General features: G+C 40.8%; 10 protein-coding genes, 3 long non-coding RNA genes, 1 other non-coding gene and 4 pseudogenes across 16 annotated transcripts; 7 read left to right on the top strand and 11 right to left on the bottom strand.

Moving 5' to 3' along the window:
• Nucleotides 1–2853: 2853 nt before the first annotated feature.
• On the top strand, nt 2854–4958 carry LOC124995982 (annotated as a pseudogene).
• Nucleotides 4959–12614: 7656 nt separating this feature from the next.
• Nucleotides 12615–18056, bottom strand: LOC124995702 (B-cell receptor CD22-like). Its single transcript, XM_047568315.1, has 8 exons — nt 17977–18056; nt 16060–16135; nt 15488–15865; nt 15021–15326; nt 14655–14915; nt 14472–14547; nt 14266–14305; nt 12615–14084 (listed from the first exon to the last, which is right to left on the bottom strand). The coding sequence occupies exons 2-8, from the start codon at nt 16130–16132 to the stop codon at nt 13839–13841; spliced, it is 1380 nt and encodes a 459-aa protein (XP_047424271.1). The 5' UTR covers nt 16133–16135; nt 17977–18056; the 3' UTR covers nt 12615–13838.
• Nucleotides 18057–20061: 2005 nt separating this feature from the next.
• On the bottom strand, nt 20062–22832 carry LOC124995983 (B-cell receptor CD22-like). Its single transcript, XM_047568765.1, has 8 exons — nt 22613–22832; nt 22397–22477; nt 21825–22202; nt 21202–21507; nt 20836–21096; nt 20674–20728; nt 20549–20588; nt 20062–20367 (listed from the first exon to the last, which is right to left on the bottom strand). Exons 2-8 carry the CDS (start codon nt 22467–22469, stop codon nt 20062–20064), a joined length of 1419 nt encoding a protein of 472 aa, XP_047424721.1. The 5' UTR covers nt 22470–22477; nt 22613–22832.
• Nucleotides 22833–41170: 18338 nt separating this feature from the next.
• Nucleotides 41171–44007, bottom strand: LOC124995703 (annotated as a pseudogene).
• Nucleotides 44008–52529: 8522 nt separating this feature from the next.
• LOC124995984 lies at nt 52530–53581 on the top strand (annotated as a pseudogene).
• Nucleotides 53582–53720: 139 nt separating this feature from the next.
• LOC125024394 (B-cell receptor CD22-like) lies at nt 53721–57006 on the bottom strand. The gene is made up of 8 exons (XM_047612129.1): nt 56900–57006; nt 56698–56773; nt 56120–56503; nt 55581–55886; nt 55215–55475; nt 55040–55115; nt 54834–54873; nt 53721–54652 (listed from the first exon to the last, which is right to left on the bottom strand). The coding sequence occupies exons 2-8, from the start codon at nt 56768–56770 to the stop codon at nt 54410–54412; spliced, it is 1383 nt and encodes a 460-aa protein (XP_047468085.1). The 5' UTR covers nt 56771–56773; nt 56900–57006; the 3' UTR covers nt 53721–54409.
• Nucleotides 57007–60591: 3585 nt separating this feature from the next.
• On the bottom strand, nt 60592–61261 carry LOC125024396. The gene is made up of 3 exons (XR_007114746.1): nt 61109–61261; nt 60924–61025; nt 60592–60753 (listed from the first exon to the last, which is right to left on the bottom strand). It is a non-coding gene; the product is annotated as an uncharacterized LOC125024396 (long non-coding RNA).
• Nucleotides 61262–63207: 1946 nt separating this feature from the next.
• LOC125024398 lies at nt 63208–63909 on the bottom strand. Its single transcript, XR_007114748.1, has 3 exons — nt 63805–63909; nt 63617–63718; nt 63208–63383 (listed from the first exon to the last, which is right to left on the bottom strand). It is a non-coding gene; the product is annotated as an uncharacterized LOC125024398 (long non-coding RNA).
• Nucleotides 63910–68006: 4097 nt separating this feature from the next.
• Nucleotides 68007–68939, top strand: LOC125024395 (phosphoenolpyruvate carboxykinase, cytosolic [GTP]-like). The gene is made up of 2 exons (XM_047612130.1): nt 68007–68218; nt 68426–68939. Exons 1-2 carry the CDS (start codon nt 68107–68109, stop codon nt 68794–68796), a joined length of 483 nt encoding a protein of 160 aa, XP_047468086.1. The 5' UTR covers nt 68007–68106; the 3' UTR covers nt 68797–68939.
• A 746-nt stretch (nt 68940–69685) lies between these two features.
• Nucleotides 69686–76452, bottom strand: LOC124995985 (B-cell receptor CD22-like). Its single transcript, XM_047568766.1, has 7 exons — nt 76380–76452; nt 75802–76185; nt 75194–75499; nt 70437–70697; nt 70254–70329; nt 70049–70088; nt 69686–69868 (listed from the first exon to the last, which is right to left on the bottom strand). Exons 1-7 carry the CDS (start codon nt 76450–76452, stop codon nt 69686–69688), a joined length of 1323 nt encoding a protein of 440 aa, XP_047424722.1.
• On the bottom strand, nt 73402–75096 carry LOC125024397. Its single transcript, XR_007114747.1, has 3 exons — nt 74988–75096; nt 74782–74821; nt 73402–74600 (listed from the first exon to the last, which is right to left on the bottom strand). It is a non-coding gene; the product is annotated as an uncharacterized LOC125024397 (long non-coding RNA).
• A 1970-nt stretch (nt 76453–78422) lies between the features above and the next one.
• On the bottom strand, nt 78423–88055 carry LOC124995986 (annotated as a pseudogene).
• Nucleotides 88056–92627: 4572 nt separating this feature from the next.
• LOC124995810 (myosin-6-like) lies at nt 92628–104010 on the top strand. Its single transcript, XM_047568496.1, has 39 exons — nt 92628–92680; nt 92758–92800; nt 93024–93235; nt 93330–93473; nt 93566–93722; nt 94588–94615; nt 94699–94804; nt 94878–94970; nt 95169–95232; nt 95403–95501; nt 95586–95689; nt 95783–95921; nt 96015–96133; nt 96225–96374; nt 96469–96639; nt 96718–97027; nt 97136–97209; nt 97286–97491; nt 97834–97957; nt 98052–98188; nt 98268–98523; nt 98606–98848; nt 99158–99334; nt 99485–99630; nt 99738–99828; nt 99906–100295; nt 100665–100791; nt 100929–101047; nt 101123–101319; nt 101475–101658; nt 101744–101909; nt 101994–102118; nt 102197–102505; nt 102599–102802; nt 102905–103201; nt 103280–103384; nt 103489–103584; nt 103670–103804; nt 103891–104010. The coding sequence occupies exons 3-39, from the start codon at nt 93032–93034 to the stop codon at nt 103909–103911; spliced, it is 5817 nt and encodes a 1938-aa protein (XP_047424452.1). The 5' UTR covers nt 92628–92680; nt 92758–92800; nt 93024–93031; the 3' UTR covers nt 103912–104010.
• Nucleotides 104011–105595: 1585 nt separating this feature from the next.
• On the bottom strand, nt 105596–124010 carry zmp:0000000991 (mucin-5AC). 3 transcript variants are annotated; one of them, XM_047568498.1, is made up of 6 exons: nt 123796–124010; nt 119936–120018; nt 118985–119106; nt 118682–118862; nt 116690–116735; nt 105596–116044 (listed from the first exon to the last, which is right to left on the bottom strand). In XM_047568498.1, the coding sequence occupies exon 6, from the start codon at nt 115778–115780 to the stop codon at nt 110867–110869; it is 4914 nt and encodes a 1637-aa protein (XP_047424454.1). In that variant the 5' UTR covers nt 115781–116044; nt 116690–116735; nt 118682–118862; nt 118985–119106; nt 119936–120018; nt 123796–124010; the 3' UTR covers nt 105596–110866. The 3 variants fall into 3 exon arrangements, with proteins under 3 accessions (XP_047424454.1, XP_047424455.1, XP_047424453.1); XM_047568499.1 differs by lacking the exon at nt 123796–124010 and adding an exon at nt 122442–122509; XM_047568497.1 differs by lacking the exon at nt 119936–120018.
• Nucleotides 124011–126102: 2092 nt separating this feature from the next.
• On the top strand, nt 126103–152950 carry LOC124995965 (receptor activity-modifying protein 3-like). Its single transcript, XM_047568747.1, has 4 exons — nt 126103–126403; nt 145585–145614; nt 145901–146060; nt 151132–152950. The coding sequence occupies exons 1-4, from the start codon at nt 126352–126354 to the stop codon at nt 151385–151387; spliced, it is 498 nt and encodes a 165-aa protein (XP_047424703.1). The 5' UTR covers nt 126103–126351; the 3' UTR covers nt 151388–152950.
• Nucleotides 152951–234285: 81335 nt separating this feature from the next.
• On the top strand, nt 234286–238062 carry c18h11orf65 (chromosome 18 C11orf65 homolog). The gene is made up of 9 exons (XM_047568490.1): nt 234286–234389; nt 234951–235032; nt 235155–235247; nt 235324–235377; nt 235469–235678; nt 237251–237381; nt 237560–237730; nt 237810–237865; nt 238014–238062. The coding sequence occupies exons 1-9, from the start codon at nt 234385–234387 to the stop codon at nt 238043–238045; spliced, it is 834 nt and encodes a 277-aa protein (XP_047424446.1). The 5' UTR covers nt 234286–234384; the 3' UTR covers nt 238046–238062.
• Nucleotides 238063–239290: 1228 nt separating this feature from the next.
• trnac-gca lies at nt 239291–239362 on the bottom strand. Its single transcript has one exon. It is a non-coding gene; the product is annotated as a tRNA-Cys (tRNA).
• Nucleotides 239363–239505: 143 nt separating this feature from the next.
• Nucleotides 239506–242176, top strand: LOC124996038 (proteasome maturation protein). Its single transcript, XM_047568852.1, has 6 exons — nt 239506–239640; nt 239939–240036; nt 240279–240339; nt 241475–241576; nt 241674–241767; nt 241868–242176. Exons 1-6 carry the CDS (start codon nt 239638–239640, stop codon nt 241933–241935), a joined length of 426 nt encoding a protein of 141 aa, XP_047424808.1. The 5' UTR covers nt 239506–239637; the 3' UTR covers nt 241936–242176.
• Nucleotides 242177–288358: the final 46182 nt, after the last annotated feature.

The raw sequence follows: 288358 nt of genomic DNA on the forward strand, positions 1-288358 counted from the left end.
ATGAGTAGAACAAAATGAATGGTAATACTATTGTCCGCTCAGTGGTTTGAATTAACACGCCACGACTGAGGGCAGCTTAATGTGGAGATGTAAACTGGGTTCTATTTCCTTCCAGTCAGTGTCGACCCACACACATATGTTTTTTGTGAACTATTTTTGAACTTCCTCTTTTGATAGGCAGCCTTTCAGCCTCGTAATGCCACCATCACAGTCCTCTCCCCTCAATGGCAGACACACATGTGGAGATTGTTATCGTCTTGTCAGAGTTTATGGATACAGGAGTTCCCTCGTGAAGGTTTGCTTTAAGGCTGTCGTATTTTAAACACAGCAGTGAGGAAGACATTTTTTGAGTTGTAATAAACACATTATTCAGGAAACATCACTTGCAGTGTTTATTGTGAAGAACATGTTCAAACTGTTGACGTTTTGACAAAAAAAGGCCAAGCCACTGTGCCGCCTAGTCCAAACCTAGACGATAGTATTTAATGTATTAATCATTAAATATTAGATAAAAAAAAAACAACTGTAAGTTGTATAAATAATGGCCAAATGTTGGATTGATTTTTTAACAGTCATTGATCAATGCACAGTGTAGTTTAGATTTAGACTCAATTTAGACATCTAAATCAAGACGTCATATCAACGTCTATTTTTAGACCAAATCTAGACGATTGAATTAAATAATGAATACCGATCAAAAATATAACGGGAAGTTGTATAAATGATGAGCAAATGTTGGATTAATTTTTTTTTAACAGTCGTTGATACAGTGTAGTTTAGATTTAGACTCAATTTAGACGTCTAAATCAAGACCACCAGAGCCACATGGGACACCTTTTTTGAAGCAAGCATCATCGACACCAAGAAGGGCTTCTTATAAGTGAAGGTTTGCCATTCTTTCGTACATTTAATTGTCATCAATCCATTTGCAAGCTAACTTGCTAGCTATGGTTTGCCTGCTACAACGAGCGTATCGTCGATGTCTAGATTCTGTAATGGGGTTTCAATATGGTATAAAAGTAAACGTTTGGCAAACGTCTAAATTTAGACGTCTATAAATAGACATTCAAAACTTTAATTTTTAAACCAGTGGTAGACCGATTTTAGCCTACACGTCTATTAGACCACTTTTAGACCGAAAAATACTTAGTGGGTGCCTCATTTACTACAGTCTCACTTCCTTCCTGTTTATTCTTTCTCTCTTAGACTAATAACTTATTTTCATTTTGACTTGAGCATTGTTGTCATACTCATGTTAACAGTATTTAGTTTAGTTTTCAGAGTTTTTTGTGGAGGTCTGCACAAATACTAAAAGCAACTACTATTATTATATGAAGCTTCCTGGGAACATCTGATTCAGATGGTTAATTGTGAAAGTGTTTTTCTAAATCCTTGTTAAGAAGTTATTGGTGATCTAGAAACTATCATCCAAGTTTGTAGAATAATCAAAGAAATAAAACAAAGCTGTGTGATGTAAAACCCTCTGAAGGACATGAATACATGACTGTAAGATGTTTGAGCAGCACCTCAGCTCTGTCTGTCTGTGCTGCACCTTCTCTCTCCACCAGGGGGACCTCACCGTCCTGAAATGTACATCACACTATTTACATGTACAGTATGGGGTCCTTCCTCACTGTAACCAATCACCACTTCTGTCTTGTGTGCTGTCATCTTAAAAGCACTTCCTTTCTCTGCTGCTCTCACTTCTCATTTCACCGTCAGATCCATCCATGCCTCCTCCACCTCACTGATGTCACAGCATCCACAGCTCCTCATTCTCCACTCCTCCTCCACTACTACCACTACTCACCATCAGTTACAGCTTGTTGAATAAACTTTAACTACATCATCTGTCACTTTTAATTCAAACTACAGAACTGATCTCAACTCAGGTCTGATCTAAGCTCTGTTCCTGCTCCATGTTTTATTATTGGTTGGTTAGTCAGAGCTCTCACACAAGAAGTAGATGCATTCACATAGAAATGGATCCGACTTAATCTGAACACTATTTTAATGAATGGAGACATGCTGGTTAATACAGTCTGTGAAGAAATGAACTACAGAGGACATGTAGTTAAACATGAAAAGATTTCAACTTCCCTTTTTATTTTTACTGCAGGTTCAAACACTTGTTTGTTACCAGACAAACATGTTACCAGAAACAGGAGTGAATTAAAGTGAGAAGCTGGAAATACATGAACAACAATCAGACAAAAGAAAATAAGACACAATGTTTTATGTTACAAATTACACAACATCTCCTGTATGTGAGGCCAGCAGCATATTTAATCTCTATGCAAACAAAACACAGTTCTAATTTTTTCTTGACTTCAGCATAATCTTTATATTCAACGGTCTGTGTTAATCTCTTTGCTGGTTTCTTGACCTATGTGTACACTAATAGCACACACAGTACCAGCCCTGTCAGTTTATTGTGTTGTGAATATCATGCTCTTAACAAACAATAGGGTGGCCCCCTGCAGGCCTCTCTTTGGTCAGTTTGAGGCTCTTGGGTTGCACGAATAACACTTCATCAGTTGTCACTACTGTCACAAGAAAACACTTTGGGTTCTCTATCGTGTCAAGACTGTCTCTCCCCCCTGCATATTCCATATGTGTGGGGACTGACCCCCACGGGGTAGATACACCACCTGTGGTGGCCGTGCATTAATTATACCATTGGCAGTACCCATGCCTCCCCAATTCCTTGATTTCCACATTCAAGCAGGGGTATCGTTTACAGAGGGAAGGGCCAACAAGGCCCTCCCTCTCAGCTAGGGGGTTGCCTCCATCTGTTAGCCAGCACCGTAGTTCCTCCCTGGTGGGGCAGGAGGAGCAAGTCTGCTATACTCCATGTCTGATGCCTCAGATGAGGAGGAGATTAATGTCCTGGGCTTCGACACAGAGGGGGAAGACCTTCCCCCCGTTCAGGCATGCAAGGAGGTAAATGAGGAGGAGCAGGAGCAACCACCTCCCCTCGACCACAAGTTCATCACGCGGGCTTCTCAGGCATTGGAAATAGAGATGCCAGTAGAGCTCGGCCATAGGGCCTCCCACTTTGATGACGATGACGCGAGTCTGGCCACGCCCCTTTTCGGTACCGCTGCTTCCCAGTTTGGAGGAGCTGGTACTCAGGCAGTTTGAAAAGCCAGCTGAAGCCCATCGCTGGTCAGGCTTATGTAGGCGACTGGCTTGTGTGCATGGTCGGGAGAGAATTGGCAGTGGCCCGCCTCCTCCCATGGATCAGACTCGGGGGGCCTTGGTATCCCCCACCAAATCGATCTTGGGGAAGCCAATCTGCTCAAGCAGGAATACCAAGATGATGGATGCTATGCTCACCAGAATTTAGGGGGCAGTGGCAATCCAAGGCCAGCTGGTTAACACCGGGGCTGTTCTGGCCTTATATCAGCATCAGCTGGCTAGACAGTTGGAAGGGAGAAACACAGCTGATAAGATTCGGCAGGTGTTCTCCCTCCTGGCTAAGCTTATGAAGTAGAAGGCAGTGGCTACTGGCAGGGCCATGGCCATGGCCTCCATCTGGATGATGAGGAGCCATCTTTGGCTGTCACAGTCACTGCTGCAGGGGGAAAACCGGGCCTGTTTACTTAGGCTGCCCGTGGTACCATCCGCTTTGTTCAGGCCCGATGCTAACAAAATGCTCGCTAGCATGCTTTCCAGGTGCTCATTTTGCACCGTTTTAGATGTGCCCTTAAAACAGTGGAGGTTTTTAGATGCTCCTTGAACACCTCATCCAGCGATACTACCAAGTCCACCAGGCCACGAAAAACACCAGCGTTGTTGGAGCCCTCACTCCCGTCTTTGTCTCGCAGACCCAGCTCAAACACAGTGCAGAACTTGACACAGTCGACCAGGCAGGCTAGTATGTGGTGGTTCTCTACGGATATATCTATCGTGTATATATCTATGATTGGGGTGAGCCCTCCCGGAACTCATAGAGATTGTATTGGAACGCCAGGCTCAACTCTTGTTACAAGTTACTAGAGCTCCACAGGTAAAACTAGTCCTGTGTTAATAGGCCTAAAGACATTATTAGAAAGAGCTTCTATGATGGGCCTGACAGAGTGGAGTAAAGTAAAATTACGCTGACCATACATTAGTATGAATATCAGAAGTTAAAAGATGTAACGAAAGACTTTCATACACACAGGTTACTTTGGCTGGATACAAAGTACAGCAGCTTGCTGGTGCAACATAATGATTTCTCTTCAACACATTTAAAAGAATTTAATATCAGCAGAAAGTAGCTGTACAGTAAACATGATGTAATGTTGATGTTGTCAGGAGTCCCTCTGGTCTACGAGTCCTACAGCTGGCAACATGGAGTATTTGTTGGAGCAGTCTGAGGCCACAGCAGCTGCTGAACATGAAGGTAAAAACACACTCATGTGATATTCTGAGGCAAATCTAAGGTATATATAATAATAAAAAAATACATTAAAAACGGTTTGATTACAGGTTGTCTTTTTTTAATGACTAATCTTTATATTCTGGTCTGTGACGTGATACGTCAGAGTTACTCACATGGAGGCTGCTCCCATTTACAGAGTATTTCATTTTTCCCTGCAGGCAAAGTGATCATGCACGACCCCTTTGCCATGCGTCCGTTCTTTGGCTATAACTTCGGCGACTGCCTCGCTCACTGGCTGAGCATGCAGAGCCGTAAGGCCCCCACTCATCTACCCAAGATCTTCCAAGTCAACTGGTTCAGAAAGGACCCAGCATCTGGTACCTTCCTTTGGCCCGGCTTCGGTGAAAACGCCCGCGTGCTGGAGTGGATCTTCAAGCGCTGCAGCAGAGAGAGGGAGGACGAGGCAGCGAAGAAGAGCATGATCGGCTGGCTGCCAGCAGATGGCGCCATTGACACTAAAGGTCTGGGCAGCGAGGTGGATATGGGTGCCCTTATTTTAACAGTCCTCACACTACTCAGAGCATTGTAGCAGTTTTCCATCGGGGCCAAGGAATACTATGCATTATTGTTTTAGACCCTTTTGTAATGTGATTAAAATGTATGATTTCATCTGATGTTTACACACAATATGCGAAATGTTAGACAAATAAATGCGACTGAGATTACAAAGTATTTATACAAGTTGTACGCCAAAGTTTTTATTACAGTGCAGTGAATAAACATCTTTGAATCTATGAACAAGGGTTCTTTCCTATTTGTTTTCCTTTTTTTTCAGTAATTTAAAATAACCAACAAACTCATCTTACATGAAACACACTGAGTCTCTCGTGTCTTGACGTCTTTTCCGTTATTTACTGCATACTTCCACATATTGTAGATAACGTGTTTTACAGTAATGGTTAGGGTTGCAGAGTTCCTCAACTCAAGCTGATGTAGATTCACATCATTAATCAGTGTTGAGGAGGAATTTAGCCCTGCTTTCCTCTCCTCTCCGGGTTCGTTGATGTGAGGAATAAAGAGACGAGAGAATGACGTCGAGTACGAGTATTTATTCACAGTCTGCAGAGTGTGGAGACCACAGTACATACAAAGGTATGAGTCTGGATCTGAATTGCCTTCGCGGGAGCAGTTCTTTTCTATTCCTACAGTCTAGGGTGTTTGTCTACTCCTGATTGGCTCCTCTACTTCTCCTCTTTGACACACTTTCTCTGTTAGATTGTGGTCCGGCGCGTCCTGCTCCCCCCGTGAGACATCTTCAGAAAATACATTGTGACCTTTAAGTACATGTTGTTCTCAATACAATCATATCATTCGGCCTTCCAGTGTTTTCCCACTTCTGCACGCAGTACATGTTCAGTGTATTCTGTTCCAGTGATTATGTCCCATATATTGCATAGTAAATCACTTCTGGTAATTAAACCTGATTATTAAAGCACTCATAAGCACGCATACATTTTACTGTTCCCACAGTTCCCCCTTTTGATCTCTATAAAGAGATCAACACAAGCTAGCCCAGCGTATAAAATCAGACATTTAAACTGCAGACGAATCCCTGATATCTCCCAGCTCCATCTCCACTTCATCCTGAAGGAGGGGCATCATATAAGGCGGTGGCTGAGATTTACCTTCTATGGTAGTAGTGATAAACCTGACCATTAGAGACCGAATACAAGGCACGCAACAGTAGCCACATGTAACCAGGATGGCTGTAAATACTGCAATCGACATTAATAAGGATAAAATCAAACTCTTCCACTTACCAAACGTGCTAGCAAACCACTCATCCATGGGGTTGTCGAGGCCGGAATGTTCGTGCATTGTGTTCGAGAGCGCTCTCAGGCCTTCCAGGGCTCTGGTTACAGATCCGTCTGGTGCCGTGTTGTTTGGGATAAATGTGCAACACATGTCTCCAAACATGGAACATACACCCCCTTTCTTGGCCAGAATCATGTCGAGAGCCATTCTGTTCTGTATAGCCATGAGGAAAGTTTTATACAGGCGTCAGTGGACTTAAAACTCACTGAACGCCTTCCTCTATTATGCTCCTGCTGTGGCCCCCATTCATAGATGCTGAACACAATTATTACAACAGCTACGGCGACAAGTCCTGCTAGGATGAACACCTTCCAATTCCCATATAGCAACATTTCGAGTAGTTTCGTAAAAGAAAAGCAAGCTAAACCTTCTGACGTGTGCCTCTGCCGCTCACATGACACTAATGAGGGGCTATGGATAGCTTGTGACCTCTAGTGGTGCTTTAAACCTGTGTGTGGCTCGTCATACAATTCCGCAAATGGCGTACAATTATTGTATATCAACTAGATTATTGCAGAGGAGTCTGATGACTCCACCTAAAAGGATAAAAACACGATAATTAAGAACACAATACACATTATCAACTGGATGTTGTTCATTGATGTCGTCCGGATCTTGATCTGACGCTTGCGTTGGTAGCTTGGCACGCTACTTGTTGGGAGGAACGCGCTAATTTCACCGTTCCTCCGTTAGGGTTCAGGTTCGACTCCTTCACCCCCTTTTGCCACCTGGGGATTATTCTGCCCCTTTTGTTGAGGTGGGCTTTGCTTCAGCACTCGCCGGTGCCTTGGTCGTTGCACACAGGTCCCTGTGTGTGTTCCTCAGCGATCGGGTGGGAGCCTGTGCAGCCGCACACTGACTCCAGTGGTACCAGGTATCGCCTTTGCCTTTCAGCCGGACTGCGTGTGATGTCCTCTCTGTCACCTGATACGGTCCAGTCCACCGAGGTTCCGTCCACTTCCTCTTGATGACTCTTAGCAGCCCCCAGTCCACGTCTGGTCCGGGGCTGTTGTGTTTTCCCGCCTGCCGGTCGCCAACCTGTTTCGCATATGCTGTAACAAACTTTGCAGTTCATGGAAATACATCTTATGGGTTAGCTCAGACATTTCTACTGCCCCTGCTGGTAACTGAGACTGAGGTCCTGGAAATGCTCTCCCTGTCTGCAGTTCGAATGGCGTAAAACCCGTGCTTTGGTTAATGGAGCTCCTAATGGCCATGAGTCAATGGCCAATTCATGAGCCAATTCATTTTGGTCTGTGCACAGATTTTTGCCAATTTGGTTTTGACTGATTGATTCATTCGTTCCACTTTTCCCTGGGATTGTGGGTGGTACACTGTACCGAACTTGTGCTGCAGACCCAGCATCTGTTCCACCTGTTGGAGGTCTTGGTTTTTAAAGTGGGTTCCGTTGTCCGACCGGATTCTCTCCGGAAACCCATGTTGCGGTATATAGTGGTTTATTAAGAACTTAATTACCGTTTTACTGTCTTCTCTTTTTGTCGGCCACGCTTCTGGCCTCCCCGTATAGGCATCCACGTACATGAGGAGATACCTATACCCCTTTACTGGATTGATCATGTCAGTGTAATCGATTATTATTTCTTTACCTGATCGAGTCTCCAGTGGGAAACGCCCGGGGTGTGGCTTCACTGTTGGTCTGGGATTGTACTGTACACACTGTTCACAACTTTGTATGTGTTCTTTACACATGTCTTTTAGGTATGGATGCCACCAGTGTCTCAGATTATGCATCATTTGTGTGACTCCCGCATGTCCTACTCCATGTGCCTCCACCATTGCTCTTTCCCTTATCTGAGGTGGTATTACTGGTCTGCCATCAGGTCCTCTCCATAACCCTTTTGTCTCCGTACATCCTCGAGCCTTCCACAGTGTCTTTTCCTGTGGGGAGGCTTCCTGTTGTGCGCTTACCACCTTTTCTGTGTTTACCTGTCCCTCATATTCTGTGTTCATCATGACGAAGTGTGGTGTATATCCTGCTGCTTGTTTGGCTGCGGCATCTGCTGCGTCATTACCTGCTTTCGTCGCGGATTCATGTTTCTCGTGTCCTTTGCATTTTATCACTGCTACTTTCTGAGGTAATAGTACTGCTTCTGCAAGTTGTCTCATTTCCGTTTCGTGTCTGATGGGCTGACTGTTAGCTGTGAGGAACCCTGCCCTGAGCCACTGTTTGAGTTCTACGTGTACTGCCCCGGCTGCATATGCAGAGTCAGTGTATATGTTTACTATCTGGTCTTTTCCCTCTTCCAGAGCTGCTATCACTGCCAGGACTTCTGCTCTTTGTGCTGATTGCTGTCCCTGGATCCTCTCTGCTCGTACTGTATGTGTTCCTGTCTCTGTCTGTTCTACTACTGCGTAAGCTGAGACCAGTCCATCTTTGTCATGTTGGTAGCAACATCCGTCAGTGTATAAGTCACGTCCCCCTTTTATTGGTTCACTTAATAAGTCAGGTCGTACTTTTTCGTCTCGGTGCACTCTTTCGGTGCACTGGTGTGGTTCTCCGTTGCTCATCTGTTCTGCCATGTGAACGTGAGATTTGGGGCTTCTAAGATTTTGCTCAATCTGCGTTGTCTTAATGCCGTTAGTGTGAATGTGTGCGAGTTCACGTATGCTACCACGCTGTGTGTTGTTAGCACGTTAAGTTGGTGTTCCATCACTATGTGTGCTGTCTTTTGAATGAGTTTTGCTACTCCAGCCACGTGTTGTGTGCATGCTGGATGTCGTTTTTCCATTGCATTCAACATTACGCTTACATAAGTCAGTATTACCCTCTCTCCCCCTTTTCTCTGGTACAGAACGCCATTAGTGCATAGTTCTGTACCAGTGATCCAAGATGACTGAAATGGTTCTAATACCCCCTTTTGTAGTAGCCCGTCTATAGTGTCTTGTATGCCGTCTTCCGCCTGCTGTTTGTGGGGATATTGTCGTAACCAGATTGGATAATCACACTGTAATTCAAACGTGACTGGTTCACACTTAATGAGACCCACGTCCGTGGGATCTGTAGACCACAACGTGTCTGGCAATGTGCTAAGCATGGCTGATGTGTCTGGGTGATCTGTCCACTCACGCCCTTGGTGTCTGGATATCTGCGCATGAGTAAGTGTGGCGGTGTCTGTGGCTGTTATCTGGATGCAGTACGTTTTAGTTGAGGCAGAATACTGCACCTGAGGGACGGACGTTTGCGCCCAGTCCGTCTGTTGTAAAGAACGTTTTACGATGCTACCGAGCTCTTTAGCCTCATGTTCTGGATGTAACGCTAGGGAAATGTGTGGTGCCGCTTCGTCCGCCATTTTATACCAGATTAGTTGTTCTGTGGTGAGGTTAACTCCAGCGGCTATGCCTTCTGGAGCAACGTATATGTTTTGGGAGTGGACTGTCCACTCTTTACCTTCTAATTGTTCCTGAAATTGTTCCTGATACCACTCACATTGTGTTCGATCGTAAAACAACGTTACGTGTGGAGGGCCGGGAGGAGACAGGAGTGGCTGAAGCTGTGATATCCAGGGCCTCCACGCGAGGTAGGCCGAGAGAATGCCCCCCCTCTTCGTGGTCTCAGGTCTCAGTAAGCCCCAATAGATGTCGGCCATGGGATCAACGACCGGTTGTATGAGATATTGTCCATGGTCCGAGACCTGTTGACCGCATGGCAGACGGGTTCCGTCTGGTAGATGGACTTGGAGGCCGTCAGCTGAACACAGGATTGTCGCCCCGAGTTTAATGAGCAGATCCCTGCCCAGTAGGTTAGTTGGAACAGCTGGGGAGAACACGAACGGGTGTTGTAGAACCTGGGTGCCCAATTTTGTGCGTAATGGTTTGGTGAATGGCAGAGTTGTCTTTTCCCCAGAGAACCCCATTAGTGTGATACATTTATTCGATAGAGAGTTCTGAGGTGCCCGTCTGATTGTGGACACTGTAGCCCCTGTGTCCACTAGGAATGGTAGATTAAGTTGTTCTACCTGCATTGACAACACCGGTTCTGCCGTTTGGGTGTTGTCGGGGTCACTCTGTGGGGTGTGCCACTCGTATTGGGGATAGTCACAGTCGTCACCCCAGGCTGGAAATTGGGTCACTCCCCCTGGCGGTGCGCTGGCGGCCCCTGGTGGCGCAGGTGGCAGTGGTGCCGGAGGTCCGTAGCCACGGCCTCCCTCTCGAGGCGGTCTTCCACCTCCTCGGTGGTGTTGGGCATAGTGTGGGCAGTCTCTGGCCCAGTGCATCGTGTCTCCACACAGGAAGCAGGGACGAGGACCTCCGTAGCCCCTCCCGTAGTGTCCTCTGGCACCCCAGCCCCTAGTCGCCCGTCCCCTCCTTTGGTAATTACCTCTGAAGTAGCCTCCTGGTGGACCAGATGGATAGAGCGGTGGCTGTGGCGCCCATGGAGGAACCGGGAACAAATCAGGAGTATTTGGTTGAGGTTCGGTAGACACCATTACTTTGGGCACGGTTTTTTCTTTCTTTTTGTCATTTACTTTATTTCTAGCGTCAGCTAGTTGTAATTTTAGCAGCTGCGCCTGTAAGTCAGTTAACTCTTTGCCCTCGTTAAGTGCTTTGTGTTGTGCGGCAGTGAGGTGATGGACAAGGTGTTTTGTCAGGACTGGTCAGTGTCATAGGAGGTGGAGTCTTAGTCATGCTCGCCGGTACAGGTGCTGGGCTCGCAATTTCTCCTGTGGCTATGTCGTCTATCTGCAGTGTACCTTCTGTTACGCGTAAAGTGGGGTATATGCCGGGTGTGGGTGTCTTAGGTGGGGCGTATGGAGGAGGACGAGTGTGGGTGTCTTGTGTGGTTACCAATTCTTTTGGACCTCCTTTGTCCTTTTTCTTGTCCGCCGAATGTAGGTGCGTAGTACTCTGCCACCAGACCGCGAGCTCCGTCCAGTCCCGTCGTTCCTTGTCCTGGGCCTCCGTTTCGGTTTTTATTTTGGACTTCTGCAACAGACCTGCCTGTTTTCCCGACTCTACCAGATCTGCTACCTTAACCTCACATTCTTTTTGCTTTTCCCACAACCATTTGCCTAAAGGCCCCTTATCTTCTAAGGTTTTCCCTTTAAACCGAACCAATTGTTACACCTTTTCTTTAGCTTCCGCTAGTTTCTTGGTTTTATCCTTCTTATCACTAACGGCTTCTCCTGCACGGAACATATTATTTATTTGTACTCCAAATGTCACCCACGCAGAGCGCGGACGACCCCAACCCCCGTCGTCTATTTCTCTGTCAAACTCTCCTTCCATTATGCCTGTTCTTCTCTATTAGTTCTGAGGCCAGCCGGTGAATTTATGGAATACACCCGAACCACAAGCCTTTGGAGCGACTGTTTGAGTACGATAGCCTGAGTGATATCTAGTGACTTGTTGCCACCGTTAGGTTTCCCGTCACGCTGAGAGTTTGCGTTATCACCGCTAGGTTTCCGCTCTCAGTTTGTCATATCACTTCAGACACTATCTAGTGTACTCGCGGCGCTCCTGACACCTCAGAACTTCTCCACCCCTTATTTCACACTTATTTTATTTCACAGTCTCGTAACGAACACACAAACACAGAGACAACACGATTAGAGCTCATACATATATATATTACAATCCCAACCCGAGACGCACTACTCTCTTTAATTTTATTGCCAATTCTTATATGCCGACTTCTTCGTGAGGGCTAGTCCCGTTCCACAGGAATTCCACCTTATTAGCCCGCAGACTATACTACTTTAGGGGAGATACCCCAGGGCCTCAAACCCCTCCCACCTGTAATTTCAGATATTCTACTTTAGGGGACTATAACCCCATGGACTCAAACCAACAATCTGTAATTTCAGATATTCTATATGCCTAACCCAGTTAGGTCTTTTCAGGTAATTTGAGGGTCCCCACCCCTCGGGGCCCTAACCCAGCTCACTCCGTGACCCCGTCGAGCCAACGGTGGGTCCGCCACGACCGGGATAGTCGGCTGTAGCCCTGCTACACTTTAGAATGCACTTACGTCTTTTAGCGCTTTTCCTTTTTCCTTTTTCTTCTTCTTCTTCTTCTTCTTCTTCTTCTTCAGTAACCTTGTTACTTTGTTTTACTTCACACGTTTTACTCGTCTGTTCGTCTTTTACTGATGGCACATTTCCGGCTTAGAGAGACTTTTACTTTAGTGTTGCCAATAATGTAGATTCGATAAACAGGTTCTGCTTACCTTAGTCTCGAGCGCTCTGTCTCTTTTCGCCGTTGTGTGTCGATCGTTTAAGTCAAATGTCCTCGCTCCGTTCTTCCTTCACATCCCGGACGAGCCCCCAAATTGTTGAGGAGGAATTTAGCCCTGCTTTCCTCTCCTCTCCGGGTCCGTTGATGTGAGGAATAAAGAGGCGAGAGAATGACGTCGAGTACGAGTATTTATTCACAGTCTGCAGAGTGTGGAGACCACAGTACATACAAAGATATGAGTCTGGATCTGAATTGCCTTCGCGGGAGCAGTTCTTTTCTATTCCTACAGTCTAGGGTGTTTGTCTACTCCTGATTGGCTCCTCTACTTCTCCTCTTTGACACACTTTCTCTGTTAGATTGTGGTCCAGCGCGTCCTGCTCCCCCCGCGAGACATCTTCAGAAAATACATTGTGACCTTTAAGTACATGTTGTTCACAATACAATCATATCATTCGGCCTTCCAGTGTTTTCCCACTTCTGCACGCAGTACATGTTCAGTGTATTCTGTTCCAGTGATTATGTCCCATATATTGCATAGTAAATCACTTCTGGTAATTAAACCTGATTATTAAAGCACTCATAAGCACGCATACATTTTACTGTTCCCACATCAGCAATTGTTCAGACGTGATATGCTGACAGGATTACGTGACACATGACTCGGCTGATGTTTTTCACACATGAAGTATAACAGAAAAAAAAGTGAATACAGTCTGAAAGCTATTTTGATGAACCCTGACATGGTGGTTAACAAATTAACAGACTGGGCTCAACCATGAGCAGAAATAAACTAGAGGACATTCAGAGGAAGCTGAAGATACAGTAGTCTCCATTTTATGTTTCCTAAGAGCCCTAGGAGCTTTTTATTAATACTTGATACTAAAAACTTCACACAAAAAAATATCTTAAATGAGATAAGACAGAATTACAAACTGCAAAATTTCACACTGAAAAAAATTATTCAATCAACACAACATTGAAGGCTGAAAAAGGCAACAATTAAGAGGTGTTACAATGAGACTTAGTTGAAAAACAAAAATAAACACTGTTTTCCTCCTCACATTTTGGTATGAAATTATGAAGGTAATACATGCAGAGTATATGTAACAAAATTAATTCCTTATCAACATAATGATACTAAAATATTTAAAATTAAATATTACCCATTATGCTTGTACAACTGTTTCAGTGTCAGGTCACCTACAGTCTTTCAAACCAAATCACTAGTACAATACTACACATAGAAGATACACAAAAACTCATTTCAACAGAGTTTGCAGCTCCTACTTTTTCTCAGCAGGTTTCTTCATTCAACTGTTACAAAAACTAACATTTCTTAATGTTTTTCTCTGTAACTGATTTTGTCAAATTGAATCTCTACACAAGCAAAACACAGTTCTCATTTTTTCTTGACTTCAGCATAGAGATAATCTGTGTCGTCAACAGTCTGTGTTAATCCCTTTGCTGGTTTCTTGATCTTGACCTGTGCGTACACCGTGTCCTGCTGCTGTCCACTGTCCTGCACTGAGTCAGAGGACAGGTCACGTCTCTGCTTGGAGAAGTTGATCTCTCCATAATGGATGTTTTCTACTTCTTCTGTTTCACCTGCAGCTTCTTCAGCAACCAGATCTTCACCTCTTTGACTCTAGAAGAAATGAACCACATATGATGTTTAGTGAGGACGATCTTCACCTGAATCCTTCCTTATTACATGACTACTTTTACTTTTACTGAAAACGTTGAGTGGGCTGCTCTGATAGAGGTAATATATAAAGTAACTAAACACTGAGTCAGGTAGACTACAGAGAAGTTTAGTCATTACTAACCTGAGTCTGTTGTTGACTCTGATGCCTTGACTTTAACCACCTGGAAAACATTAGAGGCTGTTAGTTTAACTATACTGTGTTTTAGAGTCAATATGTTTGACAGTAAAATGTTGAGACTGATGGGAAACAGATGTTTTTGGATGTGCAGCTAAAATGTCAGCGACAGTAACTGAGTCATGTTTTCTGCTTTGATATGTGATACTTACCAAACAAAGATGATCAAGCAGATGAGAACGATGATCCCAATGATTCCTCCAACAACTGGTTTCCAAGGTAACGAGCCTAAAACAAGACATGATTTAATGTGGACATACTGACAAAATGACACCACATATAAAACTGACAGTGTTTGAGAGAAGATAGAAAAATAAATACTGGATGATATTTACCTCCAACATTCAGATGAATCCACAGTGACGTCTGGTTACCAAGTTGATTTGAGGCCACACAGTAATAACCTCCTCTATCAGTCACAGTGAAGCTGTAGAAGTGTCCTTCAGATACGATCATGGGTCCATCTGTGCTGTTCTTGAACCAGGTGAAGTGTCTGATGGGAGGCTTGGCTCTGCTGGAGCAGGTCAGATTCACCCAGCTACCTGCTGACACCAAACCTGATGGACTGATGGATGCTGAGGTGTCTTTAGGAGCATCTGAGGAAAATGTGACAGAGATTGACTTTATTCATCCCAAACAGCTGACATCCCATCAATCATCATGTGCTGACAGGATCCAACAACAAACTCTGGTTGTCTTACATGAAACATTGAGAGTCTCTTGTGTCTCTGTTGTCTTGTTGTCTTTTCCTTCATTCACAGGATATCTGACAGAACAGATGATGTTGTTTCCATCATGTGTGTCTGACAGAGTGATGGTCTCCTGGATTTTAGTTGTAAAGGTCCCATCTGTGTTTTCCTCTATTTTGTTGTGAGGGTCTTGTTGTAGATTCCAGGTGAGTTGAGGAGGGGAGTGTGGACAGGGAGTGAAAGCTGAGCAGGTGATAGTGACAGACTCCTTCTCCTTCACATCACCTGAGATGTTAATTGTGGGTCTCCAAGGAGAATCTGTGGTTTTCAGTAAAATTTAACATTATTTTGTTTTGTGTTCAAATTTCCTCCATTTTATTAGCCATAACAAATTTATCAATGTATTACAGAGTTTATCGACCAAGCTAGAACTACTACTATTTTTTTCAAGCAAAGCAAACTTATAAAACCTGTCTTACCTTTAACTGTTATTTGTGGAGGATCACAAGAAGCTGTTGCCATGAACAGCCCGTTGTCAATTCTGAAGTAGTATGTGTCTGAATGACTTCTGTTTAAACCAGAAAACACAGTGGTGCAGTTTTTCTGACTCAGGTCTCCAGTAATATTCATTGGATAGATGTTAACTGACCGACTACTGTTGAAGACTACATTATGTGGATGTTTTCTAAAATCTGAGTCATTTTTAATCCACACTCCAATGATTTTTCTGCTGCTGTCAAACTTGGTTCCTGGTGTCACTATATAGTTACATGGGATTTTCAAACAAGATCCACTCAGTGCTTCCATCTTCTTTGGTGCAGTAATGTTGAGGTGTGAAACACATTCAGTCCAAACACCTGTAAAACCAGACTAATGATGAACATCATGTGGATCAAAATCTGTCTGAAGAGAAAGTTGATGAGACACAAACTCCAGTTCATCTGCAGCATGTTACATGTAGACCCTTTGAACAATGTCAGGAGAAAACACTTCCAACTAGAAATGATTCAAGTAATGTCTCCAAATAAAAGAGACTGAACAAACAGCTCACCTGAAAGAAAGAAGACACTCAGTAACATGTTGACTGTCACCACGTTCACACACAGGGCTGCCATCACACTCATCTCCTAGACAGGAAACAAAGATAAAAATGTAAATATTATTTGTTTTCTCTGAGGCTGTTGTATTTTTCTTTCCAAATATATTTGCAGCTAAACAGAAAGAAACAATATACTTTTAATATCCAGTAATTTGTGAATTTCAGTGGATCAGCAGCAGATCAAATAACCAACTTCTCTGTTTAGTTGCTCTGGTTTAAATGGAAACACTTCGATTATTTCTTTGTACTTCTGCTAGTTATCACTGAAAAAAATGAAAAAATTCCAAGAAGTCTTCTTCCTTCCTGGTTCATCTCTGTGAATGAGGAAATCACCTTTTATGGGCATTTTGAGCTGACCATGGTGTGACTAGTTTATTAATTTCCACTTTCTGGTATTAAGTAACTTTAATGTGATCACTGGTTTGGAAATAGTAACTATCAACATGTTCGTTAATTCTTCTGGAAGAAAAACTAAAATGACTTCTTGCTATGTATTTCACCTATTTATTGAACTATATATTGGAATATAGACATACATGTACATGGACCCGTCTGTTCAGTTAACCTTGTCTAACGTCCCAGAAAAAGATAATTGTCTGTAGTTTCACAGCATTGTATTAGTTTCAACAAAATGAATATGATTGGTTGGCTACAGGTGGGGAGGAGTCGTGGTTTAGACTTAACTCTTCCATCGTTGGTGGAAGGTCCGGTCCCGGCCCCTAGCCACTCCCTCCTGTGTCTCCCTCCTTTGCAACTTTTATCACTTCAGAACAGTTCCTCATTTGTTCTCTATTTTGCTTCTCTATATGTTTTCTCTCTGCTCTGTCCTAGTCAGCTAACTGCTACTTTCTCAACATGTTTCAACCCTACACAAGTAAACCTAAACAGGGCTGATGCTTTTGACCCTTTCATTATTTAGGACCTCATTCTTTATTTTGATTTAATGAATGTAAGTAACCTTAATATACACATCTAGACAAACATCAAACAAATAATCCTAACACAACATCTTCTCAACATACTTTTGAATTGCCTATCTCCTCGTATGAAACAGCAACTTTTGACAAAAAGGTTTTCTCTTTTCAGTGGTTTTAATGTTGTGGCTGATTGGTCTATGAGTACAGTTTACAAGTTATTCCTCTGAAGAATAAAAGAACAAAATGAATGGTAATACAGCTGTCATCTTAGGCCACGACTGAAGGCAGCTTCATGTGGAGATGTAAACTGGACTCACTGCTCTGCTAGCAAATGTCTTCCCTCCACATTTAAGTATGATCTAGCTTTACTTGATGAACTATTTTTTATTAGCTTTAATAATCATCATCAGCCTCATTTAATACAGTCTCTCTTTCTTATCTTTTCTCCTTTTCCTGTTTTTTCTTTCAGTCACTCTCAGATGAATAACTTTTCATTTAGACTTGAGCGTCGTCATAATTTACTGTTTTCATGTTATATAAGAGGATTGAGTTTAGTTTTCAGAGTTTTGTCAGGTGGGGCTCTCCTGGAGAGGTCTAAACTCTCACTTAAAAACAAATCAAAGCAACGTCAACATATAAAACTATATGTTTTATATTTGTTCCTTAAATTCACATGTTCGTCTCTTCATCAACAACCAGACTGTCCTACATCAGAAATAGTATCTGACAACATCAGTAAAGTTGGGTTTAAATCTGAAATTGGCCCATTTACATGATGATTTTCAATATAATTCTATACAATGAAATAAATATATTCAAAATGATAATAAACACTGACTGTCACAGTCCAAACCAACCACAACACATTTTTTCAAGAGTTGCAGAAAAGCAGTAAAATAACAAACCTGTAGGTTAAAACATTAAAATATAAAAGCAGTGATGTGTTTCTTACCAGATGAGTCTGCAGGTGAAACACAGACTGAAGAAAGTTTTGGTATCAGTGGTTTTGAACTTCAGCAGCTCCAAAAGAGAACAAGTAACCATGAACCAACTTCCCTGTTTACCTACTTTGGTGAAAGACGGCAGATGTCATACATTAAGACTGTGAGCACAGTTGGTTTTGTTGTTCAGTTGCAACATATCACATGATTTCCTGCTTATCTTGTGTCAGACAGGACACATGAATCTAACATATAACCAGAGCTATATGTATGTACATCAATACAAACACAATAAAAACAAAGACTTATGTTTTGCACATTTTACATTTTATTTTGTCAACTTCAATGATTAAAAGTAATCAGACAGTGAAGGCAGGTTTGCATGTTCACCCTGTCTGAACATGGGTTTTCTAGACGTACTCTAAATTGTCCATAGGTCTGAGTGTGAATAGTTGTCTGTCTCTGTGTGTTAGCCCTGTGATGGACTTGTGACCTGTCCAGGGTGTACTCCACATCTCCCCCGAAAACATCTGGGACAGGGTCCAGTAACCCCCACGACCCTGGTGAGGACAAGTAGTAGAAGATGAGATGAAACAGTGAGACAGTGAACACTAAAACCAGACTGATCCACAATAACTGAGAACATAAAGGAAGTTGGTCACTTGTTGTTTGAACAAAGTTTACTTCACTCTCTGTGGAAACCTCACTGTGGTTCTTCAGCCACACTTGTGTTGTGTCATATTGCCTCATTGAGTAGAGTTTGTTGAGTTTGAGGAAGTTTTCTGTTCTGTCAAATGTAAATGTTCACATATGAATCTGTCAGTACATGTAGACACGGCTCCTCTGAGTTCAACAGGTGAATTGTTCCGAGAGCATAAACCTGAAGAAAAAGTAAATACAGGTCATTGTTTTTTTTCAGCTCAACAGGAAGTTTTAGGTCTGAAATGAGTGGTTATTTATTGATACCTGAGAAACTACTATTATAATATGAAGCTTCCTGGAAACGTCTGATTCAAATTGGTTGAGTGTGCAAGTGTTTTTCTAAGGAATTGCTGGTGAAACAGAAGCTGAAATTCAACAGTACAGCTTTTCTGAATCAGTCAAATTTGTAGGATAATCAAAGAAATAAAACAAAGTTGTGTGATGTAAAACCCTCTGAAGGACATGAATACATGACTGTAAGATGTTTGAGCAGCACCTCAGCACTGTCTGTCTGTGCTGCACCTTCTCTCTCCACCAGGGGGACCTCACCGTCCTGAAATGTACATCACACTATTTACATGTACAGTATGGTGCTCCTTCCTCACTGTAACCAATCACCACTTCTGTCTTGTGTGCTGTCATCTTAAAAGCTCTTCCTTTCTCTGCTGCTCTCACTTCTCATTTCACCGTCAGATCCATCCAGGCCTCCTCCTCCTCACTGATGTCACAGCATCCACAGCTCCTCATTCTCCACTCCTCCTCCACTACTACCACTACTCACCATCAGTTATAGCTTGTTGAATAAACTTTAACTACATCATCTGTCATTTTTAATTCAAACTACAGAACTGATTTCAACTCAGGTCTGATCTAAGCTCTGTTCCTGCTCCATGTTTTATTACTTATGGTTTAGGTTAGTTGGTTAGTCAGAGCTCTCACACAAGACGTAGACGCATTCACATAGAAATGGATCTGACTCAATCTGAACACTATTTTAATGAATGCAGACATGCTGGTTAATACAGTCTGTGAAGAAATGAACTACAGAGGACATGTAGTTAAGAAGAGTTATAATGAGACTCTGTTGAATAACAAAAATAAACACTGTTTTCCTCCTCACATTTTGGTATGAAATTATGAAGGTAATACATGCAGAGTATATGTAACAAAATTAATTCCTTATCAACATAATGATACTAAAATATTTAAAATTAAATATTACCCATTATGCTTGTACAACTGTTTCAGTGTCAGGTCACCTACAGTCTTTCAAACCAAATCACTAGTACAATACTACACATAGAAGATACACAAAACTCATTTCAACAGAGTTTGCAGCTCCTATGTTTTCTCAGCACGTTTCTTCATTCAACTGTTACAAAAACTAACATTTCTTAATGTTTTTCTCTGTAACTGATTTTGTCAAATTGAATCTCTACACAAGCAAAACACAGTTCTAATTTTTTCTTGACTTCAGCATAGAGATAATCTGTGTCGTCAACAGTCTGTGTTAATCCCTTTGCTGGTTTCTTGATCTTGACCTGTGCGTACACCGTGTCCTGCTGCTGTCCACTGTCCTGCACTGAGTCAGAGGACGGGTCACGTCTCTGCTTGGAGAAGTTGATCTCTCCATAATGGATGTTTTCTACTTCTGTTTCACCTGCAGCTTCTTCAACAACCAGATCTTCACCTCTTTGACTCTAGAAGAAATGAACCACATATGATGTTTAGTGAGGAAGATCTTCACCTGAATCCTTCCTTATTACATGACTACTTTTACTTTTACTGAATACGTTGAGTGGGCTGCTCTGATAGAGGTAATATATAAAGTAACTAAACACTGAGTCAGGTAGACTACAGAGAAGTTTAGTCATTACTCACCTGAGTCTGTTGTTGACTTTGATGCCTTGACTTTAACCACCTGGAAAACGTAAGAGGCTGTTAGTTTAACTATACTGTGTTTTAGAGTCAATATGTTTGACAGTAAAATGATATGTGATACTTACCAAACAAAGATGATCCCAATGATTCCTCCAACAACTGGTTCCCAGTGTGAGGAGCCTAAAACAAGAAATGATTTAATGTGGACGTATTGACAAAATGACACCAGATGTAAGACTGACTGTGTTTGAGAGAAGATAGAAAAATAAATACTGGATGATATTTACCTTCAACATTCAGATGAATCCACGGTGACGTCTGGTTACCAAGTTGATTTGAGGCCACACAGTAATAAACTCCTCCATCAGTCACATTGAAGCTGTAGAAGTGTCCTTCAGATACGATCATGGGTCCATCTTTGCTGTTCTTGAACCAGGTGAAGTGTCTGATGGGAGGCTTGGCTCTGCTGGAGCAGGTCAGATTCACCCAGCTACCTGCTGACACCAAACCTGATGGACTGATGGATGCTGAGGTGTTTTTAGGAGCATCTGAGGAAAATGTGACAGAGATTGACTTTATTCATCCCAAACAGCTGACATCCCATCAATCATCGTGTGCTGACAGGATCCAACAACAAACTCTGGTTGTCTTACATGAAACACTGAGAGTCTCTTGTGTCTCTGCTGTCTTGATGTCTTTTCCTTCATTCACAGGATATCTGACAGAACAGATGATGTTGTTTCCATCATGTGTGTCTGACAGAGTGATGGTCTCCTGGATTTTAGTTGTAAAGGTCCCATCTGTGTTTTCCTCTATTTTGTTGGGAGGGTCTTGTTGTAGATTCCAGGTGAGTTGAGGAGGGGAGTGTGGACAGGGAGTGAAAGCTGAGCAGGTGATAGTGACAGACTCCTTCTCCTTCACATCACCTGAGATGTTAATTGTGGGTCTCCAAGGAGAATCTGTGGTTTCACATCAAACACACATTATTTTACTGAACTGTTAATTAATGAATTAAATGGTAAATAGTCTTGTTTTTATATAGAACCTTTCTACCTATTGGTTCTCAAAGTGTTTCACAGTCACAGACTCATCTACACATTCACTCACCTTCTGAGTCCCACAATTACAGTTGTACCAGTATTGAATGTCCATAAATGTCATTATTTATTCAATCACTCCACTTATTTGTACTGTTGATAACATGTGTAGAAAGGTAACAGTTTGTTGACTGAAGATGAAACAAACTTCACATATGTAACAAATAAACCTGTCTTACCGTTAACTGTTATTTGAAGAGGATCACAATCAGCTGTTGCCTTGAACGGTTCGTTCTCAATTCTGAAGTAGTATGTGTCTGAATGACTTGTGTTTAAACCAGAAAACAGAGTGGTGCAGTTTTTCTGACTCAGGTCTCCAGTAATATTCATTGGATAGATTTTAACTGACCCACTACTGTTGTAGACTGTACTCTTTTTATTTGAATGTGCATCATTTTTAATCCACACTCCAAAGGTTTTTCTTCTGTTGTCAAACCCTTTTCCTGGTGTCTCTCTATAGTTACATGGGATTTTCAAACAAGATCCACTCAGTGCTTCCATCTTCTTTGGTGCAGTAATGATGAGGCCTGTTTTCTCATCACATTGAGCCCAAACACCTGTAAAACCAGACTAATGATGAACATCATGTGGATGAAAATGTGTCTGAAGAGAAAGTTGATGAGACACAAACTCCAGTTCATCTGCAGCATGTTACATGTAGACCCTTTGAACAATGTCAGGAGAAAACATTTCCAACCAGAAATGATTCAAGTAATGTCTCCAAATTAAAGAGACTGAACAAACAGCTCACCTGAAAGAAAGAAGACACTCAGTAACATGTTGACTGTCACCACGTTCACACACAGGGCTGCCATGACACTCATCTCCTAGACTGGAAACAAAGATAAAACTATATCGCAATGACATGCTATTAAACAAAGTATAGTTGTTTTTGTTGTTGTTGTTGCTTTTTCAAACAAAAAAACAAAAAAAGTGCTTTTAATTCACATGTTCTCATTGATCTTACCAAATGAATCTGCAGCAGAGGAAAAATATTGTTTTAAAATCCAGTAAGTTGTAGTTGATTAGCAGCAAATCAAATAACCAACGACTGTGTACAATAGCTATTCTAAGAAGACTTTATCCTTCCTGCTTTGACCTAAGAAAGAGGAAGAAAGTTTTAACAGTTTGACCTCATTAGGGCGTCACTTTGTTGAACAGTGACTTGAAAATGTACACGTTTAATCAGTCGAGAACATCATGATAAGACTGTTTGAGTGAAAACTTTGCTTTGTTTGCAACTATTCTTAACTCCTAAATAAATATTATTCATCAAACAGATGACAGACTTCTCCATTAAATGAAATAATTAGACTCAGCATGGACAATCATCACAGTTTATGTGGAGCTACAGTCATCAAACTAAGCAGCTTCCTCTGTCCTGTCCAAGGTTGGGACGGTACATGTTTAAATGACAAGTGAGCATCTGTGGAGCATCCAAGCCCCACCTCTGATCTACTGCCAGTGTCTTGGTGTCATGGTTCTGTGTCTGTCTTTTATTTTGTGATCATGTTTTGAGTTTCCTGTTTTATTTTGTCAAGTTTTTTTTTTTATTTCCTGTCCATCGTGTCTTGTGTTTCTGTCATGTCTGTCTGTCTGTGTCATGTTTTGTGTTTCCTGTTTTGTTATGTTTAGTTTCTGGATTTCCTGTCTCTTGTGCCTCCTTGTGTGCTGATTGCTTATTGGTTTCTCCTGGTTTGATTGTCCTCATTAGTTTCACCCGTGTCTTGTCATCCCTGAGCCCTCTTGTGTATATATAGCCCTGCCTTCCCTTTGTTCCTTGTTGTGTAGTTGTGTTTCTTACCTGTGTTGTGTTATGGTCATGGGTCCCTGCTTTTTGTCCCTGTGTTGATGTTTAAGTCACTGTGCCATGTTTTTGTCCTTTTGCTGCGATTTCTGATTCTTTTGTTTTGGATTACCTGGTGTCTGCAGCAACTTGTGTTTCCCCTTTGTCTTTGTTCATTAAATACTCCTCTTCCCCTGGATTCTTTGCCTCCTCATCATTATCCAGCATTTGGGTCCTCACCTCTACAATTCCTGACACTTGGAGCCTGGAGAAAACCTGAGGATTCATGTTTACAGCAAATGCTAAAACTTAAACAGCATTAGTGTTACTGATGGTGAGGTTTTTATTACACGGCAACTTCTTCAAGTTACAAAAATATATAAGGCTGATAGAAAATACACAAAGTGAGAAAACTGTTAACTACCACTAACTTAAATTCAATACAAACTTAGTACTACACTGGTGTTGTGGATGTAGATTTGTTTCATTTAAATGATAGTTCTCCATTTACAGTGTTGGGGTCTTTATTTACTGTACATTGTTATATGCAGATCATTTATCACCTAAACAGAGGGACAGATATGAAGCCAGACCACAAATGGGAACTATGATTGTAGAGCTGAGAAAGCTACGAGAGCTGCAGACAGTTTCCTGCCAGTAAACACCACATACAGTATTCTTGAGTGTAGAGATCCTCTGAAGCATCTGCAGCTTGTGTGAAGCTATTTTGTGGCTAAACCACTTTGGCCTGTGTGTACACTGTTTCCTCTGCTGTCTGCAATCACACTGTAAGGACTTCAGACAACTTTAAAACACCTCAACACCAAGAATGCAGGCCAGACATATCAACTGTAGTTAGTTAGGGACTTAAATTCAGAAATTCAAATATCTATGTCTCTTCCAAGATGAGTCCACTTTTTAACATCTTGGTGGTACTCACCTTATTAACAACAACAATAACCACTTAACTAGCCACACTTAAAATGACCATCTCCCACACCCACAGCCTGTACACAGCTACTGGACTGATGACACTGAAATGGTTTGTTCACTCCAGAAGTTTTTATTTGATGACAGAAAGGACACAGATGTGTTTTAAAAGGTAAATAATTTGTCACAACAATACAGAAGTCATCGAAATATATATCTTCCTGTGGCTCATGAAGCTTGAATCTCAATCACTCTGTTGATATCGTCGTCTTCTGTGTCCTGTGGTAAAGAAACAACACAGAGAGAGGAGTTAGTGCTCTGCAGTGGATTGTATTGAAGAATCATCCAAACTATGAACACGCCCTCTAGAGGTGATTTGCAGTGTTCAGTGAGAGAAAGCTTGTAGTTTCATACAATAATAATTCATTTCTATAGAGTAAACTGAATTTATAGCATTATACTACTTTATAAATTATAGTTTACAACAGTATCTATAAAAAATGATCTTTTGACACAGTTTATTATTCATATTCTCTATTTAATAGTTCTTGGCTCCAGTTAACAACCTTCACAGTAAATCTTTTCTAGTGCCCCCTGTTGTCTGGAGTTGGCGCTGCAGCCATGAAGATTCAGATTTTTCCTGTCACCTGTTGCATGATTTGGAGAAACTGACTGATGGGAAGTTGAGACTGAAACTTAACACAGATAGAGAATGAATGTCTTTAGCAGATATGAAGACAACAACAACTGACTCATCTATCTTACCTTCTCTGGTTTGTTGGAGAATCTTGATCTAAAGCAGCTGAAAAAAAAAGAGATGATGAATAAATATTGACAGATGTTAAACACTGACGTCTGAAAGAGACCAAATGATCTCCAGCTGCAAAGAATCATATCAGAGAGTTTGTCTCACCACTCAAAGATGATGATTGTACTGTAGAGAATTACAATTCCCAGGATCTTCACTGTAACATGGACATCAACCCTAAACCCTGGATCATCAAAGACATCTTCATGAACCAAAATTAAATGAACATTTAGAGTCAAACTGACTCAGTTGAAATGTTTTCATCAAAGATATTTACCTCCATCATTCAGCTGAATCTCATCACCTGGAGTGCACATTGACAAGCTCTCTGTTTAAAGAAAATAAAACCAAGCAGGAAGAAAACGTCAGAAACGAAACAAGAGAAAAACAGATGAGAGCAGGTTCACTTCAGATCTGCATTTACCTTCAATATTCAGATGAATCCACGGTGACCTCTGGTTACCAAGTTGATTTGAGGCCACACAGTAATAAACTCCTCCATCAGTCACAGTGAAGCTGTAGAAGTGTCCTTCAGATACGATCATGGGTCCATCTGTGCTGTTCTTGAACCAGGTGAAGTGTCTGATGGGAGGATTGGCTCTGCTGGAGCAGGTCAGATTCACCCAGCTACCTGCTGACACCAAACCTGATGGACTGATGGAAAAAAATATAAAACAACACCATCTGTCAGTTTTTAATCGATTGACTTTGATGGATCAAAATGGGCGTGACTGAGGAAGTGGGCGTCAAATGTGTGTCAGCAACTGTCAAGGTGGGCGTAACCAACGGTGATTGGATGTTGTGGCATTTCACTTCCCTTGGGGGTAGGAATTCGGGGCGTAAGTTAAAGTTTTTTTAATTGGGTGAAAACAGCGGAGTCACGAGTCCCGGAGTAGGAAGTCGGTATCTACGTTAAAGTTTTTTAATTTAGATGAAACAGCGGATTCCCGAGCCCCGAGGCGGAAAGTCGCGGTCTATTTTATATTCATCAGGTAAAAACAGCGGTGTCACCAAGCCCGAGGTAGGAAGTCGGGGGGTATGTGAAAGTATTTTTATCAGGTGAAACAGCGGTGTCGCGTATAAAACCGCTGGTCAGCTGATGTCATACGTGCATTTCATCACGGCCTGCCGCTGAAGACATCACATCAGTCCTGCCTGAGAGTCTCCAAAGAAGCACATTTTTTTTCTGGGGAGGGTAGTAATCTCTGTACCTTTATTGTATGTATGTAACATTTTAGAACTACATGATTTTATACATGTTTCATTGTTGCGGTATAAGGATAACACAGGGCCTTTCTTCCAGACACTGAGAACGCGGCCTTCTTTTGCCGTGCATATGATGAGGACAGCCAGGGCATCTTATGTAAGCCAGTTATTTGATTCAAATGAAGCTATACATTTTACAGAAATTTACAAGAATTACTCTTGTATTTTTTTTTTTTTTTGAAGACACCCCTGAAGTAGTCCCATCCACCCCGTCTGTATCAGTTCAGAATGGTTGGTTACTTTCCTTTAAAAAAAAATCCATGTGTGAATATATTTATACGTGTGTGTGTGTGTGTGTTTTTCACTAAAGTATTATAATAATAAATTGTTTTCTGTTTATAGTATATCCTTCTCAGACCGTAATCTGGCCAGGGAGTGGACTGTTTGAAGGTAGAAGCACTAACACTCTTCCACTTTCCTTTGACTGTGTATCCCAGAATGTATGTGATAGATTCTATTGACTTGTATTATACTTTAGCAGGTGACGATGCACTACTAGACAGCGTTTTGGATTACGAGAACGAGAGTGGACTTCTATCTCAATCTGAAATTAATACAACAGACAGGCCCGAGACACCTCCGACTAACGGTAAGAAGAAGAAAAGAAAAGAAAAAAAGTATAAATTTTAAATAAATAAGTAAAATAAATCTAAACCCGTCTCTCTCCATTTTGTAGAGTGCGGACCAGAACCCGCTCACAAGGTGAACAAGGCTACTTGTACCAGCGAAGACGGTGTCTACCCACTACTCGTCATACCCGACACGCCAGAAAAGCAAGGCAGACAACCGGCTAACAGTAAGAATTTTTTTTTTTTTTTTTTAGAAACTAAATGATTATAAGTAAGCCATGTCACTCATTGTGATATTTTAACATGATTCTGATAGCTAAAGAAGCTGACACTGACAGAGGACCATCTGGATCCAAAATTAACATACCAGAAGCACCAGAGAAAGCAGTGACTGACGGTAAGAATAAAATCTATCTTTACAGTCTACGGTTGAAGTGTTAAGAGATATCCCTCACCCGCAAACTTTACCTCCACTGGTTGAAATACAACAACAATTAGAGATTTCAAACGAGCCTCAGGCTCGCCACGAACCTTCTGATTTACAGAATTTGGAAAGTATCGATGTAGACCTTCAGCATTTAAGAGAAGCTCCGTCCAGTCCTCCATCCCCCGAGCTTTTACCTCCACTGATTGAATTACAGCCTTTAGAGGTTTCAAACGAGCCTCAGGCTCACCACGAACCTTCTGATTTTCAAAATTTGGAAAGTATTGATGTAGCCCTTCAACGTTTAAGAGAAGCTTTGTCCAGTCCTCCGCTCCCGGAGCTCTTACCTCCTCCCTCTCAACCCCGCAGCGTTTGTCCGTCTAATGCACCATTACCTCGGCCGATGCAGGTTCCCTCTGTTCGTCCAACCGAAGATTCCGTGCCTGGCCCGTCTAACCTTTTACCCGTAAACGATCCGTTACCCGGTCCGTCCTCGTACTTCCCACCTGCAACACCAGCCGCTCAGAGGGGTGCGGGTCAAAATCCTGAATCCCCCGGGAGGGTCTCCAGAGACAGGTTTAATAACATTGAAATAAGACAAATGCTAAATTTCAACTTTCCCAATCCTGTGAGTAATTACGCAGAGTTTTATCTTAATGTGATGGAGACTCTCCAAGCAGCGGTTGAACGGGCTGTATCCTATGCCAGACAGGGGGATGTGCTGCAACTAGAATTAAGGGGGGAAAGATCAAACAGCGCCTCTGTCATAGTCACACACAACGGCAGTCTACCTCTAAACCATGTTCAGGAGGCTCTCGACCGCCTAGTGCAATCAAACATGGCCATTATGCCGGAAGATGAGATGGAGTTACTTGTGCAGGTGGTACGTAGTCCTAGAGGGGGTGTTAAAAGAAAACTGCAAACCATCTTTGACGATGAAATCTGCAGGAAAAAAGCCCATTGCCTGAACATTGTCATCAATCCTGGCAACCAGCTCTGCTTTGCCATTAACCTCGCTCAGCTTTTAAACCGTGAATTAACCACGCGTCAGGCCACTGAGCACGCTAAAGTGCTACAGAATCATGCGGGGTTAGCGGACGACACGCCTGTGACATTTAATGATATTATCAAATTTGAACAGGCTTTAGATTGCAAAATCGTCGTCTTCTTCAGAGCAGACGGTGAGCGGGCCCTGTCTAAATTCCAAACATCTGAAGGAATGCATCCTAAAACCCTCTATCTCTTCCTCCATCAGAACCATTACTATGGTATCACCAACCTGAAAACATTTCTAGGTGCACGGTACGTCTGCGGTTACTGCCACACAGGTTTTACTAACTTATGGCAGCATCAGTGCCCGGGCCGTTGTTCTGTATGCTTCAAATCAGACTGCACAAAAACCGAGACTAAACTGATTAAATGCTTCAATTGTAATATGACGTGTCGATCCGACACGTGTTATTTAAAACATAAAATACCTCGTCACCGCCCCACCGCAGGTACAGCCGCCAGCAACTGCGGTACAATTAAAAAGTGCAATACCTGCAAAGTGGTGTATTACTCGGCCATCAGCGGCAGCACCCAGCACAAATGTCGAGCTAAGACATGTCCGGTCTGTTCCGTAAAGGACCCGGGCGAGGATCATCTGTGTTACATGACTCCTTTGAAGGTTGAGACTGATTATTCGAACTGCATAGTGTTTTATGATTTTGAAACATTTGTAGATGAAACAGGCAGACACATCCCTTTTTACATCAGTACACAGTCTATGCTAGGAAAGAAGTGGGGTCCCTGGGGCATTAGTTGCACAGCTAGCTTCTTTAAACACTTCAGAAAACAGAAATACAGAGGCTGCATCTTCATAGCTCACAACGCTAAGGGTTTCGACAGTTACCTGCTTCTCAATCATATAATTCAGCAAGGTATGGCACCTCGTATAATCATGCAGGGCAGCAAGGTGTTGCAGATGGTGGATGAGGCGTTCCGTCAAACATACATCGACTCGCTTTCCTTCTTAACCATGCGCCTCGCAGATATGCCCGCAGCCATGGGCCTCGATGCTGTGAATGCTCCACGCGACCGGGAACTAAGCAAAGGTTTCTTCCCCCAACTTTTCAGTTCAGAGGCTCACTTAAATTATGTAGGCCCTTACCCTCCCCCAGACACTTACGGCGTAGACAGGATGCCTTCGGACAAGCTGAAAAAGTTCAATGCCTGATACGCCACCAAAGCTGGCTGTACATTTGATTTCAGAAAAGAGGCAGTGCTTTACTGCAATCTCGATACTGAAATCCTGGCAGCATCATGCTTAAAGTTTCGCGAAGAATTCATCCGAGAGACACGCGTTGACCCCTTTACATGCATTACAATCGCTTCCGCCTGCATGAAAGTCTTTAAGACAAATTTCCTCCCTCCAAACACTCTGGCTCTACCGCCCGCCGATATCTACAACCGGCAATTCAAAAACTATTCCAACTCGAGGATTCAGTGGTTGAGTTGGTCTCAGAGCGAAAACGTCGCTATTCGACATGGTCTAAATGGAAAGAAAAAACTGGGGAAATACTTTGTGGACGGCTATGCAGAGACTGACGGTGTTAAAAAAGCATGGGAGTTTCTCGGGTGTTTTTTTCACGGCTGTCCAAAGTGTTACTCGCCTACTGAAGTGAATCGTTTGTTGCAGACTCCCTTTGAGCAGCTCCACTCAGCCTGGCAGGCCAAGCTGCTGACCCTACGATCAGAGCTACACGTCTCGGTACAGTTCATATGGGAGCATGACTGGATCCGAATGAAAAAATCTCATGACGGAGTGAAACAGTTCCTCCTTCAGTATAGTGCACCGCAGCCCTTAAAACCTCGCGATGCGCTGTTTGGAGGTAGAACTTGTCCCATCCGTCTGAGGTACACGACAAGTGACACCGAGCAGGTTCGTTACGTCGATGTTACATCCTTGTATCCGTACGTTAACGCGCACTTTCACTACCCCGTCGGCCACCCCGAAATTATCCGTCAGGGTTTTAAAGATCCGTGTGAGTACTTCGGCCTGATCAAAGCTGTCGTGTATCCCCCTCGGAAGCTATTTCTACCTGTTCTACCGCATAAAACTGAGCGAGGCAGACTGGTGTTTACTCTCTGCCGCGTGTGTGCTGAGATCAACCATCAAGCCGGTTCGTGCATGCATAGTGACGGAGAAAGAGCTCTATCCGGTACCTGGACGACGCCTGAATTCACGAAAGCCCTAGACAGTGGATACCGTGTAGCCCAGATAACAGAAGTCTGGCATTTCAAGCAAAAGAGCGACTCCATTTTTAGGGGCTACATCAACACCTTTCTGAAGGGTAAACAGGAGGCTTCTGGTTTCCCCCCTGAAGCATCGGATGAGGCTAGCAGAGATAATTACATCAGAGACTACGCAGCCAACCAAGGTATTGAATTAGACCGCAGTAAAATCGCACCTAATCCTGCAAAAAGACAGATTGCCAAACTTGGTCTCAACAGCTTTTGGGGAAAGTTTGCCCAGAGAACCAACTTAGGTCAGACCACCCTCGTCAGAAAACCTGAAGAGTTTTTCAAGTTTCTGTTTTCAGAGCAGTACGATGTAAAGTATTTTGACTTTCTGAATGATGAGGTGGCTATGGTGCAGTGGCACCATACGGGTACATCCTCCCTCCCGGGAAAAGCAATAACATCTTTATCGCAGCGTTTACCACATCCTATGCTCGACTGACTCTTTACAGGTATATGGAGATGGTACATGATCCCGAAAAGATTCTGTACTATGACACTGACAGCTTGATTTATGTCGTCAGAGAGGGGGAGACGCCTCTTCCCACAGGTAACTACCTGGGGCAGCTGACGGACGAGCTGGGCGGGGACTACATTCAAGAGTTTGCAGCAGCAGGTCCTAAAAGTTATGCATATCAGACCAGAGGGGGTAAAGTGTCACTGCGCGTGAAGGGTATCACAATTCAGAGTGGTGAAGAAATTAACTTCAACAGTATTAAACAGTTGGTAGAGGGTTACATTGAGAATCCTCTCAGCGACGCTGTCATTACAGTGCCTCAGCAGAACATCGTGCGAGATAAAAAAAAAAAGCTTCACTCTGAAAAATTCTTCATTCCAAAAGAGGTTCAGGGTGGTGTATGACAAAAGGCGTCTTATAGCTGGCGGGCGAACCGAACCCTTTGGTTATTAATCAGAAAATATCACACTCTCTAGGAGAAGAGATTGAGTTTGACCCCAGATTGCAGCTTCCTTTTTCGTGTCTGGAGGTGGGTCCGAGTGGATGTGGAAAAACAGTTTTTGTAAAAAATGTTCTGGAAAACTGTGAACATGTCATGAATGATGTACCTAATAATATTGTATGGATTTATACTTCTTTTCAACCTTTGTATACTGAACTGCAAAAGAAAAATAAAAAGATAAAATTTATTAAAGGATTACCGGATTCTTTTGAAGACGAGTCTCTTTTTCCAGCCGACCAAACACACTATTTTGGATGATGTCATCTTTCAAGCGTCTGATCACCCAGAGGTGTTAAGGATTTTTACCCAATACCGGCATCACCGAAATATGAGCGTCATAATGCTCACTCAGAATGTTTTTCATCAAGGGAAATTCAGTCGAACCATCGGTCTTAACACCAATTATCTGGCGCTGTTCAAAAATCCCAGAGACAAACTGCAGATGAATATACTAGCTCAACAGATGTTTCCCTCCAGAAAAAATATTTTTTAGAAAGTCTCGAAGATGCCACTAGTCAACCGCACTCCTATTTATTACTGGATTTAACTCACCGTTGTCCAGACAGGTTCAGACTGAGAACGGGGCTACTACCCTATGAGTGGCCTGTTGTGTACATTCAGAAAGAATCATGACCAGCGCTCGTCTGAAAAGAAACGCACCCTTGCTTAAAGTTCTGGCCAAGGCCACACCAAAGAGACGGAAGGATATATTAAGGGGGTGCTCCCCAGATCTTTTCCAGACGTTGTGTGAGATCGCGCTGAATCTTTTGAAGGGGAATATACCCCTTTCACCGCAACAATATCAGAAGTTAAAAAGATATAAGAAAAATATCAGACTCATTGTCGATAAGAAAGCCAGCGTGAAGAGTAAACGCAGGGTGTTACAAACAGGAGGCTTCCTTTTCCCTCTGCTTACAGCGGCCATTCCTATTATCGGGGAATTAATAGGAGGACTCGCTAGACGATAATCCTCCCTCCTACTCCCATGGCTCTGAAGACGACGCAGAAAATGTTTTTGGTGTCCCCGCATCAGTTAAACCGCCTGAGTCAACCCAGGTAGCACCTGCTACAGGTAGCACCATCAGGCAAACAGCCCAGCAAGATTTGGATGTAAAGATGCGTGAGATATTAGAGGAGAGAGGTTTAAATCCTTATGAAAAAATTAAAAAGTACAACGCTTTGCTCCAACGCTATCTCAGCCTCAGCAGACAAGGGGAGAATGAACTTCAACCCATAACTCTGAGTCTACCGCAAGAAGAGGCACATCAGGCAGAGAACGCAGAGGTGAAAGGTCAGGAAGTGGGGGAGGAGGAAGATGTTTTAAAAAGTCTTCCGACACGCAGTCGAAAAAACGCAGAGTATGTGATGAAAAAACTATCCAAGAGCCCCAGTAGCTGGACGCCGAGAGGTGAATTTATCTACAGGGGTAAAGTGAGAGGCTCTCATATGCTTGATCTGGTAAAACATCTGACCTCTTCCTATAAGAAAGTGAATGATCAGCCACCGGAAGGATGGATAGAATTTCTAAGTACTCTGTCAGAGCTCAATATTCCCGAGAGCTCTGTGACTAACCCCCAGGCCCGTGAGCAGTTCAGGAGACTCAAAAACTCTGGCCCCCTGCAGACGCACGCTGCTGCTGCTGCTGCTGCTGAGTCCCCCTCTGTTCATCGAATGAGGGGGAGAAAAAAGAAAAAACGTCCGACTATGGAGTGGACGGATTTCTCTCCTTAAGATCACCAAAAAATAAATAAATGATTGCGATAATTGTATGACAATAAAGACTCTGTAAATCAGTCATTGAATAATAATAAAGCTTTATTGAATCCGTTCAACGTTGCAGACTTTTTCCTTTCACAAACGGTAACAATCTTTAAACATTTGCAGAGAACAGGCTAGCTGGTTAGAATTCCCGCCGCAGGGGTATGCTAGACATTTTTGATATTTTTTAACAAATTCAGATACCATGGCATCGTTGCGGACAGGATCGTCTTTATAGTGAGATAGCACGTCGGCGTACGATAGGCCGCTTCCTCTCAGACACAAATAATATGCACAGTGCTGACCACAGACATCCGATAATTCATGCTGGAGCTGACGATTGTGATGCAGGATCTGTTTTATTCAACGTTGACGTTCCAGGAAACGCAGGATGCTTGTAGGATAATATTCAAATTCAGGGCTGAGTCCGAAAGAGTCAAAGAATGTGGCCTTTCCATGTTTTTCCACAGTGAGTGCTAGCCAGTGCTCTCCTGGCAGATGACGAGGGTGGGTGTTCACGATATAGTATGCGGGCAGCGAGGGTTGTAGGGAGGGTAATTCATCCGAAGCCCAGACACCACGGAATACGTTACCCAGTAGTCCGCTCAGGAGTGTTTCCAGCTCAGTAGAATTCATTGTTTCAATAATAATCCACCAGCACCTGTCGTTTTGAATTGATCTCCAGAATGGAGATCAATTCAAAACGACCAGGGTCAGAGTGTGACAACCAGGGTCAGAGTGTGAGGTAAGGGGACTCGAAATCTCATTTCCAGCCTCAAACCCCCGCTGGATACTGGGGAAAGAGCCGCCACATCTTCGTCGGGGCTCAGGTTGAAAACAAATAAAGTATATCCTCTTTCGAAATCTTCGCGGTCGATGGTCAGAGGTAAATCTTTCAAATGTCTCCCAGTGGCAGTAAACATGTTATAATATTCTCTCACGGAAATGCCGTTGTTAAATTGGGGCTGGAAAGCTTTGGCCGGTACTTATCGACTGTTATGACACAGAGCCAAGTACTCCACGTCATTGTGAGTAAAGTTGAAAGGCGAGAGATCTCTTCTTCCCGTGAAAGCGTGATGGTTCACCATCCCCAGAACAACGTATTTAGGCATGACACCCAGAAACAGGTTCTCCTGATTGCATAGTCTGGAGTTTTGAGGAATGGAATAGGTTTTCACATTAATTCTTGACATGGGGTAGAGGCGTTGCCTTTCATCAGAGCCGCTGAATGACCTAATCGCACTGCGGGGGACACGGTTACTTTTTTCATAAACAGAGAAGCTCCCAGTATTTTGAGGCGGAAGTTGGCGTTGGCCTGACTCATCAGACAGAAAGCGTCACTCGCCTGAGTTAGTTTAATCCGCAAGTCGACGCTGTTCAAAAGAAGTCTCTCGCTAAAGAAGATGTCCCCGTGCAGGGGGCCCATCACGTGAAACTCGCTCGAGGCAGCACTAAACTGAGCTCTTTTAACCAGACCCCGATTCGGACCGTCAGCCGCCACCACGGTTGAATCCATAAATCTGACTGTGTCTTTATAAAACAGACCGGCTGAACACTGACTAGCAAGTGTTTCATGACTGTAGTTCAATAAAAGCTCTATCAAAGCTCTGTAGGGGTGTGTAGCGCTGGACTGAGAGATTAATCTATCTCCCAGGGTCACGTCGACCTGTGAGAAAATGGTGTTGAGGGATAGTTGATCAGGCCCACACGAGCGTCCTGTGCCAAGTTTGTCCCATCCTCGTTAGTAAATTTGTAGACGCAGGAATAGCAGAGTGTTGGCTAGATCCAGATATTTCTTTCCATCGCCCGGGATAAAAAATTCTATGGGACCGGTGTCCGTGAGAGCCGATAAAGGGGAAATCTCTGTATACTGACTCTGCTCGATAGACATCTGCGTCACCGGAGCAGCAAATAAGTCCAGTTCCGTCATGCTGCATTCTGGTGATTTGTGATGTAATAGAGCCATTTTCAGGAGAAAATATCTTCGGCCTTCCTTCCTCTGGACCTTCTTCTCTGCACTGAATTACTATTAGCGGTTGACTTGCGCTTTTTATGAGCTGCTACGCGACGCCCGGGGGGTCTCTTCCCGGCTTGTCGAGCGAGAAGCATAAGTCCTGATCCTTCTTGGTTCTCTTCCTCTGAACCTCTCACGCGTTGAACAACCCTGCTGACCACGTCAGATGCTATGTTCTTAGCGGCATTTTGAAGATGAGGTTTTGCGATGGTAAAACCTTTTTTAACCATCGGCGTCACAAACTTAAATAGTTTTGAAAATATGGATCCCAGCCCCCTACCGTACATCATGGGGGCTCCATGAAATCCTGGCAGGCCACTTCCCACTTGATCTTCATAATAACTTACAAATCGATAAAGATCAGGGTGAGGCTCCACCACCATCATTTTCAGCTCACTGTTTTACACGGTTTAAAATGTAACGTCGCAACCACTTTCCCGAACTTGAAATCTACCGGCCGGTTCTGATCGGTCTTGAGCTCGACGCTGATGTTTTCAATATGTCTTTTTGCTACCGGTAAGTAATAGGTGGGGCTGAAGGTGTGTGAAATAACATCTCCAAATTTACCCTCAATTTGAACCGTTCTTAAGAGCGGGGCATAAGCGTCGCCCACCGCCTGATGCTGAACCACGTCGCTATAACAGAACATATGATAAAACCCCGCTTTTATATCAGCGGTTCGAGGAGACTGAATGAGTAACCCGCTCGTAAACCACTCACCGGGTTTTAATCTTAACATATAGGCCATGGGAGGGAAAAAACGTAGTCTATAACGGCCGCTACCTAGCCTGAAACTTATGTTTACATTCGTGATATAGTAGAGTAACATCGCTGTTAATTTCCCTCATACAGGCGTTTATCTGTTTCATGATCTGCTCTTTGTCATCATAATATCCGCTTTCAAAACGTTTGACGTGCAGGGTAAATCTTTTCTCGTCCAATTCGATAACGGGGTCAATCGCCTCCGGGGCGCCATGTTCCCACGCGTCAATCCAATGAAAGAAAGAGTTGTCTTTAGGAGTATTATACCACGTGTGTGGATAGGAAATTTCCGTCAGTGCCACCTGCCATGGGCCCTCCAAGTGGAGATGTTGTGCTAAATCCACTCGGTAGCTGGCTATAGTGTTTTCAGTAAACACATTGAGACTGGCGTTAGAGGGTAAAGTCACGTAAAAACCCTCTTCTGTTCTCGCGTCCATGACTGTTTGTGATACGGAGACTGTCGCGAGCAATGACTTTATACATCAATCAGCTGACCTGCGGCTACCCAGCTATTAAATTTCTCAGGCCAGTTTTTCCAACGCACCAGAACCTGTTTTCTACCACGACTAGTGCGCTCATCCAGAACGGCTTCCACTTGGTACGGTTTATCCTCGGTGACGGTTACTTTTTGTAGTTCGGCCTCATAAAAGGTTCCGTCGATAGGTTCCCCATCATAATCTTTTATTTTGTACACCGGTGGAAGGCGGGGAATACATTCTGATACGGTGAAAAGCTCGTCCGTGTAACTCTGCTCATACTTTTTGTCAAACACACCCCTCAGCTTGGAAATCCTCACTACATCACCCTCTTTTAAATTAATTTTCCACGTGTTTTTGTGACGAAGAGGAAATTTACCGTACAAGTTTTGAAATACCGCAGGAGAGTTCTCAGCTGTGACGTCGTTCGGTTTCATTTTTATACTCGTATGATAGCTCTCGTTATAACTTTTAAGCAGATCCTGCAAAACATCTACATATTGACGCGTGTTTCTGGCCGTAAAGTATCGCCACATTCTAGTCTTTAGCGTACGGTTGAACCGCTCGACGACGCAAGCTTTGAGGTCGCTAGCGGTGGAGAAGTGAGTAATACCGTGCTTCTTCATCAGAGCATTAAAAGTCTTGTTATAGAATTCTTTACCCGCGTCCATCTGTAACTTTTCAGGCACTTTGCTCTCCTTTAACACCGAGGCAAAAGCCCTGCTCACTTCACTTCCCGTTTTTGTCTTCAGTGCTCTAGCGTATGCCTTCTTTGAAAAAATATCGATGACCGTTAATAAATACTTATACCCATCATTGAACTCTGCTAAAGCTTGCATATCACATAGATCCGCTTGAAACTGGTTCAGGGGTCGTGATACAAATACTCTGTTTCTAGCAAAATGTATCCTGGCCGGTTTGTGTAAAGTGTAGGCATCCTGCTTCGATAAAAAATATTTTACTCGATCAATTTTTACTTTAGCCCCGCCTTCGTCCTGTACAGCTCTCTGAAGCCGTTCTACCCCTCCAAAACTTCCCGGATGTGAAGGTGTATAATATAGCTTTTTCATTAGGCGTTCTTCCTTTTTCTCCATCTTTCACCCTCGTACGTTAAAGAATGACGAGACCTCTTTACTGTTTTCGACTTTATAGTTTATTAACAAAAGGCAGAAAAGAAATCATTATTATTATTATTTCAACATTTTCCAGGTTTGGATGAGAACAGCGGCTGTGAATTTCCGATGTATAATAACATGCAATGTTTGCAGCATTTGTAAGATATCATCGCTCGGCCGATCTTGAACGTAATGGGACAATGCATCGACGATCAGAGCGTAAGTGCCAACAGGTGAAACACATTCATTTCAACAGTTTCATCATCATTGATTATACCACAGAATGTATCCATCACAGAGCTTTCAAAGAATGATGTTACAGCCTTTTGCACAAACACTTCCCATTCAACATTTGTAGCCCGAGCACGTACTAAATCCAAAAACATTTCAAATTTTTTAACTTCGTCAGGTTTCGGGCTACCGCTGATTTTAAATTTTTTATCATCGTTCACTTTGTTGGCAACAGCTTGCTCTAGTATAGCAGATAGCTCCCACACGATGTACCTCAGCCTCACAGCCCTGAACACTATTCTCAAACAATTCCCCATGGTAAAGAACAAAAAACAACAACGACAAAGATGTAGATAAATGCACATACAAACTCAAAAAAGTAATCTAAAGATAAATGTGTTCTAAATAAGAAATTTATTCTGGCGGTTTCAGGCTCCTCTCCAGGTATCGGCGACCATACGAAGTAGAGCTATTTTCATGATGTCCTCTCCAACCAGCGAATCGTACAGCTCACCGATTGTCTCAAAGATATTCTCACAGGACCTCAGGTCATGTAGCATGGCTTCAGCCGCACCTTGAATTCTGGATTTATCAACGGAGATACGAAGGCTAGTCAGCAGCTGCTGCAGGGCCGGTATAAACTTCGGTGTCCAGAGTCTCCTCATCAGCCGGTGAAAGTGACTCCTGTAGAAGAAGCTGGGGACCTCAAAGAGGCACTCATGGTTCGTCTGGCTAGGGTGGTCTACCTGACAACCGAAGCAGATCTCACGACGAAACTCCTGCAGGACAATGTTCAGCAGATGGATGATCTCGGCTTTAATATTTTCTTGGAGGGTGGAAGACAGCACCCCAGCATCCAGCTGGTCTTCAGTAGTAGGCTTGGGGAGGCACACCGCAGAGCTCTCCTCTTCTTCTACGCCTGACCCAGGAGATGAAGGCGGAGTGGATGGTGGAGTCTCCTCTTCCTCTTCCTCTACGAAAGGAGATGAAGGAGGAGTGGGTGGTAGAGTCACCTCTTCCTCTACGAGAGGAGACGGAGGTGGAGTTGAGTCAAAGGCGAGAGACATGATGCTCAAAGTTGAAGTTGGTGTCTTCTTCGGACCTGGGGCTCGGGTGTTCAAATTTATGCTGCGGTCAGGGAAGTGGGCGGGTTGGGGGGAGTGGCCTTGTAGTCCTAAAACAGATGAGAAATGTCTTTTCTCACCAGCGTCACATCTTTCCAGAGGCGACTGTTTTGGAATAGAGCGGTGATGTGATCGGCCGATTCATCCAGCATCTTCATCCACTCAACAACCGGCACACTCAGGCACCTGAGAAATACCCCATTTTCAGAGCTGAAACGGTCCAGCACCAGGTGGCCGCCTGGACTTTTCTTCCCGTGCATCTCCAATTTTACTCGGTAAAACCATTTACTGGAGCTGTCAGATTTGGTCTCCCATATTATCTTGATGAATTTTTTGATTTCTTCTTCTCCCTCATGGAACTCGAAGGGATCCCCCTCCTCCTTCAAATGGGCTTCTCCCTCTTCGTTTAGCATGACACAAGATGGAATGCTCTCGCCTCTCATGCATCTGGCCACCAAGCCGTTCAGTACTCCCCAGTCATTGGAAGTGATTATGGCATTCGGTGTGTCAGGACTGGAGGTTTGTCCCGGATAGAGATGATACATACAGACTTCAGCGGTGTGATAGTTGAAAGAATAGCCAAATTTCTCACCCGTCTCCAAACGCCACTCTTCCTGGAGAGGGCCTGTTGGCGGCTGCTGGAATCTGCACTTAAACACCATCAGTTTTCTCGGCGCCATCCCTGGCAAGGCTTCCTGAATGACGCTCACAGGCGTCTCACTAATGATACCGGATGTGTAAGTTCTCTTGCTCATTTTTATTTTTCAAGTCAGGCGCGGACTGGAGAATGGACTGCAACGATCTTCGGTTATCATTAGCTTTTCACTTGGCAAGTAGTAGAAAATGAGATGAAACAGTGAGACAGTGAACACTAAAACCAGACTGATCCACATTAACTGAGAACATAAAGGAAGTTGGTCACTTGTTGTTTGAACAAAGTTTACTTCGCTCTCTGTGGAAACCTCACTGTGGTTCTTCAGCCAAACTCGTGTTGTGTCATATTGCCTGATTGAGTAGAGTTTGTTGAGTTTGAGGAAGTTTTCTGTTCTATCAAATGTAAATGTTCGCATATGAATCTGTCAGTACATGTAGACACGGCTCCTCTGAGGTCAACAGGTGAATTGTTCCGAGAGCATAAACCTGAAGAAAAAGCAAATGCAGGCCATTGTATTTTTCAGCTCAACAGGAAGTTTTAGGTCTGAAATGAGTGGTTATTTATTGATACCTGAGAAACTACTATTATAATATGAAGCTTCCTGGAAACGTCTGATTCAAATTGGTTGAGTGTGCAAGTGTTTTTCTAAGGAATTGCTGGTGAAACAGAAGCTGAAATTCAACAGTACAGCTTTTCTGAATCAGTCAAATTTGTAGGATAATCAAAGAAATAAAACAAAGTTGTGTGATGTAAAACCCTCTGAAGGACATGAATACATGACTGTAAGATGTTTGAGCAGCACCTCAACTCTGTCTGTCTGTGCTGCACCTTCTCTCTCCACCAGGGGGACCTCACCGTCCTGAAATGTACATCACACTATTTACATGTACAGTATGGGGCTCCTTCCTCACTGTAACCAATCACCACTTCTGTCTTGTGTGCTGTCATCTTAAAAGCTCTTCCTTTCTCTGCTGCTCTCACTTCTCATTTCACCGTCAGATCCATCCATGCCTCCTCCACCTCACTGATGTCACAGCATCCACAGCTCCTCATTCTCCACTCCTCCTCCACTACTACCACTACTCACCATCAGTTACAGCTTGTTGAATAAACTTTAACTACATCATCTGTCACTTTTAATCCAAACTACAGAACTGATTTCAACTCAGGTCTGATCTAAGCTCTGTTCCTGCTCCATGTTTTATTATTGGTTGGTTAGTCAGAGCTCTCACACAAGAAGTAGATGCATTCACATAGAAATGGATCCGACTTAATCTGAACACTATTTTAATGAATGCAGACATGCTGGTTGATACAGTCTGTGAAGAAATGAACTACAGAGGACATGTAGTTAAACATGGAAATATTTAAACTTCCCTTTTTATTTTTACTGCAGGTTCAAACACTTTACACATTCTAGGACGTTACCTCTATTATGAAAAAAGAAACTTTACTAAATATGCCCATGAAGACTGGAGTGTTATGCATGTAACATGTTACCAGAAACAGGAGTGAATTAAAGTGAGAAGCTGGAAATATATGAACAACAATCAGACAAAAGAAAATAAGACACAATGTTTTATGTTACAAATCACACAACAGCTCCTGTATGTGAGGCCAGCAGATAGATATGGACGTGCTGATGATTGAAATCGAAATGAAGGATGACATTTTCCTGTCTGTTGTTAAATGAGTTGCATGAATAAAACCTGCAGCACATTTAATCTAAACACAAACAAATCACAGTTCTCATTTTTTCTTGACTTCAGCATAGAGATAATCTGTGTTGTCAACAGTCTGTGTTAATCTCTTTGCTGGTTTCTTGATCTTGACCTGTGCGTACACCGTGTCCTGCTGCTGTCCACTGTCCTGCACTGAGTCAGAGGACGGGTCACGTCTCTGCTTGGAGAAGTTGATCTCTCCATAATGGATGTTTTCTACTTCTTTTTCACCTGCAGCTTCTTCAACAACCAGATCTTCACCTCTTTGACTCTAGAAGAAATGAACCACATATGATGTTTAGTGAGGAAGATCTTCACCTGAATCCTTCCTTATTACATGACTACTTTTACTTTTACTGAATACGTTGAGTGGGCTGCTCTGATAGAGGTAATATATAAAGTAACTAAACACTGAGTCAGGTAGACTACAGAGAAGTTTAGTCATTACTAACCTGAGTCTGTTGTCGACTTTGATGCCTTGACTTTAACCACCTGGAAACATAAGAGGCTTTTAGTTTAACTATACTGTGTTTTAGTGTCAATATGTTTGACAGTAAAATGTTGAGACTGATGGGAAACAGATGTTTTTGGATGTGCAGCTAAAATGTCAGCGACAGTAACTGAGTCATGTTTGCTGCTTTGATATGTGATACTTACCAAACAAAGATGATCAAGCAGATGAGGACAATGATCCCAATGATTCCTCCAAGAACTGGTTCCCAGTGTGAGGAGCCTAAAACAAGAAATTATTTAATGTGGACGTACTGACAAAATCAAGCCAGATGTAAGACTGACTGTGTTTGAGAGAAGATAAATACTGGATGATATTTACCTTCAACATTCAGATGGATCCACGGTGACGTCTGGTTACCAAGTTGATTTGAGGCCACACAGTAATAACCTCCTCCATCAGTCACAGTGAAGCTGTAGAAGTGTCCTTCAGATACGATCATGGGTCCATCTGTGCTGTTCTTGAAGCAGGTGAAGTGTCTGATGGGAGGCTTGGCTCTGCTGGAGCAGGTCAGATTCACCCAGCTACCTGCTGACACCAAACCTGATGGCCTGATGGATGCTGAGGTGTCTTTAGGAGCATCTGAGGAAAATGTGACAGAGATTGACTTTATTCATCCCAAACAGCTGACATCCCATCAATCATCATGTGCTGACAGGATCCAACAACAAACTCTGGTTGTCTTACATGAAACACTGAGAGTCTCTTGTGTCTCTGCTGTCTTGATGTCTTTTCCTTCATCCACAGGATATCTGACAGAACAGATGATGTTGTTTCCATCATGTGTGTCTGACAGAGTGATGATTTCATGGATTTTAGTTGTAAAGGTCCCATCTGTGTTTTCCTCTATTTTGTTGTGAGGGTATTGTTGTAGATTCCAGGTGAGTTGAGGAGGGGAGTGTGGACAGGGAGTGAAAGCTGAGCAGGTGATAGTGACAGACTCCTTCTCCTTCACATCACCTGAGATGTTAATTGTGGGTCTCCAAGGAGAATCTGTGGTTTCACATAAAACACATTGTTATTTTACTGAGCTATTAATTAATGAATTAAATGGTAAATAGTCTTGTTTTTATATAGAACCTTTCTACCTATTGGTTCTCAAAACGTTTCACAGTCACAGACTCATCTACACATTTACTCACCTTCTGAGTCCCACAATTACAGTTAAACCAGTATTGAATGTCCATAATTGTCATTATTTTATTCAATCAGTCTGCTTATTTGTACTGTTGATAACGTGTGTATAAACACTTTGTTGACTGAAGATGAAACACATTTCACATATGTAACAAATAAACCTGTCTTACCTTTAACTGTTATTTGAAGAGGATCACAAGAAGCTGTTGCCTTGAACATTTCGTTCTCAATTCTGAAGTAGTATGTGTCTGAATGACTTGTTTTTAAACCAGAAAACAGAGTGGTGCAGTTTTTCTGACTCAGGTCTCCAGTAATATTCATGGGATAGATGTTAATTGACCTACTACTGTTGAAGACTACATTTTTTGGAAGATTTTCAAACCTTGAGTCATTTTTAATCCACACTCCAAAGATTTTTCTGCTGCTGTCAAACCCTTTTCCTGGTGTCTCTGTATAGTTACATGGGATTTTTAAACAAGATCCAGTGCTTCCATCTTCTTTGGTGCAGTAATGATGAGGGCTGTTTTCTCATCACATTCAGTCCAAACACCTGTAAAACCAGACTAATGATGAACATCATGTGGATCAAAATCTGTCTGAAGAGAAAGTTGATGAGACACAAACTCCAGTTCATCTGCAGCATGTTACATGTAGACCCTTTGAACAATGTCAGGAGAAAACATTTCCAACTAGAAATGATTCAAGTAATGTCTCCAAATAAAAGAGACTGAACAAACAGCTCACCTGAAAGAAAGAAGACACTCAGTAACATGTTGACTGTCACCACGTTCACACACAGGGCTGCCATGACACTCATCTCCTAGACAGGAAACAGATAAAACTATGTTGCAATGACATGCTTTTAAACAAAGTATAGTTTTTGTTTTTTTCCAAAAAACAAAAACACTGCTTTTAATTCACACATTCTCATTGATCTTACCAAATGAATCTCCAGCAGAAGAAAAATATCATTTTAAAATCCAGTAAGTTGTAGTTGATTACCAGCAAATGAAATAACCAACGTCTGTGTACAATAGCTATTCTAAGAGGACTTTATCCTTCCTGCTTTGATCTGAGAAAGAGGAAGAAAGTTTTAACAGCTTGACCTCATTAGGGCGTCACTTTGTTGAACAGAAACTTGAAAATGTACACGTTTAATCAGTCGAGAACATCATAATAAGAGTGTTTGATTGAAAACTTTGCTTTGTTTGCAACTATTCTTAACTCCTAAATAAATGTTATTCATCAAACAGATGACGTATCTCTCCATAAATAAATAATTAGACTCAGCATGGACAATCATCACAGTTTATGTGGAGCTACAGTCATCAAACTAAGCAGCTTCCTCTGTCCTGTTCAAGGTTGGGACGGTACATGTTTTAATGACAAGTGAGCATCTGTGGAGCATCCAAGCCCCACCTCTGATCTACTGCCAGTGTCTTGGTGTCATGGTTCTGTGTCTGTCTTTTATTTTGTGATCATTTTTTGAGTTTCCTGTTTTATTTTGTCAAGTTTTTTTTAAAATTTCCTGTCCATCGTGCCTTGTGTCATGTCTATCTGTGTCATGTTTTGTGTTTCCTGTTTTATTTTGTTCAGTTTCTGGATTTCCTGTCTCTTGTGCCTCCTTGTGTGCTGATTGTTTCTTGGTTTCTCCTGGTTTGATTGTCCTCATTAGTTTCACCCGTGTCTTGTCATCCCTGAGCCCTCTTGTGTTTATGTAGCCCTGCCTTCCCTTTGTTCCTTGTCGTGTAGTTGTGTTTCTTACCTGTGTTGTGTTATGGTCATGGGTCCCTGCTTTTTGTCCCTGTGTTGCTGTTTAAGTCACTGTGCCACATTTTTGTCCTTTTGCTGTGATCTTTGGTTCTTTTGGAACACCTACATGTAAGAATACTAGTGATGAAATGTGTATTCACTGAAGTACCGTACTTATAGTAAGTACAAATTTGTAGAGGCACTTCTCTCTTTATGCTACATTATTTTACTTTTTACTTCATTTCTATTATTGAACTTCAACTTTTAATACTTTAACTTTACTTTACTGATTATTCTTATATACTTTTACTGAAGTAACACTTGTAAACAGAGTATATTTTTACTATGGTATTAGTATTTTTACTTTGTATATAGTTCATCCTTTTAAGTAAAGGATATGATACTTCTTCCACCACTGAAGAATACGCACAGTACATGAAATGCTAGCATTCTGTGTAATTTGCCAAGGCCAGGGATGTTCTGTGTCAAGAATGCTATCCATGCACACCGCTTGCTTGGGTGGAACAAGACTGTTGTACTCTGCTACCATGGCCTTCAAAGTGGTCTTCTCCTATCCTATATCCTATATCCTCCTTAATCATATTTCGACCTTTGTTGCTGTCTGAAAACCACAGAACAAATCCACGTTAAATCATTTAAATAAATGATGAATAAACACTACTTTAAAAAACTGTATAAACATTGTTATTGTAAAGAGAGCATGGAGACATTTCAGACTTTGATCTGAAAAGGCCTAAAATGTTAACATACCATTTTTCCGGTATAGGAGTTGAGTTCTCGTCTTGATGGTGGTTGTGAGCGCCTCAATTTTCTTACACAAAGCTTCTGGTGTGCCTTGGTGGTCAGTTTCTCCTGACAAAAGTGATTGCGTGCAGCATCAACTTCACAAACGACACAAATGTTTCTCCATGTCAGATAATGTTTCACTTTCTTACCATCTGCCCATTCTTTCACTTCTTGCACAAATGCTTCCACAGTTTGTTCATCCAGTTGATGCTGGGCTTTCAGGGTTGCCAGGTCCCCCATCTGGATATTTATTGTTTATAAGTCTAAAATGACAAGCAAAATCATTACTATGATCTAAAGGTCATTAGAACATGTATGGTGCATGAATGCAGCTCAAGTCATAAAAATAGAACTATCATGTGTGGCAAGCCCATGTGCATTTCATTTATCTAAAGTGGGCCATTGCTGGAAAATAATATTGTTTCTGTTTACCTTATGGTATCTCTGGAAAAGTGCAGTAGCCAGGTTTTGATATTTCTGCTGATTCTATCTTATGGCCAGAAGTGTCAGCATGTCATTGCGTCCTGCAGGAACACAAAGACAAGTTGTGTAAAAATTCACTTGTCATAATATGAATGTCTTTTGTTCTAGATACAGAGATACAATTATAACCCACCTGCTTTTGACATATGCTTTGTGGTGACTGCTATCCTGGAGAGGAAAGCATTACACTGCTCTACTTCCTCCCCCAGTGTTTTACCAGCACCTTCTAGATTTGTGCCACTCCATTTCACCTGGACAGAGGGACACAAACATAAGCATCAAGGATATTTAGTACAACAAATACAATTCAAGCAATGCCCAACAGCAATTTTTAATCAAATTAAAGCCTAATCAAAATGCAAACTGTCAACAACAATATCTAATACGCTCTTTCCTGGTCCATGGGGGAGGATAAGTATTGTGTAAATTAGTTGTAAACCCTATGAGTAATATTGCTTACAAACAGATATACAGACAGATAAACACAGGTGAGAAAATAATCTTGATAGAAGTAATTATATCAGTTAAGGGCTGTCCACACCAACAACAATAACTATAACAATAAAAATACTATATAATCTGTTATATTATAGTTAAACATAATTTATATGCATAATTTATAGGATTGCAAGTCATTTGAACAATACATGCATTGTATTATACCAACCTCACATTTGAAGTCATGCGCTTTAGCATGTACAACTGACAGGAAGGGCCTCGTATTCTGAAGGGGCTGGAGCTCAGGACAGTTGGTGCTTACTCTTTGTAAGTATGGCCAATATTTGCACACAACATCCATACAAAAAAAGGTGATGTCATGTCTGGGTGCCAGCAGCTGCTGCAAAAACATTGGGTATGCAAATATTTCACCCCTAAACATATTAAGGGCAGCCAGCAAGACCCCGTGTCTGCACACTGCCAGCTCCAGTCCCTCCCCATCCACCTTGCTGCTCGATCTTTGGGAGGTCTCTCTGGCAGCCGACCACTCCTCACCACAACTCCTCCGTCCAGTGACCTACATTGCAGAAAATCATAATTGACACAGGTAGATATCACAATAAATGGGAGTACTGACAGACTACAAATTATAATGTCATTATAATATTCAGATAGAAATGCAAGTCAGCTATTACATGTTTAGATTTGCTGTGGATGTGATCCAGAAATTTGGTCACATCTTCATCCTTCGCAATGAAGACACCTTAAAAAATGGCTTGCTCCTGAGATCTAAAAACAAAAGACAAGAAATAAAAAAGACTTCAGTGTTTCAAAGGGATAGGTGGTGAGGTACTTATCTATAGTCAGTGTTTGACCTACAGTACACAGTGTTCAGACAGCCCTTTTCCTCGGCACTACATAGCCTCAACCCTAGAACTTGCAAAACATAACTGACTATTTTGCCATTTAAACAGTGTGGGTGTGTACATTATTATATACCTTGCTGTGCTTTTGAAGCGGTAATGCTTCCATCCACCGAGACAGCAAGCATTGCTGGGGTACGGGACAGATGAATTTCTCCTCCTTGCAGGTGGCGTCAACCTCGTACTGTACAGCAGCCCATTCAAAAAAGCTATTTTGGAAGCTGTCTGATGAGATCTTACCAGTCTATGTTAAAAGGAAAAAGCACAAAACACATTTTAAACAAAGACCTTTCCATTTCAAAACACCAGCATATTTATGATCTTGTAGAATGAAGAAAGAAAGACTGACGCGGCCAAAGCGAACAGTCCGCTTCTCAAGCATTCTTGGATAGGCCTGAAAGGACTTCCCTGGCGATGCCATCTTCATGTGCTCAAATGTGTAAAACAGGTCTGTCTCATAAATTGTTGAAAAATGAAGGGTGGCAGGCCAGTATCCACCACTTATCAGGTCATCAAGCCCTGCAGTCCAATGTGCCTGGCATCCCTCACAGGTCAGCTCAGGCATGTTGAGATCATACCGTCCTTCAAAGTAACATTTACGTCACCATGGTTAGAAGGTTATTTAGCATGTGACATATACTGCATATCCGAGTGGTTCAGTAAAGCCTGCTGACTTAATGGGCACTATCATGAATAAGTCATTTGTAAACACTAATGTGCTCCTTTTAGAGAAACATTAAGTTTTTGTGGGAGTTGTTGTATAAAGATACAGAGTTTTATTGAAACTGGATAAAGAAAATCTTCAGCATAATTACTATTTATTGTGACCAAAGCAACTGCCTTCCCTTGGATCACCCTCAGTGCTTCTGGGGGACAGCCACAGATGCTGACAGGCATCTCAATAGGTAAACATCGGACTGAAAGACATTACACATAGGTTAGACTAATTAATAATTACTGACGCAGACACAAACTCACTCAGAAAAAGCAGTGTGCAACTTACCACAGTTTGTAAGTGCCTTATCAACAACACAAGTGGTTGGAGGTAATGGTTGGAAGAAGCCAGCGTACATGGCATCTCTGTTATGAAGGACTGAGGCCTTGCTGTGTCTACTGATGTCACAGTAAGCATAGAGAAAGGGACATGGGAGGCAATCTCTGCATCTAATAGCCACACAGTTGTTCCTACATTGACTGCAGATATTTGTTGCCACGAACTCCTTGGCCAGCACGCTATTAAGAAGAGATGGTCTCTTTTCCCTCCATCTCTCAGAAAAGAGAGCATTGGGAATGCTCCAATCCTGAGAAGCCAGAGGAGCCCTTTGGTATGCTGCTGCTTCAGTAAGCTCTTCATCAGAGCAGCTCTGGGAGCGTTGCAGATCTTGCAGGAGACATTCTATTGCAATTGAGAAATACAAGGTGTAGTTATAAGAGGGCAAAGCTTGTTTTGGACAATTAGTTTTGTTCAAGAGTTATATATATATGTGTGTGTGTGTGTGTGTGTGTGTGTGTGTGTGTGTGTGTGTGTGTGTGTGTGTGTGTGTGTGTGTGTGTGTATGTATGTATAATAATTAAGGACATTATTCACAGATCATATATAATGAAATATATACCAGCCGAGACTGTCTGTGAAGCAGTCTCTGGAGCAAAGGTCACCTCTGGATTAGGGTGCGAAATGGGACCAGTTTTACGACGGCATTCGGTTGTAATGCAGAAAACAACCAACATCCGTTAAAGCAGCATATTTGTCTAACACTTAAAATTGTTTTCAAAGTACCTGTACACAATCTAAATTTATACTATCTATATTACACTATTAGTTGATAAACAGAGAACCTAACTATACATTTTTTCTATTTCATTTTTTTTGTAAAAGTAATTCATGTGAGCCAAATCATGTGTTTCTTTTTTCAGGATCTGAGATCTATCAGCGATGGCACATTGATCTGACCTGGTGTCATTTAGCTTAAAATTTTGATAATGAATTCAAAATGTTGGTTATGGGCAAGTGATATTGCTGTGATCAGTTAAAGACCAATCCTGTAGAGATCATGAGGACTTTTAAACAGAACTCAATTGTACTGTATTCACAGCATGTTATCGCTGGCAACAGCCTACACTGACATTCAGGACTGAAACCATTTCAAATATCTAGAATATAAAACACTAACCATGACTGGATTGCTTCCGCATCGCACTTGGCCTCTTGGAAAGCGTGTTTCCATCCGCGTCTCTCTCCGTCCACCTCACATTCAGCGGTCGTTGAGGCGCTATTATTAGTTCACTGTGTTGTTGGAAACGAAGTTTTTTAAATCCTGGTCCTCTTTCAGGCAGGGCGACATTGGGGCAGGTGGCCTCCATCCCCTCACTGCCACCAGCTGTGGCTGATTGAGCGGATGCTGGAGGAAACGGTCAACACCCTGGCAGGTCTGGAGAGGGATAGCATGGTCAAGAAGCTTCTCAAATATGAGAACTGGTAAGGACCTGGCTTTGCATCTTAACTGTAAGCCACTGAACATGTGCATTTCATTTTTCTCTAGCAGAACGTTTCAATTCTCTGTTTCGCAGTTGGTAAGTAAGACAGCCATAGTTACCAAGAGCCAGAGAGACACCATTCCTATCCCTGCTGGAATAGAGCACTCTGGGGCAAACTTGTCCTCTCAAAGTTACAGATTCAGTTGTGTGGTACAGTTGTGTTATTTGCATCATTTGTTTTTCACTTTCCTCATCTCCCTGCTCTTCCCCTCCAGCTCCTTCGGTCAACTCTTGTAACCCAGAAAAGGTGCTGATTTCTCACCTGCCGGACATCAGGCAGATCATGTCCTTGCGTAGTGGCTATGGGGGAAACTCTCTTCTTGGGAAGAAGAGCTTCATCCTCCGCATCATTTCAGTGAAATGTTGTTGATACTATTTTATTGTTGCCATCAATTATGTACGCATAAACATGACAACATGACCACATTTCTTCTCCCCAGATTCTGGGTATCATCAACCCTCAGGGAGTGAAGTGTAGGAGAACATTTTATTTCTCCTCTGACCCACCAGGAGGGGTCACTTTGTTGGACAGTCCATAATGGACAGGACTGTTGTTGTTTCCTTTGCAGATTTCTGAGACCATAAAACAAAGCCATGAAACAAGCTTTTAAGCACATTCCTGTGCCAACGAACAAGGATTTAAAACTTTTCTCCCATTTACGTGTAATCCACCAACAGGCATCACAGAGAAGAAAGACCAGACTTCTCAGTGCCTGGATCACCTGTGGCAGATAAAGGTCGTAAATTAATTAAGACCTGCAACATCTCTCTCTGAGTAGAACTACAAACTATGAAATGTACAAAATATGTAACCAAAATTACTATGTTTAATCTATACTCAGCTTCAGTGGTGGCTCCTGACAAATTTCTCAGGGGGTGCAATTGTACAGATGATAACTAAAGAGACCCATTCAGTGGTTAAATTAATAAGTAGCAAGTCAACTGTCACATATAATTTCTGGTCAATTCCCATTACCAACACCACATGTAAGCACCATTGAAAGATAAAGATTTCCCCTTAGCTACATTTGCCGCACACTAGTAGCCAGGTAATCAGCTTTTCCTTTGAACGCGGAGAGAGATTTCTGCTTCACCATTTATAAAGACCGGGACTAGATACAAGTTGAAAACATTAGTATTTATTTACAGTTATTGACTTAAAGTTGTTTTTCATTACAAATAGTTCACTAAAGTACTGGCACAATAGAAAATATTTAGTATTTAGCGCTGTAATCTCAGTATCAATCAATACAAATATCAATTTATAGTATGATTGGAAACAAACAAACTGCAAGTACACAATAATTTGTATAAATCCAAATAAATAAAATAGGTAGTACAGTCAAATCCCTAAAGAGTACAAAAACATTCTAAATGAATCTGTATTATAGCAAAAATAGAAAGGTAAAGGTGATTGTAACATCTTACAATTTCTGTTATTAATCAAAGACACCAGAGGACTATTTACAGTAACAAAAGCTGAATTAAGAAATCACAGAATCACAAATCTATGCAAGTGGCCAAATAATCTTGAATGAAAAAATTAACTATAAAAACAAAAATATAAACAGTAAAGATTATGTGCATGTGTGTGGGTGAGTTAGAGAGAGAGAGAGAGAGTGAGTGAGTGAGTGAGACTAAATTACTTGTACTGAAGTTCCACCTTGCTGATGAAGCTCTTGGCAGCCTTCCTGCAACTATCCGATCGAGTATGCTGATGTGTTTAGGGGACCGGCTAAAAAAACTGGCAATACCACCGAGGTCAGAAAAGAAAACTGTCACTGCTGGGATGTGAGAAGTGGCGTGCTACATAATCAAATTAAGCTGGTTTGCATAGCAATGCGCATAATGGACATTTTTGAAATGCTCACACACCTTTTGCTGCATACCAGCCCACTCTCCCCTCATCACACTGGCTCCATCATAGGCTTGTGCAATGAGTTTCCCTCTGTCACGTTCTGAAAAAGTCTGTCCAAAAGTGCACTAGCATCAGGTGTTGCATCCACAACAGGCAGAAACTCAAAGAAACGCTCCCACACTTGATGGTTTGAGTCCATGTATCTCAACACAAGCACCACTGTGTTGAAATGTCGTGGTCTCATCCGCTTGGATGGCAATGAAATTTGTGGACTTTACCTCCTCAGTGATGTGTCCCCTGATGACTGCTAGCATGCTTTCCAGGTGCTCATTTTGCACCATTTTAGATGTGCCCTTAAAACAGTGGAGGTTTTTAGGTGCTCCTTGAACACCTCCTCCAACGATGCTACCAAGTCCACCAGGCCACGAAAAACACCAACGTTGTTGGAGCCCTCACTCCCGTCTTTGTCTCGCAGACCCAGCTCAAACACAGTGCAGAACTTGACACAGTCGACCAGGTGGGCTAGGATGTGGTGGTTCTCTATGGATATATCTATCGTGTATATATCTGTGATTGGGGTGAGCCCTCCCGGAACTCATAGAGATTGTATTCAAACGCCAGGCTCAACTCTTGTTACAAGTTACTAGAGCTCCAAAGGTAAAACTAGTCCTGTGTTAATAGGCCTAAAGACATTATTAGAAAGAGCTTCTATGATGGGCCTGACAGAGTGGAGTAAAGTAAAATTACACTGACCATACATTAGTATGAATATCATAACTTAAAAGATGTAACGAAAGACTTTCATACACACAGGTTACTTTGGCTGGATACAAACCACAGCGGCTTGCTGGTACAACATAATGATTTCTCTTCAACACATTTAAAAGAATTTAATATCAGCAGAAAGTAGCTGTACAGTAAACGTGATGTAATGTTGATGTTGTCAGGAGTCCCTCTGGTCTATGAGTCCTTCAACTGGCAACATGGAGTATTTGTTGGAGCAGCTATGAGGTCTGAGGCCACAGCAGCTGCTGAACATAAAGGTAAAAACACACTCATGTGATATTCTGAGGCAAATCTAAGGTATATATATATAAAAAATACATTAAAAACGGTTTGACTACAGGTTGTCTTTTTTTAATGATTAATCTTTATATTCTGGTCTGTGACGTGATACGTCAGAGTTGGTCTACTCACATGGAAGCTGCTCCCATTTACAGAGTATTTCATTTTTCCCTGCAGGCAAAGTGATTATGCACGACCCCTTTGCCATGCATCCGTTCTTTGGCTATAACTTCGGCGACTACCTCGCTCACTGGCTGAGCATGCAGAGCCGTAAGGCCCCCACTCATCTACCCAAGATCTTCCACGTCAACTGGTTCGGAAAGGACCCAGCATCTGGCGCCTTGATTGGCCCGGCTTCGGTGAAAACGCCCGCGTGCTGGAGTGGATCTTCAAGCGCTGCAGCAGAGAGAGGGAGGACGAGGCGGCGAAGAAGAGCATGATCGGCTGGCTGCCAGCAGATGGCGCCATTGACACTAAAGGTCTGGGCGGCGAAGTGGATGTGGGTGCCCTTATTTTAACAGTCCTCACACTATTCAGAGCATTGTAGCAGTTTTCCATCGGGGCCAAGGAATACTATGCAGTATTGTTTTAGACCCTTTTGTAATGTGATTAAAATGTATGATTTCATCCGATGTTTACACACAATATGTGAAATGTTAGACAAATAAATGCGACTGAGATTACAAAGTATTTATACAAGTTGTACGCCAAAGTTTTTATTACAGTGCAATGAATAAACATCTTTGAATCCATGAACAAGGGTTCTTTCGTATTTTTTCCATTTTTTTTTCAATAATTTAAAATAACCAACAAACTCATCTTACATGAAACACTGAGTCTCTTGTGTCTTGACGTCTTTTCTGTTATTCACAGCATACTTCCACATATTGTAGATAACGGACGTGATATGCTGACAGGATTATGTGACACATGACTCGGCTGATGTTTTTCACACATGAAGTCTGAAAGCTATTTTGAGGAACCCTGACATTGTGGTTAACACATTAACAGACTGGGCTCAACCATGGGCAGAAATAAACTAGAGGACATTCAGAGGAAACTCACACATGCAGAGTATACGTAACAAAATTAATTCCTTATCAACATAATGATACTAAAATATTTAAAATTAAATATCACCCATTATGCTTGTACAACTGTTTCGGTGTCAGGTCACCTACAGTCTTTCAAACCAAATCACTAGTACAATACTACACATAGAAGATACACAAAAACTCTTCTCGCAGAGTTTGCAGCTCCTATGTTTTCTCAGCTGGTTTCTTCATTCAACTGTTACAAAAACTAACATTTCTTAATGTTTTTCTCTGTAACTGATTTTGTCAAATTGAATCTCTACACAAGCAAAACACAGTTCTCATTTTTTCTTGACTTCAGCATAGAGATAATCTGTGTCGTCAACAGTCTGTGTTAATCTCTTTGCTGGTTTCTTGATCTTGACCTGTGCGTACACCGTGTCCTGCTGCTGTCCACTGTCCTGCACTGAGTCAGAGGACGGGTCACGTCTCTGCTTGGAGAAGTTGATCTCTCCATAATGGATGTTTTCTACTTCTGTTTCACCTGCAGCTTCTTCAACAACCAGATCTTCACCTCTTTGACTCTAGAAGATATGAACCACATACGATGTTTAGTGAGGAAGATCTTCACCTGAATCCTTCCTTATTACATGACTACTTTTACTTTTACTGAATATGTTGAGTGGGCTGCTCTGATAGAGGTAATATATAAAGTAACTAAACACTGAGTCAGGTAGACTACAGAGAAGTTTAGTCATTACTAACCTGAGTCTGTTGTCGACTTTGATGCCTTGACTTTAACCACCTGGAAAACATAAGTTGCTGTTAGTTTAACTATACTGTGTTTTAGAGTCAATATGTTTGACAGTAAAATGTTGAGACTGATGGGAAACAGATGTTTTTGGATGTGCAGCTAAAATGTCAGTGACAGTAACTGAGTCATGTTTGCTGCTTTGATATGTGATACTTACCAAACAAAGATGATCAAGCAGATGAAAACAATGATCCCAATGATTCCTCCAACAACTTGTTCCCAGTGTGAGGAGCCTAAAACAAGAAATGATTTAATGTGGACGTACTGACAAAATCAAGCCACATGTAAGACTGACTGTGTTTGAGATAAGATAAATACTGGATGATATTTACCTTCAACATTCAGATGGATCCACGGTGACGTCTGGTTACCAAGTTGATTTGAGGCCACACAGTAATAACCTCCTCTATCAGTCACAGTGAAGCTGTAGAAGTGTCCTTCAGATACGATCATGGGTCCATCTTTGCTGTTCTTGAACCAGGTGAAGTGTCTGATGGGAGGATTGGCTCTGCTGGAGCAGGTCAGATTCACCCAGCTACCTGCTGACACCAAACCTGATGGACTGATGGATGCTGAGGTGTCTTTAGGAGCATCTGAGGAAAATGTGACAGAGATTGACTTTATTCATCCCAAACAGCTGACATCCCATCAATCATCATGTGCTGACAGGATCCAACAACAAACTCTGGTTGTCTTACATGAAACATTGAGAGTCTCTTGTGTCTCTGCTGTCTTGTTGTCTTTTCCTTTATTCACAGGATATCTGACAGAACAGATGATGTTGTTTCCATCATGTGTGTCTGACAGAGTTATGGTCTCCTGGATTTTAGTTGTAAAGGTCCCATCTGTGTTTTCCTCTATTTTGTTGTGAGGGTCTTGTTGTAGATTCCAGGTGAGTTGAGGAGGGGAGTGTGGACAGGGAGTGAAAGCTGAGCAGGTGATAGTGACAGACTCCTTCTCCTTCACATCACCTGAGATGTTAATTGTGGGTCTCCAAGGAGAATCTGTGGTTTCACATCAAACACACATTATTTTACTGAACTATTAATTAATGAATTAAATGGTAAATAGTCTTGTTTACAATTACAGTTGTACCAGTATTGAATGTCCATAAATGTCATTATTTTATTCAATCAGTCTGCTTATTTGTACTCTTGATAACATGTGTAGAAAGGTAACAGTTTGTTGACTGAAGATGAAACAAATTTCACATATGTAAAAAATAAACCTGTCTTACCTTTAACTGTTATTTGTAGATGATCACAAACAGCTGTTGCCTTGAACGGTTCGTTCTCAATTCTGAAGTAGTATGTGTCTGAATGACTTGTGTTTAAATCAGAAAACAGAGTGGTGCAGTTTTTCTGACTCAGGTCTCCAGTAATATTCATTGGATAGATGTTAACTGACCCACTACTGTTGAAGACTGCATTCTTTTTCTCTATGAATGAATGTGCATCATTTTTAATCCACACTCCAAAGGTTTCTCTGCTGCTGTCAAACTTATTTCCTGGTGTCTCTCTATAGTTACATGGGATTTTCAAACAAGATCCACTCAGTGCTTCCATCTTCTTTGGTGCAGTAATGATGAGGGCTGTTTTCTCATCACATTTAGTCCAAACACCTGTAAAACCAGACTAATGATGAACATCATGTGGATCAAAATCTGTCTGAAGAGAAAGTTGATGAGACACAAACTCCAGTTCATCTGCAGCATGTTACATGTAGACCCTTTGAACAATGTCAGGAGAAAACATTTCCAACTAGAAATGATTCAAGTAATGTCTCCAAATAAAAGAGACTGAACAAACAACTCACCTGAAAGAAAGAAGACACTCAGTAACATGTTGACTGTCACCACGTTCACACACAGGGCTGCCATGACACTCATCTCCTAGACAGGAAACAGATAAAACTATGTTGCAATGACATGCTATTAAACAAAGTACAGTGTTTTTTGTTGTTGTTTAAAACAAACAACAAAAAATGCTTTTAATTCACACATTCTTATTGATCTTACCAAATGAATCTGCAGCAGAGGAAAAATATCGTTTTAAAATCCAGTAAGTTGTAGTTGATTAGCAGCAAATCAAATAACCAACGTCTGTGTACAGTAGCTATTCTAAGAAGACGTCATCCTTCCTGCTTCAACCTGAGAAAGAGGAAGAAAGTTTTAACAGCTTGTCCTCATTAGGGCGTCACTTTGTTGTGCAGCAAATTGAAAATGTACACGTTTAATCAGTCGAGAACATCATGATAAGAGTGTTTGAGTGAAAACTTTGCTTTGTTTGCAACTATTCTTAACTCCTAAATAAATGTTATTCATCAAACAGATGACAGACTTCTCCATAAATGAAATAATTAGACTCAGCATGGACAATCATCACAGTTTATGTGGAGCTACAGTCATCAAACTAAGCAGCTTCCTCTGTCCTGTCCAAGGTTGGGACGGTACATGTTTAAATGACAAGTGAGCATCTGTGGAGCATCCAAGCCCCACCTCTGATCTACTGCCAGTGTCTTGGTGTCATGGTTCTGTGTCTGTCTTTTATTTTGTGATCATGTTTTGAGTTTCCTGTTTTATTTTGTCAAGTTTTTTTTATTTCCTGTGAATCGTGCCTTATGTTTCTGTCGTGTCTGTCTGTGTCATGTTTTGTCTTTCCTGTTTTATTTTATTTAGTTTCTGGATTTCCTGTCTCTTGTGCCTCCTTGTGTGCTGGTTGTTTCTTGGTTTCTCCTGGTTTGGTTTTTCTCCCACACCCACAGCCTGTACACAGCTACTGGACTGATGACACTGAAATGGTTTGTTCACTCCAGAAGTTTTTATTTGATGACAGAAAGGACACAGATGTGTTTTAAAAGGTAAATAATTTGTCACAACAATACAGTAGTCATCGAAATATATGATGCTGTGATTCACCAAAACAAAATTTCACTACAGAAATACGACATGTGCAGGAAGAAACAAGGAATAAGAAAAAATAAATCATTCCACTGACAATGAACTTGACATCTTCCTCCTCTCCTTGTGACTCATGAAGCTTGAATCTCAATCACTTTGTTGATATCGTCGTCTTCTGTGTCCTGTGGTAAAGAAACAACACAGAGAGAGGAGTTAGTGCTCTGCAGTGGATTGTATTGAAGTATCATCCAAACTATGAACACAGCTGGAGCACTCTACCGCCCTCTAGAGGTGATTTGCAGTGTTCAGCATAAGAAAGCTTGTAGTTTCATACTATAAAAATTCATTTATATAAAGTAAACAGAATTTATAGCATTATACTACATTATAAATTATAGTTTACAACAATATCTATAAAAATGATCTTTTGACACTGTTTATTATTCATTATTCTCTATAGTTCTTGGCTCCAGTTAACAACCTTCACAGTAAATCTTTTCTAGTGCCCCCTTTTGTCTACAGTTGGCCCTGCAGACATGAAGATTCAGATTTTTCCTGTCACTTGTTGCATGATTTGGACAAACTGTTTGATGGGAAGTTGTGACTGAAACTGTCCACACATAACAATAAATGTCTTTCACAGACATGTAGACAACAACAACTGTCTCAGCTATCTTACCTTCTCTGGTTTGTTGGAGAATCTTGATCTAAACCAGCTGAGAGAAAAAGAGACGTCGGCGTTTAGCCGATGTTAAACACTGACGTCTAAAAGAGACCAAATGATCTCCAGCTGCAAAGAATCATATCAGAGAAGAGTTTGTCTCACCACTCAAAGATGATGATTGTACTTTAGAGAATTACAATTCCCAGGATCTTCACTGTAACATGGACATCAACCCTAAACCCTGGATCATCACAGACATCTTCATGAACCAAAATGAAATGAACATTTAGACTCAAACTGACTCTGTTGAAATGTTTTCATCAACAATATTTACCTTCAACATTCAGATGGATCCATGGTGACGTCTGGCCACACAGTGATAACCTGCACACTGTCCCAGGCCTCCACGCCCTTGCTGCACATGCCCCATGATATCCTTAAGCCTGAGGGCAGCCTGTGCCTCCTGAACCGCATTTCTTGGTTTCCACTTCCTCCCTGTTTTAACCGTGGGGGTTGTTCACCTGACTACTGGATCTTTTGACTGAGTATGAGTCATCTCCAGTCTAGCCTGTTAGACTAGCTACTAGGAGCCCCAGTATGCCTTTCCCATAGAAGGCTGCACTGCTTAAGCAGCATGGGACACCAAGCCATCTCCTAATTGATGAATTAATCATCCTTTCAAGCTTCTCAACCTTTGTCAGAGGAACCTCATATACTGTCAGTGGCCACATAAGTCGGGGCAATAACCCAAATTGCATGCACCATAATCTCAGCTTTCCTGGGAGCCCTGACAGGTCTATGCTTGAAATGCCTTGGATCATATCTCGTCTCATTCAAATTTGTAGAATAATCGAAGAAATAAAACAAAGTTGTGTCACCACTGTAATCACAGTCATCACTGTAAGATGTTTGAGCAGCACCTCAGCACTGTCTGTCTGTGCTGCACCTTCTCTTGCCACCAGGGGGACCTCGTCGTCCTGAAATGTACATCACACTATTTGCCTCTACAGTATGGTGCTCCTTCCTCCTACACTGTTAATGTAATGAAAATCTTATGTACATCCTCTGAATCTCTCCTCTTGCCATATACTGAATTCTTGTACTCTGAAAACATGTGGGAATTGCTCAAATATACACTTAATAAAAACCAAGTCCAACCCAAAACAGCAGTAACATTCAAGGACGCAACCACAAATGTAACAGAAGTAAGCACAAACTATTTTATTTGATACAGTAAATCAAACATTCAGTGAAATATTTACAGTACAGGTGCACTTAGAGCTAAGAGCATGAGGGCAATAGCATTACAATTTATTACACTGCATCCACATCCGACTCTGAATCTTCAGAGCTAATTTCAAACTCATTTGAACTCACAACTGTGTCCATTCTGACATCTGCTGATGACAGCACATGCAGATAGTGTTTTCTTGTATGCCACTGCAGTTCTCTCATTTCCCACTGCCTCCTGCTGATGAGGCAGGCGTGACCCTTCGTTGCTTTCTCTGTTAGAAGTCCTTAAGAAGGGATAAAATAAGTCACTATGCAGGCAAAAACAAGTCTTTCACAATATAAACATGATGAAACATAGGAAATACAAAAGTTCAAGTAACACACAACTGACAGGACTGAACTTCGGACCCAGCTGCGGGAAGCCTCCCTGACTGGTGGTTCCGGGGGACGTGAGGAAGCGGGGCAGACGTCAGGATTAAGGGTGGTTAGAAGCCAGGCGAGTTACCCCGCCTAGAGCTTGAATAGTGCTATCATTGAGTTCAGTTGGGGTAATACTCTGCTGCAAATATGTCCACTGGAACACCTACATGTAAGAATACTAGTGATGAAATGTGTATTCACTAAAGTACCGTACTTATAGTAAGTACAAATTTGTAGAGGCACTTCTCTCTTTATGCTACTTTATTTTACTTTTTACTTCACTTCAACTATTGAACTTAAACTTTTAATACTTTAACTTTACTTTACTGATTATTCTTATATACTTTTACTGAAGTAACACTTGTTATCAGAGTATATTTTTACTATGGTATTAGTATTTTTACTTTGTATATAGTTCATCCTTTTAAGTAAAGGATATGATACTTCTTCCACCACTGAAGAATACGCACAGTACATGAAATGCTAGCATTCTGTGTAATTTGCCAAGGCCAGGGATGTTCTGTGTCAAGAATGCTATCCATGCACACCGCTTGCTTGGGTGGAACAAGACTGTTGTACTCTGCTACCATGGCCTTCAAAGTGGTCTTCTGTTGTCTTATTTTTCTGCGAATCCTATTTCAACCCTTGTTGCTGTCTGAAAACCACAGAATAAATCCACATTAAATCATTTAAATACAAAGGGGGAGAGGTGGGGGTCCAATACATGAAACACTACTTTATAAAACTGTATAAACATTGTAATTGTAAAGTGAGCATGGAGACATTTCAGACTTTGATCTGAAAAGGCCTAAAATGTTAACATACCATTTTTCCGATATAGGAGTTGAGTTCTCGTCTTGATGCTAGTTGTGAGCGCCTCAGTCTTCTTACACAAAGCTTCTGGTGTGCCTTGGTGGTCAGTTTCTCCTGACAAAAGTGATTGCGTGCAGCATCAACTTCACAAACGACACAAATGTTTCTCCATGTCAGATAATGTTTCACTTTCTTACCATCTGCCCATTCTTTCACTTCTTGCACAAATGCTTCCACAGTTTGTTCATCCAGTTGATGCTGGGCTTTCAGGGTTGCCAGGTCCCCCATCTGGATATTTATTGTTTATAAGTCTAAAATGACAAGCAAAATCATTACTATGATCTAAAGGTCATTAGAACATGTATGGTGCATGAATGCAGCTCAAGTCATAAAATAGAACTATCATGTGTGGCAAGCCCATGTGCATTTCATTTATCTAAAGTGGGCCATTGCTGGAAAATAATATTGTTTCTGTTTACCTTATGGTATCTCTGGAAAAGTGCAGTAGCCAGGTTTTGATATTTCTGCTGATTCTATCTTATGGCCAGAAGTGTCAGCATGTCATTGCGTCCTGCAGGAACACAAAGACAAGTTGTGTAAAAATTCACTTGTCATAATATGAATGTCTTTTGTTCTAGATACAGAGATACAATTATAACCCACCTGCTTTTGACATATGCTTTGTGGTGACTGCTATCCTGGAGAGGAAAGCATTACACTGCTCTACTTCCTCCCCAGTGTTTTACCAGCACCTTCTAGATTTGTGCCACTCCATTTCACCTGGACAGAGGGACACAAACATAAGCATCAAGGATATTTAGTACAACAAATACAATTCAAGCAATGCCCAACAGCAATTTTTAATCAAATTAAAGCCTAATCAAAATGCAAACTGTCAACAACAATATCTAATACGCTCTTTCCTGGTCCATGGGGGAGGATAAGTATTGTGTAAATTAGTTGTAAACCCTATGAGTAATATTGCTTACAAACAGATATACAGACAGATAAACACAGGTGAGAAAATAATCTTGATAGAAGTAATTATATCAGTTAAGGGCTGTCCACACCAACAACAATAACTATAACAATAAAAATACTATATAATCTGTTATATTATAGTTAAACATAATTTATATGCATAATTTATAGGATTGCAAGTCATTTGAACAATACATGCATTGTATTATACCAACCTCACATTTGAAGTCATGCGCTTTAGCATGTACAACTGACAGGAAGGGCCTCGTATTCTGAAGGGGCTGGAGCTCAGGACAGTTGGTGCTTACTCTTTGTAAGTATGGCCAATATTTGCACACAACATCCATACAAAAAAAGGTGATGTCATGTCTGGGTGCCAGCAGCTGCTGCAAAAACATTGGGTATGCAAATATTTCACCCCTAAACATATTAAGGACAGCCAGCAAGACCCCGTGTCTGCACACTGCCAGCTCCAGTCCCTCCTCATCCACCTTGCTGCTCGATCTTTGGGAGGTCTCTCTGGCAGCCGACCACTCCTCACCACAACTGCTCCGTCCAGTGACCTACATTGCAGAAAATCATAATTGACACAGGTAGATATCACAATAAATGGGAGTACTGACAGACTACAAATTATAATGTCATTATAATATTCAGATAGAAATGCAAGTCAGCTATTACATGTTTAGATTTGCTGTGGATGTGATCCAGAAATTTGGTCACATCTTCATCCTTCGCAATGAAGACACCTTAAAAAATGGCTTGCTCCTGAGATCTAAAAACAAAAGACAAGAAATAAAAAAGACTTCAGTGTTTCAAAGGGATAGGTGGTGAGGTACTTATCTATAGTCAGTGTTTGACCTACAGTACACAGTGTTCAGACAGCCCTTTTCCTCGGCACTACATAGCCTCAACCCTAGAACTTGCAAAACATAACTGACTATTTTGCCATTTAAACAGTGTGGGTGTGTACATTATTGTATACCTTGCTGTGCTTTTGAAGCGGTAATGCTTCCATCCACCGAGACAGCAAGCATTGCTGGGGTACGGGACAGATGAATTTCTCCTCCTTGCAGGTGGCGTCAACCTCGTACTGTACAGCAGCCCATTCAAAAAAGCTTTTTTGGAAGCTGTCTGATGAGATCTCACCAGTCTATGTTAAAAAGAAAAAGCACAAAACACATTTTAAACAAAGACCTTTCCATTTCAAAACACCAGCATATTGATGATCTTGTAGAATGAAGAAAGAAAGACTGACGCGGCCAATGCCAACAGTCCGCTTCTCAAGCATTCTTGGATAGGCCTGAAAGGACTTCCCTGGCGATGCCATCTTCATGTCCTCAAATGTATAAAACAGGTCTGTCTCATAAATTGTTGAAAAATGAAGGGTGGCAGGCCAGTATCCACCACTTATCAGGTCATCAAGCCCTGCAGTCCAATGTGCCTGGCATCCCTCACAGGTCAGCTCAGGCATGTTGAGATCATACCATCCTTCAAAGTAACATTTACGTCGCCAAGGTTAGAAGGTTATTTAGCATGTGACATATACTGTATATCCAAGTGGTTCAGTAAAGCCTGCTGACTTAATGGGCACTATCATGAATAAGTCATTTGTAAACCATAATGTGCTCCTTTTAGAGAAGCATTAAGTTTTTGTGGGAGTTGTTGTATAAAGATACAGAGTTTTATTGAAACTGGATAAAGAAAATCTTCAGCATAATTACCATTTATTGTGACCAAAGCAACTGCCTTCCCTTGGATCACCCTCAGTGCTTCTGGGGGACAGCCACAGATGCTGACAGGCATCTCAATAGGTAAACATCGGACTGAAAGACATTACACATAGGTTAGACTAATTAATAATTACTGACGCAGACACAAACTCACTCAGAAAAAGCAGTGTGCAACTTACCACAGTTTGTAAGTGCCTTATCAACAACACAAGTGGTTGGAGGTAATGGTTGGAAGAAGCCAGCGCACATGGCATCTCTGTTATAAAGGACTGAGGCCTTGCTGTGTCTGCTGATGTCACAGTAAGCATAGAGAAAGGGACATGGGAGGCAATCTCTGCATCTAATAGCCACACAGTTGTTCCCACATTGGCTGCAGATATTTGTTTCCACGGACTCCTTGGCCAGCACGCTATTAAGAAGAGATGGTCTCTTTTCCCTCCATCTCTCAGAAAAGAGAGCGTTGCGAATGCTCCAATCCTGAGAAGCCAGAGGAGCCCTTTGGTATGCTGCTGCTTCAGTAAGCTCTTCATCAGAGCAGCTCTGGGAGCGTTGCAGAACTTGCAGGAGACATTCTATTGCAATTGAGAAATACAAGGTGTAGTTATAAGAGGGCAAAGCTTGTTTTGGACAATTAGTTTTGTTCAAGAGTTATATATATATGTGTGTGTGTGTGTGTGTGTGTGTGTGTGTGTGTGTGTGTGTGTGTGTATGTATGTATAATAATTAAGGACATTATTCACAGATCACATGCAATGAAATACATACCAGCCGAGACTGTCTGTGAAGCAGTCTCTGGAGCAAAGGTCACCTCTGGATTAGGGTGCGAAATGGGACCAGTCTCACGACAGCGTTCGGTTGTAATGCAGAAAACAACAAACATCTGTTAAAGCAGCATATTTGTCTGACACTTAAAATTGTTTTCAAAATACCTGTACACAATCTAAATTTATACTATCTATATTACACTATTAGTTGATAAACAGAGAACCTAACTATACATTTTTTCTATTTCATTTTTTTTGTAAAAGTAATTCATGTGAGCCAAATCATGTGTTTCTTTTTTCAGGATCTGAGATCTATCAGCGATGGCACATTGATCTGACCTGGTGTCATTTAGCTTAAAATTTTGATAATGAATTCAAAATGTTGGTTATGGGCAAGTGATATTGCTGTGATCAGTTAAAGACCAATCCTGTAGAGATCATGAGGACTTTTAAACAGAACTCAATTGTACTGTATTCACAGCATGTTATCGCTGGCAACAGCCTACACTGACATTCAGGACTGAAACCATTTCAAATATCTAGAATATAAAACACTTACCATGACTGGATTGCTTCCGCATCGCACTTGGCCTCTTGGAAAGCATGTTTCCATCCGCGTCTCTCTCCGTCCACCTCACATTCAGCGGTCGTTGAGGCGCTATTATTAGTTCACTGTGTTGTTGGAAACGAAGTTTTTTAAATCCTGGTCCTCTTTCAGGCAGGGCGACATTGGGGCAGGTGGCCTCCATCCCCTCACTGCCACCAGCTGTGGCTGATTGAGCAGATGCTGGAGGAAACGGTCAACACCCTGGCAGGTCTGGAGAGGGATGGCATGGTCAAGAAGCTTCTCAAATATGAGAACTGGTAAGGACCTGGCTTTGCATCTTAACTGTAAGCCACTGAACATGTGCATTTCATTTTTCTCTAGCAGAACGTTTCAATTCTCTGTTTCGCAGTTGGTAAGTAAGACAGCCATAGTTACCAAGAGCCAGAGAGACACCATTCCTATCCCTGCTGGAATAGAGCACTCTGGGGCAAACTTGTCCTCTCAAAGTTACAGATTCAGTTGTGTGGTACAGTTGTGTTAATTGCATCATTTGTTTTTCACTTTCTTTATCTCCCTGCTCTTCCCCTCCAGCTCCTTCGGTCAACTCTTGTAACCCAGAAAAGGTACTGATTTCTCACCTGTCAGACATCAGGCCGATCATGTCCTTGCGTAGTGGCTATGGGGGAAACTCTCTTCTTGGGAAGAAGAGCTTCATCCTCCGCATCATTTCAGTGAAATGTTGTTGATACTATTTTATTGTTGCCATCAATTATGTATGCATAAACATGACAACATGACCACATTTCTTCTCCCCAGATTCTGGGTATCATCAACCCTCAGGGAGTGAAGTGTAGGAGAACATTTTATTTCTCCTCTGACCCACCAGGAGGGGTCACTTTGTTGAACAGTCCATAATGGACAGGACTGTTGTTGTTTCCTTTGCAGATTTCTGAGACCATAAAACAAAGCCATGAAACAAGCTTTTAAGCACATTCCTGTGCCAACGAACAAGGATTTAAAACTTTTCTCCCATTTACGTGTAATCCACCAACAGGCACCACAGAGAAGAAAGACCAGACTTCTCAGCGCCTGGATCACCTGTGGCAGATAAAGGTCGTAAATTAATTAAGACCTGCAACATCTCTCTCTGAGTAGAACTACAAACTATGAAATGTACAAAATATGTAACCAAAATTACTATGTTTAATCTATACTCAGCTTCAGTGGTGGCTCCTGACAAATTTCTCAGGGGGTGCAATTGTACAGATGATAACTAAAGAGACCCATTCAGTGGTTAAATTAATAAGTAGCAAGTCAACTGTCACATATAATTTCTGGTCAATTCCCATTACCAACACCACATGTAAGCACCATTGAAAGATAAAGATTTCCCCTTAGCTACATTTGCCGCACACTAGTAGCCAGGTAATCAGTTTTTCCTTTGAACGCAGAGAGAGATTTCTGCTTCACCATTAATAAAGACCGGGACTAGATACAAGTTGAAAACATTAGTATTTATTTACAGTTATTGACTTAAAGTTGTTTTTCATTACAAATAGTTCACTAAAGTACTGGCACAATAGAAAATATTTAGTATGTAGCGCTGTAATCTCAGTATCAATCAATACAAATATCAATTTATAGTATGATTGGAAACAAACAAACTGCAAGTACACAATAATTTGTATAAATCCAAATAAATAAAATAGGTAGTACAGTCAAATCCCTAAAGAGTACAAAAACATTATAAATGAATCTGTATTATAGCAAAAATAGAAAGGTAAAGGTGATTGTAACATCTTATAATTTTTGTTATTAATCAAAGACACCAGAGGACTATTTACAGTAACAAAAGCTGAATTAAGAAATCACAGAATCACAAATCTATGCAAGTGGCCAAATAATCTTGAATGAAAAAATTAACTATAAAAACAAAAATATAAACAGTAAAGATTATGTGCATGTGTGTGGGTGAGTTAGAGAGAGAGAGAGAGAGAGAGTGAGTGAGTGAGTGAGTGAGACTAAATTACTTGTACTGAAGTTCCACCTTGCTGATGAAGCTCTTGGCAGCCTTCATGCAACTATCTCATAGAGTACACTGGTGTGTTTAGGGGACAGGTTAAAAACACTGGCAATACCACGAGGTCAGAAAAGAAAACTGTCACTGCTGGGATGTGAAGTGGCCTGCTACATAATCAAATTAAGCTGGTTTGCATAGCAATGCGCATAATGGACATTTTTGAAATGCTCACACACCTTTTGCTGCACACCAGCCCACTCTCCCCTCATCACACTGGCTCCATCATAGGCTTGTGCAATGAGTTTCCCTCTGTCACGTTCTGAAAAAGTCTGTCCAAAAGTGCACTAGCATCAGGTGTTGCATCCACAACAGGCAGAAACTCAAAGAAACACTCCCACACTTCATGGTTTGAGTCCATGTATCTCAACACAAGCACCACTGTGTTGAAATGTCGTGGTCTCATCCGCTTGGATGGCAATGAAATTTGTGGACTTTACCTCCTCAGTGATGTGTCCCCTGATGACTGCTAGCATGCTTTCCAGGTGCTCATTTTGCACCATTTTAGATGTGCTCTTAAAACAGTGGAGGTTTTTAGGTGCTCCTTCAACACCTCATCCAGCGATGCTACCAAGTCCACCAGGCCACGAAAAACACCAGCGTTGTTGGAGCCCTCACTCTCGTCTTTGTCTCGCAGACCCAGCTCAAACACAGTGCAGAACTTGACACAGTCGACCAGGTGGGCTAGGATGTGGTGGTTCTCTATGGATATATCTATCGTGTATATATCTGTGATTGGGGTGAGCCCTCCCGGAACTCATAGATATTGTATTCAAACGCCAGGCTCAACTCTTGTTACAAGTTACTAGAGCTCCACAGGTAAAACTAGTCCTGTGTTAATAGGCCTAAAGACATTATTAGAAAGAGCTTCTATGATGGGCCTGACAGAGTGGAGTAAAGTAAAATTACACTGACCATACATTAGTATGAAAACCAGAAGTTAAAAGATGTAACAAAAGACTTTCATACACACAGGTTACTTTGGCTGGATACAAAGTACAGCGGCTTGCTGGTGCAACATAATGATTTCTCTTCAACACATTTGAAAGTATTTAATATCAGCAGAAAGTAGCTGTACAGTAAACGTGATGTAATGTTGATGTTGTCAGGAGTCCCTCTGGTCTACGAGTCCTTCAACTGGCAACATGGAGTATTTGTTGGAGCAGCTATGAGGTCTGAGGCCACAGCAGCTGCTGAACATAAAGGTAAAAACACACTCATGTGATATTCTGAGATAAATCTAAGGTATATATATATATATATATATAAAATACATTAAAAACGGTTTGATTACAGGTTGTCTTTATTTAATGACTAATCTTTATATTCTGGTCTGTGACGTGATACGTCAGAGTTGGTCTACTCACATGGAAGCTGCTGCCATTTACAGAGTATTTCATTTTTCCCTGCAGGCAAAGTGATCATGCACGACCCCTTTGCCATGCATCCGTTCTTTGGCTATAACTTCGGCGACTACCTCGCTCACTGGCTGAGCATGCAGAGCCGTAAGGCCCCCACTCATCTACCCAAGATCTTCCACGTCAACTGGTTCAGAAAGGACCCAGCATCTGGCGCCTTCCTTTGGCCCGGCTTCGGTGAAAACGACCGCGTGCTGGAGTGGATCTTCAAGCGCTGCAGCAGAGAGAGGGAGGACGAGGCGGCGAAGAAGAGCATGATCGGCTGGCTGCCAGCAGATGGCGCCATTGACACTAAAGGTCTGGGCGGCAAGGTGGATATGGGTGCCCTTATTTTAACAGTCCTCACACTATTCAGAGCATTGTAGCAGTTTTCCATCGGGGCCAAGGAATACTATGCATTATTGTTTTAGACCCTTTTGTAATGTGATTAAAATGTATGATTTCATCCGATGTTTACACACAATATGTGAAATGTTGGACGAATAAATGCGACTGAGATTACAAAGTATTTATACAAGTTGTACGCCAAAGTTTTTATTACAGTACAATGAATAAACATCTTTGAATCCATGAACAAGGGTTCTTTCGTATTTTTTCCATTTTTTTTTTCAATAATTTAAAATAACCAACAAACTCATCTTACATGAAACACTGAGTCTCTTGTGTCTTGACGTCTTTTCTGTTATTCACAGCATACTTCCACATATTGTAGATAACGGACGTGATATGCTGACAGGATTATGTGACATATGACTCGGCTGATGTTTTTCACACATGAAGTCTGAAAGCTATTTTGATGAACCCTGACATGGTGGTTAACACATTAACAGACTGGGCTCAACCATGGGCAGAAATAAACTACAGGACATTCAGAGGAAACTCACACATGCAGAGTATACGTAACAAAATTAATTCCTTATCAACATAATGATACTAAAATATTTAAAATTAAATATCACCCATTATGCTTGTACAACTGTTTCGGTGTCAGGTCACCTACACAGATTCAAACCAAATCACTAGTACAATACTACACATAGAAGATACACAAAAACTCTTCTCGCAGAGTTTGCAGCTCCTATGTTTTCTCAGCTGGTTTCTTCATTCAACTGTTACAAAAACTAACATTTCTTAATGTTTTTCTCTGTAACTGATTTTGTCAAATTGAATCTCTACACAAGCAAAACACCGTTCTCATTTTTTCTTGACTTCAGCATAGAGATAATCTGTGTCGTCAACAGTCTGTGTTAATCTCTATGCTGGTTTCTTGATCTTGACCTGTGCGTACACCGTGTCCTGCTGCTGTCCACCGTCCTGCACTGAGTCAGAGGACGGGTCACGTCTCTGCTTGGAGAAGTCGATCTCTCCATAATGGATGTTTTCTACTTCTGTTTCACCTGCAGCTTCTTCAACAACCAGATCTTCACCTCTTTGACTCTAGAAGAAATGAACCACATATGATGTTTAGTGAGGACGATCTTCACCTGAATCCTTCCTTATTACATGACTACTTTTACTTTTACTGAAACGTTGAGTGGGCTGCTCTGATAGAGGTAATATATAAAGTAACTAAACACTGAGTCAGGTAGACTACAGAGAAGTTTAGTCATTACTAACCTGAGTCTGTTGTTGACTTTGATGCCTTGACTTTAACCACCTGGAAAACGTAAGAGGCTGTTAGTTTAACTATACTGTGTTTATGGTCAATATGTTTGACAGTAAAATGTTGAGACTGATGGGAAACAGATGTTTTTGGATGTGCAGCTAAAATGTCAGTGACAGTAACTGAGTCATGTTTGCTGCTTTGATATGTGATACTTACCAAACAAAGATGATCAAGCAGATGAGAACAATGATCCCAATGATTCCTCCAAGAACTGTTTTCCAAGGTAATGAACCTAAAAAAAGACATGATTTAATGTGGATGTACTGACAAAATGAAACCAGATATAAGACTGACTGTGTTTGAGAGAAGATAGAAAAATAAATACTGGATGATATTTACCTCCAACATTCAGATGAATCCACAGTGACGTCTGGTTACCAAGTTGATTTGAGGCCACACAGTAATAAACTCCTCCATCAGTCACAGTGAAGCTGTAGGAGTGTCCTTCAGATACTTCCATGGGTCCATCTTTGCTGTTCTTGAACCAGGTGAAGTGTCTGATGGGAGGCTTGGCTCTGCTGGAGCAGGTCAGATTCACCCAGCTACCTGCTGACACCAAACCTGATGGACTGATGGATGCTGAGGTGTCTTTAGGAGCATCTGAGGAAAATGTGACAGAGATCGACTTTATTCATCCGAAACAACTGACATTTTATTTTTAGTCAACTTTAATGATTAAAAGTAACCAGACAGTGAAGGCAGGTTTGCATGTTCTCCTTGTGTCTTCATGGGTTTTCTAGACGTACTCTTAATTGTCCACAGGTCTGAGTGTGAATAGTTGTCTGTCTCTGTGTGTGATGGACTTGTGACCTGTCCAGGCTGTACTCCGCGTCTCCCCCGATGACATCTGGGACAGGCTCCAGTAACTCCCACGACCCTGGTGAGGACAAGTAGTAGAAGATGAGATGAAACAGTGAGACAGTGAACACTAAAACCAGACTGATCCACATTAACTGAGAACATAAAGGAAGTTGGTCACTTGTTGTTTGAACAAAGTTTACTTCACTCTCTGTGGAAACCTCACTGTGGTTCTTCAGCCACACTCGTGCTGTGTCATATTGCCTGATTGAGTAGAGTTTGTTGAGTTTGAGGAAGTTTTCTGTTCTGTCAAATGTAAATGTTCACATATGAATCTGTCAGTACATGTAGACACGGCTCCTCTGAGGTCAACAGGTGAATTGTTCCGAGAACATAAAGCTGAAGACTGCTCTCGTGCTTTTAACACAATTAGACCTGATATCCTGGGGAACAAACTGGAGAGGATGGGGGTGGATGACTTCCTTACCTCCTGGACTACCTGAACGAGCAACCACAGTTTGTGAAGAACGGGGTATCTGAAACAATCACGAGCAGCACCGGGGCCCCAGAAGGCACGGTGTTCCTCTTCACCCTGTACATGTCTGACTTCCAGTACCACTCCGGGTCCTGTCATGTCCAGAAGAACTTGGATGACACTGCCATCGTGGCCTGTATTCAAGTAAAGGGAGCTGGTCGGAACCATTTGCAGCTGAACACCACCAAGACTAAGGAAATGGTCATCGACTTCCACAGATCCAAGTCCAACCCCCTGCCAGTCAACATTGATGGGGTTGACATTGAGGTGGTTAGGACTTACAGGTACATGGGTGTCCACCTCGATGGCAAACTGGACTGGTCGAAGAACTGTGATGCCTTGTTTAAAAAGGGACAGAGTCGGCTCCATTTTCTGCACAGACTAAAATTGTTGCATGCATGTAGTGAAATGCTGTACATGTTTTACAAGTCTGTTGTTGAGATTGCTGTGCTGTGCTTTATGCTGTCGTCTGTTCACCCCACCCTGGCTGGACAGGAAAGCAGCTGCAGCCAACGGCTCCTATCACTGAGCTGTAGGACGGAGTGATTCAGGAGGTCATTCATCCAAGTCATCAGAATACACAACTCTAACTGACACTTTGGATCCACACTGAAAATATTTGGGGCCGAGACATTTTAAAATATCTATATATCTCATATCCATACTCCAGGTAAATACTGTAGATTGGACTGTGTATTTCTTTTGTAATTCTTCCTTATTACCTCATTCTTTTTCTATTTTTTAAGATCATCCTGTTATATATTACGGCTGTCTTATCTTCATGCCATATTTTTTGGCATGCATTTTGCGGCCCGGCCAGCTGATAAATGACACGTAAGCGACACGTCAGATGACGCTTATGAGGAAGACTGGAGACACAGTCAAAATGTCAAGCAGGTAACATGAACATCTCCTGACAATCTTATGTCTGCAGATAAAAAACCCGTAATATAGATCTAAAATAAGACATAATGAACCTCATTAATCTATTATCCTGTTATCCTGAGATTCTTGGACAAAATATCTCCCTGTGGGGATCAGTAAAGTGATCTAGAATCTTGAAGTGAATGCATGTGTAACCAGGTTGAAATTATATGTTTACGTTAACATTTAAAATGTCACCAAATCCTGATCAATATTGTTTTCTATATGTTTTAGATGTGTTTTATTGCCCATATCTATGCCTGAATGTTGTATTCAGACCAAAGTGTTAGTACCTGTACTGTCACTTTAAAAGGTCGCAGGCCTTGGGCCGTCTTTAACGGTGCTTCTCTCAGTTCGCGCCAGACTAGCTGAGAGGAGGTAATGTACTATTTTGCTCCTCATTTTAGAACACTTATTTCGGTTTTTGGACAATGTAAACTTGCTTTATGCATGTATAAATGTTAGGTTTTAGGCTGTAAACATGCAGTTAATGTGTCAGTCGAATATGAACTTTGTAAACAGACTTTTTACAAGTAGACATGTTTCCACGTGCTAGTCCACAGGGTTTTGTTACCTACTAACAGGAGCTTGAGACCTGTGTGCTGTGTGGAGGAGACTGCATGTTGCAGCGTCTTATGTGTTTTTCTGTTGATTTGTACAGGTATGTGTGTTATGTTTATTGTAATTCATTGGGCATAGTGTTTACATGTGTTTACACTGGTTGCATTAGACTTGTAAAAGAAATTCATGTTATCAAATACATTGAGCATTTTATAATTTATTATTATTTATTATTTTCATATTTTTATTTAAAAGTATTTTTGTTGTTGATACTAAAAGGTTGATTCAAATTGGTTGAGTATGCAAGTGTTTTTGTGAGGAATTGCTAGTGAAACAGAAGCTGAAATTCAACAATACAGCTTTTCTGAATCAGGCAAATTTGTAGAATAATCAAAGAAATAAAACAAAATTGTGTGATGTAAAACCCTCTGAAGGACATGAATACATGACTGTAAGATATTTGAGCAGCACCTCAACTCTGTCTGTCTGTGCTGCACCTTCTCTCTCCACCAGGGGGACCTCACCGTCCTGAAATGTACATCACACTATTTACATGTACAGTATGGTGCTCCTTCCTCACTGTAACCAATCACCACCTCTGTCTGTGGACAAATCATCTTGTCTGCTGTCATCTTAAAAGCACTTCCTTTTTCTGCTGCTCTCACTTCTCATTTCACCGTCAGATCCATCCAGGCCTCCTCCTCCTCGCTGATGTCACAGCATCCACAGCTCCTCATTCTCCACTCCTCCTCCACTACTACCACTACTCACCATCAGTTACAGCTTGTTGAATAAACTTTAACTACATCATCTGTCACTTTTAATCCAAACTACAGAACTGATCTCAACTCAGGTCTGATCTAAGCTCTGTTCCTGCTCCATGTTTTATTATTTATGGTTTAGATTAGTTGGTTAGTCAGAGCTCTCACACAAGACGTAGATGCATTCACACAGACATGGATCCCACTTAATCTGAACACTATTTTAATGAATGCAGACATGCTGGTTAATACAGTCTGTGAAGAAATGAACTACAGAGGACATGAAGTTAAACATGGAAATATTTCAACTTCCCTTTTTATTTTTGCTGCAGGTTCAAACACTTTGCACATTCAAGGCTGTTACCTCTATTATGAAAGAAAAAAAATAAAAAATCAACAAACTATGCTCATGAAGATTGGAGTGTAATGCATGTAACATGTTACCAGAAACAGGAGTGAGTTAAAGTGAGAAGCTGGAAATATATGAACAACAATCAGACAAAAGAAAATAAAACACAAAGATTTATGTTACAAATCACACAACATTTCCTGTATGTGAGGTCAGCAGATAGATATGGACGTGGTGATAATTGAAATTGAAATGAAGGATGACATTTTCCTGTCTGTTGTTAAATGAGTTGCATGAATAAAACCTGCAGCACATTTAATCTAAACACAAACAAACCACAGTTCTCATTTTTTCTTGACTTAATCTGTGTCGTCAACAGTCTGTGTTAATCTCTTTGCTGGTTTCTTGATCTTGACCTGTGTGTACACCGTGTCCTGCTGCTGTCCACTGTCCTGCACTGAGTCAGAGGACGGGTCACGTCTCTGCTTGGAGAAGTTGATCTCTCCATAATGGATGTTTTCTACTTCTGTTTCACCTGCAGCTTCTTCAACAACCAGATCTTCACCTCTTTGACTCTAGAAGAAATGAACCACATATGATGTTTAGTGAGGAAGATCTTCACCTGAATCCTTCCTTATTACATGACTACTTTTAATTTTACTGAATACGTTGAGTGGGCTGCTCTGATAGAGGTAAAATATAAAGTAACTAAACACTGAGTCAGGTAGACTACAGAGAAGTTTAGTCGTTACTAACCTGAGTCTGTTGTTGACTTTGATGCTTTGACTTTAACCACCTGGAAAACATAAGAGGCTGTTAGTTTAACTATACTGTGTTTTAGGGTCCATATGTTTGACAGTAAAATGTTGAGACTGATGGGAAACAGATGTTTTTGGATGTGCAGCTAAAATGTCAGCGACAGTAACTGAGTCATGTTTGCTTCTTTGATATGTGATACTTACCAAACAAAGATGATCAAGCAGATGAGAACAATGATCCCAATGATTCCTCCAAGAACTGGTTCCCAAGGTAACGAGACTAAAACAAGACATGATTTAATGTGGATATATTGACAAGATGAAGACTGACGTTATTCATCCCAAACAGCTGACATCCCATCAATCATCATGTGCTGACAGGATCCAACAACAAACTCTGGTTGTCTTACATGAAACACTGAAAGTCTCTTGTGTCTCTGCTGTCTTGACGTCTTTTCCTTCATTCACAGGATATCTGACAGAACAGATGATGTTGTTTCCATCATGTGTGTCTGACAGAGTGATGGTCTCCTGGATTTTAGTTGTAAAGGTCCCATCTGTGTTTTCCTCTATTTTGTTGTGAGGGTCTTGTTGTAGATTCCAGGTGAGTTGAGGGGGGGAGTGTGGACAGGGAGTGAAAGCTGAGCAGGTGATAGTGACAGACTCCTTCTCCTTCACATCACCTGAGATGTTAATTGTGGGTCTCCAAGGAGAATCTGTGGTTTCACATCAAACACACGTTAGTTTACTAAACTATTAATTAATGGATTAAATGGTAAATATTCTTGTTTTTATATAGAACCTTTCAATCTATTGGTTCTCAAAGTGTTTCACAGTCACAGACTCATCTACACATTCACCCACAATTACAGTTGTACCAGTATTGAATGTCCATAAATGTCATTATTTTATTCAATCAGTCTGCTTTTTTGTACTGTTGATAACGTGTAGAAAGGTAACAGTTTGTTGACTGAAGATGAAACACATGTCACATATGTAACAAATAAACCTGTCTTACCTTTAACTGTTATTTGTAGATGATCACAAGAAGCTGTTGCCTTGAATGGTTCGTTCTCAATTCTGAAGTAGTATGTGTCTGAATGACTTGTTTTTAAATCAGAAAACAGAGTGGTGCAGTTTTTCTGACTCAGGTCTCCAGTAATATTCATTGGATAGATGTTAACTGACTCACTACTGTTGAAAACTACATTTTCTGGATGATTTCCAAACCTTGAGTCATTTTTAATCCACACTCCAAAGGTTTTTCTGCTGCTGTCAAACTCGGTTCCTGGTGTCACTCTATAGTTACATGGGATTTTCAAACAAGATCCACTCAGTGCTTCCATCTTCTTTGGTGCAGTAATGAAGAGGTCTGTTTTCTCATCACATTTAGTCCAAACACCTGTAAAACCAGACTAATGATGAACATCATGTGGATCAAAATCTGTCTGAAGAGAAAGTTGATGAGACACAAACTCCAGTTCATCTGCAGCATGTTACATGTAGACCCTTTGAACAATGTCAGGAGAAAACATTTCCAACTAGAAATGATTCAAGAAATGTCTCCAAATAAAAGAGACTGAACAAACAGCTCACCCGAAAGAAAGAAGACACTCAGTAACATGTTGACTGTCACCACGTTCACACGCAGGGCTGCCATGACACTCATCTCCTAGACTGGAAACAGATAAAACTATGTTGCAATGACATGCTATTAAACAAAGCATAGCTGTTTTTTGTTGTTTCAAAGAAATAACTTTTAATTCACATGTTCTTATTGATCTTACCAAATGAATCTCCAGGAAAGGAAAAACATTGTTTTAAAATCCAGTAATTTGTAGTTGATTAGCAGCAAATCAAATAACCAACGACTGTGTACAATAGCTATTCTAAGAAGACGTCATCCTTCCTGCTTTGATCTGAGAAAGAGGAAGAAAGTTTTAACAGCTTGACCTCATTAGGGCGTCACTTTGTTGTGCAGCAAATTGAAAATGTACACGTTTAATCATGCGAGAACATCATAATAAGAGTGTTTGAGTGAAAACTTTGCTTTGTTTGCAACTATTTTTAACTCCTAAATAAATGTTATTCATCAAACAGATGACAGAGTTCTCCATAAATAAAATAATTAGACTCAGCATGGACAATCATCACAGTTTATGTGGAGCTACAGTCATCAAACTAAGCAGCTTCCTCTGTCCTGTTCAAGGTTGGGATGGTACATGTTTTAATGAGAAGTGAGCATCTGTGGAGCATCCAAGCCTCACCTCTGATCTACTGCCAGTGTATTGGTGTCATGGTTCTGTGTCTGTCTTTTATTTTGTGATCATGTTTTGAGTTTCCTGTTTTATTTTGTCAAGTTTTTTATTTCCTGTCCATCGTGCCTTGTGTTTCTGTCATGTCTGTCTGTGTCATGTTTTGTGTTTCCTGTTTTATTTTGTTAAGTTTTTGGATTTCCTGTCTCTTGTGCCTCCTTGTGTGCTGATTGTTTCTTGGTTTCTCCTGGTTTGATTGTCCTCATTAGTTTCACCCGTGTCTTGTCATCCCCGAGCCCTCTTGTGTATATATAGCCCTGCCTTCCCTTTGTTCCTTGTTGTGTAGTTGTGTTTCTTACCTGTGTTGTGTTATGGTCATGTGTCCCTGCTTTTTGTCCCTGTGTTGATGTTTAAGTCACTGTGCTATGTTTTTGTCCTTTTGCTGTGATTCTAATTCTTTTGTTTTGGATTACCTGCCGTCTGCACCACCTTGTGTTTCCCCTTTGTCTTTGTTCATTAAATACTCCTCTTCCCTTGGATTCCTTGCCTCCTCATCATTATCCAGCATTTGGGTCCTCACCTCTACAATTCCTGACCCTTGGAGCCTGGAGAAAACCTGAGGATTCATATTTACAGCAAATGCTGAAACTCAAACAGCATTAGTGTTACTGATGGTGAGGTTTTTATTACACGGCAACTTCTTCAAGTTACAAAAAAAAAAAAAAAAGACAACGTGAGAAAACTGTTAACTACCACTAACTTAAATTCAATACAACCTTAGTACTACACTGGTGTTGTGGATGTAGATTTGTTTCATTTAAATTATAGTTCTGTTTACAGTGTTGGGGTCTTTATTTACTGTACATTGTTATATGCAGATCATTTATCACCTAAACAGAGGGACAGATATGAAGCCAGACCACAAATGGGAACTATGATTGTAGAGCTGAGAAAGCTACGAGAGCTGCAGACAGTTTCCTGCCAGTAAACACCACATAGAGTATTCTTGAGTGTAGAGATCCTCTGAAGCATCCGCAGCTTGTATGAAACTGTGCTGTGGCTAAACCACTTTGACCTGTGTGTACACTGTTTCCTCTGCTGTCTGCAATGACACTGTAAGGACTTCAGACAACTTTAAATCTCCTCAACACAAAGAATGCAGGCCAGACATATCAACTGTAGTTTGTTAGGGACTGAAATTCAGAAATTCAAATTTCTACAACGTCTCTTCCAAGATGAGTCCACTTTTTAATATCTTGGTGGTACTCACCTTATTAACAACAACAATAACCACTTAACTAGCCACACTTAAAATGACCATCTCCCACACCCACAGCCTGTACACAGCTACTGGACTGATGACACTGACATGGTTTGTTCACTCCAGAAGTTTTTATTTGATGTCAGAAAGGACAGATTTGTTTTAAAAGGTAAATTTGTTACAACAATACAGAAGTAATCTAAATATATGATGCCACGATTCACCAAAACATAATTTCACTACAGAAATAAGACATGTGCAGGAAGAAACAAGGAATAAGAAATGACAAATCATTCTACTGACAATGAACTTGACATCTTCCTCCTCTCCTTGTGACTCATGAAGCTTGAATCTCAATCACTCTGTTGATATCGTCGTCTTCTGTGTCCTGTGGTAAAGAAACAACACAGAGAGAGGAGTTAGTGCTCTGCAGTGGATTGTATTGAAGTATCATCCAAACCATGAACACAGCTGGAGCACTCTACCGCCCTCTAGAGGTGATTTGCAGTGTTCAGTGTAAGAAAGCTTGTAGTTTCATACTATAATAATTAATTTCTATATAGTAAACAGAATTTATAGCATTATACTACTTTATAAATTATAGTTTACAACAGTATCTATAAAAATGATCTTTTGACACAGTTTATCATTCATTATTCTCTATTTAATAGTTCTTGGCTCCAGTTAACAACCTTCACACTAAACCTTTTCTAGTGCCCCCTGTTGTCTGGAGTTGGCCCTGCAGCCATTAAGATTCAGATTTTTCCTGTCACCTGTTGCATGATTTGGAGAAACTGACTGATGGGAAGTTGAGACTGAAACTTAACACAGATAGAGAATGAATGTCTTTAGCAGATATGAAGACAACAACAACTGACTCAGCTATCTTACCTTCTCTGGTTTGTTGGAGAATCTTGATCTAAAGCAGCTGAAAAAAAAGAGATGATGAATAGATTTTAACAGATGTTAAACACTGACGTCTAAAAGAGACCAAATGATCTCCAGCTGCAAAGAATCATATCAGAGAAGAGTTTGTCTGACCACTGAAAGATGATGATTGTACTGTAGAGAATTACAATTCCCAGGATCTTCAGTGTAACATGGACATCAACCCTAAACCCTGGATCATCAAAGACATCTTCATGAACCAAAATTAAATGAACATTTAGAGTCAAACTGACTCAGTTGAAATGTTTTCATCAAAGATATTTACCTCCATCATTCAGATGAATCTCATCACCTGGAGTGCACATTGACAAGCTCTCTGTTTAAAGAAAATAAAACCAAGCAGGAAGAAAACGTCAGAAACGAAACAAGAGAAAAACAGATGAGAGCAGGTTCACTTCAGATCTGCATTTACCTTCAATATTCAGATGAATCCACGGTGACCTCTGGTTACCAAGTTGATTTGAGGCCACACAGTAATAAACTCCTCCATCAGTCACAGTGAAGCTGTAGAAGTGTCCTTCAGATAGGATCATGGGTCCATCTTTGCTGTTCTTGAACCAGGTGAAGTGTCTGATGGGAGGCTTGGCTCTGCTGGAGCAGGTCAGATTCACCCAGCTACCTGCTGACACCAAACCTGATGGACTGATGGATGCTGAGGTGTCTTTAGGAGCATTGAGGAAAATGTGACAGAGATTGACTTTATTCATCCCAAACAGCTGACATCCCATCAGTCATCATGTGCTGACAGGATCCAACAACAAACTCTGGTTGTCTTACATGAAACTCTGGAGTTCTTGTGTCTCTGCTGTCTTGACGTCTTTTCCCTCATTCACAGGATATCTGACAGAACAGATGATGTTGTTCCATCATTGGTCTGACAGAGTGATGGTCTCCTGGATTTTAGTTGTAAAGTCCCATCTGTGTTTTCCTCTATTTGTTGTGAGGGTCTTGTTGTAGATTCCAGGTGAGTTGAGGAGGGGAGTGTGGACGTTGGAGTGAAACATGAGCAGGTGATAGTGACAGACTCCTTCTCCTTCAATCACCTGAGATGTTAATTGTGGGTCTCCAAGGAGAATCTGTGGTTTTTCACTCAGCCAATATTTATGACTATTAATTTGTACGTTTTGAATAGTTCAAATTTCTCCATTTTTCAATCCACAAATTTCACTTGCCAATTACAGAGTTTATCGACCTAAGCTTAGATCAACATCACTCTTCTTTTGTCGTAGAAAGCGTAACATACCCATATGTAAAACTAACTGTCTTAACCTTTAATGTTATTTGAATAGTCACAAGAAGCTGTTGCCTTGAAGGTCCGTTCTCAATTCTGAAGTAGTATGTTCTGAATGACTTGTTTTAAACAGAAAACAGAGTTGGTGCAGTTTTTCTGACTCAGGTCTCCATAATATTCATGGATAGATGTTAATGACCTCATAACTGTTGAAACTACATATTTCGGATATGCAGGAACTCTCACTCATTTTTAATCACACTCCAAACGTTTTCTGCTGCTGTCAAACTAGTTTCCTGTGTCTCTATAGTTACATGGGATTTTCAAAAAATCCACTCAGTGCTTCCATCTTCTTTGGATGCAGTAATGAAGGTCTGTTTTCTCACACATTGTCCAAACACCTTTTAAACCAGACTAATGATGAACATCATGTGATGAAAATCTGTCTGAAGAGAAAGTTGATGAGCACAAACTCCAGTTCATCTGCAGCATGTTACATGTAGACCCTTTGAACAATGTCAGTGAAAACATTTCAACTAGAAATGATTCAAGTAATATCTCCAAATAAAAAGAGCTGAACAAACAGCTCACCTGAAAGAAAGAAGACACTCAGTAACATGTTGACTGTCACCAGTTCACACCAGGGCTGCCATGACACTCATCTCTAGACTCAGAAACGATAAAACTATGTCACAATGACTGCTATTAAACAAATAAGCTGTTTTTGTTGTTGTTTTACAACTAAAAACAAACACAAAATCTTTAATTCACATGTTCTCATTGATCTTACCAAATGAATCTGCAGCAGGGAAAAATATGTTTTAAAATCCAGTAATTTGTAGTTGATTACCGCAAATCAAATAACCAACGACTGTGTACAATAGCTATTCTAAGAAGACTTCATCCTTCCTGCTTTGATCTGAGAAAGGGGAAGAAAGTTTTAACAGCTTGACCTCATTAGGGCGTCACTTTGTTGAACAGTGACTTGAAAATGTACACGTTTAATAAGTCGAGAACATTATAATAAGAGTCATTGAGTGACAGTTTTGCTTTGTTTTCGACTATACTGAACTCCTAAATAAATGTTATTCATCAAACAGATGAAAGACTTGTTCATAAATAAAACAATTAGACTCAGCATGGACAATCATCACAGTTTATGTGGAGCTACAGTCATCAAGCTAAGCAACTTCCTGTGTTTACTCAGAGTTCTCAGCTTTTCTCAGCACATCTGTTGACATCACACCACTACTTTCTGTTACACTCACACTTCTACATCGGGCACAAACATGTATTAAAATGACATGAAATTAAAATAACTGATAGGGCAAAGTGAACAGTATTGTGGATCTGTGGTTAGCAGTGATGCCTCCACAGTATGTTAATGTTTCGGATTTCCGTAGCCTTTCGGGTGGCTTTGTTTGCTGATTGTTCTGGTTCGTGTTTATTTCCAGAACGTTCACCAGGTTGTCCTCCCACACCTTCAAAGCTGACATTCCTTGTTCAGTTAATTTGGTTTCTAATTGATGTAGGTCGTGTCTCAACGGTGTGTTTGTCTCTGTGTTAGCTTGTGTTTGCTGATCTGAATCTTTGTCAGGGGTAATCCCTGACACGTCTGACACTAACCTCCCGTTGACTCTAGTAGATTAACCAGCAGTCACTACAATCGATGAGCATGAGACCAATCAGTAGCCTGTCCAAGCTTGTGATGGTCAGTTTTATCCGCAACTTAGAGTCGAGTAAAATGGTGATAAAATAAATGCAAAAGTAGACAATAGGATTATGTTTCATTTAAATTATAGTTCTCTGTTTACAGTGTTGGGGTCTTTATTTACTGTACATTGTTATATGCAGATCATTTATCACCTAAACAGAGGGACAGATATAAGCCAGACCACAAATAGGAACTATGATTGTAGAGCTGAGAAAGCTACAAGAGCTGCAGACAGTTTCCTGCCAGTAAACACCACATACAGTGTTCTTGTCTAGGCTCTTGTCTGTAACTTAACAAAAATTGTTGTCACGTGATGTGTGGATACATGTTCCTGCTCTAGCTTAGATTTATTGTAAAAAGATCAGTCTCGACTATCACTAGATTTCGTAGACGAATCATCTTTTAATATCTCTTATGTTACAGTTTCAAATTTATCTTGTGACAGTCACTTATTCATCACAGTAACACTAGCAGCACATTAAAACCATCTCAACCTCTAGCCGTGTCAGTTGGTCACCATTAACACTAAGACATTGTCTTGTCACGTGAGAAGTTGGAGTATTTAATGATATTTTAGAAGCTAATTGTCATTTCAAAAATAATATTTTTCATATAACAATACAGATATACTTATTCCAAACACAATTTCACTACAGAAATAAGCATGGCAGGAAGAAACAAGGAATAAAATAAAATCATCCTGACAAGAACTTGACATCTTCCTCCTTCCTTGTGACTCATAGCTTGAATCTCATCACCTGTGATATCGTCTTTCTGTCTTGGTAAAGAAACAACACAGAGAAAGGATTAGGTTGCAGTGGATTGTATTGAATTCATCCAAACCATGAACACAGCTGGAGACTCTAGCCCTAGAGGTGATTGCAGTGTTCAGTGAAGAAGCTTGTAGTTCATACTATAATAATTAATTCTATATAGTAACAAATATAGCTATACTACTTTATAATTATAGTTACAACATACTATAAAAATATTTTTGACACGTTATATTATTATCTCTATTAATATTCTTGGCTCAGTTAACAACCTCACATAAACTTTCTAGTGCCCCTGTTGTCTGGAGTGCTGCAGCCATAAGATTCAGATTTTTCCGTCACTGTGCATGATTGGAGAAACGACTGATTGAAGTGAGACTGAAACTTAAACAGATAGAGAATGAATGTCTTTAGCAGATAGAAGACAACAACAACGCTCAGCTATCTTACCTTCTCTGGTTTGTTGGAGAATCTTGATCTAAAGCAGCTGAAAAAAAAGAGATGATGAATAATTTAACAGATGTTAAACACTGACTCCCAAAAAGACCATATCTCTCCACTGCAAAGATCATATCAAGAAAAGTTTGTCTACCACTGAAAGATGATGATTGTACTGTAGAGAATTACAATTCCCAGGATCTTCAGTGTAACATGACATCAACCCTAAACCCTGGATCATCAAAGACATCTTCATAACCAATAATTAATGACATTTAGAGTCAAACTGATCAGTTTGAAATTGTTTTCATCAAGATATTTACCTCCATCATTCAGATGAATTCATCAACCTGGAGTGCAATGACAAGCTCTCTGTTTTAAAGAAAATAAAACCAAGCAGAAAGAAACGTCAGAAACGAAACAAGAGAAAAACAATGAGAGCAGGTTCACTTCAGATCGCATTTACCTTCAATATTCAGATGAATCACGGGACCTGGTTACCAAGTTGATTTGAGGCCACACAGTAATAAACTACCTCCAATCAGTCACAGTGAAGCTGTAGAAGTGTCCTTCAATAGGATCATGGTCCATCTTTGCTGTTCTTGAACCAGGTGAAGTGTCTGATGGGAGCTTGGCTCTGCTAGAGCAGGGCAGATTCACCCAGCTACCTGCTGACACCAAACCTGATGGACTGATGGATGCTGAGGTGTCTTTAGGAGCATCTGAGAAAATGTGACAGAGATTGACTTTATTCATCCCAAACAGCTGACATCCCATCAGTCATCATGTGCTGACAGGATCCAACAACAAATCTGTGTCTTACATGAACGCTGAGAGTCCTCTTGTTCTCTGCTGTCTTGACGTCTTTTCCCTCATTCACATGATATCTGACAGAACAGATGAATGTTGTTTCCATCATTGTGTCTGACAGAGTGATGGTCTCCTGATTTTAGTTGTAAAGGTCCCATCTGTGTTTTCCTCTATTTGTTGTGAGGGTCTTGTTGTAGATTCCAGTGAGTTTGAGGAGGGGAGTGTGACAGGGAGTGAAAGCTGGATGACAGGTGATAGTGACAGACTCCTTCTCCTTCACATCACCGAATGTAATTGTGGTCTCCAAGGAGAATCAACATGTAGGTTTAGCTAAAATTTAAGTTAATGGTATGGTAATGTATCAATTGTAACCTTTCCATTTTGGTCATCAGTTTCAAGTACACATCACAAATTCAGCATTTCAAGTTGATGACCTAATGCTTATTACAATCAGCAAGTATATGTTGAATCTAACGATGCAATTCACATTGTAAACTGTCTTACCTTAACTGTTTATTTGAATGATCACAAAACTGTTGCCATGAAATCGGCCGTTCTCAATTCTAAGTAGTAGTAGTGTCTGAATGACTTGTTTTAAACAGAAAACAAGTGGTGCATTTTCTGACCAGGTCTCCATAATATTCATGGATAGATGTTTAACTGACTCACCACTACTGTTGAAAGACTACATTATTCTGGATATAGGCAGAATCCACTCATTTTTAATCCACACTCCAAAGGATTTTCTGCTGCTGTCAAACTTATTTCCTGGTGTCTACTTATATTACATGGGATTTTCAAACAAGATCCACTCAGTGCTTCCATCTTCTTTGGTCAGTAATGAGAGGTCTGTTTCTCACCACATAGCCAACACCTGTAAAACCAGATAAAATGAACATCATGTGATAAAATCTGTCTGAAGAAAAGTTGATGAGACACAAACTCCAGTTCAATCTGCAGCATGTTACATGTAGACCCTTTGAACAATGTCAGAGAAAACATTTCAACTAGAAATGATTCAAGTAAATCTCCAAATAAAAGAGACTGAACAAACGCTCACCGAAAGAAGAGACACTCAGTAACATGTTACTGTCACCACGTTTCACGACCACACTAGGGCTGCCATGACACTCATCTCCTAGACACTGAAACAGATAAAACTATGTCCAATGACATGCTATTAACAAAGCTTTATAGCTGTTTTGTTTGTGTTTTTCCAAAGACAACACTTCAACTGCTTTTAATTCCACAATGTTCTCTTGATCTTACCAAAGAATCCAAGCATAGGAAAAACATCGTTTTAAAATCCAGTAATTTGTAGTTGATAGCCACAAATCATATAACCAACGACTGTGTACAATAGCTATTCAAGAAGACATCCTTCCTAGCTTTGATCTGGAAAGGGGAAGAAAGTTAACAGCTGACCTATTAGGCGTCACTGATGTGCGTGAATTGAAAATGTACACTTTAATATAGTCGAGAACATTATAATAAGAGTCATATGATGACACATGCTTGTTGCTTGTTGCACTATTTTTAACCCTAAAATAAATGTTAATCATACAAACAATGACAAGAAGTTACAATAAATAACACAATAGACTCAGCATGGACAATCATCACAAGTTTATGTGAGACTACAGTCATCAACTAAGCAACTTCCTGCTGTACTCAAGTTTACAGCTTTGGATGAGCACATCTGTGACATCACAGCCACATTCTGTTACTGCATGATGTCATAATGGTGCGACAAACTGGTTCATTATGCTGAAATTAATTACTGATAGCATAGATTAACAGAATTGTGATTATTGATACAATGACTCCATCAGCATGCTTAAGGTTATTCTGGAATCTGATCATGTTTTTTCTGTTTTTTGAGTTTGCATTTCTTGTTGCTCCTTGTGTGCTGATGTTTCGTCCGGGTTTTGATACTCATTATTACGGATCCTGTTATCCTCCCTGTTACTACAAAAGCACAAGACAGCTTGTTAGGTTCATTGTGGTTGATGTGCTATTGACTGTCCTAGGTGTAGCACCAACGTCAGGTTGTAATGGTGTCCCTGTTTGTGTGTAATGGCTTTGTTGGTATGTCTGCACGACCCTTTTTACCAGTCTTTGGTACCTCTGTAATACAGCTTATACCCTGACCTGTTTCATCATATGTGCAGGGATAGCTAGTAATGTCTGACCTTGAAGATGAGTGCAGTTACACTCGATGCCTGTAAACAGGTAGTGGTTACTGAGTGGAGGATGGGTTTTAACTGACAGTGAGCTGTTATACCAATACTAAAAAACAATGCACACATGTGTTGTAGATGATAAGGTTTTTTCATTTAAATTATAGTTTCTGTTTACAGTGTTGGGTCTTTTTTACTGTACATGTTATATGCAGATCATTATCACCTGAATAGAGGGACAGAATAAGCCAGTACACAAATAGGAACTATGATTGTAGAGCTGAGAAAGCTACAAGAAGCTGCAGACAGTTTCCTGCCAGTAAACACCACATAAAGTATTTTGAGTGTAGGCTCGAAATCCCAGTCTTTTATATAATTTATATGATCTAACAGTTTGACTGTGTGTCATGTTTTTCTCTTTTGCAATGACTAATGTAGGATTCAGACTTAAAGCTTCAGCAGCCAATGTGCAACGTTATTTGTCAACTAAATCCTTCATGTCTTTTTTCAATTTCTACACGTCCTAGGCATGGTCAGCTTGTCCATCACTGGGCTTAAAACAGAGAAATCAAAACATGCACACACTAGCACATACTAAGGACAATTTAGCCACCAATTAACACTAACGACATGTACTTTGTTACAGCTCAGAATTTTTAGTCGGAGTAAGAAAGATATTTAAAGGTAATGTATGCTTCCAATTCAATTCATTGATACAATCTAACAAGTTGGATGATACTGGTGATTCACCAAAACATAATTTCACTACAGAAATAAGACATGTGCAGAAGAAACTAGGAATAAGAATAATCAAATCATTCCACTGACAATGAACTTGAACATCTCTCCTTCAGCTTGTGACTCATGAAAGCTTGAATCTCAATCACTCTGTGAAAATCGTCGTCTTCTGTGCCTGTGGTAAAGAAACAAACATGAGAAGGAGTTAGGTGCTCGTGCAGTGGATTGTATTGAATATCATCCAAACCATGAACACAGCTGGAGTACTTCTACAGCCCTCTAGAGGATATTTGCAGTGGTTCAGTGAAGAAAGCTTGTAGTTTCATACTATAAAATTAATTTCCTATAGTTAAACAGAATGTATAGCATTATACTACTTTATAGATTTAGTTTTACAACAATATCTATAAAAATGATCTTTTGACACTGTTTATCTATTTCATTATTCTCTATTTAATAGTTCTTGGGTCCAGTTTAAAACCTTCACAGTAAACCTTTTCTAGTGCCCCCTGTTGTCTGGAGTTGCCTGCAGCCATAAGATTCAATTTTTCCTGTCACCCTGTTGTCAATGATATGGAGAAACTGACTGAATTGAATATGAACTGAAACTTAAGACAGATAGAGAATAATGCTTTAGCAGATATGAAGACAACAACAACTGTCTCAGCTATCTTACCTACTGGTTTGTTGGAGAATCTTGATTAAATCAGCTGAATAAAAAAGATGATGAATAAATTTTAACAGATTCAAACACGTTTGACTCACTGGCACATTCATCTACCTGTCTGTAGAACATCATCCCAGAGGACTCTTCAATGTGGACAGTCAACCTAAACCAAGGACAACAAAGACATCCGTGGTTTAACAAAATAAATGAACATTTAGATAAATATTCAGGTTATGTTTCTCAAAAATTTACTCCATCCTCATTGATGAAATAAATGTGCTTATGCTATTCTGTAGAAAACCAGCAAAACCAACAGAAAAAACATGATGACAGGTTCACTTTCTATTTCCTCAATACATGAATCAGACCTTCCAATTCGATGAGACGTAAAACTCACAGTAGCTGTAGAACCTAGATGGTTATGGTCCAACGGCTGTTCTGACCAGGTAGTATTTCCTGCTTGTTCTTTTTGTATGAGGTTTAGGAGACTGTTGACTGAATGTTTTATCCCAAAAGAACATCCATCGTCACACGGTAAGTCACTGTTGCCTATGTGTCTGAATGACTTAGTTTCTTACAGGTATCTCAGAAATATTTTTTCCAGTAGTGGTGCAGAAGTGTGTCTCCAATGACATCAGTCTCAGTACTATTCCAGATTAGAGTTAGATTGACTGGCATACGATTGAAGACTACAGATAATTTAGGATTGATTTTCAAACATTCATAGTCATTTTCATTATCACCATACCAAAGGCTTAGTTTCCATCTTATTTGGAATGAAACAGTAAATGATGAGGAAGCTGTGTTCTTCTATCACATTTGCTCAAACAGGACTGTGTTAAAACCAGACTAACGATGAACTGATCAGTGGATCCAAAATCTGATTGAAGTAATGAATGAAATAAATTGATATGAAATGACATTTGATCAAAATGGTTCTGTTACTGTGTAAATCAGTGTTCTTAATAATATTCATATTTTATTCACCTAATAATTTTACTGCAGACAAATTCCAGACAGAAATGAGAACCTGTACTCTGAATTGTCTGGATAAATATTATTTCTTGCATTGTAGATATACTGTGATTTAACAAAGGGATTCTTACAAATATTTAGTCCGTTATCTCCAATAAACTGAATGACACTAAAGTTATAAAACTCATACTGTTAACTGTCAATCACAACATGCATCTTACTAAAAATTGCAAAAACATGCATGACTGTAACTAACATTGTAGATGATTATTTAAAACAAAGATTAAAATACATTTCACCTGCACACTTTGGGTAATCCTTTATTTCACCGGAAAATCGTCCTTTATTGAAAGAATCTATATTGTCAATATTAGGTTTCATGGATCTAATCTAATAACTGTTGTCACTTTTTGAACATGTTGACAATACTACGTGAGATGAGTCCATCTAAACATATGACATCCATTCTCCATAATTTTCCTCTCAGAGCGGCAACAGGCAGACAGAAGTTTCTGTTTATATCCCCTGGTCCAGTCTGTCTTCATAGACAGAGAACTACAGCACTAGAGACAGTGTGATGACAGCTGAGAATGAGAATCTTAGCACAGATTGGTATGTTCCACCCTGGTAGCACAACAATGCCCTCAAGGTTATAACGGTCTTCTAAACATAAGGTGTGAAAGCTGAGCTATGAGGAGTGCGACGCAAGATCATCAATATAGGTCACTGCACCTTCTCCAGTTGTATGGGGTCACATCAGTTTGCAGACGTACTACATACACTTAAGTACAGCATACTCTGCAACTCTGGTGACCTCATTGCATTTGTACCAAATGACCAGACAAAAGTATAAAATGTGCAAAATACCCTAACATGGCAATCTCCTTTATTGTATAATGAGATATACCAACAAATTACATGTATTATTATGTAATTTGAGTCATAATCTGTCACATAGCGACAATATCAGGTACGACTGTAAATTCACAGAGGCCTAGGGAAAACGAAGAACCTTTTTAATTAAGAAAATACAACAATGCACAGGTTCCATTAAACCTTGATGAGAAATGTCTTCAAATTCTGAAGACATCCACCAACACGGTGCTACATCCCAGTCTAACTAGATGCTTATCTCTGCAAAGAGCAGTAATCCATATCTTAAAATTTTGTCCTTCGGAAACATCTATGGGAGCCCTGTGTAAAGTGAATTTAGTTCATAATTATAATGTCCACAGAAGACTAAACATTAAACACACTAGGTTGCATTTAATTCTGAACTGATGCATTGCTTCCACCCTGCACTCCACCTACACATTATAGCTTACGTACCCTAGTCTCCATGTTCACATTCCCCATGAACTCCCTCTTTGTTCAAACAAAACACCTACATGTCATAATGCATTTTTGTGAAATGTCAGCAATATGTCAAAAATCCACCATTCAAACAGTGCTACAGTACAGCTGCAGACTGCAGGGCTGTGGACAGGGAACGTTATGTGAAATCTAGTAAGACTGCTCGAGGTTAAGACCTTAAATGCGGAGCCATCAGGTGTTGAAAACGTCTTGTTATACGGTGCAAAGGTCTCAGAGGAGAAGATCCTTGTCTGACTCTGAGACAGTTTATCACCTTGTAGACAGCCTCACACTTTGCATTGCTCAGAAATAGCTCTCTTGATCCTTGTGTTGACTGCAGGCACTTGAGCATCCAAATGATTTCCTCAAAGGAATCCATGATGACATATTAGACTTCTGACGCTTTAATGCCCTTTGGTCACTGGAAGTTGATCTAATACGCAATGCTCCTTCTGTTCATGAGTCAACTGGTAGCTTCTCATCATCTGACTTTAGTTCGCAAATACAATGTTAGCTTGCCTTTACTACTTTAATTACAGGATAAGAACATCAAAGCTAAACAACAACAACCTCAAATCAACAGTTCCTGTTTAATAGCTCAGACATACAGACACACAATGGTGTCACTGATAAGAGGGACAAATGAAAGTGAGGAGGGCCTCATTTCGCCGAAGCAGAAGGGATGCCAAAACAATTTCACAGGTTTATCTTTGTCCTCAAGGGTAGATAGAAGGAAACAATGCCAAGCCAACAAGATGGCCGGTGAAGTATGAAGTAGCACTTAGTGTCAGCATATAGGGTGATGACCAGGGCTTGATTAATGACAGCTGCCATCCAGGTGATGCTCATGCTCACACATGCTCTGTTGAGACTGAATGCATTGCACTGGTTTGTTTACCGAAATAAAGAAGAACAGTCAAGGGGACATTCAGAGACAAATCAAAGGAGACTCAGAATGAAGTTAGAAAGATTTTCAACTGTATCACACACAAACACAGAGGGCCAAGAGCTTTGCTAAGGGTATAGATGGAGCTAAAGACCAAGTATAAAAACGGTTTTATTTTCATCAAACATCCTCTGACAATGTACATCACAATTAATATGAGCTGTGGATGATCAACTATTGTGACTATTTTACACTGCGCACCCATTCTGTCTGTGATGCATTAAAGAGAATATCAGTTTTATGAAATGCTATGCGAACACGAACTGGCTTCATTATGGGCTTCCAGAAGAGTAGACTCTCCGGCATAAAGCCATAGTATTCATAACAGAAGCGAACTTATTTGAATATCTAACTGGACCATAGCTATTGGCCTACAGTTATTATGAACTTATTTTTTTATTCATTTATTTTTTTCAGCAGGATTTGACAATTTGAACCTTCAAGTTTTCATTTGTTAAATAAGTGAAAAATGTATAGGTTTCAGTCCAGGGGTATAGGGTAGCCACAGAGAGAGGCATATTCATATAGGAAGTCACATGAGTCTGAAGCTCCATCCACAAGTGTTGACTACAAAAGGACACAAGACAGCTGGGAATGAAAGCCTCATTGCTGGCCTTGATGTGCTGAGGAGTGGTCCGTCAGGTGCAGACAACCAACCGTCCAGGTTTGTAAGCTCAGGGAGAAACCCCCCTGAGTTGTTGATGTGAAATGGGCTTGTGGGCCTCTTGAGTATGTCTTCACGGAGCCTGCTCAATAAACACATCATTTAAAGGTCACCTCTGTTAATTTCAAAGTTATTACAAGCACTGACCTTGTTGTCATTAATAATGTGCACAAGGGGAAGGGGGCTAAGTAATGTGCTGAAACCTTTGAAATGAGGCAGCTGTCACACTCGATCTTTTATTTTAGTTGGACGAGGGTCAGCTAAGGTCTACTGGGAGTCAGGGAGGGAAAAGGAGTTTATCTTTGTCTTAGTGTCTTTTGTTTCCAGGAAAATAGAAGACAGACAATCGCAGGCACCCGATGCTGCTTTTTGTAGTTATGACTACAGTGTTTACTTTTCTTTTTCTTTTATTTATTTATTTCTGTACAGCACTTTTGGTCCTCTCAGTGGCTTTTAGAGTGTTTTATGAGTAAAGTAATAATGGATTTGATTGGATGACAGAATAACAGTTTTAAGTTTTAAGTAAATTAATTAATTTGACTTCTATGTAGCAAATATTGCCAAACAAATGTCCTTTTGAATCACAGGACATATAGGAAGAAATGTGTGGGGGAAACGTGGAGGTCAAATCCTCAAGTCTTTATATATATATATATATATAATTAACGGTTCTCTTTTCTAGTTTTTCAGTCTTTTGAAGGACAAGACTAAAATAGGTACTGATTGAGTGTCAGCTAACAGGCTTCAGTTTCAATAGCCAATGGTGGCAGAACAGTTATATTTGTCCACACCTTTATGTCCCTATACAGATGTTCCTTTTTTGATCCTTTGTTCTCTTGCTCAGTCCTAATAGGGCAGCTGTGTGTCAGAGCTCTGCCTCACTGGTGTATAAAAGGCAGTTCAGAAAGAGGGATCAGGACAGGACAGGAACACAACAGGTGCAGGTAGGGGTACTACATCTGAAGACAACTTTATGCCAATGCAAAATTAAAAACACAATGTTACTTTTATTTTTCTACAGACTCAACAACAACTTTATTAAGCGGGAGAAGAACAGTAAACAGGTAAATAGCTAAATGCTCCAAGTTTCATTTTTCTTTTCGATAACAAAGCTAACAAGGTGGGGTGACACTGAGTTTTTTTTCCACAATCGTTCCTTACAATTCTTTTAGTTTAGAATATATTCTACTACCTAACTATATGAACATGTCGTACATTTATTTTCTTTGTAGACGTTAGAGTGAGAATGTAATCAATATGCTTTCAAACCACATCCATGGTTCACAGCTTTCAAGATGTCGGGTGACGCCTTGATGGCGGAGTTTGGGCCTGCAGCCTCCTTCCTGAGAAAGTCAGACAAGGAGCGGCTGGAGGCTCAGACCCGACCCTTTGACATGAAGAGGAATTGTTTTGTGCCCGACCCCGAGGTGGAATACGTTAAAGCCTTAATTTCTAGTAGAGATGGCGACAAAGTCACCGTTGAAACTGAGTTTGGAAAGGTAAGTGGAAGTGGCTGTGAGATGATAAACCTGAATCTTTGGTGGCTTCTACAGCAGTTTAAACTGAGATATTACTTATGGTAAATCTTTGCAGACTGTAACCCACAAGGAGGCAGACATCCACCCCCAGAACCCGCCAAAGTTTGATAAAATTGAGGACATGGCAATGTTTACCTTCCTCCATGAGCCTGCTGTGCTGTTTAACCTCAAAGAGCGCTATGCAGCATGGATGATCTACGTGAGTATTGATCTAAAGCTTGCAGATCTCATTACAGTATGAAACTTTAGTTCAGTTTAAAAAAAAACTGTTGTGTGGACCTTTGTCCACAGACCTACTCTGGGCTGTTCTGTGTGACTGTCAACCCCTACAAGTGGCTGCCAGTGTACGACCAGGCGGTGGTCAATGCATACAGAGGAAAGAAGAGGAGTGAAGCTCCTCCTCACATTTACTCAATCTCTGACAATGCCTACCAGTACATGCTCTCTGGTGAGTTCACCTCTGGCCCTGTTCAGACCTGCTAGTAGCATCTGTCTTCACTGAGTTGACCATAAATATCTAGCTTTAAGAATGTGTTTTCAAATAGACTGATCAGTCATACCATTATGACCACCTTCCTAATATTGTGTAGGCCTCCAAAACAGTTGGACATGGGCCTTCTGAGGACGTCCTGTGGTGTATGGAAACAGGATGTTGTTATTGGGGGCCTTTGGGTCTTATAGGTTGAGGGGAGCCGTCTCTGTGGATCATCCCACATAATGTTGACTGATCGGTATATAATGTATAGGCACCTAAACATATAAACTAACATACTGATCAGCCACAACAAAGTCACATCAAAATCACCAACCGTGACGTCAGTAACACTTATAATAACATTGAAGTAATGTTCTTCAGGAAAAATTGCATTTTTGTAGATGTTATTTTGATATGCACCATTATCTCAACATTACTTTAAAAGTAAACACACATCCCTGGAGCCACATGGGATGTAAAAGAAAATGTGTTTCATCTGATCAGTTCACATTCTGAATAATACACAGCTAGATGGCCCTATACAAAACAAACTATGATGCATTGTGTTTGTACACTTTCTATCAAATCTTCAATTACAAAAAACATACAGAAAATGGAACAGACACCTTTCCAAGTTTGGTCAGAGTGATTGGATGTGAAATGCGTCCACAATGTAGCTTGTATGTTAACGCCTGTATGACTGGTTACTCAAAACTGGATCAGACAGGACACCTGTTCATACCAGGTCTAAAGGATTCCCCTGCCACTCTGCTTCATTTTGTAATGAGAGATTTAGAGAAGACTGTCCTAAGACTGAATGTTTTCTTACATCTTGCAGACAGAGAGAACCAGTCAATCCTCATCACGTAAGTCAATCCTGATATGCCTATTTCTATTATGAATTATTATCTTACAGGTTGATCTCACGTATAATCATTTTCATTCACAGTGGAGAATCTGGTGCAGGAAAGACTGTGAACACCAAGAGAGTCATTCAGTACTTTGCCAGCATTGCAGCTGTTACTGGCAAAAAGGATGCAAGTCAGGAGAGAAAGGTATTGTATGTGTTACATCATATACTATATTATTATAAATGCAGCTGTAGTGACACCATTTTTACAAAAACAGGGCACCCTGGAAGATCAAATCATCCAGGCCAATCCTGCTCTGGAGGCTTTTGGGAATGCCAAGACCATACGAAATGACAATTCCTCCAGATTTGTGAGTTTCCTAAATTCTTACTCTTGGTAAACTGTGTTCAACAGTGCCCAGAGGGCTTCTGTTTGATGCTTCAAATATCAGTGATTCTAAGTTTCAAATCATCAACAATGAGGCAAACACATGAACTTGAAGGGTGGTATCACAAAGACACTGGTTACAACTTTATATAACTATTTTATATTGAACTGCCTCTTGCAGGGTAAATTCATTCGAATCCACTTTGGGGTCAGTGGAAAGTTGGCTTCTGCTGACATTGAGACATGTAAGTAAATCAGTGAAACAGACTGCCCAACTTTAAAAAGGTTTCTAGCAATAACATCTACCTTGGAGCTGCAATGTTTTAACTAAGCGCATAACTAAGTGGTAACATGAAGAAGTGCACACTATATCCTGAAGTTGTCAATATGGTGACTAACAATTGCTGTTCTTCAGATCTGCTGGAGAAATCTCGGGTCACCTACCAGCTCAAAGCTGAGAGGGACTATCACATCTTCTACCAGATTCTGTCCCAAAAGAAACCGGAACTGTTGGGTAAGCCCTAAACGAAACACAGAACATACTTGTTTCTAAAGAAATATCAAATACACATTGACTACAAGTGATTTTCTTTGACAGAAATGCTGTTGATCACCAACAACCCCTATGACTACTGCTACATCTCCCAAGGAGAAACAACTGTAGCCTCCATTAATGATGCAGATGAGCTGATGGCCACTGATGTGAGGAAGAAATGGTCTTCACCATCAGTTTTTATTTAAACAATCCACACATACAGTTTCACCACTAACTCCAATGTAATTTTGGTGTTTAAGGAAGCTTTTGATGTCCTGGGCTTCACCCAAGAGGAGAAGAATGGCATTTATAAGTTGACTGGTGCCATCATGCATTATGGAAACATGAAGTTCAAACAGAAGCAGAGGGAGGAACAAGCAGAGCCTGACGGCACAGAGGGTAAAGGCTCAACAATAAAAACTGCTTACTTTTACTCCTTGAAATAAGAGTGTTTTTGACAATTTATGTATGCAACCCAAAATCCATTTACAGATACAGACAAAGTGGCATACCTTATGGGTCTAAACTCTGCTGACCTCATCAAAGGACTGTGCCACCCAAGAGTGAAAGTGGGCAATGAATGGGTCACAAAAGGTCAAAATGTGCAGCAGGTGAATTTAAATTAAGGTCACTGAATTGAATTCTGTATTAATTGAAGGGAACTGATATGTTAATCGTGATGCTTTGATGACATTATTGTAGGTGTACTACTCTATTGGTGCTCTGTCCAAGTCAGTGTACGAGAAAATGTTCCTGTGGATGGTGGTGAGAATCAACCAATCTCTGGATACCAAACAACCCCGGCAGTACTTCATTGGTGTGCTGGACATTGCTGGATTTGAGATCTTTGATGTGAGTGGAAAGGATTTAATGGACTCCTGAGATATTCATGTAAAATATGGAATTTATATACTGAGTCTGGCTTTCTCTTGCATGTGGTCTACAGTACAACACCTTTGAGCAACTGTGCATCAACTACACCAATGAGAAGCTGCAGCAGTTCTTCAATCATCACATGTTTGTGTTGGAGCAAGAGGAGTACAAGAAAGAGGGCATCGTGTGGGAGTTCATTGACTTTGGCATGGATTTGGCAGCCTGCATAGAACTCATTGAAAAGGTTGGTGCTTTCAAACTTACCTATTGGGACAGTTTTGCTTAATATGAGTCTAATATCAGACGTTGTCTCTCCCTTTAGCCTATGGGCATCATGTCCATCCTTGAAGAGGAGTGCATGTTCCCCAAAGCCAGTGATGCAACATTTAAAGCCAAACTGTATGACAATCATCTAGGTAAAAGTCCTAACTTCCAGAAGCCCAGGGTTGTAAAGGGGAAACCAGAGGCCCATTTCTCTCTGGTTCACTATGCCGGCACTGTTGATTATAACATCTCAAATTGGTTGGTGAAAAACAAGGACCCACTGAATGAGACCGTGGTTGGACTTTATCAGAAGTCTACTCTGAAGTTACTAGGTGTGCTATTTGCAGGGTATGCTGGAGCAGAATCAGGTAAGGGGTCTTTGGTCATAACAACTATTCATGTCTTTGAATTGTGTAGATTTTGGCATATCACGAAGGCAAACAATTAAAATGTATGTACCTACAACTTCCATCCAGCCGCGGAGTCCAAGGGAGGAAAGGGTACAAAGAAGAAAGGTTCTTCCTTCCAGACCGTGTCTGCTCTGCACAGGGTAAAAATGTTTGATGCATGTCCTCTTTTGGGTATACAGTATGTAATTGTTACTTATACATGGTTTACATCTACAGGAGAATCTGAATAAACTGATGACCAATCTCAGGTCAACTCACCCACATTTTGTACGCTGCATCATCCCCAATGAGACCAAGACTCCTGGGGCTATGGAGAATCCTCTGGTAATGCACCAGCTGCGCTGTAATGGTGTGCTGGAGGGCATCAGGATCTGCAGGAAGGGATTCCCCAACAGGATCCAGTATGGAGACTTCAAACAAAGGCAAGACAAGCGAAGTCTAGTCCTTAGTCCTTGACATAATATCAGGGATACACATAGAATATTTCAGGTCTTTAGACTACACACCTTCCTCCAGGTGAACCATTTTAATGACAAAATTAGATATTGCAATGTTGTTTGGATAAATGACCAGCATCCACAATAAAAATCAGTAACTGACTATCAACCTTCTAGAAGATTTTCTCCTGTGAAATGGGCAGTGAAGTGCATTATGAACTGAATGCTATACAAGTGCAGTCGGACTGCCTCTCATGAAACTTGCTTAGTAATATATTTTCAAATTCCCCCAGCAATTGTAATGATGTTATCCATGGATCATTTCAGATATCGTATCCTGAACCCCAATGCTATTCCTGAGGGACAGTTCATGGACAACAAAAAAGCAGCAGAAAAGCTTTTGGGCTCTTTGGACATTGATCATGAGCAGTACAAGCTGGGACACACAAAGGTTGGCTCTACCTACATAAACTAAGAAAATGAGCATTGAGTGTTGAAATCAACAATTGTGTATGGAAGAAAACATAAAAACCTTAATGTTTCAGGTGTTCTTCAAAGCTGGTCTGCTGGGTGTTCTTGAGGAGATGAGAGATGATCGCCTCGCTCTCATTATAACTGGAATTCAAGCAAGAGCCAGAGGATTACTCGCCAGGATTGAGTTCCAAAAAATTGTTGAGCGCAGGTAGGTGCTTAACTTCTCATATTTACCATGACAGATTCTTTTAAATGATAAAAAAAATTCAAACACATGTTATCCACAGGGATGCCTTGCTGGTGATCCAGTGGAATGTGCGTGCCTTCATGGGTGTCAAGAATTGGCCCTGGATGAAGATGTTCTTCAAAATTAAACCTCTGCTGAAGTCAGCTGAGACTGAGAAAGAGATGGCAAACATGAAAGAGGAATTCACAAAGCTCAAAGAGGCTTTTGCAAAATCTGAAGCCCGCAGGAAGGAGCTGGAGGAAAAAATGGTCACCCTTCTCCAAGAGAAGAATGACCTACAGCTCCAAGTCCAAACTGTAAGACCATTCAGTCTTATGTAAAACAAATATGCACATAACTGTTATGAACTTAAACATTCGTTTAATGTTCTGTCTGTAGGAACAAGACAATCTTACAGATGCCGAGGAGCGCTGTGAGGGTCTGATCAAGAGCAAAATCCAGCTTGAAGCCAAATCCAAAGAACTGACAGAGAGACTGGAGGATGAGGAGGAGATGAATGCAGAGCTGACTGCCAAGAAGAGGAAGCTGGAGGACGAGTGCTCAGAGCTCAAGAAGGACATTGATGATCTGGAACTGACTCTGGCTAAAGTGGAAAAAGAGAAACATGCCACTGAGAACAAGGTATAACCAGTCATTGTTATATGAACAGATTATCAAATGACTGATGATGCAGAGTACCTAAGTATCTTTCACCACATTGTTTAAGACTGAGAGACTGGTTGACTGTAGCTATTAAAATGCAAGGCCAGAATCAGAGCTACAAAGCTACATTGGGCTTTGATCAGGAAGCCAGAGACTAACTTTAAATGAATTTAAATGATATATCATTATATATCAGAGTTCACAGCAGGTTCAAAGATGTTTTACAGATTTCATGAAGAATCGTTCCATATAAAACACTTAATGCAATTGTGTGATCTATTTTCCAAGGTAAAAAACCTGACCGAAGAGATGGCAGCTCTGGATGAAATCATTGCTAAGCTGACCAAAGAGAAGAAAGCTCTTCAGGAAGCTCATCAGCAAACACTGGATGACCTGCAGAGTGAGGAAGACAAAGTCAACAGTCTGACCAAGGCAAAAGTCAAGCTGGAGCAGCAAGTTGATGATGTGAGTACTTCATTCATTCATTAACTGTAATAAATTGCAAGGCCAGGATATATATAAGAATATAAGAACAACAAGAAGAATAAGAAGTGTCAATGACTACAATTTCTTATTCTTATAGGAAGTAAATGTTTGTATTATTTTGTTGTGTAGCTTGAAGGTTCACTGGAGCAGGAGAAGAAACTGAGAATGGATCTGGAAAGAGCCAAGAGAAAACTGGAAGGGGACTTGAAGCTAACTCAAGAAAATGTGATGGATCTGGAGAACGACAAGCAGCAGCTGGAGGAAAAGCTCAAAAAGTAAAACTAATCATTTCAAAACTCAAACTCAAAAATATACAACATACAAAAAAAAAAAAAAAAAAAAAAAAAGTTACTAAGATACAACACTTTGTTCTTTAATGTAGGAAAGATTTTGAAATTAGCCAGCAGCTCAGCAAAATTGAAGATGAGCAGGCCATGGGGGCTCAGCTCCAGAAGAAACTGAAGGAGCTACAGGTAATTGCACAAACAGGATCCTATTTAATGAATTGTTTTTTCTTAAAATGTATTATAATCTGATGAATTTCATCAAGGCCCGCATTGAAGAGCTGGAGGAAGAACTGGAGGCAGAGCGAGCTGCCCGAGCCAAGGTGGAGAAACAGAGAGCTGACTTAGCCAGAGAGCTGGAGGAGATCAGCGAGAGGCTGGAAGAGGCTGGAGGAGCCACTGCTGCCCAGATCGAGATGAACAAGAAGAGGGAGGCCGAGTTTCAGAAGATGCGCAGAGACCTCGAAGAGGCTACTCTGCAGCATGAAGCCACTGCTGCCTCACTGAGAAAGAAGAATGCAGACAGTGTGGCTGACCTGGGAGAGCAGATCGACAACTTGCAACGAGTCAAGCAGAAGCTGGAGAAAGAGAAGAGCGAGCTCAAACTGGAGTTGGATGACGTGGTCTCCAACATGGAGCAGATCGTCAAAGTGAAAGTAAGATGTACAAATCAAACAAATGTTGGATTCTAACAGTGCAACATAACAGTGCAATGGGTGTGGACTTTGGCTGTGATTTTAGATTTATTTTGTAATTAGCGACTTTCTTTTTGTACAATATTTAGCTAGGCACCTCAAAACCAAAGTACATCCCACTAGCGCCAGCCCTATTTTGTGTTTAGTGATATTTACAAAATGCTATCATGCTACCACAATAAACTAACATGATGAATAAGGAAATCATTGTTATCTTGCTAGCATTAGTATTTAGTTCACACCCACTTGCTTAACATGGACTTACCAAATCAATCATTTAGATCACAGTGAGTCAGATTAACATTTTAACATGGAACTCCTTTCGCTCAGACCAACTTGGAGAAAATGTGCCGCACTCTTGAGGATCAAATGACTGAATACAAGACAAAATCAGAGGAGGCCCAGCGCTCCATCAATGACTTCACAATGCAGAAAGCAAAGCTTCAAACTGAAAATGGTAACAAGATACAGTCAAAGGCTGAAGAATTTACTGTTAATGTCATGTGCCTTAGTTCCAGGTGCTACAGTAGAAATATATTTAGGGAAACTAAACTAAACATTTATAAAAAACTAAACTAAACATTTACTCCACAGGTGAGCTGTCAAGGCAGCTGGAGGAGAAAGACTCTTTGGTCTCCCAGTTGACCAGAGGGAAGCTGTCATACACTCAGCAGGTTGAAGACCTCAAAAGACAGCTAGAAGAGGAAGTAAAGGTAAATACTACTTCACAAATACAGAGCCCACTGTTTCTCAGCAAAATAACTTGACTTCTTGTTATTTTATCAAAGGCCAAGAATGCACTTGCCCATGCAGTGCAGTCGTCTCGTCATGACTGTGATCTGTTGAGGGAGCAGTTTGAAGAGGAGCAGGAGGCCAAAGCTGAGCTCCAGCGCAGCATGTCCAAGGCCAATTCTGAGGTGGCTCAGTGGAGAACCAAGTACGAAACTGATGCCATCCAAAGGACAGAGGAGCTGGAAGAAGCAAAGTAAGGACTGACTGAGTAAATGGAGAATAGACTTTCCTGTAACATTTGTAATGTTTGTGATGGATACATTAAACCACAAAAGACAAATACTATTTTTTTATTTATTTGTTTTTTTACATCAAAGTCTTAATACCTTTATGTTATTTTGCTATTAGGAAAAAGCTAGCTCAACGCTTGCAGGATGCAGAGGAAGCTGTTGAAGCAGCAAATGCAAAAGGCTCCTCCCTGGAGAAAACCAAACACAGGCTTCAGGGGGAGATTGAGGATCTCATGGTGGATGTGGAGAGATCTAATGCTGCTGCTGCGGCTTTGGACAAGAAACAAAGAAACTTTGACAAGGTGACATTACATGAGAAAGAAGCTGGAACATATATAAAAATATATTCAACACATGACATAACTGTAACATCTGATTCTTTACCAGGTCCTTGCTGAGTGGAAGCAAAAGTATGAGGAGTCCCAAACTGAGTTGGAAAGTGCCCAGAAAGAGGCTCGTTCTCTCAGCACTGAACTCTTCAAACTTAAAAACTCCTATGAAGAGTCTCTGGATCATCTGGAAACCATGAAACGAGAAAACAAGAATCTTCAAGGTTGTATGATATCTTTAAACATTATTTGTATCTTGGGGTACACTGAATAAGACCAGTTAGGTAATTGTAATTTCCCCAAAACAGAGGAAATTTCTGACCTGACTGAGCAACTTGGTGAGGGAGGAAAGAGCATCCATGAGCTGGAGAAGATCCGTAAACAGCTAGAGCAGGAGAAGACCGAGATACAAACTGCTCTGGAGGAGGCTGAGGTGAGCATCTTTTGAATATTTTTGTGTGCTCCTTGATAAGTTTCTGTAGGACATTATATTTATTTACTCATTTTACAGGGCTCCCTTGAGCATGAAGAGAGCAAGATCCTTAGAGCTCAGCTGGAGTTCAACCAGGTTAAAGCTGACATTGAGCGCAAGTTGGTGGAGAAGGACGAGGAGATGGAGCAGGCCAAGCGCAACCATCAGAGAGTGGTGGACACTCTGCAGGGTTCTCTCGAGGCTGAGACTCGCAGCAGAAATGAGGCTCTCAGAGTGAAGAAGAAGATGGAGGGAGATCTGAATGAGATGGAGATCCAGCTGAGTCAGTCCAACCGTCAGGCAACTGAGGCTCAGAAGCAGCTCAAAGCTGTCCATGCTCACCTGAAGGTGACACTAAACAATTCAAACTCATTAGTCAGCCAAGAAACATATCATCCATTCTCCTAAACTCCTAAACTTTTTTTAATTTTACATTGACAGGACTGCCAGTTGCAGTTGGATGATGCTGTCCGCAGCAGTGAAGATCTGAAGGAAAACATTGCCATTGTAGAGAGACGTAACAACCTGCTGCAGGCTGAACTCGATGAGCTGAGGTCTCTGGTGGAGCAGACTGAGAGAGGCCGTAAGCTGGCTGAGCAGGAACTGTTGGATGTTAGTGAGAGAGTTCAGCTCTTGCACTCCCAGGTATCATCAGCTATTTTGAAATCACTGAATTATAGTTTGCACTATAATATATATATATATATATATATATTAAACACTAAAGTTATCTGATCCTCCCAACAGAACACCAGCCTGCTGAACCAGAAGAAGAAGCTGGAAAGTGACACTGCTCAGCTTCAGAGTGAAGTGGAGGAGGCTTTGCAGGAGTCCAGAAATGCTGAAGAGAAGGCAAAGAAGGCCATCACTGATGCTGCCATGATGGCAGAGGAGCTGAAGAAGGAGCAGGACACCAGCGCCCACCTGGAGCGTATGAAGAAAAACATGGAGCAAACCATCAAAGACCTTCAGCACCGCCTTGATGAAGCTGAGCAAATAGCCATGAAAGGTGGCAAGAAGCAGGTCCAGAAGCTGGAAGCCAGGGTAAATATTTCTAAACACTAGCTTCATATAGTACAGGTGTACAATACGAGTCAATTTACAATCGAAATTATTTTCAAGGTGAGAGAGCTGGAAAATGAGGTGGATTTGGAGCAAAGGAGAAGCAGTGACTCAGTAAAAGGGGTCCGCAAGTACGAGAGACGCATCAAAGAGCTAACCTACCAGGTATGAGCTACAGGCTCTGTTCCTCTGAGATAAACTTTATTAAATGTACAAAGTTGTGGTTTAATGATCACTAAATCTTGTATGTCAATAATTTCTTTCAACAGACGGAGGAGGATAAAAAGAATCTGAGCCGTCTGCAGGACCTGGTGGATAAACTGCAGCTTAAAGTTAAATCCTACAAGAGGACTGCAGAGGAGGCCGTAAGCTAAAATGCTACAGTACAGTTTATCATCGTTATGTATTACAGATTCACCTGAACAAATGACCTTACTCTTTCATTTTAAGGAGGAACAGTCTAATGCTAATCTTGGCAAGTTGCGCAAGTTACAGCATGAGCTGGAAGAAGCAGAGGAGCGGGCTGACATAGCAGAGTCCCAGGTCAACAAGTTGAGAGCGAAGACCCGTGACCCGGGAGCTAAGGTCAGTAATCATGCAAAATTCTGGTAGTACAAAAACTGTATAAACCAGTTTGTAAAATATTCATTATTACATTTCTCTTTGTACAGAAAGGGCACGATGAAGAGTGAAGACTTCCATGGGGCCTTCCTAAATGTAGCTAACATGTAGTTTTTCTTTATTCTCCATGCAACATGAGCAGAATAATAAATAAATGAGTTTTGAATGCATTGCCTTGCATTGTTGTGTGATTAATACAAGACTGAAGTGGAAAGAAGGATATACTGTAGGGAATGACATGCACTTCAAGCAGACTCAGTAAGCCTGTAGAATGTAAAGGGCATTTGTCCTACCATAGAACCCTGTGGCACACCATGACTAACTTAATGACCAAAAAAACAAACAAACAAAAAAAACAACAAATAAAATCCGTATTCATTTAAGGACTTAAGGCTAAAGACTTAAATGCAACAACCGTAAAATGCTAAAGATAAATTGAAATGGGTGAATATGGTAACTTAATTAAGGGTAAAAGATCCTTGAGCAGCCTAGTTGAGATTAAGTCTACAAGACATGTTGATGGTATAAATGCAGGAGCTTTTAGGTTAACTCAGAGAGATTGACATCACTCTACTATATCTGCTATATTTAAATTTCTTGCTGCATTGCCCGTTCTAGCATTATTTGGAAATGTCCCGTTGTTTTTAGTTGTAGTCTCTTTGTTTGCAGAGGCTGGCTATTTCAAAACTGTTGAAAATGGAGAGTTTGTCTGTGCTCACTTTAAATCTGTGTTGTTCCAACCAGTTTGGAAACCAATCCCAGGCACCCTGTAATGCAAAATATAGCAGAATAATTATCTTAAATATTTATTTTAAATGCAATTTGCTCTTAGGTATACCTAAATAATACATCAGAATGTAGTTTATCTCACACAGATTCATGTAAGGTGGAAAATAAATAAATACAACACAGTGAAATAAGACCAGACCAATAAGACCAAATTATTTGTAACATATTAAATGTTTCAAATGGTTTCAAGACCTGTTTAAAGCTACCTCACCATGTCCAGTTCATTTATTGTTAGGTGAAAGCTGATACTGCAGTCATGTGGATTGTGAACTTTTCATTCTGCAGAGTTTGCAGCACAATTGACTACAATTAGATGCTTTGGGTAAAGCACCCTCAAAATCTTTATTCAAAAAGCCCATTGTATTGATCAAATATTGATCCTTTTCATCTATTTTTTTTGAAAATAGCAGAATACAAGTTTATCTTAGGCTTCTTGTCTGTCTTGTATGAGCTCACTGAGCTCTGGCTACATACCAAGAACAAATCTTTATGCTGAGAGTAGAGGGTTCTGCACAAGGCTACTGGCTGGAGCAAGTGTTTCATTAGCGCTACACGTCCGTTTTATGACATAAGGAGGATTAAGCAGATTCAGAGTCAGCACTCTGAAGACTATGACACATGATGTGAAGCAGCTACGTCACCTTCCCAGATAATGTCATGGTTAGCAATGCAGAGCAGCATTTTACCGCCTTGGTGTGAAAGAATCTCTGGAAAAGTCAAGGACACAAGTATTTCACAAGCATTCTAATGAATGTTTAATCATTGCCACAACATGTGCATGCCTTGCTATGCGTTGATAATAATTATATGGGGAGCCCCATATACAGCAGAAACTATTTAGAGCAGATTGCACCACAGCACTGGGATACACATGGTCATACTGTAGATTAGCAAAGGAAATACTAATAAAGATACAATAAGAAAAATCTGTAACCATCACAAATACAAACACACAAACACACAAGCTTTTGTTGAATATTTTACATTTATTTACAGAAATCCATTCATGCATTTACAAGTTGAATTTAACTTTGTATTGGGGAAACATTGCAATTAAAGTGGAATCTATTCCGCAATCCACCTAAACAATATAGCTTACTTAGCTTATCTACATGTTCACATGCCCTATCCACTCACTCTTTGTTAAATAAAACACCTGCATGTCATTCTGAAGCCACAGTACTGTGAAGGAGATGTCAGGAGCATGTCCACAGTTGAAACAGCGCTGCAGTACAGCTGCGGATAGGACTGCAGACAGAAAAAGTATGAAGGCTAATAAGACTACTCGATGCTTAAGACTTTAAGTGTCAAGTGTTGACAAGGTCTTGTTATGCGATGCAAAGGTCTTGGAGGAGAAGATACTTCTACTTATGTCTGACACGATTCTTATCCCTAGACGGTTTATCACCTTGTAGACAGCCTCACACTTTGCATCGTTCAGAAATAGCTCTCTTGATCCTTGTGTCGACTGCAGAGACCTGAAAATTCAAACTATTTCCTCAAAGGAACCTATGATGTGATATGTTTGCCTCTCTAGCGGTCAGATATCACAACTGTTCATTAGTAAAAACGTCTTGAAGAAGTTCACAACTTTCTAAGAATCCCCTTGCTAAATTATCACCTCATATATAATTGCTACTTATGGCCATAGTGACTTCTCCTCGTGTGACAGGTTATTCAGTTCATGAGAGGGACAAGTGAAAGTGAAGAGGCCCTCTTTTAACTTAAGCTCAGCAGAAGGAATGCCAAAACTATTTCACAGGTCTATTTTTGTCCTCAAGAGTAGATGGAAGGAAACAATATCAGGTCAACAAGGCAGCGTTTGAAGTATGGAGTAGCAGTTTGCGCCAGAATATACAGTGATTACCTGGCCTTGACCACCGACAGCTGCACCTCTGACGGTGTTCATGCTCAAATTTGTCTGTTGAGTGTGAACTGAGTGCTCTGCAGGCTATTCAGAGAACAGTCAAGGAAAGATTCAGCGAGGGTGAAGATTTGACATATATGAGATATAGTTTTTGATGATGGATCGCAGCATGTGTGGAGAGAACTGAAGTTTCCCTAAGACAGAACCTTGAGGGACACCATGATTAATGAGCGCAACTATTTTGACTGTATCTCTCATGGAGGAAGTAGAGCATTTAAAAGCATTTAAAAATATGATGGTAAAATTCACTGAGCTCCTTAGAGCGAACCAAATGCAGTCTGCATGCCTATTTGCTTGATATTATACACCTGTGGCCATGGAAGTGATTAGAAAACCTGAATTCAGTCATTTGGATAGGTGAGCAAATACTTTTGGAAATATTATGAAGACTTACAGAGGCATGGTGAGGTTCTAAGTTGTTAATACTGTGTGCTTCTTAAGGAGGTCAGCAGGTGGCCCATTCAATAAGCAAGTCACTCAAGGATCACCTCGGTCGATGTCAAAGTTATTACAAGCACTGACCTTGTTGTCTTTAGTTATGTGCTCATGGGGCTGGTGCTAAGTCGTGGTCTGTCTGAGCTAAATGTATTTATTCACCGTATGCTAAAACCTTTGGAAAGTGGCAGCTGTCACACTCGACCTTTTATTATAGACGGAGGAGGGTCAGCTGACATCAACTGGGAGCCAAAGGACTGGGAGAAGGAATCCAAGTCAGAGATTCACAGGTTTATCTTTGTGCTCTAGGACAACAGAAGACACCCAGAGGAGGCTTACTGTAGTAATGACAGAATAACAGTTTCAGTTAATAACCACTAAAGAATAAAGGTGGGGATTTATTTTTTTTTTAATATATTATATGCTAAAAAGGAAATTCTTGAGAAATAATCAAAAACAAATTTCTTCCTATAAATTTGTGTCAGAACTATGTGGACTGTAATAAATAAAAAAAATGCTTTTCAAACTTTCTGTCTTTTGAAGGACAGAAATAAAATAGATGCTGTTTCAGTTAACAAGCTTTGGCTGATGGTTAAAGGACAGTTATAAATGGCCACACCTTTATCTCCAGTTACAGATTTTCGATCCTTTGTATTCTTGCCCGGGCCGCTGTGTGTCAGAGCTCTGCCTCCTTGGGGGAGTTCAAAAACAGAGATCAAGAAGGGAACGCAGCACGTGCAAGTAGGCTTACATATGACAACTTTACATCATTACAAATTAAAAATACAATGTTACTTTTTCTAGAGACTGAACAAAAGAAAACTTTATAGTAAAAACAAAGAAAGTGACATAGTTATTATCTTATTTAATTTCAATTATTATGGTTGCGGTTTTGAATATTTTTTCTACTTGGTTGTTTTATAGCTTAGTTAAATTACTTAACTATATTCATTTGAAGGGCACTTCTTCTAAGTAGACTGACATGACAAAATCCCCTGTTGAAACTACATTGCTAACTTCCTACAATTTGAATTTGCTGGTAACTTCCTCTTATGGACTGCAATATTTTATCAAGTCACCTAACCAAGGTCTAGAATGATGAAATACATAGTATATCCTGTCTATTTGAAAGTCCTTTCTCCCCATCAGCTGGGAAAGCTCATGTCACCTACCAGATCAAAGCTGAGAGGAAATATCACATCTTCTACAAGATTCTGTCATAACAGAAACCTGAACACTAGACTACAACACTAGTCAAGAATCATCAACATGGTGACTTAAACTTCTTACTTTGTTTTTGTCAGAAATGCTGTTGATCACCAACAACCCCTATCAATACACCTACATCTGACAAGGAGAAACAACCGTAGCCTCTGTCAGTGATGCAGAAGAGTTGATAGCACTGATGTGAGGAAGAAATGGCTTCACAGGTTTTGTGAAAAATGTCCTGCACAAAATAAATTCACAACTAATTCCAATGTCATTTTGTTGTTTAAGGAAGGTTTTGATGTCCTTGACTTCACCCAAGAGGAGAAGAATGGCATTTATAAGCTGACTGGTGCCATCATGCATCGTGGAAACATGAAGTTCAAACAGAAGCAGAGGGAGGATATTCATGTGTTGGAGCAAGAACAGTACAAGAAAGAGGGCATCGTGTGGGAGTTCACTGACATTGGCATGGACTTGGCATGGAGAGACTTCATGAAGCAGAAAAAAGAAATTCAGTGTAAATGAGTCCCTGTGAATGGCAAACAAGCAGTCTTTAAGTGTTCAAATGAATCCATTGAAAAATTCTGAAACATCACAGCTAGTTGGAAGCCAGTCCTATCCCAGTAATTAAGTTCCACATCCACAATGCAGTAGCCACAATAAAATGTGAAAGTGGACAGACCAGCTTCTGTTGTTGACAACTGTAGCACAGTGGTATCTTATTACTTTAAATGCTATATCTAGATAGTCCATCAGAGGGCAGTGTAGCTAAACATATTAGACTCAGGTTATGCAACTCAGATTCAGTTCCTCAGAATTAAAAGGACATCTTTTCAGTTGTAAAATGTTTTATTTGGTCATATTTTGTGGTAACTTCACTCATATTTAATATCTTTTGTTCTGAAGTTGCAGTCTTGGGAAAATCACACAAAAGTGTATAAACAGTCAGTACAATAATACATAGCAATATTAGTGGGCCAATTGTAACATATTAAATCATTAATTTTACCTGTCAAATGCTGTACTTACCTAACAACATTTGATGGGAATATACCCGATGATATAATGAGTAAATCAAAAGCTCGTTTGGCAACGTCTTCTTTTTCACTTTGATCATCTTCACCTGCAATAACCTCGAGAACGCACACACACACACATGCACAGAAACACACAAAATCACCTTTACTGCGTACAGGTTTATTTCCTGTACTCACACTCCCATAGCAACAAAAAGCCTGGTGCAGTGATTAAATATTAAATCTTCACCAGAAAACTGCAGAATACAAGTTCCACCTAAGCTTCCTGTCTATCTCTTTATCAGCTACTCCAGCTCTGGCTGCATACCACAAACTAATTTTTATGGTAAGAGCAGAGGGCTCTGCACAAGACTAATGTCCGGACCAAGTGTTTCATCAGTGCTACACTTTCCTTTTTATGACACAAGATTCAGAGTCAGCGCTCTGAAGACTGTATCACATGATGTGAAGCAGCCATGCCCTTCCTAGATAAGTCATGGTTAATAATACAAAGCAGATTTTAATGTCTCAGTGTGAAAGTCTCACTGGAGAAAAAATCCATGTGGGAATGTTAAGGACATGACATACACTGCCTAGAAAACTAAAAGCAATTTACAAGCACTCTAATGGATGTTTAATCATCACCACAACAGTGTATGTGTTGCCACGGCACTAACAAAAGGGAACACCCACTTAAATAATGACAGACCATAATGGCTCCACTCATTCATATGGCCAATGAATATCTCTGCAGAATGGAACTTAACCTCAGGCAGCCAATCTTCTGTTCGCTGAATTATTAACAAACTATTTCACTTATTAGCCATGTCAATGCTGCAACGATAAAATGACACCAAAAAATAATTATACTGGTTAAAGCTGGATAATTTGAGATAAAGCAGCAGCAGGAGGATTTTAACCGACCTTTTCTCAAAAATCCCCCAAACACAAGCACTTCTTGGAAATATTACATTTATTTTAAAAAGATATATTACAACTTTAGATTTAGACTGTACAAATGACAGCAAGCACTGCATAGAGCATGTGAAAAATGTTAATCATTACATGATCATATTTCATCCCAAAGTACACCTTTTAAAGCAACAGCAAGGAAATCTGTTCATGTTTACAACATTTGACAAAACTTATTTCAATCTTCAAAAGCAGAAGCAGATAAACTTATTACAGCATATTTATCCACATTGCCTTAGTACTCAGTAGAGAATGAAATGGAAACTTTAAACCTAATCTTACATTGTAATTCGTTTTAACACAAATAAACAGTATGGACCACACTGCTGTCATGCAATGGTCTAAAGACTGAATGCTGAACAATACTTATTTGTATGCTTACCTATAAACTGCAGGTCTGCAGTCATGTACATATATGTTGCACGCACAACATATTTAAGTATCATGATTGTTCATGGAGTGTAATGTCTTTTTATGACGACTGCAACCACCACTTTCAAAAAGCAAATCATGCAAGCAACCTGCTAACTCAAACAACTCACCACTCACGAGAGCCACCAAAAACACGAAACAGGCAGAGGTCATCGTACAAAAAAGATTATAGTCCTAACTTATTGTTTTTCGGTCTCAAGTCTTTGCAGAAATGTCAAAGAAGCCTTTAGAGCAATTACTGTGCTTTTATAATTCTGTCTCCTTCTCTCTGTCTTCATCTGATTCTAAGTAATATTCATCATCTGTTGTTGTATCCGAGTTGCTGTCAGAAGACTCTTCAAAGATGCTAAGGCTCGATACACAACCTCTGTAGGGCAAACGTCCTCTGGAGGACTGGCCGTCTCCTTGTTGCAGTGCTCCTGATGAGCTGGGAAAGGTAGAAGAGGAAATTCTGGGAGGTTTGGACATGCGTCTGGAAACTGGGGACAGTGGAGGTGTTGGAGGAGGGGTTGGCGGACCCTCTGGCTCCCATGTAAAGTGACCAGTGCTCATGGTAGGGCTGCGAAGGCGCGTTGGCATTGAGGTTGTGGAAGTTGCAGGTTGAGAAGGGGAGACTCCTGAGCTCCAGTTTGCCAAGCATCTTGTCAGTGATCGAGGTAGAGACCGCGACCTCATTTTACCAGGATCACTGCGGATATGTGACATTAGAGAGTCATTGGCAGGTCGACAATCAGAGTTGGTCATCCAATAAGGTGTGACTGACCACTGATCAAAGTCTCTGCCATTGTCTTGACAAGACAAAGTAGACTGAGAGAGATCACCCACACTCATGAACCTGGATCCAGTGGAAATGCGTCCAGGCCCAGATGGTCGACTGGAGAGAACTGAACTGACTGAGAAGGATCTCCCATTCCCGATGCCATACTTTAAGTCTGCGTATGAAGATGTAATGTGTTCCTCATTCTGTCCTGGACTTATACTTGGCGGGCCTGTAGATGCACGGCTTTTTCTTGAACCTCCCGGACTAATTCCATCTCCTTGCTCACACGGAGAAGAGGATTCTCTGCGACGCTGCAGCTTTGGGCTATAGAAGACATTATCATCAATTACATCAGATGAGGAAAATGGGGAGTGAGGCGAAAGAGAAGAGAAGGGGGAGAACGGGCTCCTGGGGCTGGGTGTGGACTTCCTAAACTGAGTGGGGTAAGCAGCAGAGGAATTGGGACTCCTAAGAGTCTTGGGATCTCTACAAGAGAGAAGCTGGTTTGTTGCTTTTGGATCAGTCCCGCAGTCATTGTAAAAGTCAAACTGTTGTGCAGTTGGGCTTTGCACTGTCAGATGAACCTGGGGTTTACTTTCAGGCGTGTGTTCTGCAAAAGCATTTTGTTCATCTTGGACAGTTTGCAGATTTGGTGGACAAAGAGAAAACTGGTCTCCTGCTGATGTGCTTCCAATAGCAGAGGATGGTATGATAGTGTATCTATTTTGCGTCCATGTATTGGTAGCCACTGTTTCATTTTTACTTTTTTTCTGGACCATTCCTTTCTCGTCCAGAGTTTTGGTACTCTCAATACTGATGTCACTGGCATTGCTGACATCACTGGGTTCACCAACAGAGGGTGTCTGCGAGGCCCGCTTCCACTTCCATGGAAATGATATATCATCCTCAGACCATCTAGAGCTGAGTTTTTGTTTCAGTTTGTTAATGACCTGGTCCATTTTGTTATTATTCTTGGTGACTCTTTCTGACTCTGATCTTGATAAATTATTAGGCGTGCTGTCACTTTTTTTCAGTGCAAAGCGGTTTCTCTTTGAGTTTTGTTCATTATTACCTTCCACTGAAAAAAATCTACTTTTACCCAGTACTCTTTCCTTGACACTTCTGCTGTAGCCTTCACTACCCTGGGACTGACTCTCTGTTGAGCTGCTGCCACTGGAGCTCTGGTCTGAATGACTACATGGTTCAACTGCTGCTTCCTTACTCTGCATTGTCTGTAACTGTTGACTTAACTTGGTCTCCACAGAAACCTGTGTGTTTGCGGTGTGTTGCAAAGGTTTAGGTGTGGTGTTCTTTGGGGCAGCTGTGGCTGTATCTACTTTAGATTTAATGCTGTAAACTAGTGTCTCAGTTACATATGTTGAGGAGCTGTGGGCCACTTCACCCTGCAAAGACTGTGAGCTGACATTAACTCTGTTGTCAACAAGTAATACCTGACTATTCTGACAGTTTCGGCTGACGTTTTTGCAATGCTTATTGCTATTTTCATCTGTTTCTGAAAGTTCACATGTTGAACTTCCCTGCCTGGCAAGACTTTTTGTGAAAGGCAAGGACAGGGACCGGGATGCAAGAGGAGGTTTAGACTTGGGTAAGGGCATAACACCAACCATGTCAGCATTTAAGGAATGTTGTGGGGTAACATTAGACTGGCATGTTTGTGGGAAAATGGGTAATCTGTGTGTTGTTGTTTTAGTTTCTCCCTGTGTGTGCCTTCCAGACTTGAGTGCGGAGTAAGGTGGTGAGCTGTAACGGATCTTATAATCGTTTGAAAAATCAGGAGGGAGTGAGAGAGGAGCAGAGGAATGACTCTGAACTGTGCCAGATTCAAATGATATTGTCCTTTCATGGCTGGGTGTGGCTATGTCCTGCCTTCTCTGGTCAAAGTTCATAGAGTCACCAGTTCTTTGCTTGTCTCTCTCATGCTCTTTGAATGCTTTATCAGCAGAGTCAGATGATAAAGATCGATACTTCCCTCCTTTCCCTACCTGTATGCAGGTTCTAGGGGTAGGAGGGCATAGAGGAGACATGTGTTTTGTTGGACTGCTTGATCTTAGAAAGGAAAAGATGGATGGAGATCTATGGGGGAAACTAGAGGGAGAGGGGGAATTTGTTGTGACTTGAGAAGTGTCTGGTTTCTCCACTGTGACATTCTCTGGGCATTCCAGATCCACCGAGTCCTCCCATGTTACGCGTCTTGCTCTCTTGCCTTCTATGCCAGATGATGGTTTCTTTGGATGTCTTTCTGGGCTGGATGTTTCTGGGCAGTTGGGGCTGGTATTGACTGGGGTTGCAGGGGGAGTTAGGAGAGAAGAGGTGATGACAGAAGGACTAAGAAGTCCTTCAGTCCTTCCTACATGATGGCTGTGTGTTGTAGAGGAAGATGTGCTAGAAGTAGTATGAATGGGGCTAGAGTTGGTTTGAGAGAACATACTGACTGTAGGAATCAAGCTGGATATAGCTCTATGGTGGAAAGGTTTGGGAATGGAGGCATATTGCCTTTCAAACCCAAGAGGGGATGTGTTGGGTTTGTTGGTGAATGTTGGTGTTTGGGATGAGGATCCAGTGTGTGAGGCATGAATACTAGTCTGAGAAGAGACTGGACAAGAATAGTGGGAGGCACTACATTGAGTGTTTGGGGCTAGGAGGAGACCAGAGGTAGTTCGATGAGTAAGAGCTTGATTGTTAAGAGTGATGGAAGAATTAAGTGAAAGAGATGGTTTGGCAAACCTCTGCGAGTCCATGTTGTGAGGACATATGGGAGTGTTTTTGGGTGGAATATTGTTATTTTTGCATTTAGTGATGATCTCTCTGGGTGGATTTGAAGTCTTGGGATTTAGCAAAGTACGTGGTAATTCAGTTGCATTTGCTGTAAATGAACTATTGCTTACATCACACATGCTGTGATTGTTAGGGTGACTCGGTGTTTGTGCTGTAGCTCTGCTAATTTTACAACTTGACGACACATCAGGTGTACTGTGATGCCTTTGTAGTTCTCTGTTGTTTAAAGTTGAAAAATATTGCTTCTGGACAGGCCTGTCTGATTTTGGGTCAGGTGAATTTTCAGCATTTATTTGACTGAGATTGAGAGGTCCTCCCTGCGTCTTCATAAGATAGTTCATGTTAGGTTTGTAAACAGACTCTGTCATGGTACTGTTGTCTCTGTTAATGGGGACTTGAGTACCCAGTCTTTTGTTGTCACTCAGATTCAGAAAGTCCATATCACCACTGTCATTACAGGGTGGAACTAATGGTGTGTTTGTCTTGTCTTTGTTGACGTTGTTATCACAGAGGTTAAGAGGAGAACTGCTGTCCTGGGTAACCTGTTTCCACCAAGATGTAGATGTCAGGGTGGTCCTTCTAGGAAGTGAATGGGTTTTTAGTAGGGTAGATCGGTCATATGTGGAATGTCTGGGCAAGTGAACAGAGGTCTGTGGCAATAGGTTTGTACTGTTATCTGAACTCCAGCTGTCCTGTTGCCTATTCACTGTGTGAGGCAGTTGGGCAAAATACCTGTCTTGTGTTTCTCTGTTTACTGGTGAAGATGGAAAGAATAATGACCCAGAAGTGTTCCTTTCTCTGTGATTGGAGGAGGAAGGAGAAAGAGAAGGTCCAGTTTCAGTTGTCCTACAGGCAGTTGATGTTGTAGAGAGGAGAGGTTTTGGCCTATCTTGCTCATTATTCACAAAGGTTTGAGAGTGATGTGGGGAGAACAATTTTCCATTTTGATCACTTAGAGATCTGCTCAGCGGAGGTGGGTTTCTCTCAGGGAAGTTGGAGTCTCCATTAGAGTCCCTGCTATTGGAGTGGAATCTTCTTAAAGACAGAAGAAGGCTACTGGTTGTTGGTTTTGAGCTTGAAGATGAGATGCCTAGCTTGTGGATAGCTTGTGGATTTCTCTGTTCATTTTGGTCAAGGAAGAGGGGCAACTCTGAAGATGAAGTTGTCGTGATAGGACTTGAAGCACCTGCATCTATTTTCCTTTTGTCCATCCATTCTGAACTTACATCCAAAGACACAGTTTGACTCATTTCCCTTTTAGATTCATGGTCCAAACTTGAAGGAACGCGTTTAGTTGACATGCCCACTGTATTCCTTCTTGAACCCAGATAAGGGCCTCTCAGTTGGGCTTCCGACTGGCCCAACATTCTCCCCACACCATGTTGATTCTGAGTCATTTGGAAGCTATGCTCACTGTTTGTTACAGTGTTTGCCACATCTTGTAAATTCTCCAGAGTGCCTGAATCGTCACTTCCATCAAATCTTTTGGTTCGTCGTAGTCGGCCGTTCCAATGAGGTGCAAGAACTGTTACCACAGAGGAAGACAGCATTGTATTCGATGGATGAGAAAGTTCCCTGAGAACACCTTGGTTTTCAAGCTTCATATGGTCCTTTATATTCTCCTCTAGTCCTGCTCCAGTTAAAGATTCAGTGCAAGTCTTTGGTTGTGAACCACAGCGAAATATGTTCGAGCCATTACGCTCGTTAATCTGAGTGTTACTCAAGTCTGTGGTAGTCAGTTGTTTATTGCCAATAACTGCGAATACCTCTTCCCCCTTCCTGGCTGGAACTGGTATCGTCTCTGATGTTGGATAGACAAATGGATTCACGTCTTTAGATGTGTCTTGTGTTGGTGTTTTACCATTAACCTGTAAAGATGAAAGTATTTACTCATAAGTTGTACACTGTTGGGAATTTGCAGAACTACTGTATTCACCCTTTAAAATGACTTAAAATGGGATCTTCTATTTGAATAAATAGCAATTGTAATGACTACACAACTTTATATTTGTTTTGTAACCGCAGGTCAGGTAGCCCTATCATATCAGCCAACTTCTTTTCATATGTCAACTGAAACTTAATCTGTCACACCAATGCAAATTCTCTGCACAGTAATGTGAAATTCTTTCTGGCACTCGCAGCAAGTAAGCTACAGTCATCTGCTATCAGAATTTCAAATTGAATACTGGCAAGAGAGTGTTTCTAAAACTCCTGTTCCCATGGTGTAGCTATTTAAGAGATTCAGGTCTTGACAAACAGGTTATTTTGGAAGACACCAGAGATTCCCGAGGACACACCTTGTCCCTGTGCTCTAACTGTTAAAATAATAATTAATTGACATATGGTGATGTTAGAAAGTTAACAACGTCATGCGGATTTAAGCTTGTTGTCTGAATCAGACTGGGAATATTTTGGATGATGCAGAATTAAACTTTGCAAATTAACACTTGTTCTATACTGGATTTTAATTTACTTTCCAGTAATCCACAACTATCAAAAACACAGATCTTTACCTGAAAGCTGCTGCCCTTGATCCCCACCCCTTGTGGTCCAGTAAAACTGTCAAAAAAGGATGAAGACATAAGAGTTTATCAGTCTTTGAACAGATTGAACATTTATAGGATTTCTTAAAAACAGATCATGACATGTTTCTGATATTACGTCTATGATATGTTTCCTACGGGGTATTGTGATTGCAACTTAGTTGCATAAATGTCTGCAGAACCATGCTTTTTGGTTGTCATTGACTGTTGTATTGTGTGAGTAGCATGTGGTACATGATGAAAATGAATAAATAATAAACTACAGACTTCATTTAATTGCAGAAATAATAATCAGTGAGTATCTCAGCAAAAAGAAAAAAGCCTATCCTATTAATTTCTGCTGTCATCCACACCCAGACTTCCCCTGGTCTCGTGTGATGTTTTTCGGTGGGAAACATTTGAAGGATTAGATTTCTAACAATTGCTACAACAATGCTGATCAGCAGGATCGGCAGCATTCCTTTAACTCTCTTTTCCAAACAGACTTCTCACTGCCACATGTGCAAATCGCGCCTCATTAACACTCACGGAAGCACATATGCCACTACGTCTAATATACAAATGCATATCTAAATAAGGTCATGTTGGGCTGCCATCACTGCAAGTGGCTGGTAGGCAGTTAATGGGCGTGTCCTCGATTGAACTTGCTCGATTAGTGACCTCTCTTAACAGGCTTATCATTGTTGGCACATCCCACAATGGCATGCAAATATGCTTAAGGGAAAACATGCATCGCACACTCATTAAAACCTACTAGACACAATGTCAAAAGCCATTATAGTGTCATTTCAGATTATATCCACAGAAAACCTCTCAGAAGACAAGGCAACAAGTCTAACCAGAAACCTATAATTCTCTTGCATTTCTTAAGGAAGTATCTCGAGAATCAGCCTGCAGGTAAATGATTTGTAATAGGACAGGACACATGAACCATGAGAATGTACTGTACAGCATCTTGTAAGGGAAAGAGCAGAATAGATTTCAAATTCCAGAGTCCAGACTTAAAATATATTAAAACAAGGGTACAATGCATGTATGGACAAGGCACGTGCTAACGCACAGCTACCCACAAAGGTCTCCTCATTTAGTGCACTTCTTTGTTTATGCAAGGAGCTGACCATCCCAGACAGCGTGACACAGGTGTGGCACTGCATGCCAGTTTAGTGGTTCAGTTACAGATTGACTAAAGCATGTGAATTAAATGATGAATCACTATTTGCAGCTTTTCCCATTCGAGACGTCAGTTCCTGTTTTATTGGTCAATGCAGTTTATCAAAGAGAGAGACAAAGAAAAAACACGTCCCGCTGTGGAGAATGTTTAGAAAATGGCAAGGTTCACTAGATAAGTGACGTTTAAGTGGTTATACGTCAAAAGAACTGATAAAAACAGCTGAAGAGGAGGAGACATTTGTAGCTTCCCGTCACGGTGAATACTTTATAGATTAAGTCACATATTCTGTTGCATTATAATGGAAACTCAGCATAAATATTTGTATCCTACAGTAACACGGCAACAGTGCAGAAAGAGTGCTTGTTATGTTTTTTTTTACTCTTCTTGAGCCAGTTTAAAGTAAATAATCTAGAAAAGATGATTACAAGACATTACAATGCGGTGATGTCCCATTATGAAGTGCCAAAGAAATCTGCAGGAGGTGCCTGAAACTATTATGTGCACTTTGTATCTTTATGTTATTAACTGGGCATATTCAAGTAGAAACTGAGTGAATGTTAATCTGTGATTTTATGCTATGAAACTCATTTGCTAATAAGGGCGTATTTTTCTGTTGGGGAGTATGTCCCACAAACAGATGACATAACTTTGTTGCATGCCAGAGCAGAACAGACTGCTCTCAAAGTATGCTGTTATTCCTTGATCTAAAAATTGATTTTTTGAAATTAGTCTGTAATCAAAGTCATAAGTAAGAAATATACTAGATAAATAAATAAATTAAACTCTCTTACCTGTGTAGACAGGGGTCTAAACTCTTCTTCAGTCTTTGGGCTGGTTGGTTGAAGTCACGGTTGGTAGATGGTCTCAAGAACAGAGAGGTGAATCTGGACTCGACTGGCTTCTGGGTCTGGTCTGAATCACTACAATTACTATCCTCGCCTTTTCTGAGGTTGTCTGCTCTTAATATTAGTTCTGTAACAGAGTGCAAATGCATTGATTATGCTCAGATCAAAGCTGTGCATTGAAGTAACTAAAGCTAAATAGGTTATTGAATCTTAAATGTGCATAATGTGTCAAATATGTGTGTGTTTCACCATTGTGTGGTTCTTCATCCTGCCTGATGGCTGATCTGTGACACTGGTGCTCATTTGGAGTTTCATCACGGCGATGATTCTCCTGTTTGAACTTCTCAACAAATGTTTCATCTTGATGATCACTGAAAAAACACAACAAAGCCGGTATTAACTAAACTTCAGTTGCGATGACTGAAGTTCTATTTCAGTCTTTAACTTATGCAATATGGAATAATATTAACCAGTTCTCGTCTTAAATAATAAGAAGTTTTACTGTCACTGTCTCGTGAAAAACAACAAAATACAGTTTGGCAGCTCTGTGGTTGGGGGAGCAATAAAAATAGAAACTATAGCAGCATAAAGACAGCTATACACCAAACAGCTATCCTCCTCCAAGGCTCACGGGGGGAACCTGTCATGTAGAGACAATCCGTCCACCTTTTCTGCGTCACACAAAGACATGGCAGGTGGAACCAAAGATCTCAAATTTGGACTCATCAGACCAAAGCACAGATTTTCACTGGTTCCTCTTGTCCCAAACAAATCTCTTCTGCTTGTTGTTTTTCCGTAACAGTGTTTTTTTCGCCAAACGCTTGAATGTGCAGTCTCCTCTGCACAGTTTATGTAGAGATGTGTCTGCTACTAGAACACTGTGTGGCATTAATCTGGGGTCTAATCTGAGGTGCTGTTAATTTAAGATTTCTGAGACTGGTGACTCAGATAAACTTATCGCCAGCAACTGAGGTGACTCTTGGTCTTCCTTTCCTGGGGCGGTCCTCATGTGAGCCAGTTTCCTCATAGCACTTTGGTTTTTGTTACTGCATTTAGGGACACATTTTACATTTTTGCAATTTTCCAGACTGACTGACCTGCAGTCTTTAAAGTAATTGTTTCTCTTTACTTAGCTGATTGGTTCTGACCATAATATGTATTCTAGCAGTTGTCAAATAGGGCTGTCAGCTGTGTACCAACCTGACTTCTGCACAACACAACTGATGGTCCCATCCCCATTAAGAAGGCAAGAAAATCCACAAATGAACCCTGACAAGGCACACCTGTGAAGTGAAAACCATTTCAGGTGACTACGTCATGAAACTCATTGAAAAGAGTCCAAGGGTTTACAGCAATGTCAACAAAGCAAAGAGTGGTTCCTTTGGAGAATCAAAAATCTACAATTTAACAATTTAACTACATGATTCCATATATCTTGCTTCATATATTTGATGTTTTCAATATGTATCCACACTGTAGAAAGTAGTAAAATAAAGAAAAAACACTGAATGAAAAGTTGTGTCCAAAATTTTGACCAGTAGTGTACATCTATGATTACATAAAAATGTAAAACTCAACAGACAATAACTGCAGACATTTGAACCAGTTTACACCCATTAGTAATTACAGGAATGTAACGCCATCTACACCCTTTAGTGAATACAGACATTCACACCCATTCGAAAGTGAAAACCTGCTTCAGTGAAAGTGAACCAGCCTGGAAAAGGTGCACACATACGTGACAGGCAGTTTTCAGGACAGGCGGATGGAAACTAAATTTAAAAAAAGTAGATTTTAAGTAAGGAGGAGAGTCGCTTGGGCTGATTAACAGTGCCTGCTCCTTAACACTGACAGGGAAACAGAGTCAACAGAAGACATAATCAGCAATCACCACAAGCATTGTTCTTATATTAAACTGGGTGGGCCCTGTGATAGACTGGCGACCTGGTCAGGGTGCACCCGGCCGATGGCAGCTGGGATCGCCTCCAGCAATCCCCACAACCCTAGTGAGGACAAGTGATAGTAGAAGATGAGGCGAGGTAAGCTGGGTGTATATTTTATTGGTTAATAATCTTTAATGCTGGACAACATTAGCAGCGGTGTTTAGATGGCGTTTTGCTCAAAAGTCTAAAACCCAAAGACATTACGTTTACTGACTAGTTGCTTACCCAGCCGTCATTTAGGTGCTACATGTCTTTAGCTTTTATCTAAACCACTGGGTTATCTACTGTACGGTTACCTCAGCCTGTTGTAATCTAATTCCTTCGGTATGTAATTAGGAAACTCAAATGGCTTCTCTCACTGTATTAGTCCGACATTGCTGGAGTGATAAGCAGTAGTTATATAACAATTCCACACTGATCACTCCTCACTTTCTCTTACAAGCAGAGTACAGAGCTAACACACCCACTCACTCAGTCACATTTGCACATTTACACATTTACTGCTGCCGTCCAGCTCTGAACCCACGTTTGTGTGCCAAACGCTCATCACGATGATGACACCAGAACCAAGACGAGGCTTTTTAATCTAAATATGAATGCATGTGTCACTACAGCCTTTGTTCTGTTAGCACAATAAATCAGATTACAGCAATTATCTCTCAGGATATTCGTAGATTATTGTTTTTTTATTATTCTATTTGGCAGAATAGACGTTGATGGAAACTGCTGGTTATGAGCTTTTACGTAACCTTTAGTACTTTTTGTGATCACAAAATGAAGCAGTTTGATTTTTATCTCTTTACCTTCCATAATAAAATGGGCCATCACACTAATCTGTAGCTCCTAATACCCACCTTGCCTTCAGGGGGGACTCATTGGACTGACTAAAGCATGCAGTACTCTCAGAGGCTTTGATAAAAGCCTGCCACGACATGACATTAGAGGGAAATGTGAAGAGGGAGGAGAAATCCTCATGCTTCACTGCCAAGGTTAATAAACCTTCAGTGTGTTAGTACACTTAACTGAGCCACAGCAGGACAAATCTTATCCTATCATGGCTACATTAGAGCATGTAAACCTGAAGAAAGCCATGTTTGGTAGGTGATGAGTCTATAAGGGTGGACCACGAGGAGATCATTCCCACAAAATGAGACTTCTTACTTTACTTAACAGCAATCAAAGGTCTATAGAGTCTGAACAAGTGGTGCTGTACTGCTGAAATAATCCGGAGATTAATGCTATTAGCCGGGTGCATCCAGACCGTCTTTGTCATTAAATAGGTCCCTTCCTTGTTTAACTTTCAGCAGATGTGTTTGCAGTCACATAGTTGATAAATAATAAGACACTTTTTAATGCCGGGTGAAACAGTGGTTGATTATTATCTCAGCAAAAACACCAACAACTTTTTAAGCCTTCATTGACAATAACCTTATTATGTTATGTACGACAAAGCAAAGAGCAATTTAATAACACTGTTTCTGCCTGAGCTGACTTATTATGATAGTTTAATATGACCAAAGGTTTAAATCTCAAAGAAAAATATAAGGCAATCCACGTTTAGTCTATTTATCTCAAGAATTTCACAGTCTCAGTGCGCCCTGCAGTAAAGGTTTCCTGTTTGCGAATACCTGATTTTGGCCAACTAAACAGAAAATCACTGACTGTTTGGCTCAAGTAAAATACAGACATGTTGCGACATTACCCTCATTAGTTGCATTTAATCTCAATCGTCCTGAAATCAACAAACAGCATATTAGACTTACTGTTGACAAAACCGTCCTGCAACCGTCAGTCACTGCGGCAGACGTAAAGCATGCGTGTTATCTGACCTGTGCGAACTGCGTCTCTGTTTGTTTTGATGGTGCGCGAGCTGATGACTAATTGCTTTTTTTTTTCTCTCAGAGGTACTCTGGGCCTCACACAAGTATGTTGGTATATTCTTCACTTGAGGTCATCCTGACTGTGGGTGTGGGCCCATATCTGCCAGCTAACACTTATATAACCACACGGTTCCAGTCTGTACTAAAGTGTGGGTGTGTGCTCAGCACTGACAAACGCTTGTAATGTTCCGGCTCCAAATGATTTACACCCTAAAACTTCTTTTTAAACTGCATCCAAAAGGAACTTAATGTTTTTTTTTTTGCAATGGGCGGCAACAAAGGGTGTCGGGAACAAAGTGAGACTTGTTCTGTCACTGCCACACCTTCAGCGCCTGTCAGATTTCCAAAGGAGCAGTTCATCTGTCACTCTGTATGGGTATACAGTAGATTTAGAGCTGGAGCTTCGATGTTGCACGCAAAAAAGCTTTGTGCATCTACGGTAGGCACTTGGTAGACCTGGAGGCCTGGCATGTGTGAGCTCGCCTGCCATGCCACAACAACCTGATGATGCTGTTTTACTGTATCAGGCTGATGTGCACCCACACAAATGCAGGAACTATTGTTGCCAAAACAGCTCCATACACAACAGATGCACACAGTCAGTGTAAAGCTAACTCCTTGGATTCTTCCTATCTTCAACCTCTGGAAGTAAACTGGAGTCCAGATGCGTCACGTCTTATGGTTTACAGAAAGAGCATGCCAACCAAACCTTATTCAAAAATCTGACAACTTTCGCAAACCAAAACCAAAGGAAACAAGAGATTTATGCAAATCGTTAGCGACTGGTTTTCACCCAAAACAGCACCAAACATACATGTTAGTCACTTAAAACGCATTTTAGCCAAATTTCCACATTGCTTCCTAAAATGACTCCCGCCTCCTTTCTCTGTCAACACAGCATTGTGCGCAAAATCCAGCCTTGAAAGAAGTATAAAACGCAAAAGTTCTGTAGTATATCTCGGCCGAATGCACTAAAATAAAGTCGCGAATCGTGACAAGTATTCGTTTAGCTGTGAGACTTGCGTGTGTTTCGAGAAAAGCGTTTCATCCTTAAACGCACCGACTTTTACACGCGGTTTGGCGTGAGAGTGGTCTTGGCCGTCGCGGCGGCAAGAAACCGCAAAAACAGGCAAATATCGAGTGTAGAAACACTTTCAATTTCGATAAAAGCACAATGGAGGTTTTATAATAACACATTACAAATGTTAAAGTGAACTTTAAAGACGCTTTCACATACCGTGCTGTCCGCGTCGACCGTGCTGTCCTGCACAGAGGCGTACTTGTCTCTCCTCCTACAACTATGAGCTCCAACTCTGCTGCGTCACTTGTTGACATGCTATTTTAACCGCTTCAGTAAGCGCTCAGTACTCAGCCTGACAGTGCAGTGCATCCTTTATTGAAAAGAAACGTAGGCAGGAATTAGGATTGGGACTTGCCTGCAAAGAAGCCAAGCGCCCTTGAGCGGCGGTGGCACTGCGGGTTAAAGTTCAATAGCACCTGACCGACAGGTGAGCCACGGGACTCTTGGCCGCAACTACAGCTGACTACGTCCCATTTCGGGAAACGTTCCCCCTTAGCGCCATTTCCTTATTCTAACACTTCTTCTGCATGTCACTTAGTCTGAAGACCTGTTCAAATGATCTGCTGTTTGTTGAGGTCCAGAATAAAATGAGGAGTCCCATACCTGTTACTTAGGAGATGATCATTGAAGAGATTAACCCAAATTACAGCACATTCACTGACAAGACCCCACCTCAGTATACACAAAGAAGTTTATTTTGGGGTGACAGGGTCGAGGGGATGGGATGAAGGAAGACAGAGACCAGTGGCGGTCCTCGGATGGAGGAACCCAAGTAGTGATGGGTGGGGGCGTATCTCTGGAGGCTTCTACTCCATGTCCCACCAGATCCTGCAATGACATTATAAAGAATAGAGGAGGTTGGGATTGAGGGGGTTGAGAACTGAGCCAAACAGCAGAGGAAAGGTTAGAGGCACCTATATAGGCAGATGTGTGTAACTGAGGCCTGGGCTTGTTCCTTGAACCTAAGTTACATAACTTCATTAATTAAAGTTTATGGCACACTTAAGTCAGACACCTGTAATCTCAAAACGAATAATATGGCTTATGCTGTGTCGTACAGTTAATTGTACTTCAGACATTCCCCCAAAAATCTAAAATCAGTGCAAAAACTCTATGTTTCGAATAAAAGGGGAACAAATTGTGTATGAATTATTTGGTTAACAGAGAGTTGAGAAGTGATGCATGATTCATGAAATCTCCGCAAACAAAGGCAACTAGACATGTTTGTGTTTTCTTAGCGACGCCTCGTCATGTGTTCTTAGCCTTGCCACTCGTCTAAGTGGTTTCTTCAAGTTCTAAATTACCCATGGGAAGTGAAACTTCTTGTCCCAAAACAAGTTTCACTCCCAGTCTCACCTTAAATCCAGAGTGAATTTACCCTATTCATGTGAGTAAGTGCACACCACGCAAAGGTGTTCCTTATTAAAACATAAACTGTTTCTTCGCCTTCCTTTCTTTCCTCTTTTCTTCTTCTTCTTTTTTTTTTTTTTAAATAATATCTTATCTTCCTTTTAGAGATCCATGAGCAGTTTTGACTCAGTTTCTGCAGCAGAACTGCACCCTCTTGCTATTCTGACTCATAATTCTTATTTCTGGTGGCATGAAACATGAAACAGTGATGTAGCAGTCTCCCTGCTACAGCAGGAGATGTTCAAAAAAAAAAAAAAAAATAAAGAGCAGTGGGTCCTGTTCGTGGGCAAAACCTTGACTGGCATTAAGACTAACACTTTGCAGGTTGAGAGAGCTGATACCAGGTTGTCATAGGTCACAGGTTATAACCAAGAATTCTGCTTGCTTAAAAATAACCACAGCCCAATTTACCAGTTACCAAATGAAAGAATTCAAGACTAAATTAGGCTTGAATAGAGATCATCGTCTGTGTTCATAGGATGATGCACAACCACAGCTCAGACCTTTTTATTTAATTTGATTTTAAATAATCTGTTGCATAATCTCGCTGGAAGCTTATTTTTATTTATTTATTTAGTTCAAACGGGACGTGAAGGCAGACGGATAGAGATGCAATGCAAAATTGAACCAGAGGAGGTCAGTGTTGTTACATAGAAAAAAAAGAAAGAGAAAAGTTTGAGTCACTCTGAGCGTTGCAGTGATGAAACCATAGAGATTAATTATATCCAGGTAATCACCATAATCTCATTATAATTACAACGTGATATGCATGGTATGAAATGGAATGGCATTATGTGCAAAAATTAATATGATAACTAATTAATCTTAGCTGGATGTGCTCAGATATATGAGAGAGATGGAACCTATTTGCTTAGATTGATGTTTTATTTAATGCATTTACTGTATTCATTCTATATGTTAACAATCTGAGTGATGATAATGAATTGGTAAAATCTGTGCAATCCAGAACTCTTATCCTCCCCTCATTCCTCCTCTTGCTCCCCCTCCTCCTCCTCCTCTTCCTCCTCCTCCCCCCTCAGAGGATGCAGGGCTGTGCGGTCTTGAGCTCTGACTCCTGAGAAGCTGCCGCGATCATCTCGAGGACAGTAGGGGAAAGTCGATGCGCAGGGATCTTTTTTTTTTCTTTTCAGTTATCTTTCCATTTCTCTCAAACTTCCACCTAACGGCATGACGGGATGCGCGCATTTGGGATAATTTCAATGATGGCTCGCTTCAAATATCCATTTTCACGGAGCTGCAGCTGAGGTTTCATTCAAAGTCCGACTGGATTCTCGCAGCGTGATGGATACAAATGAGTTCGCAGTGCTGAAACTTTTTGTTGTTGGGGTTTTGGGTGAGTAGCAATGACTTCTTAGTTTATTTTTATTTATTTTTTTAATATTCAGTTCGCTTAAGGATTAAAATCTTCCTCCACGAATCCTGTATTCATGTAGTCTGCCTGCTCTGTTATAGGGAGAAATTAAATAACGGGATCACACACATGCAACATAAAACTTGAGGGCACTTTTTTTCATTACGGACAAATACCTGGTTATTACAGTTTCATTTTAATGTACAAATGATGCATTCTATTTTTTTACATCTAGAAATGCACTGCCACCGTGTCAGGTTGCACATAATGAGGCTTCGTAAGAGGAAATAACAGGAACATCAATCTCACCTCAGAGCATGCACTGAATGGGATATATACAGTACCATGGCCTCATGCCCCAATGGACAGACCTGACCTATATCGTGGCCAATAGGAATTTCTGGATCTGGCTCATTATCTGGCAGACCAGGGGTGAAATCATGTATGAAATCATGTTTCATGTGGCGCTAGGTCGTGGCTCAGGAGTTGAATAGGTTAATAAGGTTGTCATAGTAGAGTTGTTTTAATAAGGGCCTGCTCAGTGTCCGAAGAGTAGTTCATATTAGTGACAGCAGATAAGAATGAGTCACGTATGAAGAGGAGTCCTGATATCACTGTGTAGCAACTCTTTACGTGATTCACTGACTGAGGGCTGTTAGGTAGCAGCTGCTGGGCTGATATTTGGTCACCTGGTCTGACACTGGCACTGAAAATGCCTGGTCATGCTATGTGCGCTAGGTGATACAGGATTTCAATTTTATGGTTTGTAGTTCATAGAAACTCTTATCTAGGGAAGTTTACTCAGAGGTTTTGGAGGGGTAACCCTGAGACAGATTGATGACAAATATGGTATATAAGCTTGGAATAAACAGAGGGATGCTCTCTACAACATAGGTCTTCAACAGGGGGTTCGCGCCCCCTAGGGGGCCCACAGAGGTACTGAATCGCAAAATCGTTGGTTGACTAGACATTTATCATATATATTTATTTTTTTATTTTCCCCCACAAATCTAAATTTCTTTAAATACACAGTAACATGAATCCAACATATTTTAGTAAAGGGATAAATGGAGCCAAATGGCTCGGTGATTCACTGTCCAAACTACATTTAGCTATGTTCAAAGTTAAAACTTGAATCTGTCAATTATTTTCTTTAACTGCCGATTATTTATACATACACCAGTTAGGTATATTTATGTCAGGTATATTTATGGCAGTTGCATGGCCACCCTACTGTTGCACATGGTGAACATGTGTGTTATTTGAATACCTTAATATTCAATGCTAATTGATAATAATGTATATTTATCAATAGCACTAGGCTGAGTTTAATATAGAACACATATAGTTGGTAGGGGGTCCCTACTTAATCTCTCCATCAGTTTTGGTCCTGAAAACCGTTGAAGACCCCTGCTCTACAGTATGTCCTGACAAGACTATCAGCCTGGACCAGGCTGGCTCTCAGCCATGTAACAGCTGCGGCTCTCTCAGCACTGCACATCCAAGCAGAAACCTAACATAGATGCTCATCTTCAGACTTACAACACATTTTATACTCAGTCTCCGTAAGTTTTCCTTCCAGTGCTATGAAAAGCCAGAGAAAACAAAGATTTTTTACAAGAGTTCGCTGCATGTAATGCTGTCAAAGCAGTGAGATGGGTTATATTCCCATGCTGTAAGGCATGCAGGATTTTCCCATCAAGATCCCTATTGGGAGGAAGAAAGTGGGAGTCCAGATGTGTTCAAAGAAAACCAGTACGCAACGCACTGAGTCATTCTTAATGTAACGTCAGTGTGGTGGATGCAGCGAAGACTGGAGGAGATGGTCCACATGTGTAGCACACAGAAAAAAAAGACTGAAAAAAAAAGACACTGACTGTGAAGCATCTGCTTACCCCAATAAATAGTTATTCATATACACTCTCGCAGTGAGGGAAAGGGCCTCGGGGTTCTTCTGTTCCACTGGACATAAAAACATAGCTGTGAAAAAAAATGTTTTTTAAGTAAGAAAAAAAAATCATTTTCTTGTAAAAATGCTATTCATAGGCTGAGGAGAGAGTTGTGTGTGTGGGGCTGTTTTCAATGTGTGTGTGACTGAAACCTTTTCTTTTACCACATGGTTGTTGTTTTGCACCGTGCTGTTAATCATCTGGACATTCCAGGGTTGAAATACATTTATTAGAGGAGACACTTGTGACAAAATGTTAGATCTTTCTTTCTTTTTGTTTAACTTAAGCCATGGTTATTGTCACTTTCTCAATGAATACTTGTATGTGGACAATGCGGCTGAAATAATTCTAATTTGACATCGAAGCGTTTACATGGACACCATGTCCAACTTCAGGGACAACATTTATTAAATAGAAGATGACTGCGCCGCCTGCATCAATTTCCTGCTTTATTTGTCTTTCCAAGCACGTGTTTAAACAGCTTGTTGTTTTGCTACCTCCCAGAAACGTGAGGCAATTATCCACAGAAAGAGCGTATCTATTCCAAGCAGAGAGAAACAACATTAGATTAAGCATTTGCTTGAGAATTCGGCACATTTTGAAGTGGCTACCAAGTTACACCACCCCTCTCAATCTGATTGAAAATATCCTCTCCAGTCTAGTTTCTGGTGCTGTCTGTTCCTACTTCAGGTGGTTCAATGAGGCATCTTTCTTCTGTTTGGGCAAATGAGCAAAATAAACTTGAATGTAAACATAAGGTTTTTATAATTGTCTAGTACAAACATATCACATGATCTGGTGTAAATACTAATATTTACCTCATTATTTCATCTTAAAAAGATTGCAGTGTTTTTCTTGTTCTTTTTGTCTTGTCTTTGAGTTTACTGAAAGTATAAACTATTAAAAGCCTTGCTCTTTAAGTCTTAAACCTCAAACGGACTCAGAGAAGGGAAAACTTCCAATATCTCTGATTCTCTGAGATTGTAGAGTCTACGGCACAACGGCAGGGAAAGTGTGTTAAGGGCGTTATTAATCTTTCAGATCCCTGTTAAAGATTCATGCTCCAGAGGGGACCTGAACTCTGCCTCTTAGCTCATCCTGTTCATATCAAAGTCTGAAGCCGAGGTGTCGCTGACTCCTGAGTTGCCGCGCAGAGGGCAGAGTGTGTTTCTGTCAAAGCTCCAGATGGTCAACAGATTATAGAGAGGTTCATCCCTTTGTAGGTGCACCTACGTATAAACTCTTTCAGTATCTTTTTTGTCATGCCATATGACCATCAAAGAGTTCCTTAACAAGAAGAGCTGGAGGCTCCTTTTCACGGCCCAGATTAGCTCTCATCTCGTGTTATCAAACTGTGGAAGCAGTTCTACATATGTGAAACAGTGAAGCAAAAATGGGTCATAGAGTGAACCTTATTAAAAGTGAATTAATGCAAGAAACTAGAATTGGTTGGTTTTGGTTACTTGAACAACAGAAAATACACTCACTGGCCACTTTATTAGGTACACCTGTTCAATTGCTTGTTAACACAAATAGCTAATCAGCCAATCACATGGCTGCAATTCAATGCGTTTAGGCATGTAGGCATGTAGAGGTGATCAAGACAAACCTGCTGAAGTTCAAACCGAGCATCAGAATGGGGAAGAAAGGGGATTTAAGTGACTTTGAACGTGGTATGGTTGTACCATCTTCTGACGGCTACTTCCAGCAGGATAATGCACCATGTCACAAAGCTCATATCATCTCAAACTGGTTTCTGGAACAGGACAATGAGTTGTACTCCAATGGCCTCCACAGTCACCAGATCTCAATCCAATAGAGCACCTTTGGGATGTGGTGGAATGGGAGATTCTCATCATAGATGTGCAGCCGACAAATCTGCAGCAACTGTGTGATGTTATCATGTCAATATAGACCAAAATCTCTGAGGAATGTTTCCAAGGGGATCCAGCCTTTTACTATCAAGGTGTACCTAATGCAGTGGCCGGTGAGTAAAGTAAATTGTTAAAACAGCCTAAAAAACTAATCGGCAATCCAAATAATTATCACATATGTAACAGTTTTTGTGCATAGTGTTAATACACAACATAATTTAATTTCATATATTCTCTAGGACAGCAAATACCTGTGACTCATTATATAATGATGCTGGCATCTGCAAAGGAGCAGCAAGAGGGCAGAGTTGGAGCAGGATGTCTTTTTATATCAAGCTATCTGGCAGAGGGAGGGATTTCAGATTTCCAATCACAGAGAAGGTGCTAATGAGTCTGGCTGAAAGAGTCTAATGGCAGGCTCAAATTAATGATAAACGATAGACTGAAATGAGCTACTGATGACAGGAGAGGAACGTAATTTTTTTCACGTGAGACTGAAATGTTTTCAGACGAGCAGCCAAATAGCAAATGGGTTATGATTTAAAATAACTACGCTGGGCAAAACGTAATGTGTTGAAGCTGTCAAAGGAAGCAAGGCCGCTCAGCACTCTTGCCTTAATTAACAAGAAGCCTTTTAGAATTTTGAAACAGATTCTGACTCACACTCAGGTGGTTTGTTTGTGTTCCTTCACCCCAGAAACAGCTTGCAATAATCCGCAGCAGCTGTGAGAAGCAGTCAGACATTACAGCCAACATTTACCGACATAGAAGCATCGTGTCGGGATCGAGTCCGAAGACAACGAGGTGGAAAAGGAGCAGCAATGTGCAGGTGTTGAGTTAGGACGAAGTGAGCTCATCAGAACTCGACAGCTCCTCTTCATCTCTGCTGGAGCCTTGAAGCTGCATTAGCACCGCGTAGCACTTAACATCGAACCCTATGGCACACCTGGGTCACGTTGCATTGTGGATAATCATTGTTACATCTGTGCCCACTGTGACGCTGTTGTGTGCTCGTCTGTGAGCATCTGACCAAGTACAGCCTGGATACACAGATGTGACCCTTCTCCGTGAGGTTTATCGAAGCTGCAATGACAGCAAACATGTGTGGGCTTGGTACAGCCAGGTTTCCCACATTTTTCATAAACTCCCGAAATGAAAAGGGACTTAACACTAATAAAGAAGACTTAGGTCCCTTTAATGTCATTATAAGGCTGTTGTCTGCCCTTAGCCTCACCTGACCCTGGAGCCTATCCCAGTGGTCATGCACACTAAGGCTGGGCGTATCGATCTAAGTATCAGTAGTACCGATACCGTGTAGTTTTGGTATGAGATCAATACTAACATGATGAGATTTTGTTACAGGTTCTCTTCTATACGTTCAGTAAATTACTCCTCAAAGAGTTCATGTGAGGGAGTCAAGTCTGTGGGTGGAGGTTCTCCATCCCCATCTGCAGTAAAAGGTGGATATGAGTTTGACACTCAAATCCTAGCATCACACAGATGGCACTGATACCGTTATTGAAATGTGTCGGTACTCGCAAGTGAAGACAATTACACTGGATGCAGACCCATTTCTTTGGTGGAAAATGAATGAGCCAACATTTATTATTACATTGTTGCTTTTGTTTACTTATTTTGCTAAGCTGACTTTTTTACTGACTTTATTTTCCATTGTTGTTGTGTTGTTTACGGTATCAGCGATACTAGCCCATTATTTACTTGTCCACGGTATCACCCACCCCGGCCTCAGAGGCCTGTCCTGTTGCTGTTGTGGAGTGAAAATCACTACACAATGATTTCTTTGCATGTTTCCCCCCCAGCAGATAAGTTTCATATTGCAGCGAGTGATGGAACAAGAAGGAGCGCCCACAGTGATCTTTTTGATGAAGAGCTGCAGGCCAGAGGCTCCACCTAAAACCTTTCACCGTGCTGTGCTGTTTGCAGCCTCATGCTGTGTGCAGAATGTAATTGACTTCTTTATAAAAACAACAGTAGTTTGTTTAACTGTGCCCAGACTTATGTGAGCTGCAGAGCTGTTACCATCATTAACTTCAAGTATCAACCGTGACGGAAATGTTAGAGGTTCCTTGGAATAATTAAAAGTAAAGCAATAAATAATGTATCAACTTTCCATTTTTGCTGAGTAATAGGTGAACTAATTGGTAATATGATGAATAATTTATTTATTTATTTTTATTATTTTTTCATTTGTCTGCATAGTTGAACACCACAGGGTGTCAACATTATATGAGGTTGATGCAGTTATATTCTTGCAGCTGAAAGCTTTATTACTTCAGTGCGTGAGTGTGACCATCACCAGCCCTCCCTGAGAACTGTCCTGTTGATCTTTATTGAGTGTAGTGACCTTGTGTGGCAGGGAGGGCAGTGCTACACCTCAGTGAATAGAGGGGGGGAACAAAGGAAAGAAAAGATGTAGAAGGATGGACAGTGGAGGAGATACATGTGGTGCTAGTAGGAACTAGTGGAGTGCAGGGTTCTGTGCTTCCCAAGTCACCTCACTCAAGTATGACTGAGTTCAGTCATCTCTGGAGAAATGAGAGAGTCCAGGGGGGGTAAGGGTGTCCCAATGGAAGGAGAGAAGTCTGCCATAGGGCACGTAGTGATAGAGTGAAAACAATAATCCAGCCCTTAATAGCCGGGACTCATCAATTCTTTTTGATGTGATCCAGCACGGGCTGGCAGGTGACAACACACATGCATGTGGGCATTCCCTAAATATGAGTGAGACCATTACCAGGGCCCAGAGTCAGGTCAGAAGCCCCAGCGCCCGAGAACCTCCACCCCAGTGTGGGGCGCATGGGTGACAGGACCAGAGAACTACCGTAGCCACGGGGCAAGCCACACCCCAGTGCAGATGGCGAGCGACGACCAACACCCCCAGACCGACCAAGCGAGCACAAGTCGGTGCAGGCCAGAGCAGCCCCCCATACCCCCCACACCCCCCAGCCACCGCAGCCCGTCCACCCACCACCGCCAACACCCCCCCCAAAGACCCCACCCCCCGCCCGCAGGGCAGCCATGGACACCTCTCCAGCCGAGAGGACTCCCCCAGGAGCCCAGCAAAGCCCCCGCAGACGGGCACCGGCCCAGCGCCCAACCAGGGACGGGCCATCCGAGCAGGGGGGCCAAGGAACCGGCCCCATGCCCCTGGCGCACCCAGGCCAGGGAGACCTCGGGAAGAGGGAACCCCCACCCGCCAGGGAGAGACCCCAGCCCCCCATCGAAGGGAGAGGGGAAGCACCAAGCCACCACCCGAACCAGTCGATACCGGAACAACCGGGTACCCAAGGAAGCCGCCATGAACCCGTCGCCACGCAGCACCAGGAGACAAAGCCAGGCCAAGAGGACACCAGAGAACCTAGGTAGATACCCCTACCAACGGCCGTGGGGCCACAGACCGCCAGCCCAAGATCCCCCTGCTAGCGGAGAACCAGGCCCCCCAAGCCGTGCCAAGGGATAATGAAAAGTGACAGTGTCCCTATTACTGTGCTTCCTCAGTCCCTGATGAGGAAGCAAGCCCCTACACCGTGACCCTGTGACCCTGGATGTGGTGTGGTGCATTAAGACAGGGGGCAAACAGGAGGGTCAGGTGGGTCAGAGGACTGCAGCACACTACTGTCCTGCAGCCTGCCCTGACCCTGACCGATCCTGGGTAGACCCCTAAGGTGAGGTGCATTAAAAACTTGGGATGGGTGTGTGTGGTGTACCTAGCCTTGGTTGTAATGGGTGACATAGTGTGTGGTGGAATGTGAGGTGAGTGCAATTTAGGAGGCAGGCAAGTGAGGGCCAAGTCCCCGGCAGCAGGGCCAAGGAGCAACAGCAGCCCATGGGACCCACAGACGGGGCGAGGGCCCCCAGGACTCAGGAAGTCCCCCGACCAGACCCCGCCCCCAGCCCAGAACAGCAACCAGGATGCGACAGACCCCCAGGAAACCCAGAAGAACCAACATCGACCAGCCGAGCAATGGCATCAGCTACCCCCCCATCCACCCCCCGGGGTGGCAGGGGTGCCCCCAAGGCGGACGGAGACCCCACCCTATGATGAATAATTTATTCGGAAATGTAAGCGTTCATGTGTCAGTCCCATGGTATTTTAAGATATCTATTCATGGACACTACTTTGTTATTATAGGGTGTGTGACTGGACAAATCAGTATGATTGTGTGATTAGTGTTTAGTTAATACAGAAAAAACAAAATTACTTTTAGAAGGGCTCTATCAGGGTTATCTTTGGCATAGACATTTTTTTCATGGCTGACATTTTGACTATAGGGGAAAGCAGAGGTGCACCAGTGATTACTTAGTTGCTTGGTGACAAGTCATAATATCATCAATAGAAGGGGCCTGATCTCAGGATCAGAATCTAAATTTGTGAGTGGCTCTTTGTTTTCATCTTAGCCCCTTTCACAGCTTTATGTCTCTGTCAGACACACAAGGTCTTTGTCACTGCCGGTGAAACAGCTGAAATAAACCAAGCCTTTTCTTTTTTCTTTTCCACTCAGCCCCTTTAATGCAGTCCATTTTCACAGACATGGGCTATGTCTTTTCTAAAATTACACAGACAGCTAATGCAAAACATCCATAGCATACGTCCATGTGTTGTATCTATTTATCTGTACCTTAGTGTATTCATGCCATCCCTGATGAGATTTGGGTCAAAGTTGCAGCTTTCTCTGCTGTGCTCTGGCTTTTATCACACAGAGTGGGCCAAGAGGCTGTAATTAATGGCCAGGACAAGTTGACGTATTTATTACAGATCTGTTGTGGGTGGGGGGTTACTGTTGCTGCAATGCTTGACATTTACGGAAAAGTGTGTTTGTCTGTTTTAATCTATTGTGTCTGAAAAAAAAACAAACAAAAAACAAACAAACAGAAAAACAAGGTGAACTGGTTGGATTTCATCCTGATGTCCTCCACTGAGGCAAGTCTCACTGAAAAAAAAGAGCATTTATCTGTCCCAAAAGAAAAGGTGGCCCATATCAACTTAATTAACAGCTTTATCTTGTTCTGTGGAGCCATGCAACCGTTTCTCCTGTCGATGGAATTTGCTGTTTTTCTAAAAGCTTACAGAAAGTGGTAAATGAAAGCAACGGCGTAGTCTAAATAGACAAATGTATGTGTTCTTCTGGTTGCAAGCTTTCCAGTGGAGCTCATTTTTGCTGAAGAGGGATGTCACAAAGTGGCTTTAGGCCATATTTAGCTTTTATGCTTTAGAATTAAACACCCATCTGTGCTTGAAGAGGGGCGTGCGCGGGGAATACTGATGAAAGCCTGAATCACATTGCCTAGCTAATTTTGTTTTTCAAGTTGATTATCTCCGCTAACAAAGAACAGTTTGGGATTCGTAAAGAGTGCAGAATCTGCTAACACACTGTTATAATTGCATCCAAAGTTGCTTATCTATCGCTGGCAGCCGGCGCTGTGCATCAGTGTGAGCGCTCAGCTCCTGCTGCTAATATGAATACAAATGCTGAAAAAAAAAAAAAAAAAAAGTAAGCGTTTGATGAAACTTTTTTTTTGTTTCCACGCTAAACTGCAGACAAAATGTTTGCGAGGTGCTCAGTGCAGCACCTTCGGCGCTCATGCAGCCAAGCTGCGATAGATCATAGACGGACTGATTCTCTCCATAGGGGCCCATTCTGCAGAAGCTCAGCTGTAATTTTCCTCTCCGCGTGGTAAATGGACTGCATTTATATAAGTCATTATATCAAAAGTCCTTCACACTGCCTCACATTTACCCATGAAATGCTGGTGCACTACCTCGACCTGCTGTCATCCCACATACAAATAGTGTAATAGGTTAAAAAAAAAAAAAAAACATGTATTTTTTTGTCTGGAAACACCTCAATCATGGAATCCCCACCAATGGCATTTTGTTTCTGTTTGTCTGCATCACGGCCATCCAGGAGTCCCCCTCTTGACTTCCCCTCCTTCCTGCGTTTGTTTGCCAAGCCCCCCTGTCTTGTGCATCTGTGTCATTCTCCAGTCTCGTCTTCCTCTCCCTCCTCCTTGACCTCCAGATCCCCTCTCATGGAAGACTCCGCTCTGACGCTCTGACAGAAGCAAACCCCCGGATCATCAGACTGTGGCAGCAGAGAAGGAGTAGTGTGTTTATTCCTGATTCAACAGGCACACTCAAGGATGAAGACCGGTAGCGTTAGAGAGAGACGGGGCCCTGTTAAATAACAGGGATCGTGACGCACACGTGGAAACTGTTTTCGCAGGAAGACACTCGGTTGTGTGCATGAACAAAGATAGCTGTCTAAAAAACATGACTGGAGACAGAGGCAGGGCTTTCTGTCTTCCTTACAGCTGGACAGGTTTGGCGTGAAGTGGATGTAAATGACGGGAGGGTGTGTGTGTGTGTTTGAGTCAGGGTCAAATAGTTGTAGTGTGCTCCCACTTCAACTTTTCACTCCGAGTGAAGCACAGATACTTTCCAAATGCTTTATCATCGGGAGACGAATGTGGGATTCAAAGAGAATCAGCAGCAACACAGGCTTCAGTGACAATAAAGTATTATCCCTCTTGTACAGTATGCACTCTCCACATCTGCCTTTCGGCCCAACATCCCCACCGTCTCCTCTTGTTCAGTCTCCTTCACAGAACTGCTGAATTAATGTCTGCTCGCCCCAACTGACTCTTCAGCTGCTCGGTGAATAATAAACCACTCAGCGGTTAATCACTGCGTCTTTAACTCACTGTGAATCCAACAGACCGGCCTTGATGAAGCATGATTGAGAGCAGAACCTGATTACACCGTCTCCACTTGCAGTTCTCTCATCTGCGCCGAAAGTGTGATTTTCTTTTGGCCATGAGTGAAATAACCTCTGCGCCCAAACTGCATACATTAAAAAAAAAAAAAGAAAAGTCTGATTGTGTGTCTGAAAGGTGTGTTTTTTCTTTAGCTGTGGGCATTTTCACATCTGTGATAGACATCTTGAGTTTTTTTTTCTCGTTTTTTTATGTAGCTTCTGACAGCAGCAGCTGGTGGCCACGGTTGAACAGTTGACAGGGGGAGAGGTTTAAACATCCTCCATGAGCAGGAAACCTCTCACACACCGACAGGCAACACATCAGGCTCTAAAAAAAAAAAACATCTCCCTATCGGTTACCTTATATTTTATCTATATACAGAGGTGTGCTTTTGTCGCTATCAAACAACACGGAGTGCATGCATGTCGTAGCACTGTAAAAATCTTTCTTGCCCATTTTTTTTTAACTACTCAAAGCGTGACTGGAACAAATTTGATTGTGAAATCTCAGGAGGGAGAGACAGTTGCTGTGTGCAGCAGCTGATTGTGGACTGACTTTCCCAGCTGATCCGGGAATTTGTGCAATATGCAACTTGCAAGTTTTTGAGAAAAGCACATGCAACCATACATGAGTCTTAATGTTCAAAAGGATCATGTGACTTCTAGGTTAAACCGACAGATCACTATAAGAATATAGGTCAAATCATTGTGAACAACGCAACTTCATTAGGTCTGCAGAGATTTGTCCTCACCATTTTTTATCTGCTCATAAGCAAATGTCTGTACGATACTTTGAGCTCGTCCTTAACAGCTGTGGTCACATTTTTAAAGTGTCTGAATTTCAATGTGTCCCACAGTTTACTCAACCAGACCTGACCGAGCAGGAACCGAAAGCGGCCGTAATCCAAAAACAGAAAAGTGCGTCGACTGTGAAAAACAAGCGAAAGCACTTCCAAAAACATCGATCCGACACCGGACGCAAACCTATCTCTCTTGGCCTGAGAGATATGGAGGCCACGTGGGCAAATATGAATAAATATTTGGACAGCATTTGGGATGCATATTCACAGAACTCACAGAATTAAGAGAGCAACCCCCCCAAAATCAACAGAAGAGTCTCAAAGGAGGATGAGATGAACGACTCTCTTTCTTCTAGATCACCACAGGTTTTGGTCCCAAATATTTTGAGGTGTGATGAATTAATTAACATTCTTGCATCTAACACCCAGTTCCTCTCTCTGTTTTCCAGTGCTCTCACTTCCTCTAGTGATTGTAAACACCTGTAATCAAGTAATGGCACAAGTGCACTCAAGTTTCAAAAGGAAGTCACACAGCAGCTGTAAAATGGTCCTGATGAAGGTCGATAGCCAAGACCTAATAAACAGGGCTCAGATGTGAGTGCAGGAGTGAATGATTTTTACTGAGAACTTTCCCTGGGGATCTGATCTCAGCACCACCCGTTTCAAGGAGAATGTGCATGTTGATTGAGCCCTGATTAAATCTGCCATCAGCCAATCAGCAGTGACTGACCACAATCACAGAACACAATCAGCGGAAGTCTGAGAATATAGATATCAATCAGGTTTTTATGTGTGGCAGTTATGATGATGATGCTGCTGATGATGATGATTACTCTCAAATGTCTCAAATCTGAGACAAGAATGTAGTTGGAGCCAATGACAGATATTAGAAGAATTAATATTTTTGTAGTGTAGAATACAAGAGTAAAGCAGTCAAACGTTTAAGTACACAAACTTTTATTAGTCAAACCATGATAAGTACAAATGAGTGAAATGAGTCAGTGTAAGATTTAGTTGTATTTACTCTATTTCTGTGAATCGCATTGATCAGAAGAAACAGTTACTCCCTCCCTCTCATTCGTAACCCTGTAGACCAGCAGAGACTCACGCACCAAAAATAATTTGTAATTTTCTAGTGTGACTTCACATGAACCCGATGGGTCAGTGTTCCTATCAGAACAACATCCTCTCCTTGTTTTGTCAGATCAGGACTCAGGAGTAGCCACTTACATCAGCCCTCTCCAAGGAGGTCATCCATCTTCCTGTCAGGGTTAGCTCTGCTGATAAGACGTGTGACTAACACTGACAATGTTTGGCTGTCACTGGTGTTATTGCCAGGAGGTCAAGCTGAGAGTGAATTCGGCGCACTGAGTTTTATCACGGATCTAGCATCTCTTCTAATTTAATTTGACGTTGCAGGTCTTATTTTAGCATGGATCTGGTGTTGCTATAGTCATTTAGGTACATTAGTTCTTGTTATCATAAGGAAATCTCATCGGAGCAGCCTCAGAGGGAAATTAACTGTGAACCGATGGAAAATCACTGCCTACATGTTGGTATCCCCCTGAGTCAAAGAGAAAATAAACCACAGGAAGGAGGAGGAGGTAAAAGTAGAAACATCCTATTGACAGGACGGTTTGGGAAACTCTTGTGTTAACGCCGCGTTTGAGACTATCAATCACCCCAGTTTCATTTGATTATAGGAGATCCTCATAACTGACTTAAGTAGTGTGTACAAATGGAGTTTGAAGTATTTTACAAATGTAAAGTTGTTATGTCTCCTGTTTGCTCACACCACTTTTCTATCTATTTATTTGACGGAAATGAAACCGATTCCTTAGAAGCAAGGGCCTTGTTCTTATAATCTCAGTCAGTGTTTGAGGAGTTGTGAACTCCCCCGGGCTTAAGAGTAACAAATGATAAGGAGTGACTTTATCTTTGACCTGGACAAAAAGGTGTTCTTTTTTTCTCCTTGCTACCTTGCTGTTATTTCGTCAAATGTGTGTCGACCCTGATTAGGAGTTCTGCGATTCACCAAAAAGTCAGTGTCCTGTAAGTCCGGCCATTTGACCTCTGTTCTTTAAATAAAGTATCCAGTCTGCTCTTTCATTTCCCTCTGGCCTTCTCAGATCTGCCACGCAAAGAAAACAAACGCTTTCCGTCGCACAGCTATGTCCTCGTTCATTCAGCTTGCTTCAGTTATTTTCCTCGCAGCCAGTGATCACCGGAGGGCGGCTTGACTTGAAAAGTCGAGAAGCCAGAGATCTTCAAAGTATCCTCAAAGAGCAGAGAGGGAGGTCAGGCGCTTATTTGTGAAAGCTGAGCAGTGTTTGCTGATAAAAATAAGCTTAAAGTATTCAGATGAGCAGATCTCTCTGTAAACTACTTAAAGGAGTGAATGACACAATAATGTGCAGCCATTGTTATGACACTGTTACTTATTTCTTTTCCCTCTGGAGCCTATAAAGCATGTTATCTATTGTTGATGTTAACCGTTCACTCTCATTTAACAAAAGAGTTACCAGCTAATCTGAATCAAATTGCATTCAGATTTGTTTAGATTGGAGTTGAAAAATAGTCACGATTCTGATTTTGTCTGTGTTTTTCCATGATCATGTTTTGAGTTTCCTGTTTTATTTTGTTAATTTTGGTTTCCTGTTTGGTTTTACTCCCCGTGTTTTATCTCTATTGCTTATTGGTTTCTTCTTGTATGCTCCGCCCTCATTAGTTTCCCCTGTGTCTCGTCTTTGTTTGAACCCTTTTGTCCTGCGCTTGGGTTGTCCCTTATCAAAACCCTCCTCCCTGACAAAAATGTTGTAAAATTCAGTGCATAACGTTAGCCTTATAGCGTAATCGCCTATGTCATATTTGAACGCTTTTGGGAAAAAAAGGACAAAAAAAAAAAACACACACTTGCCTGACGCATAGTGACAATTGTCGGATGTCAACTTTTCCCTTCATGTCTTTCATTGAAAATGTGTTTTAGCTTGCTGGTCTCTCACTGCTAATGTGAACGCAGCATTAGGAATACGTACTATTTGTTCTGATGGCTGGATAGGATGGTGGATGATGCTGTCCTGTTTCACCATACCTCTCATTTCCCTCCATCTCTCCACCTGCATTTAGAAACCTCAGCTGATGTCAACCTATTTATCTGAGTGCTATAATGGACACAGAGAGGGAGGCAGGAAGACAGCGAGACATGAGGGCACCTCATTTAGTTCCATCTTTTAATTCCTCTAATTGGATTTTTAAAACAGCACACGAATGGCGCACGAGTCAGACAATTTGCAGTCAAATGCGTTTCCTTTTATTAACCGCGACTACTGTCTCATCCTAATGATGATCTGGCAGACCTGAAATTCCTGCCGCTACCACTTGTGCTTGAAATATATTTGGACAGCGCTAGCAGTTCATCTGCTTTCATTCATGCTCTATATTTATCCAGCGGGCAGCGGATGACAGGGTGACAGCGTGCCAACCGAGCCGATGCTCAGCTGGCACGCTGTCAGCCTGCACGTACAATAACTCTTCCCTCTAAAATCACTCCGCTTTAGCTGCACAATTTACTCTTTCACTGCCATTTTATTGCGAACCTAAGGTCACGTCTTAGTTTGTGGGCGGAAGGTTGTCGCTTTAAAGCTCGCACCTGCCTACTTAAGTTAAAAACTTGGTGCTGTAATGGTATCACAGGTATTTAATGAGCGTCGATTTATAGCTTTTTGCTCACGTTGAAGACAGTTTTAATGTTTTTCTCAGGGAAGCCAATAATGGCAGACGGTTGGCGTCTTGCTAATTTTAAACTCCCACATGCAGAGAATCTAATGAATATCCTGCCACATGTTGTTCTGTTCTTTATAAAAGAGGAAAAATAATAAGAGAAAATTAAGCCGATTGTTTTAATGATGCTCCCTATATATATATTTTTGTCTTTTCTGGAGACGTTTTTTGCTCCATCTTTATCTTATTTTGCATTTCATTAACTGAGCATTGCTTCAGTTAATGAGATGTTAAAGCAGCTGCATGCATTTCACTACGTTTAAAAACAGTTTAGCGCCGATGCTCTTTGATTACCGTTAGTGATCTGATTGTGTCTTGATGATCTCAGATTTGTAGACAACAGCCAGGAAGGGCCTCCTTAACTTAGATGCGTGCGTGTCGCCCGTCCCGGCCAGCTGTTCCTCAGCAACGGCAGCCACGGCTCCACGAACCTCCCTGAAGAGGAACCCGATGAATGGCACGGAAACGGGCAAACGGCTGACTGAGCAAACCGACACAAAAACCAACCATTCACGTCCGACTGATGAGCTGTTTCATGACTCAGTCGTCTGTGGCGGGCCCAGGTTTTAATGAGATCTCGTGAATGAATGCAATAATGTGCGATAGCTTACTCCTGAAATGTTTTCACCTAGGTTTTTTTTTTTCTGAGAAGGGGAAAACGACGAACACAGGCTGCCTCTGCGTCTGTGTTACACAGCTCGGCTCATTCAACTCGAAACCGGCTTTCACACTGAGCTGCCGCAAATTGGCACTCATGGTTTCAGTAAATTGAAAGGACATTGCTACAATCTACAACCCACGGCCTGTAATGTTTTGAAGATGGCAGAGGCTTCTGCAGGTAAATTGCACTGCTGCCATTCATCTTCTCTGCAGAGGGCTGATGGGAGAAGCTGCTGGACGGCTGTTATTGACAATTTGTTACAGATCCAACCTTCTGTAGACTGTGTAAAAAGCTGTACTTAAAAGCACTATTTAGTTTTTTATATAAATAATGCCCCAAATAATTGGCTGTAATGTGAAAGGTGTCCCTTGTAGCGAGGTATCGATAGAAGATTATCAATTTATGTGACATTTGGCATCCCCTTTTCCATGAAAAAGCTCTTTGTAGTACTTTTTTGACCTCATCTTTCAGAAGAGACCAATAAATAAATAAATTAAAAGTAAATAAAGAAAGAAATACTCGCTGTGATAATTTATTTGCTTTTCAAATCCAGTTTGACGGCCGGCGATTTGGCACGCCAGGGTGAGAGATTTGCCGAGGCCGCTCTAATTCGCGCTCGCGAATCAGCGCGTAATGTAACCAAATCTCTCATGCTCGCACTTAATCACTACCGATGCCAATTCAGTCTGCGTTTGCTCAGTCCGCAAAGCTGATAGAGTGGATTTAGTTTGAAAGCTCCCCTCCCTGCTGTTACGCTGAACTCGCGCCGAAAGGGAATCCTGCTGCTGGATGACTGTTGCAGGTTGATCAGCTTCTGTATATTAATAACGCCAGAACAGCCAGAGTGTCTCTCTGGCAGGTGTGTCTGTCAGATTGTGTGAAAAGGTTGTTGAAGCTCAAATGACCACACTGAATAGTCAGCAATGCAGTTTTATTTATTAGCACCTCTGGCAGTACCTGCTATGTGACCATGTGATCAGTCAGTGGCCTCTTGGTATGTTGTTTAGGAATATATGGAACGCCTGGGCCTTATCTTATTATTGTCTGTCTGCTGTCATAGATATGCTAACTGAGTGCTTTTGTAGTGTGTCAGATATGTTTGTCATCTCAAGATATCAGCAGCTTCTTACTCTACATTCCTGTTGCACCCACATTGTCGTGGTTGTTGGAGGGCGCCACAGAATTCACACCATCGTCTGCAGTTTGTTCTCAAAGAGGGACATTTGGCTTTGCCACACACTTATGTATTTATTTTGGATGTTATGCACGAAAATGTTATTTTTGGACTTGTCCATGCGAGGCCTGCTGGGGGTGGTTCTCTGAGAATGACAGGGCTGAAAGCCAAGTTCTGAAGTCAGAGACAGAGAACTTTCAAGGAGTGCAATTTTTAAAGTGCTCCGTGAGCCGCCGTGATTTGATGTATTGATCGGCAGACGTCGAGGGTTTCTTTTCTTTGTGCCCCGATGCACAAAGGAAAATGTGGAGAATCTTGAGAAGTACGAGTGTTGACTCTCCTTGGAGACACGTCATTTTAATGTCGGAATAAGTGACACTGATTGACGTTGTGTCATGATGCTCGGATACTGCCAGACAGCGACTCTAGCCGGGTCTCGTTACGGTCCAAGGAAGCAGCGGCCTGTCACTCCAAGAGACCTCCGCGATTCCCAAACTGCTTTTTCACATCCTTCACAGCTTTTGAAATCTCGGTTTCAAGAATGACTGCTCCTGCAGCTTTCCAGAAAACCAAATGGTTTTGACAAATGACAGATGTGAAAGTAGAGCATGGTGACCGAACTTCACCGAGAAGTTCAACACTATACAGACTGGGAGTTTTTAAACCTTAATTATAATTTAGGATTTTTTATTCAGGCCCACTGTTTTGCAGTACCTTTTTTTGCAAAGTCATTTTTCTAATTAAGATTTTTCTTGCCCTTTCCAAACAGTTTTAACCTGAACTCTAGATGATGGAATGTATTAAGGGCAGTTCTAAAAAAATTCTGTGCTCAGAAAATGCCTGTGTAGAATTTTTTTTTACACCACTGTTTTTGTATAATTAAACAGACAAGATATAAAGTGTTAATGATGAGCACCAGAGGCTGAGTCTGCTGCAGAGCAAGGCCAGATGTTACCACCTGTTTCCTGTGTTAAGTGTTTGTGTAGCTTCATATTTAACATATTTTCTAAAATGCAATCTGTCTTTCTTACTTTCTATATTTATTCTATAAAAACTGCTTCCACCTTAAACACTCCACCTCAAAACATCCTTAAATACTCAAACAGGGAAGTCTCTATATTTAGCACGCTAACTCGGTAGCAGTCCATGACCTGCAGGGCGTCTTTCAAACTGATCCGCCGCTTTGTAAGCGTGGCACATCAAAGGAAGATTCTTTCCTGTGCAACGGCTTGTTTAGCTTTGGCCATTCCTTATACTGCTGTAGTTAGACTCAGCCGCCGTGTCCAGGATTTTAGAATCTGAGCACTGGAGAGGAATTAGGGAATTTCCAAGTGTATGGGCAGAGGAGTATTAGTGAGATGAATGCCTACATGTGTCATTTTTCATGTGTCCTTTCCACCTGCCTTAACTGGAAATTACTGCAAAGGAAATGCCCACACAAGGAGATAATGAAGTCAACCCTGAATGACTGAGGGTTGAATAAGATTTAATATTGCAAAGCTAAAACAAGAATAGCGAGATGTTTTAGTTAAAGGTAATTATGACTATAGTACCTAGGAAATGTAAATTAGCACATTTATCAGTGTAAATTAGCACATTGTCTACTTGTAGTGAGCACGTATTGTTCAAACAGTTTTGTGGTTATATTAAGGCAGCCACAACACTTTGTTAAGCTAGGGGAAAAACTGCCATCTGCTACATTGTAACCTTGAGCTTTACAAATGTGTTAATTCACAATGCTTTTGTTGCCTAAACCTAACAAGCTCTTGGTGCACCCACCCTCCACCCCAACCACCTCTTGCCAAAGTGCGGTTGTTCAAATTTGCAAGCAGAAACTGATCCAATTAAAAACGAATGGACCAATTTCTATTAAAAGATACAGTGAAATATCCTCAGGAGCTTCACAGTAAAAGTTCATCTTTGCATAGTTAAAATGCCACTCTCGGAGTACAAATCGATTTTGAGCTCAACGGAGATGGCATTGCATTGATTGTAAACAGGGACGGCAGAGCAATCAGATGAGAGGCAGGTCAAGGGTCGCAGTCTGTGAAAAAGTCTTTACTTTTAAGATACATTCATCTTGTTGGAACTGGACTGTTCGGTTTTCCAGTTACTTGACTTGTCTTTTGTTTGTTTTTGTTTTTTACAGTCAATGCCTGGATGATGAGAGGGGCATCAGGTGAGCACGTCCATCCACACATATTGCAGATACATCCACCATTCAGCGCTTGTTCCCAGAAGATAACGGATCGAAACAAATCTCATGATGGACTGCACAGAAACTACCAGTCATAGTTTAATTACAGAATATGCAGTTATGAGAAAAATGCCAGAAAGCTCATAAATAATACAAGAATACAGACCTACATCCATCTTTATCATGTTTCATTACTTATTTAGTTTGTCCAAAGCCAGGCACACAAAGCACGACTTGACGTTGTCCACTTCTTTGTGTGTCCTCTCAGCTGCGGACAGCTTCCATACAGAGCCCACTACGCCCCCGCCGAAGAAGGTCTGCAATGAGTCCCGTCTGCAGGTGGAGATGGAGGTCTGTGGAGAGGACTTCAAGAAGGACATGGCTAACATAGATCCGCAGAACTGGTGTAACCTCACACACTTCATCAGGTACGAACAACAGGGAGACCCATCATTGTTGGCGACTCCTCGTAGTGTCTTTTCATAAAGTTTGTGAAAAACTACTGGATGTTGGGACATTAAAGGACTCCTTTATCCTTTGTCATCCAAATCAAATGCTGCATCCTCCACGACTGCGTATATTTGACTACAGTCCCCACTAATGCTTTAGTAATGGACTGAATCTAGATGGAGAGGCTGTTTTAATATTGCAGTGAGATGCTCTTTCCTGTCCAGCTCTCTTTTACCTGCACTGCAAATATACTGAGGTGAACTGGAAATACTCCGACCAGAAAAAATCACCATCTCTCCATCTACCACATCCTATTCTTGTCCATCATTGTCATAGGTAACACCAGGTCTGTAATGCTCCAGTTCAACAATGCTGGCAGATCTGTACTATGTCTAGTCTGGTTGCCGTTTCCAAGACTGATTGATCTGAGCTTCTCTTTGCACTTCCTTTGGTCAATACATTTATTAGACTTTTTCTGCCCATGCCTCATAGCCTCTTTCAAGTGAACCGAACCAGGCATGCTACAATTTGAGACAATTAAACAAATCCAAACAGAAAGAACATACTATCTTAAACCACTTATGTAAAGTAAATAATGAAACATCATGTTTATATGTTCAAAGTGTAGCTCAAAGTCTAAACTGAGACCAACTCTTCTGTCAAACTGTAGCATGAATTCAGAGGATAATATCTAGATCATAATAATTTTGAGTTTTTTAATGACAGGAGGCTGAGATGAATGTAAAGCCGATCTATGATATAATTTGACATTTACGTCGTAGCTTAAACAAAGGGTGTTGATCTAAAGACTGAAAAGCTCTCTTGGAGAATTTTCCCGCACGCAAGGTGCAGCCTTCGCGACTGACTCATGAGGTAAATGCAACATCTGTGCAGCATCTGTCAGGGCAGCGATCACCTGTGGTTTAATGTGGAAGAAAACATCTGATGACCACGAGCCAAGAGCTGAGGTAATGAAGAGCAAAGACATTTAGACCTTTATCCTCAGAGAGTTCATGCAATTCGAGTTTACACTTAAAGCGGTGTGATCTTCATGGTAAATTGTGTTAGTCAGTATGAAATGAGTGGGTTGCTGGTGGTTGATCTGGATCCATTTGTATTCCCAGTGCCTCTCAGCATTCATTTGCATCAGGTAGCAGAGCCGCTGAAAGAGACACATCCAAAATCACTTCAGGTTTAATTGCATTTTTGAGGCATTCATTGTTGCCTAACCTCATAACCTTTCCAAAATGGATCATCTTCAGCAACATACACTCCTCCTACATAGCACAACAACATATTAGTATCTGAACCTGTTGGCTGTCACACTCTTAAATTGCCTTTAAATAGCGAAAATTGTGCACCTTCTTAAGAAAGAGACCATAACTTCTTCCTGTGTTGACCCAAAATAAAGTGCTGATATTGGGGAGCAAAGGAGAATCTCCTCTGCACGCACATCTCAAGAGTACAAAGAAAGTGTCTCATTACATTAGTTGGACGGTGCAGATTTAATTTGCCAAAGAGGACGCAGTAAAAATGCTATCGGGGGAACCGTCCTGGAAGCTGATTTAAAAGTTACTACAGAGCAAATTTGTCGCTTTGTTTATAAAAGCTATGTGAAAAACAAAAAAGGAACACGTCTGGACGGCGAACAACCATCCACATTTTGAAGCTCTAATCATTATCACTCCTCCTTTCTCAAGCACTGTTGTCTTCCCGTCTGAGTGCCCTATGTTTGTCATTTTAGTTAAGGGGCTGTCAATTCTGCATGGTGGCATTTTCTGCAACACACTTTGTAGATTGATAGGAAGACTGTAATCTACCCGGCCTGTTTCAGCTGGGTGGATGTCTGCGAGTCAGAGAGCAGTTGGACGTTTGGTTACAAACAGCCTCAAACACCTTCAAGTCCAATGTAATGACATACTTAAGGCAATGGATAAATAATAAGCATAAGGAGCATGTTTCATGGTTGAACCCGGTATGACTTGCCTTTCCAGGAACATTGTCTGCATGAGTCTAACAACAAGTCACTTCGGTGTTTCGTGACACTTCATTTACATGTCTGTGGAGGATACACTTATTTTCTCTGCAGCGGTTTTGCTGTGGAGCCTGAAAGAAGTTGATAAGAAGGCGAGAGCGAAGGGGTTAGAGGGAGTGAAAAGGGCTCTGGAGGAACCAGAGAGTGGTGTGAAGGATCGGGCTTGGAGAGCCAGGGACCTGGTGTTTAAACAAGCACTGACCCCTGCAGAGTTTCCTTTATTTGACAAATGAGCCGTGTCTCTCTCTGTTGTGACTGCTTATGACCGAACACTCAGCCTACATGACTGTTATTGTTTGAAATGAGTCGGGAAAAGAGGCACCGAAAAGGCTATGGATAGCCCACCGAGAGGCAGCGTGTGTTGTAGGGGCATTTATGAACTTCATCGTTTACTTCAAATATCATGCTGTATCGATTTTCTGCCCTGAGCCATTTATAGCCGCCGGGGTTAATGCAGTTCAGGAAGTACAGGAAGAGGGAAACGTATATAGTTGTGTGTATATACACATGTATAGTTTCTATTGGGACCAGATGCCAGATTTCCTGCTTCAACTAATGAGAAGCAATTGACTTTTTAGATGAGTTATAAGTGGGTTATGTTGTCATCACACGAGATACAGTCTTGTCAGGAGAGGACTGTTAATGGTCAAGATCACTTGAACACTATGAACAGCTGAAATTGAATTGAAATACGTTCGTAAAGTGTTCTGAAATGGGTCTACATGGCTCATCAGTCCAGTGCTCATAATATTCACATAACAGGATGCACACATGCATTTTCCGTTTACTGGTTTTCTGGTGGAAACTGTTCTTGCATATTAGACACTTTACATTGGACTTATGTGCAATCGACGTGCCTTTAAAATTAGGTCTCTGTTCTGTCTGAACATGCATGAAGATTTACAGTCTGAGATGTCATTATGCAACACAACTACAAAGCATTTTACAACACAAGTAACAGCATATCCTCTCTAGGACTAGAAGTGGTTTTACTGTAATTATACAGTAAAAAATGACTTTTATACTAAGTAACTGCCCAAAAGATACGCTAAGATTCACCTCCATCTTCACCATGTATCTGCACCTACAAAACCATACATATGTTTGTATCTTTGCATAAATGAGTCTTTATATTGTGATCATATATGTGTGTGTATGTGTTTGGTTATGTTCACAGCTATGTATATCAAGCAACTGGGACTGAGAGCAGATTTGTTCCCTTTTTTTTCTTTTTTCTCTTCCCTGCTGATTATTGTGTGTGGGTGAAACTCTGAAAACGCGTTAGTTGCTGTGCGTTCGACCTGGGAAATAACTTCAAAAGTCTGCTATTCCCTACAGTCTTGCATGTTGCATTTGGATCACGTCTGCCTGAATGCTCTGATACATGCTTTTCTCAACCCTCCATTTCTTTCCCTCTCTCTCTCTCTCTCTCCGTCTGATACATTCTCAAGCTCTTGCTTGTGGCAAAAACTCCATCTTCAGAAAAGATCTCTTCATATACTTTATCAGAGCTAACCAGAACCTGCAGTCGATAGCTTGTATTAGCAGGGGTTCTCGTATGTTGTTAGACCAAATAGCATGGACAGACAGACAGATGGATGGAAATGTCACAGTTGCAGCAGTAATGTACAGGCACATGTGCAGGTTTATTAATATACTATCGTGGGTTTAGTTGCCACAGGAAGCTTTTCTCTGTAAAACACTTCTCTTATCTGCCCCACACGCACTGTACTATACATCTCCAGTATAAACAACCATATATCCCTCTACAGACAGCAGGGCTTACTTTATTTGCAGCACTTAAGCAAAGGACATTTAAAACAATGGCTTAGGTTGACGTCAGGGCTATAGATGCTATAGCTGTTGAGACAGTATAATTTATGACATAATAATGACAGCTTTAGCGTGGGAAATATGCACAGTATAGCTGCATAACATAATGGGTGATATGTTATCTTGTACTCTAAGTGTCTGTGTGTGTATACATAGACATACATGCGTATCTATATGTTACATAGTACATAGTATATAGAACATATTATACAATATTATGCAGCATAATAAATAAGTTAGAGTCTGTTATTTTTAGTGAAAAGATCAAATACAACATCATTAAGTGCATTACTATAATTCCACATTTTCACATTTCACCTGTATCTTAAGTGATACACATTGTCCTGTATAATTAATTATGTGTTTAATGACCAGTCAGTGGGTCTAATGTTTTGTTGATTTGCACCCTCATGTTTGTTGTTGTGTTTTAGGAGTTGGCATAGTTGAGCACAGAGACTGGAAAGAAGCAACAGCTTGTCTGGCTCTGTCCCAACGTGACAAGATCCCACTGATGTCTTTAATTAACGTGTCATAATTTGTTTGCTTAATCTGCTCGAAAAGGCCAGAGCAGAAAAAAACAAAAAGCACAATGAGCACAGATATGTGTGATGTCATTTGAGAAGGTGTCCTTTTCTCATTGAAGCAGGAGTGGGAATATGTTGCTCAATTTACTGTTCAGCCAGCGAGAATACCAACAGCTCCTGGACATCATGAGAAGAAAAAGAAAAAAAAAAGAAAGCAAAAGGCTGAAAGTGGAGGATAGAGAATTCAGGGCCCAGAAAGGGGGATTAAGACTGGTTGAATGTTTTCATCAAAGCACTGCTTGGAGCTTGAAAAGGGCCAGGGAAGACTCTGAACGACCCTGCTGAAAAATAGTGAAGCATAGTGGGCCATGAAAGGGAGTGAAACACAGTATATTTCCTCTCACAATGATGGATCACTTACCACATCTCAGATGCTCGGGTTAGTGAAAGTACAGTGGGGATTTGAATTTATATGTTCCCTTCAGAGAACCATGTGTAGAGAGCCAGTTTGGACCTTGATAGAGTTTAGTGACATATGGGTCACAAACCAATGAGATGAAAAGTCATAAGTCATTTTTCCCTCCAGGGATTCATCTACTGAAAGTGTTCAGTGAGAATTTTCTTCTAATCTTTCCCTCCTCTCTTCTTTCTCCCCAGTGAGTACCATTTCTTCACCTTCTGCACAGAGACCAAGTCCCACATCATGGGCTGCTACTGGCCGAATCCTCAAGTGGAGAGCTATATCATCCGCATACACAAGCATTTTTTCTCCAATTGCACGATCGAACAGGTGGTATGGGTTGACCCACCGGACAACACGCTAACCATCCTCATCCTTGTCCCCATATTCCTCACCTTGGCCATGATTGCTCTGGTCGTCTGGTGCAGCAAGAGGAGTGATATCCTGGCCTAAGACACCAAGGTGGACAAGAATGGAGAAAAAGAACTGAGTTCATGGTCCAAATCTCTTCACTAACTCAGTGCTGAACTCTGAACGAGTGCACGGACTAAAGCCTCTGTTGGTCAAATTAAAACTACCTACACTTCTTCTCGAAATGAAGAAAGGACGACCTGCTTATATGACCTGCTGTCATTCAACATGGTGAACAGTTCAACAGGTTTTTACGTCTTATTTTCCAGTAGAAAGTTCGGGAGATATGTCCTGTTGCTTTCTTGCAGAGAGTTAGATGAGAAGATGATTCCTCTGCCATAGGAATGGACTATATGGTAAATATGAAGCTAGCAGCTGGTTAAGACTGGAAATAGGAGAAAACAGCTACCATGGTTTTGTTTAAAGAAATAAATGATGTTAATGTGATTTAAAGTAGCTTTGTTACCTTTGGTTAGATGCTTCCTGTTTGCCAGTGTTGTGATCCCATGCTAAGCTAATCAGCTGCTAGCTGTATCATCTCATCTAACTCTTGACAAATAAGTGATTCAGCATATTTCTTTGATCTTTGGGTTTGGGGTTTGGATCTTGAGTCGTCATTTCTTATTGGGTAATTTGACCAGATGGACATTTGACCAATTCTTGGATGAATTCCTTAAAGCTCATGGATCCAGACTTTTTGTCCTCGAAGATTCTTGTCAGAGCACTGTATCGCTGCTGAAGGCCAAAGTAATGGAATGGATCAAAATCATTGGCTGACCTCCATAACCCTATGGGAAATATGTCTCCCGGAGGACACTGTTGTTAAATATTTGAACATGACACTGTATGATGGCCTGAAAGGATAATACAATAAGCCAAATATGGACACAGTATTGTTTCAGTGAAGTGTAGTCTTACTGTTGAGTTACTGAATGGACTTTAACCACTGTATAGGATGCACTGCCCAAAGACAAAACAACGCTCCATGTAGATCAGGACTTGAATTTCTTGTGTGACTACCTGAGCCCCAACAGACTGTTTTATAACAGTGTAACTTATCAGATGTTGTTGAATAAAATACTGTTCATGCTCACAAAGAGGGGTTCTCAGTGGAAACAAACAAAAAAAGAAAATAACTCACATTGAGACCTCATATTGTACAGTTGTGCTTTCTGTCTGTGCTATCTACTGTATCTGCATTGCGTCTCCACTGTTAGAGAAGCACGCACTGGTGCTTTGAGATGAATTTCTTTGGAGAAAGGTTTGATTCAATGTGTGCACTCCATCAGGTCTTTGAACACCCCCAACCAGCCATGAAGCAAACTTAACCAACCACCGCTTGTCTTATTTTCATCTAAAGCCACGTCAGTCAGTTTGTGTGCTCTCACCCGCAGTCAGTGTTTCTCACTAAAACTGTCATTGATGGAAACTGAAACTTCTCATCAAATGTTTCTTGATTAAATCCGAAATGTGTCTAAGAATGCTTGGTTGGTCTTATTATGTGAACTGAATGTACACTTCAGTCTGACACTTCAGCTTGACATATTATGTATATTTATTGATTATGGCTCTTGGTTATTTTATGGTTGCATGACACCACTGGAATAAAAGAAGAAAAAATACTTGTGAAAATGCACAGCTCAGGCATAACATTATGACCATCTTCCTAATATTGTGTAGGTCTCTCTTGTGCCTCCATAACAGTTGTGACTCATCAGAGAATGGACATGGGTCTCCTGAGGATGTCCTGTGGTGTGTCTGGCAACAGGATTGTGGGTGCCTTTGGGTCCTATGGGTGGAGAGGAGAGGCCTCTGTGGATCATCTGTGATCAGTTTGGCATCTAGTGAATTTGGAGGCCAGGACATGTTTTCATGTTTTTTGAGTTGTTCCTAAGCTGTTTGTGTGTGTGCCTGTGTCAAGACTGCATCCTGCTGCCATCTAGGAGTGTCATTGCCATGTGGTGCGGGGGCCTGCTCTGGTCTATGCCATATGTGAAAGTCAAGGCCAAAAGTTTCCCAGCAGAACACTGAATTGTCACAAGATGGTCAATGTTACTTACTTCTCCTCTCAGTGGTCATAGTGTTGTGGAGGATCGATGTATGTACAGCTTCAACTTCTTAAAATTCGTACATTTTGTAATTACCACTATATTTGGTTTTCTTTGTTAGTGGCTGGATTCAGATTCCATTCTTGAACACAAGGGACTCACAATAAACACTACATTTATTTACAGCTTAACACTGTCATGATTCTGTGTTTTATTTTGTTGACTTCCTTGGTTTCCTGTTTTGTATTGCTCCGTGTGTTTTCCGTTGATTGCCCTGATTGGTTTCACCTGTGTCTTGTCTGCCCTCTGCCCATGTGTGTATATGTAGCCCTGCCTTTCCCTTTGTTCTCTGTCGCGTTGTTTGTCATCCTTGAGTGTTTGCGTTTCCTTGTGGTTTGTTGCTTTGTGTTGGGGATATACCTGCCATGTCTGCAGTGCTTTGTTAGAGTTTGTTTTCATTAAATAGCTTTTGTTGGAATCCCTGCCTCATCTCCTGCTGTCCTGCACCTGGGTCCTACTACACAACCCACCTTTCCTGACAGAAACCCTAAAAGATATAGTCTCCCATAAATTCATTGATATACTGTTTCCACTAATTCTAGCATTAAGGCTGCCTTACTTTTAATAATAATATCTGAAGATTTGTGGCGGTTTAGGTTAGGGTTAGCATTGTTCCTCAGTCAAGTACAGGGATTATTGTTGGCTTAGGGCAGATTCAAAACCTTTCATTATTCGTTATTTCATGATTCATCTACAGGCGTTTCCTCTCGTTGTACAAATTTATCTCATGCTTGCAGAATCTCTGCAGATGTCCAGGAGCTGCTCCACCCATCTGAGCGCCCCCCTATTATAAAGTATGCTTTGTTATCTAATTCCTCTTTTTAATTTGTATCATCTGTCGTCTGAGAGCTGTGCAAATTAAATGTCAGATATAAATGCGGTCATAACTGGCTTAAGATAATTCATTTTATCCTTTTATCCTTTGCCCCTTGAATTATTTACTGCAGGCACAATTTAAGGACACAAACAAATCAGAGCTGGAGCATTGCGTGCTGCCCCAGTTTGTTGAGTTTCATTGTAATTGCCTTTGTGTTCGAATTTGCAGCAAGCTGGAAAAGAGATCATTGAAAAACTGGCACCCAAATCTGCTGACACATCCGACCTATGGTCTATCCGCTCTTCACTGTGCCAAAACAGCATGAAATTAAAATTTTCACAACTTTATTAAGTTGCAAGAAGAGCAACTTAATAAATTCATTGCCTCACAACTAGCAACACAAATGAGTAAGGTTTAAAGGCCCTGACCCTAACCCTTCATCGATTCAGAATTATGAAATAACACTAACCGAATATTGACAAAAGGTGACAAAAGCACAATAATCTAATCCCAAGTAAATTAATTAATTAATTATTACACAGGATAAGATGTTACAATCCCTTGTGCCAAGATCCGACTGAAAAAAACTCTACTGAAAAACCGAACAGCAGGCTAGCCATCAATTGAGAGATTAGCTTAGCCCAACTACTAACAAATAAAATCACACAACTAGCCATACCTTTAGCATGCTCTCCAGCTAGAGTGTTTCCTTCTTAGCCACAGCCACTCACTAGCTCACTCTACTGCCAGGGACATGTTGTTTACTGTAACCCTCTGTTGTCTCCTGCGAATGCCCAGCTCGCACAGGCGCAATGATGGATTTTGCCACAAATCCACGGCAACCCACCTCCTCCAGCTGCACAAGGGCACTCCACCCTCACTGTTCAGCTTCTCCTGCCATCTCTGCATATTTAGCTCTCTTGCGCTCATTAACCTCCTCAACTCTGTCTTCCCACAGGACAGTAAGCTCGATAAAGTACACTACCTTCTCTACTTCCAACCACAACAGTAGGTCCTGTCGCAGTCAGGTGCTAACTATCTGTTCTGGGATAATCAGCTGCCCCGTCTATCCTTAGTTGCCCTGCACTATGCCTGATTCTCGCCGGTTTGGCCTTTTCTCCCTCCCGTACAAACATATAATGCCTGTTCTCCTTTCTAGCAGATAAGGAATTTACTTCTACACCTTTTTCCTCAATTGCAGCTGCTAAGCATTTCACCACCTGGTTGTGACGCCGAGTATATTGCTCTTGAGTGGGACTAACCCTGCAACCTGTGTACATACACAGGAACACAGTGGGCAGGCAGCATCCTCCCCTAACCTGTGTACATTTAAACCGCTTTACTCAGGAATTCAGTTATTTGTTTTTACAGATATGATGGCACATGTATTCTCTCGTTGAGATGTCGACGACGCTAGCTAACACGCTGAGTGGAATGAGGTCTGTTCTTGTCTGGCTGGCATATTAGCAGTTAGCAAGTATGCTAACACTGATTGATTGATTCTTCCCTTTAAATGGATGTGAAAAGCCCGTGGTTGTGTTATGATACGGTGTGTACGTAAAATGTTTGCCGTTCAATTGGTATCAACACCCATAAGCCAGGGGTTGCTGGAGCCCATCTTAGCTAGCATCAGGCGAGAGGCAGGGTACACCCTGGACAGGTCGCGAATCCATCGCAAGGCTAACACAGAGACAAACAACCATTCGCAGTCACACACACCATCGTAAAACATATTAATATATAACATTAAAATTTATCATCCACTCCCATCATTTCTGGAAAATGTCACCACAGACACACACCGCTGACGATCACGATAGATGGGGTCATGGACTTTTCTCATACACATAATAAATGCAAATTCCGCCACCATATACATGCAGGGTTTTAGATTCTTTCCACTGCTTTGAGCGTTCTACTGAAGGTCAAAACAAGACATTATGAAGTAACATTTTACAGTTGCGAAGCTAATTACAGTTCCAAGGATTCCCTTTATACAGTATACAGTATCAGTATATCAGTAAATCATTCTTTCTAGCATGAAATAAAAGTGACTAAATGTGTAGCTAAGTAGCGGCTAATAACATGGCAGTATCTGTCTGTTCTAAATGAAAACAAGACAGTTATAAGTTATAACACCAGTCCAGGTGTTTCATATGAGTCAAGACATTCAATTGTACATTAGTTTAAGCAACCTCGATACCAATACTTTGGAACATAAAATATATTGTATTATTTCTATAGCGTGAATATATTTGTTAGGTAGAAGCACTGACTTTATATGCAACCCCTCAGAGAGAGCTCAGGCTAGCAAGAGTCTGTGTGCGTGCTCAAACTCAGACATGATTTTTTTATTAAGACAACAGCATTATCTCAGCCCGGACAAACAGCTCAATTCATGGCAGATTTTCTATGTGTTTGTTTAAATCTTGGGAACAATGCAAAGAAAACCCAGCATGCAGCTTCACTTCTTATCGCTGCATCGTGTAAATAAACTCAGAGTAAAACAATGCAGTCATCTCTGTCGGTGGGTGACGGTCAATGATGTTGACATTGCTGTCGACACCCAGTCTAATCTTCCTCTGGCTGACAGTGAGGCACAAAGCGACGGCAACAAACTCCATGACCACAAAACAATCACAGCATCATTATTGACTCTGCCTAAACAAACAAATGGCAAAATATCAGGCAATATTTATGCCAACTGAAACTGTCCAGGAAACGTTTTTTTTGTGTGTGTGTGTTGTTTGTTTTTTTGTTTCTTGCGAGCGACCCAAGGAGAGGAGACAATAGTTCACTCTGCGGTGAAGGAGACACAGTGCAGCGTAGTTGCCCTTAAGGATGGCTTTTCACAAGGCCCGAGTGGCCAGCATCTTGGAGGCAGGAAGGATATAAAGGCTTTTTCCCAGAGTTGACAGAAGAATACAGGGAAGTGGGTTGACCCAGCGGTTTTGACCAAAAGCGTTACAGGAAGTGTGAGAGTGCCATGCTTCTATGCAGACCCTCACTGCTGTGATGGGCGAACTGCTGGCATTGCACAAAGCGACTGTGGCTTCCCAAGGTTGAGGACCTTTTCTAGCATTTGTGTTATGGTTATTTTTTAAACCACTCTTCTAAAAATAGCATGGCTTTAGTCGCTTAAAAAAAGAGTCAGGACACTGTAGAAAAGGAAATATCACATCAGTATATCAGCAAATTGTTATGTCAGTCTGGCTCTAGACGTCACACTCACACACGAGCTGATTTGACAGTTATCAGGCAACTGAACCGGTGTTATCCACAACACCATCATTACCCCAAACACCTCAGCCTACAGATATATCAGAATTTCAGGTTCTTGCACCTTCAGTGTTAATATCCATTATAATTCTTTTCAAGTTGTGCAATAACATTTTAGGATTTTGCAATCGATTATGAGCTTTAAATATTTTATTATCTTTTGAGAACGTATTCATATGCATATAAACCCAATTCACTTTAAGTAAGTCTGGCTCCTATCTCCTGATGATGATGATGATGATGATGATGATGATGATGATGATGGTAGACTTAAGATAAGATGTTTTCCAATATCAGACTGTCAGTGACTCTAATATGTCCTGTACATAGTAGCTGATAGTAGCTCTTCTCACTATATCCTTTAAAGCATATTTAATAAGTATGTGCCAGCTGGGCTGTAGTGTTTGCACTCTGTCTGGGCAGGTAAAAGGCTTAATTTAAACAACCTTCGTAGATGATAGATCAGTCAGGATGGTGTGTCGTGGTGTTCGTTAAAGAAGATTATTAAAAGAGAAACTGTCTTTTTTGCCCTAACTGTAGTGTCAACAGTCACTAGAGCAAGAAATGTCCTCATATTAAATCTGATTATTTATTTATTAATTTATTTCAAAAAGTCTGCTGAGTCTGTCTCAAAATAAGGTTTAAAAAGTTGTTATGACACAACTATATTCATGGCTCAATTCACAGTGCCTTGAGCAACATTTCTGGCTCATCCCACAAAAACACTTGCTGTGCTAATTCGCCATACGGATGCAGTAAACCATAGTGATAATGACACCACACTTACTGTCTGCACCTGGTCCTGTCACTACACAGTAGTGCACTGCATCAGTGCTACAACACAATTGGCTTGATCTTTCCTGGTTTGACAGATTTAAAGCAGTCTATTGTGGGGGAGAAGAGAAAAATGTGTCATAAAACTACCATCTGTGCCATTATGAGATTTCTATACGGGATACTTTAAGTTACTTGTATCTCCCTCGCGTCACATATACTCACCAGGAAACCAGTATTGCATAATGATGAAAGATGTACTATGCATAGGACATGTGAATTAAATACAGTGAGAGGCTTTACTACTTCACTGTCATTTATTGAATACATGAAGTTATTCATGCATGAATCCAGAAAACTACCAGTATCAATGAATGATTGAATAACCTAATATATTATTGAATAATGCCATTAAATGTATGTACCAAAGATGTTTAAAATAAATAATACATCTAAATAAATGACATGCAGCATAATTAACTTAATATTGTTCTCAAATATTATTTCCTATTTAATTAATTGTCATATTTATTATTATTTTTTTAAATATATATATAGAGAGAGAGATTTAATATATATTTAGATTTTATATATAGATTTAATTCTACTAACCTATTTATTTACATTTTTCACTCTTATGCTACATTATTGAAATGAGGAGGGTTGTCTAGGTGTCAACTTTTTCTTTTAAGTCCTCTTTCTCTGCAATTCCTTGTTCGACTTCCATGTCAGAAATGGCTAATCATGGATTGTGTACTTCTGTTGTCCTTAGCCCCGCACGCACAAGTCATGCCTTCCTAGATTGGCTCTACTTTTCATCTAATGTAGACGGCATGACCGGTCACCACAAGGGTCATGAGTCATGTTTTCCTACTATAATTAATGGTAAACTTCTTGCATATTTGTTTGTTTTTGTGCAAAGACCCATGAGAGGGGAGAACATTTCTACACCCACACAAAACACATGCATACATACGTACATACACAGGCAGAGGCATACAGTAAAGAACTTGCCTTACAAATTGCTAAAACATCACCATGGCAACATGCCGAACTTCCTTGCAAGAGCAGTGGGTTCTCACAAGTGGCTAAACCCGACCACACGCAAACACATACATGTATACACACACACTTTCCCACAGTAAAAAAGCTCTGAGGCACATGACCCAAACAGGACATCCTCCCAGTCTTTCACCCTCTTAAGTTCCCACTCTCTCCCTCCACCCCTGTAAGCCACTCTTTCCAATTTTTTTTTGTTTGCACGCTTCGGTCATACTCAGTGTCAAATGATCTCACGTTTACTTTTTATCTGTCACGTCAGCAGCGGTTGTAGTGATTATCCTTCCCTCAATTAGCCAATACAGAAGTTTCCCTCATGTTCCTGACCTCTCTGTCCTGCAGAGCAACAATGGCCTGTGAATGGCAGATTAAAAAAAAAAAAAAAAAAAAAAGTCAATGTCATGGAAAACACATCTCTTAAGAGTTCCTGCAGAAAGCAACATGAGTTTGTGACCTAAAATGAGTTCTGAGGGAAAAGTCGACATCCAATGGAGTCAGCTCTGTTGAACCGTTCTGTCAACCTTTCTTTTAACTCACTGACTTCCCAGATGTGTCCATGTCTCCAAAGAAATACAAATGTCTTTTGGCAGAAACATCGCTGCTGCTTAAATTATATTTAGTGGTTGAGCAAATTGTCAAGTTGGAGACGTGATGTTCTTGTTCTGCACTGTAGTCGCAGCCAAGAGGTCAGTTCAGAAACACGATTTAGACATTTTTGGGTTTAGGCCACTAAAACATTTAAGTCAAATATTGGTTTTTAATGCTAGTCAAATAGTGCCTTAGTAAACACATCCATCTTTGTCTTCATGTGATTGCTGGCTTGTCCTAACTGAACAGACCCCATGATTTTTCTAAAATTTTAACTATACAGTTTCAAAACATAATCACAGAGATATAAAGTAATTAGTTTAACATTTCCATTACATCTGAGATATAGCTTGATACATCTCTTGTGTTTGTGCATTTAGGAGAAAATGACAAAAAAGTAACAGACTATCTTTGCCTGGCTTCAGACTTGGCACCATGGGTGTGTTTTGACTGGGTGCTCACTGCCGCTCCCACGGCCTCAAGCACCTCCTGTCTGCCTCTGATCTGACAAGCCTTCACAGCACAGGCTCATGCGCTCTCAGTTTCACCTAAAATAGAGCAACAGTCAACACTGTGACAGTTTTGCTCCTCTGTAAAGTGCATTGCCCCAGACTTGATAATGAGACTGTAGGTAGGGCCGATAGTTTCTCTCACTGACATGCCTGCTGTCTGCCGGTGGAGTATTTCTGTGGTTACCGTGGCAACACAGCAAGCCGGGCCGGCATGTGGAGGGTGTTCATACGGAAAACAGAGGAGGTAGTGCCGACAACGACTGGATGTCTGAAAGCACCTACCTCTGATCAAAGTTTATTTGTTTCGGTCTGAGTAGAAACTCATTCTGTGATTATTTCCTGCTGAAAGTCTACTGACTTCTATCCTCAGTGTGAGAAAAACCAGCAAACTCCAGAAAGCACAGCTAATTTCCAATAGAAAGACACAAAAATTATAATTTTTATATAGAATATTTGTACAGAATTACCATTATCATACGACCTTTGTATTTGAAGAATTATGTTCGGTAATCTGCTGTATTTTTATTTATTTATTTTACTTTACAGGTTACAGATGTTGACGACTCCCACAACATGAAGTTCATAGATACCATCTTCAGTTATTAGAAATGAGTAGAGGTCCCAAGGTGACACTAGTCGAATGCAAATAAAGGTTATAGGAAATTATCACCAAATTAGTGTTCATAGAAATGGCTGTTTCTCTCTGCCTCCAATCCATGTTAATTTATGCTAATCACCTCTTAGCTGCACAAGAATGTGAGTGGCATAAGTCCTCTCATCTAACTCTCAGCCAGAGAGAGTAGTTTGGAAAATGTATCAAGATATGTATATGTACTTCCTGATTTCTTTTTTTTTTTTTTTTTACATGTTTATCACACTTAAGTTTCAGACCATCAAACAAATTTAAAAGGTTTTTATTATTAAGGGAAAGCAAAATCCAAACCCGCATGGCTCTGTGTGGAAAAAGTGATTGCCCCCTAAACCTAATAACTCAGTGACCAACGGTTGAACAGTCATGAACAGATGCATTCTCCTTCAGGAGGTTTTGGTAAAAGCAGAATTCATGGCGAAACAGCCCCAGACCACCACACTACCAGCACCAGATTTTACTGCTGGTATGATGTTCTTTTTCTGAAATGTGGTGTTACATTTATGCCAGATGTAATGGGACGCACACCTTCCAAAAAATTAATTTTGGTCACTCCTGGGAGGGTTCACCACTGTTCCATGTTGTCACCATTTGTGGGTAATGGGTCTCGCTGTGGTTCGCTTTAGAAATGGCTTTAGAACCTTTTCCAGACTGATGGATCTCAATTACTTTCTTTCTTATTTGTTTCTGAATTTCTTTGGATTTGTTCCCCCTTAATAATAAAAACCTTAATTTAAAAACTGCATTTTGTGTTTACTTGTGTTATCTTTGTCTTAAAATTAGTTTGTTGATCCGAGTGTGTGTGTTACTTTGATCAAGCTTTAATTGCCATGAAAGCTGATGGTTGTATAAACATATGCTAAATATTGTATGTTGCATAATTGAGGCAGCTGGATGTGGTCTGGTTTAACATTGGGAAACAGGGTTGCAAAAAAAAAAAAAAAGAACTCATTGTGACCTCCTCCTTCAGCTTTATTTCACCATCTCCCTCACTTCCTCCTGAACCCCTACTGTGTTGATATTTGTCTATCCCTCCTTCTAATCCTCTTTCCTGCTTTCACCTTTCTCATATTTTTCTTTCCCTCCTCCTCCTCCTCCCCCATGATCCCTTTGCCCTCCTCTGTTTGACTCCCCTGTCGCTGACCAGATCACCGCACAGCTGGATTCTGTCTGTCTGTCTCTCTCACACACGCACGCACACACACACACACACACACGCACGCACACACACACACACGCATATTTGGCAGGAACAGACTGCTCAATCTAAGAAATCATTACTAAATTAACTCGTGACAAGCATGGCAATTTTTGCAACAGCGTCCCTGTGTTTGTCCAGACCCACAGACCAGGGGCTGCTTGTAGAAACTCCTCTAAGTTTTGCAACATGTTGCATCACTTTTCCAATACCAGCACTAAGAGAGTCTGGAGACTCATTTCAGAGTTTTATCTCGATGTGTTTCAGACTTTATATCTTTTCAACATCTCTCGTTTGTTCATGTTATTTTATTATTATTATTATTATTATTATTTTATATATATCAGTATTCAGATGCCGAAGGAACAATAATCATGCTGACTTTGGTATTGTGACTGCGTGCTTTGTGCAAACCCGCAGAGATTTGGTCCGTTCCACATGAATTTAATAATTAAGTTTGGAGTTTAGGCATGAAAGGCTTTGTTCAAATTAGTGGTTTTATAATACATGTGGCAAAAATAGACATCCCGTTTAGAACTGGAGGCGATTCTAGATGCAGGACTGATAAAGAAATTTAAATCTGTAACTCCACAAGATGAGCTGAGATAAAACAGGACATGACATCTTAATGATTCCCATGTGGGGGCAAAAAAAAGCTGTAAAAACAAACACAAAGAACAGAGATACAGGCTTGTGCTGACTTCTGTCAGTTAGAGAGGAATCTTGTTAAGCTCTCCCCTGACAGGCCGTTCATTGTGTCCGTATACCTGCAAGCGGATGTATGGAGACTTGATTCTTTCTGCCGGGTAGGCCCTTGGCGTCCTTTGATGCGTTGGAACGATAGGAAATGAGTGCAAATATGCACGAGTGACTCATGTCATGACTCAGTAAAATGACACAGCAGAGGTACTTGCCAGTCACTTTACCGTCAGGCTTGTGTTGCTCATTGTCGTACAGGAAAGCAGCTCACTGAAACACATGACGGGGAAATTTTCACAGCATCGCTTGCTAAATTTTGCGCTGAACACAAATAAACAATGTTAATCAAGGTCTTATTTAAGGACGAGTGAATACATTATGTTGTTACTCACACTGTAGGAGTCAGGCAGTTGTGAAGCTCTGTGCGGTCTACTCTTGCTTCACCTCGAACAATGCCGACTGGAAATTTCACGGAAGAAGAGTCATACAAATGTTTGTGTATCCGAACATCCCCTAGTTAACCTTTCCTTGATGTGCTCCATCTTTATAGATCCAAATATTTGAAAATTGCAGAGATTTAGGAGAATCCAGAAATACTAAAGAGGAAACATGCCGCTACCGCGTCGATCAATCTCCTGCAGTCTGCATCGACCCAGGGGGAGATGTCTACAGTTTAGCTTGGCAGTCCATTAGCTTAACTTAACATAAAAGAGAGGAACAACACGCTTCGCCCAGTCCACATGTATAACATGGCATGGCAGTTCCATTGCTCCTAAACTAACAAATCTTGTTGTTGACTCTTTACAAAATCTCAGCATGGCTCCGGGAAGTCCAAGTCCACCCTGCCAAGCAATTTCACAGCGCATCATTCACCATAATACATGCTTCTTTTTTATTTTGAATGGATTAAACTAAAGCGATGAAAATTCCTTTCAGGCTGTAAACTGATGTTGTGTGTTTTGGAGAGATCTGTTCTAATGGTCGCCAATTGTTTCAAGTCTTTCTGTTAAACGACTCTAACTGCCGGGCATCCAATGAAATTTTTCAATTTTAGTTCTGTTCCTTATTATGCAGTTTAAAGCTGAAATCATCAGAGGTAATTTGCCAATATGTAAATTACCTAATGGATGATACAAAATGTATTAGTAGGAAGTGTTTATGGTCTTTATAGAGAGGCGTAAGTGCATCCCTGAGGTATTTGTAACCTCAGAAGTGAGTTTCACTTTTCCGGTGACGTGTTTGTGCCTTGTTGTATTCTGGGTGTTGCATCCTGTCGCTGTGAGTACAAAAGTAGATTCAAAGGAGGCTTTTTCTAAAAGCAGAGTTCCCTCCAGCTTCGTTTTCCTGTCTACACCCATTCTCACACTTAAACACGCAAACTCTCACACACACACACACACATCCAACACTGTGCATGCATAACCATCTCTCTATTATAAATGCACATGTGCATACATACCCCATGTGTACACATACGCGTTGTCATGGAAGTATTTGATGAAGTATATTAATATTGCAGCATGGCTTCGGTGGACTGTGAGACATCCCACGATGCAGTGCACCAGTCAGTCAGCTGAACTGTCTCCCAGCAGGACTTCCTGTGACATCACCAGAGCTTGAATCCCCTGAAGCTTTTTTATTTACATCCACAGCAAGAATGTAAGGAGGAGCTCACAGTGGAACGCAGATTAATTAGTTCGCCACTAAACGAGTCACAATTAGTGTACCTCTCTGAGGCTCGTCTGACTCCAGGACAGGTTTGATGAGAAGCAGGAGAGGAGACAGAAATAGAGTTAGAGTGTGAGGGAGGACAAGGATTCACATGAGTCACTCTGAACCCAAGAAAATAATCCCATCCCACCTCTTTTTTTTTCTATTTTTTTGGAGGAAAAAAACTAATGTTGAAGAAAATTGCTTCAGTCTTTGTTACGTCTGAAGTCAGTGAGAATTTTCTCCTACTTTTTACCAAAGTGTGTGTCTTCAGGTGCATTCCTCTTGTGATGGGAACGTCGTTAGTTTTGCAGGTTATTTAGTCATGAGTCAAACTGAAATTTGAACTGACCCCACCAAGACAGTAATTACCTTTGTTCATATTGTTCTTATTGTGAATTGCTGTGAGACGTGTTTCTGTATTTTCTTGTGGCTGATGTGAAGTTACTTAATTTTCTAATTAAGTAACTTTCAATGGAAGAATATTTACAGCAGAATTCCTCTTTCTTTCCTGTTTTTTTCTTCTTCTTCCTTTTCTAGGATTTTTGGTAGTTTGCAAACAGCTGTTTATTACACTTATGGCAAGAGAATTACCCACAGTTCATAGTGTTGTCAAATCAAAATACCAGTAATCAAAAAACAAAACAAAAAAACAACAACAAAAAACAAGACTGACAATGGAAAAAGATGCTAACTTCACAGTAATGTTGAAGGTTTAGTGTAAGTACTCACAGCAGGCCTATTCACCTGGCAAGCTTTATAACTTTATAACGTGCTACAAGTAGATTATAACTCAAAACTCTTAGAGTAGCTGGTGTCAAGAGTACGTTGTTGTCAAGGCAGCGTCACGTGAAAGATTGTTAGCGCTGTTGCGTTTCTATTCATAGGATCTGGAGCCCTTTGGACTGTCACACTCAATCACTTACAGCTGACGTCACTTAAGTCCGTGAGGGTTCAGGGCTTCAGTCTTTAAGGATCGGATTGGAACCTGGCTCTCCGTCACATCAGATGTCTTCACTTCTCCCCATGTGCTCGCTGTCCCTGGTTGTTAGCCCCGTCCTGATGTGCCTTTAAGAGTGGTTGCCTTTAAACTGGCTTAAATAAGTCATCTTTCTCAGTATCTCAGTGTATAAAAAAATCACAAAGGGTGGAAAACAATTGCCATTGCCATTGAATGTATTTGTTCGGTTTGAGCAATAGTCTGAACTCCCACCAGTTCTCGCTTCACTATAATCTAAGACAAGGAGCACCAGCAAAGTCTCAAACGCTACAAACCATCTGGATCCTTCTTTTAAACTGCATGTCAGTTATCAACATAACTGTCACTTAATCAACTAATCCCTGCAGCTTCACTGTGGAGCACAAACTACACATCCAGCTGTCACTTCAGGTGCTGCCTGTCTTATTACCCTCAAATAAAAGCCTCATTAAACGCCTGTTACCAGGCAACCAGCGCTGTTATAAAGTGATATGGCCACTTTGTGACGTTTAATACTGCTTTGAGAGTGTGGCCGTGCTCTGGCTGAGACTTTTATTTTTACAGTAGACTGATAAAAGATGGATAAGACGATTGTGCTGAAATCACAAGAACACCTGGAAATAAAATAAGCAAATAACAAACAATACTAGAAAGAGTCAGAGAGGCATGCTTTTTAGCACAGTTTGATGTTGCAGCTCTTGATATTGTCAGCAACACTACAGCTTTCACATAGAGCTATGACATGAATATATCAGTGTCGCCGTGAGTTATAGTCAAACAGCTACAGCCTGTGGGGTTTTCCATTTACCGTCCTGTACACAGACACTCTGCTATGCATACAATGTGTTAATACACGCTGAAAAGGTTGCGCTGACCTTCCCAAGCTTACATTAGTACACGCACACAAATAAAAATGACCAGGTAGGTACATCAGCCCGGTGGCAGTGGAGCCTCCTAGGAATACTGAGTGTCTATCTGTCCAACCTCCCCCAGCCCCCAGCCCTCTGAGACTGTATAGCTGCCAAGTCTTTGTATTGAGGCATCAGCACCAGGGAGAAAGAAAAAAAAATACTATTGAGAAGGTGAAACTGTCCCTCCAGGGTCTCTCAAATGCCACGGTAAAACAGATTCAGTGCATCGCTGCAGTATTCATATATATATATTTACCTGTCACAACTGTGAACGATTTTATTTTTTATTTATCAGGAGCTAAATGAGCAATAAATGTGTGAGTTTTATTTCTGGCACTGACAGTCAGGAAGGGGATTTAATGGAATAGGTATTTGTGAATTAGCAAACTGCCTCTGCAGTATTTTAATTAGAGGATGAGGAAATTAATAATTACATGGTTGCAGTAAAATAGAGGATTTAAAAATCAGACACAGTCTGTAGTAAAGATGTGTACAGAGGAGGAGAAATGCTGGAAGAAAGCACACATACATTTATTTACAGATTATACTTCATGTTTCTGCGAGAGAGTGTCCTAAACGAGGTTGTCATAGATCCAGAGACAGGTGGGAATCAGATGTTACAGGCTTGTTCACTGTAACTTTCTTTTACCAACTGTACTTCAGCCGAGAGAGGCTACACAAGTCTAAGCCTGAGCTGTCCGAAATGTGCTCTAGGTGTGGTAATGAGGTGGGCTCCTTCCTGGACTCTACCCGGCCCTGTAACAAGGTGCGAACAATGTGGCACGACCTCTTCCAAGTCACTGTCCCCAATTTTGATCCAGGATTGAGTTTAATCTTCAGAAAATCAGTGGATCCTTGACCAAGTACCAAACCACAGGTAATGCTTTACATGTGGCCAGAAAATGTACTGCTGTGATTATCCCGTCCTCGTTACTAGATGGCCCTTGGCTATTCAAATACCTCTTGAACAAATGACATATAACATACAGTAAGATATGGATACAAAACCAGATCTCATACAGTAGGCGCATCATCGACAAGGAGAGAATTTCACGAGGGGAGGAGGGGCTCGTGAAAGGTTTTGTGTTACTTTGCGTTATATGTTTTGTATAAATGTGAAATAAAAAAATGTATCAATAACTGTGTACACTGTTCCCATAAAGTTGGAATAAAATATTTTTTACCTTTCCAGGGATATGGGCAGCGCCATTTAGTGACTTTGGAGCCAGAGTCTGATCAGTACAGTCCAAGAGTGAATCCACACAGAGCCGCAATATCGATGACCCAATCGCACTTCTGTTTAATTAATATTATGCTGTGCTCAACCTGCACCGCTTACAAAGAAATGTTGAGTTTACATTGTACCCTTTCATTTATTTTACAACTCCCATGGGCCCACGGGGCCGCTTTACAGAGCAGCTGGTGGTCGCCATTATGTCACATTCTGACGTCAAATAACTAACTAAAAGTAAGTAAGAGATCTTTATTGTCCCCGGGGGGCAATTTGTAGTGCAGCCAGTAGAAAAACACAACAATAAAAAAGCAGTATACAACGATGACATGAAGCTAATAATAAACAGATTGACAGTGGAATACACAACAAAGACATGGATAAGATGGGTGACATAGATGGCATGGGACAACGACACAGGACAACAATTAACCCTCATCAATCTAACAATCAAACAAAGTGCAACAGTGCCACACTGGATAAAAACAAGGAGTTAAAGTGACCACAGTGCTATCAGTTGTTAAGAAGGCCAATGGCCAATGGCCGATGGCCACCCAGGATTTTTTAAATCTGTCAGTCCTGCATCTCGGCACGTTAAATTTGCGTCTAGATGGAAGCAGTTTAAATTCAGGTGCTAAGGGATGGCTAGGGTCAGACAGGATAAGTTTCGCTTTGTTCAGGGCCCTAGTTTTGTACAAGAGAGAAATGTCTTTTAGTGGAGTGCCAACAATTTTACTGCACACTCTAACTATGCCCTGGAGTCTGTTATGGTTTTTGAGGTTAATTGACCCAAACCAGCAGATAAAAGCAAAGGTCAGGATAGATTCAATAAAACAAGAATAAAACTTTTCCATAAAGTTGGAGTCAGTGTTTATGTTCCTGAGCTTCTGAAGAAAGCACATGTGCTACATGTGCTGGTTGGCTTTTTTGCACACAGCATCAGTCTGATACTCAAAGGACAGCCTGTCATCAATTACTGTCCCCAGATATTTATACTGCTGGACAGACTCTACAGCTTGGTCATTGATCGACAGTCGGAACTGTGGCTGGGCGGGTCTTCCTGAAATCAATGGTCATTTCCTTCGTTTTTGAAACATTGATGGTGAGGAAGGACGACTTGCATCACTGGATAAAATCCTCCACTGCTAGGCCAGGCATCGGGTCATCGTGGCTGAGGAGGGACACGATCACTGTTTCATCAGCAGACTTTACAATGTGGCGTTTCTCGTGTAAGCTCCGGCATGCGTTAGTGTATAGGACAAATAGGAGAGACAAGAGAACGCATCCCTGAGGAGAACCGGTGGAGGAGAAGAGAACAGCAGACAGAACGCCATTGACCCTGACACGTTGTGATCTGAAAGTTAAAAAATCCAACAGCCAGTGGATCAGACCCCTGTAAATATTATGACTTAAGAGACGCTCAGCTAAAATATGGGGCTGGATACAGTTAAAAGCAGATGTAAAATCAATAAAAAGCAGACGGACGGGAAATAAAACTTATTCAAAAAACTGAATCTTGAAGATGCTTCAACATTATATTAACTAGCTAAAACGACCATCAAACCATCCTTGAATAAAAATATTTGACGCCTTCACCCTCTCAACCACTGCACGGAAACCTGTCACCTCCAGAAGTTTTCTCGAGCTGGACGACTTTGCCACATGGTGGTGGACCTGAGGAGGACCAAGATGCCGGTGACCCCTGTTTCCATCCATGGGGTCAATGTGGACGTAGTGGAGGATTATAAGTATCTGGGGGTTCACATTGATAATAGACTGGACTGAGGAAAGAACACTGACGCCCTGTACAGAAAGGGCCAGAGTCGCCTCTGTTTTCTGAGGCGGTTGAGGTTTTTTAACATCTACAGGACTATGCTCAGGATGTTCTTCATGAGTTCTGTCACCCACTCCATGACATGCTGGCCAGACACAGGAGTTCTTTCAGCACCAGACTGATCATACCACGATGCACCACAGAGCGCCACAGGAAATCATTCCTGCCGGTGGCCATTAACCTGTATAACTTGTCACTCCGAGGGTGCAGAACCCATATTATTTATAAACATATTTATACTGATAATGTGCAATAATTCATGTTCACCTTATCTCATATATTAGTACACATTCCCTGTATACTAGGGGACTCTGGTCTTACTATGCGCAATAATGTTTATAACTATAACCCATGTTTATAAGTACACTGACCCTGAGATTGTGCAATAACACATGCTTAACTTCATTATTTTCATTACACTTGTATATATTTCCTTATATATTCACATGCATGTGCAATATTTTTTTTTCACTGTAGAGCAATAACTCAGAACACAGGTTCACTTCACTTATATTTCACTTGTATATGTACTTACATACAATATGTACCCTATGATATTTATATTTCCTATGTTTTTTACATTCAAATTTCCCCCTGGGATCTATAAAGTAATTCTGATTCTGATTTTGAATGAAGTACATTTAGTTAAATACTGTACCTTTAATCAGACACATGTAGTTTTCTTACCTGAGAGGCAATTATTAATAATGACTCTTTCTAAAAATTGAGTCATATAATTATAAAAAAAATCTTAGTAACACCTCCGGCCCAGACAGCATGTGCTGAGGCCCACTCAACCCAAGAATTTATCAAACAATAAGTCACTGAGTGCCATGAGTTGCCATGGGTGACCAAGCAGCATCCCGCTGGGACTTGATTTGAGTGACATGTTGGACATGTTACGGTAAGGTATGTGGCTTTGGGTATAAAAATACAGCGGCGAGGGCAGATTTTGATCAGATAGTGTGAGAACCTGCCCCGAGGCTGAGGTGGGTGAGCCAACAGCAGAGGAGCTGTCATGAGGTCCAGTTTGAGCTGTGGAAAATTTCTCAGCTCAGCTCTTTAATTTTTAGATTTAAATCTTGGTTCAAAGTGCAGAAATTTTTGGTGTTTATGATTAGGATAAAAGATGTAGATCAGTGTAATGTCCCTGAAGTGAAGGAAACATCGCTCTGTGCATTCATGTCTTTGATACTGTGGACTTCAAAGCCACACTAACTTCATTCATTGACATGCAATGGGGAAAAAAATACATGCGTGTGCCATGTATGTGAGGACAAATATATGACTGTTAGGAACCTATGTCATTCTTTCTGCTTCATCTCTTCCTCCTTGACGAACTGGAAGCTTCACTAAAGCTAATTCTGTCCCTGGAGTCTCTGGGAAAGGCACAAACTCTCTAACATTGCAGCGTTCGCTCACGATGCTTCTTGCTGTTGTGATAGCACGCATTGAGCACAGCACCTCTAACTTTTGCATGTATTACTCACCGTGAAAGATATGGATTCGGGTTCAAGCGAAGTTAGGTTACAGATCATCCAGATTATTCTTATAAGAACTTCGCGGTATGTGTGAGTGTTGCCCTCAGGAATTAAGAATATTGAACAATTAAAATTAAAAGCAGAAAAATAAACAGAGGCAGTGTATAGAATACTTGCATCATGTCTTTTCCTGCAAAACAAAACCTGAAAGGAAAAACAATGGATTAAATGGTAGAAATCTTTAACTGTTGTCATAGATCCAGAGACAGGTGGGAATCAGATGTTACAGGCTTGTTCACTGTAACTTTCTTTTACCAACTGTACTTCAGCCGAGAGAGGCTACACAAGTCTAAGCCTGAGCTGTCCGAAATGTGCTCTAGGTGTGGTAATGAGGTGGGCTCCTTCCTGGACTCTACCCGGCCCTGTAACAAGGTGCGAACAATGTGGCACGACCTCTTCCAAGTCACTGTCCCCAATTTTGATCCAGGATTGAGTTTAATCTTCAGAAAATCAGTGGATCCTTGACCAAGTACCAAACCACAGGTAATGCTTTACATGTGGCCAGAAAATGTACTGCTGTGATTATCCCGTCCTCGTTACTAGATGGCCCTTGGCTATTCAAATACCTCTTGAACAAATGACATATAACATACAGTAAGATATGGATACAAAACCAGATCTCATACAGTAGGCGCATCATCGACAAGGAGAGAATTTCACGAGGGGAGGAGGGGCTCGTGAAAGGTTTTGTGTTACTTTGCGTTATATGTTTTGTATAAATGTGAAATAAAAAAATGTATCAATAACTGTGTACACTGTTCCCATAAAGTTGGAATAAAATATTTTTTACCTTTCCAGGGATATGGGCAGCGCCATTTAGTGACTTTGGAGCCAGAGTCTGATCAGTACAGTCCAAGAGTGAATCCACACAGAGCCGCAATATCGATGACCCAATCGCACTTCTGTTTAATTAATATTATGCTGTGCTCAACCTGCACCGCTTACAAAGAAATGTTGAGTTTACATTGTACCCTTTCATTTATTTTACAACTCCCATGGGCCCACGGGGCCGCTTTACAGAGCAGCTGGTGGTCGCCATTATGTCACATTCTGACGTCAAATAACTAACTAAAAGTAAGTAAGAGATCTTTATTGTCCCCGGGGGGCAATTTGTAGTGCAGCCAGTAGAAAAACACAACAATAAAAAAGCAGTATACAACGATGACATGAAGCTAATAATAAACAGATTGACAGTGGAATACACAACAAAGACATGGATAAGATGGGTGACATAGATGGCATGGGACAACGACACAGGACAACAATTAACCCTCATCAATCTAACAATCAAACAAAGTGCAACAGTGCCACACTGGATAAAAACAAGGAGTTAAAGTGACCACAGTGCTATCAGTTGTTAAGAAGGCCAATGGCCAATGGCCGATGGCCACCCAGGATTTTTTAAATCTGTCAGTCCTGCATCTCGGCACGTTAAATTTGCGTCTAGATGGAAGCAGTTTAAATTCAGGTGCTAAGGGATGGCTAGGGTCAGACAGGATAAGTTTCGCTTTGTTCAGGGCCCTAGTTTTGTACAAGAGAGAAATGTCTTTTAGTGGAGTGCCAACAATTTTACTGCACACTCTAACTATGCCCTGGAGTCTGTTATGGTTTTTGAGGTTAATTGACCCAAACCAGCAGATAAAAGCAAAGGTCAGGATAGATTCAATAAAACAAGAATAAAACTTTTCCATAAAGTTGGAGTCAGTGTTTATGTTCCTGAGCTTCTGAAGAAAGCACATGTGCTACATGTGCTGGTTGGCTTTTTTGCACACAGCATCAGTCTGATACTCAAAGGACAGCCTGTCATCAATTACTGTCCCCAGATATTTATACTGCTGGACAGACTCTACAGCTTGGTCATTGATCGACAGTCGGAACTGTGGCTGGGCGGGTCTTCCTGAAATCAATGGTCATTTCCTTCGTTTTTGAAACATTGATGGTGAGGAAGGACGACTTGCATCACTGGATAAAATCCTCCACTGCTAGGCCAGGCATCGGGTCATCGTGGCTGAGGAGGGACACGATCACTGTTTCATCAGCAGACTTTACAATGTGGCGTTTCTCGTGTAAGCTCCGGCATGCGTTAGTGTATAGGACAAATAGGAGAGACAAGAGAACGCATCCCTGAGGAGAACCGGTGGAGGAGAAGAGAACAGCAGACAGAACGCCATTGACCCTGACACGTTGTGATCTGAAAGTTAAAAAATCCAACAGCCAGTGGATCAGACCCCTGTAAATATTATGACTTAAGAGACGCTCAGCTAAAATATGGGGCTGGATACAGTTAAAAGCAGATGTAAAATCAATAAAAAGCAGACGGACGGGAAATAAAACTTATTCAAAAAACTGAATCTTGAAGATGCTTCAACATTATATTAACTAGCTAAAACGACCATCAAACCATCCTTGAATAAAAATATTTGACGCCTTCACCCTCTCAACCACTGCACGGAAACCTGTCACCTCCAGAAGTTTTCTCGAGCTGGACGACTTTGCCACATGGTGGTGGACCTGAGGAGGACCAAGATGCCGGTGACCCCTGTTTCCATCCATGGGGTCAATGTGGACGTAGTGGAGGATTATAAGTATCTGGGGGTTCACATTGATAATAGACTGGACTGAGGAAAGAACACTGACGCCCTGTACAGAAAGGGCCAGAGTCGCCTCTGTTTTCTGAGGCGGTTGAGGTTTTTTAACATCTAGCAGGACTATGCTCAGGATGTTCTTCATGAGTTCTGTCACCCACTCCATGACATGCTGGCCAGACACAGGAGTTCTTTCAGCACCAGACTGATCATACCACGATGCACCACAGAGCGCCACAGGAAATCATTCCTGCCGGTGGCCATTAACCTGTATAACTTGTCACTCCGAGGGTGCAGAACCCATATTATTTATAAACATATTTATACTGATAATGTGCAATAATTCATGTTCACCTTATCTCATATATTAGTACACATTCCCTGTATACTAGGGGACTCTGGTCTTACTATGCGCAATAATGTTTATAACTATAACCCATGTTTATAAGTACACTGACCCTGAGATTGTGCAATAACACATGCTTAACTTCATTATTTTCATACACTTGTATATATTTCCTTATATATTCACATGCATGTGCAATATTTTTTTTCACTGTAGAGCAATAACTCAGAACACAGGTTCACTTCACTTATATTTCACTTGTATATGTACTTACATACAATATGTACCCTATGATATTTATATTTCCTATGTTTTTTACATTCAAATTTCCCCCTGGGATCTATAAAGTAATTCTGATTCTGATTTTGAATGAAGTACATTTAGTTAAATACTGTACCTTTAATCAGACACATGTAGTTTTCTTACCTGAGAGGCAATTATTAATAATGACTCTTTCTAAAAATTGAGTCATATAATTATAAAAAAAATCTTAGTAACACCTCCGGCCCAGACAGCATGTGCTGAGGCCCACTCAACCCAAGAATTTATCAAACAATAAGTCACTGAGTGCCATGAGTTGCCATGGTGACCAAGCAGCATCCCGCTGGGACTTGATTTGAGTGACATGTTGGACATGTTACGGTAAGGTATGTGGCTTTGGGTATAAAAATACAGCGGCGAGGGCAGATTTTGATCAGATAGTGTGAGAACCTGCCCCGAGGCTGAGGTGGGTGAGCCAACAGCAGAGGAGCTGTCATGAGGTCCAGTTTGAGCTGTGGAAAATTTCTCAGCTCAGCTCTTTAATTTTTAGATTTAAATCTTGGTTCAAAGTGCAGAAATTTTTGGTGTTTATGATTAGGATAAAAGATGTAGATCAGTGTAATGTCCCCTGAAGTGAAGGAAACATCGCTCTGTGCATTCATGTCTTTGATACTGTGGACTTCAAAAGCCACACTAACTTCATTCATTGACATGCAATGGGGGAAAAAAATACATGCGTGTGCCATGTATGTGAGGACAAATATATGACTGTTAGGAACCTATGTCATTCTTTCTGCTTCATCTCTTCCTCCTTGACGAACTGGAAGCTTCACTAAAGCTAATTCTGTCCCTGGAGTCTCTGGGAAAGGCACAAACTCTCTAACATGCAGCGTCGCTCAGATGCTTCTTGCTGTTTGATAGCGTTGGAAGCATCTCTTTTGCTTTCACCGTGACAAGATATGGATTCGGTGAAGCGAAGTTAGGTTACAGATCTCCAGATCTATTCTTATAAGAACTCGCGGTGTGAGTGTGCCCTCAGGAATTAAATATGCACACATAAAAGTAAAAGCAGAAAAATAACACAGAGGCAGTGTATGAATACTTGCATCATGTCTTTTCCTGCAAAACAAAACCTGAAAGGAAAAACAATGGATTAAATGGTAGAAATCTTTAACTGTTGTCATAGATCCAGAGACAGGTGGGAATCAGATGTTACAGGCTTGTTCACTGTAACTTTCTTTTACCAACTGTACTTCAGCCAGAGAGAGGCTAACACAAGTCTATAACTGAGCTTGTCCGAAATGTGCATCCTAGGTGTGGTAATGAGGTGGGCTCCTTCCTGGACTCTACCCGCCCTGATAAAAGGTGCGAACAATGTGGCACGACCCTTCCAAGTCACTGTCCCAATTTTGATCCATGGATTGAGTTTAATCTTCAAATCATGGATCTTAAGAAAACCTATGTACATGTGCTGTACTGCTTGCATTTCCGTCCTGTGACAGATGCTAGCTATCAAACCTGACAAATGACTATTCTGTGATCCGTCTCATGTAGGCATCATCGACAAGGAAAATTTCACATGCAGGACGGGCTCATGAAAGCTTTTGCGTTTACTTGCGTTGAAGTTTTGTTACAATGTGAAGATAAAAAAATGTATTAACTGTGAAGTTCCCATGAAAGTTGGAATTACAATATCTTCTTTACCTTTCATATGAGCAACTCCGAGTTTAGTGACTGTTGGCCAGGATTTAATATGACATCCATATGAAAGTACACAGAGCAGAATATCATGACACAAGTCGCACGTTCGTTTATTAATATTATGCTGTGCTTATATCCTGCACGCTTAACAAAGAAATGTTGAGTACATTGACTTTCATTATTTTACAAATGGGCCTAGGGCCAATCTTTAACGACAGCTGGTGGTCCCATTATGTACTCTTCAAATGATAACGATAAGTCATCAAGTAATCTTTATTATCCCACGGTGGGCAATTGTAGGAGCAGTTAGAAAAACCAACAATAAAAAAGCATATACACATGACATGAAGCTAAAATAAACGATGAAGTGATAAACAAACATGATAATGAGGGTATAATGCTGGACAAGACAAGATCATTACTCATGCATCTACAATCAAAAAGTCAACATCCACACTGGATTAAAACAAGGTTAAAGACCACAGTGTATAAGTGTTACAGAAGAACATGGCGTGGCCACCAATTTTTAAACGTTCCTGCATTCGCACGTTAAATGTGCGTCTAGTGGAGTTTAGATTCAGGTGTAGGATGCCACGTCCAGGTCTGTTTGCTTTTTGCATAGTTATATTATCAAAAAAATGTAACATTTTTGTGATGTTTTACTGCACATCTTATTCCTGGCATTTTATGGTTTTAGTTATTGACATCTCAGCTGAAATGTAGCAAAGGTCGATAGATTGCATAAACAAAATAAACTTCCATAAGTTATCAGTGTATGTTCTGCTCTAAAAGCAATGTCTACTGTGGGTTGGTTGAACAGCATATCTGATACTCGACACCTGTTAATACTGTGTTTTATACTGGACAGATTACACTGTTTGATGACAGGGAACTGGGTTCTTCTGAACATCATTGCAAGACCTTCGATTTTACATCTGCTCTGACGAATTGGACACGCATTGGTTTCTACTCTACAAATCTAGGGATGAGGACACGATCACTGTATCATTAATTGACATATACAAGTGTTTTCATCTAAGCTTCATGAAGGATAGACAAATAAACAGATGAGCATCCTCAAATCGGTTGAACGCCATGGACCCTAAACGTTGTGATAAATTAAAACAGCATTGACCTTAATATTATTCTAAACCTCTAAATTCAGTTACATTAGCAGATGTAAAATCAGCCATAAACTTTTCAACTGACTGAAGGCTCAACATTTAACTAGCTCTCAAACCATCCTTGTTTTGAGCTTATTCTCAACCATGGAACTGATCACCAGTTTTCTCACTGGAGACTTTGCCACATTGTGGACCTAGCATGCCGGTGACACCTCCATCCATGGCAAGGCTAGGATTTAAGTATTGGGGGTTCTTTAATACACTGAGAAGTATGACGTTGTACAAAGGGGCCAATCACAGGTTTTTTCACAGACTTCCAGGATTGTTTTGAGCTGTACTCTGTGTGGCAAACAGGAGTTTTTTAGAAGACTATCATTCCACATGGGCAGCCACGGCACATCCTGTCGGTGGCTGTATAACTTGTCACTCCGAGGGTGCAGTTATACATTTACGTGGCTATTTTTCACCTTTCTCATATTTGTCACATTCCCGTCAGGGGACGTCACTTGCGCAAAATTTATAAATTAACCATGTTAAAGACACTCGACTGAGATGGCTAACACTGTTTTCATTATCATAACTTGTATATTCCTGCATCATTTTTTCACTGTGCAAAACAGAACAGTTCTTTTATTTCATTGTAATTCTTAATACAAATTACCCAGATTTCAGAACGATCTATATGTAATTATTCTGTGAATGGTTAGCGACTTTATCAGACACTGCAGCCTGATGGAGTCATATTTTAAAAAAAAATTTAGTATCAGCATTGCGATCAACAATTCACTAGTCATGAGCGTGACACTAATTTTGCTACATGTTCTATTGTGATTTGGGTTCCTGCAGATTGTGAGAACCTGCATGCTACCAAAGCAAGGAGCTGTCGCTAGAAATTGCCAGCTCTATAATTTTTAGATCTTGGTTCTGCGAATTTTTGCTGTTTATCACTGGATTGACGGATGTCGTCATGTCATTTCTTACTGTATTCCCTCTTCATTCTTTCAGCATTCCATTTCTGAAAAACCATGTCATTCTTTCTGTTCATTTTCCTGCACTGAGTTACTAAGCATCTGTCCTAGTCTGGAAGGTTACTGCAGGCGCTCAATGCTGGACCTGAAGCAGATGACCAAAGCTTAGGTTCGTCTAGATCACTATAAGAACCATGGCCTCAGAAAAATTATCACATGTAAAACAGAAAAATCCAGAGGCAGGAGAAACTCAATGCTGCAAAACAAAACTAAAAAAAACAATGGAAAATGGTAGAAACTTAAGCAAGACTTAAAGATAAATAATCTCCAAATTTAAATCCGTTGGAATGTAAAAGAAATAGCACAGAGATGAGACATCTGAAACAGAAGCAGACTCCAAAAATGAGTATGAGACCTCAATTAGAATGAAACTCAGCGACTGTGAAACCATGAGGAGTGGAGTGATCGATATTCAGTGATTTGCATTAAATAAAAACATGGAAACTTTAACTCATTCATGCATTTGTGAACAGTTGACTTCTCTTGACTTAACATCAACACTTTCAAGAACTTGTGTTGTTAAAGGCAAAATTCACCAATGTTATGCATGCCAGGATAATCCTCAGAGGATTTTATCTGCTCTGAATTTGTATGAGATGAAATCTAGACGAAGATTCTCACCTGAGACAGAGAAATATAATGAAGTATCATGACTGTTTGTTCTATAAGGTCACAACAGTATTTTAAAACATATCGTTTCATATCAAGAACTGCTGTTAACAGATTTAGAATATCATGACACAGCTGTCGGTGATCTGTTAAAGCACCATTATAGGCCTCCTCTGTATCGTACAGCAGCTTTAAAATTAAGAAGAGTGAATGTATCTGATGTGGAGAGTGTAGATCATAACGTGAACTAAACACATTGGTCCTTCAGCTTCCTGCTGATCCTGTCCATATTACATGAGCATCTATGTATCCATTTTACAATGTCACACTTAATACATTTACGAAACTACTAACATAAACATCATTACGAAATGTCTGACAGCAGTGAACTACTCACACACCTTATCTTCTGCTTTAGTCTCTTTTTTTAGCATTCGTTCTTCTGGTGTTGGGGAGGAAAAACGTGGGGCAACCAACTGTGTTGATAAAAGCTTCTGTTTGCCACTGGTGACTGCTTTCCTGAAGAGTAAGATACAGGAACCATGCGTTTACTGCAAATGCTCATTGAACTCACAAACTTGTGATTATCGTGATTCTTGCCTTGTTGTAGTGTACACTTATCTTCATTTCAGTGGGTTAAAAGTAAGATTTTGATTTGGAATTTGAAGGTTTTGAGGATTTGCTCATTCAAATTTTAATTTAACCCCTCCCTCTAATATTAATATTCAGAGAAAGTGTCTTGTCATCAACATAATAAGTATAGTTTCTAACTGCAAATGGGATACATGGTTGGATAGCGCAATATCTTTTCTGCCTGTTTGCTCCCTTGTAGCACTTTGTTGTTTTCTAGGAGAGGGGATTAGCCCACACTGTTTATGAAGGAGGACTTTTCCAGATCTCAGTTTGCCTGGACAGGACCTTCAGCAATGTGTACAGTCCTGCTCACCAGTATTGGCACCCCGTCATTTTTTGCATAACCTCTACAAAATCTTCAGAAATAAATGAAAATCTACTTAACTTATATCATCGGGATCTTTTAATTGGAGGTCCAAAGTAATTTAACAAAGAAAATAGTTTTTTCAACTTACATATTGCAGCTGTTTCAAAGAAGAAACAGAAAAAACAGCATGTGCAGCAATAATGGTACCCCTCTTTAATATTTGGTTGCACACCCTTTGGCAGTGATGACAGCCTCTAAACGTTTGTTGTAGTCATCCATAAGCAACTTGCACTTATCAGCTGATATTTTTTCTAACTCTTTCTTTGCAAATTGTTCAAGCTCTTGAACATTTGCAGGTTTCTTTTCCCAAATGGCAGATTTCAGCTCATACCAAAGACTTTCAATCAGACTGAGATCAGGGCTCAAAAGGCTTTTAAAACAGTCCATTTTGTCCTCTTCAGCAAATTCCTGCGTGCTTTTGGATGTGTGCTTTGGGTATTTGTCATGCTGGAGGACCCATGATCTTCGACTCAAACCAAGTTTTCTTACACTGGGTAGGACATTTTGCTCTAAAATCTCTTGATACTTCTCTTATTTCATGAGTCCTGTGATACGTACAAGGCCTCCAGTACCAGATGCAGCAAAGCATTATGGATCCTCTACCATGCTTAGCTGTTGGTAGGGTGTTCTTTTCCTTGTAGGCTTCATTGCACTGTCTGTAAACAAACTGTTGGTGTGCATTGCCAAAAAGCTCTATTTTTGTTTCATCTGTCCACAGAACATTTTTCCAGAAGGATTGTTGTTTGTCCAGGTACTCTTTGGCAAAGATTAGTTGTTCCTTTTTATGTCTTTTCCTTAGCAATGGTGTCATCCTTGGCCTTCGCCCATGAAGCCCTGTTTGGTTTAGTGTGCGTCGTATAGTCCTTGTTGAAACCATGACCCCGGACTGTTCCAGGTTGGCCTTCAGGTCTATGGATGTTTGACGTGGCGTTTTTTCCACCATTTGCACCAAGATTTCTCTCATCACTTTTTCTCTTCCCCCCACGTCCAGGGAGGTTCTTGACAGTTCCGTGTTTGGCAAACTTCTTAATAACATTAAGCACTGTTGAAACAGGACACGGATACCAAGGTCTTTGGAGATGGCCTTATACCTTTTGGAGGTCTTGTGTTTGCTAATTATTGAACTTCTGATGTCCTCAGACAGGTACTTTGTCTTCACCATTGTGACAAAGGAACAGGGGATAACAGTTCGTTTTTTAAAACACAGAAGTCATCATTCATTGGCTAATTCATGTCAAATGGGCACAGACAATTTATCACAGGGGATTTTCAGAAGATACTCCACATTATGTACTTAAACTTCATGGGTGCCAATAATGGTGAGCGGGACTGTATATGAGCAGACAGCTCTTCAGGCTATGGGCATATTTGGGTTCACACGACTAAAAGATTGTAGTCATATGCACCTTCAGATCAGTGCATCATGGTCATGGTCACAATTGGGTTGCTCAGCTGTTCTCTTGTGATTGGGCCTGCCAAGGATTGTGAAGATCCTGCATTATCTAAACCAGAAGCAAACAAAGGTGTTTCCCTCCTAAAGCCACAGTTCATATAGATATTCTATATGTCTATGTGTGTTGCTTGTATTTTTCATACTGTCACACGTGGTGAGGGTGTCTTGTCTTTTATTTTGAAAAGTAATTCTCCTCTCGTTTCAGGTCACTTGCCCTTCCTCATGTGTCACCAGTCTGATTGTCTTCTCTGATTCCTGATTGTGTCCACCTGTCCCCTATTTCCCTCCATGTGTTTAAGTAGTCTGTGTTCCCCTTGTCTCGTGCCAGAGTGTACTGTCAGGCCGAGACTCAAAGCAGGACTCAGAATGCAGAGATGACAAAGGCTTTATTTGGATTCTTCAGAGATCCCTCATAGAGGGACAAACAAATGGCTACAAAAAAACCTAGACGCTAATCTGACTACTGAAAACAAAAAAACTCTCCAGAAGGAGGAAAACTCAATTCAAAGAAACAAATAAAAAAAAACACAAAACACTCCGAATGGAGGAAAACCTCAGGCCTAAGGATCTAAACTAAGAAAAGACTTAACAAACAAAAACTCTCTCTTCGAGAGGATTCACCGGCTTACTTGAAAACTTCTTTGGTTGAAGACATGAAACAAGGCACGAGAACAGGTTGAGGACGAACACTCTGGCACGAGACAAGGGGAACGCAGACTACTTAAACACATGGAGGGAAATAGGGGACAGGTGGACACAATCAGGAATCAGGGAAGACAATCAGACTGGTGACACATGAGGAAGGGCAAGTGACCTGAAACGAGAGGAGAATCACTTTTCAAAATAAAACAGGAAATGACAGGACAAAACAACCCCAAGACAAGACACCCTCACCACGGTGTGACACATACTGAACTTGTTGCTTTCCCCCTTGACTATATATGCCAAATGCCAAACTTTCCAAGTACCTTTGTTGTAAAAGTGGCTGAAAAACTATAGCACCATGTTAGCATGCTGTTCCATCTGAGATAACCCCAATGAGAATAGTATAGATGAGTTGTTCACCATCTGCTCCAGCAACATTTGTTGAGTCCAGAAATCTAGGACGCATATGCTCTGTCACACAGAAGCAGGAGGAAACCTGCCACAGATCAACTGAGAGCTGTGTATTTCTACTAATAAACATACTTTGTAACAAACATACGTTTCTCATATTGCATGATACTATGTCAACAGAGATAATCAGATATTACACCTGAAAGGCATTGGTCGGTATAGTTGGGTTAAAAATGTGCACGCACGTACGAAATAAGGCTTTTCTGTATCAGTACAAACAAACATAAAATACTCAACAGGAACCGAGTGCGTTATCATTTTGTGGAATTAGATATGAACCTCATGTGAATCTCATAACACTAGGATCCAATTTCCAGCTTCACTGAATACACATCTTCACCCCATAACAGAAGCACACCATCAGTAATCGCTTATACCAGTCACCTTTAAAACATCCAAAACATAATAAATATTACAATGTACTACAATCAGTTAACTACAAACATGCAACCAGCAGCTCCCTCTCTATCTTTCTTTCTCTTTTTTTTCAAGTGTATTGCAGTTCTTGGGGAGGATGTTTGGATTTATCTAATGTTTGGGCTAAAGGCCCTGCAGAGATTTGTTGTGTATACACACAGATAATGCTGTTTGGTTTGACCACTGGCCTGCATCCTGCCTGACGCTGACGAAACCACAGAAATACAATGGAACCCCATCGATCGTCCTCGGGGGTCCCAAACCGTCTGCCTCGTCCTCGCCATCCTCCTCTAACGTGGATTTCGTGAAGCTATCTTCCCCTACAATAAAATTGTTGTCACAACTGTCGTAAAACATAGCTTCAAATCAGTGGTTGTTACAAATGTAAGAACTATTAATGAAAGGAATTTGTAAGCCTCTAGCTTCATGTCTCATAAGTTACACTTTTCATTGCGTAAAAAAAAAACTAGACAAGCGTGAGCAAGAGCTCAGTTATTGCCACAGAAGACTGTGTCACATAATAGTCCAATTCCAACTCAAGTGACCTTTTATTTCCTTATCACGTCCAGGCCATTTCACATTTGTCATACAACCACACAAGATGTTGTGTGAGAAAACATCAGCTGGAACACAGTGCGTCTGCTGCACACTGATAGAAAATGCATGTACAGTACAATGTATAAATGTGTTTATGAACCAAGTAGAAATGTGCACATCCAGTGAATAAATGAGAAGTTAACTGATATGAAAAAATGTGGAAGCAGGCGGCTATATTCTTTGTAATGAAAATTCTTCAACATTCATGAAATAAATTGCCACAGTTCAACAATAAGTTATGACTTTTACAAAATGTTTAATCTCGTTATCCCGTAAAAATTCTCATATTCTCTTTCAGCCCCTTCAGTTCCCTCTTCAGCTAAATTAAACTGAACTCAGAATGTGAGTGTTCGACAAGATTGCACTTTTTTCAAGGTTACACAAATTATAACTGGAACACATGGATGTGGATGACTTTCATCTGGACACATCTTAATCTAGTGGGGATATCTTATTTTCTTTGATGCTGTTCCACTTTTCACTGCTTCTCACATGAAAAACATTCAGTCCGCACCACAGCCTATACCAACCAGCCCATATTTATTAACTCTATACGCAATCCATAATATATGTTCATTGACTATTATTGCTAAATTTATTAACTCCATACACAATCCATAATATATGTTCATTGACTATTAATGCTAAATCTACATCTTTGTCATGCACAACATTTGATTTTAATGTCAGAATGTAATCTCTGAAGTGTGTCAGCAGCTGATAGTCTGCTGGCAGAGTGAGACTTAGGTAAAAAATAAAAATAACAAAGAAAGGGATCGACTATGATGTTAACGAAAAAGAGGAGAAACTTCCTTTCAAACGTTACAGCTATAACCCATCTAAAGACAGCCTGCGTGCCCACATATTTGCAATGTGACTCCTGGAAGCTCCCTAAGCTTAACTCTGGAGCCCCATGAGCCTTCGCTCCATGCAGTTCACACAGACATATAAAAACAGAGCGCATGGAAACAGCTGAACGCTGAATATGTTTTAGTTTATAGGATGCCTCCGAAGGTCGCTTCTTGTGGCTCATTTTTCCGAAACGTCATGATGGAGCCGTACATTACACCCACGGGGCGAGAGGAGCGGCAGAACGCAGCTCTTTAATCCACTCATTTGAAACATCGTCATGTCGCTGCAATCCAGAGCTCGGGGGGATTATTATTATTATGTTGTGAGTAGGGAGATTTGCCAGAGAGATCATGATGTTATCGTGATTCCTATATTCCTATATTATAGACACTGTGATCTGTAAAGCATTGCGCTGGTGATTAAACACTGTAGCGAAAAGGACTTAAGGTTATGAAATAATATCCTTAACACACACGCACACACACACATATATATACATGTAATATGAATTCCAATAATAAAAGAGAATGAAAAACATGGTGGTACTGGAACAATAATCTCGCTTTGATTAGACGTTAACAGAAAGATCACACAGGGAACGCTCTCACTCTCACTGAAATTACAGGCAGAACAGCGTATGACCTGGCATTAACATGCAGGGTCTTGGAAAATCTGATCAAAAACAGTCAGCTCTTAGCTTGTCTTTTCACTCCTGGCATTGAAAAGTGTCTCCAGATGAGTTTGATGAGTGAGCGCTTGTGCTAAACATGGACATTTTATTATAGCAAAGACCAACTCTGCATCTGAAAAGACAAGTTGTTGGTTTTTTTTTTGGTTTTTTGTTTGATGAATTCATGCATTTGATTTACATACTTTCAATATATGTCTCTTTTGCTGATCAGCACGTGTTGCGTTTCCACCTATGTTAACGGAGCCAGATGGTCCTTCAGCTCTGCCCTGGGGGGCAGATTTGAGTGTGGTAACATACAATTCCAACCGTGTTCTGAGTACATCAGATTAATGCAGTTTGGCCATGTTCACACATGTTCACTGAGAGCTGTCAACTTGTGTTCGAATCAGACAAGTTTCACAAGAAGAAAAGGACAAAGCAAGAGAATCCTGCAGTAGAACATTCTGTTACCAGACACCACAGGACACCCTCAGAAGACCCATGTCCATTCTCTGATGAGCCACAACTGTTTTGGAGACACAAGAGAGACTTACACAATATCAGGAAGGCAGTCGTAATGTTATGCCTGATCTGTGTAGGATCTGACCACAAATCCCAAACTCTCTAAGTACATTTCTTTTAGTGGCCTTGAATCCTCAGCACCACTGTAGCGTGATAATTGGTCTGAGCTGGTCTACATTGCTGTCTTGTCTCCTGCCATGCTTCATCAGCGTCACAGCATGACATAACAATCTCACAATCACAATAACAATAACACATACTTAGAAGCCCTAACTGTATTTTCGCCACACTTCTATCCCACAGGTTTGAGCCCCCTTTCCTGTGATTGCCACATTCTTTCTCTTCACCCTCCAGTGTCCCTGCGGCAATGATGTATGGGACCTTTAACTCCGCCAGGATAAGGTCTGAACGAGAGTCCAATAGTGTGCTTGTGATTAATGGACCCAGGTGTGCAGTGTTGCACACATACACACACCTCAGAGGTGATTACGAGCTGGAGATTGGTTTTTGTACAAAATCACTAATGGGAACTTTTCAGAGCAGCAAGCCATAATAGAAGTCACCTCAATGCAGGCGATGAAGCTGAGAAGAGCCACTGAAATGTGGGTTTATTTGGCAATGCTCCCTTGCCTTTAGCCTGTTGGCATGTGACTATATTACCAGATGGTGAAAGTTGGGGGTCTCATATTAAAAGGCACATAGAGATGCAGAGGCCTTGTTAAATTACACGTGCTGACAGACACACAAAGGTCTTGAGACTCTTTAAAGATATGGAACATATTGTTTTAACTGATGAAGGCTGGGATGTGTTAAGTTCACAATGAGCCTCTTCATCTTAACTGTAAGAAGCTCCAAATTGACAGAACAACACATGTGTGGTGGATGTGGTGACACCTGTAATTACTAGCTGCAACAGCAAAATCCAAAGACCACACAAGTCATTGAAACGGCAAAATGATCTATTGTCGTTTTAATAAAGAAGCCATGTGATCATTAATCTTTTCCCATTGTTCTGTGAGCAGCCATGATCAGAATTTTGCCGCCCATAGCTCAAGTTTCGTAACGACAGGACACAGTGATATGTGTCGGTAGACCCGCTGAGATATTGGAGGTGTGTGGCCTTTCATCTGCAGCTCTTCATCTAAAAGCTCACTGCGGCTGCTTCTTCTTGTTCCATTACCCAAAACTGATTTGCTGTCAGAAAATGCCAAAAAAAAAACTAAAAACCTTTTGATAAACAGACCTCCCACTGTGTAGCATAGGCCCAGCCACCATTGCTGTGATATCTGTGACTTTATTATACACCACTGTTTGGCATGTAACAAAAAAGATTGTGACACAATTAATTCCTTCCTACTTTAGATTTGAACAGTTTTTTGTTTCTCTGCAGTTTGGCCTGCATATGTCTCAATCACCCGCCTCTGAATCAGTTTCTTTTTCTTTTTCACATTCATCATTTCCTTTAAAAGTTTCCTTACTCTCTCCATATTCAGTCTCCAGGGTTGCAGTTTTGCAGTGTTGCAGTTTTACCCTCTCCTTTGTCTGCTCTTAATTCACCCTCTGTTTTAAAATTCTGACAGCCCATCAAGCCGCGCTCAAATTTACAAGGTGTTACTCAGACCAGATGTTGTTAAACAGTTTAATGTGCTGTGAATGTTATGAGCAGTGGAGTCACTTTGATGCTACTTTTTGAGGCCTCGCAACTTACTTTTTTTTATTAAAGCAGCCATTCCTTGTGGATGAATAGAGTCTGTAAGTCTAAGTTGGTCTTCGTCTCTTTGGCATCAGTCACAGAGTGTCTCCACAGACACCCATTACTAATGGACATTAAATGACTTTCATTTAAGTCCAAGTATTATCAGTAATTTAAGGGAGTCATCCACCAACCCACACTGGAATCTTGTCCCTACAATCAGGAATGAATCAAGACTGTAATCTCCCTAACCTCAGCCAGGTAGGTAGGACGCCCTCAGCACGCTTCCGTTTTTAATTTGGAGCTTATGTTTCATGTCCAAGCCTTCCCTTTCCCCACTTCACATCTCCTTGCGGATGTCAAACTAATGTCCTTTTATAGATGCACAGCATAACACAGCTGCTGAGACTTGACACTATAACAAACGTCCACATTTTATTTCCTTTTTTCCCACACAGCAACATTATACTCAGATAAACCATGGCCTCCATTAATAACAGGAACTTCCATCTAAAAGACATGTCCAGAAAAATTTTAAAGGAAGGACTTTCTTTTCTTTCAATGTTGAGAAATATTATTCGGCTAGTGCATTTAAATATATAACATGCTGGGCAGTACGTAAAAATAAAATAAACACTAATTAAATGATGTTAGTGCTGTTCGTGTTTGTGTGTGTGTGTATCATTATTTAGCACTGTGTCTGTGTGCGCAACGGTTGACAACCATTGCGCCGTGTTTGTTTCCCAGCATGATTCCCAAAGCTTTTAAAAGACGCTTTCTTAGAACTGTTGCCAGAAACGAGGCCCTTATGAGGCAGATGACAGATGACTGAAGACCCAGAGGGGCATGAAATGTGCAGAAAACAGATCAAATGTTTTCAAGAAGATCATTTCGGCAGCCGGAGGAATAAACAAAGAAGAAAAATGTGTGTTTGTCGGTGGGATGACATTGCAAAATGTAGTTGTGCACACCACGATACGCAGGGAAATACACAAAGCTCAAAATCCTGGATAGTCTCATTTTTATGCAAGGCCAATCATCACTTAACCAGCTTCCATTTACAGTCCAGAAATGCCGCAGGCTTTTTTTAAACTTTATTTTATGATGGACCAATTTGTATGTGTGCACTGTATAGCAGGGGTACTATATACAGTACAGTGTGTCATATGGGTGGTTGCAGTGTTTATGACCTATTTATGTAACCATCCATTCTCTATATCCGCTAATCCTGCTGCAGGTCAAAAGAGGGTGACGACAATCCCAGCATGCAGCGAGCGAGAGAGAGAGATTTACGGCCCGGATGGGTCAGCTCTCTATCACAGAGGTCTCTGGGTGGATGTGAGTGTGTGTGTTGTGTTTTTTTCAATCTATAAATACCTGTAGCCCTGTTTACTGGCGATGTTCAGGGTAGAGATTCATGACTCAAGAACAAGTCCCACATTAAACTGCTATTATTGGCGATAATATGGCCAGTTTACATATAGGTGGACTCCTCTCTGCTATCTGTTGAACGTTGTAAGTCCATGTACAGCAAGCCTATCAACCTCTGGATGTCTCTGCATGTGCACATGGGATTGTAATAAGTGCATGACTCAATGCATAAGGAGATAGGAGGCAATTGTTCAGTCTTTCCAAAAGAATATACAGGTTTCAGGATGTCATGATTAAGATGTTTAAGCCATCTTTAGGACCACATTAATTAAACCTAAGGCCAAGTATAAAACACTCTTCAAAAACAAATATATAAACACTTCCCTGGAATATATTTTACCCATAACATACCCTCATTTGGGTATTTAATCCATCTAGAAGACTCCCTGTTTACATTGATGTTAACTTGCCAGAATCTGTAAGTTGTTACAAGTTGTTGCCTCTCTTTACTGATCAATATTTACACTGTAAGTAAACGAAAAGGTTTCAAGGCCGACGGTTTCAGGTATCTAATGACATATCATTTAAAAGGTGGGTGGTTTTCTGCTCTTGTTCCAGATAACCGACTCACTACAGCTACAGAGCTAAACATTCAATGTCAAACATTTTGCTAGATTACGTTATCGGAATTACATTCTCCAGTAATGAATCCACTGGATCGTATGTACCCTTTGTGTGGAAGCCAGGCATAAATGCTACCGTATCTGAATTTAAGTTAATGTTAGCTCCTAATACTAGCGTCTTGGATTTGAGCAATAGCTAGTTCATCCTCATTCTCAAAGAAGTTTCTCTTGTACTTGAGGAGTTGCTGACCTTTTGCCCACGCCACGTTGGTTTAGCTTTTAGCTATCTTAAAGAGTGAGCGGGAAAAAATATCTGCCTGAGTGGGACATTAGGATTACTTCTTCATGTTTTAGATTCAGCTACAAGCAGCATGAGCATCAATGGTCTGGACACCACAATGAGTGCAATGAGTGTCAAGTCAAGCTCAGTGTGAATAAAATAATAATAGTGCCTGTTCCTGTTAGTCCCCTACATGACAATTTGACAACTAGGGGAAAGGGCTAACTTCAGAGTAGGAGAAGTGACAGTATATATTTAGCAAAAACAGCCAGCAAGATACTGTATCACCAAGGGTTTAAATGTGAAGCATGTGTCAGTAGTGCCGTGATGGGACCACTCGATGACACCTCGAAGCGCACACGCAATCGGCTCAGCGGCATTTAGATGAGACGTCTGGTGAGCAGGACGACCCATGCGAAGCCGCTGCTGGTCCACGGCAGCGAATGTCCTCTGCTGTCACACTGAGCTCCATTCATCATTTTCCTGACAGCAGTGGGATTTTGTCAGGACACTCGTCTCGGATCATAACTGCTGTGTTTCGTTAGGTGAATACAAATTCTTTCGTTGAGTAGGTTAATGTTTAAAAGCAAAAGTTTAAAAATGAATGTTGAAGAACTGGTGTGGTTCAACCCGACTCCAGAGCTGCAGTTCGTCTGTAGGTTAAATCTTACCATTATGTAGCATTCGGTTCTCTCTCTCTCTGCTGATTCAGGACAGGAGCCACTCTGGATTAAACCATATGTCCCAGAATAAGTGTCCTAAAGGCACAATACGTTACATTAATTCTCCCAGATGTCTTTAGTCTTTCCTCCCCTGACCTCTGAGGGCCAGTTGAGATAAAAAGGAGTATGAAAACATCCACAGTAAAACTATTTGGAATGTTTATCTGCACTGTTCATGTGGGATTTGCTCCACCAGAGATTAAATGAGTGCATAGGCATGATTTGATGTCTACGTAACTGCCTCAGTTTGGTATATGCCGGTTAGCTTACCGTGTTTAAACCACCAATAATTTTCACATATGAAACACAATCAATATTTTAAGATAAATGTTAAATTTACAGTATATACAGTATATGGGATGCTACACTGTATGTCATGCATGATAATTCTTTAACTTTTAAAAAGATTTGGCTTATTAGTGGTGTTTATTCACCATATGCCTGCTTTCATCATATTTTCATCTCATCTAACATTTCACAATTCACTCCAACTATAAGTTTGCAACAAAATGTTGACCTTGATAACAATCTTAATTACCGTGTCAGGTAAAATCTATGTGACTTATCTACATCAAAGTTTCCTGCCACTGACCATCCTCCATGAGCCTCACAATCTGGTCCCAATGACACTTCTGTTCCTCCCTGACAAGCAACCTTGCAGCGGGCCCTGCTGCAGCATGTCAGTGAGGTAGTGTGTGATCCAGGCAACCCAGTGTTGACCCAGACAAAGCTGCTTATATTACTTCAACTTTCCATCAAATGAAGGATAAATCACCCCATCAGCAATCCGTACACTAATTCAATTTGCATTTTCTATATCAAGTAACGTTTACAAATATTTTATAACATAATGTTTTCTTGTGTGGATGCTGCCCTAAAACATCATGTGAAGACCAGACTATGAACTCTAAGCAGGACTGAGGGCTTATTCACACTAGGAAAGTCTGTCCCATAGTGCTCAATCACTGGTTAAAAATTATTGGCGGGATCTGTCCGGGTAGTCCGGGTAAAGCCTCGCACATTCTCTCTGCGATTTGGCCATAGATGTCTCCATTTTTGTGCGTCAAGCAGCTGATATATGCTCTCCTCCGACCATATATCGAGGAGGCAGTGTGTCTCCTTAAGTTCTGCCAATGCCTTGAAGTTAAATGAACTTAATATAATTTAAACATTAAACATTTAAGAGTGGGTTAAATGGGGCAAAGGTTCACTTGTTTGGTCCGCACCAGAGTCTGCTGATTCGTAAGGTCTGCACCAGAGGAAAAGGTTTGTTTCGGACTAAACGAGCCTGGTGTAAGTAAAAGCAAGGAGACATAAAAGGCTGGCCTCAACTTCTATCTGTGTGTGTGTGTGTGTGTGTGTGTGTGTGTGTGTGTGTGTGTGTGTGTGTGTGTGTGTGTGTGTTTATGTTCCAAAAACAGGCTGTGAGTGTGAGTTCCAAATTTAGACTTTTTAACAGGAAATAGAAATGATAAATACTGTTATAAGTTATGTCCACTTAGGAACATAAATTAAATATATGCTTAAAAATGTACGAATACAGAAAACTAACGTCTCTATTATATTTAAAATATTATGTTCACATTTTCCTTACTTTTGAAACATTAAAATAAATATAATAAATAAATAAATAAATATAATATATAATAATATATCATCCGATGTAACTTCCATATGGTTTTATTATTTACTCACTAAGAGTAAAAAAAAATTGGCTTCTGTTTCCATCATTTATTCCATCATTTTAGTTGGATGTGGTTTATTGCAAAGAGCAGATGGTGGTCCTAATGGTTGCCTGCAAAGAGCATTAGCAGTTGTTATGTGCACACGTGATGGGCGAGAGGTCAGAATACGCCCTCTGGACAGTGCTTGTTCTACATCCTCTCACGTTTGACTGAGGGCAGAACACAACTCACAAAGTAGCATTACAACGCGGGGTTGGTCACTGTTAGCTAGTTATCATTTTAACTTCAGTCTCTCTGCAAACACAATACATGCAAACAAAAATATATACGATACTGTGCAAAAGTATAGGCAGGTGTGGAAAAAATGCTGTAAATTAAGAACTCTTTTCAAATAAAGACGACCTTTCCCAGGTAAAAGATTTCAAAGCAGACCGGGGTTTAAAGATGTGCTGTTCAAGCGCATTTCAAGAAGCACAAAGAAACATCCAATCTTAGTTGGCAAAGGAAATTGAATGGAAGACATATCAAGCTCATTTCCCTTTGAATTGGAAGATGTCCAGCAGTGTCGTCAGCTCAGACCTGGCAGAAACCAGTGGGACACAGGTACACTCATCTGCTGTCTGGAGAAACCTGTCTGGAAGTAGTCTTCATGGAAAAATAAGTCTTCTGGATGCAATTCCAAACAACTCAACTATTCTCAAAAACATAGGAACTGGATTACAGACAAATGGCCGCAGGTGCTCTGAAACGATGTGTAAAAATTTGAAATATTTGGCTGTATCAGAAGGCAGTTTGTTTGTCCAACGGTGCCATAATGATTGTCTGCAGGCAACTGTGAAGCATGATGAAAGTACCTCGCAAGTTTGGGCACGATTTTCTATAAATGAAGTTTCAGATTTACGTGAGATTAATGGTGTCCCCAATGCAGAGAAAGACGGGCAGATATTTATCCATCATGCAATACCATCAGGCATTAAATTTATTCTGCAACAGGACGATGACCCCCAAGCATAAAGCCAAAGTCATTTAGAACTATCTTCAGTAGGTCAAATAAAGACAGAAGTGGGAAAAAGCAACAATTGAGCATAACAAAATACAATAAAATAAAACTGAGTCTTCTCCATCACATCCACTAAATGAACTTTACAAGCTGATTTGTTTTTTTCAGGAGATGGAACTTGGCTGATGTGACCACTTGTCATGGGGTCAAGACTCACATTCACACTCACAAATCTAAGCGCACACACAAACACACAGACCAAGTGTCCATGGGCTGAACTGCTGGAGTTTCTCAGGCTTTCAATGCTGCTTACAGTGAGCCAGTGTTTATTCACAGCTGTCAGCTCATCACGGCTACCGGGAGCTGTGCGTGAGAAATAATAACCGTGCTGCACAGATTCCCACATGACCGTTCAATATTAACAAACAACCATATTGGGATTTGCACACACACACACACACACACACACACACACATATGAGGTTTGTAACAAACAACCAGAGAGCTAATTACTTGAGACTTTATCTTGTTGCTACATAAAAATCAATAATAATAATAATTCTTTGTTCATATGTACATGTGCACATGAATGATTCTGTCAGACTACATTAGACTGCATTATTAATTTCCTCCTAATTGCTTTCATCAGTGGAACAGCACAATGTGCAGAGGCCTGGCCTGAAGAGCACATATTTTCTTCAGCAAATGCATTTTCTCACATTACTGAAGTACTTACTGTTGCATTGTGGTTAATTTCCAACTTTCCAACATCAAAAGTTTATCATGGCAGCGTGGCCTCTGGTTCCCAGTGTTGGGATGTGAGCCAGATGCATTGTTGAAAGGACTCGGTGTCCCACTGGGTTTGATTCATTGTGGAGATTTTCCTCGCACTCAGAAGGAAATAACTGGGAGGGGATTTAATGGGGACTGAGGGGAGGTGATAAGGCATTTCATGCATGGTAATGAATTAAGGAGAACAAAAGCAAAAATTCTGTGTTTTCACTACAATCACAAAAAATGTTCTGCTTTCTCACCATCTTCTTTCCCACCAGCTGCTACATACAAGGTTGAAGTGGCATTTAGGACTGATTGTGCTGTATAATTAGTTTTATACTGTACTACAGATTACAACCGCTTTACTTTCCTTGACCTTAAAGACTATAAGAAACATCTGACCTTTAAAGGGCTCAGCAGCTGTGTACGTCTAGAACCATCATTTTGAACAATTGAACCTTTAAAATGAACCAAACAGACAAGTTTAAACTGAGCGTAGCTTCATATGCACCCCCTGCGACGCGGAGAACCGCTGCTATGTTTGTTCAGCTTGATGTGGACGTGGAGATGATTTCTGCACCAAACTAGCAGATGTGTTCCCTCTCCAAACAAAGCAGCAGGGTCTCCAGCCTGAATGGAAAGACAGAAAATAAAAAAGGCCCTTTGTGGACTGTGTGTGTGAGTTTATAGGGATGCAGTTGCGAACTTTGACCTAACGAATACCTCATGTGGCGAGAGGCCCCAGTCGGCTGCTGGGTTCAAACCCAGAACCTTCTTGTTGTGAGGCATCACTGCTAACTACTGTGTTTATTTATCCATGTGAGATGGGAATTGGCAAATATATTAATAGTGCAACATATTTCCACATGAGTATTAGCAACCATATTCCAATGGTTTTGGTAAACCCAACAACACTTGTGTTATCAGATTTCTAACAGTCAATATTACACCTAATATTGTGTAGGTCTCCCTTGTGCCTCCAAAACACTTAGAGAATGGACATGGACCTTCTGAGGGTGTCCTGTGGTATCTGGTAACAGAATGCCAGGTCCAGACATTTCCCAGCAGAACAGTGAATTGTCTCAAGATGATCAATGTTATTTACTTCTGCTGTCAGTGGCTTTAATATTAATATTAATAATATTTTATCAGTGTATGAACTGTTTGATACTGCACCTTACCAGTATGTTACAGTTCTGTTCTGTATTGGGTTCACACTTTGCTAATGAGCATATTGGACAGTGAAGCTCCACTTCTCGCTTGAAGAGTGCTACAGCATTAAAGCTGCAAAGCTATTAACTACACTGACCGCAATGTAACCCCGACCAGACAAAAGGAGCGAGGTCCAGCACTCGTGACCTCTCGGATCAACATGCTTAATTATAGCATCTCCCACAAAAAAAAAAAAAATAAGCCTTTGTTCCATGAGTGGGAGACTGTTCTGAACTGCTGAGGCTTATGAATGGGACAGATAAAACACAACAATGTATCCATTAGGCTGATTCACTATTGCGTACTTCATGCCGAGCCCATAACAAAACCTGTTAACCAACAGTCGTGTGGCCGGCATTGAACAAATTTCAAAAACAATTGCAGGATTTGTGGATGTAATTAAGGGTCAAACACAGTTTATGAGGAAGGTCTGAATGTATCCCACTCCAAAAGATTCAAGATTCAGTGAGTTTACTGTCATGTGCACAGTGTAGAAACATGTTTCCCTGTACAATGAAATTCTTCCTGGCCAGTAGAGACCTGGTGATCTTCTTAGCAGTCTTAGCAGTGGGTGTAGAAGGTGTTGAGGTCATGCAGCAGTCCATCCAAGGAGCTGATGGTGCTGCTAGTGGTCTTGTAGTCTGTGATGTGCTGTGGGCCCTGCCACATCCGTCCAGAGTCAGCAGTTGAATAGAAGCTGTCCAGCTTCTCTCTGTACTGCCAGTGCTTTATTGGCCATCAGAGCCAGTAAAGCCTTCTCTGCTGGCCCATCAAAATGACTGACTGACCATTAATCTTACTAAATTATTTCCAATTGTCTATTCTTTTCATTTTAAGGCGTGTCTGTCTTTCAGCTGCCGTGCCTCTTGCAGTGTAACTTTGCACTAGTGCTTTTATCCAATCATATTTCAGTCAAAGATATCTGCCTGTGCCTTCACAATTAATTGATATATATTGGGATGATGCTGTTCCTTTAACCAATCACATTTTAAGTTGACATCCTTAGGCCTTTTCTGTGGCCTACGGTAGGGTCAGCATCCTTACATTCTCTGATAGGAGGGTCAGAGAGTCCCTCTGTTTGAGCCAAACGAGCGGTTCATGTTCATCTGCAGCGAGCTGCACAAGCAAATCATCCCCTTTAATGTTTTGAACCCATGATGGCAGATTGAAGAGAAGCTATCAGTTTGGTTGCAGATGTTCTTAGGAAGACATTAGCATGGCAGACTTTGAGGAAAAAGCAGAATATCATGAGGAAAGGCCAAATTCAGGTCATTAACTATAAGCGCTAAGAGAAGAACTCTAAATTCTGAGTGAAATGAATTATATTTACATCTTTAATGTATTTTTTGATCCGTCTGCTTGGTTTGACATATGTGGCCCTGGTGCGCAGTTGGGGCTGCAGTGAGTGAGAGGAGACTTTTTAAATTGTTCTGAGTTGTTTCCTGCTTTAGTAATGGCATTCATCTAGTTATATGAGATAACTGTCTACGTTGCAATGTCCTGTTTTATTGCGTACGTGTATGATGTTGATGGTTTCTATAGCAGTGGTGTCATAATGATCGTATTAAGAGCCCGCCACTGCTCTCTCTGTACTACAATAATGTGCACTCCTCTTTCACACACTTATATTTATGTGATTATTTGAAAATGTAGTGGCTCTAAGTTTGGCAACTGAACTTAAAGTATTAATATTCAATCAGTGCAGATGATGAGAAATTTTAGATGAAAAGAAGTAACTTTATGGGTCCCACCAAAGGGCAAATCCGAACCAAGAGTAAACAGTTTATGGATCTTTCCAGTTGTATATCTACAAGCACATTTCTTAATGCAAACATAAAGAATCTGTGGTATTTGTACACAATGAATGTGTGCAGCATCTGTGGTGAACTGTGCAGCAGTTGTAAGAACAACTGTCCAGAGAAGACAACAGTGTCTATGTACAATACATGTGCTGGTGTACAGGTTGTACATTATAGAGTCAGTAACAGTTTTGTAAGTGATGCATGTTTTCAAGTCAGTCATTTGAAGCTGGAGATATAGTACTTTGTGACATTGTAGAGTCTTTTAGTAATCCTAGGCATCCCAGACTTTTAGTAAGTCACAGGTGCAGGAAAAAATGGAGGACCTGAATGCAAGAAAAGTTGGACGAACTCCAAAACACAAACAAAAAAGAAACAGGGTATTCCAAAAGGGAAGTGAAAACCAATGAACATGGAAACTGGAAATCAGGCAGGGTCAACATGGACAACTCACAGGTCACCAAACAGACGACTTGATAAGAGACAGGGCCACATGTACCGATCAGGTCTAACATTATGACTACCTTCCTAATATTGTGTAGGTCTCCCCTGTGTTTCCAAAACAGTTGTGACTCATTAGAGAATGGACATGAGTCTTCTGAGGGTGTCCTGTTGTGTCTGGTAACAGATTAGTGTTAGTGGGGGCCTTTGGGTCCTATGGGTTGAGGAGAGGGGCCTCTGTGGATCATCCTACAGATACTTGATCAGTTTGGTATCTTTTGAAAAATGCATGACATACTATAAAAGACAGATGTAACAGGACAGCTCGAAAAGAACATTTGAAAGTATCATGGAGTATCTTGCACTTTGGAGGATTTGGAGAATTGTGAGCTCTGCAGGGAGCGTGCTTTCAAAGGCTGTGCCGATCTGTTCAGTGAGAGCACAGAGTGGCTTCCCAGCCGGTTCCGCTTCCCTAAAGACATACTGATGGATTTATGCCATGAAGTAAGACCCATGTTGGAGCGAGAGACAACCCGCGCCAAAGCCCTCCCAGTGCACATCCAGTTCCTGTCCACCCTGGGATTTTTGGCCACCGGGACATTTCAGTGAGAGATTGGAGATATATGCGGCATTTCATAGCCAACACTAACCAGAATCTTGCCAGCACTGTTGGATGCAATAATTTATCTGGCCCCAACTTACATCCAGTTCCCATATGGACATCACCAACAGGCGAAGTTAAACGAGGATTTCACATCATCATTCCCAAACATAATAGGAGCCACAGACTGCACCCACATTGCAGTTAAAGCAGCACCACACAATGAATTCAGTTAGGTCGACGGGAAAGGCTATCATTCAATCAATGTACAAATAATCTGCGTTGCACCGATGTCTCTGTTAAACATCGTTGCTTGGTGGCCCGGAGGAACTCCTTCATACTGCAGAACAGCTCTGTGGATGTGCACCTCCAAACACGAACTGTTGAGGACGGTTGGCTTATTGGTGAGTGTTACAACATTTCCACAATTGTTGAGCGGCCAATAGGCCTGCTAAAAGATCGATGGCTTTGTCTGCCCAGGATTGGGGGGACACTTCAGTGCAAGCCTGAGAAAGTCTCGGCTTGCTCTGTTCCCCATATTGTGGCTATCAGAGGAGGTGTCCCTCTGCAGGAACCCCCCAGGCAGACTAGCCCATGCCCAATGAAGAGCCTTTCCCACCCTCTAATGCTGCTGCCATCCAAACAAGAGAGGGGATAATACAGAGGTTTTAGGTAAGTTTGTCTGTCGCCTCATCTTTGAAAAGTGTGAAATTTTAAGTTTATTTATGCACCATTTGCAGTGCGCATGTGACAATATGCTTTTAGCAACTTGTTTATGTTGAGTAAAGTGATTGATATATTTCCAAGCTGCTTCTTGATTTCATTTATTGATTTGATGTTTTTTTGTTGTCTGTATCACCGCCAGTAATAATGCCACAGAGCGCTGTGCCCCCAAAAATGCTGGCAATTCGGGTATCCATTGGTGAAAGCTCCATTGTTACTCGCCCTCCAACATTTAGTGAAAGTTCTTTTCCGTGGGCTGTGACTCATTTTTTGGCACATAGTTTGATGTCAAACCACTTTTTTAAATTTCTGCCAGTGACCTTTCCTCTGACCCAACAGAATTAACGGCCATATATATATTTACTCAGGTAGTATTTTTCTTTTTATTGGTCACACAGGCACATAAAGATCCAAACAATATCAGAACTTCAATCTCAGCGTCAGAAATTCCTCTTCTTCGTCCCCTTTGCCATGATTTCGGTGAGGGGGGAAAAAATCCATTCCACCTTCTTAAAGGGATTGTTGCTGCCATATATGGTCAACTGGAGGCGTTTCTGAATGCAAATAACCCGGACCATGCACAAGTAAGGTGGTTAAGAACAGGTGAGATTTATCATCACCGATTACCTATTAGTGCGTAAGACCGGTGTCCGCACGTTTGATAAATCCAGATTTTTTGTACTTACACACATTCTGAATTTCGTTCCTGCATCAGAATTTAGAACCTTTTCTACGAACAGTTTGATAAATGAGGCCCTTGGTGCTGTTTTTCATGGTTTTTCTGATTTTTTAGTGTTTGTTTTTGTGCGTGTATCTGTGTCTAAGAAACATTATTGTCACAAATGAATGAAGATGAACATGGACTGTGTGTCTGGATTCAGACTGGAACTTTGGGTTGGTTTGTGAGCTCGGCCAAGTATCGGCATGTAAATCATTTATCAGGTTTAAATTAACTTGAAGTTCATCACTGGAATATAAGTTCCTCTCTCAAATCAGAAATTCACCACAGCATGGAACTGATTTGAAAGGCGAAGGTTGGAGACATACAATTAACTCATTATTATTCATGTTTTTTCTATAAGGCCCACGCTGATATCAATGAACTCAATTATATTCGCTGTTCGTTATATATATATTCATTATATTCATGTAGAAGCTGAATGAGGAGACGCATAACTAACATGAATCATCATCATTTTGACTCCCATCCCCTCTTTCTCAGTCTTGTAATGTGTTAGCCCAAAGGATCGTTTAATCACATGCAGTCCTGACAGTGAGACTGATTTATGAGGCCGACGCTGGATCCCTCAACATTAGCTGGTGACATTCATAATCCATTTGTTGTCAGCCTTGTTTGCTTGTTGACTTACAGCTCGTTAAGGAGTCAAAGATGCATGAAAGGCCAATGATATGTTGACATGAAAACCATGAAAGATAACTGAACATTGCTTCAAAAGATTGAAGACTGTGTTCGAACATGAACATGACTGAGATGGTGATTTATCCAGCTGATCCTGGTATGTATACACAGAAATGATCAGTATTTTCTTATTATGAACTACCAACAAAATGTTCCCTTTTTTTTTTTTTTTTGCCTGAGCAATGTCTGAATAAATACAAATGAAGAGCAGAACGTACTTAAATCTCTCAATGAAGCAATTGGTAAGAAAATGTGATATTTATATTTTAGATAAAAAGGTCTGGTGTACAGAGTATCTGATGATCTTTGTAACCCTTTTTTGTTTTTGTTTTTACAGCTTCAACTTCTCTCTTCGCTCTTCTCTCCTCTGTGGTCTGCTGGAGGAAACAGTGTGGCAAACCAGTGACTCCAGCAGATTGAGTAAACTAATCAAGAAGGCTGGCTCTGTCATCGGCTGCAGACTTTTGAAGCGAGGGATGGAGAGGAGGACACTGAGCAAATTGTCATCTACTGTGGATAACCCTGACTCAAGCTCCTTCTCTAAAAGCTTTGTTGTCTCAAGGATTACAAGAAATCTTTCCTGGCACAATCCATTTGAACCAGTCCTCAGCTGCTGGACATTTAGCAGATGGTAGTTATTTTATTTTTTATTATTAGCACAATTTAATTTAATTTTAATACTATTCTTGTAAATATTTTCTATATAGATTTCTCTACCTTTATAAACTGTATGGTATGCTGGGTGCTTGTGCATTGCTGCTGCAACACTGAAATTTCCCATAATTTTCAGATTAATAAAGTATTTATATTCCACTTTTTGTCAATGTATTACTGAAATTGTTTTTCATTTAAAAGTAATGAAAAACAAATGAAGACTGCAAATATCTAACCCCTCTGCTAACATTAGCGCCATCTGTCTTATTTTAATGTCACCTGTTTTAAAAGGGGGTCATGATGCATATGCACATATGATAGGAGGATAATGCGCTCATGTCTTCACCAGCTGATTATTCACTTTCATTATTCTTGCACTGCAGAGTTTGCCCTTGTATTTCACGTGTGATAACGACGGATGAGGTGATGAATAGTTCATCGACTCCATCTCACACAGTTTACTGCCTTCAAAGGTCAAAGAGGCAGGGATATTTCACTCCAGTGATAAACACTACAATGCTGTCATAGTAGCTTGTCCTGCAGCGGGTGCTTAATGTATGATCTAATCCAATCTGAGAGTCTTGCATAATCGTATTTCTGCAAGATGAGAATTTTTTCATCTACATCCACGTTGTAAAGATTAATTTTAACTATTGTCAGGCTCAGTCTGGACTAGAATTGTAAAAAGACAGCAAGAGTAATAAACAATGATCATAACACGCCCCAAGATCTGTGTGAATTTATAATTGCACATACCAACACGGCCCCTCACACTCCATCATCGAATTCCTTCAGATCACTGAACTCCATCAAACCTAATGTGCTGTGAGTTGCTTCTCTGGATTAACTGACCCTTGGTTGAGGGACTCATGTGTTATAAATAGATGAGTGTCAAATGTGTTTAATGCAGAACTAATCTCTTGCTCAGGGAGTTCTTGTTTAATGAGACACTGTTCACTGGAGAAAGTTTGAGAGTCACCAAGAACACCCCACACTTTAAATTAAACAGGGTTTTAAAGACTCACATGGAATCATATAATGTCCACATTAGTGTATGCAGACAGTTCGGCACTGGATATCCAATTTACCCTGACAGGAAAAAAATTATTTTTACTTCTCTTGTCGGTTTAGGAGGTAGTGGAAGACTTCCAGATACCAATCTTATGGTCAAAGGATTTATACCCAAGGTGTTAGAGATGAACCCTAATGAGTCTGTGGTAGACGTTTATGAGCAATTAATAAAGGGCTATCTGGAGGACAGTAAATCATTTATTTATAATATATACATATATATATATATATATATACATACACACATATATATACATATATACATATATATATATATATATATATACATACACACATATATATATACATATATATATATATATACATATATATATATATATACATACATATATATATATATACACATACATATATATATGTATATGTATATATATATATTTGAGCTCAGTTTTGGTCTCCTACTATTAGGTTGTGAACGACTTCTGATTTTTAAACTAATATGTGGTAAAGGTCAAGTCGACACATAAAAACACAGTAGAAAGTAATGACATCTACATTCCTGAGCGTAATACATACCGTAGCGTCTCATACAAAAGAAGCTATGGAGGCTTTTCTGCAAGGTACCTAAGCTTGGATACGGACTACTGTCGGCTGTAGCCAATGTCAACACAATAAACTTGTCATTCTGAAACTGTATGTGCGGCTTTCGCTCTGCAAAAGAAAAGAAACACGCTCTACAACCACAGCAACAATGTCAGCTAACAGAGCACAACAGACCAGAACATAAACACATGAGCTTATCAACACTGTGCAGATATGTTCAGCCGACATAAACTGGTACCGTGAATAGCGTTAAATAGAACTCCTTGTTGTAACGTAGACTAATGTCGGCACAATTACACACTTCACATGCATATGTTAGCATTTACAAAGTCCACATTCAAAGATAGAGACTTTTCCTTCAAGACTGAGGTATGTGTTCATTTTATTTTGATGTTTTCTTTTGTTTAGTTGTGTTTTGTTCAGTTTTGTCAACTAAACTTCAAGATTAGGGTTCATGCTGCGAGGCAAACTTCTGTCCTCATCAAGAAGCTTCTAACTTCAAAGGTCTGAGGTGTCCTATAGTGATGCATCAGTCACAAACAGGACGGGTCTAGGAGTTGGCTCTTTGAAGTGAACAGCTGGAGCCATTTCACATCATTGGGAGCCGATTAGTCCCCCCCCCCCTCTTCTTTCTTTCTGTGAAAGCTGAACGTGATTGGTCAAGATGTATAGTGTCTGTGCATCCACACTGAGTGGGGGGAGGGGTTACACACATGCAACACACAGAGCACAGTAGCACATTAACTGGAGGCAGGGAGACAGAGTCAGAACATGCATTAGAAACAGTAAGAAAAATTAATGAAAGAAGTGGAGTAAAGACTGGACACGTTTAAATGTGCTTCATAGTACAAAGACTGGATGTAGACTGTGAGTTAAAACAGATGTGTAAGATGTTCGGGTACGAACAACCCTCCAGATGGCAATTTCTTGCAGCAGTTCAGTGAAGATTTAAACAATAAACAATTGATGTAATGTAATTCCATTAGTAATTCCCTTTACACTACACACATTATTTGGTAATAAATGAATTTAAGCTACAAAAAATCTGAGGAGTCGAACCAAAAGAACCGGTTCTCTAAGAAGAGTCGGAATTCCCATCACTAGTGGCCTAACATTCATGGTCTTAATGCGTGGTCCTTACATAACTGACTACTGTTGTCATTTTTCTTCAGCATTAGTACACTCTTTGTTTGTGATTTGTGTTTGGGGAGGCATTTCAGTTCATTCATCTCATTTTGACAGTAGGTTAAAGTTCCTTATATTCCTTTTAACTTTCTAATAAGTTCCAGACATTCCTTTCATTCATGAAAGAAATTTGTGTTTTTTCCATATTTTTTTCCACACGTTTCTGTTTGGGGAACTAATTCTGCCAGCAGCAGCATTTCAATGGGCGAACAGGGTGGATTTACGAGATCCATTAAGCTTGGATTGCACACTGTTTTCTGCTGCACGTCCACTTTCTTATTTAGGATGATAACATTGGTGTGTTTTTAAAAATTACTCATAGTACAGCTTCAAAGCGCTGACGTTTTCTGTAAACGGTTCTTCTGTTTACATTAATCCATTCTGCAGAAGATATTTATTGCATGAGCTTCCCTGACCTCACTTGTTCTCTGGAAAGAGAGCAATGGCCTGCAATAGGAAAACATGACACTACAACTAAACACACTCATTTACACTGTTTTGCAATTTGTTGGCCCAATCCATCTCTTGGAAAACAGGAAGTTGGGTGGAAGCTACCAGCTGTGATTCCCATGGAGAAGAATAGAGTTAGTGGGGTTGTCTGTATGTCATGTATATAGGTCACACAACATGTACATACTGTAGGTCCTTAGCCCGGGTGAGAAACAGAAAAAATAGGATCATGGTAGTGTTATCAAACGTACAACTTGGGACATGCCCAGTTCATTGACTGTACAATATAGAGGAGGACAAACCCTCAACGACGTCATCCAAAGGAGTTTCTGTGGCTTTAAAGTTGAAAGTGGAAGGCATTGTGTACTTGCCGTTGGTTGACTCCAGCTCATTGAAAAATAGTTAAAGGTGAACCATGAATGGAGAAGAGGGGAACCATGGATGGAGAGGTATAAATAAAAAAATAAAATAAAAAAAACACCCGCCTCTCTACAGTTGTCATGAAATAAACTCAAACTGATTTTGTTTGAGGGTGTATGTCATAATCAGAATACTTTATCAATCCCTCAGGGAATTAAAGGAGATATGGTCAAATACAAATAGAATAACAACACAAAAATATATAAAAAAATAAAAATGTAACATTCCTTTTGTGATAATCTCCATGGAGAAACAGGAAACCATGGAGTGCCAGAGGAAGAAAACTAATTGCAAGCCATCACCAGTCAAAACAAAGGTCAATTTAAAATTAATTTTCTAAATGTAATGGTGAAAAAGAAGGAAGATAAATGAACGACGGAAACACAAATGTCTATGAAAATGGTATCTTGATCTAATAAAAAGTAAAAGATACAACTGGAGAAACATGACCCGGACTAAAGTGCTTCTACATAAAGTGCTTTCAAAACCACACAAACTTTTTTTATATATATATATATATATAGTTCTGTAGAAGGAGGTATTTTATGGTGCACTGTAGAAACTGTGAACTGATAAGTTTTTATGGTATTTCCTTTAGCTTTTCCTTCAGGGCAGGTACATTTCCAGCAGAAGATAAACATTTAATGATCTAAATGTGTGGTGGCTGAGTGGATAATAAAGGTAGCAGTTTAAGGAAAACAAGAGCAAAACCTTAAAGTTATCCTTGAAAAATGGAACAAAACATGAAGAAAGCCTGTATACGGTGCTGCTATATTTGGCTCCTCTGCGTCTCTCTCGGCCTTGGGAATACAAACAGTAAAAAAAAGTCCTTGAAGGTATGTTGCCCTCGAGGTTGCACTCCAGAGGATAGTCACCATCAAAGAGTTCCCAGAGCGATTAGGCCTGGAAGTATCTTTAAATCAGGTCCCTAAAGGTGCCTTCAAAAAAAGTCTTTCGTGACAAGACATAGTGTTAAATGTCCCCTGATAACTTATGGCTTTAATGGGTCAGAGTGCAAATGGTTTTTGAAGACGTGCAGATCTTCAGCTGTAGTGCTTGTCATCGCTGTGTTGGGTTCTTATCGGAGACATCAATCTCCGCTGTGCAAATCTGTGGTTTGTTTATTTCAGGAAGAGTAATGGACGCCCGGAGGAAACAGAAAAGCCTTGAGTTATGAATGCAAATTCTCACATTTATGCAGGGACCCATATTGCTGTATTCCATCATAACACAGTCGATCTGACGGGCCCAGATTGTGGATAGTGTATATCTTTCAGTGCTTTTTGAATTGCTGGTCGGATACAGTTCACACCAGAGTGTTTATGGCATCAAGACACAAGCACACACAAAGAAATCAGTAAAATTCAGATGGGAACACGGGGCTGTGCTGACAAGAGACTTTTGAAAACCTGCTGTGTCTGAATCATCACCTTATCTCCACAGCTGCGCCATCTCAACCCCTCACACGTGCCAGCCACGGCCGCGTGGGCCTCCATTTTTTATTATGAAATTACACATCCATCTTGCTCACATTAGACAGGCCGGGTTTTTTATGAGCAGCTCGACACCTGCGGCCTCAGCCCACACACAGAGTGATAGAGTGGGGGAGGGTGGAGCAAATGCCATCAGACCCCGGTGACAGTTTATTATTATTACTTATCAGAAAGAAAAGACAGGAAAACACACCATGAGTGCATGCACTATTCACATGTAATCTCTGATTCACAACTTCTCTTCTGTAATATCTGTGAAAAGGTTTTTAAAAAGGAAAAACTGATAAAATTCTGTTTGTGGCAGCTGTGATGTCTTTATTGTTGTTTTTCTTTCTCTGCTACAGCCACACTGTCATTAAATTCAAATTTTCATGGAATATAAAATGACACAGCCTGTGTTGCCTAAAACCTTTAAAGGAGTAATTTGCACGAACCTACTTTTTTTTTTGTTTGTTTGTTTTATTTTGGCACGTCAGATTGTCTGAGACTGTCGCTATGGGACAAATTCCGTGAATGATTAGGAAAAAATGTTTTTATTTAATGTAAAAGTGAGTTGTGAAGATGAAGAAAATTACTTTTTGCTGTGTTTTTCAGTCAAATAAACTGGACATGTTTAAGGGTTAGGGTTACAATGTTCCCGTGGACTGTGCAGGAACTTAGGACATGAGGAGCTTTGCAGAAACACATGTCTTTATCTGACTTTTTTCCAGCTGTCTTTAGGTGAGAAGCGGATTAGCAGATGCCTAACAGATGTACTGAAGTACTTTTGTTGCATTTCAGGATTGACTTGTATTATTATTTAGTATGTCATGGTAGTATGTCCTTCATCTTTAAAGACGTATTTCGACACACTTGATGAACTGTGCTGCTTTCACCTGGGGACTCAATAGGCTCTCAGCCAATTGCGGGGAACCTGGCAGAGTCCGCGCGTAATACGGGGCCTACTGTGTACAGGAGATTTAGATTGATAGGTCTCAGCTAACGCAACACTGTGTGAAACTGTGCTGTTGAGACAGTGCCTGTATCGCTGAATGAGTGATGACGTCTTCTACCTCCATTTGCCCCTTTACTAAAATATGCTGGATTCATGTTAATGTGTATTTTAAGAAATTTAAATTTGTGGGAATAAATTAGCAAAAATATATATGAAAAAAGGTCTAATCAACCAAACATTTTTGCGACACCCCTACAGTACCTCCACGGACCCCCTCGGAGTCATGGACCCGCTGTTGAAGACCTATGGACTAGTCTGTACAACCCCTACTTAAGAGTTAATGCTTTTTTCTTTCACATAAACAGCAATGAAGGAGGTCATACAGTGGAGTTTCCCCCACATCAAGCACAAAGGTACCTGACGTCCTAACACCACTGGTGCAGGCTGGCGGGGTCAGAATTCACTGACCTGTGTGTAACTGTATAAATGGTTTCCCTACAGTGACTGCCCTTTCTTCTTCATCTCCGGTCAGATGTGTGCTAATGGGAAGGTCCTCACGCTCTCACTTCCCACTGTTAAAGCTTGATGTGTGTGTGTAAGGAGGTAATATAATGAGGCAAAGTTTACCTCCCCTCATGCACCTGGTGCGTTCAGATGACCCCGATATGTCGGCATGGCTGAACATGCACACATGTCATGGAAAACACATCGAAGTGCAGGGATCACGAGGTCAAGTTAAGACAGACCTACAGTCGTTTATGCATACTTAAATTGAGCTACTTACTTCTCAGCTAATCTCTAAAATCTCAATAAAATAGGCTTTGCAGCCAAAGCAGATACATGCATTGACTTGACTACGGGCAAACTCACATAATACGATATACTGTATGTAGCTCATTTCATCACAAGACAAAAGTTATATAATACTGTATCGTTAACACTTTGTATTTGAAAAGTCTACAGCTAATTAAAATAACTTGCATTATGGATGTAATGTTATGGTCAATTAAGAATTATATTGACACAAAGTTTTATTGTACAAGCGAGAGCAGTATTTTCTGCCTACGAACCATTAGTTTGATGAATGAGCTGGTTAAACGTGATTTGTTGTTTTTCTTCCACTGTGATTATAAACGGAATTTCTGTCAATTTGATGGTTTAATGAAACGAGCGCCTCGACTAAACGGGGCTTTGGGAGATTATAATTGCCGTCTTTCGACGTACTCCGCAGACAGACCGACAGGTTAATCGCTAATCACGGCTTTTGCCATTTAGAAGCATAAGTACACTCATTAAGGTGGCTGTCAAATATTGTCACAGTTGGTCTTTAAGTTATTCTTTCTGTTCTGGTTGCTTGTTTTTTCCTACACCAACTCTTTAATCATCTCACCATCTTCACACCAGTGGCTGATCACCCACACACCTGCATCCTCTCCCCTCATTAGTCCCTAGAGTATAAAATCAATGTAGTAAACGAGTGGCTACATTCTCGGTCATGTCCTCTTTGTGTGTGGTGCCTTAGCTGTTTGTTGTTGTTTTGTCTTCTTTGGGCATTAGCTTGTTGACTTTGTCTGCGTTTGGCTTTTGATCACTCTGCACTCTTTGCATGGATTGTGTTGCAGAATGAGTGGAAACTGACTTAATTCATTTCATTGATTGTTTTTAGACCTAAAAGCTTTTTTTTTTTTATAATCTGCTTTCAAATGTGTCTTTTTTTCGTTTGGTCTGTGTTTTAACTGTAGTGTTGTATTTGTTGCTGCCTATTTTGGTCAGGACTCAAGGATTCAATGATATGTAATGTCCTTCTAACACAACGACTCCATTGAAAGAGAGGTTCTTAACCTCAAGGGGATCTTACTGGTGAAATAAAAAAATGGTGTTCAGTTTGACCCGACTGACTTTACAGAACATTTGGACCTTATTGTCACTGGCTTTATTTGCATGGAATCTTATATTCTGCTAATCTGAATTTAGTCCAAAGAGCAAAGACTAATGTCTAATTCAACCAGACCCAGCTGGATCTGTCTGGTCCAATCAGAAGGAGTTTTTAATCATTTTCAATCACTTTTTCTCTATTTGGAGTGAGTGTGTCTGTCATGGGGTAAACATCAGAGGTTTACACGTTCTTGAAAATGTTTGAAAAGATGGACAGAGCTGGCAATGATGTGGGCAGTACAGTTTTAACCTAGGTTATCTCCTCTTAAAATACATTTTCTTTGTGTGAAAGTTTCTTCTTTGGTGTTTTGTGTCTTGCCTTGCTTCCTGCCTGTGTTTCCTTCCATTGATTATAAGATTGTTTTTTTTCCTTGTGTGCTCCTTCCCTGGACTTACCTGCTCATGTACACTTGTGTTTCCTGATGTCTGTGTTGAGCTCCTCGTGAATCCTTGCTCTTGATTTAGTGGATCACTCCCTCGCCTCATAAATGCGTCTCGTGCATTTAGGGTCGTACCTCCTTACTACACCCAAAACATTTTGTGTATATCATAAAAGGTGTATTCTGACTGAGGTTTCCTTGTCCTATACTGTCCATGTAAACATAGTCGGTGTGTCTTCTTCACAGTTTTTATTTAGACCTTCTGCTGCACACGCCCCTGTTTGGATTCTGAATATGAAACCGGAAAATATGCAGAACTCAACATGGGCTGACAGCTCTTCCTCTCTCGCTGAGTGGAAGCTGATCTGTGCTAAAATAATGAAAAAAGAACTTAATGGTGGATGAATACCAGGGGGTAAAAAAACCCACCAAGTAACAAAGTTGTGAGTGCAGGCAATGTGTAAACTGTGAGAAAATGAAAGCTAAAGAAAAAGAACAAGACGAGGAAACTTTTAAAACATGAAGGCTTCCATCCAGCCAGCCTTTTTTCCTCAGCCATTAATTCTCCCAGAGCAGCTCCTCACATTTTCTCAGCACAGCTTGCATCATTCAATCATTATCCACCAGCAGAGAATGACTTTGAAAGCTGTAGCAACAAATGATTCAAGACAAACCAAAAGGAATTCAGAAATACTGTCAGAATTAAAGAAAATATGTGACATTGAAGCATATTGTGTCAAATTTAAAATAATGAAACTCCTTCCAATACTAATTTAAATGTTGCTGTTTGAGCAAGAGCATTTAAACGTTTTCAGTGCCTGGAATATTATATATATATAATTTAGTGTTGGCTTGAAAGGGTGTAAAAAGCATAATATAAATCTCCACAATCATGCAGAACATGAATATAATTTCTCTTTTACGTGGGCAGAGTTGTGACAAGGCAACAATGCTGCTACCTCTTTCTGAAACTTTGTGCTTTTGTGTATAAATCTTTTAAACCCTTTCCCCGTCTAGAGTCGGGTATAAACCACTTCTTAAGAAGTGTATTAAGAAGTGTTTCGCGGAAGCAGTTATTTCTTCCAGTGAAAAGGAAAGAGCGCAGGCGGATATTCTATTTGAAGTTCTTAGCAATTATTAAAACAATAGTTCTTAATTTCACACAGGCGGAGATAAAGACAGCTTCTCTTTTCCACATGTCTGCCATCGAGTCTAACCCCATTTACACTTCATGCCCCTTCAGGCAGATGTCACATTAAACAATGAGACAATGTTGATATAAGATGTGAGAGGAAGTGGCCACTCAGTGTCTGAATTTTACACTTCTCGTCAGGGCACATTTCTACCAAAACATGACCTTATATTGTGTAGGTCTCCCTTGTGCCCACAAACTCCAAAACATGAACAACAAAAAAAAAAAACAGGGTATTCCAAAAGGAAAGTGAAAGCCAATGAACATGGAAACTGGAAATCAGGCAGGGTCAGCAGGACGACTCACAGGTCACCAAACAGACGACTTGATAAGAGACAGGGCCACATGTACCGATCAGGTCTAACATTATGACTACATTCCTAATATTGTGTAGGTCTCCCCTGTGTCTCCAAAACAGTTGTGACTCATTAGAGAATGGACATGAGTCTTCTGAGGGTGTCCTGTGGTGTCTGGTATCAGAACGTTGTTAGTGGGGGCCTCTGGGTCCTATAGGTTGGCCTCTGTGGATCATCCTACAGATACTTGATCAGTTTGGGATGTAGTGAATTTGGAGGCCTGGTCAACGACAAGATTTATTGACAGATATTAACCCCCACTAGCTGATCTTTCTGCCTTCAGAAATCTCTTCAACATTTTTATACATAAATTTATGAGATTGAGTCTCTTTAGGTGTCAGCCTCTAGTGGCCATTCAAAGAACTGCAGCTGCCTTTGTTTTTCAGTCCCTATAGCATCGGTGTCAAACTCATTTTAGTTCAGAGGCCACACACAGCCCAATGTGATCTCAAGCAAGCCAGACCAGTAAGATAAATAACCCATAAGTAATGACAACTCCAGATTTTTATACATTTGTTTTAGTGCAAAGAAAAGCAAGTAAATTAGGACACTGTTCATATTAAACTTTATTTCAAAAGAAAGAAAGAAAGGAAAATAAGTGCTATTTGTCTGCTGCTCTCAGTGTTGTGTTCAGTCCACGTCTCTTAATAAAACAGCCATTGTCATTGTCATTGTCACGTATTGTAAAACTGCAGTCTTCTATGTAATTGTCTTATTTTGACCCTTTTGACCCACCCTACTGTGGCCGCTTTTGGCCCACAGGCCTGTGCCCTGTAGCATCATGTGTGCATGTGTACAAATATTTACGACTTCCTGTATGAAAGGAAAAAAACACAGTATTATTTAATTGTCATTCTTAGGTTACACTGCTAGGTTGCCCTGCTCTAAAATACCCATTTATACTGTATTTAGATGGCTGCTGCTTTAGCCATACTTCCCCTACAATGAGTCATACACATTGGGGAGACTATTAAAATTTGTGCCGTTTCTCAACTGTGTGTCACAATGCGCATTTGTTAATCCAGTTTGTTAAAAATGTCTTTAGAGCTGGGTTGATTGCCTTTCGTACATCTTAAATGAATTGCTTTGATGCAGCATGTAGACACAGTGGTGCGTTGTTTTCTGCTGTAAATGAATTGCTGTTATTTATGGACTTCTAGGATTGCACCCGATAATGTTTACTTGGGCCGGTCACAGAGATGATCTGTCACCAGGCCTGACAGAACAGCCGAAGGTGATAGTCACAAATGAGGCATGTATTTCTATAAAAATATCAGATGAAATAGATACTGAAAATGAAAAGCTAATGCGAGGCAGACTCTACAGAGCTTGCTACCGCTTTGTGAAGACCAGCCTCAATAAAGCTTCATCAGCTTATTTGTAGCTTATGCATTTATGAACACTGCCTATTGTGCAGACCTGAGAAGACAAAGAAACGTTTATGACTATGAAAAAAAAAAAGTCATTGATTAGATATGGGTGATCGTTGAGGAAGCAATGTCATTCATGCCTGACTCAATGTCAACAGCTTTTTTTTTCTGTTGACGCCGATGTGTGCATTGTGGCTTTGCAATAAAACATTTCAATTGATCTGAGACTTGCGGAACACTTTGAAAGATGTTCCAGGAGTCTGCTTTAATAGGAGGAAAGGACCCCTGAGACACTGGTTATTTTATGTAAGGCTGTGTCTATTATGTAGCTACGCTGAAAAGTGTAATATGTATGTAAATTTGGGCCGACAAAAGTGCCTTTCGCAGAGCTGTTGTGTTATGTGTCGGTGTGTTGTATCGCGGTGTGCTTTTGTGTAAGAGGTGTCTGAGGCATGCTGAACAACCGAGTAGTTCTGTATATTGGAGCTGACCCAGTAAATTTATTTAGTCTGGTGTAGGAGGATTTTAATCAAAAGTCTATAAGACCTATCCCTGCCGCAAGTAGCTGCTCACCCGCTTTTATTTATTTTTTTATTTTGTTGGTGACTATCATTGCAAATTTTACACTTCTTGTCAGGGCACATTTCTGCTGTTTCAGAGGATTTTCCACTTCGCATTACTAACATTTTGGTAAATACAGCTTTTGGTGAGAGTATATACAAACCACAATAAATGACTACAACTATACTAGTTGTGGTGTATTTATAAATCTAAAAGTAAAGGTACCATTTTCATAAGAAAAACGTATCAAATTATTTTGATGAAATAAAAATTAAAGAGATAAAAAGTCATAATAAGCTTTCATTTGTTGCATGTTTCATTTTTATTTGTCGTGTTTTAATTATGAGGATAACATTATGAGCATTTACTAATATCATGTGTAACTGACCAACACTAATACTTTTTCTTGAAATGTCATGATCATTGAATAACTTTGTAATTTTCCCTTGTTGTTTATGATAAACCTGTTTATCTGGAAGTCTAAAATATCACAGAACTCAAAATGTTGTCCTACTAACATTTTATTGGCAAAAAAATACGGTAATTCTTCAATAATTCCCCCTTGTTTCAATTATTTTTGCTCCTAAAGCTGGCTTCTGTATGTAACACACACACACACACACACACAGGAGTGTATTGCCGGAGTCAGGTGCATCATTCAGGAGAGGCAAAGGCTTGAAATCCATTCTCTTCACACTGTCACAGGCTAACAACAGGCTCGCCACAGGTGCAGATGGTTGGCTCAGGAGTGATTGTTCGAGGTCAGGCGAAGCTTCGTGCATCACATCTCCTTGTTTGTTCTGGGTACAGTACACTCACATCAGTATGCTCTGCTGGACATGGGAACAAGCATGTGAATTCTGACGAGTGAAAAAGTCACAGAGGGTCACACGTGTTTATTAGCAGCGCGTGTTCCACAACATGTCTCAGTATCAGTGTGCTGTCAGTGACCCTCCAATAGCCCTATTATCATATTAATCAGAATACATGATAATAACAATGCTCCAGTTAAATCATGTCTCAGTAATGCAAAAACGGCACAACGTTTTAAATAGTGGATTAAGCTGTGGGCTATTTAAAATTCAAATAATCAGGAAACATCAAGAGCTTATCATTAATTGGGCTGTAGTGCTTTAGTGTTCAAGGTTATCTTGGAGCTCTCTGTTTGGCTCAGTTCCTCACCTTCATTTCCTCCCCTTCATCCTTTTTTCTTTAATGAAGCCAGGAGGGGAGCAAGGAGCCTCAGCCAATAAGCATCTTCCTTCTCCACATTCTCCTCTCACCCTTTTTCTTTATTAATAAACTTTCTTGTATCATTTAAGCCGTGATGGTTGTTAGTGAACAAACCGTCACTGTGAGTCAGCGCAGAGTCGCCGAGTCTCGACAGGAATTGACCCCTTCACGGTTTGTAAACAATGTTCCGTTTTTTGAGGGGTGGGGCTTAACTGGATGCACAACATCTCACACAACACACATTCTTTATTCTGTGGTGATAGTTATAGAACTTTCCCTTGTAAAACTGAAACATGGGCGCACAACTTCCAGCCTCCAGAGAGCGCTCACCTGTGGGACATACACTGAAGCTCGACATAATTATGACGGATGCTTTGCGCTCTAAAATCCTGATGAAATTATTCCTCAGGTTTTCAAATTGTGCAGAGACCAGCCTCGCACCGTCTGCTCTCAGCACAACACAAACGTGTTGTGATTAATGCACGGAGGCAGTCCCCGGGCATCAACACATTTGCACATCACAACGAGAGCCGGTTCTGATTTTGCCTGCTTTGCATTACGAAAACACCCAAAGACAAACGGCAGCGTACAGTATTATTTTTGTCTCACGCACAAGCCATTGATGTTTCCGGTGATGGATTTCACTGCTGCCCAGCTTCGTTTGCGTTATTTTTCCACTGATAGATCTCGGTGCTGGCCCTTAGAGGATGCAGGCATTATGAAGAGACGTAATTGGATTAAAGGGATTCTTGCAGAATCCATTGAGACTGCTGCTCAGTCAAAAACAAGAAGCGTCAAGGGAGAGGATTAGGGGAAAGGATGCTGCACGCAGGAGGAGGAGGAAGGAGCAGGAAATGGAGAAAGAGAGATAAGGCAGAAAAGGGAGAGAGAAAAAAGTGTGGGTGGACAGGTAATTATGGAGATGAAGGAGAGCATGCTGGGGAAGATAGGCAGTTGATGGCGAGCGCACACTCAAACTGAACTGCCAGGAGGAGGCAGGGAGACATGCAGACATCCACTTGTAAAATGTTGACATTGTGCAGTTTTTCTGCACAGCATGCGGCCTTGTTCTCCTGCATCAGGCATCAGCTAGGAAGTCTGTTTTTCCTCGTCTTGGTTAAACATGAGCATGATAAGCGATCCACGCTCCTGGTGGATTCTCTCCGTCATTCATTGTCTTTTTCATTGTCCCCCTTGTGTTGTGTTTCTTGCTCACGTTTTCTCTCTTTGTTGGAGTGTGTATGTGTCTGGACTTGGTACTCCAATCATCTTTTAATCTAGGACCAGCCTTCACACCGGGCATCTATTCATCAATCAGACCTTGCTGTATATCTGCCCTGGCTTCTCATTCACTCCTCCCATGTTTGTTGTGTGAAGCTGTGCAGGAATGCATGTTCCACGGACAAATTTCGTCTTTGCTCCTCTTGCTTGAGTCTGTTGTGAACTTGTTCATCTCCTCCGTTACATGACTAGCTCTCACCCTTTAATCTACCAGAAATCCATTTTTATCAAGTCACTGTCTAGAATTTATGTGGTGGAGTTCCAGCATGATAATATACTTGAAGATCCTGAGTTTGTCAAATGTTGAGGAAATAGGTTAGAGAAGATATTTAAATAATTCAGATTAGAGATTAAACTGTTTACATGGATATACCATTTTAGACATGCACAAAGTGGTTCTGCCCACTGTGGAGCGTCAAAGTGAGCTTTTCAACAGGCACCGCAGGCAACTAGTTGGGGCCCTTAAGGCTTATACAGAGGTGGAAAATCCTAAAACAGCCATTAAAAATTTAAAACTGATTGGTTCCATAAAAATACATAAGAAATTCTGAGTACTGGGTCATTTTTCTGTTGTACTGGTACAATTTTTCTGTTGTTGTGCTTCGTGCCTACATGAAGCCAGTACATTTGAAAGCTCTTAAGTGACAAAAATGTCCAAAATAAAGACCCTAATGCAGGAAACACACCTGATGATACAGATTCTCGGCCATGAAGGGCACAGCTGCCGTGAGATCTCCAGGAAGTGCAGATGCAGTCCTTCAGCAGTTGGATCCACTCTGCAGAAATACAGACAAACCAACAGCTTGGAAGACAAACCAAGATCTGGGCGTCCGAAGGTTTCTTCAGCAAGAAATGACCACTTCCTGATTCACATATGCAGGGAAAACCACAGAATGAAACCACAGGAGCTCCAACAGCAGTGGTCAACCCAAACTAGTGTCCAGTGTTCCACACACACTGTACATGGTGGACTTTTAGATCATGGTTTAATGTCCTACAAGGCTGTCAAGAAGCCCCTGATCAATGAGAGGCAGAGGTTAGTCTGGAGTCATTGGGCCAGAGCACATAAGAACTAGACGGTCAGGAACTGGAAGAAGATTCTGTGGTCAGATGAGACTGATTTCCTGCTTTATCTTCTTCCTGCTAATGTGAGCGTACCCAGAAGACCAGGTGAAGCATTATCTCCAGCGGGTACAGTACCTACTGTCAAAAATGGTGGAGGCAGTATCATGGTTTGGGGATGAATGAGTTCTGCTGGCGTTGGTCATCTCACTTTCTGTGATGACACATTGAACTCTGCCAAATATTGTGTCATTCTCCAAACCCACATGCTCCCTTCTGCATGTGCACTGCTCTGTTGAGGTCCAAACTGGATGTTTCAACAAGATAATGCCCCATGCCACACATCCAGGGTCAGTAGAACTTGGCTGCAGGAGCACAGTATCCAGGTCTTAGAGTGGCCAGTTCAGGAAAGTAATTCAAGAAGAATTGGGCAACATTACCCCTCACCAGTGTGAAAGACTTGTGGGGAACATGCCAGCCACGATTAGAGCTCTACTGCTGCTAATGGCAGGAGTACTAAATATTAATTTGATGATGGGATGGTTGATTTATTTTTTGTTAAGTTTTGAACACATTCTCTGTTATTTGATGACTTTGATACCAACAATGTTGAGAACTGACATATTGAAACTGTCAAGAATTTAGATTTGTTAGTTTTTCTTGTAAACAATAAACAAAAATATATATATAATTTGTATTTGTTTGTGTCTGTCTAATGCAGCCACACATTTTAAAACGCAAAAAAATAGTTTTCCACAAATATTTCATAGTAACAGTTTTCAATGACAGTAGGATGCCTTCCGAAGGGGACACAACCTGACACAATTCTGCACATTAAATCCTGTTGTGTGCATGACTTAAAGTAGTTAAGTATGACAACAGCACCCGAAAAAAGATGGAGAAAAGAGAGCCAGACAGTGGTAATTCAAGTAAATAATGATGATTAATAACTCTCTGGATGCTGCTAGTCTTAGCTCTGTTATCTGGGACCAAATCCAATGTGGACATTTTTTGGGGCCTAGGGCCCGATCTCTGGATGGAGCCACATGTTTCTGCATGTCCAAGAAAGTTGAGATGTCACCTGATGTTTACCTCACCAGGGACAAACGCGTGCTGAAAAAGTGTATGTAGTGTACGTACTTGAACACGTAGGAGTGATTCTTAATGCAATCTTTCCCAAATGCACGGGGTGTCCGAAAAACTTTTTTCCACCACTGTACCTTAAACTGTGTGATGCTTTGTGTTTTGTGTGGATTTTCAGTACGTTATTCTGTCTTACGGCAGAGACAGACGATGTCCATTTTGACAAAATAGCTCCCGGAATTCATCATCACAACACAGCAATGTTTGCCTCGTATAAAAGAGCTGACTTGATAGTTCTGCAATAAACCTATGCAGATTTAAATTCTCAGCAGCCCCTTAATCATTACCCACCAAAGCAAAAATCCAAAGAGATGAATGTAAATGCTGACATGTAAATATATATTGGCGTGAAGCTCAGTCAGAATCCTATTTTATGCTGGCCTCAAGCAGCTATAAATTATTAATGCTACACATCCACCATGAAAAAATCATGGTTTTATCCTCCTTTGCATACCAGTGACTAAGGTGAATCTACTCAATAACAGCACGTAGATATAGCGGTGCTCTTTTTATGACACTAAGTTGGCATCAGCATTATGCAAACATGCCTGCATTGTGCAGAGTAAGGCACACAGAGTGTCGGTTTGTAAACGGTTTAAACTCATGATCATTCTGCAAACATTTGTCAAGATGTTCTCTCAAATTCAGGAAGGACAGCATGTAATATAATAAGACATAAGACAAGAAAAGATGTGCCTCTACTGATCCTACAAAGGAGGAATCCTAGGTGACACAGCGGCAATAGACTAAGAAGATAGTTAGAAAATATAATAATCCACATATAAACTAGTGATGTGCAAAGAAAATAATAAGAATGGAAATAATATATAGTATAAGCAAATATGTATATGTGCAAACATCTCTTGTATCCCTATACAATAAAATACAATCATATACAATCTCTATGCACTAAACATGCACAGTACCCATGGTACATAAACAGTGTGTGTTAGCAGTATATGTGCAACAGAATTATATATTGAGGCAGATGTGAGTGAGCAGTGTGTCACAGCCAGCTGAGGCTAGAGGAATTTGTTGATGCGGCATTTTGAAGTCTGAGGATTTTTGGCAAGTAAGAGTCTCCAAAATCATTTGAGGCTCATGAATGGATTAGTCTGTGGCTGAACATATTCCAGTGCGACTCGGCTTAACATAGAGAGGATGAGAGGGGTTGTTCATGATGGGTTTCAGTTCTTAAGCTTCTAGGCCACTGTCCACACTCACTGTCCAATTCCATTCCTGACACAGAGCGGAGGTTCTTCACCAGTTTGCCAAGTCTGGCACCAGAAGTCCCACCTCCCCAGTACACTACAGCAAAGAAGATGACGCTGGCCTCTACAGACTGGTAGAGCATCTGTAGCAGCTTAGTGATTTTGGACCTGAGTCATCTCAGAAAGAAGAGCATGCTCTGTAATTTCCCATCTAGGACTTCAGTGTTGACCAACCAGTCAAACATCTGGTGGCTGCCTTAGATTTCCCAATGGTGATGGTTGTTGTCACACAGTCATATAAAACTTTCTATTAGGTCTCCAATGAAGGAGAACTTCTGTAAGTGTCACATCCTTAGGTTAAAATAGTAGTGACAAAAACTGATGTGACAAAGCCACATTGATTCTTTATGTCCGTTTATTGGGATAGTAACTTACTATAAGAATGATTTTTCTTCAAACTTGTGGATGAGAGAGGTGAAGGTTCACGACCGCTTATTGAAAAGCTGCAGCATGTACAGCACTTCAAACATTACATATGTTTGGGTATTTGCTAATTTGTGTGTTTGAACTCACATTACTCATGTTTTAGGGAAATATTTTTAGAGTCATGCCGTGGGATGCCATCTTCATGCTGTGCACAAGCACCTCATTATTTGTTACAATTTAGTATGTAGGCTCAGTTGAAATCAAGGGGAATTAATGCATGTTTTTAATGTTCTTTAATGTTAATGTCTGTAATGTTCTCCAAGTTGATGAAATAGTGCCCATGCAAGGAGGTCCCTGTATTTCATCTTGTCCTTCCCACTATAGTGATTCACTACTGGGAGAGATCAATAGCTTCCTCTCCATAGTCATTGACTATGAGTAATGACAGCTATTTCTTTGTGGTCTGGACTGCAATCATACAAGAGTGCCTCCCTGTCATTTCCAATTCTCAAAGATTGAGGTTTCAGAAAAACAAAAATCATAAATCTGTTGAGTGTTTTTAAATCCACTTGTAACAAGGTGTGATAAAATGTCAAGAACAAATGATACACTGCCCCGATGCTTTTGGAAACTCTGGGTTGGGTTTTACTGACTTTCGCTGCTGCACAGATCTATGTCGGTCCTCAGATAGCTTTGGATTTGATTGCAGCAGTGATTATTGATCAGTTCCCTGCGTAAGTCAATTGCTTTCATCCCCTGTTACAAATAATCAGTAATTCAAGAGTTTACTTTGCTGATACATGTACACACACAGATTGATCATCCATCCTTTGTCTCTTAGCAGTTTGAGATGGTTTTGGGTAATGTGGTCACAACAGCTTCCTCTCTTCTGAGACAGTTACAGTAATTGATTTTTAAAGCCAAAGCTCATTCATCCCAGGGTCTCTGAAGTGGATGCATTAGTGGGTTTTGGGTTGTTGGATAAGTACCTCATGACAAACCAACAGAACTGAACACTGTAACTACAAAAGACAATGTGTTCATTTATTTCGCTCATTCGTATTCTGTGTCTCTTCACGATTAAAAAATTGTGAATTAACTTACTTACATAACATCTCTGATATTCTCAAAACCAGAACTCACACAGTCATAAGAACAGGACACTGTTCAGTGGGGCTATAAGTAGAAGAAAACAAAGAAGAGAAGGAGTTCACATGGAGGTAAAAATCCAAAGTAAGTCAGAGCTTAATGAGGACATAAATGTAACGCCTAGGTGGCTCATTAGACAATGTGAAAGGGAGGGCTGTTGGGACGGCTCTATAAATAAATTGTACATACTAGGAGTACTAGATGATTATGATGTAGTCACAATATGAATGGCAAAGGCTAAAATAATTGGAAAATCATTAACTGGAGGCCACTAACACTAGAAATGTCCTCACTGGTGGTGCTTAAGGAGTAGGTGGACAACTTCTCTTGTTTACTGCCAGCTAACATGGCTGCTTATACTGCAGCTGGTTAAACATCACTACTGATAGAATATAACTCAACATACTCTTTCTGGAATCAGTGTCCAAATATGCCTGATTGTCATGTTTGTCCACACAGATGATGTCCTTTGAAAATGATTGTGTTTACATAGACACAAGTATCTCATCTCATCTTCTATTACCTCTTATCATCACTAGGGTCACGGAGGTTGCTGGAGCCTATCCCAGGCAAGAGGCAGGGTACACCCTGGACAGGTCGCCAGTCTAATGCAGGGCTAACACAGAGAAAAACAACCAGTGGAGTGAAACAGTAATCAGCATGGGTCAGTATATTCCACGTAAATCAACATACCTGTGCAATCGTCATCAGTTAAGTGCCTTTCAGATGTACATTACATGATGATACTAGCTGTGCATATAGGGTCATAATTTCTCACCAAAATAACTCTTTGACATGATAGTTCATATATACTGTATGTCGCACTCTATTATTTTGTAAAACAAATTCAAATCTTAAATCTATCTCCAGCCAACCTAGTCCCATTCATAATCCTGCCCTGGCCCTCCATCCTTTGATCAGGATTCAGCTCACATTTTCAAAAGTGAGGTCTGCAAAAGCCACTTTGAGAGTCAGCGGTGCAAAAATGAATAATATCACTGCTCTCCCCACTGCTATATCTTCAAAAGCTTTTCCAGGGTTAGCAGAAAAAATGAATTAACCACTGACCAAGCTGAGGCAGCATTTATCCTTTTCCAAGGCAAAAGGCCTTTCTGGGGGGAGAGAAGGAAGTCTGGCTATTAGTACTGCTCTGGAACTGACAAACATCGTTTTTGTAGTTTTAAATTGATGCATTATTTGAATTATAGTAATTTAAGGGACTGGTTATACTCATCTGTCTTCATGTTCAGCGTTATCTTAGCGGATATGGACTGAAAATGACAGCAAAGTGTCCATCAGAAACTCATCAAATAGACTGACCATGAGGAGAGGCCATCTACAAATACGCACTAATAGCTCCTAAGATTAAGATCAGAGGGTCAAATCCAATATGAGAACTTTAGAGAAAGTCATAATTATGCTAACAGGCTAACTGGCAACACGTCCTTTGTCTGTTTCCATCTCTGCCTCCACATTCTAATAGAGTTTTAGTCCATGAAGCTTCAGTTTTGCATTTGCTGTGGGACCAGATATCCTTTTCAACCTGAAATAGAAATACCTTAAACATCTTGGCTGATATGGAGGAAATAGCAGTTAGGTTGACAATCGCTTGGCACACAGACACACGCGCGCAGATCTATCAGGAACTAATTAACTTCTTTCCTGCTATTCCCAAAAGGATTCCAGTGTCTGCTTTGACTAGAAAACACAGAGCTTGGAGCACTAAAGTAGACCATGACCAAGCATGACTGTGTGTATTTCTTTATTTTCTGATCATTTTTAGTGATTTTTAGCAGCATGGTTATAGGGATAACATTGTCTGTTGTTGAAATATCCCAACAACTCTTAGATACTCAGGAACTCAAATTATTAAAACAAATTTCAATCATGTTCTAGAATTAACCGTTTTTGTGTCTTAAGAAAATTATGAGCAGGATAAAAAAAAGACACACTTAACTTCCAGGTAGCTTCATAAAGACTTTATGTGAGTCTCTGGGCTCTTTGAAGTTAACGGAGAACTTATTCCACATAGACAGTGTTTGGATTAGTGTGTGTCCTGCTTCAATTTAATGAGGCCACACAGTCATTAGGAGTGGACTGGATGTAATATATGTGGCTGGGGATTCACTTTGGGAGAGATAAGAGAATCATCACCTGGAGTGTCATCATGAGAAATTGATGGAATTCAGATCTGATATAATAAACATTTCTGTATTACAACTTAATGATATGACTTGAAGACAAGAAGATTTTGATTAAACTTGCCTTCATTACATGCCCATCAACTAAGCTGCTTAGAAAAAGACCCACAGACTACACGGTGCCAGTCCTCACTTTAAATCACAAATGTTTGACATTTTAAGCAACACTGCCCCTGATCTGACAAAGTGATAATGTTTCACCTTATAATGCATGATCTAAATCTCTGTTAGACATAGAGAACTAGACTGTATTAGAAAAAACTCCCCCTCTTTGCATATATTCAAAATAGATATACTTAAATACAAAGGTTAGGGTTGTACATATGACATGTATGATAGGGTACGCCAGAGGCGACATCAGTTTTTTTGGATTGCAAGCTACTTTTACAATGACCAACTCAAAATAACGTACCTTCATTATGACGTTTTATATGCACGAGTCAGGCATAACATTGTGACCATATCTTCCTGATATTGTGTAGGTCTCCCTTGTGACTCCAATGTGGTGTCTGGAAACCGGTTCATCTGTGGATCATCATACAGACAGTGGTGTCAGTGGTTTTAATGTTGTGGCTTATCTGTATAAACTGTATATGTACAGTAAGTGTTGTCTTATGGCACAATAAAATCAGTGCAATACAATTCCCCGCATGGTTTGTGCCAAGGTGGGATGGTCCAGACAGTGGCTGCTCGTTGCAGGTTGAAGCAGACTTTCTTAGTTCAGCACACTCAATCAATTTTAAACCTCTTCTTTCGTCGATATTAATTGAAAGGCTAACTACTTAGCTTGCTAGAGTTTTGCAGCAGCTTACATCTTTTAGTTGAAAGTAAAGTTAAAAGCAGAAGAATGCAATTAGAAAACGAAGGCTTGTTACTGCCGCTATCACTCAGTTTCTTTGTGCATCTCTCAGTTTTCTCCAGCATTATCACATTTTAGTACGAGTTAAGGGCGTCTGTCATTCCTTTCATTAGTTTTTATGAGCGAGCCGCTGATCTTTGTAGCTCCTTCTGGTCCTATAGATGTCATAAATTACTGACTGCCTCCTACAAAGTTTCCTCTTCCTTCATATAGAGGATATGTCTCAGTCTGTGAACTTTGTTAGCAGTAAAGTTAATCAAGCTACAGACGGTAAAACCATTAATGTGCCAACAGCACCTGGAGCTTCACAAAGTTGTGTTCCTGTTTCCTCTAATATTAGCGTCCTGCAGCCTCAGACTTGTCTTCCTGCCTTCATCTATAACAAGAGCAGACGTCCCTGTGTTGGCTGGAGGAGGTTTGTGGGAAGTTCTGGACAGACTGGAAATCAATCAATGTGGCTGTCCCACACGTGCCTGCACAGAGTCACCCATCCTGTGGAAACTACTGTATCTGTGTCAAGAGTGATGGCTGAGATAAGAGGCTTGTGCTGTCACTGAACTTTAGCTGAGGCCTCTAGCCAGACTGATACTGCACTTTAAAATCTATAGACGGCAGATCTGTCTCAAAGTTGATGCCTAAGTATTTGATAATTAATAGCATTTATGCAAAGCATGATCTTATAATCAAGAACGTCTTCGTTCACTTCTCATGGTAGTTTATTTAAGATGAAGCATTCAAAGGTTACCTTGTGTCTTCTTCTGATTGCACCTGCAAATCTATCTTTCTTGTTTGTCCTGAACACCATGAGAGGCCTGTTTATGTTCCTCATCGCACTGATTTGCCAATTACCACAGTGGGAAAACGCAGTACAATCGGCGCCTCCATTCAAATTTTGAAATGGTCACAGAGGGGAAGAACACAATGTTTATTGTCCCAGTTAAGGCCATGTTAAAATATCCCAAAATATAAGACCCAGGAATAACAACAACACAGACTGGGTCTATTTCTGCTTCTTTGAGCTTATTAAATGGCTCTGAGCAACTGTGATAATCCTTAAACAATGGAGGGAGCCGTGAGTCAAACTGCTAAAAATAATAATAAAAAAAAAATATCTGGACACAACCTGAGCGTCTGTGTGTGCTATTGATATCAGTGAATGTGTAGTCATTTTTCTTGAGAGGAAAGGTCAGTGGGGAAAAGCTGCAAAACGAGGAAACACCTGTTATGTGCACACACACACACACACACGCACACACACAAAATTTCGTACTATTATCATTGTGAGGACCCTCAGCAGCACAATGCATTCTCAAGCCCTGTAGTCTAACCTTAACCACCACGACGAAATGCTTAAATCTCACCGCACTCTAAACCTGATTGTACCCTGAACCATACAACATTTATTTCATGGTTCAGCTCCACAAGATCATCAAGTTACAAATACACACATACTTTTATCCCCAATGTATTCTGCTTTTGAATAGGAGTTTACAGCAGGAAAATGTCAATACGTCACATTGCCACTGCATTAAATCATGGATTCAAATTTTAAAGGTCCTTACGATTCAAAACTCCTAATTTACACACGCTTTTCATAGCTTTCAAAGAATGGGATTTTGTCTGTTTCCTAATAAACATCATGTAAACCTATTCAATAATGTTCACCATGCTCACCATCTTAATTGGCATAGTAAGTGCCAGCTAGAAAATCACGGCCATCAAGAGATCACAGAGCAGAGAGCAAATCGCAAATATTCTCGCTGATGTTCTACTAAATAAACCCCCAGTAGGACACAGACAGAGACAGCTGGCAGGCAGCTATAAAACTGTGGGAACTTGAAAGTGTTGGTGAAAATGTAGAATTGTTCTTTTTGTGTTTCCTTGTCCTCTGCCTTTGATTAATACTCGCCATAGTAAAAATTTATTTGTGGAGATTTTCAGTCACTGTATATACACAACAAAGGTGTATTTGCTGCATGTATTGACCAGGACTCTCTTGGTCTCCTGGTCTTTTTTTTGCAGATACTGAGTACAAATCAAGGATGTATTCAGATTTAGCTACATTCACCACTTTCTGCAAACTGATAAAATAAATAAATAAATAAATAAATAAAAGTACTAAGTTGCCAAATGTTCACAATTAATTTGCAAATACAAATGTCACTTTTGTTGCAAATTGAGCATAGCTTCCCCATTGCATTTGTTGTTGCCACAAGCACGGTTTAGCTTAGGAGTCCTACAGAGCCTTTAATAAATGTGCTAATTAGAGCTGCACTCCTGGCGTTTCATAGTTGAGGATGCTGCGAGTCAGTTTTGTGTTTTGTTTTGTGATCTTCTGTTTTAGTGACAACTGGGGTGACTCAGTGGAATCAAGCAATTGTGTTTAACCTGTGTGATCCAGACTCCTGTCATCAACATTTCCAAGGCTGGAGTGCAAGCTCAATCAAATAAATAAATCCTTCCAACCTTGAGAGTGTTGTTTGACATCACCGAGAGACCAAAAAGAAAACAAAATCCCCCTATTATTATTTCCCATCCTTGAGCTGCAGATTGCTTTATATAATGGTGGCCTTGAAGGAAACAATTTCCACACATCTTAAAGGATCAGCACAACTTTTCCTCACCATAAATGAGACGCCCAGGCTTGATAAATAAGTACTCAGCCTGCCACTTCCACTGAAAACGTCTTTTCCAGCTATTCCTGTTCATTTATTGGTTGGTTCCAAGGACAAAGGCTCTCCCTCTTTGCATCAAACCAAAATATGTCTGCGGGAATCTGACATCAAACAGACACATGCATTAAGGGATAAGTCCCCTTCCTATATGACTTGGACACTGGACATTAAATCCATGCAGAATGTAATATTCAAGACGTTACCCTTCACTGCCCACATTAATTTATCAAATTTTTTGTCAGAAATCATTTAAGGAAGCTGTAATGGAGACGCTAAGGGTCTACTTTGTTTACCGGCGGATATTTGTTTACATTCAATTATACTGTAATGGAAGACAGGAAGGCTTTGCCTAATGAAGCCTTGAAATCCTGCCGGGCTCCTGCTTAAACGAATTATAATAACGGCACTAAAGAGGCTGCAGTCGCTCACAGGCTTCTTGTAGTTCATGGTGGAGGAGGTGGTTGAGCTGTCAAGTATACAGTCCACATTCACATCATGGGTGTATGCAATCAGGACGAATGTTTCTTTTGAAGAAACAAACAGCATGAATTCAAGCTTCTTGAAATCATTTTTTTCAGCCTGTGATTACATTCATGTACAAACTGAATAGACATTTAAAGACAACAGTGAAAGTTCGACTCTCTCTTCCTTCAGTACGAAGTTCAAGGGAACAAAACTTTCATTTGTCTCTGTTGCGAATTGCCACTGGAGGTTTTGGTTCAATCATTTCTGTGTTTAAATTACTGATCATGTCATTTGCATAAAACAGTTATTGTGTTCGGCAATTACAGTCACCTTGAATATTAGTAGATAATTCATTATTTTTGTAACACAATCCTTCTATGCTGATGAAAATGACATTGCTAACAAGAAGGGTTGTCAGACAATTAAATGATTTAAACAACTCATCATTTTAGCCAAATTTATTTGTTCGTCTTCGCCACAGACTGTATAAATATGGATGGCGGTACTGCTCCTCAAAAGTGAAGCCAAAGCAAGTAGAGCTCCCCCTGGTGGCTAGATGCAGTATAGGTCATAAACTCCACCTCCTCCATGTTAGTGGATGGGACTTGGGCTGAAATGAATCACTAAAAAACAGGATGAGACGCAATAGTGTCCACCACTCCACTGCTCCATAAAGTCGTCCCGTGCGACTGTGAGAGTTGTAAAAACTATTTTTTAAAATAAGTACAGTATATAATCCAATGTTTCCTTGTAACTGGTGGAAAGAGAGCAGAGTGTAATATTAATTAAATGAAAACGCATTATTGCAGCACCTCTATGCAGCCATACTGTGCGCTGCCCGTATCCCCAGGCATTAGTTTGACCAATACAAGGAAGCGGGGGAAACACACGCCCATACTTATACAGTCTAGTTCTTCACATTTGTGGTACTTCTTGTTACACCAGGTGTCGGAAAACATTACCAGCTATGCTATCATGGCTGGTAACAATGATATATTTACAATATGAGGTTTTAATTACGATCCCTTCGCTCAGTACAAGACTGAGGCGATATTTCAGTTTTTATACTTTAAGTGCATGAGCCCTAGAGGTCATGCTTGGCCCTGTCTATAAGAAGCAAGTAAACAATGATGATCCTTGAGTATTTGACGTGCCTACATATCCTCCCCCACTCCAATTGCAAACTCTGGATCCAGACAAATGTAACCTTGTGAGATCAAATGGGCTGTTCTTCCATGACAGATTCATTTCTCTTAAATGTGTTAATGATTCTATAATTTATTTTGTCATATTATTTGTTCCTTAATATTCAGAGTAAGATCAGGCTGTCTGATGCTAATGTCCTTTAGAGAAATGTTAAATTATGTTATTAACTTTACCCACAATCACGTAAAAAGCTTTTTAACTGTCTGCCCAGGCAAGTGTCCAGGGAACACTACAGACAGAAGGTTTTCAGGGCCACATACATCTAGTGTAGCCTGTCACACAGTATTGTTTGCCAAATTTTCTGCATCATCTGAAGAATACAAAGATATAGCGCTTGCAAAAAAAAAAAAAAAAAAAAAAAAACAGAATATCTCAGGTCATTTAAAACTTTGACAGAGCATGACTCTGGAGACTTTGGCTCCTAATATGGTCTGTTAATAAATGAGGTGAATTATTATGTTTAACTTACTCAACATCTTCGGTATGCAGAACTCTGAGACAGCATGGTATAAATGTTTCTGCACTGAACTAGCTTCATGTTTCTTTGTGGTTTTCAGAAGTAGTAATGGAGGCTAGTAAATGAGAGGCATGGCTGAGGTCTTTAAGAGGATCAGTGAAAGCTTATTGCTGTTTATTCTATGTTCACAATTAAATGCCAGAAAGCATCTGGGATCTGGATTTTTATTTGTTTCTCTAGTACACAAAATGTTGTGGGTTTTATTTTTTGTTGAGGATGAGAAAGTTGTCTTTCTGCACTCCCAGGTAAATAAGCACCTGAAAACAGTAAAAAGAGTGGACAGTATTAGTGTCATTGACAAAAAAAAAGCAATAAAATGTCACATGCAAGTGTTTCAGAAATTGTGGAAGTGAATGATAAGTTAACGTAATATAATTTGGTCTCACCTTGGTCTGTGCTGACAGTCAAATAAATTCAGATTGCAGAATAATGATGATGTGGGAGCATCATTAATCTTTTTTTTTTTTTTTTTTTTTTTTTAAAGGCAATGTCAAATTAGAAATTAAGATGGTAAGAAAAGGAAAAATGCCAGTTTAAGCTAACACTTCATGTTAACTACAATATGGCATTTGACTCGGAGATGATGACAAGCACCACTTTCAAATATCCTTTTGTAGAGTAGCACATTCTCCATTCCAGCAAATGGAAACATAGCTGGGATAAAACTCAGAATGACAGGGTCACCAGGTGGTTTGGCGAGAAACAGAGAGGAGGGGAAATGGGCAGACAGACGGAAATTCGGATAACAAGCAAGGAAGAAAGATAAAAGGCAGAGAACAAACGGAGAGATGGAGGAAGTCTCGATACAGTAGGGAAAGACTGACAGGCTCTAAGAGCTGATTGTTTCCTATACTGTGAAACGAGTTGCAGAGGTAAAATAAGGTAATCTGTTAGAGGCATATTAGTTCTGTTTAACCTGATATGAAGCAAGAGCCGAAAAATAGAGGCGAGCGAAAAAATGGAATATCTCTGTGTCTCAAACCATAGACGCCCACACAAGACTGTGACTCTCAGAAGATGAGGAAGATGGGAGAGTAAAGACATGAAAGGAAACAAAGTGATATCAGAGAAAGATGGAGTGAAAACAAGATAAAAAATAAGGGTCAGAAGGAGCACCCCCCCCCCCCCCCCCCCCCCCCACCCCCCCCCCCCCCCCCACACACACACACACACACACAGGTCTTTTGTTACTTGTACTAGAAGGAGCAATGTCTATTGTCGCACTCAGTTTAATTGTGTTCGTGCTGCAGTGCTCTGATAAAGTGCACTCCTTGAATCTGATTGAAACATTTTAGAGGTCAGTACGACCACATCACATCTATGTCTTGTCAGCTTCATTTAAGTTTGTCACTAGAAGAGCTTCCAGCCAAACTTTGTGCATTATTTGGTTAAAATAATGGTGGCAGCCATCCCCAGCAGGACACAGCCTGAAACAGACACACACATACACACACACACACAAAAAAAACACTTTAGGAACAATTCAAAAACATGAAGAACAGCACAACAAGGTGTTGACCTGGCCTCTTAATTCACTAGATCCCAAACTGATCAAGTATCTGTGGGATGATCCACAGAGACCACTCACTTCAACTCATAGGACCCAAAGTTTCCCACTAACAACATTCTCTTTCCAGATACCACAGGACACCCTCAGAAGACCCGTGCCCATACATACGTTTCAGAGGCACGAGGGAGACCTACACAACATTAGGAAGATGGTCATAATGTTATACCTGACTGGTCTATATGAAATGTCATCATGTAGGTGGGTTATAATTTGAGGTTATAATGTTATGGCTAATGGGAACTATGGCATGAGCCTAGCTCATTCCTTGCTGGGTGGATATCAAGTGTTTTCAACTCGCAATACAAAAGCAACTTTCTACCACCCATGTTATTGCAGACCGGTCTCGGCAGGTTGTATCAACAAAAATAAATCATGCAAATCAACATGATCTCCTTCATGACCAACCTTCCTGCCTTTGTACCTCTTTATAAATGTGCCCTTGCAGTCTGAGCTGTTGTATATAAGAATCACTGTATAACTGTGAAAGGTTTAATGCTGGCCTTGGTTTGAAAACACTATTCAGACCAGAATGTTTTACCTAATTAATATGACATGATATACAAACATTTTGTAATTTCCTTTTAAAAGACGCACTAGTCATTACTATCTAAGAGAATCAGATTAACTTGATTTCATCTTGAAAGTCAAACTGTAACTTGTCATCAGGTTTCCACAAACCTGGCAAAAAAAATTTCTGATCACTTAGCTGTATGCAGTCTTTTGGTGTCTTTCCACGCATTGTTTTGGTTTGCAATTCCACAGCTTTACTGAATAGGTTTACTCCCATAAGCTTGTTTTTCAATCATAGCGGACAGCCATAAAGTTTGAAAAATAGACTGTAAGTTATCTATGTATGTATTCAGATGGATGACCATATGTTTGCAAGTAGCTGAACTTGATGGAGCATTGCACTGAAAGCGGATTTCATTTTTTGTTTGGACATTGTCATTGTCGGCATTTCTTCTAACCTGAGGATGATTTTCTTTCAAGTTAATGGTTGAGAGTTTGGGACTAAATATATTTAATTAAAGGGACATCCAGTATCCAGTATTGTACATACCTTTGTATGTGTCTGTCTGCGTGTTTGTGTGAGAGAGAAAATGTCACTAGATCCAGCTGACCTAAAAAACAATTTGACAGGATTAATCTTGTGAAAATGGAAGGAAATAAACTGGCCCTCATGCACACAGTACATACTCCACATAACTGTACAATTTTGAATTACACATATAAAGAAGTACACAAATGGATATGTTTGTATGCCACATGTATAAGCGTACATATGCAAGATATACAGTAACTGGTGACCTTATAGCACCTTGTGTTTGTACATGTAATCAAATACAACAATTCAAAACGACTCTAGCATCTTTACCAGCGAACTCCTGACAATCTACACTGAGTCACAGCCCTCCAATGCATTCATACTTTGGTTTTGGACTTGATAACCCTGAGACATTCATTTTAACCTCTGAAGCGAGGTGGCTGCTCTGTCTAAGTATCTTGTTGAGCATATTTGTGAATCACTGGTCTGTTCTTGGAAATGATGATAGACTTCTTTGTGCACTGACTCTCCCAGTCTAGATAAAAGTGGTTCTATTGTAACCGCTAAGTCAATATCTTAATACAACACCACTTTCTACTTTTGTTTTTCTTTCGTTTTGTCATTCCGTCCCATATATTTCTATATTTCCAATCTATTTCCAACCATTTTATATTACTGTAATTAAAGGTTTATGTATCTACTATGGGCTTAGGGCTACTGTGTCCATGTATGCGTGTGCTCATGTGTGTGTGCTTTATATTCTGTAAGCTGCCATTTCAGTTTGGAAGGATGGATTTATGAATGCACTCAGCGTGAATAGGTGCATCTTGTGTTTTATTATCCAAACATATTGTGCCAACAGGAATCAACATCAACATCTGTCTTGCTCCACTGTTAACTGAATGTGATGAGTGGTGGTGAGGAAAGACAAGTATTTCCATTATTGCTGTCCATCCTGGGCCCTGTGATAACACTAATACTGAAATACTTGTCGGTAGCAAAAATGAGGAAACGTTGCCACCACAGTGTGTGGCTGATGAAAAGTGACAGGGAGGGAAATTATTCACTAACACACAGGATGTCTAAATTGGACACACCAAAAATGCCGTTTTGATATTCACTTGGGAACATCCATGGTACTATAATACAATGTAATACAATGTAATACAATGTAATTTGTCCTTGTGTCACACACTCATCGACACGGCATGTTCTCTTGTCTTCTCATCAGCAGATTTATCAGTGGCAGGTCGGGGTCAACATCAGAAAAATAGTAACAACTTTATTTTCAGAGCTCCCTCTGAAAACTCACTTACAGAGCAATGAAAGTACCACCTATAATACAGCTGGGGCCTGAGCATTAAACACTGAAGTCATTAATATTAAAATACAGCAAGGATTAGTTTGATGTTGTTTCTCTTTAAATGTGTTAAGAGCTGTGTTCTTTGAAAGCTGTGCTCTTTTGCCTGGTGACTTATTCTACTGCAGGAAACGTTTGGACAGCTATTACTTAACTGTATCAAGACAGGAAATGATTGATGACACATTGACCTGGGTTTATCAGGACAAATACAAGTAGCTGTCTATCATCTGTGTTCCAAAAGAAATAAATATCATGTATACACAATTTAGGTAACATGTACTGTATAGAGAAAAAAAAAGAAAAAAAAGAAAAGAAAAGAAACGGGGGCCAAGTATTGAACCTTGTGGGATCCCACAAAACTAGGGAATGAGGAAATCACTTATGTGGAGATACTTTAGATAACAAATCCAAAATTACAACCTTTCCATTACAGGGATCTGGAAAGGGCTCAGTGAGGAGGCAATGAGGCGCTGAGGTGAATTTATGTAAATAGCACTTAGATTTAGAGTGTAAAACACACATAAATTAATTTCACCTAAACCTGCTTAGATATAATAAATAACACCTAAACCGTTCCTCCATTTGGACTGACAGCCTTGTGTTTTTTCCTTCAGTACTACATATTTGCAATCTGGCTCTGAGATCCAAGAGCAACAACATGCCAAACTGATTTAAATAATACACTATCATCAAATTAAGATGTATCAGCAGTAAACCAAAGTACAGAACTCTAATTACACATTCATTTTACACATAATTTTAGAAAATTGATATGTATCATGCAATCAGATATGCAGTGTGATGTGGTTCACAGAGTAAACTCGCATCTTCTGACATTGCAAACAATCTGCAGACAAATTACAAAGTCATGCCAACATATAAATCACAGAAAACATTCAGCGATCCAAAAGTCATATATCTTGAGCTTGAATACACGATCCCAGCCTGGCTGATACAAATTTTTGACCTTGTCCAAGGGCTGCTTGTCAGAAAGGTAGAGTTTCACTCTCGAAGAAAACAGATTTGCAGGAAATAAAAGTAAAACTCCTATGAATAAATGAAAACTGGATTTCGTTACATGCCCACAGGCTGTGATGAGGAAATACTTTCTGTGGACATTTGCATAATGGACATTTTTTAGTTAGCAATTCAAATCAGTGACTGCTACGGTACTGAACTATGAACACACTTTGTCTGGAGCACAAACAGAACCCTCGCCTGGGTTATCTGTGATGTTTGATGTCTTAATCCTCTGTTGAGACTTTCATTACACACACACACACACTAGGATACTTCAACTACTAAATCAGCAGGTGGGATTCAATGCAGTTCACTATTACCACAGAGAGATCACACAGAGTGGGGTGATGACTCTACAAGACAGTGTCTGACAGGCTAATTGAGTTGGAAGATGGAGAGCACACAGGGTCTTGCTGTCTGACCTGGAAATTCGAGTTGGGAGGTTGAGAGGAATGCACATTACTAATTATAGGTTCACAAAGTACCTTTCTGATTTGTTGTATGAGTATATTACACATGTTGTGGGAAAATAAATCTGTTTTAACAATGGTATAATGGGCACAAATATCTCACATCCGCATCATGAAAACTTAGACATGTTTTTAAGGTTTAATGGATTTATTGCTGCAGAAAACTAATGGAAGTCAATGTGATCGCCTCTGAAACAATGGGTGAGTGGTAGACTAAAGGGAAGACAGAATTACTGGTTAAATAGCTCCATCTAAAGGCCATTGGGCACACTTGTAGGTTTTTCTTCTCCCTGTTGTAGCCACAAGGCAAATACATTAGAAGAAAAAACACATCCTTCTGATTGTGTACTGCCTCAGATGACCTGCTCTGCACAATCACCACACCCAAACCCAACTGTGATTGTTTAGGATGGGTTGGACCACAGAGTGTAGGCCAAACAGGCAACAAGTAGGCTACTTAGCACCTCTGGCAACTTCTTCAAGACTTTTGGAAAACCGTTCCAGGTGAATTAAGCTGTTTGAAAGGATGGCTGCAAAGCTGTCACCAAAGCATAGGGTGGCTTCTTATAACATTTGTTTAACACTTCACTGCATAATTCCATACGTGTTTCTTCCTCTTATTTTTTTTTGTTTGTTTGTTTTGTTTTTTTAAACAAAAAGATCTGAAATATATTTACTGAAATGCGTGTGAAAACTGTTATGTGGTTATTTACACATTTAACCGGATATCGGCTGATTGATTTTGCCTTCAAAATAAAGCTACACACTAAAATGACAGTGTTCGGGTGCTTGTAAAAAGAAGCCTTTGCTTTATCATTGCGATATTGTTTGTTATGTTTTTCATACATGTGAATGTAAAATCATTTTTGATTAACTTCCAGGCCACGCTCAAATATTGAACTTTACTTTGAAGGTACTTGTGGGACTACGTCGCTTTGTGTTAGCCATAGATGTCTATGGTGTTAGCTACTTTGACACGCCACGTTGCCTAGTAACCGATTGGAATAGTCGTCAACTCCTGCTTTCGTTTATCCTACTTGCTATCATTTACTCAAAGGGAAGTCATGAGGTAATAAATTACTTTCATGTTAAGGGACTAGTTTGAATTGGGTAAATCATATTAATGTTTAATTAGTGAGGTTTAGTTTTTACAGACGCTTGAAACTATGAATTGAGGCTAATTGCTTCGTGTAACCTGTGTTTTCTGTAACGTTAGCTAGCTAATGTTAGCGCCCCAATATTAAAGGCATAGAACAAACTTAGCTTTGTTAAACCCCAAAACGCAGCAAGTTAGATGAGCTTTTACAAAAAAGATATATATAAAATATAGCATAACTGATATGTGAATTTAGGAATAAATAGGAATTCAGTATTACTGACATAATATGACCTGCTTTTGTTATTTCATATTGCAGCAAACAGTTTTCATTTCTCGTTATGCAGCATAAATGATAATGACAATATTGGATCCAGACCTCAAGGTTGCCTGATTTTATTGGAATGGCAACTCACCACTTAATATGAGCACTTGATATCAGCCTTATTAAAATGTTAACTGAATGACTACACTAGGAAAATTCAATATAATGTCTCAGTGCATCTGTTTACTTGTTATTCTGTATGTATAAAGCTCGCATGAAGAGGAGCCCCAGCAAGAAATGCTGCAGCAAGTAGCAGCCAGAATAGTTCAGAGGGCCTGGAGAAGACATGTGGTGGGTGCTGCTTCTGCTGTTGTGGGAACACAGACTGTATATGCATAATAATGATAAACATGTAAATGTGCAAGTACATCGACAGCAACGTTTAGTAACTCCTTTTCCCACCCATGTTGCAGTTCAGAGAGGTCTTCAAGTATTTCAAAGAGCTGATTGGTCATTGCAACCAGCAGGATCCACAGGCAATCCTCAAAACTGTCAATCCCAGAGAGGTAACCAAAACGATGACAACCGGAAAAATAAAAACGGCTAATGAAGCGAAAATTAAAAATGACTTTCCCACGGCAGACAGAGTTGCTGGATGCTGCAGCTGGGGTGTTTATCAGATTTCGACTTGGAGGGGTAAGAGCCAAGGAGAGAAATCACTCGACAACTATGTTAATAATTTTGCACACAAACCTTCTAACATCTACCTTATTACCTTTGGATTCAGATCACCTTTCCTCCCAATATCTATTACAAGATCTTCACCCATCGGCCTATCACAGATGTATGTGCAAGCAGCCCAAAGGACTACACCCAGACAGGCCGTAAGAAGCCCGTGGCCCAGCACACCAACAGTGGGCAGCCTTCAGTTCAGGAGGACCGATCGGGTTGGTATGAGCGTATGGAGAACAACAGCTGGAGGTTGTTCTGTAGCAAGGTAAAGAACAAAGATCATGTATGTACTGTATGTAAGTCAACAACCATGAAATAAATAAGGTAAAAATCTGCATGACAGTGCTTTGCAAGCTAAAGTCACTTAATCTGTTCCCCAATAAAGCATAATACACTGTTGCCCATAAAGTTGGAATAAAATATTTTTTTACCTCTTCTCATGAAACGATTGTGACAATTTGATTTACTCTTGATAGATAAGGACTATACTTTCTCAAAACTTTATTGATCAATATCCAAACACTTCACACAACATTCCAAACATATCAACGTGAAAATTAAACCCCACTTAACCTTTCCAAACTGTGTATTCAGGCTTAAACAACACTGGGTTTTTCACTTAACAAGAAAAGGCATATTCGAGGAAATACGATGTGTAACAATGCCCAGTATTACTCTTTCAAATGTCATTAATTTGGAGGCCATCCTTGACACAGATTATACATACTGTCCACAAGCTTGTTGATGTTGTCAATGGGCAGGACGTCCCACTCTTCAATCAGATCCTGGGATTCAATTTCCTGTAGACTCTGAAGAATATTGTCTCTCTCATCAAGGACTCGCCCTCCCAGGCATGCTCGATAGGGTTCATATCGGGGGTGCAAGCAGGACATGGCATCTGCTGGCCCGGTACACAACAATCAAGGAAAATAGCACTTCTCGTCCATAAAGACAATGTATCACTAGTGCCCAAGCTGTAACCTTATGTGCTCTCTAGCCCAGCAAAGTCAAGAAACTCTGAGTTAGGCGTGGAAACTTGGTCGTTCACCTTGCTCAGTAACCATGCTGAAGCAATCTTAGATTCACAGTTTGATGGGTGTCTTCTCCACAGACAATGAGATCACTGACATTTTCCCACATCTACAACACAGATTAAGCACTTGCCTATCTTCTTGTCTGGTACTTTTGGTCAAATGTCACTCTTCTCGATGAAGTTTGAGAATTTAACAGACCATATTCTGCATTATTCCAAGGAAATCAGCAATATTAGCTTGCTGTGTCTATCCTGTTGGAGTGCAAGCGCTCTTTGGTGTATTGCTAATGGCGTTGGACGAGGCATAGCCTATGGATCTTCTTTGACAAATTTGGTTGGAAATTTCCAGTTGATAATTGCCAATTCTGAAAAAGTGGGTTATATACAGACTTTAAGCAGGAAAAGGACAACACGGCAAATGCCTCGCCTTTTATAGCACTAAACAATTGTTAAACATGAATTCATTTCACTTGGGTTACTGGGACTCAGTATGTGAACATGGTCCAAAGTGATTACTAGTGTGTATAAATAGGAATAAAGAGCAATCCATCTAAAAACAATTTAATTCCAACTTTATCGACAACTGTGTATTATATTTAAAAAAACAAAAAAAAAAACAGAGGGAAGACGAGAGGAACACACAGGATCAGGACAAAGGTAGTGAATAATTAAAAATTCAAATATTGTAGAGAACAACCATTTAAATTTTCAGAAGACATATTGCACACTGAAACACCTGGTAATATTATTAATAAAGATATGGCACATAGACCCTGTGTTGATGTGCTTCTTTTTCTCTGATAGGTGGATGGCATGGGCGAGCCCGCAGAGATTGGCGCTAACAAAAAAATGTACTTTCACTATTCCCGGTTGCAACGGAAGCAAGATGTAGACAAGTGGAGGAAAAGACGGAAAATTGAATGGCTGAAGCAGATGTGAGTAGGAGGAAGGTGTTTGTGTATTTTTCAGCTAAATCCGTTCCAGCTACATTAGCTAACTGCTCTAGATAGCATAGCAACCCCCTTGACATTTGGTCAGAACCGGGCTAACTGCTAACCTATTCAGTAATGGCAGTAAGTCAGAAGAAACGCTTTCCCTCTCCTTTACATGTAGGTACAGACAGGGTCGTCTCCAGGCTCATCCAGAGCACAGACACATGGCGACCCTTGTGGAGAATTCAACACAGGAAGTGATGGACGCCATCAAACGAAAAGGAGACGATGAAATACATGAATGGGAGCTGGACGAGCTCCTGGCCTGGACCAACACTCTCAACTTTGAAGAGTGAGATCCTTCTCTCTGTGTTAGCTATTCTGTGGCATTTAAGTTTTAAGTTTAAGTTTTTAAACGTTTATTTGTGCAGGTATATGCAGGAGTGGAGACAAATGGCCTGCAGTCACTCATCTGAACTGAGCAGAGGTAAAAATGTTCCTCTTTTACAGCACTCCCTTATTTTCTCAGAGTGTAAAGTAAACTGTTGTAACTGTATTCTCTATTTTGTTCTTTTTCCTCCATCACTTCGTCCCTTCTCTTCCCCCTTTTCCCATGTCCTCCTCCCCCCTTACAGATGAGTCAGCTTATGAAAACCGCTTTGAATAAAATCAATTGTGTTACAATTGTGCCGCCTGTGACTTGAGGATAACACACAAAGGTTGATAACATGATAACTTAATTCCAAAGACATCGAAACGTACTTTGTGTGCAATCAAGCTGTTATTGTTGCAGAAATAATAGCTTGAATAATAGCTTAAATGATTACATATAATTTGCACTCTGTATTATAAGACATTAGAATGAGTGTTTGAGTGAGATGAACTTCAGTGACCCAAAATGATCAAACCTATTATTGAATTTCCACAGCAAACCAGATCCGATTGCTCAGATCTGGAGACTTCTGGTCTGCCGCCACATTATTTAGTTAAGTTTCTGAACATCAGAAAACTGAACATCTACATATAAAAATGGATGAACATGGGTTCCCTGTATGCAGCCACGTATGTAGAATCAATATTAAGACAGGTTTCAGAAAAAAGAAAGAAATATTAAAATTGGGATATATTGAAGTAATAAGAGCAGGTGTGTTTTCATTGTTCCTTCATGCAGAAACTTCTCTTGCTGCATCTGAAATTCAAGGTGTTTGTATGAACATTGTGATTCTGGTCGAGCCTGCTCCTTGACATAAACGCGTATTGATCATTGTCTGTTATTGTGTATTACAGTCAGTGTGATTAAAATCAGTAACCCAAGCAACAAACTGATTTTAACCTCAAACTGATGCCAGTTTTTTACTGAATAGGCTTCTGGTGAAATTTGAATGCCTCTGCATTTCTTTGCATAGTTATTCAAATATGTCAGACAAATGTATGGTAATTTAAGATCGTCACTGGTGTCACTAGAGAAGAGTCCACACCTGAGAACACTATTTTCCTCGTCTATGAAAGCTCTCTTTGTCGATACGCCCATCTTCATGATCAAGGTGGATAAGTCCTACACATAGATGACAATGGTGGAGCTGCTCCGTATGCCATGGGGCGCTGAATAGTAATCCTTCCAATAATGTAAAGTGTATGTTATCATGTGTGCACAGGGAGTGCATTACTACTTGTGTGACAACCAGCTTGATTGTATCTGTAAAGATTAAAACTCAATTAAACCTGTGTGGTGAGATACTGATTTTCTGTAACTTATGTGTTTCTCTCATTTGACTCATTGTCGTGTATTTTAAATTGAGTGTACCTTTAAATAAATATGTGATAATATATGTAAGTCGAATATTTTAAGAGTTGTGAAAATGATCATGTGGTAGTTTTTTCGGGCAATTGAGTAAACGAGAAAAAAGAAAAGAGGGGGCACCCGGATTTGAACCGGGGACCTCTTGATCTGCAGTCAAATGCTCTACCACTGAGCTATACCCCCTGATACACAACAGCTGTTAGCCTCTATTTTTGAAGATACTCCTATCCTGTTCGGTCGGTGTTATGACAGGTTTGATGTGATATTAATCGTAACAGTATTTCACATTAAACTGATCACGAACACATTATATGATAATATTGGTATTTCGCTGTCTGCTCAATTTACAAGAGACAGTAAATACCGGCCTGCCTTGTGGCCGGATATGTCGTCATGAAAACGCGACGCAACCGGAAATTCAAGTATATCGAAAGGAAAGTGGGAGAAACGGAATCAAAATGGTATGATGGCGTTTATATATCAGAAATACTTATTTTTTTCGGGTTAACCTCTGTTATGGCCATTTTGCAGTTTTCCTTAGTTATGCGTATTGCCGTGTAACTTGTCCGCACCCTAGAATGTGTCTTAATGGGTCTAAAATTCAGGACTTGTGAATTTGATTAGTCACTCGAGCTAATGCTAGTTAGCGCTTACGTTGGATGAGCTGTTGCGGCATGGTTGGATAAATTAAACTTTACTTTATATTGCCAATTTTTTCTTGAATATAAATGGTGTGCGTGTCGTGTTTGCTTATGACAGAATACACGAGGACTCCGCTCTCAGCTGAAAGACAGTGTACCTGTGGCTGGCTTCGCTCCGCAGGGATCTTACGGAGTGCAGGACTCTCTGCGTAGCGGGTGAGACACAAAATGTGTCTGAATATTTGAAAGAATATTTAACAATACATTGTTCAGAAATAAACATAAATGCAATTACATACATACACACGTCGTTGTTGTGCTGTACCGGTGTTATGTAAGTTGTGAAGTGTGTTACCTCTGTGTCCGCCAAAAGGGACTGCAACCTTTATTTGTGACCACATTAAATGCACAATATGTTTGTTATAACCTACTTGTTCTTCTTTCTTCTTCTGCTACAGCTTTACCAGTGTAAAGAATGAGCTCATTCCCAGCCACCCGCTGGAGCTGTCAGAAAAAAATGTAAGTTAAATCTAAACTGTCAGAGAAAAGTGGAGTAGCCCAAACCAACTCTGGACCTTAATTCACGGAAAACCTTGTTTTCGCTTGTTAGTCTTTACACAGACAGATGGGGAGTAGGGCTGTGACAATTTAAGTCATTTAATCTATTGTTTGGTTATTTTTGAGACTTATTATTCGTTTTCTATTCCAGTTATTGAACTGATAATTTGGTTAAGTACTAAATAACAGACAGACATTTTCCTGTTAAACTTATATTCAAACATAATTATGACATATTTTAACACTACACATTTTAACACTACTTTTAATGAATAACAGACTGCAAACTAACTAGGATAGATGTCTATAGTGTGTCTTTATTCCTCATTTGTAGCGTTAAGTTTGGTTTAACAGCGGCATATTGTCCTGTAGACTATAGGTCTTCAACAGAGGGTCTGTGCAGGTACTGCAGGGGGTCGCAAAATGCAATGCAAAGTCACCAGTTAACGTAACATGCACGTGTCTGGAATGTGAAAGGAAGTCCACGCAGACACTCGGAGAACTATGCAGACTCTGTCAGTCAAGATGACACAGTGCTGACCACCAGCACCACCACTGTATTATTTATCAGCAAGTTTGCTCAAATCCACTTTGTGCAAAATGTTAACAGCCATCTGTTGTTGTTGTTTAGTTTTATGTATGTGCGTGTTGCCTACAACTTGCTGGAAAGCAATGTCTTCATGCTAGCTATTAGCACCTGCTCTATAGAGCTGTTTTTTAGTTCTTGTCTGTAAAACTACAGATGAGGAGGCAGCAATAACTCACAGGCATTAAACCCAGTCAACAATAAGGGGGGAAAATCATTAATGGTTCAAATACTCGTGGTGGGAAATCCAGGGGATGTGCATGCTTAGTGACTGTGCAACATGCTGGGTTTCTGTTAAATGAATTCTCACATGTTTAATGTTTGGGGTCTTGCTTTTTTTGGTTATTTTTTTATCTTTTTGTGCAAGGCGCTGCCAACGTTCACCATGCAAATCAAATTATTTTTGAGGTTGTTGACCTCTCTTAATGAAGAGGAATAAATAACGATGGTGAAAGTTATAGTTTTTGTTTGTGCGCTGCTGATTGTTTTGTGCGTTTGTGTGATTTGCAGTTCCAGGTGAACCAGGACAAGATGAATTTCTCCACACTCAGAAACATCCAGGGTCTTCATGCGCCACTCAAACTGCAGATGGAGTACAGGGCAGCTAGACAGGTGACTGCATCGCACATCCCCTCTTCCCTCTCTGTTCACTTCTGTCCACTTCTGCTTGCTCTTCATTTATAAATCTTTCTTCTTAAACCTGATCCAGATCCAGCGTCTCCCATTCTTACCGAGTTCACACTTGGCCCTGGACACACTGCGGGGCAGTGACGAGTCCATCGGCTTTGAGGACATCCTCAGTGGTGAGAACCTCATTCTTCCGCTTTAACACAACTGCTCACACATCTGTTTAACATGAATCCTAACCACCTACCACCGTGTTTGTTTCCTGCCCCTTTACAGATCCAGGTCAGAGTGAAATGATGGGTGAGCCACATCTGATGGTGGAGTACAAACTGGGATTGTTGTGAAAGAAGACAGACTCAGAAAACACACACAAAGCTTTTACATCTGCATATGTTTGTTTATAAACCCAAAAATAAAAGTTAGCCTCTCTGTTGCTGAGAGTTGTAGTCTGGAGTGTTTTGGGCAGGCATGTGTGGTGGTGATATAGATGCGGGTGTTACAACAGTCATTCAGATCTTCATGGCTGCTTTTGTATGATTCCAGTCCGGTTGTTATTTCTAATAAACTTCATAACCTTCCTCATGATATGGGATCATTTGACCAATTATTTAACTGTTGTTGTTACACTTCTGCTCATATTGTCACCTGTCATCCAAACTAGTGATGTATGTATTTGTGATCAAGGTGATTTCAGTTTATAGTCGTATATAAATTAGTCCTCCACAACATCTACACACAAAACTATGATTTTAGTTGACTGTCTTTTACTCCACATCCGCATTTCATTACTATTGTTTACCTTAAATACCTTCAATATGTTAAATACAGAAATAAAAAGTACTACATTTGGGTTAGCACATATTAGATTTAGTTTAACCTAACAAAATTTTGTCTCCCTGGAAGATGAGAATTTCATCTTATTTTCAAATTCATGTTTTCTGCTGTATTTTTGTCTCCAAGAATTAAAAACAGAATCAACTGTGTTGCCAGTTTTAAATGGTTCAGTATGTATTTACCACACTTGACAGTTTGAATAACATCTGACTGTTTTGACAAGGTAATATTTTTTCTTAAAATATGAGATAAGTGAACCGAATACAGCCGAGCCTTTATAAGTCATTAAGAGACATTGGTTTGAATTGTCATTATTCTGCTTTTCTGTAACATTTCAGAGAGAGGATAGGAACAAGGTAAAAATAAAGGAAAGATGCTCTCATGGAAAATTAATATGAATATAGGAGAATTTGCTACGAATTCACAAACTCAGCTTTTAATCTTTCACATTATACATTGCAAAACCAAAAGATGAAAACTATTTTTATATAAAGTCTCTGCACCAATACTGAAGAGCAGATGATGGGAACTTGAAGACGTTTACCTTTTATATATTCTTATTTACGTTGCTGTAATACAGTTATTCTGAAGGTTTTTAAAAACAAATATAGTCAAAAAACTGGTCATGGCCGGTGGTGAGGGAGGGGAGAGAAGAAACGTAGAGGTTCTGTAACTCACTGTAGCAATCAATTGAAATCTCACCACCATCGGACCAGTCACAGAGCTATTCTTGAATTCCAAGTATTTATAGTGGTGACTGAACAGTGCTGTTTTAAATAGGGTGCTACTTTTCACAACATGACTTTTCAGAAACACATTCGTATGATCTAAACATAATCACAACATTTATGACAATACAACATCGCTCTTACCATTAATAGCGTGATGCTTATTCGAGAGTTATTACAATTCCTCGCCTGCATAGCATGCTGGGAAAATATACGTCACGCTAGGGGAGGAGTTGTGCTTATACAAACTCTTCTATTCGTTGGAACAAAGTATTAGTATTTCCAACAGCAGTGAATCACTACGCTGCTGATTAAGTCGTTGTGTAAATGTAAAAATGCGATGAGCAGTGTGAATTTTCCACTAAATGAGACGTGCCGCTTCTAGCCATTCTAACAGTAAGCTGTTTGGCAGCTACGCTGCGCATGCGCCAGTCATCTACACATTGAGCGCGATTCAAAGAGGCAGTAAATAAAAATGAATTTCTGTGTTTGAATCAGCACATTAAAACCACACTTTAAAGTTATGTTTAACGACTTTTGTCCCCTGCCTTCCTTCCACTCAATCTTTGAGAAAGTATTTTTGTTTAAGATATGACACAGTGTGAATCAAGATTCAAGTGTTTCTTTAATCTGTGAATTAGAAACAAAAAAGATCTTAAGTTAAACCATAATCAGTTGTAATCATATATTTCTTTAAAGCCTTTTTTTTTTTTTACCAAGACCAGCTTGAAAAAGTTATTTGTTTTCACGTAATGAAACTAGTGAAGTCAACCCTCAAAACATAATATCTAAAACTTGATGGAAGGCTTTAAAGCTTTAATGATGAACAAACTGTTTGCTGATGCAACCCCAAACCTTGTGGTGAAATGCCATACCAATAGGGAGGCTTCATCCCCTGTGATGAGATGAGATGTTTTGGTTGTTGTTATTGCGGGAATATGTGCAGCCTCAGTGTTGATTAAAAATTCATGTGATCCACTCCGTGGGGAAACGCTGAATCAGTAGTTTCCAACATAAAGAACTTACACTTTAAAGCTGCTTTGATCGTGTTATCGCAGTAGACAGCCTGCAGATACACCATGACCAAGAAACTTTACTGGGTAGTAAAGCTAGTGCTGTACATCTAAAAAGGTTTTGTTGTTGCGACTATGGCAGAGAGTTAAGGACTAGCTTTTTGACGACAGGTTTGTTTCATTCAGAACACTTTTAACACACATACAACTATGTTTAGCTTCATTCCAGCCATTATTACTCAAAAAAAATAAAAATGTTTAGTGACACCTACTGTGAATTGTAATGTGACTTAACCATTATAGTTTTGTCACTAGCAAACTTCATCTCTCATAAGTCCCAAAAGCTACACTTTTTTTAATGTCATCTCAATCCGTTTCCTTTAGTCTTTGATGTCATAGCAATACTAAAAACAGCTATCACCCTGTTGTTTAAATGCAGTCTTTCCAGACATAGAAATTACAAGAAAAAAAATATATACTTTTACTCTCAGGTAATGAGGTAATGTGAATGCACCATTAGTCATTTCAACCATGGGAAACCTGGCAAACCAAAGTCAAAGCAAGATGCTCTAAATTATCCTGATTTAAAGTCTCTAAAATACATAAATGCATTTCCCATAATTCCAATCATCCCTCAATAGCATCTTCCGTTAAATATCTTCTTTCCTCTCCAGATTATAATTTCATTGTTTGTTTCTTTTACTTTGTATTTCTAACCCTAACCCTTTATTTCGTTAAACAATGTAGAAAAGATTCTGAATTTCTATCGTCCATGAGTGTGGGCCGCGTTGTTCACTCTTCAACCACAAGATGGCAGTATGGATCCACGCTAAGCTGCTCAAACTGGCCCCCATGATCATTCTTTTCTAACCCACTTTCAGATCCAGCATGCTAGTTAAACAGGTCGTGTGTTGGTAAACACTCTGCTCTTAACACTTCGTTCGGAGAGGCTCAGCGGAGAGGCTCGTGTCACTTTTCATACATAGCTGGAAGGCATGATGCTGTCTTGGACAAATAACCCTCCCCGTGGGTCAGCTCAGGACAGCAGGCAGCCACAACACTCTAATACACAAGATCTGTTTGCACCTGTACGTGCACTCCCCAGTGAATGCTTCAGTAAAGCTGCATTTGCTGTAATACAGTAAATCCAGTTTGTATGCTATGTAAATGTAATGCCTGAAATGTGCATGACAATCGAGTTCAACTCAGTTCGCTGCTTCAGAGACGTATGCCGATGGAAAATATCACACACAACAGCATATCATTTTTAAAAATACAAGATCTCAAGCTGAGGAATCATTAGCACTGGACTACTGTACAAACTGTGAGCGCTACAAACAGCTCGTTGTTGAATACAGTTTACTGACTTCTACTGATTAATTAGAAAAAGCTCAGGCCGTGGGCGAGCTTTGAAAAGGAGAATTAACTCAAGTGATTCCTCCAGATGATTAACATGTTGTTTAGCACAAAACATGTAAAGAGAATGATGTGTTTTTGATTCACTGTGCGCAAAGAGCAGCTGTTTATGTAGAGATCCTCTCTACCTACAGCATAGATACACAGAAGGCCGTTAGAGAACCAATTTGCCAAGATTATTATGTGGATATTATATATCCTTAACCCTTTGTGGGACAAGGAACCATATTTGGAAACTTCAGCAAACATTTTAAATTGTATCCCTGTGCCTCTCAGTGAGTTTTAGAAGCATGTGGTTTTCACTCCGTCAATCAGTGAAGATCAAGGCAACATTCCCAGGTCAAATCCTATAACCACTTTATTAGGTACCATGAAGAAGTGTGCTAATGATGTCTAATGTGATAACATGCATGTTGATAAGTGCCTGAATCATCACACATCAGTGTTCTAATGCTATAAATACATGTTTACATTTGGTTACCACTTAAGGGCAAGGAACCCTATATTGATCCTCATTGATTTTCTCCATGAAAATAAGAAATTTTGAAAAATTTCTCAATAGTAAAAAAAAAATTGTGATGCCCTGAATTTCCACACATTTCAATGAGCACCCTATAAAGAGTTAATATTAACTTTATAGAAAAGCAAAGCTTTACTGTAAGCCTTCTTTTTGAAGAAATACTTCATTTTACTGGAGAACTCTCCAAGGTGAAAGTGCACTTGCAGTGTAGGCTGTGTTGGTATTGTATGCGCAGTGAGGTCCATAAACTATTGTCCTTCACTTTGTATACTAAAACAGAGCCAAGTTATAGTTATCGTGTGGATTTAAATCTTAAAAAAATGTTTTTATAAATGCATTGAATAACAAAAAATGTTTATTTTAGAAACTTATTTAGAGTTTTATTAGATCTGTAAATGTAACTATTTTTTTCAAAGTCATCGTTGAGACTTGAGCAATTGAGCTTTAAAGCTCAACGTAGGTGGCACAGACCGTCGCCATCTTGGAACGCTTGACTACAACTTACTAAATAGGCAACGAGGCAGAGTTTCAGCCATGGAGTTTGTCTCTTCTAGTGTAGGATTTTAGCAGAGCTATTAGCATAAAATAGATATCACATGAATGGGTATCCTTCCACAAGTGTAATCACCTGTGACTATGAATCACTGTGTATATGCTAAGATAGAATGAGTCCTTCAACATGTTTTTACAGTTGCACATGAAACACTTGCTCTGGAGAAGGCCTTTCACATTTTTTCATAGGTACATACTTGAAAAGGAAAGAGGAAGGGAAGGGTTTTCACACTGGCCCTTTAAGAGAACTGGAGCTTTGCCACAACTCTTGCTGTCAATTTCCCCTTGTGGCCACTTGCAGTATTGCAGCGAACATAGACCACCATTGTAATGAAGCATCTGTAAATCTGTTGACAGGACGCCTACAGGTGCAAACAAGCCAGTGTTTCCACCTTCTTGTTTTGTTATGAACTATGAACTACATAAAAGTTCCCAGAGCCAAGAAAGGGGATTTTTTTGTGTGTCATCACAGTGTTACCTCAGGCCCAGCTGGAATATATGGGAGAAACACTGGTGCACATATTCATAAACCAAAAATCTTTTTGGCTTTACAAATGTTTTTGTGCGTGTGTGTGCGTCTGACATATGAGACAATTTTTATTCATTCAGCAGGTGCTATCCTTTTCCAGAATCCACTTCTCCCTAACATACCCGTGTCTTAGCCTCACAGCTCTTGGTCTTGTTTGGGTACAATAAACGCCTGGAGACTTTACACAGTGTGACCATGAGAAATTCATTTTAAAATAAATTGACAGCAATGTGCTTGGCGAGGCAATTTCTTTAATCACGAGCCCAGGAGGACAGTAGAAATGAGATTAAAAGCTCTGCGACGATGTTTAGTTTGACGGTACTAGTATTTATCCACTGAAGACATTTCTCCAACAGATCCACCTTATTACATCACATAACGGGCCACGCCTACAACAGGTCGGTCCAGTTCTATTCAAACAGGCATGATGGTGATGTTAGGAGCATCATTAGTAAAGAACTATTTGTTTGGAGGTCTGAAACAAACCTCGTGTTGGCGTTTGGAGGTCATCTACCGCTGAGGGAGTTTCCACACACTGCCACTGTGATTTAACCATAGTTGCAGCATACTGTTCACACGGCTATTTTTAAATGCCAGATAGTAAACCATCACACTCTCAGCTTAGGCACCCTTGTTTTTCATGAAGCAATATCTCCCTACTGACTAATGGCGCATTCACTTTAACTCATATCTTTAACTCAACACAACGCTTCCACCTCCTCGAGGCCTCAGATGAAACATAAACATGTGGTTTAATTTTCACTCTGAAATCTGGTTCTCGGCGTCACCAGCGAGTGTGCACGCTAGCAGGCACCGGGAAGATGTCACGCATCAGGCGGAATGCCGAGTGTGCTGTGTGGTAATTGCTCCACAAATCACAATGACTGCCGGGGGAAGTGGAGAGACAGCGGGCCTCACCATTTGGGAGTGGGTTGCCATGGCCACAGATGCATTTGAACTTGCTGAGAAGGAGATTAGTCTTAATTAATGTTAATGATCAGCCAACACACATGCGTTACACTTGACGCCGCTACATGAACGCACACAGACTCAAAGATTTTTCCACCTGAATAGTACATCAGTACCCAGTCCTTACAATGAACGTAGAAAACCATTAAATTCATTCATAATTTTGGCAAATAATTATTCCTTTTCTTTACCTTGACAAACCTGCCCAGGCTTGTGTATAGTAAATAACATCCCAATGTCTAAGAGTCTAGTTCCCAGGTTCACGAGCAGTGCATTGTCACGAACTTGCCCACACTCTGTATGCTACAGTCTTTAAATAGGTGTTGATTGGAGCTGTTGTACTCAAATAGCCGCGTTCCTGCCGAGCCTCAGTGGGTGGTAGATGCTATTCTCCACGCTCGCTCTCTCAGCCCTTTTATTGACGGTCTATGCCTCAGCAGCGCCCACTGACAGGCACGCTGAAAACTCTTTTTCCCCTCCACTTTAAGGTAATGCGATGATAGAAAAACTTGATGTTTTGGACCGTGTGGAAAGTCAAAGTCTTCATTAAGCAGAAAAACACAGGTCACTGTGCAAATGCTTGGTAATGAGGCGGGAAGATGTCTGTCAAAACAGACAACGTCCTGTCATCGTTCCATGGGATTTTGACTGATGGTGGTGGTTAGGCTGAACATCAATCCCTCCTTCTTTCTTTTCATCTGTGGGCGGTGGACATCTCTCCATCAATCACAGCACTGTAACACAATTTGAACTTGCATCCCACACCTTGTGCAAGGACTGACAGGTGGGAGGCACCCCTCCCACTGGATCATCAAGTGCCAAACATCACCTCAGCCTTGCTTTGGCTTCCTTACTGCCTCCGTCTGTCGCTGAAAACCCCTTGGCCACGTCTTATAAATAGATGCAATCTCATGCTATACACTTACACCTAAGAATCCAGTCAGTTCAAGTTAAATAACAGGTAAATAATCTGTCCAAATCAACATCAGAACAAGTAAGATATCTGATACTCCATACAAATACACTACATACTATATGGTGGATCAAGAAGGTTATTTCACCTTTTCAGTGTCTAAAAGGAAGAAGAATAAATAATAAAACATGGCCAGACCCTCAACCACATCACCCACACAGTAGTTGTTGAAGATTAGTATGCTGTTGCCATTTGGGCTGTGCTTGACTCCGCCCAGTTTCTGGCTAATCCAAAAATGGAAAAAGAGGTGTAGCGTAAGTGGAGCTGCTAAGACAGTCAGCTAACATCCATGCAAACAGCTATCAACCATGCACTTAATTAACAATTACTTTAATCCCTAATGGAATTTAAATAAGTAAGTTGTTTAATAATACAGATGTTAAGAATAAGGGAAATTAGCCACAGAGACCAAAGGCACTTCTTTTACCCGAGCAATAAATTACAAGGAGCCATTCAAGGAACTGTAGTTTCCAACACCGCTGCATTAGCTTCATTCTTTTTTCTTTTCTTTTTTTCATCTCTGGAAATTTCTGCTTGGACATGTAAGCAACATATGAGAACAACTTAAAGGACGGATCTGTATTATGTGAAAGCTAACCTTGCTGGTAAGATGACCACAGTTAGCCATAGCTAAATCTAATCCCCTTGTGTTTCCTGTTTTTGTAAAGTTCTTCCTTGGGGTGTGTTGTCTTGCTTTACTTCCTTTGGTCATTGGATTGGTTTCTCCTTGTGTGCTCAACCCTCATTAGTTTCACCTGTACCTCGTTAGCTTTTGTTTAACTTTTCACTTGTTCCTCTCTGAGCGATTTTGGGTTTCTTAGTTTCTTCTAGCGTGATTTTTGTTGGTCTTTATTAATAAATCAATTGTCCTTTGAATTTTGAAAATAAATAAATAAATAAATAAAAGGTAATGACATACATTGTAATTAAATTATTTTCTTATCCTCAATACAATATTAACATTCCTAGCCAGCAGCATACTGACAGACAGCAAAATGTAGATATGCTAAATTTCAGTTCTCTGAACTCAAATCAAAGTGGAGTGTCTCAAACTATTTAAAAAGGGGAGTAAATCTGCCTAAACACATATGGTTTGCAGAGATACTGCATTCTCTACTTTGATTTTGTAGCTATATTGTACAGAGGAGAGCAGTACAATGTTTAGAAATTCTTCATCTTCTGCTGTTAGGTCTCTAAGGCGTGAAGTAGTGAAGACTTCCACTGTGTCAAAATGGAAAATCGAATGTGTGTTTGAAACGTCACAGCACAAGAATAATTTTCAGCAGTGCTGTAAAGTCCCGTTTATTCGTCATGACAGACATTGCCCTGCTAAATGTGAGTCCTGTGCTACAGTGTCCCTTTTAATAAAACGTATACATAGACATTCAGTTGGGGTAGAAGTGCCAGCACGAGTTTTAAAGACACATCGCCTCACTATAAAGTAAAGAGATGAATAACCCAACATGACAATCTCCCCGACACTGAGAGGATGTTCCCATTCTCACTGACTGTTGTCTTTTTAATGAGAACTGCAAAGAGAACTGCTTTCGCTTAATGTTTATATGCGCTGATCCATCTTCATCAAGCACGACATCGAAAGCTGCAGCAGCATCCTGCACAAGGGAACCACTGCCAATAAAACCAATCAGAGCGTGGAGAGGCCCCCCTCCGGCAACCGAGAAGCAGTGGGATGAGGAAGAAAGACAGAAGTATAGGGGAGGAGGAGGGGGGAGAAGGGGTGAATTGAGGCAGCGGAGGAAGGAGGGATAAAAGTCTTTAAGTCACACTCCATGATGCCTCTCAAGGACACAATGAGAACCCCTCCGAGGCGCTGCACTTGTTTGGAGGAATTTTTATACTTTGCTACACACCTCACACAAACGCAGGGCAGCAAATTACAATGAGCCATGATTTATCACACAGAGGGCTGTTGGATACTACCTTTTAAAAAGCCAGACATTGATTTATTGTTTTATTTGCTCAATCAGTTCAACGTTCACTGGAGAGAATTTGAAGATCAGAACGCTATTAGGATGTTAAAATTCAAAGCAGCTTGATTCAGATTTGTATTGATTGGAAAGCTGGTAAAGTCTTTGTGGTATTTTAAGGCCAAAACTATTCCAAGTAATGAACACTTCACGCTATAAACGAACCCTATTTCACTCATTATACAATACTGATCAAGTGCATTCAGGGTCAGACGATGAGTGGCCCCCTCTGAGGCCATTGCATCCCTTTAACAGACCACATTTTGTCAAATTCCTGCGCTTAAAAGTATTCTGAGTTAGTTATTTTTGCAGTCCCTCTTTTCTTAAAAAGTTTCTGAAACGGTGGCCACACAAGAACCAACAATTTCAAACCCCAGCAGGAGATGACTGCCTGCCCCCAAGGGCTCAGTGCTGTTTTCTGTCCTTCAGATTGAGCTGGTGTCCGCAGGTCTCCGTGAAGTCTGTTTGCCAGGAAGAACCACAACCGCCCTGCAGACCTTCACCGTTACAAAATAACCGCATAAGCACGAAAAATCTACCTCCTCCAATTTTTTTTTTTTTTTTTTCTCATGAGTGGCCCTAATACTCTTCCATACTACGGAGTGATCCCTGCAACGTAGGCGTCTTACACAGAATGTCAAAACTTTATTTTTGTGATGTTTGAATGAATGTTATGGGCTGTGTGGGGCTGGATATGCCCCACAAGCTCTATGCTGTCAAAAGCATTCACACCGCTGCACTGGTATGTGTAAATGCGAGCAAACTTTAACTGAACAAAGAGTAGACGCATTGAATGCTGAACACATTGTTACATTTCTGGAGAAGTGCACGTCAGGTTACCGCGTAAAAAGCAATGCCTATAAATGAAGCTGAAACAAGAACAAACTAGCTCATTCTACGAAATTCTTATATGAGACATTAGCAACAACATTAGATGTAAAATACGTAGGGCAGTGAGTTCAAATACACAAGGCATCTGCTTAATATATTATAGTATTCATGCCTGTGTGTTTCTTTATGTTGGCAGCTCTGATGAACAGCTCAGCTCTGAGTATATGGAACCTTTGCTGATTAGAGACTGATTAACAACAGACTGATTAACTGACGTTAGCATCAGCTCTTTTATTAAGGAGTGCTGGCTCTGATATATGCCGCAAAAGAGGGTGCTAAAATGAGCGTTCTGCAACATTAGTTACAAGACAAAAAGAGGTTATAAGTGGACTAATTCTGATCACAGGCTTCACACCATACATGCTCGCATGAAGCTGAACCCGGTGCCCCCATCCACCTTATGCTGAGTTCACACTAGGAGCGACTAAAGTTCGTTAAAAATCCGTTAAAAATTAACTGGTGAAATAAACACATGAGATTGGTACCATGGCCTCATTTGGGGAGCGAGAAAAAGTTGAATCCTGTTCAGCGCTGATGTGTGACGCATAATGCGCAGGTGTCGGCGTCAATTTTCCACTTCATATCGCCAGTTTCGATTGAAAATTGAGTGAACTCGGCACTAGAATATAAAAATAAAAAGTTTCATTTTTTGGGGTGTGTGTGTGCAGATTTAATGCAAAGCAAAATCTAGAAGTAGTTCAACAATGTGTTCAAAGGCATGACCTGGGACATGGTCCTTCTGAGGGTGTTGGTGTGTGCATGATGTTGAGTGGAGGGGCCTCTGTGGATCATCCCACAGATACTTGATCAGTTTGGGATATAATGGATTTAGAGGCCAGGTCAACACCTTGTGCTGTTCTTCATGTTTTTTGAGTTGTTCCTAAAGTGTTCTTGTGTGTGTGTGTCAGGCTGCATCCTGCTGCCATCAAGGAGTGTCATTACTGTGGGGTGGGGTGCCTGGTCCAGTCTAGGTGGGTGGTGCATGTCTAAGTAACATCCACATGAATGTCAGGTCAAAACATTTCCCAGCAGAAACCTAAATGGTCACAAGATGGTCAATGTTATTTACTTCTCCTGTCATAATGTTGTGGCTTACCGGTGTATGTAAACACTTAGAACAACTGAAATGTCCTCCGGTCCATTCAGTGACCATGAACCAATCAGGAAGTTGATGTTATCAGACTGAGTTAATGTCCATGAAACTGCTCCACATCCGTCGAGGGGGTGGGAGCAGCTCAACACTGACTGGTGGTTGACATTTAATTGCTGTGAAAAGTTCAGTTGAGGCCGGTTTCTCAGCTGACTGATTGTTGACATCGACCACGTTTCCCCAGTCCCTGGGCTCTGTAGGAAATTAATGAACTTCCTGTGAATTGTTGATCGTGTTTCTCACAGAGCAAATGCACAGCTAGGGTTTAATGATTTGTCACTCTCGTTTGAATCGATACCGCGTCTGCATCCTTGACCCATACTCCAGATTTTCCGCGTTGCCCCTGTGTGTCTCCAGCATGGAGTGGTCTCTCACTTTTTTTCTCTCTCTCTCTCTCTTTTACTCCTCACAGGTATGCTTTGTTTGTCCCCCTTTGGCGAGCTGTGGGTGGCGAGCTGTTATTCTTTCTCTGAAGTCCTCCCCCCCTACAAAAATCGCCACATCTTCAAGCCCTGTAGGCTATCCTAACCCAGTTTTACTCCAGCCCACACAGTGAGGTGCTCAGCTGGGCCAGTTCTTTTTGTTTGGTCTCGAACTTCTTTTAAAAGTCATCAGAATTATTGCTTAAACTTCACTCACTTAAACCACACCTTGCTACACACCTTGCACATCAGGCTACTGCATAGGGCTGGACTACACCATCACATGTACCAGATACCCTGGTGAAGAGGTATAAATTCAACTTAAAACTGCAGGCACCCAAGGCCAGCTAGCAGCTTTAGCTTCATTACGATGAGATCGAAAAGAAAAGAAACAGGGTTGATCTGAGGATAGCTCAAGTCATTTTATGTATGTAGGTGGCTAACTAACCATCCTTCACACTTTAGCGGTTCTCCTCTTGGTTTCTCTAGGGCTTAAAAATAATCAATCCCCAACATCTTTAGGCGCAACATGAGCTTCAGTCACAATGCATCAACGTGAGGTGACATTTGAAGCTTCGACGACACGTCTGGACTAGCAAATACCTCCTTGGTGGTATGACATGACGAAACCTAAACACCTAAAGTGCCTAAAATGTTTAAAAAGGTCAATTACATGTCAGTTATTGTGTTACAAAAATCCTTTGTGCAACTCGTGTTCTGGTCACCGGGAGACTTTTTCCTCAGCGTCACTCAACGTCACATGAAACACTTCGAACAGCTTGCTTCCCTGGATAATGTCAGCGTGCGCTAAATGCGAGCTGCCATTTATGATGACGTGACATGTGAAAATAAACTCAGGCACGGCGGCCGAGGAGAGCGCAGATGCGTGATTAGAACGAGGGAGGGAGGCTGGGGTAGACCCCCTACTGCACACTTTAGTGATTCATGTCCGCCGCCGCCGTGACCTTTCATGCAAACGTGTGATTAACTCATCAAAGACGTCAATAACAACATTTTGAGTCAGCACATCAGTACATCTAATCTCGTCAGGATGGGGGGAAAAAAATGTCGAAAAGCAGAAGGGGGAAGGAAGGAGGGAGCCTGCACACTGGAAATACCATCGTGTTCATGGTGTCTGTGAATGCGTAAAGTCGCTGGTTTGGTTTTGGTTACAACTAAAACTGCTTTAATGAATTAGTAACAGTAGTCATAATGCAAACAGTGATGGAAATATTGAAGCACTAGTGCGCCAAATGCATATTTAAGTTGGGAATCTGCGTAAGTGATGTAGTTGTGGCACACCAAGGTGACAGTCGGTCGTTTTCTGGTGTGAGGCATCCTAGTTTTTGTAGTTTCCTCCTCACCATTGGCACTAGTTGAGACCCCTCAGAGGCTTTTCAGATGCATGCTGTTCAAACGCAGTGTATCAGAATAAAAACAAAAGTAAACAACATTTTTCTGTTGTTGTATTAATATTTAAGAGATTAAACTAGATGAATAAATCACGCTGGTGTCTTGTATTCTTTGTGAAGCTATGATTTGAAATACACTCCTTTGTTTTGATTCACCAGATGCATTAGGTGTATTTTCACAATGTATTGGTATTGGATTGGTATTGTCGATACCAGCCTGAATTTCATTCAGTATCGGATCGGAAAGGAAATCGCTGATGTGAAACACCACTAGAGGTCATCTCTGTGTGACAGGTTGTAGCACTTTGTATCTTCTCAGCTAATAGTGATTCTTTAACTTCCCCAGAGTTCTTTCCTTTCATGCAGGTGCAGAAAAGCTTGACCGTTCGCTTTTTTCTCTTTTAGTTGTATTCAAATGCAACCTTTTGGTTCAGACGGTAGTTGCCAGTAGTTCTTTAAATGTTTGGTGTGTCTGTACCTTTAGTATCAGAGGTACTAGAATAACTAAAATTAGAGCTTTTAATCGACTGGGATCAAATGAATGGACTTTTAGGAATCTAATAAACCTTAAGTTACTTTTGCAAGCAAAAGACCAAACACCTGATTGATTTAAGTTGACACAATTGAGTATTTGAATGAATAAAATGGGAAGCAAACCAAAAATGTAATCTCTTGACCACTTGAGGTTGGTTCCAGCAATAAGTCAGTCCCCATTTAACTCCATGTGAGAATGCCCAAGGTTTGAGTGTAATGACGGAAAAATCAGTTTTATTGTCCACAATTGATGCTCCACGCTTTTATTATTCGTAGTCAGGAAATGCCAAGATGGCACCAGCTAGAGTCACTCGCATTGAGCTTCAAAATTGCTTTTCATTGAAAGCATCCCTTGGCTTCTTCCATCTTTATATTTAGTCGTTTAGTAATAGCAGAGGCTGTAGTAGTTTAAGTGTCAGCAGCACAATAACAGTGATAATAGTAGCATCAGTAGTAGAAGTAGATACTGTTTTGGTAAAGCAGTAGGTGGTTGAGGCTTAGACTCTGAAAGCTACGACAGATCCAGCTGCAGTGCCCACTCACCCTCTCGCTGACCTCCCAGTGGATTCGTTTCCATTTACCTCCTGCTGCGTCCATCCAACTGCAAGGGCTCGACACAAGCTGAGCCTTCACGATGCCACGTACCAGCAGATGTATATTTAACTTGTAAGAAATGCTGTCAAGTCTGTTCACTGGTGACAGTATGTGCTGAAAACCTGTTTGCCTCCCACAGTCTTGGCTTGGTTCTCACAGAATCCGAAAGAGTAAAAACAACTCTAGCAGTTTATTTGTTAGTGTCAGCGGAACCGTTCGTACTTAATCATTTGTAGGAGCTGTGGAGGTCACACATGATGATCTGGTCACCTTGCCATGGAGAGGAATGACGCACGTAACTCCTCCAGAACCTGTGTCACGGCGACTAGCGTGTTCGACTTTCAAATTAAATCTGTCTGACAACGTATCTAAAAGTGTAAACTTTCAGTTTACTCTAGGCTAAAACATTACTCATTCACTCAACTCTTTTTAACTTAGATTAGAAATACATGTATATTGTTAGAAACACAGGTTAAATCTGTTCATACGCAGTACATATGGATCTAATTTAGCATTTTTCTCCTCGTGCATTCAGTGTGAAATTGTTCCCTAGTTGCTGTGGGGGTGTGAGAAGTCACTAAACCTACTGGAAAAGTTGTGAGTTGTCAGCAGCAGTGGTTGAGGTGAACTGAGGCGCTTCTCTTCAAGCTCAAGGCAGCGCTGTCACTGGAAACTGTATCTAGAAATAAAACCACTTCATCACTTCGCATTCGTCTGCACCCTGGGAGCTAACTACGCTCCTCCCTGGTCGTGCCCCCCTTTTTGATTATGGTCACATCCGTCCCGGGAGCCCCCCACCCGACCCCCGTCTAAATACAGGCTGTTCCCCGGCGGGCGTCAGCACAGCGCCAAATCAACCATTTGTTTCTGTTTAACCTTTCACATAAATGTGACATGCACAAACTGGAACTGATGCTGGCAGGTAATTTGTGTTTGTGGGATGCATTTCTACCAGTGTGTGTGTGTGTGTGTGTGTGTGTGTGTGTGTGTGTGGTAAGTATTACACTGCTCCACTCCTCCGTCCCGCTCTCCCAAACGCAGTGAGTTCCCTGGCCCATCAGTGTACGGCCAGAGCGACTGCAGTGCTGCATCAGGCCTTTCATTATTCTCTTTGCTCGCTTTCCACGGCCAGCTTGCGAACAACGTGAGCGTGTGATCACGTTTGGAGCTATTGTGCGTCTGGACAAAAGAGCTCTCATAAAGTTCCATATTTTTTTTTTCCGCTAACACCTGAAGTGGCACGCAGCACTGTGGATTTATCCATGCTTCTAGTTCATGTGCCAATACCCCTGGCAGGGGGGGGAAAGCAGCCTTTTTGGAGGCGAGACGAAACACAAATGAACACCGTGGCCGACCAATTTTACAAAATCACAGCACACATGAAAGAAAGGGATGACAAAATGCCCTTAACGGCCCAGAAATATCAATTTGCTGAGCTTTTTGATTTTTCTCTTCGTGATGCTTTCTCTTTTTTTTTTTCAGGATCTCTCCTTTAATCCTGCCAGCTTTTTTCCTCGGCATACATCAAAGTGCCAGCGCCTGCAGATGCAAACGGCAGTCGGCCTATTCTTTCTTTCTCTCTTTCTTTTTGGCAGTGGCACTTCTGGCTGAGTGGCACAAACAAAATAAAACCTGTTGCTGTTTTTCCTCCTCACCGACTGTAAATAGACGTTCCTCGTGAGGAGAGCTCACTTAAACGTCTAATGCTGTGGAGTTTGCAAACTGTACTGGCATCGGAAAAAGGCAAAGCCGGCAGGTGCCGCTTCCGACTGTGGTCCTGCAGTGAATCACCGGAAAGTCAGATGACGCTGTAACTAGCAGACGTCAAACGCTGCTTCCAATAAAGACCGCCGTGGCAGGAGACGGATGTTTTGGGTGGGTACGGCAGCTGAAAGAAGAAGAAAGATTTTTAAATGGTTTGTGGGTGCGCACATGTATGTATGTATGTGTGCATATCTCCACGTGGGCGCAATTGTGTGGGCAAGCTAACGGGCATAATGAAAGTTTTGGTAGAAGCGCCGATGACAACTTCTTGACAAGCTGACAGCCAGCACATTAAGCAAATCTGACAGGAATTCAATTAGGAGACACATCACTTGTCTCTGCTTTGCAAATGGATGTCAGTCTCTCCCCAGAGCGGCGGCAGCAAAGTCCTATTTTGGGGCTATTGGCGTTTTCCTTTTACCATTTTTGTATTTTATATTTTTTCATTTGCAGAAGATGTTTTTAAATGTTCAGGGAGGGAACAGCTGCAGGTTAACCTCTTTGAGAAGATTGAAATTAGCCCTCTCCTCACTTAGCATGGCGCATTTTTGACTCCTGCTTTGATTTATGCGTCCCCGGGGTTGACCAAACACAAGTGGTTCCGTGTGTGTGTGTGTGTGTGTGTGTGTGTGTGTGTGTGTGTGTGTGAGTGTGCAGAGAGAGGGCGAAGGAGGGCAAAGGAGAACTTCCCCTAGCAGCGTAGAGTCGTCGTCTCCGGGTTTAAAGCTCCTTGTTTTCATGTGCTAGCTGCTGCTGTGGGTATTTGCTTTGTAGACCTTGTTAAAATAATGTGTGAACTCATCATCATGTCAGCGATTGCTGAATATTCTGACGCTAATTTGTGAACAAGATCAGGTCTTTTATTATCATTTATTTTTGGTTGCCAGTGATGTTTCTTTAACCTCTTTATCAGAACTCAAGCTCACACTAAATGTGTGTTAGAGCCTAAATTGCCTTTTATTTTCTTTCTTTTATTACCATAATGCCAGCTAAGGCAAAGTTGAAAGTCAGGCTTTGTGCAGTGAAGGGTGATAGAGGGGTAAATGTGTCCTATTTTGCACAGACGCTGAGGTGAAGTGTTACTCATAATATTCCCCAGAAGTCCCGATTAGATTTAAGTCTTCACTCTTTAAAAACCCCATCAGCAGCGGCAGCAGCTCTGGGGGATTTGGGGGAAAATAGGGGAGGTTAAAGATAATGTCTCCACATAAACAGATTCATATCAGGCAGGGACAGAAGTCCATGGAAACCTTAACCAGAATCCAGACATTTGGGAGGAATCCTGCAGCTGCAGACATGTCGTATTCTTCATTTCTCTTGTTTAAAGAGTTCATGTGTGGTGTCATCCATTCACAGAAGCTGTTGGTTATTTAACAGTCAATTTTCAGGAAGTGGGATGGATTTGACACCTTAGATACTTAATGGCTTTCTTCCTTAGATGTTTGTGAGTTTTATAAAAGGAGAGATCGGACATTAACAGGTTTCTCCAACCATGTTCTTTATGTAACGTTGTAGTGACAGTGTCAAAGATCACAATTTTGTTAATTTGTTTCTTGTCTGTGAAGGTTCTCAGTCATCCAGGTCATGGTATACCCCCCAAAAAAAACATTTTGAGAAGACAATTCACCACTCATGCCGGTAGGTTCTTCAGTTGTAAAGGACTAGTGTCTGTTAACTACGGTGGCCCTAAAGGTCAAAACACTACAATATTTCAGAAAACACTCCTTCAACCATGCTTTCGGGCTTTCAAAGGACATGTTAATGCCACAATGGGTTGAAAGCATTACTGTTTTCCCATTTTCCGATATATTTTGGCTTTCCGCTTGCGTTTCGGGAAGCGACGTCACGTTTGAAACAAGTCACGGTTTCAGTATGAGGACAACTGACGTGTAATACCATGCAGCTGCTAAATGTAACTAATAAAATAACAACGAATCACATCAACTTATATTTTAGCATCGGTTCTGTCCCATCAGAAACAAGAAATCTGTCCGTACTCCTTCCATGATCTGAAATGTCTGTTTTCTGTAAGGTCTTTGTGTTTTCTGAAACCTCTCTGTGTTTTCTGAAATGTTGTTGTGCTTTCTGAAATGTTGTTGTGTTTTCTGTAATTTTGTTCTGTTTTGACCTTCAGGGCCTACAGGACCTTCAGAAGCTATTCAGATGAGTGGCGAAATGTCTGGCAAAACTCTGCTAGTCGAGTTGCCTTTCATTACTATTTTTTTGACATTCTTTTTTCATAGACAGAAGTAAAATTATTACTTTTTTAAAACATGCCTCCATTGCTGAAGTCACTTTACAATCAATGTCCTGGACGTCAGTAGATGTCTTGGCTCTTACTACATAATTCAATAGGCATAGGCAATTGGTTATTATTTCCAGTAATGCAGCACATACAGTTGCTGAGGTGTGACCATTAGTGGATGTGTCTTGAGGGAAGATGGGGCAAGAGTGTGGACATCATGTCAGCAACTGATGGTAAAAGGTATTAAAGGTGAATTTAATTATAGCAGCACTTGAGGGTAGCAGATGACTGCTGCCCATATCAACACGCCATATTTCTCTGACTGAGTGGGTGTAGTGAGAGGTTTCATTTACAGGGAATCATCTGATTAAATTCACCTCACTCCGACACGGTCCATGTCGGTGGAGCGCGGACAGGAAGAGAACAGCGTCATGTCTGCAGAACCAGAAATTTAACTGCAAGCGAATCTTGTCCTTGAATATGTAAATGATAGTCACGGTTCAGAAATGTTTGAGCTGTCTCGAGCTACACCTGCAGGTCTTTTGTGAGGTGGTACAATAGTATTAATCAGGAAAAAAGGCACCGTATCAATTAGGCACTTTGACAAATATGTTTCATTTACTTTATTATATCAATTTATCATATTTTCCTCCAGTGAAACAGGAAGTTTTTTGCAGGAAAAATCTGGTGCTTTTCCAGATTCAGCAGAAAAATGCTATGATAAATGATAAATTCAGATGGCATACCTTGTATCTTCAAGTCTTAAATAACATCAGAATATTGTAACAAAGTTTTTCATACAGAGCTACAAAATCAGTACGTGTTCGAAACAACTTCCTCCTCGTCATTTTTCAATATTAAACACTTCTTCGGGACTTGTGTTAGCTTGTCTGTTCTAATTCTCCTCACATATCCTATGTCCGACTGCCGCGAGCTGATAACAAATGCAAACAATAAACACATCATGCAAATAAAAGATCCATCCCAAGCACTTTGCACTCCACTTCTTCATTTTAAAAGTGAGGTGCCCAGTCAGGCATAAACAGATCCTCAGGAGAAACAAAGGCTATAAAAAATACAAAATAAAAAGCCAAAGAGATGTGTTGCTGCAGATAAACATAACAGACCGCGGGGGAAGCAAAACAGCTTTCAGGGCCCTGCGGGATTTATTTAAAAAAGAAAGGGAGAAAAGGGTTTTAACATACGGAGTGAAGTGGGTTTTGTTGCGAGCTGTCGGACATCCACTTAACTTAAGCAAACGGCATCATAAAAATCAACATATCTACGAAGCAAACAATGAGAAATGCAGATAAGTAAGCTTACTGGGAGTAAGTTACTCTAAAAGCAATTAATTGTGTTTTGAAAGTCTCTATTCTGAATGCAAGAAGGTGAATGTTGTTATTTTAATTTTGCGCTGGGGTTGTTTATGCGTTATCCCCCCAACCCACGTTATGCTCTGCAGATAAGCGTGGATTATAGCCAGCTAATCTAATCAATATTAATTACAGCAAAATGAACGATTCAGAATGCGGCTTGTCATCTATCATCCCCAGTGTGCCGGCGCTGCTTTTATGCGTCTTCTGTTTCAGTCCGTGCAGTCATTTCATCCTGAATCCTGAGTGAATCAGAACTGTATGCCCTTTAAGGACCAGGACAGTTTTTTTTTTTTTGTTTTTTTTTTAACTGAAGATCCTGCAGGCCTCTTCTTCTGTTCTGAATTCCTTGCCGTAGCTAAACCTCTATCCGAGCTGACCTTTTCTCTTTCACCGATGACTCACTGGCCTCTTTCTGAGCCCCTGTTTTGGTGAGTCAGCAGACAATCACCACCGATCGCTCTAAATATCACAACCCGTCAACGGAGACGACAACGGAAGCCTCACTCAGCCTGGAAATGGGGAACGGAGGTTGTTTGCCCACTAAATAACTGTGTTTTGCTAAAATTTAAATGACAATCCTTATCATTTTGTACGGCACACAGTTCCTTATGCGCAGCTAGTGATTCACCATGCAAGCGGTTCAAGAATATTGTGTAAACACCTGGTTGCATCATCTGGTCTACAGTCTTACAAATATGACATGTATTTGTTCTGAACAAATGCGAACGAGCAGTTAGGAAGAACAGTTCGCAGGGAGGAGACGTATTTGTTAAGCTGTGCAAACATTACATAAAACATAACCTTTCAAAGTATATTGAATGCAGATACCAGTAGTTAGTAGTAGTAGCCGTCATAAGAGCTTGAGAAACAGACTTGCATGGGTTCATGATAACTACAGCGTTTAATCCAACATTTCCCTGTGACTGGTGAAGGTAGAGCAAAGTGCATTATTTATTAAACGTAAAAAAATCTAGTGAGTCTGGAAGTGTGTTGGGGGGAGGGGCTCCAAACTCGCAAGATGGCGCCCCCATACTCCAGAGAAAATAACAGCATAACTGTTATTTGATGCTGGTGAGAGACAATATTTGTATGTAGTGCGCCACTGAGGCAAAGTTCTACATCGTGAATACAGATACATGCAAGTGGATCTCATCCTATTTTTAATCCTGCCTGGAGTGCACCAGTGGGTTTCTCAAAGGACACAAGAGCTATTTGAACTACTGAAGGTGTGGGCGAGATGGGGTGATTTAATTGGATATAAAAGTATGTGATGTGCAGTTTGTGTATTTCCATAAAAGTTTATTGCTTCAATGAGTGATTATGGTAAAACTAAATCCCGTCCACAAATAAAACCATGCGCTCGTTGCCCATCACATTGCGGATGACAGTCGGTCACTAGTGGACATCCCACGCTGTGGTCGCTGAAGTTAGTATGTTCTCCACCTCAAATATTTACAAGGGAAACGAATCACTGTAAAACATAAAATTGTCCCCAGTATATGGACAGGACTAGTAGGCCATTCAAAAATTACCACTCACTTATTTTTCACAGATGGACCTAGTACAGTTTTTTAGCTCTAGACTGAACAACGTTATGGATCGCCAAGAAGGAAGTAGCACTGTTTTCACCATCTGGGTTCATCTAACAGTCCAAGTCTATTATTGGTTTTGCAAAATTGGACGTTGGGGACCAAAGTCTTGGACGGTGTTTCCTTGTGGGAATCCACTGGTTGTCGCCTCAGTTGTGTCACCTCGATTTCTAAATGTCATTTATTAAATCCTTTAAATCAAATCAAACAAAGATTTTACAGACGCACCACAGGGCGTTTTGTGTGAAATTGTTGCAGCCGTAAATCTATTATAAAATAATCTGTGGTACATCACAATACTCCAGTCCACAGTAATGCATTAAAAACTGGGGTCCTCAACATTTTGATGGAGAGATTAAGTAAAATAGGTAATATTCAAATAATACACTGGTATTCATTTTTGTATTTCAAACATGTGCAACAGTAAGGTGGCATGTGACTGCCATAAACATAAACATACTACCTAACTGTGGTGTGTGTGTGTGTGTGTGCATATATATATTGTGGCGCGTCCTTGGCCAACTGCAGGGAACCTGACAGAGTCAGCGTGTAATATGTGGCCTTGTGATTGGCTCAGCAGCAATAGAGGCGGGGTCTACAAGAGGCTTTGACTGACAGGTCTGGACTCGTGTGGCGCTCTGCGTGAAACTTCTGCCTCCATTTAGCCTTTTACTAAAATATGTTGGATTCATGTTAATTTAAAGAAATTTAAATTTATGTGGGAAAAAATTTGCGCTACCTCCATGGACCCCCTAGGGGTTGCATACCCCCTCTTGAAGACCTATTCACTAAAACATTCAAACCACTTGTCTGCCTATAAGGGACATATCTGTATGCACATCCAGTCTACATGTGCAGTAGGTTGTGTATGCAGAGTGTGTGAGCTCAGTGTTCCTGCATGTGCGCCCGCTTTAATGCATTTTATTGAGGTAAATGAAAGGCGGCGGGGTCCCGGGGTCCCGGTGTCACCGTGGTTAACATAAGTGTTTTGGTATTTGGGGCGAGGTTGAAGAGCTGAAGGGTCAAGCTCATTGTGGCGCCGCCTTAATATACAGCAGAACATCGACCTTCACCTCTCCATCTCTCACCTCCGTACAAACTGGACTTGTAGCTTATATAAGAGGAGGGCGTGTCTGCTTGTATGCCAAGACTGTAACTAGAGGAGGGTTTCTGGAGGAAGGGTGTCGAGTTTCCCTCAGAGGAATTGTAGGCTTACGTGTAAGATCGCATGATGGAAATATTCTGAGGTCCTCCATGGACTCTATCTTGGTACGCTCTAAACGAGTCTCCATCGGTTTTGTTTGTCACAGCTCCTCCTGGATCGTAGCTGATCTCCTCCTACAGTTTCTGTTTTCGTATGTTCGGCTATTCTTTACTTGCCACTGTTTTCACACCTGTCTCCATGCAACTCGTACTGACGTCACTGGGAGTATTTGATGCCACACGCCAGACTGATGCACGCCTCCTTCCTTCATCATTTTGTTGTTGCTCTTCTTTGACATACTTTTCTCTTTTAAATCGCTTCATTATTAGCTTTTTCTTTCTCTCTGTTCTTCTTCCTTGCAGCCTCCCACTGTTTTTAAGCAGTATTTGCCTTCAAAGCATTTATTATTACCACACCGCAGAGAGCAAAGATGTAGCAGAAATCACTAGAAACGTTTTGGAAAGTCGATTTTAAAAATGTAATTATAAGCAGAAGCATTTGTTCGGATAATGACCTAGAGTCATGGAGAAAAAGAACACCCATGACAGGAGGAGTGACTCACTTGACATTTCAAATCTCTAAGTGCACTACATGTATTTGACCGTAAGGGATGCCTTACGCCACGGTGATATCATGTTGCTGTGAGTAGACCCTCTATGGAACCGTGTTGCTCTCGCAGACGGAGTGATATCATAGAGTGAGTTTCTGCTGGGTGATTACACCTCTGATGCACCGGTTAATAACCTGATATTGGATCTGAAAATTGCTGTAAACCTGAGACCTCAAGGTGCATCACAGCAGCTGACATCACGGACCATTTAGTCGTTGTGTGAAGCGGTGAGGGGTATTAACCCTTTGTTTGCTGTCTGTTACTGATCAGTAATAGACTGAAGTTTGGGCCCAATCTGAGCACAAGCAAAAATTTATATAGTTTAAATCATGGCCGACAGAAACACAGAATTAAAACACAGGACACTAGCAGCTGTGATATTTCAACCATTATTAAGCAACATTTGTGGGTTCCAGTCTGTGTCCTTGGAATCAATACAATGCACACAGTTCACAGTTCATGCCACACGTCTCAATAAATAATTAATAAAAATAAACTCCTGGATCTGTAACGGAATCTTTAGTATCAAAGTAACTCTAATTTAAATTTAATTTAAAGGCCAAATGAAAGAAAAGGAAAGATCTTCCCAGCGAAAAAAATGCAGTTCGAGGAGGATAGCTAATTTGGCTAAAAAGTAAAAAAAGTAAAATAAAATAAAATAAATAAAAATGAAGAGAAATGAATGCTGTCTGAATGGGACTTAAAGGGAATTTTTGACTCCTACTTAGATATACTTCACGCTGATCAGGGTGAGTTTTTGGACTTACCAAACACATGCTATGCTTTTATTCAGTGGTTCAGAACATACTATTATAAATATAACTATTGAAATAATTTAAACTTTGAGTTATATAAAAATCAGGGCTGTCAGCAGATTGAAATAATTCATTGTTAATGTCGCCTGATTTGAATAGTTAGCCTTGGTTAACGCAATTTATACACACTTCTTAAAACTGTTTTAGATGTACCTGAGACGGATACTTTTCAAGTTTCTATGACTCTCGCCAACATCTCAGCTTCTCAGAAAGCTCCCTGCTCAATTCATAACTCAATTCACCTCGACAGTAAATGCAGATAACTTTGTTCTTGTGGAGAGAAGCATCTAGCAAGGCTTTGAAACTGAAGTTGCTGTTCAAAAGATCTATGCCTTTATTCATTTGCTTCCGTCTGCTTCCTTCTCCTGCTTTTTCTGAGGGGATGTTTGGCAGTTTTAAAGCTACGAGGTGTATTATTCCCCCTGGCCGGGTAAAATTATTTACTACAACAACACTACTTTAGATTCTGCTCGCTTTCCACAGCGTTACTGCTGCTTTGATCACTTCCTGATCTCTCAAACTACGACGCGGTTCCATAACAGACATGAACACACTCCTAAGAAAAAAAAAGCAGAAACTGTGCATGCAAACTAACTAAACTTGTAGTATGCAAGTAACTTTGTATGTCTTAAAAATAAATAAATGAAGAGAAGTAAATATGGTCTGTCTGTGGGCACTGCCAACTTGATAGACAGATGCCAGAGTCACTAACACGCGCCACAAAACTGCTTTTCAGGAATCTAATGGGCAAAGTTACTAAGGCTTTACCCATCTTAACATGCAGGTGATGACACAGGCCTCTGGTGAAAGCTTCCATTAATAACGCCAGGATATATAGTATAGCAGCACCTCTTGAGTTTGTCATGTGGGTTGAAGCAGGTGCATGCATCCACGTCATATCTCGACTACTTAATAAACACTTGTTGTTTCTGCATACTTGCAGAAGCCATTTGTTGCTTTGCTCATGCAAAAAAGGTTGTTGTTTTTTTTATCCCTGCTCTTGCATAGCTCAGCCACATTCACACTCGTAATTAATGACCATATCTCTTTGAATTTGAATGAATTTAATCGACAGACGTTTCTTTTACACAACAGACAAAACAACAAACGTATCCCCACAGATATAAATAATAGACTCAATACAGAGAAAACAATAAAGACCTTCAACTTTGTCATGACACTGGGTATGTATAAAATGTTTAAACTCAGACATAAATAAGTGATAATGTTGGCATCAACCTTTACCCTCCCATATGGTAGGCTCAGCGCTGTGACTATGTTTGACCGTATTGGATTTCACTTGGATCTTCCCACAGCCATACATATTTAATATAGGAGCATATGGTTGTCATCGGAGGAGGTCAGCACTGTAGGCAAAGCTGCGGTCGTGTCCTGTTGGCTATACATCTGCCCTTCCCTTCCTTGGATGGGGTGAAAAAATGGAGGGGGGTATAGGGCTGTCTGATGAGTGGGCAGTTAATATGTTAATGAAATTCAATCTAAATTGAGTTAATGTGTTGTTGTCTTAAAAGGTAACAACACGTAAAAAAGTCAATTTAGTGGTCTGATCAGCTTTTGATGGTCCGAAAACGATGTGTGAGAAGGACTTACAGCTTTCTAATAAAATGATTCTTACTAAAAGGCCCCTGGGAACAGTTGTTGTCTTCATTTATTGTTTATGGGAAATACAGAATCCAGGGTTCTTGGGACTTGGAGCAACAATATATAAATCTGAATTCACACATCACTTCTCTTTAACAGTAGCAGCAAACTTTAATCTTGGGAAAAAAAGGCATAATATATTAAGGTTTCCTTCCTGAATAGTGCCCCCATTTGAAAGTGTATATACCACATACCGGGTGTCTATTAAGTCTGGACACATAGGAAATAAACAATAGAAATCCATATGAGTCCAGACTTATGGGACACCCTGTAGATTCCATCATGTCCATAAACGGTATTAACGGAGCTTGTTCTCTATTACACAATCTTTTTTTTTTTTTTTTTGTCTACAGTAATCAATTTCTATTTGTCCTACACTGACTAGCATGCAATTCCCTAGCTTAACATGATAAGCACACTGTTTAACAAGCTAATGCTAATGGATAGACACTCCAAGGGCTGTGGTGGTTCCACAGAATAAATTAACTCAGTCCACTAACTACAGACTACAAGCCAAGCCCAACTGAAAAACTGAACAGAGAAACTGAACAGCAGGCTAGCAGTCAGCTACCACTAGCAACCAGCAAGAAGACACCAGCTAACTGTAGGTAAGAAGTGATGGCATATGCGACTACGTCTCAACCAGCACATCTTCCCTCTGCAAAACACATTTTGAAACCCAGTCCAACTGAAAACAACAACAACAAAAAACAACCAGCAGGCTAGTCATCAACTACTATTACCAACCACCAAGGAGACACCAACTAACTAGCCTAGCCAACAGCAGTAGGCAGTATGCAGCACATCATTGGGGTTTTCAAGTTGGCACCTCCCTTTACCAGTGTTTCATTTATAATGACTGTTTTTTTCCCGTCATACACTATTTAATTTCTTTTGCAGTGTATTTCCTGATGGCCACGATGAAGGCCACAACCTCATCAGCCTATTAGAGCTATTCCACTTACTACAAGCGCAATTGTAGTCTTGACATTTCTACAATTTCTCTTCCCTCGCTCTATTCACCTTGGTAGCAGGTGAAATATTCAACAGCCCTGTTGTTTAACCATGGGAAATATAAGTGTAATTTCATATTAGGTCTTTATTGAAAAATTTACGAACTACTAAATCCAGTAATTGAAATTGCCTTCACCTTCACCAGCTGCAACATGGAAGTGACAATCACATTAATTATCTATGATTTCAGTCCAATAATACAAACTATGATTCTGAGATCTGAGCCATAATGTATAATGAGTAATGATTAAATGCAAGCCATAATTTATTATGCTAGCTTGTGCAGTAAAGAGTCGCTATGAATGTAATGGTGGTGCCGCACGATGGCGGAACACACAAATCAGTCACAGGATTCATCCTCACCGCTGGCTGATTTTGCTCCCCTAATTTGCACATCCATCCCAGTCAGTCTTATTGACAGAAAGCCTTAGGGCGGAGTAAGTATGGATGCAGATGGGTGTACAGGATAAATGACATAACTTCAATGCAAATGACATTCAGTAAAATTTTGTCTTATGCTGTAAGTTGTGTAATAACACCAATCACTTGTTATTCCATGTAACTACTGGTAAATATCTATAAAAATGCATTTTCTTAATGTTCGGTGTCGATTTGTTTTTTTGTTTTTTTGAGCACAGACAATGATGGATGCCAGCCTCCACTGACTCATGAGAGGCATTCAAATTGTAAGGAGTTGCCAAAAATGAGTACTCTGATTGGGGTCAAAAAAAAAGAAAGAAAGAAAAGAAAACCCAGTTTTAACACTCCCATCTCCCATCCCTGCATGTATGGTGGCGTGTCGTTTTGGCCTCGGTTGACGTGGCTGATCTTCCTAATGCACCCTCCTCTGCAGAGGTCATAAATTAGTCTGAAATACAGAGCAGGCCGCTTCTGCCAACCTCATCTGCAAAGTGAGTGAAGTGAAGCATAAAGCGGCAGCCCCAAGATGCAGCGTCAGGCTCTTCTCGATACAGAAGTCTGGTATGTCTGCAGTCTTCTTTTCTGACTCAGAAATGAGATATTACATTCTGTCATCTGTGAGTCCTCGTTTGTGCTGCTCGGCTACGGCTGCATCGAGCTTCCGCTGTAGATAATATTGAGTGATCGGCCTCATTTTACAAACCCAGCATTAATTAGAATTTCTATGTGTAATAAAATGTGTTGGATTTCCATTATTATGCAGAGGGAGAGAGATAAGGAGCTCTTTTTGTCTGAGAGGATTTTCTTGGCTTTGCACGCCTGAAAGCACAAAGGACTCACAAGTGGAAAATGAAACAAAGATACAGCTTTCCCTAAATTTTGATTGTAATTTCATTTCGCTAACCTTTTGAACTGCCATGGAAATTGAAAATCAGACATTCCAAGAAAACACTAATTTCATTTTGACCCAAAAGGCAACCTTTTATCTCTACCCTTCTATTGTGTTCCCAAATGGTTCCTTTGTTTGGTTTGATTGGAAGGTAATTGTGCACTGATTGATAGAAACTCAACAATGGTTAATTTGTTTTATTGCACTTCTGGTACTGTATGTCTGTTCAAATCATTTTCTTCGCCAAGAACTTTGGTAATTAACAGGATGCAGGGCGTAAATACGTTCTACATCCACCCACTGCCATGAAGTATCGCCGCTTTAAAACCAATTTAAATAAGCTGTCCTAGAAGATCATGAGCTGTCATTTAAATGATTTTCTGAATATTTCCAAAAAGACTCGGCATAAAAATGTGTATAAATCAGCACTACGGTGGGTTAAAGGAGGAGAATCAAGTTGGCTAGACAGCTTGTTTATTCAGATTAGTTTCAGATTATACATGTCTCCTGAAAACCAAAGAGATTTGAAAATGTTGTCTGTCTTGGACAAGGAGAGATTTATTCCATGAGTTGTATGAACAAAATTGATTAGTTTCCCTTTTATGTGCTGGAATAACAACTTAATTTGTTGATGCGAATGAATCAAACACTGTCTGGTTGGTAGGGTAGGTTGCAGTGCCGCTGCAGAGCTGTTTGCCTCTGAGTAAACCGCCTCCACTTGTACAGACTTACACCAACAGTGTAATTTTGAGACAATAAAATAGGATGAAAAATTGGCTTGTTGTACAAAAATTCTGGATACATTGTTTGGGGCTTACAGCATGAAACATATACAACCTTAAGGCTGTGTCTGTATAAATGCACTGTATATGAACAGAAAATATTTGTTCTTCTGAAATATCTAACAAAGTCTTCTCAGATTATTGCACATTAGCAGTGAAACTTTAAAACTCATTATAACTGACTCAGAGTTATAGATGTTCTTAATGAGCATACATTTATTTAATTTCTTCTGTACATTTACTTTCATAGATGGAAGAGTGTGTGTGCATACTTGTGTAATTGCATTTGGGACGGTGAATAATAAGAGATATGATAATCACTCAAACTTTAAATTTAGTTTAAAGTTACTCTGGAAGCCAGACCAATTCCCCCACCCAAACTTTTTTTGTGGTGAACGTTGGTCTGGAGTATAAACTGTATAGATATGTAGCTGGAAATGCTCTTCTAAAGTGAAACCAAGGCAAGTATATCTGTCAGTTTTTCAGATAAGTTTCGTTCTAGTTAGCTTGATGCTATAGAAAGCTTCGTAAAGCATCCCTTAGGACTGTGAGAAAAAAGCCCAACATTTCTTTGTAACTGGTGGAGGTAGACCAGAGTGCAGTATTAATTAAACTGAAACGCAGGTTAGTCTTGAGGACTGAATTGTGAGGGCGGTATCAATATTGTGGTTCTGCGTAGCTCCCCTCTTGGACTGTACTGAGCTGAAAATGAATCGAAATTCACAAGATAGTGCCGCCTATATCCCTGAGATGATAGCATCAGTGTGGCCAGTGCAAAGAAATGGGAACACGTTGTCCATAGTTGTACAGTCTGTGGTCTGGAGTCACTGCATTGGGAACTAATGATGCCTTTGCTCCTGGCAAACATCTGCCCGACCAATGAGATTGTTCAGGGAGCTTTATGCACTGACAGACAGAAGACAAAACAAACTTGCAACAAAATGCCTCATGTCAGTCCAGTAACACCAGGCTAGTTTAAGGTCGCTGTCTTAAACATGTAAGTCCTGGTTGATTTGGCAACACGTTTGGCTACTAATTGGGAGTCTGACTAGCAGCAAAACAAACTTTTATTTTTTTTACTAAAGAAGTCAATAATTCAATTTTCCATTAAGCTGTGAGCAAACATGATCAGATATTATGGGACACATTTATATTTTTGAACAATGCGCCCGAAAGTGGCTGCATGTCGCCAGTATCTCCATGATGTTAACCTTTTTAAGTTATTCTTAGTGTGTTATTGGTTGTTTTTTGTCTGATTTGTTTTTCTGTGCCTTGAACCAGTCAAAATGTTTTTTGGTCATTTTTGTCTTTTTGCTTTTTGCTGGACGGAGCGGCTGTTATGTCTGGTGGTGTGTTCCTGAGATCAGCTGCTAGCACTGTCCGTGTCCCCTGAGCTGCCCAGGGTGAGGCCTGAGATTCCTGCTGAATTTCAAAAGAAGTGCTGGGGATGCCAGGCTGGAGTTGGAGGTGGAGGATGAGGTTCAGGTCGGCAGTGCCGTCTGTCCTCATGGGGAACGTGAGGTCTTTGGCAGCAGGATCGATGGACTGTGTGCACTTGATGCACTTGAAGTGCTTTGGAGACCTGGTTCATAGGACCACAGTGCATCTGTACCCGGCTACAGGACTCTACGGGCGGACACGCTCCGTTGGCATTTACATCCCTCCCTCAGCGACAAGGAGACACCATGCGACACGATCCATGCCGCCGTTGCTATGCAACTGGCCAAACAACCACATCACCTTGGACACTGTTTTGCCGACTACTTTTCTATATTTGTTCATAATGCTAATTCTGTAATTGTTTTGATTACACTGTTTATTTTATTTTACTAGACAATACCTATTTTTATTTTAATCTAATCTTATTTTATTTTGCCTTTCATGTGGTTTTAAGAGTGTTTACTTTTATGAGCAATGACGCTACTGTGACAAAGTATGTCTCTGGCAGCTGTTCATCTAACAGCTCACTGTGGCTGCTCCTTCTTGTTCTGTCACTCCCTGCAATGTTTCCAAATGATCAACCAATTCCGGTTAAATGCTTTAAATGTGCAGCTCAGACATTGGGAAATGCTGAGTTAGCATTAGCAGCAATCTCTGAACCGATCCAAGAACATTTTGAAGAAATCTGATTGTCTAAACAAATGTATAACCAAACTAGAGGAAAAAGAAAAAAAATGATGTTGGGTTTATATGAATCGGATGACCAAAAAGCAAATGTGTGCTGGTTGAGCGCGCTCTTCACCTCAAACACAGCCTCGCTCAAAGCAACCGTTTAACATTTTAAGTGTTTAATCAGCAGACGATGGAGGAAGTCTGTTACGAGATTGGTTTAATCAGCCTCTTCCTGCTTCTCTTCCTGGCTCATTACAGCTTTGACACTAATGATTTGGCATGTGTCAAGGTGCACATCAACAGGTGGGGCTGATACCTCAGGGACTTCTTTATCAAGTCATCCAAAGAACAGTTGAACACTGAGCAGTGCGCTGTTACTTTTATGTCTTTCACACTACATAAATCATCTCTTTTATTCTGTATTCCTTCTTCAGAATAGTAGGCTAAACATCGTTACAACAACAACACCTGATAAGATGAGCGTTTCAGACATGTCAAACAAACACATCACATCCTCTCATTCATTAGCGGCGTCCTGTGAGATCGTCCCTTTTGAAAAGCTCGTTTCAGCAGTCCTTGCTTTTGTGCATCCGAGCGCTGGGCGCTCACTGTCTGCTGCAGACACACTTAAGATAATGAATAGCTGGAGGAGGCTGGCGTTCTTTACTGCAGTCCACTAAAAGGCCACTCTGTCTGGATCCACCAGGCAGAAAAAGAAAAATCTTTCCGGCTGCATCTGGTTGGACTGTAAAAATCTACACGCTGAATGTTTTTAGACCCCAGCGAATTCAGATGGCCGCATTGAAGATGCATTCATGGCATCGCTTCATGTCGCCGCGAAAGGCATATTTTAAAAAGACCATCCGAGAGCCCACAAAAATGAATGTCTTCATTCACATTCTTTACCTCTTTTCAGTGTCTCCGCTTCCTGTAACTTGTCTGTGACGCGCCATAGGAAGGTCACTGCTCCACAGAAACAGGCTGGAGATGCCAATAACTAAAATGAGTAAAGGTCAACTGAGCCAGACTGGGGCTTTAGAGGAGCCGTAGAAGCAGATGATGAAACCATTGGCTTTTCATTGTCGTCATATTCATCTGCCAAGATTTTCTTGGCATAATCTTTTAAGTCTATTTGAGCGTCAACCAATGAAATAATGTCAGCTAAGCCAGCTATTGCCTATTGGCACTTCTAATTACCAATTCATTTTCAACTACAAGATAAAAGATGCTATATACACTCACTTGCCACTTTATTAGGTACATCTATGCAATTGCTTGTTTACACAAATAGCTAATCAGCCAATCACATGGCTGCAATACAATGCTTTTAGGCATGTAGAGGTTATCAAGACAACTTGCTGAAGTTCAAACCAAGCATCAGAATGGGGAAGAAAGGGGAAGAAGTGACTTTGAACGTGGTATGGGATTTTCACACACAACCATCTGTGTGGTTCGAAAAAGAGAAAATATCCAGTTAGCGGCAGTTGTGTGCATGAAAATGCCTTAGTACAAACTGAGCATGGTTTAAATGCCACAGCCTACCTGAGTATTGCTGCTGACCATGTCCATCCCTTAATGACCACAATGTACCATCTTCTGACGGCTACTTCCAGCAGGATAATGCACCATGTCACAAAGCTCATATCATCTCAAACTGGGTTCTTGAACATGACAATGAGTGTACTCCAATGGCCTCCACAGTCACCAGATCTCAATCCAATAGATAGAGCACCTTTGGGATGTGGTGGAATGGGTGATTGGCATCATAGATGTTCAGCCGACAAATCTGCAGCAACTGTGTGATGCTATTATGTCAATACGGACAAAAATGTCTGAGAAATGTTTCCAACACCTTGTTGAAAGTATGCCAAAAAGAATTAAGGCATTTCTGAAGGCAAAGGTTCATAGCAAGGTGTACCTTATAAAGTGGCTGGTGTGTGTATGTTCTAGTGGGCACAAAAATTAGTTTCAGATGTTGCATCCGTAGTCACATTTAATGAAGCTCACGTTACCTGGCAGCAGATGGGACAACCACAGAAAAATGTATTTATTTATTAAGACCCCACATGAGTTTGATAGAGTTTTGAGTTAGTTAAAATTAAATGTATAGTATCAATTCCTTGTAAAAAGTTTTTTTTTAATTTTTTTTTATAAAAGTGCTTTTTTTTTGCCCTGAGTAAACATAATACTTCAAAATCATTTGAGAAGTTCTTCACTTAAAGACACGAGTCAGTCTAAAGGTAAAATAAATTAAAATAGATTCAGTTCCCATGTAATTTGTAGCTTCTCTTGATATGTAGGGCTGCTTTGTTTATTCTGAAAAACATCTTTATTTCAATATATACACACACACACACACACACACACACACACACACACACACACACATACACATGTATATATTCACATATATACATATACACACACACACATATATATACATATATATGTAAAAACCTCAGAATTCAGTATAATCTTGTTGATTCAAATAAACAGGACAAACTTTTTCTCAAGTGAATGCATTACGCCTCCATTAGAATATGAATTTTTAAATAAAGGAAATTAAAAGTGTGTATACAAAGGGCCACATAAATTAACTGACTGACTGAGCTCCCTGGAAAAGGTAGACTTTATAAAAGAGGAGCAACGGTCAACAAACTTTCCCAGTGTGCCACACAAATTAAGAAAGAGGTTGAATTATATTAAGACTTAAACTGTCTGAATACATTTTTATGCGTGTGCAGGAAAAGTGTAACGCAAGTTAATATCTTTGCTGCCAGGAGGTGACACAATCCGTTAAAAATCACTCTGGAAATCACTTTGAATGTGCAAAATAATCATCAATATGTGATCAGGAAGCCTGCTCGTATCCCTGTAACTGTTTTGCTCACTGAACTGACAGAATCCACTTCCAGCTCCGACGGATCAGCCTCAATCTTCCTTTGACAGTTTTCTTCACATCTCTGTGGACACAGCTCTGGTAGATCAGCCTCCCCCCACCCCTCCAGACAACCGACACTATTACGGCAACTATCCCAGACGGCCTTTTTATGCAAGAGCAGCGTGCACTGTCTCCGTCGAAAGCCTGAAGTGGGTCAGGGGATATTTAGGGACAAGACGGCGCCCAGGGAGGGAACAAGGGAGGATTCAGAGGGATTTGAGGAGCTGCTTGTTTCATCACCATTTGTTATTGACGCAGAGGGGATTATGGTGCTGGGCTTGCTTTTTTTTTTTATCACTATTTTCAGCATTAGAGAGTGCGGATGCGTACTATTGCCACGCGAACTGGGCCAAAATGCCACTGCACTTTAAAATGCAAGAGATTCTTTTAAGGTCGCCAACTTACTGTAAGCTATTTACATAATGAGCTCCCTGGATAGTTAGTGTTCCCAGACTTGTTTGTGATATCAGAGTCTGCACTGTACAAAAAGAATTGTATTTCCTGATAACCTGGGCCCTTTAAGAACAGTGTATTTCAATCAGAAAACATGAAACATATGAGGAAATACTCTTTATAATGGAGCTGAATGAATTTCTTTTTTTTCTTTTTTTCCTTTTTTTTTAAAAAAAAAAAAAGAAGTTTGGAGGATTAAAACTTTCTGGTCTAATTGGTGAACAAATAATTTAAATAAAAACCTGAGCAGAGCCCTTTCATTAAATTCTAGGGCCGTACAGAACCAGTCAACTGCAACAAATCCAGCAGCCATTAAATCCAACAGCAAAACTGGAGCCATATTTCTGCAAATACTTTCCAAACAGATTTCAATGTGCACATGTACAGCCTGGCTTTCTAGCAGCAGTAGGACTGTGGCAAATACAGCTACATACAAAAACAGCTGTGGTTGGATGGAGTAAAGGGGCATACATGCAGAAACGGAAATTGGCCATGATGTGGTAACAAGAAATTCCCAGAGTTGTGGTGACGACAGGCAGAAAAGCCTTTGACGACCAAATTGAGCTAATCTCAGATTTGAGGCATGACCAGTGGGAGTCACTGACGCAAGAGTACTGCAAGAAAAAAAAAAAGCCAACAATCAATGGGAATTCAGCCAGCTGTAGTGATGATAGGCAGGTTTGTTGTGTTGCCACAACTTAGTAGTTACTTTCCACCATGTTACCTCGTGACTGAAGTATCGAAAGTATCAGTATTTGGATTTGAGAATCAATTTTAGAGATTAAAGACCTGGTATCGGAAGTATCGATATTTCAGTATCCGCCCAGTATCGATCACTACAAAAGTTTCCCAGCAGAAAATTGAATTGTCACAAGATGGTCGATGTTATTTACTTCCGCTGCGGTTTTAATGTTGTGACTGATCGGCATATGAGAGGTTTGTCCACTAGTAGTAAACTGTCAGTTACAAGAGCAGTGTGTCACTTTACACAAGGACTGGGTTTAAGAGTGTCTTTTCTGCCCAAACAACAATGGCCACAACAGACATGCTAAAAAAAAAAAAAAAAAAAAATAGCTAGCTACACCGAACCCTTGCTTGCTTTGAAAGCTTCTCAGACGACAGCCTGTTGTCGTCTTTTCTTTTAGGCACTCTACTACAAATCCTTGAAAACAGGGCATCAATTCATGACAAAAGCGGAAGTTGAAATATGGAGATAAAAGGTTTCTGCAACAACAGCAATGAAGTACAGCACAACAGCACTGCATCTCCGTCAGTGGGAAAGTCTAGACTAGAGCTGCCAATCTGGTGATGAATCTGGTGATTATACAAAGTGTTCTGTCAACTTTGATTCTGAATTCCAATACTTATTGACCTAAATTAATTTCTTAAAAGACTAATTTTGTTTTTTACTAAAACTGACTAAAACTGGACGAAAACCTTTTTGAGTTTCCGAATAAAGCTAAAATTAAGACTATCACACACAGAAATGACGAAAACTAATAAGCGTTTTCATCCAAAAGACTAAGACTAAATCTAAAACGGCTGCCAAAAACACTCAACAACACTGGTTTTCACCCGCTCACTAAGTACCTGGGGGTGTCTTACGTGGCCTGCTGTCTTGTCGGTATCACAGATGTGTCACCGCTGACTTTTTTCATTTCCCGTGTGCGGCTCAGACAGTGACACACACTGTAGCGCCAAAGGCCCATGAACGCTTTCATCCTCGCATCACATCACACACACACAGACACGCTGCAACTCCGCGCACGCTTGCATGCACCGAGCAAACACAGGCGAACGGGCGTGTTCGCGCACGAAAAACACGCATATGCAGCATCGCGCTGACATACACAAACAAAACACACAAAATATACGGGGTCATTTCTCGCTCTGGCGCTCTTCCACTCTCTGAAACACACACACACACACACGCTGAGGAAAGAGGGCAGATGGAATCACAGCGTGGGCTGTTGGCCTTTCACACTCTGGAGACTTGATTTCTCACTGTTTCTTCTCCTTCCCCGACCCCTCCCCCCCCCTCTCTCTCTCCTTCCCACTTACTGTCTCCCTTCTTTGCTCTTTCATCCTCGTTAACACGTCCTCGACTCGATTTCACCTTTTATTTTCTTTCTGTTGGACCTTTCCATTTGCTCTCTGATTGCAGGTCCTTTCATTTTCTGAACAATACACGACCAAGGGTTGATTGTGTTTTCGTCATTTCACAAACAGGTGAGCTTTCTCCGAAGGCTCCAGAGGTGCAGTGGAGGGTCAAGACTTGTCACATTGTGATGCTGGGAAGAAGCTGTAACCAGGAAGCGTACTTTCAATCTGGCTGCAGCCTTTCTTAATCAAATCAGGGGCAAGAGAAAAGAAGGAGAAATGCTTAGTCCTCCAAGCCTCTGGGTTGCCTGTGCCGTAAATATTGATTTCAGGTTAAAGGCAATTATAATAATGGAGCAAAAAAAAAAAAAAAAAAGAAAAACCTTGCAGCCTCTGCCAAAACATTCTTGGCTTTGACGTGCAGTTTATAGAATAAAGATGGTAGCGAAAGCTTGCAAGCACGCCGGGTTCTGATTTAAAGAGTTTGGAGTGCCTTACCGAAATAAACCCTTAATACGTTTAACAGAGAATGGTGCGCTTATACAGCGCTGATCAAGATCCTGAGCAAGGGAAACCTGCTGCCAAGGACTGGAAAGTCAAAATTAGTCAAGGAAATGTGTTTAAGGAAAATCAGCTGCCTGAAAACGGTGATTTCATTAGCAGGAATAGGGAATTAAATTCACAATAATCTACAGATACTATAGACCAGTGGTTCCCAATCATTTCTCATCTGATGTGTTGTTCTAAGTGTGTCCATTTGACTTGTTTTTACATTTTTATGTCATTTAGCACCACTGACATTATGTAAATTAGATATTGTCACAGTTTTATCCATCTGACTTTCTACAAGCCAGCTAATAACTCTTTCAACTGTTTACCCTCTACTTTTCATGAAATCTTCAACTACTTATCCATTACTCTTGCCTTTCCAGCATAATCCTTAGCCTAGCTACTTCATCTGCCATCTACATTAATTGTTAATGTAACAATATCCATTACTTTTGTGCTAATTTACCATGCAGGCTTGACAACTGCTCTGTGCTTATCTCTTGCACAATCTGGAAACCCATCTGCTGACCTATCCTTTGGGGGGCAACAGCCAGTGTGTTGAGGACTCCGGTGTAGCGTGAGGACGTCCAGGGCCAAGACGTCCTGTTCCCTGGGCCGGCCTTTGTTTCAGGACATGTTGCAACTTGAGACGCGAGAACGGAGCTGAAAGCTGAAGTAAACAGCTCACACTCATTTAATTGTTTTCCCCAGTAGATTTTTCTTTAAGTAATTTTTAGTAATTGGTTTTCTGTTAACGTTTCTTGTCAAATAATATAACAAAACGATGGCTGAGTCACTGCATTAACATTGTTGCCACGGCTGTAATTTAGGCCCCAGGCCGGGTGAAGAGAAGACAGACAGAATAAGAAATAGCATTTAATAATCGGTCAACTTAGGTACTGTTACCTGTGGTTTTATAGAGGGAAATAATGAGCTAATTTTGACTTTTTCTTCTCAGATCTAAACTTTTGAAGTCAGACGAGTGAGCTATCAGGAAATTTAGCTTAAATTTAAACATATTTTCCTGATGGAAACAATGGATATTGCTGAGTGACATACAATGCCAACATAGTTTCTGAATTGTCCACTGCAAGAAAACAACTTCTATTCGATCATTTTGGTTCCTACCACTAAATTCACCTTGCTGATATTGGCCTTGTAGCATTGGGTGAACCCAGATGGAGCGGCAGCGACATTGATGTATACTTCAATACAGAGCCCTTCTAGCAACAGGGCTGTTTCAAGACAATCTGGGGGCCCCAGGAAAGAGCCAGCTTGGACCCCCCTCTTAAATGCTCCAGGTTAGCATTTTGTTTAGTGTAGTGCTAAAAAATTCAATCAATATCAGCCGTCTCTGGGGGCCCCCTTCCAGCTCAAGGCCCGGGCAGTTGCCTAGTTTGTCTGTCTACTTGCAACGGCCCTGGCTACCAATACTTCCATGTTTTTGATAAACGACAAAGTCCTAGCGAATCAACTGTCCTTCAGACTCAGTATGCTGATATTTTTCCCACACTTTGTAGTTTTTCCAGTACTACTCCACAGCCATTGTACTTAACTCTTGCCAGTTCTGTTGTGGTACTTCTTCTGTTGTTGTTAAACTGAGTCTCAGGTCAGAGTCAGACTTTGCATGAGAGAGTGGGACATATCTCCAGTGGGACAATGACCACATCCCTGATGGCGTATTATGACACCATTTGTATGAGGCGTTTTGGTGCCAGGCTGCAGATGGTGGACACCCCCAGGGTCCTGATTCAAAGCGAAGCAAGGAGAGCAGTCCAGTTATGTCTTACAGTGTGCCATACAGCTCAGGGCAAAGGCTGTACTACTCTCTCTCTCCCTCTCTCTCCCTCTCTCTCTCTCGCCTGACACCAGCTTTGTGTCAAAATGTCACATAAATATTTAAAGTGTGATCTGGAGAGAGTGAGGCAGTCACAGAGCGGGGGCCAGACAGAGGTTCTTCCAGAGGGGTCGATGAACTCCCATTTCTAGGCTCTCAATGCGATCCATTCTCCACACATTCCCACAGATCGCCGAATGTGATCGACTCCAACACACACACACACATACACACTCGTGCACACACTTTCTTTATCAATACAGGCATTCAATCAGCAGCACAGTGGGTGTTCTCTGTGAAATATACCTTAAAACCCACACGGGGCTAAGAAAAAAAGCCTGGACTAGATAAAGCTCAGCTCTCCCTCAGTCATTCTTCGAACATGGAAACTTCTTACAAATCTTCTCATTTTCCTCGTCCTTGCAGCTGGCCAAGAAAATTCAATCATCCAGACCTAAATCAAACACTCGTGATTTTCTAGGTCGCCACAACTTTAGGGGGGTAAATAACCAACCCCGCTCGTGACTAACTACCTCCACCTCCAGTAAGAATCGTTTCTTCTGTGAGCGGATGTAATGTTATTTTTTCCTACCGTGACCAAATAAAGCATCCTATTAGGTGATCCGCTCTCTGTGCCTTTCTGTAAGTCTCACAGTCAAACCTCGGGCAGTGAAAATAAATCAGTCCTGCTTGTCCATTCAGCAGCAACTGAGGTTGAGGAATGTAAGCTGGGTGACGGTTTCACCTCAAATAAACACGGGGACCTCTGTGGCCCCTCCAGCACCTCCCATAACCCCCAGTCCACTCAGTGCAGAGGTTTTAAGGATGGTACATGGTTACTCTCAAACTGACATGCTTTTAAAAATGTGTGAGATTAGGCATGTGGGGGAGTACATATTTGCTTGCGCTTGGCTGCGTACATGTACAAACGTGTCAATATGCATGTATGTCCTTCACTGGATTGATTGATTGCAGCATGTTTGTGCGTGTGAATGAGGGGGCTGTGTTGCTTCTGTGAAAGCTAATGTTTATGGGAGCAAAACTCATATGCAACATATTTAAATCAATGAATTAGCATTTTGTGTTGAGATTTAGCTGAGACAATGACGCGTGTAGCAGCAAGCCACTTAGCTTAGAGGACTTAGCTTAGCCTAATTTAGCATAGCAAACATACTTCATAAACCTTCAAACGCTTAGCATTTCACATGCTCTATCCAGCTTCCTTAATCTTTAAACAAATGAAATGGAGCTAAGCTAATTGTTTTTTTTTTTTTAGCATGCAAACATGACCATGACAGAAGACTCCCAATAAGCGCATTTGACAAAATCAAATCCAGGCGATTCCTTTAAACACAATCACACTGGAACATGCAGAACACTCCTCCCTTATGCCCAGACTGGAGGCTCATGTTGCTACAGAAACGGGGCTAACATAATTGCACAAGAAATCGATGAAACAAAATGTAGTTATTAAATATTCAGCTCCAGCCCCGTCCTCCACTGCCTCGCGCACACAGGGGCTTATAAATCTGAGGCAATCAGGTCGCATGCCGAATGGACCACACTGAACTCTTAACTTTGGAGATATTAATTGCTCGTACAAATTTGCAAAAAGCCACTAGTCCACAACGTTGTTCAAATATAAATAGAAAGAGCTAAATGAGGTAGCTCGTTTGACGCTTCAGTTCATATTCCCTAGCGGCTGGGCAGTTAACGTCACTGTAATTTGGATTTAGAAGTAAATCAGGCAATTCAGCTTTATAGTATTAAGACCGAAGTTACATCTTTGAGTGCATCTGTTATCATCAGATGGTCAGGATGTCAAATCTGTTTACAGACTGTAAGTCAGCATGTTTGAAGTTTAGTCACTGGTTCTATCATAGTAATTATGTATTCAAATAAGGTGAATGAGTCAAAGATATTTATTGGTTTTGTGTGGATATCTGTGTGTAATTTAGACACTCCCACCCCACAGCAATGACACTCCTTGATGGCAGCAGCCATCCCCAGCAGGATGCAGCCTGACACAGATACAAAAACGCTTTAGGAACAACTGAAAAAAACATGAAGAACAGCACAAGGCGTTGACCTGGACTTCAAATTAAACTAGATCCCAAACTGATCAAGCATCTGTGGGATGATCCACAGAGGCCATTGGAGAAGTGTGTATGAGCTTCAATGGATTCATAATTTCTAAACTCCTCAAAAGTATAAGCACTTATCCACCAGATAGTTGGTGATGTCCAGGGAAGACGTGGGAGGCAGCAGTTCTGCGGAGCTCCTGCTGTTTGCCCTCAGGTCAAACGGATAATGTGACCAACTTGGCCAAATACCTGTCCCTTGCATTTTTGCTGAATTTGTCTCGGTATCCACTCATTTTCCATCTTCAGTTAAATCTCCCCCCTCATCTGCTCACATTTTGTTTATACTTCAGTAACCGTCAACGGGGTGAAGGTGGTCATAATGTTATCCCTGATCAGTGTGTGAATCCGAAGCAAAGTGGCTGTGGTGCAAGGATGCCTAAAAACATAATCATTATATCAGTCTGGGTGTCAGGTAGAAATTAAACGGCTGTATGAGATAAACTATGATCGAGAATAATCTTGTGGAGACGGTATATTGTGCTGGAGTCGCATTGTTAAACAAGCTTCAGGGACACTATTCAAAGCACCAGTCTCCTGACGTTACACAATCTGAATGAAAACAGTACAAATGGATCATCTTGACAAGAGATCATCCCAGATCACTGACCTGATCTCTAAACCTCCGAGTTTATTCACTTTGATCCCTGAGCCTCCTCTATCCTCCCTCTCTCTGCGAAAGCCTCAGATCAGCCTGTGAAACAGAAACACACCAAGCAGATCAAAAAGAGGCCCTTCAATACAGAGAGAGCATATGGAAGCCAAGAGTATATGGACCATGTGTGTGTGGACAGATATACAGCACTGTGTGTGCGTTTGTGTGTGTGTGTCTGTGTTACAAAGGTGCTAAGGATATGCCCGTGAGCGAGGGAAGAAAGACAGAGTTGGCAAACTCGCTTCGCTGAAATTGCTTCCAGCTTTAACGGAAAAGAGGAAATACCATTCAAAGAGAGAAATCCTCTGAGTCTGTGTTAAACATCATCGGTGCTGTTCATGTCTGCACTGTTTAAGCTGAAACACCTGCTCAACGAGTCCCGTCAAGCTGAAAAAGACAGTATCGCCGTGTTCATTTTTGAGGTTTGTCTTTGGAAACGATTTAGACTGGGGACAGTTGTCACATAATGGCCCTGGTTAACCCGCTGGGGCCATTAGCATTTAGTTTGGCTCAGGGAGGCAGGAAAAATGTTCCACACACTATAGCAGACAGACAATTTAAAAGGAGCAAATCACAAGAACTGACTTGTGTTGAACATATGCTGCGAGTCCTTAGAGTCCTGGACATTTAGGCTTTTTTTTAAATGACTGTTCTGTATTTAGTGGTCGATGAGAGGTGGGCATGAATTGACTGGATTAACTAGTAACATATTTCCATTGTACAAGAGAGGACTATATTGTTTTTGAACATCTCTATGGAATCCACATAGCATTGTGTCTATCTCCATTCAGGTCATGCTATAGCCAAAAACAAGATTTAAACAAAGGGGAATGCAGTTGTTTAGTTTCCTTGAAGATGGTTCACCACTGATCCAATACATTTCTTCTAAATACCTAGTGGGAAGTTTTTGTCCACCTGCTTCCTTGTTTTGTGTTGAATGAATGCAAAACTGGAAAGCCCTTCTCGGTACCCACTTCCTTGCATTGGTTACATTCAGTGCGTTTACATGCAGAGCTTAATGGAGCTATGCTCAAAATTCGATTTTCTAAAAACAGTCCTTGTCCCAGTTTACGTGCAGCGCAAGAAAATCGAAAAACTGTTCTCCTCTTCCACACTAGGTGGCGATATGTGTGTTTTCACTGGGATAATACCACGTTAATACGGCCCGATTTCCGGGTTGACCTAATACGTGATATAATAAACACGAGTCGTTCATGCAGCGGACCGGCATTTCAAACAACAACCAGACGGATAATAGTACATTTTGTAATCTCGTACGTAATGTCCGGGCTACTTCTGGTGCAGGTAAGATCCGGCCATCCCTCAGACGGTTCTTCTAGCCATGGACATTAATACGTATTAATGTCTATGCTTCTAGCGGCTCCGATTCTCTTCTTTTTCTTCTGTGATCGGCTTTCTTTGGTGTTTTTGTTCCGGGGTCACACGCCAGCGCAGTGTTTGTGGAGTATGCACACACGCATTATCCGATGGAAACTCCGATCCACTGTATACATGCCGGAGAAAACTGAATTCCAATCGCATTATCTGGGTGTCTCAATCGGATAATGAGAACTCCGATTTTAATCGGAATAACATGTTTACATGCATGTAAATTCTCCTGTTGTAGTCCGATTAAGGCAATAATTCGTTTTTTTCACATGCATGTAAACGTACAGTGATGGCTCACAACTTTTCCTCCACGTTCGGCATTGCTGCCTCTTCCCTTTGCTAGTTGGGTTTGGGTGTGAAGTTGTTGTGTGCGTGTGTGGTTTGTGTGTAAACTGAACACTGCATCTGTTTGGCTCATTAAAGCCCCACTTCACATTAGCCAATCACCATCACCTATGCGGTTGTTTCGCTCCTCCCTATTCTCTTCGCCCAAAAAAAAAAAAAAAAACGATGGAAATAGTAGTTAGATTACCCGTTACTGAAAAAAGTAACGCTGTTTATTTTAGCGCTGTTATTCCCATCATTGCCTATGAGTAACTAAAACTAAACCTATCCAAACAATTGAGCATGCATCAACATTAAATTAACTACTTAAAATGACATCATCTCTGAAATAAAAAGTTATGTATAACGTATATTTTAGTGTTTTAGTTTGGCCCAAGTCAGTAGGGGCTTATGACCTATACTGCAGCCAGTCACCAGGGGGAGCTCTACTTGCTTTGGCTTCACTTTTTAGCAGCAGGTCCGCCGTCGAAATTTATACTGTCTACGGTTACAACAACACAGTCTTAATATCTCTCTCATTCACGCCTTCAGTAATGGGTAGTTAGAGCACCATTCACTGGGGGGTGATGCAGTGTGAATACAAATGAGTTATTAAGAACAGAAGAAGCTATTAAGATGAGTAGCGAAATGTCTGCCTATGTTTCTGGACACAGAGCATTTATTTCAATTAAGGAGTCAAGGCATCTCGGGAAAAATAAACATTTGACGTTTCAGTGTCACTAAGTTTGCAGTGTAAGGTAGAAAACCTACTTTGCTGACACAAGCATTGATTTGGTTTGTGAGCCATTGGCAGCACTTTCTAAACAGTTGTCTGTGCCATCCTTGTAAGTCGTTGTGTAGTTGAAAACAAACATTAATGCTCAAGTTCGACTTCAAGGAATGTCTGGGAATACGACATTTGCATTTCATTATGGGGTGCCTTTCACCCGACAGAGAGAGAAAAAATACCTCTTCAACCAATTGATTAGTTCTACAACCAATCAGAGTCATTGTGTTGTAAATAAATGTATGGCACGCAGATGACATGTATGACTACGTCGCCGTTACTCTTCTGTGCATCACTGCAAAAAGTGGTGCCCAAATAATTTGACTGGTCAGGCAGATCTTTGATGTAGCATAATGAGTCCCCAACGTTACAACTCCAGACCAAAAGGTGAGAATGTGTGGAGTTGATGTCGCTTCCACGCTATAACTATACTTTTTTTCTGAAAAATGAACATGAGAATGTGAATGTGTAAAATGTGAAAAAAAAAAAAAAACTCCCTTTGCCCTAAAAAAGCAGCATCATCTGGAGGCCTCAGGACATGTGTATTTAAAAATTCTGGGCACAACCCTGCATATATGGAATTCAAAATCTTGAACATACTGCATTAATTTAACCCACTGAGCAGACGCTGATTGAAAGGATCCGTGGAAGCTCCGTGTTTAGAATGTGATGGCTGACCCAAAGTACAAATGCATTTTTGTGGTGAAGCATATAGAAGGCAGCTGAAAGGCAAATCCCATTAAACAGCACCATATAGGCCAAAGGGAGAAAAAAAAAAAAAGGTCCTCAGACGTTTCCTGAAAAGAGGTTTGTTGCTGATATAATCAAACACACATGCTGTACATACTGTACCATGAGTATAGATGTAGAACTATCAAACAGAGCTGAAACGTTTTGTGCCAAGTGTTCTGTTTTTAATGATCAACGGACAGGCCGTGATGACTTATGATGATCACTCAGTGGAGGACATAGTTCACCCACCCACCTCGTGTTATGTCTCTCTTTCTTCACTCTTTAGAGTTTGCAGCGCACGCAGAATCTCGTCATCGGCCATTTGGGCCCAGACTGCGGCACCAGATGGATAAAGCAAGAACCTTTCATACTGCAGACGGAGGGGGAAAAAAAAGAACATTTTCCAGCTGGTGAGAAAGGCAGAAGAATGTTTTGACACGTACTAACTACTTGACTAATAGTTTTTTTACCAAATATGTGTTAAAACAACCAGCGTGCTGCCTTTTTTCAGTGCTGTCAGTGAACATCAAATGCACCACAATTTTAATGGCGCGTCCTACATCTTCGGCACTAGTCAGACTCCTGACTTCAACTCTTGTGTCAGATTAGTGTGTTGCATTTGTGGCGGAATAAGACGGTGAGAGGTATCACCCGACGAGCCGTTTAGCTTCGCAAACCGCTGCACGACAAGACAAACGAAAGTGGCAAAAGTAAACGCAACGACGAGGTTCAAAAAACTCTCAGAGGGCTTTTCTCATTTTACATCTTCATCTAATCTGAATGTTAACATACACAAATGTTTTCTTAGAGACGTGATCCTCTACAATGAATAAACTGTAGACAAAAAGTTGGTTTGTAGCTCCTCGTAGCCTCCTAGCTAATTGTAGCTCCCAGAAGGGTTTTTTTCCGTCTCGTGCAGGTGCAGAACATACTGTGTGCGCCAGTTGGGCTGTGGTTGAAGTCTTCGCAGCATGTTCAAGTGCAACTTTTTGGCCCAGAGTGATGTAACATTTGGCCTTTGTTGCCTGATGTGCGTCAGTTTGTTGAGTCTTTGCAGGGAGTGGGAGGTTCATCATAATTTGCTGAGTTATTTATTGCATGATCAATGATTAACGTGTGAAACATCTTGTGGATAGCCCCTTCTCTAGGCACCCATTTGCTACACATGGATGGTCCTAGGGGAAAAACAGCAAGTTACTTAAAATCATCACTGTAATAATCGTATCCAGGGACCTGCATGCATCCACATCACTCTGTATTCTCCCGAAACCCTCTCTTGTGAACTGCGCTCCGCCGGCCTGCTCACATATTTATATACTCAGAATGGAGAGTGACAGTTATTAAAATCTCCCTCCAGATGTTTGCTACGAAACTAATTTTGACTGATGTGACATTTTTGTTAGCTGCTTATTTATGACCGCTGCGTATGCCTTTGGGTCCTATGGGTTGACGGGATGGGCCTCTGAATCACCCCACGGATAATTGATCAGTTTGGGATCCAGTTGAATTTGGAGGCCAGGTCCACACCCTGTGATGTGTTTCATGTTTTGTGAGTTACTCCTAAACTGTTTTTGTTCAGTTTCCCAGCAGAACACTGAATTGTCAGGTCCAAGGTTTATCCTCCAAGCTGCACATACAGCTCTCTTGAACCGATCTATAGCCTTACGTCCCCTGCATGTCCTCCTGTTCACCCCAAGGGGCCTCTGATTAGATCCTTCCCTGTCACGTTGAGCCACTCACTCCTATAGAACACCCAAGAATGCCCTAACGAGATTGATGTTTGATCACTGGAGACCGTCGCGTGAACTGTCTGGGTTACGAGTTAACACGAACAGAGGACGGCATAAGACAG

The sequence above is a fragment of the Mugil cephalus genome, chromosome 18 (genome assembly GCF_022458985.1).
Source record: "Mugil cephalus isolate CIBA_MC_2020 chromosome 18, CIBA_Mcephalus_1.1, whole genome shotgun sequence".
Lineage (NCBI taxonomy): Eukaryota > Metazoa > Chordata > Actinopteri > Mugiliformes > Mugilidae > Mugil > Mugil cephalus.

Bases quoted from the DNA above. Each gene is read 5' to 3' on its own strand.
- LOC124995702 (XM_047568315.1), bottom strand. From the start codon at position 16,132: ATGAGTGTGATGGCAGCCCTGTGTGTGAACGTGGTGACAGTCAACATG. The intron at 14,548-14,654 runs GTAAATATCATC...GTCTTGTTTTAG, and splicing joins GATTCATCTGAATGTTGGAG to GCTCGTTACCTTGGAAACCA. The intron at 14,306-14,471 runs GTAAGTATCACA...AATGTTTTCCAG, and splicing joins TGCTTGATCATCTTTGTTTG to GTGGTTAAAGTCAAGGCATC.
- LOC124995983 (XM_047568765.1), bottom strand. From the start codon at position 22,469: ATGAGTGTCATGGCAGCCCTGTGTGTGAACGTGGTGACAGTCAACATG. The intron at 22,203-22,396 runs GTGAGCTGTTTG...CTGGTTTTACAG, and splicing joins GAGTGTCTTCTTTCTTTCAG to GTGTTTGGGCTCAATGTGAT. The intron at 21,097-21,201 runs GTAAGACAACCA...CATTTTCCTCAG, and splicing joins AGAGACTCTCAGTGTTTCAT to ATGCTCCTAAAAACACCTCA.
- LOC125024394 (XM_047612129.1), bottom strand. From the start codon at position 56,770: ATGAGTGTCATGGCAGCCCTGTGTGTGAACGTGGTGACAGTCAACATG. The intron at 56,504-56,697 runs GTGAGTTGTTTG...CTGGTTTTACAG, and splicing joins GAGTGTCTTCTTTCTTTCAG to GTGTTTGGACTAAATGTGAT. The intron at 54,653-54,833 runs GTTAGTAATGAC...CATATCTTCTAG, and splicing joins AAAGTCGACAACAGACTCAG to AGTCAAAGAGGTGAAGATCT.
- LOC125024395 (XM_047612130.1), top strand. From the start codon at position 68,107: ATGTTGATGTTGTCAGGAGTCCCTCTGGTCTACGAGTCCTTCAACTGG. The intron at 68,219-68,425 runs GTAAAAACACAC...TTTTCCCTGCAG, and splicing joins AGCAGCTGCTGAACATAAAG to GCAAAGTGATCATGCACGAC.
- LOC124995985 (XM_047568766.1), bottom strand. From the start codon at position 76,452: ATGAGTGTCATGGCAGCCCTGCGTGTGAACGTGGTGACAGTCAACATG. The intron at 70,698-75,193 runs GTAAGACAACCA...CATTTTCCTCAG, and splicing joins AGAGACTTTCAGTGTTTCAT to ATGCTCCTAAAGACACCTCA. The intron at 70,330-70,436 runs GTAAATATCATC...GTCTTTTTTTAG, and splicing joins GATTCATCTGAATGTTGGAG to GTTCATTACCTTGGAAAACA.
- LOC124995810 (XM_047568496.1), top strand. From the start codon at position 93,032: ATGTCGGGTGACGCCTTGATGGCGGAGTTTGGGCCTGCAGCCTCCTTC. The intron at 96,134-96,224 runs GTGAATTTAAAT...ACATTATTGTAG, and splicing joins AAGGTCAAAATGTGCAGCAG to GTGTACTACTCTATTGGTGC. The intron at 99,829-99,905 runs GTAATTGCACAA...AATTTCATCAAG, and splicing joins AGAAACTGAAGGAGCTACAG to GCCCGCATTGAAGAGCTGGA.
- zmp:0000000991 (XM_047568497.1), bottom strand. From the start codon at position 123,893: ATGTCAACAAGTGACGCAGCAGAGTTGGAGCTCATAGTTGTAGGAGGA. The intron at 119,107-123,795 runs GTATGTGAAAGC...GTGTTTTTTCAG, and splicing joins CGGTCGACGCGGACAGCACG to TGATCATCAAGATGAAACAT. The intron at 118,863-118,984 runs GTGAAACACACA...ACTCTGTTACAG, and splicing joins GGATGAAGAACCACACAATG to AACTAATATTAAGAGCAGAC.
- LOC124995965 (XM_047568747.1), top strand. From the start codon at position 126,352: ATGGATACAAATGAGTTCGCAGTGCTGAAACTTTTTGTTGTTGGGGTT. The intron at 126,404-145,584 runs GTGAGTAGCAAT...TGTTTTTTACAG, and splicing joins TTTTGTTGTTGGGGTTTTGG to TCAATGCCTGGATGATGAGA. The intron at 145,615-145,900 runs GTGAGCACGTCC...GTGTCCTCTCAG, and splicing joins GATGATGAGAGGGGCATCAG to CTGCGGACAGCTTCCATACA.
- c18h11orf65 (XM_047568490.1), top strand. The intron at 235,679-237,250 runs GTAAAGAACAAA...TTTCTCTGATAG, and splicing joins GGAGGTTGTTCTGTAGCAAG to GTGGATGGCATGGGCGAGCC. The intron at 237,382-237,559 runs GTGAGTAGGAGG...CTTTACATGTAG, and splicing joins ATTGAATGGCTGAAGCAGAT to GTACAGACAGGGTCGTCTCC.
- LOC124996038 (XM_047568852.1), top strand. The intron at 240,340-241,474 runs GTAAGTTAAATC...TGTGATTTGCAG, and splicing joins TGGAGCTGTCAGAAAAAAAT to TTCCAGGTGAACCAGGACAA. The intron at 241,768-241,867 runs GTGAGAACCTCA...GCCCCTTTACAG, and splicing joins CTTTGAGGACATCCTCAGTG to ATCCAGGTCAGAGTGAAATG.